This window comes from Sapajus apella, unplaced genomic scaffold (assembly GCF_009761245.1).
Source record: "Sapajus apella isolate SASKATOON/1434 unplaced genomic scaffold, GSC_monkey_1.0 scaffold22, whole genome shotgun sequence".
In the NCBI taxonomy this organism is placed as follows: domain Eukaryota; kingdom Metazoa; phylum Chordata; class Mammalia; order Primates; family Cebidae; genus Sapajus; species Sapajus apella.
In genome coordinates this window covers 25,464,718-25,753,075 of record NW_022436962.1, presented here as the reverse complement: position 1 = coordinate 25,753,075, position 288,358 = coordinate 25,464,718, and the positions used below count along the sequence as shown (strand labels likewise).

General features: G+C 44.2%; 2 protein-coding genes across 4 annotated transcripts; one reads left to right on the top strand and one right to left on the bottom strand.

Annotated features, from left to right (window-relative positions):
- Positions 1 to 78,567: 78,567 nt before the first annotated feature.
- On the bottom strand, positions 78,568 to 80,714 carry CCDC185 (coiled-coil domain containing 185). Its single transcript, XM_032289360.1, has one exon. The coding sequence runs from the start codon at positions 80,568 to 80,570 to the stop codon at positions 78,696 to 78,698; it is 1,875 nt and encodes a 624-aa protein (XP_032145251.1). The 5' UTR covers positions 80,571 to 80,714; the 3' UTR covers positions 78,568 to 78,695.
- An 18,078-nt stretch (positions 80,715 to 98,792) lies between these two features.
- SUSD4 (sushi domain containing 4) lies at positions 98,793 to 238,518 on the top strand. Of its 3 annotated transcripts, none has more exons than XM_032289359.1 (9): positions 98,793 to 98,985; positions 99,597 to 99,776; positions 169,791 to 170,003; positions 190,827 to 191,000; positions 194,644 to 194,832; positions 229,617 to 229,808; positions 231,271 to 231,415; positions 235,737 to 236,119; positions 237,134 to 238,518. In XM_032289359.1, the coding sequence occupies exons 2-9, from the start codon at positions 99,632 to 99,634 to the stop codon at positions 237,160 to 237,162; spliced, it is 1,470 nt and encodes a 489-aa protein (XP_032145250.1). In that variant the 5' UTR covers positions 98,793 to 98,985; positions 99,597 to 99,631; the 3' UTR covers positions 237,163 to 238,518. The 3 variants fall into 3 exon arrangements, with proteins under 3 accessions (XP_032145250.1, XP_032145248.1, XP_032145249.1); XM_032289357.1 differs by having other exon boundaries at positions 229,611 to 229,808; XM_032289358.1 differs by lacking the exon at positions 98,793 to 98,985 and adding an exon at positions 99,119 to 99,210 and having other exon boundaries at positions 229,611 to 229,808.
- Positions 238,519 to 288,358: the final 49,840 nt, after the last annotated feature.

Sequence of the window (288,358 nt, the reverse complement as noted above, 5' to 3'; positions counted from 1 at the left end):
CAGAACATATTCTCCACAAATAAGAGGGGATACTATACCTTATTGTTAACTGTAGGTGCTATGCTGTACAGCAGATACCTGGAACTTACTCATCTTTATAATTATGACTTCACACCCATTGAACAACGACTACCGACAACCCCTCCTTCAGTTGAGTTTTTCTCCTAGAATCCTTGCCCCACCTCTGTCTGGATGTAGAAGGCAGGAGTTTGACAGCCAGCAGTGCATACCCGTCCTGACTCTTTCTGGCTGTCAGCTCCAGTCACTTACTGTCTCAGACCCTAGCTTCCTTACCTGAAGTGGGTTCACATAGGACCTACTGTGTAGGTTGTTGTGAGGGTAGATGAGTGGATCATGGACCGGTTTGGCTGGGGCATAATACGTGCTCGGTAATAATACATGCTCAGCATAATACATAATACATGCTCAGTAAGTGCCAGCCTCTCTTAGGCCCCTTCTCTTCTCCCTACCCCAGGCCAGGAGCCCCAGGCCGAGAGCCAGCGGTGGCCTTATCCCTGAGGTACACTTTCTTGGAATATGGGGTTGCCAGGCTCGCCCCAAAGTGAGCCTCCCTGGCCTCCAAATTTGGTTTGGTATCCTTCCAAACTGCTTTCCTAGCACCCCATAAGATTCAGAAAGGTTAATGACTTCCAGGAAGCCTCTTTACCTCCCATGGGAAGCCACTGTCAGTTTGTAGAACAGCTTTAGAAAAGATGCGTTTCATTAAATTTCAGAGCTTGGAAGGGACCTTTAGAAACCATTTGCAGCACCACAGGCCTCTCCAGCAGGCACTGACTCCAGATGGGCCGATCAGCCTCGGAAAGAGAATAAGTGTGCTGTGGAATAGACGCCACATCCAGAAAAGAGAGAGACAAGGATGTCGTGCCTGGTGACACTTACTCTCCAGGAAGCTTTGATGAACTTTTGCTGGGCATAGACCTTGAATTAGCTAAAGATGTTGGAAATTTGGGGGCTTTTGGTTCTTGTTGAGGTCCTTGGGGAGTTGAGCTTGGGAAAGTTGGGCATGGAGGTGGAGGTTTCATGATGGAACTGTTTAGGGAACTTTTTAAAACCCCACATCCTCCCCATCCGCCATCAGTGTATCTCAGAACCTTCACTGTGGGGAGTGTGTGCTGTGGAAAACCTTCCAGGTGATTCTGATACATTTCCTTGCCTCTGGCCAAGAAGCACAGGCCTAGGCCAAGGACAGAGAGTAGGCAGCCTGCACTAATGACATCACAGCATAGCCCTGCCTGATAAACCAGGACATGGGAAAAGGAGACCCCATATTTGTGTCCTTTATAGTTGACCCATTCTTTGCACAGATGTCCCTTCCTTTGCTGTCCAAGTTTACACAAAGATAGTCAGGGCTGGCCTATCTCCATTTTGCAAATGGGAAAGTTGAGGCCCCGCTAGGACGAGTGCATGCTGAGAAAAGGGAAGAGCCAGAGGAGGAATCCAGCTCTTCTGAGCCAAATGGCGGTGGTCTCAGTCCTGGGTATACTGAGGGTGTGACCAGTGGCACTATGGCCATTGTCCAAGTGGAGGTGGGGAGACTTTAACATGTGCTTTAAAAAAGCGTTTCTTTAGCTCCTTTGTCAAACTCACATGAAAAGCCCCCAGTTTCTTTGATGTCATTGGAGCTGAGCTGTCATAGTTCTCTTACAATCGTTTCTAAGCAGGCAGCCTCCAACTGTCATGGAGCGAGGGGAGCTTCTCAACTCTCCTGGCAAGGGCTGAGCAGTGAGATGGATGTCCACACACATTATTCTTTGGTTTTTGTAGCCCAGAAGTCTAGTAGGGAATAATTAAAGCTAATTCCCAACTGGGGATCAGGCACAGAAGATGGACTGGGTTCCCCAAGCTGAATGACTTGGAAGAGGAGGTGGTAGTGAGTAGGGCAAAGATCGGATGAGTGGAGCAGTCTAGGCAGCAAGGCCTGGTGCTCGAGGGAACCGTGTTCCAGGTACAGTGGGAGGCTGGCCCGACCATCCTTACTCTGCCCTCCCATGGTGCCTGGAGCCAGGAAGGTGAGAGCTGTCCCTCATTACCCAATACTCCTTCTGAAGGAGCTGGTCATGAGAAGGGGACAGAACTTTTCTGCAGGCCAGAGGCAGGGCAAGAAGTGGTGAGGTTGGCAGACTGGAGGCAGACTGAAATTGCCTGGTCACTGGGCACACATGGGCCTGGTTAGACTCCCATGGGCATCTGAGTATGGGAGTTTTGGACAGGAGATAAAGGCAGCAGCTTTCTTATCTGTGAGTCCTTCTCCTCCCTGCCCACCTTGCCTGGGGCTTCTAGATGCAGTGACTCGATTGTATACCACCTGAAAAAACACTGGAATCTCTGCTAATCAAACAGTGATGTTGGTCAGTGCTATAGATATGACTTTGATAGACACCAGTGTGAAGCCTGCACGCATGTGCATTACATTCCTTTTGGGAAGGATTTGTTGCAGGTTTTCAGGCCATTTCTGTTGGTGGGACCTTATTCGTCTCCATAGGTTGATGAAGCCTGGGGAGAATGGGGGCTGTAGACAAGGAAGCTGGTGCCTGCTTGGGAAGTGATTTGCTGAAGCCCACGGTAGTGAATGTTAGGGTGCACCCTTCAGATGCCCCACCCAGGACTGAGGCTCTCATATCCCAGTCACTGGGAATGTTGCCTCCTGCTGGCTCACATCTGAGTCTTTTCTGGGAATTACCCTCAGTCAAAGAGAGCCCAGCCAAGACAATGTTCCCTTCCTGGAATAGCCAGACTGATTCACCCAACAAACATGTTGGTCCAAGAACACTCTCCAATAACCCTGCTACCTGCTAAGCTCTATCTAAGAGCATACTTCCCAGGACCCTGAGCTAGGCTGCTCCCAGCCTGTGGGCTTTGCATCACTGCATGCTTCCTGCATAGGAGGAGAGACAGTGAACACAGCCGAGCCCTACTGCCAACCTCAGGACCCTTAGATTTGAGCTGTGCCCTGAGCACTCCTTCAGAACCTTGAAGATATGTCTAAAAAAATGGAAGAAGTCCCTGGAGAGAGTATGCTGCAGTTACCAGGAGCCTGTTTGCTGTGTGTCCTCAGCCCCGTGCGGTGATGGTGAAAAAATGGAGACAGCAGAGTCTAGTCTAACCTGCAGGCACTTTGGCTCTTTATTTACCCAGATGTCCAGTGGTATCACAGAAACAAGCCATAGTAGGCCTGACTTCTAGCCAGAGAGCAGATTTTACAAAGATTTGTATATTGTTCAGCCCTTTGCAGTAGTCAGGGTTCTCTGGAGAAACAGAGTCAATGGGATGCTGTTAGGAGAGGGAGATTTACTTTAAGGAGTGGCTTCCATGATAGTAGAGGCAGCTGGCAAGTCCAGAATTTGCAGCGTGGGCCTGCAGGCTGGAGACCCAGGGGAGAGCTGATGTTGCAGCCGAACACAATCTTCCCTAGGAGAGGTCAGTCTTTGTTCTCTTAAGGCCTTCAACAGATTGGATGAAACTTACCCAGAGGGCAATCTGCTTTGCTCAAAGCCTACTAATTTAGATTTTGATCTCATTTAAAAATACCTTCATGGCAACATCAAGATGTGTTTAGTCAACTATCTGAGTGCCGTTAAGTTGATGCATAACATTAATCATTACATCCTCCACAATGTAAAATCTCCATTCATTTCAGTCCTGGGAGACTTCTGCTCTCATTGCCTTAACAGACCACATGCGCCGTTCTTAACTGAGCATGAATGTCGGCCCTCAGGGATTCTTCTGGGGCTTACCTTTTCTTGTGCACGGTGTACATTTTTTGATCTATCACATCTCTATTTACCCTGGGCTTGAGAGTTTATTCTGTGAAGGGCCAGTGAGTAATGATTTCAGGATATGCAGGTTACATATATCTCCGTTGTATATTCTTCTTTGTTTTGGAACTCTTTGAAAATATAAAAACCATCTTAGCTTGCTGCCCATATTAAAACAGGCCAAGGGCTAGATTGGCCTGCAAGCTGCAATTTGCCAGCTCTTGATTTAAACTCCTAATATTCCAGGTGCATCTGGATGCTTGACATTCCTGGGCCACTTCACATCGCTAAGTGCCCTCCTCCAGACTCTTCTGAAGCCCGTTGTTCCACAGAAACCTAAATAACACAGATGCTGTGAGGACAACTGGAAGAGAAGAGCCTCTCTTTCCAAAGCTCAAATCACCAAAGTTCCCCCAAAAGATGTTTTGGAAACTTGTTTTGAGAGAAGGAAAGCTGCAGAGCATGGGGAAGGCGTCTCCATCACAAAAGCTTTATGCTGGGAGAACAAAGGGTGAAGAACATAGACCATCAGACTCCTTCCCGCCATGATTTTCCAGCACAGTTTCTTCCAATTCTGTTTCATGCTTAGGGTCCCCAGCAGAGAGTGCTACCCTGAGTGGCCCCCCATGCTGGGAGGAGGGGAGCGGCCTGGCTATGACAGCTGCCTCTGGCTGACTAAACACTGTCCTGGAGCCTGGGGCCTGGAAAGGTGCCTGCTAGGTGGGCTGGAGCCACAGGCAGCCAGCGAGACCCCCTCAGCCCCACAGAGAGCCTTCAAGGACCAGAGACATGGATTATGAAACCTAGCTTTTTGGTGTGTATGTGGAGGGTGAGGGGTGGCAAGGATGAGGATTTTTACAAACTGCCAGTGAATCAACTTAACTGCGTGATCCTTTATGAAAACGTGAACTCTTACCCTGGCAGATGATATTTTAGTGTGTGTGGGCTCCTCCCTGAATGAGAGTTCAATGAGAATGGAAATAGCTCCATTCATTATTTCTCTAGGTTTGTATTTGATCTTTGGTTTTAAAGAACCCCCTTGTCATCACTTGAACTTTCATTCTTGGGATTCCTTTCCTTCCTCTCTCTCCCTCCCTCCCTCTCTCCTTTCTTCCCTCTTTCCTTTCCTTCCTTTAACCATCAATGATATGGTGAGGCTTTGTGTCCCCACCCAAATCTCCTCTTGAATTGTAATCCCAATAATCCCCACATGTCAAGGGAGAGACCAGGTGGTGGTAATTGAATCATGGGGGCAGTTGTTTCCCCCATGATGTTCTCATGATAGTGAGTGAGTTCTCATGACATCTGATGGTTTTATAAGGGGCTCTTTTCCCTCTGCTCAGCACTTTTCCTGCTACCTTGTGAAGAAAGTGCCTTGCTTCCCCTTTGCCTTCTGCCACGATTGTAAGTTTCCTGAGGCCTCCCCAGCCATGCGACATTGAGTCAATTAAACCTCTTCCCTTTATAAATTACCCAGTCTTCAGCGGTTCTTTATAGCAGTGTGAAAATGGACTAATACAATCCCTTTCATTGTCTGTCATGTACCTGTAATTGCAGGTATTGTGAGAGGTAAGGTATTACACCTATCCTCAGGTAGCTCAGGGGAGGGCTTCCGTAAAGCAAATATGGAGGAATCTCTGTTCATTGTGGTCTTCTGTTTCTCACCCAAAGTATTGTGCCTGTGATATTAGTGGGAGAATGCAAATGTACTGAGCACTGGATTAACTTGGGGACCCCTTCCGGATGACAGCTGTTGCTACAGGTGGCGTCTGTCCCCACACCTGCTCCCCTTTGTCCTGAGAGGATCCATCTTTGGAGCACCAGGCTGTGCAGGCTAATTGCTCTTCTCCTCACAGGGCTGGGCAGAGCTCAGCAGACGAAGGCTCACCTGTCAGAGTCCCCACCCCATGGCTGAACATTATGACCATGTGGCAAACTCCAACCCTAAAGGGACCTGCCAGAATGAGGTGCCCCAGAAAACAGCCACCAGGGGTGCCAAATACGAAGGGCAATATCTCTCGGAGGTTAGAACAAGAATAATTCTCCAAGACCTTTCCAGAAAGTGTAATCATATATTTCAGAAAAATGCATTGTGTGTTTTATTAGAAGAACACATATTTTGTCCTAAGATTGCCTTTAGATTTGATTAAAAATAGGTTGTTACAGCTGCTACTGTTTGGATCAATTAGAATCAAGCCTGTAAACAACTTTCCCCCACAGAGACTATTCCAAGTCTGTTTAGGGTCCCAGAACTGTCCTCTGGGAAACCTGGGGAGTGTATGAGGACTTCTTTTTTATTTTTATTTTTATTTTTTGTAGTTGCCAGCATTGGACTGATCATTCTAGAGTTTGTACTTCATTCCTAATTAATGTAAAAATAAGTTTTCCAGAATCATTCCATTTTATTACTTTTTCTTTGTGAAGTAGAATATTTAAACAGGATTCTCTTATGGTAAATCATTCAGATCCAGCTAAAGTGCAGGAATATAATAACAGGTGCTCTGAAAATCATAGAGTATGTCTTTAGAATTTGCTGCACACAGTGCTATTTTAATTTCTGAGTTAATACAGGTTTTAACTCATGATAACAATGACTTTATGAAGACAGTCTCTGGATAACAAAGCTATTTTCATCCTTTACTGAATGGTTCAGAAATCATACTGCTTTAATGTGTTTTTAATATACTTTTTTTTTTTGCTCTCTGACTTCTTGAAAAATGTTTTATAATTCAGGAAAGTAAGCCATGTTTGCATGATGGAAAGAAAGAAAGAAATGGCATTGCCATTTATTCACTTACTCGTCTCATTTATGTCTTCATTTTTTTTAAATCACTAAAATCAGAATAATAACAATACCTTCCTTATAAGGCTGTTGGAGGCTTAGGGTACCTGCCATGCTGAAGATGACATCTCAGTTTCCATCTTCCAACTTCATTTCTTCTCTTTCCTCCTCGGTAACTAATAAAGAAATGCTATATGCTAGAGATTGAGCTATATAAAGGATATACAATGTTAAGGAAAATTCCAAGTAAAATAGCAGAAATTATATATAGAATGAAAAATGTTACACTATAAACATGGTGGGAGATCCTCAATATCCCCGCCTTCTCTTTTTCTTCTTTCTCTGCTCTTAAAAAGAGATCTTGGAGTTTCCTTTGTTTTTTTTAGTTGAGTAAGTCCTTTTTGAGGCACTAAAGGAAGCCCCTTTCACACCTGAATGGGGTAAAGGTGTTGGGTACCCAGGAGAGTATCTGGGTCTCTGTGTTGAAGAGGGAGAGTGACTTCATCTTTGGAGAAAAAGGTGTTTGTAGACTCTTTGCATTTGGAGGCTGTTGGACCCCTGGCAATACTTAGGGTGACCACATTTCCAGGAAAGCTGTCGTCCTCTGTGTCTCAAGGCTGGAAGAGGAAAGTTGCCCCACCTCCTGTGTGATGGGTCTTCAGGGAAGGCAGAATGTGAAGATGCATGGATGGAGGCCTGAGAGGCTCCACAGGGGCTCCTAGGACAGCTTGCCTTAGGGGGATGTCTGGGTGTGGACCTCAAGGAGCTGAGCACTAGAGGCCGAGAACTGAGCTAGCCATGGAGCACCAGGTGGGTGCAGTCCTCCCTCAGATATCAAGGAAGCCTGAGCCTGGGCAGTAGCCAGCACTGTCTTAGACTCAAAGGACCGGTGTCAATGGCAGCTGACAGCAAAAAGCAGGGAGGGATACGGGGAGTCCCAGGAGAGAGATTCTGGACTTCTCATTCCTTTGGCATGTGGGTTGGAGCTGGCTTTATTTTTAATTTGTAAGAAATAGAATAGGTGTGACTTTACTTGCAGCCCTGAATTTGCAGAGCAGTTCACACTGTTACCTCAGCATACGCAGCAGGATTGTGGGGCTTGTTGTAGGGGACTCTCCCCTCCTGCCACTGTCTTCAAAATTAAGTGCCTTACATATGGCTGTCATGTCTTTCTTGGACACTTATTAGTTAATTCATTCATTTACTCAACAAACTATATGTCACAGTTGCTATCTCAGCTCACTCCTTGTTCTGGAAGCTTCATGGTTCCGCAGGACCCACTGCAGTAAGGACGGCCCTCCGTGGTCTGGCTCACACCTACCCTCATCTTTCCAGACTAACCTCCCCGTCCTCCACATGTGCACTTCCCAGTCAGAATATGGACAAACCCCTCCCAGATGGCCACATGTGCCCTGGGCTGTCCTGCCTGTGCCCCTGCTGGTGCCTTTCTTCTGCTTGGAATGGCCCTGGGCCGCAGCTCCATCACTCCTGTCTCCTCCAACCCCCTCCAAAGCCCAGTTGTTTAACAGAAATCTAAATGGCAGAGACCCCGTGAGGACACCAGAAGAGAAGGGCCCCCCCCCCCCAAACTCTAATGACCAAAGCTCCCACGAAAGACGTTTCAGAGCTCGTTTTGAGAGAAGAAAAACTGTAGATGCTGGGGAAGGCGTCTCCATCATGAAAGCTTTATGCCAGGAGAACACAGGGTGAGGAGAGACCGCTGAAGAGCACAGACCGTCAGCCTTCCTTCCTCAGTGATTTTCTCAGCACAGCCTCCTCCAATTCGGTTTCATGCTTAGGGTCCCCAACAGAGGGCCCTGCCCTGCGTGGCCTCCCAGGCTGGGAGGAGGGGATTGGCCTGGCTTACAACTGCCTCTGGCTGGTGCCATACTCTCCTGGAGCCCGGGGCCTGGGCAGTGCCTGCTAGGTGGGCAGAAGTCACAGGCGGCCAGCGAGACCCTCAGCCCTGCAGAGAGCCTTGCAGGTTCTGAGACATAGGTAATTAAACCTAGCTTTTAGGTGTGTATTCGGGGGGTGGGGCTAAATCACTCATGACCCTTGGGTGGTTTTGAATCTCTCTGAGTCTTGGGTATCTCTTTGGAAAAAGAAAAGGATGTCAGCAGAGTTGCAGGGAAGTCAGCTTTATACTTCATAGTCCACCAGGGTCAGCTCAAACCCATCCACCGTCAGGCTTCTCCTAATTCCCGGCTTCATGGTTGTTATGTCTCTGACTTTGAACTCCTGCAACACTGGGTTTGTAGCTCTCTCATGGCACTTGTAGCTGTAAAGTCAGATAGCTGTAAACTCCTGTAGGCCAGAACCGGCTCTGACAAACCTTTGTATTCCCCGGTCATAGCCGATGGAATGCAGTAGAAATTATTCACACTTGGTTGATTCGAAAGCTCACCATATTAACCAACATTTATGGAAGCTTTTTTTCTTTTTTTTTTTTTTGAGATGGAGTTTCACTCATGTTACCCAGGCTGGAGTGCAATGGCGCGATCTCGGCTCACCGCAACCTCCGCCTCCTGGGTTCAGGCAATTCTCCTGCCTCAGCCTCCTGAGTAGCTGGGATTACAGGCACACACCACCATACCCAGCTAATTTTTTGTATTTTTAGTAGAGACGGGGTTTCACCATGTTGACCAGGATGGTCTTGATCTCTTGACCTCGTGATCCACCCGCCTCGGCCTCCCAAAGTGCTGGGATTACAGGCGTGAGCCACCGCGCCCGGCTGGAAGCTTTTTTTCTATGTGGCAAGCAAGTATTTTGCACAGGCTTTTTTCATGTCGTTCTCACCAGGAGACCTCATGGGGTGGGTACTCTGATTATCCCCGGTGACATTTTGGAGAGGTGAAGCAGCTTGCTGGAAGTCATTCAAGCAAGCATGGGGTGCCCTTGGGACTCAGCCCAGGAAGACTGATGGTAGCTCACCCTCTCAACCTCCCGTGCTGTAGGTCTGCTAGCTCACACCCATGTGATGATGGTGTGAGCTGTCAGGTGGGGTTTCACACCATCTGAAACCCCACCCTGAAAGAGATTTCAGAAGGTAGTTTTGAGAGAAGGAAAACTGCAGAGAACGGGGAAGACTTCTCCATTACAAAAGCTTTAAGTTAGGAGAAAAAGGGAGAGGAAAGGCCATTGAAAGAATGCAGATCCCCTAACTGGCTGAGCTGATGCTATGAGCTGTCTTTGGCAACTTACAGAAAAACAAGGTTCTCCCCAAAGAAAAAATGAAGATAATTACCCAAAAGACCAGTGGCTTTACAGCTTGGCTGACATTGAAATCCCCTGGAGAACTGTTTTTTTTGACACCTGGTGAGGTCTGTGGTGAGAAGCCTGCAGGGGAGTGTGAATCTTCCCTTATTTTTTGTTTTTGCCCCTGGCAACCGCCTTTCATCTTTCTGTCTCTATGAATTTCATTGTTCTATGTACATCAAAGTGGAATCATACAGTTTTTGTCCTTTTGAAACTGACTTATTTAATTTAGCACAATGTCCTCAAGGTTCGTTCATGTTGTAGCATGTGTCAGAATTGTCTTCCTTTTCAAGGCTGAGTAATATTCCATTGTGTGGATAGACCACATTTTGCTTATCCATTCAGCTGTTGATGGATACTTGGGTTGTTTGCACCTCTTGGCTATTGTGAATAATGCTGCTATAAATTTGAGTCTCTGCTTACAATTCTTTTGGGTATGTACTCAGCAGTGGAAGTGCTGGATCATTTGATAATTCTATTTTTAATGTTTGAGAAATTGTTATACCATTTTCCACAGTGGCTGCACTGGGAGGATTGATTGAGCCCAGGAGTTTGAGGCTGCAGTGAGCCGTGATCGCACCACTGCACTCCAGCATGGGTGACAGAGTGAGATTCTGTTTAAAATAGAAAAGTAGAATGATATAGATAAAACACACTTGCCATTGAGGGTGGCATTTAGTAAACATTCAGCAGATGCTACTCTTCTCACTGTTCCCCTTTCTTGCCTTAATCTCAGAATCCTACCTTGATACAAAACAGTATCACATGTGTGCACCTAGGGGAGAAGAAGAAGAGAAACAGCTGGAAACATGAATCTCACTGGATTACAGAAGGCCTTGAATGCCACTCAAGTAGTTTGGACTTTCTTCTGCGGATAGCTGCAGTAATAGGTTGAACTGTGTCCCCTCAAAATTCATATGTCGGAATGTTATTCTCCTAGTATTCCAGAATGTGAACTTATTTGGAAATTGGGCCACTGTAGATGTATTAAGTTAGGATGAGGTCATGCTGGAGTTGGGTGAGCTCTAACCCAACACGACTGGTATCCTCATTAAAAGAGGACCTCTGGAGGCAGACATGTACATAGGGAGAACACCATGTGAAGTGAAGGCAGAGATCAGGCCATGCTTCCACGACCCAAGGAACACCAGATTGCCAGCAAACTATCAGAAGCTAGGGGAGAACTTGGAATGATCGTCCCTCAGAAGGAATCATCTCTGCTGCCACCTTGATCTTGGACTTCCAGCCTCAGGAACTATGAGACAATACTTTTCTGTTATTATTTGTCACCCAGTTTGTGGTGCTTTGTTATGGCAGCCCTAGCAAACTTACACAAAGACTCCGTCTTTGTAGAGATGGTGTCTCATTAGGTTGCCCAGGCTAGTCTTGAACTCCTGGACTCAAGCAATCCTTCTACCTCAGCCTCTCAAAGTGCTGGGATCACAGGTGTGAGCCACCATGCCAGGTAATATACGTCCTTGTGGCATGTATTGGTATTCATTTTTTGTGGTATATATTTTGTTGAGGCTGTCCTGTGGGTCAGGAATATTGAAGCCTGGGGTTTAAAGGTAAACATGAAAGAGAAAGCACCTGTCCTTACGGAGCCTATACTCTAGCACTAAGTAAACAGTGACAGGGAAACTCTGCAAGGCGGGGAAGCAGGGACAACAGGAGTGGGTGCCAGGTTCAGGGAAACGTACAGTGTGAGCTACATTGGGGAAGCAAGAGATGCAGGCGGATGCAGCAAAGTGGTGACAGGAGGAGATGGGGGAGATGAAAGAAGGCAGGGCCATTCCACAGGTGGTGCTGACAGATATGGCAATGAATGGAGCAAGAGAAGGGGCTGAAGTGACAGCCCCTGAGGTTTGGGCCTGGCAGGTGCACAGCTCTGTTTGCAGGGTTCAGCTGTCGGTGCAAAGGCGTGTGGGGAATCTCAAGCCACTGCTCAGGCAGCTGTGGTCTTGGCCTCCTCCTGATCAGAGGAGCCCCTCCAAGACCTCTCCTGGGCTTTGCCTTTGTTGTGCGCACGCTGAACCTTGACACTTCGTGGGGTCAAGAGATGTTTCTGTGCAGTTCACCGCCAAAGAAGACCCAGGGCTGGCCTGTGCAGAGGATATAAACCAGGGGTGACAGGGAGAAGGGTTGGGGAGGGGTGGGGGACAGCAGTCACAATGAATAACTCTGTGCTCCTCCAGCTTCTGGGGACTGACAGCCCTTTCCAAAAGACAGGGAAGGAGAACAACATCCCAACATCTGTGGAATGAATCCTCACCATCTTTATCATCTTTGAAATGCAGAGATGATGCCAGTCCTCCCAGGCATGAATGTGTCAGACCAGTGGGTACAACACCTGGGACAGAGGAAGGGGAGGGGTCTCCTCACAACCTGAGACTTGCTTAGGGCTTGGGATTGTGTGGGTGATACTCCCACTCTCATAGTTCCAATAGGGCCTAGGGGCCAATTTCTTCCTTTCAGAAAAGGAAAAGCCTACCCTTAGAATAGTTACTTTGTATGGTGCTGAAAGGTATGCTCTTTTTGTTTTGGGACAGGGGTCTCGCTGTGTTGCCCACTGGAGTACGGTGGCGTTATCATGGCTCAAACCCCCCGGCTCAGGTGATCACTCCGCCTTCATCTCCCAGTAGCCAGGACTACAGGCACATGTCACCATACCTGGTTAATTTTTGTATTTTTTGTAGAGATGAAGTCTCATTATGTTGCCCAGGCTGGCCTTGAACTCCTGGGCTCAAGCAATCCTCCTGCCTCGGCCTCCCAAAGTGCTGGGATTACAGGTGTGAACCACCGTGCCTGGTTTAATGTACATCCTCATGGCATGTTTGGGTTCATTTTTTATGGTATGTATTTTGTTGCGCTTGTCCTGCGGGTCAGGCATGTTGAAGCCGGGGGTTTAAAGGTAAACATGAAAGAGAAAGCACCTGTCCTTATAGAGCCTACACTCTAGTGCCAAGTAAACAGTGACTATACAGTGTCGTTTTTGGGGACGGGGAGTGGCATGAGGACCAACTGGCAAGGTCAAAAGCAGGGCGCACATGCTGCTGGGGGTGCTGCTTTAGGTACAGCAGCCAGGGAAGGCCTCTGAGGAAAGGCTGGGGGCGAGAGAAAACCAGTGTAGCCGGGAGCGCTGCAGGCAGCAGTGAGAGCTGCATGTTTGGGAGTCAGGAGGTGAGTGCGGCCCCTGGTAAGTGTGAGTGCCCGTTTGGTTCTCCGTGTGCTGGGCAGCAAGGGAACCATGGGATCCAATGCAAATCCTTTTTTTTTTTTTTTTGAGATGGAGTCTTACCCTGTTGTCCAGACTAGAGTACAGTGGCGTGGTCTCAGCTCACTGCAACAGCCACCTCCTGGGTTCAAGTGATTCTCATGCCTCAGCCTCTCAAGTAGCTGGGATTATAGGCACTGGCTACCATGCCCGACTGATTTTTGTATTTTTAATAGCGATGGGGTTTCACCATGTTGGCCAGGCTGGTCTCGAACTCCTGACCTCAGGTGACCTGCCCACCTCAGCCTCCTAAAGTGCTGGGATTGCAGGCATGAGCCACCGTGCCAGCCCCAGCACACATTTTGTAAGAGCAAACACATGGAGGAGTGTTCTGTTTGAGTGCACTTGTAGCTGTTGGGCTGTGTGCAAAGCGTAAGAGCCCCGAGATCCACAGGAGAGGGAGGAGTTCCTGGAAGTGGTGGAGGTGAGGGCAGCACCATGAGCTGCCTCCTTTCGGAATCCTCAAGCAGCGTCCTGACCCCTTCAATTCAAAGGCAGACATGTTCAGGAGGCACTGCTATGAGCTGCTAGCTGGGAGGTGTATGGGGTGGTCTCAAAAGGTGAAAAGACACAGGGAGGCCCTGCCCGTAGGGCCGTCTCCTGCAGGCAGCGGAGGCTGGATCTCAGCAGCTGAGGCAAAGAGCAGTAAGTCTGAAGAGCCAAGGGCGCTCCGTGCAGCGAGAGCTGGAGGGGAGCAGCGTCATTAACATCCCTGCCATTTGTCATCATCAGAAGATATTTATTAAGCACCTAATTGAGCCTGATACTGTGCTTGTGTTTTATTTTCGGAGCTCTTAAGGACTAAACAACGTGCAAACAAGCAAAACAAATATCCATATAAGGCAGGTTACTTGTTTCATTAATTTTCCTCTTCTCGCTTCTCTTCTTCCTCTTCTCCCAGTTTCGGACTCCCCAACCCGGCTAATTACAAATGACTTATATGCATAAAAGGTTATCATGGAGCTGCGGTTCACCCTCCAGTGGGCACCTCACAGCCCAACCCACACCCTCCACCAACACATGCTTGTATACACATAGTGCACACACAGCCCACCCCACAAAACTACCCTCAGACACACACACCACAAACACACAGCCCAGACCACACATTCCAATACACCACATGCATGCAATGCACACACCACACTACACACACCACACACATACACACAACACACTACCCACACCTCATACCCCACAACACAACACACACACACAGTCTGCAGACTGTCTAGAGACTGCTGCTTCTGTCCAAGGAGAGGTGGTGAAAAGACCGAGCTTTTAGGGACCATGGGGGCCCAGAAACGGACAAAAGGAAGGAGCTGCGACAAGCAGGTGAGCTGAGGGCCACCTGCCAGAACAGAGTCCCAGCAGGGCTGCCTCAGGTGCAGCGACCCTCCCTGGCCCCAGCCCCAGGCCCAGCGAGCAAGGCACCTCAGGGCTCCTGCCCTCTCTGCCATGTTACTTTACTCTCAAAGAGAAGGGCTGCTGAATTGCCCAGATTCTTATGTCAAAGCTGGGGGCAGTAGGATGCACAGCAAGGATAAAGGGTGAGCGTGCAGAGTGTGGCTGCCACCCTCTGGCCCCATTGGGAGGCTGGAGTGTGGAGGGCTCAGCCCCGGGCACTTTCTCTCCCTGTCATTACCCTCTCACCCCCAAAACAGGACAAGCATCGCTGCTCCCTTGTTCCCATGGCTGTGGGGTAAACCCTTCCTCACATAGTCTTGCTTTGGGAAAGCAGACAAATTACTCTTTGATCTGCTTGACTTGAGTTTCTCCAGCCCTCCCGTGTTCAGGAGAAAGGAGTCCTCCCTGCCTCCTGCCTGGCTCCAGGAGGTCTGTGTTGTGATTTGGGGCCAAGTGTGACTATTCATTCAAGTGTTCCATTGCCTTATTTTCTCCTCCTTATCTGGCGACTCTTCGAGAGAAGGTGCCCTGCGCAGGACCTAGGTAGTTGATTTTCCAAGCTTGTGTTCTCCCTGACTCCCTCACCTCCTCACCCCTTTATTCCCCCACCTCCTTACCCCCTACCTGGTCACTTCCTTACCTCCACTGGAGAGTATGGGGCTGAGCAAGGGCAGGTGAGGGGGTGCTCGGGAAACGCACAAGCACCTGGAGAGATGCAGGACTGGGGCCACTGCGGGGAATATGGTGATGTCGGGTCCCTCAGGGGCCTGGGCAGAGTTCCTCTTGTCGGTGGCAGGGAGGGGCAGAAGGGGAGGCTCACTGCCATGGCCTCCTGCCCAGGAAGGAGGAGGACTTCCTCTTCTCCTTCATTCTCCTCCTCCCCACACTTTCTCCTGCTCCTTGAAATTCATCTCTCTTTTCTCTTCCCTTTCCTTTCCCTTGCTCTCCACTCCTTCCTCCTCCTGTCAATCAAAAATGATACACCGGGACCCAGTTTTAGGGGAGCCCTCCAGGGGTTCCTACACGCTGTGAAGGGAGGCAGGCAACAGGCGAGTAAGTCCATAGGTACCATGGGCACTGGTGGACGCTGCAGGGAGAGAATACAGGTCAATGAGGCAGGGTTGGGGAGCTGCTTTAAGTCCGGGAGCGCCACTCGCATGAGGAGCCTTGAGGTGGAGGCCTGAGCGAGGAGGAGCAAGCCACCAAGTAAAAATCCAGGGGGAGGAACAGCAAGGAGCAGGCTGGAGGGTGGGAAGAAGCTGAGGGTCAGAGGGAGGGAGTGAGGGAGGGTTGGGGGAGCAGGAGGCAGGACCAGGACAGAGAGCAAGGAGGCCTGGCAGGGCATGTTCAATCCTAATGAAAACCGGGAGGGGGAGATGTGATTATGCTGCATGAAATATGGATTATCAGCAGGCAAGGTCGAGGCTGAGAGACCGGAAGAGGGGACGGTGCCCTGTATTGGGATGTGGCAGTGCTGATGATCTTGAGAAGTGGTCAGGCTTGGGATAGGCTTTAGAGGTCATTAGCACAGAGTTTCAAGCCACGACCCTGCCTGAGCTCACTTGGGAGGAGACTGTGGATAAAGAAGAGAAGCAGGCCAAGGACAGAGCTCCGGAGTTTCTCAAGATGTGGAGGCCTGGGGGTGGCAGGTAAGGGGTCAAAAAGATCACTCAGAATGGGCAGCAATGAGGTAGGAGTTGAGAGTGGTTCTGTGAAAGGAGCAATTGTCAACTCAGCATGTGACAAACAACCCCCAAACCTCTGTGGTGTGTGATGATGAGCGTTTACTTTACTAACCAGCCTAGCTCCGTTGGGCCTTGGCTCATTCATGCTGGCTCGTTCTGCCGTGCGCGTCTCTCATTCCTCTCCTGGGACCAGTGGATTCTTCTCCTGGGGATGGCAGAGGTGTGAGACTGCAGAGACTTTTCAAGTCTTTAGTCCCATCATCCTGGCCAGCCTTCCATTGACCAGAGCAAGTCGTACTGCAGAAACTAAAGTCAAGGGAAGTGGGAAATAGGTGCCCCTCCTTGGTGAGAGGAGCTGCAGGGTCACGTGGTGAAAGGTGCGCCTGCAGAGAGACTTTTGAGACGGCTGAAGAACAGCAGGTGTCACGGCATCTACCAAGGGAGGAGGGAGGAAATTGTTTCCAGAAGGAAGGAGTGACCAGTCATGTCACATGCCCCCGAGAGGTCAGGTCAGATGAGGACAGGAACGTGGGCCAGATGGCCACCGCTGGAGACCTTGACAGGGCAGTCAGTTCCAGTAGAGTGCTGGGGATGAAAGGCTCACTGAAGTCAGTTGAGAAGACACAAAATTGAGACAGTAGAAACAGTGTCTACAGACGGCACTTCCAAGGTTTGCTGTGAGGGCCTGAGGGGCACAAGATGTAGCTGGAGGGGGGATGCAGGTTCCAGGAAGGGTCCTCCCCCACTCCTCTTTCTCCCCTCCTCCTCGTCCTCTTCTTTCTCCTCCTTTCCCTTCTCCCTATCTTCCTTCTTCTCCACCTCTTCTGCCTCCTCCTCCTTCTTCTTCTCTTCTTTCTCTTCCTCCTCCCCCTCCTCCTCCTCTTCTTCCTTCACTGCCTTCTCTTCCTTTTTCTGCTTTTCTCTTGCTGTCTCCTTGATCCCAGGAGTCAGCACTAAATCAATACTAATAATACTAAGTCAATATTTAACTATAGTTCAGCATTATGGATTAAACGAATTTCTGAGGGCCTGGCTACTAATTATGGCATTGTTCTTAGGGGAAGTTGTATCCTGAGTAACCAACAGCCAACTTAAAAAAAACACTTAATTTGAGATTGTAGTGTGGGTGTTAACATCCATTAATAACACACACGCCCCAGAAGTCCTGGTTTATGTGACTCTGTGGCTCTGTGATGCAGATTCATTTGTGGGTAAGGGGCCTGAAGGAGTGGGATGAGGGTAATGAAGAGAAGAACCATGGGAGGGAGAGAGGTGTGGTAACTGCTGTGGATATTGTGATTTGGACCCAGGGCCCAAGAACTCCTGCCAGCTGTGGGGAAAGGGCTGTGGGGAGAGGGAGAGCCTCTGAGGCCCAGGGCATAAGGTAGGCTCCTGCGTCCCCCAGGGTGACAAAGTGCTGGGACAGAGTTGGAAGCCAGGATGCTGACAACAGGGCTAGTGTTGGAGAGGACATCCAGCCAGAGTGTAGCTGTGCTGGTGCACCACCATGGGGGCTCCTGGGCATAACAGGACAGAGAGGACCTGGTTGAGTAAGCAGGGATAGGCAGCAGTGAAAGCTGAGTTGGAAATGATGCTGCACCAGCATTTGTTGGTTGGCTTATATACACGGACAATGGTGCACACCCTGTAGCTTGTCCTCTGTGCTCATTACAGTCATCGTTGCTAGGCATTGTGTGCTAGGGTGTACAGGACAATGGGCCTAAAGAAGTTTGGGGCTGCTTGTTCTTCTTGTGCAAGTCACTTAAGCTTTCTTGGCCTTAATTTCCCCAACTGTGGCATGGATGTAATTAAATTTATTCTCTAGAGTTGTTTGGGAGCTCTTTGTAAAGCATAATACACACACATATGTAATACGTATCTATGTACCTATACGTGTCTATAAGCACAGCTGTACCTGTGTGAATTCATTTATATCTCAATTAAGATAGATTGTCTCAACTTCAAACATTCTGTCCCATCATATACAGGATGTCCCAGAGCACGTTCTGCCTCCAGGCTACCTTCCTTTCGTTTCTCTAACAAGTCTACTGAAATACCCTAGGCTCAAGGGGATGCCATTCCTGATCTAGAATGTCCTCCAGACTCACATCCACTGAATGAAATGCCATCCATTCTTTAAGGCCCCCACTCAATGCCACCTTCTCCATGTAGGTTTCATGGATCCCCTGTAAGATCTTTCCTTCATCCTCTGAACCTGCACAGCTCTTTGTACCTTCTTGTGGGATGGTCACATTCAGCTTTGGGTTATAGGTACTTTGTAAGTGACTCAAATTTGCATTTACCTGGTAAATGTATGAAATGCAAATTACTCGAATTACTTATTTATTTAATAAACGCAGAGGGAGCACAGATTGTGGTCCCATTGTGGGAGAAACGGTGTCTGCCCCCAAGGGGTTTACAGTCTACTGTGGAGTCTAATGAGCCATCATGGTGCCTTTCATGGCAGAGGCCAAATGCCAAATGCTCATCAGACCCTGCAGTTATATGATCCCAGGTTTCTGCTGTGAGGCAGGGGTCGTTTAGAATCCATGTGGTCCAGACTCACAGATGCCAGTCGGGGATGGATCGTTTAAGTCAGCAAAAGACCTGTGGAGAAGTTGTTTGGGTGCAGGGATTACCTCAAGAGTCAGTCTTCCCTGCCCAGTTTCTCCCACATTCAGGCCAATTTTCCTACTTTCCTTATATAGTTACAATTTTATCTCCATAAATTCTCCAAGCTAGAACCTTATAGTGCATTAGGGCTTTGCCTTCAATGCATTACACCCTAATTCATCATGCTGCTCTAAATGATGGCTGCTCAGAGCCCAATGAATCACCCTGCACTTCTGAGCTCACGGCATAATGAATATGGAGCTTCAGAAAGAGACGGAGCTGATTCTTTGTCTCCCTTCCCTGGCAGTCTCTTCATTAGGAAAACCCATTTTAACTACACTTGGGGTAAAGATGGGGCAATGGTGGGGTGAAGTATGGGGGCACAAGTCTAGGAAGAGGTAGAATTAGAGCCCAGTTTCCCTCCCTCCCTGCCTCCCTTCCTTCTTTCCCTCTTTTTTTCTTCCTTCCTTTTTAATTTTAACAAGTACTTATTGAGCGCATACTTCAGTGCCATAGAGTCATGCCTGAAATTCCAGAAACCAAATACTTGAGTTTGCTTATCCTTGCCTTAAATATATGTACCCTCCAAGAATCTTTAGTCAATGCTGTCTCTGCTGGAGGAGTAGCCCCCTTGAACTGTGAACACCTCAGCACGGTGTAAACTGGTGGATCAGATAAACCCTGGCACACACTGAACTAAAGGACTGCAGCACGCCGTGGGAGGGTCATGGGCTGATTCTGGAGACGGTGGGCTCAGGATGGTCAGCATGGCAGGGGGCTCTGATCAGTAAGAGATGAAGGTTTTGGCTCCTGATAGACCCCCAAAGGGGATCTGAAAATGCACATTGCATTTATGACATACATTGCATAATGATGAAATTCAGGCAAGTCACTTTACACCAATACACTTTTCCATGTTTGTAAAATGAGGATGTTCTCAACTATTTTTGCTTAGGAATTTATCCTAAGCGAATAGCTAAAGGCTATACACAATGACTCAGCTACAGGGATGCACAATGGCATTGCTTGTAAGAGTGAAACGCTGAAAATAATCGGTGTCCAATAACACTGTGAAACTAGCAGATTACATGATGGTACATCACATAATGGTACATCCATACAATAGGTTAAAATGCAGTCTTTTAGCTCAGGTAGCACTGTCTCTATCTGTTCAGGTCGTCTACCTATCTGAGAGGAAGAGGGAGACATGGAGATGTCATGTATGATAAAACAAGTTTAAAAAGTAGTTTTCAAAAACTGATACACACACACACACACACATATATATACATAGAAAGAGAGAGAGAGAGAGACAGAGAGAGCATACTTCTATCCAGTTTACAACAATAGCTGTATCTATGTGAATATCTGGAAGGAGAAAGAACCTGAAGGAGTACAAGAGAACCTTTGGAAGGACAAACACTGAATGTTCACAGTGTTAGCTCTCCATGATGAGGTTAAGGATGACTTTTCTTTTCTTTTTAATTTACCTGCATTTTCTAATTTTTCTACAATAAGCATAGGCTACCTGTGAAATAAAACATTGAAATTAATAAACCTGTAGACCAAGGTTCATAGCAACATTATTTACAACAGCAAAAGATGAGTCCAGGATCAGAGCAAAATAAATGTCCATCCACAGATGACTAGATGAACCAGTTGGGTACAGTCTTGAAAAGGAAGGATATTCTGACACATGATACCACATATATGAACTCGAAGACATTTTTCTAAGTGAAATAAACCACTCACAAGAGGACAAAGACTGTATGATTCCACTTATCTGAGATGCCTAGAATAGGCAAATTCTTAGAGTCAGAAAGTAGAATAGTGGTTGTTGGGGCTGGGGTATCAGGAGGAGTAACAGGAAATTTGTATTTAATTCTACATTTTTTAGATAGCAGTTAGTATTTAATGGATACAGAGTTTCTGTTTGGGATGAAAAAGAATTTCTGGAGGTTGATTTTGGTGATGGCTGTTCAACAGTGTGAATGTACTTAATACCACTGAATTGTATACTTGCAAATGGTTAAAAAGGATAACTTTGGGTGGGTATGGTGGCTCACGCCTATAATCCCAGCACTTTGACAGGTGGAGGCAGGAGGATCATTTGAGCCCAGGAGTTCAAGATCAGCCTGGGCAACATAGGGAGACCCTGTCTCTACAAAAAAAAAAAAAAAAATTAGCTGGGCATGGTAGTGGGTGCCTGTAATCCTAGCTACTATGGAGGCTGAGGTGGGAGGATCTCTTGAGCCTAGGAGGTCAAGGCTGCAGCAGGCCATGATCACACCACTGCATTCCAGCCTGGATGACAGAATGAGATCCTGTCCCCAAATAAGAAGGTAAATTTTATGTTGTACCACAAGAAAAATTGATAGATAATGGATAGATGGATCAATCTATGGATAAATAAAATCAAATGAAGAGATGCTTCCCAACGGCCCTTCTGGGTCTGATGCTGTGCCTCTCGCCACCTCTGCAGTCTCATCCAGGAGGAGAGGACGAGAGAATGAAAAGAAACGGCTCAATTCTCTGGAGCCCATGGTTGGACAGAGGGCTCCCAGGACCCCATTGCATTGTCAGAGAGACAGGGCCTTGGCTCTCCCCAGGACACCATGGCTCTGGCTGCCTCATGAAGAGACCTGGAAGCTGGGGCAGAAGTGGGGAGCACTGTTTTCACAAGGCTAATTAACCAAATGTGTTTTCCTCGAGTGTGTCTGTGTTTTCACATTAGGTTTTGCTGCAAAGAGGATATTAGAGCTAATTAGACTCACAGCTTTGGACGGATTTCTGAATAACCAATAAGTTATCTCTTATGGAAACATACTAACCAGGACAGCTATCCTCTGCCTTAATCGCATGTCTCTGTGGCCCACAAGGTACCAAGACTCCCACATTAGAAGATTTGCAGTCGGCTGGAGACAGAATTCTAAGAAACCTCTCTGTCTGCTGCAGGAAAGCTTTCCCTGGCTCAATGGAGGCGGGACTCTCACTGCTCTTCATCATGAGCTCTTGACTGAGGCAGACCAGATTCTCTACCACCCTCATCTGTGCCGGGGCCCCCTGCCTGATCTTATTGTAGGAGACCCTTCATGGGGAGACTTTCCCAGCCCACTTGGAAAGGTGTCTCCCTTCCTTCCTCAGCACTGCCTGCCCCCAATACCTCCCAAGGATAGGCTGCTATAGCCAAGTTTCAAAGGGGCTCTGCACCCCACCCTCACACAGCCACAGCAGATTGGCCTTGGGGTGGACAACATCCCATGAGAAACCATTCCAGAGGTGAGGTTGAACCAATCCCAGTCTCTCTTGGGGGAATCTGAATAGAGACATGGAGAAAATGGTTCTGTTAGTTGCATAGTGCTTTTGTTTCAGGTTGACAGATTCTAAATCTTAAGCAAAGGTTTAATAAAGTTTAAAAATTCCAGCTGACCCAGGAAAGAAAGGAACTGAGACAGCTTGAGACACAGAGCAGAAGGATCTCCTGGGCTGCCACTATGTTCTAAACTAGTCATTGTGTCTCCCCTTTGTGAGTTCAAGTTTGCAGGAGAAACTGGCTGGCTCAGCCTGGGTCAGGTCTCAACCCTTGGGATGATCAGTTCCAGCCAGGGGCAAGATCGCAAGGGTAGAAATAGTTCCTGGGGGCTCACCCTGAGTTTAAGGGGTCTTTTCAGACAAGGGGCATTTTGAGGGCCAGGTAGCCACCTTGAGAGGTATCTGGCGGGGGGCAGGTAGCCAAGATGAAGACAGAGCAGACGAAGGCAGAGTACAAAGGGAGAGGGGAGAGAACCAGAGGCAGGAGGTGGGGCAGAGGCTGGGAGTTTAAGGAAGGGGGCGCCCTCACATTCAAAGTTCAAGGGTAGGCTTCAACTCACATCTTGGAGTCCCATCCTCTACGGCCACCGTCTGAGAGGCTCTTCCCTTGATAAAATCATTCTGCACATGTTCTAATTATCACTCCCCTCATAAGAAGACGTAACTGCCTGTGAACCTGACAGTGAAGTTACGTGGAAGTTGGGGTGAAAGGAAGGGTTTGTTTTTATCTGATCACGGCCATTTTTGCCTGGCTATGCAGGCAAGTTACTATGCTAAAATTTAACTCTGAAGATGTCTGCATCTGTTTCCACCTCCCACCGCTGCTCAGCTTCGGCAGGCTCATACAAACTGAACAGAAAGAACTAAGAGACCAGTGGGCATTTGCATCCCTGTGGGAAGGGCCCACTCTTCCCATTCAAGTTGGGATATCAGGGTTCTAAGAGCTCAGAATATGACGAAGTGCACAGCTGCCGCCTCTGTGGGATGAAAGAACTGAGCTGTTCATGTACTTCATGGCACTTCTTACCATCTCACTAGTTTCTGGCTTGGAAGACGTTTTGCTCAAATTCTTTGCAAACAGCCTGCAGCTGTGGCCCCTTGGAAAGCATGCTGCCCTGAAAGAATCAGGATGAAAGGGGAGCACCACAGGGCAGTGGGTGCCAGGCGTGTGGAGGCTAAACGTGGGCTACCCCTTGGGAGGGACAGTCAAGCAGAGGAGGGAAGAAGGTGAGTTTTCAACTCAGGAGCTGATGAGTGACACATGTGCGTCAGAGAAGGTGTTATTGATATGGAGGGTGGATCTGGGAAAACTTCTAGGAAAGGATAGTTGCTTTTGGGTTGTATTTTTGAAGGCAAGGACAGCGGTGGGTTGGTGGACAGCATAAAAGTAACATGCAGGTAAAAGACATGCCAAACATTCAGGCGTGAAAGACAACTGGCTGAGGGGACCTGTGCAGAGTGGGTCGGGAGAGGTCAGGGTTGATCTTTAGGACTCTGCCAGAAGGAAATGGCTTAGATCAGAGATTCAGAGCTGAGGCTGGAGAGAGAAGGTAACATCTGCATGGTACAACTGACTGTTAGCAGAGAAGAAAGATAGGAAGTTGGCCGAGGCGGCCATTGGCCAGGTGCTGCTTGTGTCAGAGCCAACAGCCCTTCAGGCCCCTGTTGATTGTGAATTGACTTGAGGATGTCAGTGAGAAGCCCAGCCTGACTGGGTGGAGGAAACGAAGCTAGGACCCAAGCGATGTTTTGGAGGGGTCTATGAAAAGACCAATGGCAGGAGGAACTGGATTGTGAGGCTGCGTCATGTCCCTCCTTTAGGACTTGATTTTCTCTGTCCTCTTGGTAGCAGTGACGGATCGCTAGCACCCATTTTTTGCACAAAATGACTCTACCTACTGGCCCTATTGATTGTCTCAGGAGTGGACACCATCTTTGACCTGGGCTGGGGGAATTCCTTCCATGAGCATTTGGGATCAAGGCTAAAGGATTCCTGCCTCTGTTTGGGTTGGTTCCTTGAACAGAATGAATGCAAATACTGGGGAGAAACGAGCAAGTTTTCCTCCATGTGGCTGCATTGCAAAGAAAGTTACTTTGCAGAAGCAGAGAGAGGAATTGGGCAGCTAAACAGATAAGGTAGGATGGGAGGAGAGAAGCGAAGTGCATTTCCTTCTTGGTATGGCCTCTTCCTCGGGCCTAGGACCCCTGTGGCCTTGAGTCCCAGGAGACCGCTCTACAATATCTTACATTATTAACAGTGGGGATATTGTTCCTTAGGAGGCAAAATTAATTCTTGGGGGTCAAAAAAAGCCAATGTTTTGTGGCCCTCCAAAGGGTTATGGTCCCTATACAGATATGTAGCACATCTGTGGTATTGAAACTTTATGGGAGGCAGGGACCTTGACAGCAGACAAAAATGTCTGAAATAGTTCCTAGGGGAGTGATGATGGAAAAAAAGGTTGGGAAACACAGCTCCAAATCTTTGGAATGACTTCCCCTCCCCACTGCTTTTTCTCTATAACTTCCTGTCTACCCAAATGGAGACAGACATCCTTGGCTGGTGGCCATGTTGAAGGGCTGGGGCGGAAGAGGGGCTGCTGGGAATGGCTTGGCTGAGGGACTCTGAGACAGCAGAGACCCCTCAGGGTGACCAGCACTGGACAAATAAAGTGGGAGCCAATGGGAGGCCAGGGAGGGGCTCTGAGTGGACTCTCTCGAAGAGGCTGGGTATGGGGAGGGAGTGAAGCCACTGGGCTTAGCCAAGGCCTTCGTTGGAAGCAGTTGCAAGAGCATTTCCAACAGGAGAGGAACATCAACTCTGATAGTCCTCAGTGTTCCCAAGGTCATGGAGTCCATTCTCAGCTCTATATGCCTGTGTTTTATGATTGTATTTTCACTCCTGAGCCCTGAGGTTAGAGTTGGGCAGTGTCGAGTGCAACGTCCTCCAGGCATAAAGTAGGAGCTGCAATCCAGTCCAGGGCAGACGGGGCCACCAGGACCCCAGCCGTGGCTTATGCAGATATTAGCACCAGGGCCTGTTTATTTCTTTTTTAAAACAACTTTCTTGGGATATAATTCATGTACAACATAATTCACCCATTTGAAATGTATAAGTCAATGGCTTTTTGTATATTCACAGATGTGTGCAGCCATTACCAGTCTATTTTAGATCATTTTCATCACCAGAAGGAGAAATCTGGTATTCTTTGGGTACCAACAACTCTTCCGCCCCCTACTCCTTCATTGCCTCTCCAGCCCTGGGCAGTTACTAATCTACATTCTTTCTGTCTCTATAGATTTCCCGCTTCTGGACTTTCATATACATGAAATCATACAATGTGTGGTCTTCTGTGACTGGTTTGTGTCGCTTACTATAATGTTTTTGAGATTGATCTAAGATGTAGCATATGTTGTGTTTTATTCCTATGGATATAGCATATTCTTCTTCATCTATTTGTCCATTGATGGGCACTTGGTTTGTTTTTATCTTTTGGTTCTCAGCAATGCTGCTACAAACCTTTGTGTATAAGTCTTTGTGTAGACATATGTTTTCATTTCTCTTGGGTACATGCCTAGGAAGGGAATGGCCAGGTCATATGACCAACTCCATGTATAGTCATTGGAGAAACTGCCAGAAACTTTCTCAAAGCAGCTGCACCATTGTGCATTTCACCAGAAGAGCATGAAAGTTCTAATTTCTCCACATCCCCAACAATGTATGTTATTATCTTTTTGATTCTCACCATCCAAATGGTATTAAGTGGTACCTAGATATGACTTTGAGTCAGTGCCAAGTTTTGCAATGGGACGTGGTGGCAGTAGGGAAGGAACATGCCAGAATACTTGAGGGTGGGCACATAGTGACTGCAACATGATTCCAAGATCAGTCTCCCGAGGGTAGGGACCTAGCCAGGGGTGGGAGGGACAGGCACTTAGGTCACTTCCTCAGGAGAGATAGAAGAGACTGGGGCTCCAGTGAGGGGCTAGGGATCAGGCTGGACTTTAGAATCAGAAAAGAAGAAGAGATACTTAGGGAAACTGAGGTAGAAGCTATGTCAAAGGGATGGCAAACACTCAACATATGGACCCGGTCCACTGCTGCTGCCATGATAGACATCACTAACTGCTCATTTCATTCTTTCCTGCTCATCCCAGGAACAGTCTGAACAGTACAGTCCAGGCAGCCACTACCACGGATAAGGGTTGGCATAAGGTAAAGCACTTACTGTCATCCCTAGACGAGGCCCACACAGGGAGCAGGGGAGGGGCCTGACTCAGGAAGCACTCGCAGCTCAGAACTGGAGCCTGGAGAGCAGGAGGGATGCTGGAGCCCACTGAGTATGGGGACAAGGGTGCTAACACACTCCCTGACCCTCTCGGCGTGGGCTCCTGACGAGGCAGTCCAGCTGAGCTCAGGCCGGGGACAAAGCGAGGCTGACACAGACCGTTCTCTTATACACTTAGGGATGAGCTGGAGGAGGCTGGTGGTAGGATGATCAGAGGGACAAAATGATCCTTCCATGAGGCACTGCTGGACTTGGAAGACCATCCCACTAGGGAGAGAGCTCATTGTATAGGAGGCTGTTGGTGGACATGGGTGTCCCTGGGCAGTAAGGGGCACTAGGCAGGACACGAGCACAGTAGTCCCTGGGGCCAGGCGTCTCGAGTAATGAATAGCCAGAAAAGACAGTCAGGACTGGCTGAGGCATTAGGAGTTGGTGACCAGGTCAGCGGTGGGGGCAGGCAGGCCAGCCGGGCACAGAGCTCAGATGTCGGCTGGGCTGGTTTGTAAAGGGTGCTGTCAGAAGTCAGCCTGGAAGGGGCCAACAGACCAGAAGGAATCAGAGAAAGGCAACCTGGAGAGGTGGTGCCCCCACCACAGCCTGCCAACAACCAGAAGGACAGGTGCTCAGAGCAGTGCCAGGAGGGGAGGCTGGGGCTCTTTCTGGCCTTGGCTTTGAGGTATCAGGAGCCTGGTATGGGAGACAGTGGGCAATGAGGAGCACCAGGCTGGGTGAGGATTGTGTGGAAGGAATAATGCAGTATCTGAGAGAAACAGAGCTAGTTCCAGCAGAGAGAAAGTTTTATAAACATGAAATGTCAATAATGATCAAATCACAAGCACAGGCTGACCATTTCACTGGTCTCTTTATTCACAAAGCAGATTTTTGGCCAGAAAACGTCAGATCTGAAGCATATTGTACGCTCAGAGCTGGCATCCTTGGAGCAGCAGATGGGGAGCTGGCATCTCTAGGTCTCTGAGTTGAAATGGCAGTTGGGAAAGGGACTTAGGAACCAGCTACTGTATTTTTAATATTATTATTTTTCCCTTTGGGTGATCCTCAGTTGTGCACAGGAGCATGTTTGATAGATGTTCTACTAATCCTTCAATAGGACTCATTGGACCTAAACACAATAAAAGTTTTGCTGATTATATTGCAGTCCTTCTTATTTGAAAGATAATGTTTCAAGAAGCAAAACTGGAATCTAGAATGTATGCCTATATTTATTCGTTTATGCAGCAAACAGTAACTGAAATGCCAGCCAGGAATCTTAGAGAGACCCTGTCCCAGCATAAATAACGTTTTTTTTCCTGCCTTCCAGTTCTGAACTAATTGAAAAATAAGAAAAACAATGCCTAGGGTTAAGCAAATTGCAGGGAAGAAGACGATAGGAGTCTTAAATTTCCTTGTGAAAGAAACCTTTAGGCATTGGTAAAAATGGTTTCCCTCCAGGCATTTCAGGGGATAGAAATAATAAAATAAAAGATAGTTAAAATAATAAAGATAGTTGGTATTTATTGAGGAAAGTACCTAAAAAGGCATACTCTTATTGTCCCCATTTTATACATGAGAAACAGAAAGGGCGAGGAACGTGTCCAAGGTCACACAGCTTGAAGGAGGTGGAGTTGAGTCTTCATTGTAGGCAGTCTGACCCCAGAGGCCCCTCTTATCTTCCAATTAATAAAACAGGTCTTGCCTCAGCAAGGTGAGGAGATGATATTGATTCATAAATTACTGTGATATAAGTTCAAAGATGAGAGGTGCAAATAAAGATGAAAGGTTACTCAGAGAAGAGATGTCATCAGAGGTCCTTGTTATGCAAGGATAATTGATGATAAGGAAAACTCATGCAAATGGAGGCATTTATTAGCAAATGGTGGACAACACTTTGGTGGGACTTTGTCTTGATAAAGTAAAAATTATGAATAAGATTATTCTACTTTTGATTTAACACAAATTAGCTTATAATTACACATTTTCACCCATTTTTAGAATGAATGGAAACTGAATCCAGGGTTGATTAGAGAATTTTTTTGAATTGTCAGTCAAAACTGTCTAAGTTCTGCATAAGACAACCTTGTTCACCTCACTTTTGACTTTCATAGACTGATCAAAAGGGCTTTTTCCCAAAAATACTTGAAGGCTTTATTCATTTTTCAAGATCCTCTCCTAATTGTTTGGTATTCAATTCACTGTTTCCTGAAACTCCTTCAGAGTTAACATCCTCTTTGATAATCTCTTCTTCAACTGTTATGTGTCAATGACTTAGCATGAGATCAACATCACTTTTATTGACTTCATGAAATTCCTTACCTTTGCCAAGATCCATCATTTAACTTTGTGATCAATTTGCATTGTATTGTGCATTATACTGTGGCTTTCTATGGCAGCCTTCCATCAGGGGAGAACTGATCAGCAGAGGGTAGGGTGAGTGCTGGTGTTAACCAGGGTCAAGTGGGACTAATTTTATTAGGGGTCAGTTCCTGAGTCAGTATTTGCATGATAAGACAACTTTTATTTCCGTTGCACCCAGTACCTGTGAGGCACAGACATAAATATACAAATAACAATGGTAAGATCTCAAAGAGGAGATGGCATTTGTGCTGACCCTTAAGGAAGAGATGATTTGGACATGCAGAGACCAGGGAACAAGGCCTTCTAACAGAAGGAGCTCACCAAGAGCAGCAGAGGTGGTTAAGTACAGCGTGTGTATCAGAGGCAGCAAGCAGACCTAAGAGCGAATGCTAGAGAGCCATGAAGATAATGCCAAGACAGCTAGGTTTGGAGCCAGATCATGGAGGACTTAGAATAATGGACTTTATTTTGTAAGACAATGGGGAGCCATGGATAGCTATAAATCCTGAGCTTAGTGTGGAGTTTGGCCATATTTGAAATTCAAAAAAATTGTTGAGAAAAGCTGATATTAGCAATGATGGGTACTGAATTACAGCATACACCAGTATAACAAAACCTGGATGTCAAAAACGCCTGTTTTTGACTAATACCTGGATGTGCAAACTAGCTAATTGCTTTCTAACTTAAATGTTTGTTGCAAACAGAAGACTATCCCCTTTGGAGTTTCTTGTAATGAAATTTGAGTTTCATGTTGGAAATTATCCTTTTTCGGAAGGGACACTAGTGCATGCATTGCAGATAGAGGAGCTTTCCTTAAATGAAGACTTAAATTGAATTCAGCCATTGTACATCCCAGTGTGCTTTTTGAAGCTGTTACTATAAAGCGTGAACATTTGACCTGGCTATGGGGAAGATGAACACAGGGTATGAAGTTTGCTTTGAGATCTAATTGAAACCATTTGTATTCCAAATTTTAGTTCCTACTAATCTTTCAGTAACAGCAACCGAGGAGAAGCTCTGTGTTTGGTTGATCCTACGTGAGCACACGCACGTATGTGATCTTGTGCCCACAGGTATGTTAAAGAATCAAGCACAACCAGCATTCCTTAGGAGATAGGAAGGTTTTGCTGAGGGAAAACAAGAGTTCCTAGAACTCTTTGAGGCCTATAGTCATGTCTGCTGAGCTACACTGGAGAGCTTGTCCGGCCAACGGAGTAACAGACGATGTTCGATTTCTCACTCTGTAATTGCAATGATTAAAGACCTACAAACTCCCTCATTCTCTTTTGGCAGTAAACCCAAAGGTATGCCAGAAATAAGGTAAGATTTGAAATACGCAATAGGCAATGCTAATACCCTCTGTGGTGACTTTTCAGGTAAGGAAGAGGGAATAAAAAACAATGAATGCTAATTAGTTTACATTAATCAAAATTGTATTTTTTTTTTCCTTTCCAGAGCTCCTAAATGTGAGGAAGCAGGTTATTCAAATTTCGCCCGTTTTTCAAAAATTAATAAGGGCCATACATTAGTGTAACATTCTGCCTGCTTCATAGAATATATTAGTAAAGGTTTTAATTACTGAAATTATACAGTCATAAAAAGATGATTTAATGAAAACAATCATATCATTTGCATTCTGGGCCTGCTTGCATGCCCGTGCTGCACGGAGCAGTAAATTGCACAGAAGTGCAGTCGAATAATTACCACCATTGTAATTCTGCCAGAGGACCCTGAGCTCAAATGACTTGAAGTTCCAAGTAAATACCTGTTTGTTGTACAAGAAAACAAGCTTCATTTGAGAAGGAAGATTAGACATGACAATGGAGTCCTGAGATCCTTTTACTTTCCCAGTGCCCAGAGCCTGTCTTTCCTGGAGGAATCCATAATGACCTCACCTCAGATAAGGGAAAATTAATTGCTATGCTCTTTTGCTGAAGAGGGTTTTGTGGTGGTTAGAATAGTTAGAGCTGAGTCGGGAAGCGATGGCTGGGGTATTAAAAAAGACGTGGTTTTATTAACGTGCGACAGGACAGCAGGTGGGCATGTAGAATTGGGCCCAGGGAGGGGTTGTGCCTATCAGTTTTGCAAAGCCAGAGACCAAGTGCGGGTGGGTGGAGCTGGCCCTACCTCCCAGGGCCTCCTGGGCTCTTTCCACAAAGGAGGGGCAGACACGAGTAACATGGAGGAGGGCCTCTGAAAACCCTCTAAGGAACCATCTGGAATTCTGTACCGTGTAGTGGTGGTGGCCAGTTGGAAGGGTCAAGGGCCTGAATCATTCTATGCTACTTAGATCTGCTAAGATGTGATTCTGGTTTCCCAAATTAAATTCTGCCAAGTCTTCCACCTACTGTACTGTCCCAATAAAATGTACCCCTCTGTGGACTCCAGGGCATCTCCTAAAATCTGTGCATGTTGCCAGGACTGCAGAGATGAGGGATACGCTTAAGCCATTGTTTCTGTTCTGCCAAGCAAGTCATCTAATGTTCATTGTGAAGCTGCTATGCATAAGGCCCTGTGTTGGGTTGGCATGGGTTGCGGGGGGGAGGTCCCCACCCCATGATAATGATTTTAATGCAAGGTAGACTGGCATTAGAAAGACAGATATTTAGTGTTACAGTGGCTTAATGGGGGAATAACAATATCATATTTAGGCTGGGCGTGGTGGCTCATGTCTATAATCTCAGCACTTTGGGAGGCCAAGGCAGGTGAATCACGAGGTCAGGGGTTCAAGACCAGCCTGGCCAAGATGGTGAAGCCTCGTCTCTATTAAAAATACAAAAAATTAGCTGGGCGTGGTGGTGGGTACCTGTAATCCCAGCTCCTCAGGAGGCTGAGGCAGGGAATTGCTTGAACCCAGGAGGCAGAGATTGTAGTGAGCAGAGATCGAAGCAGCACCCTCCAGCCTGGGCAACAGAGTGAGACTCTGTCAAAGAAAGAAAGAGAGAAAGAAAGAAAAATAAAGAGAGAGAGAGAAAGAGAAAGAAGAAAGAAATTTGGCCAAGGAGCCTGCACTTTATTCAGGCAGTAACAGAGAAGGATTAGAGGATTTCATGGGGGATGCGTGTTGAGGCTGATATCTGAGGCTTTTGTGTACAGGAGAGGGAGGAAGCAGGGGTCTGCTAGGTCTTTGGTATTGCAGTCGCACTGATGAGCCATGAGAAAGCCAAAACAAGGGAGAGGAGACACTGGTAGAAAACCTCTAAGGGCCAGACAGCTGATGAGATGGGAGGGAATTGGGAGAAATCAAAGGTAACCAAGAGTCAATGTGTGCGCTGGGCAGAGTGGAGCCTTATGGAGAGGATGCTGATAAGTAAGAGGGATGGTTCCATGGGGGAACATAGTGAGTGTTAGCACTGGCTTCCACAAGTCACACAGAAAGTGCAATCGGACCACTTTACAGGTGTGTCCTGTTTAGCCCGGCCATGTGTGGGTCATCAACCAAGATGGAGGCTCACTCTCACTCTCCTTCCAACATTTGATTATTGGTGATAGAGTAAGTTGCGAAAAGGCCTCAGAGGCCAACATTTTCTTAGAGGGTCAAGTGCCAAACTGCACCATGACGTCACAAGTCAGACGCCTTCCACATGGCCAAACATTTGATTGAAACTAGCAACTAAAACTACCATTGTTGTTCTAGTCATGACAGAGTAGATTGTATCACATTAACTCCTACCTGCTCCAACACTATAAAAGCTGGACAAAATACGTAACTGATTAAAGGCATTTGAGAGAAACCAAGGCAGGCAAGACTTGAGTTGCCATGATCCTTGAGAAGAGGCAAGCTCCACAGTCTCCCTAGCTCTTTTCTTTTCTTGTTTACTTTCTTTGCTTTTCTCTTCTTTCATTTTGAGACAGATTCTCACTCTGTCACCTAGGCTAGAGTGCAGTGGCACAATCATATCTCACTGCACCCTCAAGCTTCTGGGAGTTTGCAGTGAACTATGATTGAGTCTCGAACTCCTGGGCTCAAGTGATCCTCCTGTCCCAGACTCCAGCGTAGCTAAGACTACAGGCATGAACCACTACACAGAGCTAATTTAAAAAAAGTTGTTGTTGTGTTTTTGTTTGGGTTTTGGTAGAGATGGATGTCTTGCTTTGTTTCTTGGGCTGGTCTCGAACTCCTGGCGTCTAGTAATCTTCCCGCCTCCTTCCCAAAATGTTGGAATTCAGACATGAATCACTGCCCCTGGCCTACCCTAGCTCTTTCTAATGGGATTAGAGCCCCAGCAGAGAGTGGTATCTTACTGAGCTGAGAAGATGGAGGTTAGAGTTCCCAAGGTGGCTAGGATTTGAGAGTGAAAAACCTGCAAGGAGGGAGCCCCCGAGATCTCCACACCAATTCTCCTCAAGTTGTTGCTGACTTCTAAACTGCATGCAGAGGTTCAGGGAACTCCAACAAAAATAACCACCAGGGAGAGAACAAGCTGAAGTAGAGAGTTTGGTTCTTGGGGGGTGCTAGGGATAGAAAGGTTAGAGTTCGAGTTCTGCCAAGGTGGAGGGCCTTTGTAAACACCCCAGGTTTTCAATAGAGCCTTTGGAAAGGTCACTCAGAAGTAAAGACCATACCCTAAGAATAAAGGCAAAAAATTTTTTAGCAGATTTATTTTGGGGAAATTTACATATCGATCCTAGAAGTTATATGGAAATTAAAAGGATCTTGACTAGCTAAGGAAAATCTTAGAGAAAAAGAGCAAAGCATGAGGATTTACACTAGTAGCTACCAAAATTTCTTATGTGGGATTGGCAAGGATAGGCTAATAGACCAATGGAACAGAATAGAGAATTAGGAGACAGGCCTACACATACATAGTCACCTGATTTGAGTCAAAGGTGCCACTGCAATTCTATGGGGGCAAGGGCTGTCTTTTTCATAAGTGGTGCTGGGTCAGTTGGTTATCCACATCCAAAAAAAAAGAACCTTGGCCCATGACCTCCAAAAGTAATTTGAGGCCGATTATAGATATAAATACAAATGGTAAAAACAATACAGTCTCTAGAAGAACAACATAGAATATTTTCATAATTTTGGGGTAGACAAACAGGACTAAAAAAAAAGGCAGCAGCCATAAAAAGAAGATTGGTAGTAGAAAGTTGTATTCTCCAAAACATACCATTAACAGAGTGAAAACACAAGGCGTAGACTGGGAGATGGTATTCACAGAATAGATACCTAAGAACTCACAGAATAGTTAAAGAAACTCTGTAAATCAAAATACAAAGTAGATACTTCAACTTAACTTCATCAAAGGGTAGGCAAAATACTTGAACAGGTACTTCACAAAACAGGATATCCAATGGTCAGTAGCATATGGAAATGGAGTCAACACAAGTACTCATGATGGAAAGGCAAATTAAAACCACAATAGATACCACTATACCCACCAGAATGGCTGAAATGAAGATGTCTGAAAGTACGATTAGTAAGGATGTGGAGCAACTAAAACTCTCATACAGGAGAATATAAATTATTACAACCCCTTTGGAAAACTATTGATATTCATCATTAAAACTAAACATAGATGTGATGTGCCATCCAGCAATTTCATTTCTATGTGTATACTCAATAAAAATGAGTGCTCATATTCATTAAGAATGCAAATCAAAACCACAATGAGATACCATCTCATACTAGTCAGAATGGATATTACTAAAAAGTCAAAAAATAATAGATGCCAGTAAGGTTGTGGAGAAAACGGAACACTTATACACTATTGGTGGAAGTGTAAATTCGTTCAACCATTGTGTAAAGCAGTATGGCAATTCCTCAAAGAGCTAAAGGCAAAACTGCTAGGTTGGTGCAAAAACCTCACTTACTTTTGCACCAACCTAATACCATTTGACCCAGCAATTCCAATAATGAATATATGCCCAAAGGAATATAAATCTTTCTACTCTAAAGACACATGCTTGTGAATGTTCATTGCAGCACTATCCACAATAGCAAAGACATGGAATCAATCTACACGCCCATCAATGACAGACTGGATAAAGAAAATGTGGTCCATATACACCATGGAATACTCTGCAGCCATAAAAAAGAATGAGATTATGTCTTTTGCCGAACACGGATGGAGCTAGAGGCCATTATCCTTAGTAAACTAATGTAGGAACAGAAATCTAAATACCACATATTGTCACTTATAAGTGGGAGCTAAGTAATGAGAACTCATGAACGCAAAGAAGGGAACAATAGACACTGGGGTCTACTTGACAGTGGAGAGTGGGAGGAGGGAGAGGAGCAGAGAAGATTAGGTACTAGGTTTAATACCACGGTGATGAAATAATCTGTACAACAAACCACCATTACACGAGTTTACCTGTATGACAAATCTGCACATGTACTCCTGAACCTAAAATGAAAGTTAAAATAAAGAATGCTCATAGCTACTTTTTTCATAATAGCTAAATGAATGGGAATGCTCATAACCATGTTATTCATAATAGACAAAGACCTGAAACAACGCAGATGTCCATCAACAGTAAAATGGGTAAGAAGCAACTTACTGCCTAACAATGTTGAGTGAAAGATGATTCCACTTATATGAGGTTCAAAACCAGGCAAAACAATAGCAATAACCTATAGTAATAAGAAGTCAAAATATTAGTTACCTTTTGCAAGATACTGACTATGAGGGATGTGAGGGAGCCTTCTGGGAAGCTAAAAACCTTCTATATCATGGTCAGAGTGGTAGTAACACAAGTGGCATATATAAAAATTCACCAAGTTGAACCCCTAAAATTTGCACACTTCATTCTATGCAAGTCATATGCGTGTATGCATGTATGTGTATATTTTGCACACTATTATGCTTAACAATAAGAATTACAGTTTAAGTTCAGGATTGTTTTTGGTGAATGCAAAGAGGGACAAATGGTGAGTTATGGTGTGCAAGATACTTGCATGAATGTTGATGCCTTTGTCAGACCTCAAGGGGCTACAGTGTATAGTGTGGTTCAGGGCACGGGCAGATGGTCCTAGACTGGATTCCTGACGCACTTTGACTTGACACACTTTCTAACTCTGCAACTTTGGACAAGTTGCTTAACTTTGATGGCTCCAACTACCTATTGGTACAGTGGGGTTGGTAATACCTATACCATAGGAGTGTTAGAGGATGAGTTGGATATGGATATTGCATGTAAAGCACTCAGCACATGTCTCAATCCAGACTGGCATTATTGTTGTTAGGCTGAGACCTTTGTTTGTTTTTCAAAGATGAGGAAACGAAGGCTTAAAGAGATTGCTAAAAACCACATGGAGAGGAAGTGGCAAAGTCAGGACTAGAACTCATGCTTCTGATGCCTAGACCTCCACTCGCTGCTCTCCTCCAGTGACGGACTCATGACTGTTAGAGCTGGAGGGAGACAATGAGATCATCTTACTTGCCTCCCATGTTTCCAGGATAAGTACCCCAGCCAGGTCCAGAGAAGTAAAGTGACTTGGCAAAAGTCAGCCAGGAACAGAATCCGGGCTGAAATTTGGCCAGAGGACAGGCAGTTGGGAACAGCCCACAGAGGCCTGTTTGTGGGTGACGGATTGCAGGTCTCAGTAGGTTCTCAAAGCAGGTTCTCCTAACCATGGGCTCCAGTGGAGAAGGTACCAGGGCAGGGGGGAAACAACCTCCCTGCTTTGTCTTCAGGGACATGCACTGCACGGCACAAGCAGTGATGAGGGAAAGGGAAGGGGATTGAGAAGAGAGATGTGGTGTCGCTGTCCTCTGGCCTTGGGAGAAAGAAACAGATACAAGTCATCTGGGGCTCTGGGTACCTTCTCATTTGTCTAGGAGGTCATGCAGCTCCCGTGGCAAGAGATCAGAGGTGCTACTGAGGTCTTCTGAGCTCTCCTCAGGGGTTAAACTGGGCAAGATTAAAGCTACAGAGACCTGTGTGGCGGGGGTGGATGTGTGGATGGAGACCCAGCTCTGGAGGGTCCCACCACCTAAACAGAGTTAATGAAGTCCATTCACAAGTGCCATGAGGTGCGGGGTCGGTCCCTGTTGGGACTGCACTGTGCTAATCTCTGGGGCCAGTACAGCAAGATAGTCAGGCTGGCCAGTTGGAAAGCTGCTGACAGAACTCAGGAGTTCCGGAGGAGCCAGTTAGACAAGGGTGGCCTGGGGCTCACAGGGGAGGGCAGTTCTGAAAGAAAATGCTATTATTGAGTGCTACTCTGTGACGCACACTGTTCTAAGCTCTTTACATATATTAACTTCAAAAATTCTCCCACCAACCCTCTGAGATAGAAAGTATCCATTTGACAGATAAGTTTCCATTTAACAGATAAGAAGGCTGAGACTCAGAAAGCAGCAGTAATTTGTCTAAGAACACCCAGTGAGTAGCAGTCCTGGGCTTCAAACCCAAAGACTACACTGCTCTGAAGCTCGGTATAGCAACTGTCACTTGGACCTGTCTTCCAGCCAAATCTTAAGGACCGAAATCTGAGTTCTGTAGTGGAGCTGGGAGAATAGGGAGCATGCAGGGAGAGCCCAAAGTAAAGACTGAAAGTTGTTTCATGAAATATCACATAGATTCTGAGGCACAGGTCAGCACAGCTTTAGTACTTAGGTGATGAAAGAGGGAGAAAGTGCAGCAAGCTTTGTGGAGTAGGATCCGGGGCTTATAGCCAGCTGCTTTGATACCTGGAGGGCTATAGTACTCTGGAGGTGGCTACAGCTGTGCCTGGTGAATGCAGCAGTTCCCAGAGGAAAGGACTGGAGCAGATTCCCAAGCCAAATGAGATAACCCTGGATCTCCTGGAATACATGGGGACACATTGCAAGGGACAGGGGAACTGGTCCAGTAAGTGGCAGCAGCCAGCTAAACATGGGTTATGCCATGCAAAGCATCCAGGTTTCCCAGGTCTCCTGAATTTTGACTACACTGAACCTCAGCTAGTTCCGAAGGCTGGCACTTTCCTTCACTTAGGGAGTAAGGTAGGCCTTAGGTTTCTCAAGTATTTGCTAGTAATCACTTGATTAGGAGATGGGTTGTTGGACTAAGGTCAAGAGAAATTCTCCAGTGATGGCGGATGCTGTGTGGCACTGCAAATCCACATGCCCCCAGCAAGAATGAAGGACTGATTCCCCCAGCAGCTGTCAGTTTATAGGTGAGGGCTAGGAATCACCCTCAACAGAAGAAAGCTGCCTCACCCAAGTTCATGCCCCTTCCTGGGACTAGCCAGCGCCATCCAGTGACTGGATGATGCAAAGGTACAATGGCTTAGGGCCCTGTACAAAGGGTGTCCCATCTTTGGAGCTCCCTATGGGATAAGTTGAAGCCTTGGTTGCATCTCCGTCTCAGCCCAGATCCTCCCCCATCCCAGCCCTGCTGCCTTCACCTTCCCTTGAGGGAGCACAGCTCAACAGGCTTCCTGTTGCCACTCCATCTCCCAGACACATGTGACAAGGGCCAAGAGATGGAATATGTGCTTCTCTTTAACATCTTATGGAAAGTATAAGAAGAAAAGAGTTAAAGATCCGGATTGAAGATTTGAAGCTTGAAAATTCTGATGCCTAGGGCTTGTGGAATCTTAGGGCTGAGGAACTCTGTAATGGCTGTTCAGATTTCCAGTTTCTGGATGAACTTGGGAGGAAATTCTATGAAAAATGCTATCTCTGGTGAGCCAAATTAGCCAAATGACTGAACAAACAAGGAAGTATACAATCTAAACCAGCCATGGGACTTAATAGTAAACTTAATAATAAAAAAGAAGAACAGGCTTCCAAAACAAACGACAGAAAACCACAGGATAAATGCAACTCTAGTTGCTACGGAGCTAAAGTTAAAATGATAAAAGTTCATTATTAAGAAAAAAACCAATAAGAACATGTTGATGCTTTTCTCCAAATCCTATTTAGATTGCCTTTTTGGGGAAGTCATGTAAGAGATTAATGGTTTGAAGGCAGAGAACTGTGTTGCCCCATGACCTTAGGCAATTCACCTTCCCTGTCTGGACAGCTGTGTAATTACAAGTTAGATTACATCAGTTTCCAAGGTGTACTCCATGAAACACCAGTGCCACACAAGCATTTACCACTGTTACTTGCAAGAAAAGTTCTATGACTGAGCAAGTTTGGGAAAAGCTACACACTGTAGTACCCTTTTGCATACACATGGTGCACATCATATATTAAGTTACCGTTTCCCAGCATTTTTTGCATCCCTGCACACATGGAAAATGATGATACTCTATTTCTACGGCTCACTGGAGTAAACAGGAGGGGATTTATATTTACCTATGTTGCTTTTGAAAAAGTATTATATACTTATGATTAGAAAATAAAACATAAAGTCTTGCTTTTCAAAAACAACTTTTAATAAACTTGAGCTTGCTTTCACAGACTTTACTTTTTAATATCAGTTTTTATGTTTGAAATGAATACGTATAAATCTTAACCAAGATCTTAATAGTCAGCACTGGAAATAAAGTTTATTTGCGCACATACATGATAGCAAATGGGGCAACAGTATCTCTTATTCTTCAACTGGAAGGAACTTCTCCCTCATCATTAGTAGGAATTTAGATAATTTGATCTCTTTAAATTATATTTTAAGGGCAAGATGATTCTTTAAAACCAGAAGCTCTGCCTTTGGTTTTATTGACAAATATAATATCTTATGATAATATTAATATTATTCTAAATGAATACAATCAAACTTGATCATATTGAGTATTTCCAAATAATGAAGCTTTTCCCTAAATCTGAACAGATGTTTCTCTATTGGCCTCTAATCATTTTTAGAGTTGATACGTTACTCCTGATTAATATTACTGGTAAATCATTTTACCTTCACTTTTCCGAAGTTAAATTTTTGTTCTGAATGCATAAACTTTGTCATACACATTTATATGTTTTCACGCAGTTTGGGTAATTTTTAATGAATTTCAATCAGATGCTCAAAATTGTTGGTTAGACCATTTAGAAACGTCATTACTATTTTTTAGTTTATCTGCATGGTGTGAATGATTTATAAAACAATTTTTAATTCTTCCTTCTATTCGTAGATTACTGAAACAATATTTCTCTGGCTAGCCAATGCACTTCAGTGTGAAATATTAGAAATGGATGTTATGATACTATTTATTTAGATAAAGCTGAAAACTGATGGGACTATGCAGCTTGAATTTCATTAGACTCACCATTTTTATAGTATCATTCACATGAAATTCAGATCTATGGGCAAACTTGTTCTTATGAGGGCTTCCCTGTGAATAAAACAATGCATTATTTGCATCTCATGGTTTTCAGAATGAACTCTTGATGTACAACCTTGACACCTCCCTGTCATTGTAGCTGTATCATCTGTGCACAAATTTATGCAGGGTTCTGATAATATTTGTTTCAGTGGTTCCATCTATCATTTTGAATACTTCATCGCCTGTGGTTTGCTTTCGTACTCCTTTGCAAAACAAATAAGGCTCTTCCAAGTCTTTTATTTCAGGGATTCTTAGCCAGTGCAATTATTGAGCACAATCACTAATATTTATAGATATATCAACGTGCAACAGAAATATTTTGATTCATTAATTTGCCATCAAAATTCCATGGTGCACTTATTTAAAAGTGGCTCCTTTTCCGTTTCCTTTGCTTCGCTGGTCCCAAATGCAGGGCTGACAGTGCGGGCAGGTGAGTAAAATGAGCCATTATGGAATAATATGAGATATTTTGGCTTTTAATTATTAATTGCATGATTTTTAGATAGCTCCTTAAGTTTGATTTGATAATGTAACTGTTCTTTTAAAGTTACTTGTTTCTTATTTTGCACTTGTAGATACTTAGAACATTAATTTTTTTCCTGGTTAAGATGGATGTTTTGAGATAACATGCTGACATACTTTGCTTGGCATCATGAATTTTTAAAATTGTTTTCTTCTTAATTGTGGTTAAATATATACAACATAAAATTTGTCATTTTAACCATTTTTAATTTTACAATTTTAAAATTGATGTTAAGTACTTTCACATTGTGATATAACTGATCTCATAGAGATCACTACGAGACCTTTACCATTGCTGACCCAGCATCCGTTTCCTTGTTTCTTCTCCCTAACAGAATCCTAATTTTCTTTTCATTTAGCTATCCCATTCACTCTCCCTTTCCACGTGTTAGAGGTTGAAGTGTTCCCCTCCACCCCCAACACATTCGTATGATGAAGACCTAACCTCAGTACCGCCATACCTTATTTGGAAATGAGGTCATCATACATGTAATTAAGTTACAATGGAGCTATACTGGAGTTGGGTGGGCCCTCAGTTCAATATGACTGATGTCCTTATAGAAGGAAAAATTTGGACACAGTGACAGTTATGCATAAAAAAAGACACTGTGAAGAGGCACAGGGAGAAGTTGGCTATCTACAAGCCAGAGAGAGAGAGAGAGAGGTCTGGAGCAGATCCTTCACTCACAGCCCTCAGAAGGAACCAATCCTGTGGAAACCTTGATTTTGAACTTCTAGCCTCCAGAAGGATGAGGTGATAAATTTCTGTTGTTTAAGTCACCCAGGTTGTGGTACTTCACCACAGAATACACCATGAATACACCATGAAAACGAATACACTAGAAAACGAATACACCATGCAATTCTTAGGGAAAAGCTGACCCATCCCTGTTTCCAAAGATGAATTTTGTCTGGCTTCCCATTCCCCTGGCCGCCTTTTCATTCAGCGGTGCATGCGTTCTAGACAGTGTGGTGTGTAAGTGAGACTCCCCTGGTCACCTTTTCATTCATCAGTGCATGTGTTCTAGACAGTGTGGTGTGTAAGTGAGACTCCCCTGGCCGCCTTTTCATTCAGCAGTGCATGCGTTCTAGACAGTGTGGTGTGTAAACGTGACTCCCCTGGCCGCCTTTTCATTCAGCGGTGCATGCGTTCTAGACAGTGTGGTGTGTAAATAAGAGGCTTGGAATTGCTTTCAGCCGTTTGGCAACCATGAGGAAGTTGGTCTTAGAGAAAGGAAAATAAGGAAGATAACTGGGTTTATGTTCACAATCTTGAGCTGCTAGGTCCAAACTTATCCCGGCTCAAAAGTTTCCAGTTGGTGAACTAATATATCACCTTTATTATTCAAGACAGTTCAATCTGGGTTTTCTGTTTCTTGCTCCTCAAATCACTTTACCTTAGTGTGATGTGTGTAGAGATTTTAGATAGGTTCGCAATGAAAAACATGTAAAGAGAGCAATGGTCTTTCTCCAGCCATCTCTACCCCACCTTCCCTGCCTCACTGAGTTCTCTACATTGCTACTACTTTGATCTGTGGTGGGGAATCGACTCAGTTCAACCAACACTCGTTGAATGTTTGTCATTTCAAGACATATACTAAGTATGGAAGGAGACACAGAACCAAGCTAGACCCCACCTAAAAGAACTTTTAGTTCAATAAGGTAGATGATATTTACAGAAATGACTGATACAATAAATAAAATAAATACTGTAAGATAAGCACAAGAGAAGTTGCATAGGGTCATAAAGCAGGACAGAAAGCTGATGCTACAAAGAGTGGCTCAGGTCTGTAAGCCCAACACCTTGGGAGGCTGAGGCAGGAGAATCACTTGAGCCCAGGAGTAGGAGGCTGCAGTGAGCTATGACTGTGGCATTGCACTCCAGCATGGATGATGACAGAGCGAGAAAGAGAAAGAGAGAGAGAGAGAGAGAGAGAGAGAGAGAGAGAGAAAGAAAGAAAGAGAAAGAAAGAAAGAAAGAAAGAGAAAGAAAGAAAGAAAGAAAGAAAGAGAGAAAGAAAGAGAGAGAGAGAGAGAAAGGAAGGGAAGGAAGGAAGGAAGGAAGGAAGGAAGGAAGGAAGAAAATAATATAAGCAAAACAGAATCCCTGTTGACCATTGGGGATCGGGTTTGAGTTGAACAGAGGCCAGTCTCTGTTGAGTGTCTTTAATGCACAGGAGTGTGTTGACTTCAGAGTAAGAGGCGATAAGGTGGTTGTTACCTAGACAATATTCATTTTCCCTTCCCCTTCCCTATCATTCCTGATTTTGTTTGGAGATCCATGTGGTTTCAGGTCAATTAATTTTGCCATAGCCCTAGAGGTAGCATGCTTGTCCTAGGCAAAGCTAATCAGCCCAATTTACCCCAACCCCACCCCAACACACCTAGTGTGGCCATTCAGGTGTGGCCATGGGACCTTTTCCTTGGAGTGCGAGGACAAAGATATTCTTTCTTCCTCTGAGCCACTTGGGGTGCCCCTTTCAAGGCCTGTAATGACCGCAATCATTTTTGCTCCAATGTGTAAAGATAATCTAGGATAAGGCCAAAAGACAGAGGAGGGCAGAGGCAAGAATATTGGAGACAGAGGACGTAGGGCTTTAATAACTTAGCGAACCTCTTGACCTAACCATGCCTGAAAGCCACACAACTTATAGACTTTTTAGTTGTCTGAGTCAATACATTGTTTTTATAATATAAGCCAATTTGAGTGGGACTATCAGTTACTTGCATCTGCGACTATATTGAGTGATGCAGAAGTCAGGACTACAACCTTTTATGCAAAACCTCTAGAGCCAGGCATATTTCTAAGTCAGAATTTTTCAGATTTAGAAAGGTGTCTTAGTTTGTTCCTGGTGCCATAACAAACACCATAGCCTGGGTAATTTATAAAGATTAGGGATTTATTTCTCACAGTTCTGGAGGCTGGGACATCCAGGAGAAAGACACAGGCAATTGGGTGCCTAGTGAGGGTGTCTGAGTCATGAACATTCTCACAAGGATCTTGATCGGGCTTTTTAGACATGACTTCTTGCAAATTGTCCTTGGGGCAGCCACAGGAATGTGCCACTTGGATCTTCCACTGCATGGAGCAAGGCTGACTGGTGTTGCAGCTGGGTCCATCGCTGTCCTGGCACCAACGCCTGGTGTCCCCCAGGCTGGTTCCAGCAATGACTGAGCAAGGTGGAGGTGCTAAAGCAGACCCATTGCTGCAGGACAGGGGCTTCCTTTGAGGAGCTACTTTGATTTGGTGACTCATACTGGGCATGGTCGAATCTCTGTTAGAACAGCACTAAAGTCTGCGACTCTTCCAGCCCAAACAATCATCCTTCCTTCTCTCTCTCCTCCACAGGGGCCAGGCCTGCATCACGGTCTGAAGGCTCTCCTCCCTTCTCCTGCTTCTTCCTCTTTGCCCTTCTGACATTTCCCCCTGTAAATCTCTTGCCATCTGCTTCCCAGAGGACCTGGACTAACACAGTCTCAAAGAACTCTTCGATGGTACGACCCATTCTTATGACAGAAGCAAGGCCTGTGTGACCTCCAGGGCATTTCCACCTTCCTCCTTGACCTCAAGGCTCTTCTCAATTTGGGCGAGGGGATGAACACATCTTTGTGCTATACAGGTTTGATAAGATTTTCCCTCTTGGCAAAAGTTCTCACTTGGCGTGTACTTATCTTTCTGACTGCTCCTGGCTGTTTTTGCTCTGAAACAGACACCAGCCTAGATCAAAGATGAAAATGTCTAGAGCTGGCAGTCTAAAGCAGCTACCATACAATCAGGATCTCAACCCCCTTCATTGTTTTAAATAGGAAAATGACTCCTCTGGTTCTGCAAATTATACCTGGTCATGTAGAGATAACGGTGAATTATATGCTTTCAGAGACGCAATCCTTTAAGGAGGTCATGCATGTTTCATGGTATTTAAGTCCAGATTTGAATGTCAAAAGGATTGTATGTGTGGCATTTACTATAAATAATATGACATATTCTTATTCATCACCCCTGAAATACCAAAGAGAGGAAAAGAAATAATATGGCACTTTGGCTAGGTTGCTTCACTGTGTCTTTTAAATCCCTATGTGATGAGAAAATTGTGAAGTGAATGAGTTGGAGATACCAACATAGGCAGAAAGCCCCAATCAATTCTGAAAGTACTTCCCTGTAGCATATTTACACAAAGAGGGCACCGAAACACCCACAAGAGCACCTGCCTCTCTGAGAGTAGCTGGCCAGCCCTCAAAATTATCCTGCTCATAGAATCAAAAAGGTTAGAGGTGTAGAGAGGGCTCGTTTGTGAGCTGGGGCCTCTGCTCAGCACATCTAACCTTCTCCTGGGCCTTGCCGCCCTTAGAGATTAGGCCGCCGTGGCGGGAACCCCAGGGTCCCACCTGGGTTGGTTTACCGCTCCCACAGACCTGAGCAGATGCCTAGCCTCATCTTTCTGTGGCTCCCTCCAGCCTAGCCCCTGTGTTTCGGTGGCCATTTAGAGTCCAGTCCTGCCCTTGCCTTCACTTTGTACCCATGCATGTCTTCCTTTATCCCCCGTGGTCTTGGCTGCTGCTATCTCTAATATGCCAGTGAAGCTCCTCTTAGAAGGTACTCATGACCTGCTCATTGAATCCAGAGATTCTTTTCTTCTGTCCCTATCATCTTTCATCTGGCTACAGCATTTGACGTAAAGGCCATTAACTCCTGGACCCTTCTTTCTCCCAAGGCCTCCACAGCTCTGTGCTTTCCCAGGCTCTTCTCCTGCCTCTCAGATGTTCTTTCTTCCTCCCTTCCACTTGGTCAACTCCCCAGAAGACACTCATCCCTCCTCTCTCCCAGACGTCCCCCTGTAGGTGAGCACCATCCGTCCGCTGCCTGCCAGCTGATGACTTGTGAATAATGAAAGCAAAGCAGCTAACATTTACAAAACACTTCTGCATGCTGGGTCCCATTCTGTGTGTCTACATCATTAACATGTGCTGTGTGTTGTTTAATAGGTTCTCTTAGGCCAGGTGTGGTGGCCCACACCTATAGTCCCAGCTTCTGGGGAGGCTGAGGTAGGAGGATCCCTTGAGCCCAGGAGTTTGAGGCTGCAGTGAGCCATGATAGCACCACTGAACTCCAGCCTGGGTGACAGAGCAAGACCTTGTCTCTAAAAAAATTTTTTTAATTAATTAATTTTTTAAAAGTTCTATTATGACCCCCACTTTACAGACGAGAAAACTGAGGCACACAGAGATGATGTTCATTCTTCAGCCTGACTTTATAACCTGATATTTTTTCCTGTTTTCAAGAGCCTAGAGTACATTTTTACCTTAATGCCCACCCTTACCTCTGATGTATCATGTCCAAACCTCACATAATCACTTCCTCCTAAAATACATTCTCTTCCCATCCCTGTCCCACCTCCCCACCATCTCTATCTATCTATCTATCTAATATATATATATATATAATAGAGGTGGGGTCTTACTCTGTTGATCAAGCTGGTCTTGAACTCCTAGCCTCAAGTGATCTTCCCATCTCAGCCTCTCCAAGTGCTGGGATTACAAGTGTGAGCCACCGCACCTGGCCCCTGTCATCTATTTTTATTTATACTCTTCTTTCCTTCCTAATTACCTTATTTCTAATACTGATGCTCCAATTTTTCCAGTTCCTAAAGACAGAAACCTAAATTTTCTGTCTTCATCGTCACCAAGTCCTGTCATTCAAATGTTCTTCCTTCAAATGATCATTCCTCTGTGGGTTGAAAGAAAAATCATTGCTTTACAGGGCTGGCATTAGAGCCCTTCTCAGAGAGAGAGCAGTGTTGTTTGGAAGTTCAATTTAAGGTATGCCTGGGCTACTCTGGGCACGCTGCCTATAGGGTAGCCCTGCTCCACAGGAGCAGTAAAAAAATAAATAAATAAAATAAAATAAAATAAATTAATTAAAATTATTATTAATTAATAAAATAAAATAATTTTATTTTTAAAAGGGTGTGTCTGGTTGGAAAACAAGGCCCTCTGGGTGTGGCTGGAGTAGCCTGGGGAGTGAAAGTCCTGAGAGGCGAGACAGCTCAAAGGAGGGTGCCTTGTCCCTAGTACCCATTTCTCCCATTTCTCTGTTAAAAAAAAATTCCCAAATTTGACTGGGCACAGGACTTCCCAGAAGAAAGATGGCAAATCCCAGTCCCCTTTGCAACTAAAGATGAACTTTTGCCCCAGTTCTAGCCAGTGGTAGACATGTGGAAGTGGCCAAGCCAACTTCTGGGATTGTTCTACTTGAGTCAGAGAGAAGGAACCAGCTCCAAGAAGTGAGGCAGAAGCCAGGCACAGTGGCTCATGTCTGTAATCCCAGCACTTTGGGAAGCAAAGGTGGGCAGATCACTCAATGTCAGGAGTTTGAGAACAGCCTGGCCAACATGGTGAAACCCTGTCTCTACCAAAAAGTACAAAAAATAAAAAAAATTAGCTGAATATGGTGGTGTACACCTGTGATCCCAGCTACTTGGGAGGCTGAGGTAGGAGAATTGCTTGAACCCAGAAGGTGGAGGTTGCACTGAACCAAGATTGCGCCACTGTGCTCCAGCCAGGGCGACATAGTGAGACTCCATCTCAAACAAACAAATAAACAAACAAGACGTGAGACAGAGTGAGAGCATGAGTTCAAACAAACAGCATGAGAAAAGGCCGTGTGTGCATAAGCCTTTGCAATCAGAGAGATGCCCGGGAGGCCATAGGACTTCCTGGGGGATATAGGAGGGTTGAATATATTTTTACTAAATCCCAAATGTGACTCCATTGCACGTTTGCATTATGGTTAGATTTTTCCAGTTTCCATTCCCATAGCTACCACTTGATGTCTAGATGAAGACAGAGTTTCCAAGCCTGTCTTTTTATTGTCTTTCTCTGTCTGCTGCAGTCCCTCTTATATAAAGGCCAGATTTGTCTTTCTACAACACTAATGTAATCATGAAAACAAATTCATCTGTTCAGGAGTCTAAATCCTTTCTGTTGCCTACAGGGCAAAATCCAGAGTTTTTATACTTGAAACACCACCTTCCTTGCCAAGTCCTCCCCACAACGCACCATCTAACCACCTCCCTTAATGCAACCTCCTTTCTTCCAGCTATTCAGGCCAGAAATGCTAGAGTCTTCCTTGAGTGCTTTCTTTTTCCTACATCCCAGGCTGTATCCTAGGCAACTGTCAACCTGTTGAGCCCACCTTAAAAACATGCTCGGCCTCCCCTACTTCTCTCCTTCTTAGCCACCCTGCTGGTCCTGCCGTCGTGTTCATTTACCTGGTTCTTACATTCTTTCCTGACCTGGTTTCCTGCTGCCTCACTAGTGCCAGCCCAGTAGCCAGAGAGAGCCTGCCAAAGCTCTCCTCATGTCACTCAGAGTAAAAGGCAAAAAAAAAAGTCATTTCTTTTTATTTTATTATTATTTTTTGAGATGGAGTCTTGCTCTGTCACCCAGGCTGGAGTGCAGTGGTGCAGTCTTGGCTTACTGCAACCTCTGCCTCCCGGGTTCAAGTGATTCTCCTGCCTCAGCCTCCTGAGTAGCTGGGATTGCAGGCATGAGCCACCACACCTGGCTAATTTTTGAATTTTTAGTAGAGACAGGGTTTCACCAGTGGGCCAGGCTGGTCTTGAACTCCTGACCTTATGTGATCTGCCCCCCTCAGTCTCCCAAAGTGCCGGAATTACAGGTATGAGCTACCATACCCAGCCAGAAAGTCCTTTCAATGGCATATCTGGCCACATACAATGTCTCCCCATTACTTCTTCAACTTAATCAACCAGTCTTCCCTTGCTTGTTTCACTTCAGTGCCTCTGAAGATACGCAGATTTCGCCACTTCCTCAGGGCCTTTGCCCTTGCTAGTTCATCCACCTGCATCATTCCTCCTTTGGGTCTTAAGATAGCACACTCCATCAACTCCTTCAAATCTTTGCTCAATGCCACTTTCTCAGTTGGCCTGAGAAATAGAACCATTATATTTCTCATGTAACCATAAATATTTATATAAACACAACCATTATATTTACATTTTGGTACTTCTTATCCTCTCCAGGTCACCTTTTCATCTTTCCTGCTTTTTCTTTCCTTCACAGCACTTATCAGGTTCTGAAAAATGTACAATTTACTTACTATTTTATTTGTTGCATGTCTTTGCCCACCAGGATGTATGCTGCATTACATTTTGGTATCATGAACAGAGAGATTTGTCCATTTTGTCTCCCACTGTGTTCTCAGGCCCCAGCTCAGTGCCTGCACATAGTAGGTGTTCACTCATATTAGCCAGGGCTCTCCAGAGAAACAGAACCAACAGGATATGTATAGCTATCTATGAGGGCAGACATATTACGGGAATTGGCTCACATGATTATGGAAGTCAAATGCCATTTGCAAACTGAAAGCCCAGGAAAACCAGTGGTGTAATTCAGTCTGAGGCCAAAGACCTGAGAACCAGGGAGGGGAAGGGGTGCAGATGGGGTTGCTGGCATAAATCCTGGAGTCCAAGGGTCCCAGAACCAGGAGCTCTGATATCTAGGTGCAGGAGAAGCTGTATATCCTAGCTCCAGGACAGGGAGTCACAATTTTCCCTTCCTCCACTATTTGCTCTATTCAGGCCCTCAATGGATAGGATGGTGCCCATTCACATTGGTAAGGGCAGTCTCCTTTACAGGGCCCACTGGTTCAAATGCTAAGCTCTCCCAGAAACACCTAGAAATGTCTATCATCTGTCTGGGCATCCCTTAGGCCAATCAAGTTGACACATGAAATTAACTATTCTATCACTCTTAGCTGCTGAAGGGACTTTAGTCACCTCCCTTGGTCACCCCATTCCCCTCTGGCCCAATGTGTCACCCTCAGCTGGCCCTACCTGGCCTGCTCAGATCTTCCCCAGTTCCTCACCCTGCTGGGGTCCTCTGTCCCTCCTTTAGCATTCATTCCTCCTCCATGCAGCCATCTCAGCCCATTTTATCGCACACTAACTGCTCCCTCCTCTGGGTTCCTTTATCCTTGTAATATTTTGGACAAACATGGTGACTTGGCTTGATCCCATCACATGGGGCAGGAACTAGCCAAGTGTAGAATTTCTCAGAGAGGAATTGCTTCTATTTTTTTCCCCTAAAACTTGTGATTCAAGCAAAAGGGGAAGAAGAGGAAAATGACATGTGGTCATTGCAAAGAGGTGTCAGCTCAGATGGACAAACCCAAAGGACATTCTCTGTTAACACAGAAACAAAGGTGTGAGGTTTGCAAGATCCAGCCCCAGGAAAACAAGTGGCAATCATGCCTGCTGAAGCCACAACACACAGTTGTTTGGAGAGACCCAGAGCCAGCACACCAGGAAGACTTGAAAGAAAGAGGAAAAGTGGCCCACGCTGGCAGCTGGTGGGGGCACTGGCATCTTGGCTTTCCACGCCCAAATTACAAGCTGTCATTGAGATGTTCTCCCAGGCCTCAGGGTTTATACACGGTGTCCCTTCTTGGTGTTTGTACTAAGGATTATGGAGTATCACTTGTGGATCAAAATTATTCATGTAAAAATATGCTAGAGTATTTGGAAGGAATGCCACATTTGGAAGAACAGTGCATAGTTAACCTGCAAAAATATTCCAGGGGAACCCTATCCCATAGAAAGGAAGCCCCTCTCAGGGGTGGCTGGCAGCCCATAAGTTATGCACAAAGAGTCAGGGCCACATACCATAGCATTGATTTTTTTTCCTCATTGTTTCATATATTAGTCATTTCAAGGAAGTTGATAAATCTGTGAAGGGCCAGGATCATGTCATGCTATACTTTCTTCCCCAAAATGCTTAGTTCTGAGCACGTGGTAGGTTCTGGATAATTTTTGGATTGATGAACTATAAATTAAAGGCAAGTATCTTCCTAATTTTATCTGAGGGCTTAATAAATACAGATCTCATACCTGGCTGTTTTCTGAGAATCCGGCATTGGCACTGTTTTATATTACCCTGTCCCCATTTAAAGGGTGCCCCATGTAAAGTAAGAAAATAGATTGTGAAAAAGATTGAGGGGCCTGGGAATTATTCCAAGAGAGACTGTTGATCAGCTTATGGCACAGAGTCAGAGAAGGATATTTTGGGCTGCAGAGGGCAGACTCATGCAAAGCACAGTGGCAGCCCTGGCAATTTCAGGCCCATTTGGATGAGTCAAGAGTGAGCTATGCCAGGTCATTTCCAGGATGTTCTGTCCACCCACCTACCACCAGCATGCACCAGAGGCCTCAGCACCAACAGCCACCCTCTCTCAACCCATTTCTGCTTACAGAGTGGCGTCCTCTGGGGAAAGATCAAGTCTGCCCCATTTTCTGGGATCCATCATCTCTGGGACAGTGACATTTACAGCTGTGTTCTCCTCTTTCCCTCCCAGTAAAGGCCCAGAGTAAATCATGTCTATCAGGGACTATTTGTAGCACCTGCTGGTATGAGTGGTGGGGCTCTACAAGGAGTCCTTTGTCCCATCAGCCTGCCATCCAATCCTGGAGTAATATAAAGGGGTTCAGCTATTGGGGGGCCTTGGGAGGATATAAAGGGGCATTGAAAACTCACATTAAGCACCTCCCAGGACTGCTGAGAACCTTCTCTGCTTCCAACCAATCATGTCCATTCCAGAGGCTTGCATAAAACATTTCACCCCAGGACCAAGCAAATGCATTGTATTAGATGATCTTCAATATCCCTTAATATCCCTTCCAGCTCCCGAAAGCTATGGTTCTAAATTCAGGGCTTAACTAGCAGGTGATGAAGGCCCTTTGCTTATTTTCCTTTGCTGCCCGCATTTGGTATTTCACCTTGTTCTTTATCTCTTCTGCCTTATGGGACTAAGGGTAAAGAAAAACTCCAATCCATCATTTTTGCAGTTTGTTTGGCAGCTCTAATTCACCAGTTTTGTAGTTTGTTTGCACCTGTTAGAAGAAGGTTTGTTAGGGAAGGGTAATGGAACTTGCTATGGTTTGATTGTATCTCCCAAAGCTCATATGTTGGGAACTCAATCCTTAATGCAACAGTGTTGATAGGTGAGACTTAATAAGAGGTGATTAGGTCATGAGTGCTATGCCCTCATGAATGGATGAACATTGTCATTGGCAGAGTGGGTCAGTTATCAAGAGACTGGGCTTGTTATAAGAGCACGTTCAGCCTCCTCTTGCTCCCTTGCTCTCACCCTGTCTTGCCCTTCTGCCTTCTGCCATGGGATGATGCAGCACAAAGGTCCTCACAGGAGGCTGTGCCATGCTCTTGGACTTCCCAGACTCCAGAATCATAATCCAAATCAACTTCTGTTGCTTATATTATTACTCAGTCTCTGGTATTCTGTTACAGCAACACAAAACAGCTAAGACACAACCACAGCCTGGTAGGGGAGACAACAGTGCGATGGGATAAATACAGGTAATGTTTCTTACCTGTAGCATAGGCAGAAAGTGACAAATTGCTCAGGAAAGTGAGAGAAGACTTTGAAACGTAATGTGCTGGCATTGGCCCTCGTTCTTAAGGAAAACTTAGGAGTTGGCCATGCCTTTATCTTTCCATCTGCCAAGAAACCACTGTTCCATCTGCCAAGAAACCCCTCTCTCAGCAGTTCCTGTGGTTGGGTCTTCTCATCTTTTACCCGCATTTCACATGTCACTTCCTCAAACCCAAATGTCCATTGACAGACACCTGGATTTTTAAAATGTAGTATAAACATACAATGGAATATTATTCTGCCTTAGAAAGGAAGGGAATTCTGACACATGCTACAACATGGATGAACACATTGAGGGCGTTATGTTAAATGAAAGAAGCAAGTCACAAAAAGACAAATACTGTATAATTCCACTTATATGAGATATCTAAAGAAGTCAAATTGATAGAGAAAAAAAGTAGAATTGTGGTTTCTGGATCTAGAAGGAGGGGAAAATGGGGAGTTATTGTTTGTCGTTTTTCAGTTTGGGATGATGAAATAGTTCTGGAAATGCATGGTGGTGATGGTTGCTCAGTAATGTGAATGTACTTAATGTCACTGAACTGTACACTTAACAATGGTTACAGTAATACATTTTATGTTATGTATACTTTGCGACAATAAAACATTTTAAATTATACCAGAAAAATACACATTACCTTCTCAGAGAGGCTTTCCCTGGGCACCTAATTTAAAGAATTCACCTCACCCCAGTTGCTTATTTATTCTTTCTTTGTTCTATTTATTTCCTTCCTGTCATTTGCCAGAACCTTGTACTTGTTTCCTTATAAGCTTCATTAAGACAGTGACCTTGTCTGTTTTGTTCGTTACTGCATCATTCTCACCTGTGCTTGGCCGACAGTAGATGCTTAAGAAGTGTTTATTGAAGGAAAGATTGAAAATTCTGTAAAATGCAAAGTGCAATATATGTGTCAAAATTGTTATTCATTGCTCCTGGCCTTTCTCTATCTGGAAGAATTCCATTTAGTGAGAGCAGTTGAAGACCAAGGAAATCCAAATACAGATCACCTTGTTGCTACAGGCAGCAACAATTTGACTTGGAGCACCTTTTGAGAGTGACTAATACAAGGCTGAAGCTAAGCCAAGAAGTGGATTGATGAAGCTTCAACAGGGCATGTCTTCTCAAGACTGCTTTTGGTTGCAAGAATAGAAACTCCAGCTTAGAATGGTTTGGACAAGAAACACAATATGTTCTCTCACATTAATAAAAAAAAAAGCCTTGAGGTAGGGGCTTCAGGGATTGGCCAACTCAGTGTCTTAATATGCCATCAAGGCCCCAGTTCCTTTTCTTTCTTCTGCTCTGCCCTCTTCAGCAGGTGAGCTTTGTTCTGAGGTCAAGATGACTGCTTTAGTTCCATGTGTCACACCCAGACACAGTGACACTCTATTTCTGTGGAAGAAGAGAAACTGTCCTTCCTTGTGTCTTTTTTGGGCAAGTGAAGGAATGTTTCACAGAAGCCCCTCAAATTTCCCATTATATGTATTGGCCAGAGATGCAAGCCATGGGTATGGCTAAGCCAGTCACAGGCAAGGGAAATGGGACCACTATGATTGGCTTAGACTAGTATGGACCTTTGGGATTGGGGATGTGCCTCCCCCGAAGGACATGGTACGCTGAGGAAAGGAGATAAATTTTATCCTTGGATAAAATTTGACATCTTAGGACGAAGGGAATACCTGTTTAGAAGGCCGACAGTGGAATCTACAGCAGAGTGAGATCAGGGGTTTGGATCCATGCCACAATATCCACCCTGCCATGGAAGCATGGATCATTCAAGGTGGGACTGACTGTGAAGCACTATAGCAGACCTCAGACCCCTGCTTTTTCGCCACCACCCACCTTAGCTTATCTTTCCTGGAATCAAACTGGCTGCAAAGGGTGGAATAAAGGAACTTGCTATTAAGCCATGAAAGGACAGGGAGGACCCTTAAATGCATATTGCTAAGTGAAAGAGGCCAGTCTGCAAAGGCTACATACTGCATGATTCCAACTGTATGACATTCCGGAAAAGGCAAATTGATCTGACTGAGCAGCTTCCAAAAAGAGCAGCGGTTGCCAGGTGTTGGAAGGCAGAGGAGGGAGCGATACAGATGAGGCAGGAAATTCAGCAGGCCCTGGAGGCCATGGTGATGGGAAGTTGTGGAGGGCTTTAAGCAGGAGAGCGACATGACCTAAACTCTGCTGTCAAAGGATCACCCACACTGCAGAGGGGAGGAGGTGCTATGGAGCAGGAAGGTGGGTGGCAGGAGTGGAGGCAGGCAGGGTTGGAAGGCCACTGGAGTCAAATAGCCCAGAGACAGTAGGGGTTTGGTCTAGGGTTTTGGCTGTGGAGATGGAGAGAGGTATTTGGACAAAAGTCCCACTTTGGAAATAGAGCCCCAAAGCCTTGCCAAACAGACTAAGTGTGCATGGAGGAGGAAAGAAGCAAACCAAAGACGACTTCTAGGTTTTTGGCCCAAGCAATGATGATATCACTAACTGGGTGGGAAATGGGGAGAAAAGGAAGGACCTATTTCAGTGAGGAAGGAAAAATCAAGGCTTATGTTTTGGACATGTAAAATCATCTGGGTGGATCAGCCCTCTAAGTGGAGATATGAGGAGGTGCTTATGTAGAGTCTGGAACACAGAGCTGTAGAACTAATCTGGGAAGTTTATGGATGGGTTTTAAATCTGGAGGAAATCACTTACGGACAGATTGCAAAAGGAGAAGTGAACTTACCAGATGTGGGATTTGAGCATGTTATTTAGCTTCTCAAAATGAGCTTGGTTTTGAACTTGTCTATAGCAAGTTTTTTTACTACCTGTCTTGCAAAGTTTTTATAAGAATTAAATAGATAATGTGTGTGAAAGCAAGTAGCACAAGACTCAGCTCATGGTAGCTTCTAAAGAAATGCTGTTTTTAAAAACTCTGAGTATCCTCCATCTCATTTCTTTTGGAAATAAAAGTATTCATGTGAGCCATTAAAATCAGGTCTACACAAAGTGAGTGTTCAGGATTTGACCTTTTTCTTCTCCGATTGATCAACTTTCAAAATATTATTCTGGGTCAGTTTTGTAGCATGTACCCTGAGGGATGGATAAGGAAGGATTTATATCATCTTCCTCTGCTAAGAGAACCCAAATTTCCTTAGATATGTGGGCAGGCGGAGTAGGGGTGGGGTGGTGGTAGAATGGGGCAGGCACAGGAAAGAAGAAAAAGGAGAAAAAAGTATATTAGGCAGCATATAATGGAACAGCGATGAGAAATCTCAAGATTTCAAACTTTAGTCCTTAGGAGAATAGTGTCACTGGGCCAGAAATAGAAACATCAAATGTGGGGTCTGTTTGGGAAGAAGAGAGAAATGACATGAGTTCAGTTTTGGCCAGGCTGAGTGTGAGCTCCAGACAGAGCTGCCTAGAGGAAAGGTCAGGCCCACAGCTAATAATAAGGAGTCTATGTAGCTCAAAAGAGAGGCTGGACCAAGAGCTAGAATTCTTAGGATCCTCTCATGGAGGAGATGTTTAGAGGCTTGAGATTGGATGAGGTCATTGATGAAAAGTTCATGAAGAAAGCCTTATCTAAGATGCCTCTTTCATTGCTATTTCATATTTTATGTGGTTATTTATACTTGCTTCCCTGTTTAATGGTAAACTTAGCTGTTCCTCTGCTCTCTCAAAGGAGACTTGGTAAATTGCTTTGCTTCTCTCAGCTTTAGTACCCTCCACTCTAAAATGGGACTAATAACACCTTCTACATAGGATTAAGTGAGATTGTCTATTAGAGTGGTTAGCACAGTGCCAGGCACAAAATAGGTACTCAATGAATATTAAATATTGTCTTGATTTTATTTATTTGATTCGCCAGTCACTGAGCAGGCTCAGAGAAATGCATGGACATGGAGCACTTGGCGCCTGACATGAAGTGGAATGAGGAGCCTGTCCTTCCTGGGACCCAGCCTCAGGGAGTCAGCATTGCAGGGTCTTCCCACTGCCCATGCTCTCTCACTGGGATTGGAGGCTGTTTTCTGCCACCCCCACCACCTCCCCCGACCTTCAGGAGACATCCAAGCTGAATCAGACCATTGTCACTTGCTCTCCACTAGTCTGTGCTCTCAGAAAGGGGGTTGAATAGAAGTTTAATTAGATTTCTCAAAGTTTCCTGATGCCAGCAAGAGAGCCCTCAGGGTGTCTGATGAGTCAGTAACTTCGGGCTACTTTTGAATTATTTTTAGGGTCATTACAAGTCAGCTCCTAAAGCTTGAGTCTCTGGCTCAGCCATCACTGAACAGGGTTAGAGACAGGAGCACATGGTCCTTGACTTTCTAATATCTCCCTCTCAGAAGCCAAAAACATCCTATGGGGGAACTGGGCAGGGGTGTATAGGGCATGTGTTCTTTTAGAAGTGGAGCCACTCCTCCCCACCATTCCTGATCATCACCAGTTTTTCCTAAGCTATTTTGAAACAACCACAAAAGGTTTAGAACTGGCTCAAATTCCGGTCACATGGTGATGCTTGGTTCACAAAGGTCTCAGAAGCCAGCTGTGCTCTCATATCCAAGAAGAAGACCAGACTTGGCCATTGCTTCAAAAGTAGTAAACATTCCCACCCCTCAACCCTGGTTTGGCAACAGATACACATGTCTTTAGATAACTCAAAGAATAGCCCAGATTATTTTATTTAAAAAATTCATTTTGACATAATTTTCAAATTACAGAGAAGTTACAAAAATAGTAAAAAACTTTTACTCAAATGCCTCAAATGTTAACATTTACTGCATTTGTCTTATCCCTTTTCCTCTCACCATATCTATTAATTATTGATGTAACAACTGATCAGATTACTGCAATACTATTTTCCAATCTATAGACCTTCTTCAAATTTCCTCATTTTTTTTTCTGAGAATTTCCTTTATAGGCAAAGAAAACCCAGGACTATGTATTCAACTGTTGCATCTCTTTAGTGTCCTTTAATATGGAATTTTTTTTGAATCTCTCTTCGTATTCCTGACGCTGACTTTTCTTCATAGTACCAGCCAGTTATTTCGTAGAATGTCCCTTAATTGGGGTTTGTTCAGCATTTCCTTGTGATTGCACTGGGTTGTGTGCTTTGGGTGGCAATGCTGCAGTGTTGAGTTCCTCTCAGTGCAGCTTATCAGGAGGCACCTGCTGAACCCTTGTGTCATCACTAGTGATGTTAATTTTGATCCTTTGGTTAAGATATGAGGACTAAGCTCTGATTTTTTATCTTGCCCAAATTCCTATCTAAAGAGTCTGGGGAGTCATGTCCTGCAAACCATAGATTCTCATCATATGGGTTTTATTTGACCCTGTATATTGTGACTTTTTTTTCAATGTGACTCTGTCATAACATTATGAGACAAGGAAGAAAATATTTAACCCCAAAATATGTTTCCTTGCCGTGCCTTGAAATTGCCTGGCAAAGTCTCCACATTCTATAGAGCATCCCCTTCCCTCTTTGTTTTCCTTCCTTTCTTTCCAGATCCAGGAGATAATCAATTAAGAACCAGGAACCCTTATAGGTCTGAAAAGAAGTATTTTACAACTGCTCTCTCTCTCTCTCTCTCTCTCTCTCTCTCTCTCTCTGAAGTCTGCTGAGAGATTCCTCTGCATAATAAAACTTGGTCCCCACAATCCTTTGTCTTAATCTGAACATTCCTTTCCATTAATCCCAGGTCTTCAGATAAACTCAACCAATTGTCAACCAGAAAATGTTTAAATTTACCTATAGCCTGGAAGCCCCCCTGCCCCTGCTTTGAGTTGTCCCGCCTTTCAAAACCAAACCAATGTATTTCTTAAATGTATTTGATTGATGTCTCATGCCTCCCTAAAATATATAAAACCAAGTTATGCCCTGACCACCTTGGGCACCTGTTCTCAGGACCTCCTGAGGGCTGTGTCATGGGCCATGGTCACAGAATAAATCTTGGCTCAGAATAAATCTCTTCAAATATTTTACAGAGTTTGACTCTTTTTTGTCAACAGGTAGTATCTGCCAAGTTTCTCCATAGTAATATTACTTTGTAAAATAATAATGATATTTTACTTTGTAAAGTTACTTTGTAATTAATAAGCATCTTGTGGGAAGATACTTTGAGGTTACAAATATGTTCCTCCAAACTGTACCCATTAGTTTTAGTGTCCATTGATGGTTCTGGCTCGAATCTATGATGATGATGATCGTTGTCAAATGCTGTGTTTTTTTTTTTTTTTTCAATATTATTTCTTTTACACGTATTTGTTGACTTTGTACTGGAAAAGCTGTCTTGTTTATTCATTTATTTATTTACTAATTTATTCCCTCATTAAAAAAACAAAACTGTCAGTATACAATTAATCCTGGTGTAAGCATTTTCCCTTGATCCCTCAGTGAGAGTAAACTTGCCCAGGCCTGTCTGGTGAGCTGGTGGGCTGGTGAGAGGAGTCAGTTTGCAAGATGTGAATTGCACTGGAGCCCTGAGTATGGCTGAGGGGAATTTGTGCTGGGTTTCTGGACCAGGGGAGGGTTGAGATGGCAGCAGGTGAAGGCTGAAGACACTGTCTGGCATGAAAGACTAGGAGTCTAAGCATACGAGCAGCAGGTGTGTGTGTCTCTATGACGAAGTAGGACTCACTGTTGGGGACAGGGATGTTCATTATATGTATTCTGGAAACACAGTACCTTGTAGTGTAGAACATCAGAGAATAGTAGCAGTGGCAGTGCAGGGGAACAGGGACATTGGGATCTCACTCCAGCCATGCCAGCCACTCTTACTTTCAGGAGGATGGGAGTAGGAAAGAGGCAGAACATGTCAGTCATGATGGCTGCACCCACTATCCAGTTCATGAGCATGGGGGCCTCACCTGCGTAATTCCAGGGGCAACTTTGCAGGAGCCTATGATCTATGTGAGCAGGCTGAGACCAAAGCCAATTAAAATTGAGGGGCATTTCATGCCAGAGCCTGGAGACACCATGGGGCATGAATTCTGATCCATACTGTGCTTTTGCCTGGCAAACAGTCCTTGAAATTTTTAGCTAATCAAAATAGAGGCAGGGTTTGGGTTTGATTCAGAGCCTGGTGCCAAATTGGTAAGTGGCTCCGTCTGCCAGCATCCCATGCTTGTCAACACAATTTGGTTGTGTCCTGCTCATTCATGGGTCCTGGATTTTGCATGGCACCATATCAGTCCTTCTCCTCCAGTACCGCATATACCTCCAAAGGAACGAACTCTGAGCTAAGCACTTGCGTAGAGTGACAAATGCATAAGAAGACTTGTGTCAAAGAAAATAGGAACAGAGAGCATGAGAAAGAGAGGAAGAGAGAGCATGAGGCTATGTGGCTGCACAAGGAAAGCAGCTTCACTGAATCTACCAATTAGCTCCCTAGGGAATTATTTAATCCCATCTTTCATTTAATTGAAGACCAGAACATTATTATCTCTGGCATGTGAAGAAGGTATCCTAAAGAAAATTTACAACAGTATTAATTTATCATTGATTCAAAGATAACTTGAGCTTCATAAATTACAGTTCCGTTGTATCACATCAAATCAAGCCTAGTGCACCTGTCTCTAAGAATGAAGAGCTATGACGTTAGGAAGCCTTAATCTGAAATGCTGGGTGCATTTTTCATTGTTTATGCTTTAGTCATTTTTACTTGGAAGTTGCTGGTGGTGCAGTGTTTTCTACAATACAGTTTTTACATCAAGCCTTCAAAAACATGCCAAGATTTACAAAGCAGGATGGCCATGCTCTCAAATGCTACTTCTGTAGTTATTCTGCTGACACTTTGAGATAAGCTAAAGCTGCGCTCCTGTAGCAGGACTGGATGGTGTCCCAGTGTCTCAGACACCTGTCTGGCCACCTCAAGTGTACCAGAGGTGGTTCCCTCTTTACAGGTCAGGTCAGCTTTCCTCTTTACAATTAGCTGATCTGCTGCCCTTAGAAGCTGCATGTGTGAGGGCCTCTGAGGCCCCTTTGTGCAGAAGTCGTCCCACCTGGATCGGGGAGTCACATGCTCACAAAACAGCTGTCAGAGAGCCCTGACCTGGCCAGCAGGGCCCTTCTCACAGAGCTGTAACATTTCAATTTCAGTAAATTTTATTGGCAGCCAGCACTGGAGCAGATGCTCTGGGATGAGAGTTCAGGAAGAACAAACAGTACCTGCCATCAAAAGATGGACAATCATCTCAGGATTCAACATATATTTATTGAGAAAAACATGGTAGCGCGTGAACAGAGCCGGGGACTGGAATCACTGGGTTTGTGCTGGACTCTGAAATCCTGTCACTTAGGGCAGTCTGCTTGACCTCTTGGCACGTCTGTGTCTTCACTGTAACTGAAAAACAGCAATTCTTATCTTGTCGTTTCTTGTGAAGATTAGTGAGAGAATGAACACACAATGCCGGTATATCGTGTTTAGAGCAAAGTAAACAGAGCTCAGTAAATAGTAGCTGCTTTAAGTGCTTCCTGAGTATTGGACACTTTCATCTACGTGACATTCCATCAACCCATGATTAGGGCCCATTTACAGAGGTGGAACCTCAAGGCCAGAGAAGCAGGGGGCTTGCTGGTGGTTGGTGGTTCATCAGTGGTAGAGCTGCGCTGGACTCTGGCCCTTCTGGCTCCAGGCTCAATGCTCTCCTCATCCTGACAGAATTGGCCCTTGTGGTGTCAAGATCATTGATTGAAAAGAAATATTTCAGCATCTTCGAGGCAAACACAACACTAATAACAATGATCTCTTACCTTTATATAAACCCTTTAACTTTCCCAAGCACCTTCACATCCATTATCTTCGATCTCGTCTGTTTCAAAGAGTATTCTTTTTCGTTCAATGTGCAAAAATTACTTCTACCAGGACTTTTTCTGTTGGAAAGCTCTGGATGCACTAAAGGGTGGCAGGATTAATGTTCTGGACGGTGCCTTCTTCAGCCTGGGCAAAGAGTAGGATTGCTCTCCTTCTGGGCTGACAAGGTGCTGTTTCTATTTTGGGGTTTGTGTGGCCTTTCTACCAAGTGCACCTCGCTGGATGCTCTTTTCTTGCTTTATTTCATGAACTACAGGAGCATTTCCTAGTTTCCACACTACTTAAACTCACGTTGGGGTGAAGCAGAAGTCATGTTGGTAGGATGCTTGGACCAATTGCTCATTCCTGTGTCCCTCGCACGTGTGTCCGTGCACCTGTGTGTAAATTGGTTGTGCTCTCCAGCAGCCCTGCCTAGTGAAGGGAGCTCAGTGAGCACTGCTTGCTAAGTCTGGCTGATCATGTTTCGTAGGGCTCCCTTCCAGGAGCCCAAATGTTGATCCTCCTCGTGTTCCCTCTTCATCTACTTTGCTTGGGGCTGCTCCCGTTAATGTATGTTATATCAAATAGGCACATTGTATTTCTACTTTTTGAGCAAGGTTATTTTTCAAACACTAAGCACAAATAATTATTCAAGAAACACTTTGGAGAAACACTGGAGGAAAACACTACAATCCAAAATCTGTTTTAGCTTTTAGGAAAAAAACAGGAAATCTGATAGGGTGGGTGGGGGGGGCGGAAACAGGTGCTACATTCTTTTCATGATAAATGCCTGTGCCCTGGTGGGCAGGGGTGAGGGTAGGTGCAGGAGGCTGCCTGACTACTCCCTAATGGACTGAGAAGGCATTCCACAGCCTCTTTCAGCTCCAAACCAAAATGCCCTAGACTCAAGCAGCTCTTAACCATAAAGATAAGAATGAAAGGTCTCTTGTGCTGTTCTGAGATTTGCAGGAAGCAGAGTAAAGTCAGCAGTTGACTGAATGTCTCTAGAGGCCTCTGCCCTTCCCCATGCTGAACTTATCACTTGGCGTTGGTGCGTGCAACCTTGGCAGGAGTTTCAACGACAAGCAAGACAGTATCAGTGCATGCTGAAAAAGCCATATCTGGGGTGTGGAGTGTTCAAAAGCGTCTTTGGAGGAAACACATTGAAATGTAAAGCCATCTGCTGAGTTGCTCTCTACTTGTTACCTTTGTTTTCTGCTCACAAGTCACTAGATTCATTTTTTTCTCTTTTTTTTTTTTTTAAGACAGGGTTTTCTTCTGTTGCCCAGGTTGGAAAGTAGTGCCACGATCATATCTCACTGCAGCCCTGACCTCCCTGGCTCAGGTGATCCTCCCAACTCAGCCTTCAGAGTAGCCAAGACTACAGGCACACACCACCACACTCAGCTAATTTTTGTATTTTTTTGTAGAGATGGGGTTTCACTGTGTTGCCCAAGCTGGTCTCAAATTCCTGAGCTCCAGCAATCCAAAGTGCTGGGATTATAGGTGTGAGCCACTATTCACGGCTACAAGTCACTAGATTCTTAATGGAGAGGACTGTGAGGAATAATCAAATTGATAACAACCGTAGCTGCCATTTTTTTTTTTAGGAATTTCTGAGCCAGATGTTCCACATACATTATCTTATTCGCCTCACACCAATCCAGTGAGCTGAGCAGCATTATTACGTTCATTTTCCATTTGAGAAAGCTGAGTCTTACAGTGGTGATGTCCCTTGTTAAAGGTCAGTCACTTGGTAAACCGCAGAGCTGATATTTAAACCAAACACTGCTTGACTCCAAATTCCATACTTACTCCACTACTGCACCTCACATTCCTGTACCACTTCTGTCCATTAGTCCCTCATTCAAGGGGAACCATTAACCAGATTTCCATGCAGAGATTAGTTATGCCTGTGTTTGTACTTTATATAAATGGATTCATACAGTGGGTGCTCTTCTGTGACTGGCATCTTTCACTCAACATGAAATTTGTGAGATTCACCCATGTGATTGAATATGGTTGTAGACCATGCTCTCTGCTCTATAGAATTTCATTGTGTGACTGTGTCTCAGTTTATTTATCCATTCTACCATTGATGGACATTGAGCAATGTCCAGTTCTTGGCTATCACAAAAAGTGCTTTTGTGAATATAACATATAAATTTTTAAGATTGTGGCTAAAATCACATCACCTATGTAGAAATCATATCATCTGTGAATGAGAGTTTTAAGGGTTTTTACCCCCTTTCCAAACTTTGCCATTTTTATTTCCTTTCTCTCTCTCTCTCTTTTCTTTTCCTCCTCCCTCCCTCCCTCCCTCTCTCTCTCTCTTTCTTTTCTTTCTTTCTTCTTTCTTTCTTTTTCTTCTTTCCTCTCTTTCTCTCTCCCTCTCTCTTTCTCTCTTTCTTGATCTTTCTTTCCTTCCTCTCTCTCTTTTCTTTTATTTCTTTTTTCTTGACAGAGTCTCACTCTCTTGCCCAGGCTGGAGTGCAGTGGCAGGATCTCGACTCACTGTAACCTCTGCATCCTGGGTTCAAGCAATTCTCCTCCCTTAGCCTCCCAAGTAGCTGGGACTATAGGTGCGTGCCAGCAATCACAGCTGACTTTTTTTTGTATTTTTAGTAAGGAAAGGGTATCACCTTTTTGGCCAGGCTGATCTCAAAGTCCTAGCCTCAAGTGATCCGCCCACCTTGGCCTCCCAAAGTGCTACCTCACCCAGCCTCCTTTCTTTTTTCTTCCTGATTTTAAAAGCCTTCTCTGTTTTATCATTAAAAATAATGCTGACTGTAGGTTTTTGGTAGACTCACTTTATCAGATTAAGGAAATGTCTTTTTAATCTGAGCCCATTAATTTTAAAAATCATAAATAGGTATTTTGAATTTCGTCATGTGTGTTTTCTCCATCTATTAAAAAACAATATTGTTTTGGTTCTTTTAATATGCTAATGTAGTGAATGACAATTATAGATTTTCTAAAGTTAAGCCTTGTATTCTTGGAATAAACCCAGCTTAGTCATGTTGTACAGTATTATCTTTTTTCATAAACTACAGGATTCATTTTGCTGATATTTGTGCAGGATTATTGCCCATATATTCATGAATGAGGTTTTCCTATCACTTTTCTTTGTTGGATTTTTTTGAGATTTGGTATCAAAGCACAGTGTACTCATATAAAAAGTTGGGGATTATTCTTTTTCTTTTTTTTTTTAACTTTTTTTGGGGGTGGTGGGGGTAGGTTCTGGCTCTGTGGCTCAGGCTGGAGTGCAGTACATGGAATCTTGGCTCACTGCAACCTCTGCCACCTGGGCTCAAGTGATTTTCCCACCTCGGCCTTCTGAATAGCTAAGATTACAGGTGCCCACCATCATGCCTGTCTAATTTTTGTATTTTTTGTAGATATGGAGTCTCACTCTGTTGCCCAGGCTGGTCTCAAATTCCTGAGCTCAAGTAATCCAGTTGTCTCGCCCTCCCAAAGTGCTGGTATTACAGGCATGAGCCACTGCACCTGGCCCTTCTTTTTTCTGATTCTCAATGAGTTTGCATAAGATTAGATGATACACTCCGTGAATAGTTGGTAAAACTTACCTTTAAAATCATCTGGGTCCAGTGATTCTCTTTGTGGGAAAATTAGACAATTGATTCACTTGTTTTAATGGTTATGAGCTATTTAGACTTTGTAATTTCTTTTTTGAGTTTGTTATTTTTTTAAATAATATGTATGTTTCTTCTAAACTTATGCTTCTTTATGCATTCTTTGGCATATAGTTTTTTAATAGTACACTATTATCTTTATGGTTGCTGCTGGATCTCTTATTATATCCCTCTTTATTTTTAATATTGTGAATGTCTTTTTTCATTTTCTTTTTTTTTTTTGAAACAAGGTCTCACTCTGTCACCCAAGCTGGAGTGCACTGGTGCAAACGTGGCTCAATGCAGTCCTGCCTCAGCCTTCTGAGTAGCTGAGATTACAGCCATAAGCCATCACACCCAGCTAATTTTTCAAAAAACTTTTTCAACTTTTGTTTTAAGTTCACAGGTACATGTGCAGGATGTGCAGGTTTGTTATATAGAGAAACATGTGCCCAGACTGGTTTTGAATTCCTGGGCTCAAGCAATCTGCCCAACTCAGCCTCCCAAAGTGCTGAGATTATAGGCATAAGCCACCACGCTCAGCTACAAGTCACTAGATTCTTAGCAGAGAGGACCATGAAGAATAATACTGTAACACTGATAAAAACCATAGCTGTCTAACAATCCTGTTAGAAGTTTAGTTGTTTTATTTGTGTTGCTTTTTGGTTTTGTTAATCAACTCTGTCACATCTTTACTATTTTATTAATGTCTATATTTATCTTTTACTTTCTTGTATGTATTCTGTTGTTCTTTTTCTAATTTCCTAAGTTGGGTGGTTAGCTCATTAATCTTCAGTTTCTGTTCTCTTATGTTGATAAGCATTTGAGTCTCTAAATTTCTCTCATATTACCTTTTTCACTGCATGCCATAAGCCATGGTATTTTTATTATCGTCCTAAATACTAAATTTTAAAGTTCTAAATTTTAAAGTTCTAAATACTTTAAAATTTCTATTAATGATGTTTTATTCCACAGAGTATTTAAAATGAGATTTTAAAATTCTAAGCTAATGTTTTTGAGTTCCAATTTAATTGCATTGTGATTAGAAAACTTAGTCCATAGGATATTAAATATTTGAAAATCTTGATACTTCTCTTATTATCCCATAATGAATTTTGTAAATATTTCAATGTTATATAGACTTTATACATGTCCAATAAACCAAACTTGCCAATTTTTTATATTTTGACTTTTTTGTTTGCCAATAAATAAAAGAAGTATCTTGAACATTTCCCACTCTGATGATGAGTTTAATTCCTCTGTGTGTTCTATTAATTTTGCTTTATATATATATATATCAGGTTTTTTAGAATTACTTCAGTTTCTAGATCAATCATTTTGTTTTTATACAGTGGTCCTCTCTGTCTATATAATGCTTTCTGTATTAAAGCCTGTTTTCCCTGACCGCAGAAAGCTTTCTTTTGGTTAATATTTGTTTCATGTATCTTTTACTATCAACATTTCCTTTTCCTTATGTTTATTAAGTGTGTCCCTTGTGAATGGCATAGCTGAATTTTAAGAATATCTCGTGTGACAATATTGGTCTATTATGTGGTAAATTTAGTCTTTTTCATTCACTGTGGTGACCGATGCATCTGTATTCCTTTGTACTATTTGTTACTTTTTGTGTCTTATTTATTCCGTTTTTACTATGCCAATTTTTCTCTTTTTGACTATTAAAACTTTGAATTTTGGTTGCTTTCATATTCCATTTTTTCTTCTACTTGTCTGGAAGTTATGCCATATTTATTTCTGTTATTTTGCAGTTTCCCTTGAAATTTTACCATGCAAATCTACTAAATTCTAACATAAGAATCTCAACCCTCCAATCAAACCAAGTAATCATTTCTTTTTCTTTTTTTATTTCAACAACTTTAGGAGTACAAGAGGTTTTTGGTTACATGGATGAATTATATAGTAGTGAAGTCTGGGCTTTTAGTATGCCTGTCACTCAAATTGTATACATTGTACTCAATGAGTAATTTTTTATCTCTCACGCCTCACCCACCTCCTCACTTTTGAGTCTCCAGTGTCCCATAATACCATTCTGTATGCCTCTGGATACCCATAGCTTAGCCCCCACTTACAAGTGAGTAGAGGCCACTCAACTTTATTTCTTCTCCCAACTTTCATTCTATTGTCTTTTGCTATTTTGATTTTGTCCTTTTAAACAGTTTTATTTTCATAAATTAGATGTGGAAATTAGAAGTCATTTTTATGGACGATGTTTGTTAATATTTACCTATTTATTTATTTATTTATTTTGCAGGATCATTTTTCTTCTTTCCAGAGTGCATTTTGTAAATGTTTCTTTGGCTCGGGTCTGCTAGTAGTAAATTTGGTTTCTGTTTCTCTGAAAATGTTTTTATTTTACTCTCATGAGTGAAGATAGTTTTGCTGGGTGGACAATTCTAGGATGACTGTTATTTTCTCTTGGCACTTAGAAGGTATTATTTCACTGTCTCTTTGCTTTGGTTTTTGCTGTTGGGAAAGTTGCGGCCAATCTGTCATTTCTATGTAGGTGATACACTTTCTTTTTAAAATACCTTTAAGAGATGGTTTGTTTTTGGTTTTCAGCATGTTACTTTCAATATGCCTGCAGTTGGATCTACTGTCTTTGTATTGTCTAAAGACTGTCAAGATGCTTACTGTGTCAATGTATTCATTTTTCATCAGTTCTAGAAAGAAATCTTATAATTTTTTCTCTCTCCCATTTTCTTTATTCCTGTCTCCTAAACCCTGATTTGCTATTGGAACTTCTTATTTTATCTTCTACATCTCTTTAATATTTTGTATGTTGTTTCTCTGTGCTGTATACTGGGAAATTTCTATAGACCTGTCTTCAAGTTCTCCAATTCTCTCTTCAGCTGTGTTTAGTATGCTATTTATTGCCACCCTTTGAAGTTTTTGAAATGGCAAAAACTATATTTTTTATTTAGAAAAGTTACATTTCTTTTTTAAATATGCCTAGTCATATATACTATTCTCTTCTGCTTTCCCAGTTTTTGATTATATTTTTTCTTTAAACATTATATATGTTCTTCTCTGTTCTGATTCTGATAGTTCTAATATTCAAAGCCTATATGTGTTTTAATTTTTTATTTCTATTATCACTCATTATGATTTGTTTATTTGTGTGAATGATCTTTGCAAACTTATATTTGACTGATCTTAATCTGTGGAAAACTTGAGAGCTTAAAATAAGGATGCTTGCCTCAAGAGTGGATTGGTGTTTGCTTCTGCCAGGAGCCAGGGACACAATTACCCTGGACCAATGTCATTTCCTTTCAGGGTCTCTGGTCTAAACTCAGAATCTCAGAGTCAGCTTATCCTTATTGCTATATTGTTATTTGGAACTGTCCTCAGAAGAATTCTGCCTTTTTATATACAGACTGTGTGTGCGTGTGTTTGTGTGTGTGTGTGTGTGTGTGTGTGTGTGTGTGTGTGTGAAGTCCCTGTGGAGGTTTCCCTTACTTCCACAATCCCAGCAATGCAAATAAATTGTACTTTAGGAAGCAGATGGCTGTTTGAAAGCAGGAGGACCCTCAAGACAGCTAATCCCCACGCTGTGAGAAGTAGAGGTTTGGGCCTGTTTTTGCATTAAATAGAGAGGGAGTATGAAAATCCAGGGAAATGTGGAAACATTTCATTGCCATTAAAGCCACCCCAAATAAATGTTAGTTATTATTTGTGGCACATACTTTCCTACATCTCATCTTATGATTGTTCTCAGGCTCACTGTATGTATGAAGCTGTCCAATACCCTTCTATTTAGCATTCTAAGAACACCCTTGCCAATTCTACCCAATTCTGGTAGGAGTCCCCATGGCCCAATTTGCAGACTAGACCAGATATGCTATGATACTATAATGGACACAAGTCCAAGGGAAGGGCTTGTGACCAAAGCTGGCCCCATCCAAGTTTTCTTCTGGAATTCTCCATATCAGAGGCAAAGAAGTCTCTCTTCTTGCATTGCAAATGGGATGCACATAAGCCTGAGGCTTTCGGTGGCCATCTTCCATGCCACATGGAGAGTGTCCATCTTTAGCCTTGATTAACACATGGGTCTATTTCTGAGCTTAGGCTGTAAGGAAGATATTTTAAAAATGATTATAAAGAAGGAGGGTTAGTCACTGACAGCACATACATTCAGACTGCTACAGGAGGACTCCCTCACTGTGCTACAATTGGGACCTAAACCTTCTGCCCCTTTGCCACCTTCAAGTCAATAAAAGAGACATGACTTTTAGCAAGTGCCATCACCCACACAATACAATTAGGCCAATGGAGAAAATAAGACTTAGAACCTTTTGAAGTGGCTCACCTTCTTTTTTTTCTTTTTTTTTTTTTTTTTTTTGAGAATTAGCTCCCTTCTACTTAAACCACAAAAGTATAAACTTGCCAGTGAATCTGACTTCCTCATTCCTTTGAGTTAGAATATCTGCAACGCCAAAGTGAAACAATAACTCCTTCTGAAGCACAGGGAAATTAGCTGGAAATAGAACTATTTTGGTTTCAAGTGCTATTAGAAGGGAAATGGGTCTGGTTAGAACTAGACATAGAATTGGAAGATACCCAGAACTTTCTGACTTATGAAAAAGACAAAATCAATTGGCAAGTGTTTGATGTCTCAAAAATAATTCTTGAAAGCCTATGATTTAAAGACTCTTGATTATGTAAGATATACAAAAACGAGAAGAATGCAGCTCCAGATAATTTTAATGATATTCCAAACCTAGGAAGGAAGGATTCATGCCTGAGTATACTCAATTGGGTCAGCATTCCCCCCAATGCAGAATTGCTGCTATAGGATTAGGATGGAGGGAAAACATCAACAAAGGCTGTTGCAGTGTAGAACTAATTCAGTTATACAGTCAGAAAAGAAACACACTTACATCCCCAAAATTTACAAGTAACTTCTTTAAAACTTCTGAGGTCTATCAATTTAAATGCAACCGAGATAGCTATCAGTCTTTAAATTTCTACCATAAAAGACATATATATTTTAATATTTGACAAGAGTTAGGTTAATTTGCCATTCATTCCTCCGACATTCTGAGTGCGCTTGCAATTCAGATTTTTAAAAATGAAAATTTGTGTCCAGCACTAGACCCATGAAAAAATTATATAATAAAAACCAACATGGAGTTCTTATCATGTGTTAGGCACTGTTCTAAATTCCTTACATGTATTAATTGGTTTAATCATCACAACCCTGTGAGTTATATGTAGGACTTTGTTTCCTTTAGTTGGATAAAGAAACTGATGCACGGACGGGTTAAGAACCTTGCTCCAAGTGACCGATTAGTTAAGGAATGAATCTTGAATTTTAACATGAGCAGTGTGGTTTCAGAGCTTGTGTCCTAAGCATTGTGTCCTACTTCCCTTTAATTGTTAAAAGGCCATGTAATGTATGAAGACTGCATTGGGAGTCAGAAAAACCTGGGTCTAAAATTCCAGCTCTATCATTTAGTAGCAGCAGCATATCAGAAATCTTGCTTAAACTCGCTGCTAAGCCTTAGTTCCTTATCTGTGAAATACTGTAATATGTATGCCACAGATAGGTTATGAAATTAAAGGAGATAAATGAATGTAAAAAAGCCTAGTATGTGTCAAGTGCTTGGCATATAGTAGGCCTTTGATAAGGTTTGGCTATTAGAGGGTAGGATGTTTTGATCTCATAGCTTTGACCTGATATGTACTTAAATAAAAATGTTTAAGTCACAAAACAAAGGCTAATACATTTTCATTGAGCATTGAGAGAGTATTTTTCAACACAAATCCCTTTAAGCCAATTCAATTCTGTGATCAGTTTTCTAAATGGTATAGTCTCTGCTTCCAATTTTTTAATTTTTGTTTTCAATTTACAAAAACTTCTTTGTGTTACTATGAATTGCATTTCTTTATTTGTGTTTTTGGCAATTTCAAATGTGACCAATTACAGCCTCTGCCATTGTGGGCTTTTCTTTGTGGCAATTATTTCTTACAAGTTCAACTTTTCCACGTTGAATTCTGCATATCAAAGTGTTATAAAAACTTTGGTTCCATCATTCATTTTAGGGTGTCACAAATGTTACTATTTGCAGCTTTAGCCATAATTGAGTTTACTTTGTGTTAATAAATTTCTACCAAACCAAGTTTTTCTGGTGTCAATTTTTGAAGATGTTATTGTTGACAACAAAATGTTATTTCTTTCTTCCCTTTTTCTCCAGGATTATACAATGTGCAGTTTTAGTAATGTCAGTTTTATTTTGTTTTCAAAAACTTTTTATTTTGAGATAATTATAATTTCACATGCAATTTTAAGAAACAATACAGAGAGATCCTGCATGCCTGTTACCTGGTTTCTCCCAATGACAGACTCTTGTAAAATACAATACAATATCACATCTAGGATATTGACATTGATAAAGTCAAGATACAGAACATTTCCATCACCAGAAGGATCCCTCATGTTTTGATTTTATAACCACACCTGCTATCCTCCACTTTCACCCGTTTACAATCCCTGAAAGCCACTAATCTGTTCTCCATTTCTGCAATTTTGTTTTTTCAGTAATGCTATATAAATAGAATCACACATTATGTAGCTTTTGGGGATTTTTTTTTTCTCAGCATAATTCTCTCAAGATTCATCTAAGCTATTGGATGAATCAATAGTTGAGGCCAGGCGTGGTGGCTCTCACCTGTAATCCCAGCACTTTGGGAGGCCGAGGTGGGCAGATCACCTGAGGTCAGGAGTTTCAGACCAGCCTGGCCAACGTGGTGAAACCCAATCTCTACTAAAAATACAAAAATTAGCAGGGCATGGTGATAAGCAGCTGTAATCCCAGCAACTTGGGAGGCTGAGGCAGGAGAATTACTTGAACCCAGTGGGGAAGAGGTTGCAGTGAGCCGAGATCGTGCCACTGCACTCCAGCCTGGGCAACAAGAGTTAAACTCTGTCTCAGAAAAAAAAAAAAAGTTGGTTTCTTTTTGTTGCTGACTTGTATTCCATGGTCTGGATGCACTAGAGTTTGTTCAACCTTCAGCAATTGAAGGACATCTAGGTTAACCCTGTTTTGGGCTATTACAAATAAAGCTGTTATATAAATTCACATACAGGTTTTCGTGTGAATATAAGTCTTAATCTCTCTGGAGTAAATGTTCACGAGTTTTATCATTGCGTTGTACGGCAGTTAGATATTTAGTTTTTGAAGAAACTGCCAGACTGATTCCCAGAGTGGCTGTACCACTTTACATTCCTACTAGCAATATATGAGTGATCCAGTTTCTCTGCATTCTTGTCAGCAATTGGTGTTGTCACTATTTCTTATTTTAGCCATTCTGACAGGTGAATAGTGATATCTCACTGTGGTTTTAATTTGCATTTTCCCACCCTGAAGCTTGTCATTTTATCCTCTTAACAGAGTCTTTCATGGAGTAACCATGCTTAATTCTGATAAGGTCCAATTTATCAGGTTTTTGAAAAATCAGTTGAACTGTCCGTGTCAGTTTTAAGAACTTTTTGCCTAACCCTGGATCCTGAAGATGTTCTCATATTTTTTTTCTAAGTTTTGTAGTACTACAATTTACATTTAAGTCCATCATCTGTTTTGAGTTAACTTTTGCATAAGATGTGAGACTTTCCCCCGTGCTTCCCTCAACCTTGGGAATATCTGCTTGTTCCAGCATCATTTGCTGAACAAGTTATCTTTCTCCATCAAATCGTGTTTGCACCTTTGTTGAAAATTAATCAGACATATTTATCTGGGTCTATTTCTGGTTTCTCTTTTATGTTCCTTTCATGTGTGTGTCCCTGTATCAATACCACACAGTCTTGATTACTGTAGCTATAGTAAAAGTCATAAAATTGAGTAGACTAATTCCTCCCACTTTCCTTTTTGAAAATTGTTTTAACTATTCTAGTTCCTTTGCTTTTCCAGATATATTTTAGAATAATTTTTCTATATTTACAAAACTCTGGCTGGGGTTTTGATAGAAATTGCAATATATCTGTTCGCTGGTTGGGGAGAACTGACATGTTTATTATGTTAAAGACTCAATCTAATCTCCGAACAGTATGCTTCTCCATTTACTGAGGTCTTCTTTTATTTTTCATCAGCATTTTATAGTTTTCAGCAGACAAGTCATACATATTTTGTTAGGTTTGCATCTAGGTATTTCTTTTTAGTGATTGTAAACAGTATTGTATTTTAAAATTTTGGAAATACATGTTCATTGATAACATATGGAAATACTATTGATTTTTAAATGTTGATCTTTTTATCTTTCTACCTTGCCGAACTCATTCATTCTAGAAGATTTATGTAGATGCCTTGAAATTTTCTACATAAGCCATCCTATCATTTGCAAATAGGGGTGGTTTTATTTATTTCTTTTCAATGTGTATGGCTTTACTTCCTTTTCTTGCCTTCAGCCCCATGTGGAATGAGAGTGGTCAGTATCAACATCCTTGCCTTGTTTATAATTTTTGGGGGAAAGCATTCAGGCTTTCACCGTTAGGTATGATGTTTGCTGTAGGGTTTTGTATTGTTTTGAAGATTTCTTTATCAAGCTGAGAAAATTTCCTTCTATTCTTACTTTTCTGAAAGTATTATCCATGAATGGGTACTGATTTTTGTCACATGCTTTTTCAGCATCAACTGATATGTTCATGTGATTTTTCGTTTTTAGCTTGTTAATATTGTGGCTTATTAATAAAATGGTTGATTTTAGAATATGAAATTTGGAATCTAAATTGAATTCTTGGAAAAAAACCCATTTGATTGTGGCATGTAATTCTTTTTATATACTGTTTACTGCAATTTGCTAATGTTTTGCTAGGAATTTTACATTTATATTCATGAAGGACAGTAATTTGTAGTTTTTGTTTATTTCATGCTTTCTTTGCCTGGCTTGGTATTAGGGTAATACTAGCTTCATTAAATAAATTAGGAATTGCTCTTGGGCTAGAGATTTTTGGGGGGAGTTTTTAAATTGTGAATTTAATTTTTTTAGTAGTTATGGAGATATTCAATGATCTATTTCATATTGGGTGAGTTGTGGTAATTTGTATTTGGTCCACTCACATAAGTTGTCAAATTTATGTGTATAAAATTGTTCATGGTATTTCCTTATTTTCCTTTTGATATCTGCAGGGCCCTTAGTGATGTGCCAGTTTCATTCATTGTATTGGTGATTCGTGTCATCCTTTTTTTCTTTGTCAGTTTTTCTAGAGGGTTGTCAATTTTACTGAACTTTTCAAAGAACTAGATCTTTGTTTCACTGATTTTCTCTATTGGTTTTTATTTTTGCCTTGTTTTCTGCTCTTTATTATTTTCTTTCTTCTGCTTGCCTTGGGTTTATTTTGCTCTTTTTCAAGGTTCTTGAGTGGAAGCCTAGATAATTGCTTTGAGACCTTTCCTCTTTTCTAATGTATGGACTTAATGCTATACATTTTCCTTTTAACACTGCTTTAGTTGTGTCTCACGAATTTTACATGTTTTATTTTTTACTCAGTTCAATGTGAATTTTTGATTTCCCTTGAGACTTCCACTTTGACTTATGGATTATTTAGAAGTATTTAATTTCCAAGTAGTAGATGATTTCTTGTTATCATTCTGTTATTGATTTATAATTTTGATTCTATTGTGATTGGAAAACCCATTTTGTATGATTTCATTTTTTTTTTAATTTGTTGGACTTGTTTCGTGGCCCAGGATATATTCTATCTTTGTATACGCTCCATAGCCTGGAAAAAAAAAAATGAGTATTCTACTGCTCTTGGGGTCTTCTATAAATGTTGATTAGATCTTGTTAGTTGATAGTGTTTTTGTATTCTTCTGCATCCTTGCTGATTTGCTGTTTATTGAAGTCTTCAACTATAATTGTGGATTTATTTATTTGTCTTTCCAGTTCTATTAGTTTTATTTATTTATTTATTGACACGAGGTCTCACTCTGCCACCAAGGCTGGATTGCAGTGGCATGATCTTGCCTCACTGCAACCTCTGCCTCTTGCCTCAAGTGATCCTCCCACCTCAGCCTCCTGAGTAGCTGGGACCACAGGCACATGCCACCATGCCCAGCTATAGTTCTACTAGTTTTTGCTTCACACATTTTGTATTTCTGTTGTTTGATACATATTTAGAATTGCTGTGTGTTCTTGGTGAATTGACCCTATTATAAGTTTATAGTGTTCCTCTCTGTTTCTGGTAGTTTTCTTTGCTCTGAGGTATACTATATTTGATTTTAATATAATCACTGTTTTGCAAATATTCTCTCGGTTTGTGGCTTATTTTTTCACATTCTTGATCAATAATTTCTTTGTCTTTAGTTTTAGAAGTTTATGTTGTATCTTATGGATTTCTATGGGTTTACCCTTTTAGAGTTTAATACTTTACCACATTTGAAAAATTTTCAGCCATTGTTTCCTTGAGTACTTTTCAAGTCCTCTCCTTCTGGATTCCCATTCCATGAATGTTAGATCCTTTGTTATAGTCTTATAGGCCTCTAAGACTCTATTCATTGTTTTTCCCAGTAAATTTTGTTTCTCTGATTGGGTATTTATTTTTCTGTCTTCCAGTTCATGGATTCTTGCCTTTTTCCCTTTATTCAGTTGTTGAGTCCCTCCATCCACTGAGCTTTTGATTTTTGTTATTATATTTTCCAGTTCTAAAATTTTCATTTGGTTCTTCTTTATACTTCTTATTTATTTGCTAAGTCTTTCTATTTATGTGAAGACATTTTCTTTTTTGTTTGTTTCAATGTGTTCATAATTGCTTATTGAGGCATTTTTATTATGGTGACTTTAAATTCTTTTTAAGGTAAGTCTAACATTTGTCATCATGTTGGCATCTATTTATTATCTTTTCATTCAGATTGAGATATTCTTGGTTCTTGGTATAAGGTGTGATACTCAGTTGAAACCTAGACATCTTGAGTATTATGAGACTGGAACTTATTTAAACGTCCTGTTTTGTATGACACCACTTCAGAAAAGAAAGGGGGCACTGCCTTATTACTACCAGCTGGGAACAGAAATCCAGATCCCCACTCCACCTCCATTGTCACCTGAGGTGTGTGTGTGTGCACCTTATCACTGCTGATCAGGGTGGGAGTCCTGGCTCCCCTTCAGGCCTCTACTGATACCTCCCTGGCTGGGAGGTATAGGAATGCCTCATTACTGCTCCCTGTGTGGCCTCTACAGGGTGGCAGGGGTGGGGACTACAAAGAGGGTATTCAGCCTTGTTCCTGCTGGATGCTGATAAAAGTCCTAACTCTCCACTCGTCTTCCTTTGACACCATCCAGTGAGGAGGTGGGGAGAGATGCCTGGGGAGGGAGTGGTTGAAAGTCTAGGCTCCCCTGTGGTCTCTGCTGGCATTGCTAGGCCAGTAGGAGGGAGTTCCTGGTTTCAGCTTGCGAGGGTAAAAGTCTAGGTTCCCCACTCAGTCTTTGCTGGCAAAGGTAAGGGTGGAGTTTTCCACGGTGTTTGTTGGAGTAGAGTGGTTATTGTCTAATGTTTCTTTCTTGGTAGGCTCCCCTTTCTTGGTCTTTTGGCTGGAAAGAGCAGACTTGTGCTGGGGCTTTTTTTTTTTTTCCTGCACTTGTTGGTGTCTTGGGGTTATTCTTTACTTTAGCTCTAGGTCAGGGATATATGAAGCCAAAAAGAAAAAAAAAGCCCAGGAAATTTACCACCGTATGGCTACTTGGGTCCTGAGGTCACCAGCTGCTCTGTCATCTCTCCACCTTTCAGAGTGTTCCAATGTTTGTTTTATATATGACGTTCAGGGCTTTTAGTTGTACTTAAGGGGAAAATAAGAAAAAGTAAGTCTACTCCATTTCTGTTAAATTCATTTTGTATAGATTATTTCTACCAGTAATATTCACAAAGAATTGGAAAAAATCCAAGTCTATATTTATTTATTGGAACAAAAAGTAAAGAACATTGGGGGGAAATGCATGGGATATGGATCTGAAGTCAAAATACCCTGTTTTATGGCCTTTATTTTCACTATGTACTGACCACCATGCTAAGTATAGTATAAAGAAGTCTAAGACAGTGACCTGGCTTCAAGTAGCTTGTAGGCTAGTTAGGAAGCCAAGATGTGGACAAGCAGTAACTACTAAGTACTCCATGAGCCATGCAGCTTGTCAGTGAAGAATGATGTCAAGATGAGGCAGCCAGGGAGAGGCAGAGTGTGAACCAAGCTCAGAAAACCCAGGCATGGATATGATGGAAGGGGGCAGCTTGGGAAAAGGCACCAAAGTAGGGAGAATGGAACTGACAAAAGTGCAAGGTCAGTGTTATTAACAATAAAACCCACAATGTTTAACTATAGCGTATGTATCAGGTTCTAGGCATGGTGCCAGATACCTTACATGGATTAGTTTTTATCATCCTTTGCAACGTGCCCTTGAAGTACGAATTATTTTCCATTTTACAAACAAGGAAACAGGTGAAAAAAGGTAACTTCTCCAGCTCACACAACTGTATTAAGAGGAAGAGCTAGGATTCATGCCAAAGTCTGTCTGAAAAGTCTTAAGCATTACTCTTGAATATTTGGATTGCACATGGCATTTGGCTTGAACAGAGGATTAACTTGGGCAAGGAGAAGAGAATAAGGTTGGAAATTCAGACAAGATATGCAAGCCCTTCCATTTTGAGCAAGGGGGGTGTCCCTGAACATTTTTGAGCAGAAGAGTAAGTACGGGTCCCATAGTAGGCCTCTTTGGGGATACCATGTAGAAGGGATCTGGGGTAGGGGAAGAAAACAGAATGGGGAAGAGGGCCTGGTTTCCATGATAAGAGCCGAGAAAGTGGACCTCAAACTGACCTCTGCACAAAATCACTTTTTCAGGTTACTTTTAATGTTGCTTTAGAATTACTAATAAGATATAAGGCTCCCAATGGGGCTTATTCTATTTCTCTCTCTCTAATACAAATGTGACACTAGGGGCTTTTTGAAGAAAATATTCAGAGATTTCAATAAAGACCCTGAGATATGATGGGTTAATTTCTATTTAACTTTTGGCTCCTTATTTTTAAAATGTCATATTACTGAGTCATGCTTAGTCATTGATTCAGGGCCTGGTTAGGTTAATTAAACACAATGTGGGTAGACAGAATGACATCACATACCTCCTTCAAAAGAGACAAAGGAGAAATAGAGGGGAAGAGAAAGATTCCGCTAGAATTTTATTCATAAGAATGGATAGGACTGACCAAAAAAAGAAGCAGACCAAGGAGATTTCAATGAGCTCTTAGATGGTGTATTAGTCTGTTTTCATGCTGCTGGTAAACACATACTCAAGATTGGATAATTTATATAGAAAAAGAGGTTTAATTGATTCATGCCATGTGTCAGGGGAGGCCTTACAATCATGGTGGAAGCTGAAAGGCAAGACAGAATGAGAATCAAGTGAAAGGGGTTTCCCCTTATAAAACAATCAGATCTTTTTAGACTTATCCACTACCAGTATGAGAACAGTATAGGGGACCCCCCCCCCCGCCATGATTTAGTTATCTCCCAGGGCCCCTCCCACAACACATGGGAATTATGAGACCTACAACTCAGGATGAGATTTGGGTGGGGACACAGCCAAACCATATCAGATGGTGTAGCTATGGTGGAATAGTCAAGACATAGAGCTGATGGAGCTATAAACACTTCCTATTAACACAGGGAGGGAAGGCCAAAGAAGTTGACAATCAGGTAAAAACTATAGAGGGCCGTTTCCAAAAATGTTTCACAGAACATCAATTCCATGAAATTATCTGAGAAAATAAAGGGGGGAGCTCTCCATAATTTGTGAAAAACACCACATTAAACAAATAAGTTTCTTTACTGCATGCTTTTTCAGAGCCCTTAACATTTTAAATTGCATTATGAACTCCCGAGAGAGGATATAGTATGCAGGGTTCCCAAATCTACTTGTTCACGGGAATTCTCCCACTTCACCCTTTTTAAAATTTCTTTTTGTCTTGGAGATTTCTTGGTACTTTATACTTTACCCTTCCATAAGTTCTGGGACAGGAAGAGACTTCAGACATATCACAGAACTGTATCCCGGACTATAGATTTTTCTCTGGTATCTCCAAAATGTGCCCGTTGTGTGTTTCTAAGATTACTCGAGAGCTAAATGAGTATTTTCTATTCAAATCAAAATTCACAAAGCCAAGTTATTTTCATAAAAATTCCCAAAATTTTCTCCCCAACCCTCTAAACTATCCAAGTGAATCAATAAACCAGTTCATGAGAGGAAATTGCAGCAATTTTATATGCTTTTTAAAAATCAATGTTCAATTATAATCAGATTATAAAAGGAATCACATTGCCATATCTCCTTCTGGCTGCGCCCTCTAAGCCTGGCGTCCTTGATTCTCAGTAGCCCCCATTCTGCTGACAGGCAGGGAGCCGTGCCTCTAGTTCTATCTGATCAAGGGAGCTGTTGCCAGGCCCTCTGTTCTCTCTCCTGGAGGCCTGCGGGAGCTTCCGGAACTCCTGTAAGTTTGGGTCTTTCCCTGGGGTAATGTACTGCACCCTCTGCTCCTTTTTCTTAATGGCCTCCTTGATGCCCTCAATGTGGCACTTTTCCTCCTTCTCGGCTTTCAGTTTCAGGATGTGGTGGTTCTTCTCACGCAGGTGGTTGAGCTCCCGGAGGTGCTGCACCTTGTCCCTGGTGGTCTTGTGCACGTGACTCCTGGCCTGCCGGATCTTCTCATCTGCCAGCTCCACCAGAATCCTTTTGTGCATCTTCCTCTGCTCCTCGGACTCCCCTGCGCGCCACTTGGCCTGCTGCAACTGCTCCTCCTCCTTCTGGGCCTTCTCCCTCAACTCACGGTGCCGCTCCTTCATCAGGCCCTGGTGTATCTCTTGGGACCGCTGGAAACCTTGCTCCAGGGACAGCTGCCTAAGGAGCTCCTCGGCCTTTGCCTGGCAGTCCATGAGGACCTTCCGGGCCTGGTAATTGATGAGGGAGCTCAGGTTGGTGTCCTGGACCTTCTTCTGGCCCTCTGCGGCATGCAGGTGCCTCTTGCGACAGGCCTCCGCCAGCCTCCTCTGCAGCTGCAGGCTGTGCTGCTCCCGCAGGTTCCGCAGCATCCTTTCCTGCTCCCGCAGGCGCCGTATCTGGCACTGCTTTCGGTGCTCTGCCTGGGCGCGCGCCTTCTCCAGCTTCCCCTGGCACGGGTTCTCCCGGTCCTCCGGTTGCTCCTTCCACGGGCTTTCCCCAGGGGGCACGTTCTTCCCCTGGCTGTCCCGCCGCCGGCTGCGCTGCTCACGGCTCGGGAGTGTCTTGCGCTGCTCCTTTTCCTGCTGCCACTGTTCCTGGTTCTGCTGCAGCAGCTGCCGGCGCTCCTGCTCCAGGGTCATCTGGACTTTCTGATCTGAACGCTTCAGCTCCTCCCAGGCCTCAGCTGCCTGCTGCTGCAGCTCCCGCATCCGTCGGGCCTTCTTGAGCCGGGTCAGCACCAGGGCCACAATCTGCTGGTCCCGGGAGGACATCACCGCCTCTTCCAGCTTGTTCTTCAACACCTGGGTGTGTGGGCTCCGCATCTCTTTGCTGGAGGCCAAGGGCTGGGAGTCCTGGCTGGCTAATGACTCAACCTGGTCGCTGCTGTCTCTCTTCTGGGCGCACACGCAGGCTGAGTGCGGCCTGAACTTTTGGGAGGGCACAGAAGACCGCTCTGAGATAACTGAGGAAGGGGACCAGCGACCTAGACGTCTGCTGAGCGGCGCTGCCCACTGGTCTCCACCCTGTGCCTTTTCTATCCTGAATGTGCTATTCAGGGGAGTACCAACTCCTCCGGGGTAAGGCGGGGGCGAGTCTCCCTGGGCCAGAGGGTAATGGGGGCAGGGCTGCTGCCGTTTGCCTGGCAGCTGGGTTTGCGGCTGCCAGGCCTGGCGGGGCTTGGTTCCTACCTCTCCCCAGGCATCTTCCAGGCGCCTGCTGCGAGGCCTGTGCTTCCTGGCATGGTCCAGTGGCCTGCAGGCCACGTCGCTCAGGCTTCGGCTGCCCCGTGGTGAGTCTGGGCACTCGCGTCTGCGAGGGCGTGGGGTGAACGAACAGTGCGGGTGCAGCCAGGGCGCCGCATCCTCGCTCTCTGCACCTGGAGTCCCGGCCCAGGAGCACGCGGCAGGATCGCCTCCAGACCTCTGTCCGCCCAGCCGCCCCTTGGACTCTTGCTCTTCGCCGGGCCGTGCGTGTTCCCAGAGGTCCAGGTAGGACCGCGGGGAGGAATGACCGAAGCCTGCCATCCTCCCTCTGGGCACGGCCAGCGTCTGCGCAAGGGGCTTGAGACCTCCAGAGGACGCTGCAGACACATGCCCCGCCCCCCAGTCCCGAGGTCTAGGTCGCCTGTGACGCTCCAGCCACTTCACAATGCACTTGGCAGCTGGGTCCCCCGCAGTCCTCAGCCCTTGCCTGGCGCCGCCCACCCCAGCCTTGCTAGCAACGTAGAATGGGAAGGACAGGAGGCTGAGGATGGGGGTGGGGGAGTGGGGGGGGAGAGAGGGGGTGCAGATTGGAGGAGGGGATCTGTAGGAAATCAGATGCCATTTAAAGCTGAAGGTGCATAGTGTCCCCCTACCAGTGTTTCAGGCAGAAGTTTGAACTCACATTTGCACAAAAATAGTAGGATTTTAAGAGAGCCCAGGTGAAGGCATCACCCTCAGAATGGAAGGGGTGGGTAGAAGGGCCGATGCACAGTTTCAGGGAGGAGGTACCCTTAGCTGCAGAATCACCGTCCGCCATGCATGTACCTCTGCAATGTGCTCAAATAGAAAGGCTTGGACGCACATTAATACGCGACACCAGGCCGGGCACGGTGGCTCACACCTGTAATTCCAGCACTTTGGGAGGCCAAGGCGGGTGGATCACAAGGTCAGGAGTTCGAGACAAGCTTGGCCAATATGGTGAAAATCTGTCTCCACTAAAAATGCAAAAATTAGCCGGGCATGGTGGGGGGTGCCTGTAGTCCCAGCTACTTCGAAGCCTGAGGTAGGGGAATCGCTTGAACCCGGGAGACGGAGGTTGCAGTGAGCCAAGGGCCACTGCACTCCAGCCTGGGCATCAGAGCAAGACTCCATCTAAAAAAAAAAAAAAAAAAAAAAAAGGCGACACCACCCTTTTGCCGTTTTAAGTTAGCAAGCCCAAAGTATGCTTTATGTTTATATTTTAAGATTTTTAGAATAGGAAGGAGATGACTCTATTCCCTAATATGGTAATTACTGCTATAGTCAAAATATGAATGCTGGATGCACATTTTTGCAATAGCATCAATGAACGCCATGCTGAAATCACATTGTTTTTTGCCCTTTCCCTCCAGTTTTGTGGGATTCTTGTTTCTTGTTGAGGCACCCTTGGCTAATGGGAAAAGCACTGGATTGGTAGAGAAAATGAATTTGAATCTCCTCCACCACTCTTCACTCATGGACTATTGGGCAAATTCCCTAACCTTCCCCACCTCCAGTTCCACCAAGGTGGAATGGGAAGGGGGGCCTGAAGATACCAGCATTGCAGGACTGTTGTGAAGGTCAGGTGAAATTATGCATCCAGAGGTTGGCACCAGAATACATTCAATAAATACTATTTTGGTGCCATGCTAAGCATCAGTTAAAAGTTTTAAGACTTGGGCTGGGTGGTGGCTCATGCCCATAATCCCAGCATGTTGGGAAGGCAAGGCAGGAGGATCCCTTGAGCCCAGGACTTAGACCAGCCTGGGCAACATAGAGAGATCCTGCCTCTATAAAAAATTTTTACAAATTAGCTGGGCATGGTGGGCGCATTTGTAGTCCCAGCTACTCAGGAGGCTGAGATAGGAGGATTGCTTGAGTGCAGGAATTTGAGGCTGCAGTGAGCCATGACTGTGTCACTGCATTCCAGCCTGGGTAACAGAGTGAGACTGTCTCAAAAACAAAGTATTAAGACTTAAAGTAATATATGAATTTCCAAATATTTCTGCAGATTCCTAGCTTAAGAAAAGAATGAAATTAATGTAATCCTAAATAGTTTAAGGATAGAGTGCTAGAAAGCTTGACCCCAAGCTCTGTTATGTCCACACCATACTGTGGATCCTGGCTAAGTCACTTCCCTTCCCTGGGGTTGCTATGGTCTGAAGGTTTGTGTTTCCCCCAAATTCATATGTTAAAATTCTAACCCTCAAGGTGATGGTATGAGGAGGATCTTTGGGAGGTGATTAGGCCATAATGGTGGAGCCCTCATCAATGGGATTAGTGCCCTTCTAAAAGGAGCCCCAAAGAACTTCCTCATCACTTCTGCCATGTGAGAACACAGTGAAAAGATGGCCATCTCTGAACAAGGAAGAAGATCCTCACCAGACACCAAAATTGGTGTCTTGATCTCAGACTTCTTAGGCTTCAAAATGGTGAGAAATAAATTTCTTTCATTTATGTGCCACCCAATCCGTGGTATTTTGTTAATAGCATCCAGAAAAGACTAAGGCAGGGTTGCAATGAGGAAACAGTTCTGGATAGCATTCTACAAGTGTGACCATTCCTTAAAGAAGAAAAATGAGTATTTACCCACACCAATCCTCTTCATTCACACCTCCTTGAAGTATCACAGCAACCCCAGCTAGGAAGGACCTATAGACTTGATAATATTTTCCACTGGACAAATCTGAGACTTGGCCATTTTAACTGATTTCCCCAGGGTCACTTGGTCAATGGCAGGAGTTTTGACTTCAGATTCACTTCTCTTTCTGTGATACTGTGCTGCCTGCCTCTCGAGAAATGCACTTTAAATTGAACCATGCTTTTAAGAAAATTATGATCTGATGTACAGCAGAGGGTCATGGACACCATGTCCTTGAAGCCACGTGGTAACAGCCTTAACTACAGTGAAAGGAGCCACTCTGCCTGGATAGGATCTCACCAGCATGTCTGTAGCTGGGGATAAGAAGTTCTTCTACCCCAGGTTTTATTGGCACCATTTGTATCCTTGTTAAATAAATTATTTTATGTGAATGTAGTCCTTACTATATGGTAATTTAAAAAGTAAACCAAATTTGAATGAAATCATTTAACTTTTGAAGTTAGGAAATATTTCTACATGTATTGAGTTGTGTCGATAGCTGAGTGTCACATCTCTCTGTTGAAGCTTTGTAAAACATTTTGCAGGGACAAGTGTGGCTCTGGTCAATACCCAGGCTACTCCCACAGAGCGGTGTTATGTGGATGAAAGCATATCCACCTGAAAGCCAGGATACCTGCCATCAACCAGTTCTACCCCCAGCTGAGTCACCTGAGCAGTCATTTCACATACATCTCGGTTTCCTCATCCCTGTAAAGTCTCTTTCAGTCCCAAATGCAGCTGGAGAAAGGGTTCAATCTAGTAAATGCTTTATTTGACCTTTGTTCTGTAAAGCAAAAATGAGTTAATCCATGAAAAACACTTACAGCAGTGTCTGCCTGCATGTGGTAGCTGCTTTACAAATACTAGCCATTAGAATCATCATTATCGTTATGCCAAGAGCACTAAAACCATGGCGGCGTAGAGCCGAATTTAAAGACTTAGTTTGGGACAGAGCCAGAATGAGAACCCAAGAGCTGATTTCCAGTTCGGGACTCTTTGGCCTCTTGCTTCCTCTGAAGGGTCTCAGGATTCCTCAAGGAATTGTGTATGGCTCACTCACCTCTGTTGACAAACGAATAAAGGACATAGTCTTCACTTTGTAATGTTACACACATTTATTGATAATCTGGGCCGGGATTAGAAAGATGATATTGCTAAGAGAAACAGGTCTAGGTAACAGTTGTCATGAGTGGTTAAATAGTTCACCCTAACAGAGTTCCCATGGGAGGGTGGGGTGTGCTCTGTCTGAGTTGTTTGTAAGAGAGGGCTCCATACAGGATGACATTGGAGTGAAACCTGGAAGGACAATTAGGATTGTCCAGACAGGGATAAGCAGGAAGACACCAGGCCAAGGAAGCTGCATGGGCTGCAGTATGGAGCCTGAAATGCCTGGCATATTGGGGTCATGTGTGATTTGTGTAGCAGGGGGATGGGGAGTGTGTGCAGTGAAGTGGTAGGTGATAAGGCCAGAAAGGTGGGCTGGGGCATATTCTGTAGGGCCTGCTATGCCAAGCCAAGAAGCATAGACATCCTCCCATTGGGCAGCAGCATCCCAACTGTGTCCAGAAGAGCTCCAGGATTCCTCGGAGCTGCCTTGAACCCATAGGGGCAGGGCTGGAGGACTTCAGAGCAGGCTCTGAGGCCTCTGTCCTTGCCTTACCCAGAGCAGCTTAGACTTTATCTGTTTTATATCTTGAGGCTTCCTATAACACCTCACTGAAAAAAATTGGGGTTCTTCTGTTTCAATCCTGGAGAAAGGGTTTATAAATACACTATATAGATCACAGGGGGGAGTCAATAAAAGTCCTGAAACCAGGAAAGTAACCCAATGGGATCTATATTTTAGAGATCTCACTCTGGCAGCAGTGTAGATGATCAGTTAGTAAGCTGGTTCAGCAGTCTGGGCGGGCAACAAGGAAATATAAACCAGGACAACGGCCAGGGAACAGGATGGGATGGATTCAAGGAACAGGCCAGAGTTTGAGGGTTCATGTCATGGGGATGCTTTGATATGGAAAAGGAGAGTTTCTAATCCAAGTGGCAGTGATAGCAGATCTCCAGTCTAGGTGATCTTGAAGACAGCAATCTTGGAAATCAGGTAAAAGAAGTTGTAATAACAAGTGAACCCCACACAGAACAGCAAATAGAATGTCTGGAGCAAACCTACAAAACTTGAAAGACAAACCTTTCCCTTTGAGGGGCCCACTGGGGAAGCACCGAGCCTTAGCACATTGTCACAGAGCCAAGAAAATCCTCCTCACCTGCATCTGTAGCATCTTATAGATCCCCCTCAGAGAATCGCAGGCTGGAAGGTATAGTCAGCTCTTTCCTGGGGCAGATGAAAGAGATGTTTTGCAAGTGCTACATTGCCAAGCCTTCCCTTGATACTAAGAACTATCATTTTTATTTGGCAGAAAAAAATCTTCAATGTATTTCGCTGGATGCCTTAGAATGTGGGCCTTCTGCCAAATAAAGACCTGGGCTTCCTAATCTGTTGGAGACTTGGAAAATATGGCAAAATGTTTGCTCTGACCCCACAATTCAAATTCATCTGTGGAACTGAAATGTGTTTCATGCCCTTCCTCAGAACACATTGTTAGCTGTTGTGTTGACTTCAAATTTGATCTCTTGGCAGAGCACCTAATTCTTGGATGGGTCAAATGGGAGGAAAAAGCTACAGCTACTGTCTAATACGGCATGGTATGTGCCCTTGAGCATGAATAATTTGAATTGATGTGTGCTGCAAATATAAAATACACACTGGATCTCAAGAGCAGTATAAAAAATGTAAAATAACTCTATTTTTTAATATTGGTTATATGTTGAGATGATAGTATTTTGAACCCATTAGACTAGATTAAATGTATTATTGAAATTAATTTTATGTTTCTTGTTACTTAAGTGGCTACCAATAAAAGCTGCACATGTGCATATACAATAGATAACATGGTATGTTTCCTTTGGAGCTGCTGTAGATTAATTGAAGTCCTCCAATATTCATGTTGTAAGTGAAAGCTTTTAACATTTAGGTAATTTTTATTCTATATAAATGTATTGCTTTGAAACCACCTTTTCTAAGAGAATAATATTTGTGTGGAACTTTTTTTTTCTCCTTAATGGCTGGATGATGAGTAAATTATTAATTTTCTTTCTTTATTTTTTCTTTCTGAGATGGAGTCTCACTCTGTCACCCAGATAGGAGTGCAGTGGCACAATCTCAGCTTACTGCAACTTCCGCCTCCCAGGTTCAAGTGATTCTCCTGCTTCAGCCTCCCAAGTAGTTGGGACTACAGGCATGCACCACCATGCCTGGGTAATTTTTTGTATTTTTAATAGAGATGGGGTTTCACCATGTTGGCCAGGCTGGTCTCAAACTCCTGACCTAATGTGATCTGCCTGCCTCAACCTCCCAAAGTGCTGAGAATTACAGGCATGAGCCACCACACTCGGCCAAGTTTTCTTCCTCTCTCTCTTTTTGAGATGCTCTGTCACCAGGCAGGAGTGCAGTGGTGCGATCTCAGCTCACTGCAGCTTTGACTTCGCAGTCTCAAGCTATCCTCCCACCTCAGCCTCTTGAGTGCTGGGACTACAGGCATGCAGCAGCATGCCTGGCTGACTGTTGCACTTTTTGTATAGATAGGGTTTCGCCATGCTGTCCAGATTGCTCTCAAACTCTCAGGCTCAAGTGATCCACCTGCCTCAGCCTCCCAAAGTGCTTGGATTACAAGCATGAGCCACAGCACCCAGCAATTACTAATTTTCAAAAATCAGTTTTGCAGTACAATTTCACAGGATTTCTGTTACTTTATGCCCCACCTCCACTTTTTCCTCACTACACAGGAAAACAGATGCCCCTAAGTAACAGTATCTGAGAATACAGTACAGGGCCGTTCTCTACATGAACCTAGGAGATATGGCTAAACACATCAGACCCACAGAACAGTTAAAAAACAAAAGTATGCAAATACCCAGGACAATAAATGAAAAACTTATGTTAATGTGGTGCTAAGAATGAAAATTGTAGCCTATCAACTTCTTTTTTAAAAAAAGAAAATAGTGGGATAAGGGCCTAGAAATAGGAAAGTTGTTACCATGGAAACAATCACTTACCCACAATGCAAATATTGCATGTGTATGAGAGGTTATATGTATAACTGATAGCAGATACATATTGAGCGGGTGTTAGAGCACTGCTCTAAGTGCTTTATGTGCAAACTCTACCACAACTATGCGAAGTAGGAACTGTTCTTTCCTGAGTCACAGAGAATTGCTCAAGATCATGAAACTAATCAGCAGTGGAGTCAGGATCAGACCCTGGGCCCTCACCCAACCTCACATCGGATGGCCTTCTATGGTAGGACTGCATAATTATAGCCAGAGAAAAATCATGTGTAGACTGGAGAGCAGAGAGGATTTTAAACACTTCTAGTTTTGCGGCATCTTAGGATTTTAATGTTTTTCACATTTGTAAACTTCATGCAATTAAAAGCAGGAGATGATAATTAACCAATTCTTATGAAGAAGAGAAGAACTCAAACTAAGTATGCTTAGCATTGACATTGAGTTTAGTTCCACAGGGAGATAACAGGACTGAGCTGCAGTTACTAGATCACTCAACAGTGACACAGAAACACAAAACAGTGCTGATTTTTGAAATGTTATTACAAATAGTTTGTAATGTTAAAACATAGGAAGACTTTGACCTACTGGAAACTTGTGGAAATAGTCTCACTTAATAACATATCCAATTTGGAGTTCCTTCATCCTTAGCACAACATAGGCATGATGCTGTTGTTTGTAATCACATGTGGTTTGTTGAAACTTTAAAAAAATGTGTGAGGCTTTCAAAGTTTCATTTTTAAAAATTTTTCTGTTTTTGCTAAAATTGAGCATGACGTTTTCAACCTTAAAGGAAATTTGTTTTTCAGAAAGATAGAAGTGAGGAAAGATAGCACTGCAATAGAAGTCTGGTGATGGACGGTTTGCATGACTGCTGACTATGCATATATTGTAATATGTTGTGCATTGTGAATCCTTTGCTGATGTTATCAGTGGGGGGGGGCACCCTCAGCCCACTTAAATTCTAGCCTCTGCATCCAGTAGGTTTATTATACTATGAAAGAATTTTCAGTGGGCAATTCATAGTGTTCTTTTCACTCAAAGCCACCCCCACATGGGGCTGGAGTAGAATTCAACAACCGTGGGTGGCCCTGTCTGTGCATCAGCAACCAATCCTGTCCATAAGAACCTTTTGAAAGCACCTTTGTCCACCTACCTGGGTCTCTGCAGGGCCACACCCCTGGGGAGAGTCATTAACTCTTCTCCTCTTTGCATGGAATGGGGTTCCTTCTTGAAGTCTTGGTTCAGGGAAAGCCATTTCTGATCAGATGAAATCCTCTACACTCTCATAGCTCCTTTAGAGTAGCACCTTCTCTACTTGGTGGGTGTTCACTGCAGGCCTACACTTGAGAGTTCTGTGAATATTTGATTAACCAAGTAATTCTCCAGTAAGTTCCATGAGAGAAAGGATCTCACCTGCTTTTTTCACCCCTACTCAGTAACTTGATAAATATTTGTTGAATGAATGAAATAAATGATGGACTGCACTAAAAATTCACAGTCTAAAGGCTGGGTGGGTTGGCTCATGCCTGTAATCCCAGCACTTTGGGAGGCCGAGGTGGGAGGGATGATCACTTGAGGTCAGGCGGTCGAGACCAGCCTGGCCAACATGGTGAAACCCTATCTCTACTAAAAACACAAAAATTACCCGCGCATTGTGGCGGGCACCTGTAATCCTAGTTATTCAGGAGGCTAAGGCAGGAGAGCTGCTTGAACCCGGGAGATGGAAGGTGAGCTGAGATTGCACCACTGCACTCTAGCCTAAGTGACAGAGTGAGACTCTGTCTTAAAAAAATCAATACATGAAAAATAAAAATTCACAGCGTCTAAGCACTGGTGAGCTGGCCAGTGGTAGGCGTCAGTGCCTCTATTTGTATATGTGCACCCAGTGCAGTGATGATTTCTAATCTTTTCTAACTGACTCAAGCCCCTGACCACACCTTTGCCCACTCACTCTTTGCTCCTGTTCCCAGCCCTTAAATTTTAAACAAGATCAAGGTCATCAAAGCAAACTTCCTCAACTTCCCCTTTCTCTGGGTCTTCATCTGTTTTCTCCTCCTTTATGACACAGGGTGGAAACTGACCCTGTCTCTTGCCAAAGCCCACTCCGTCTACTCTGATTTTGTCCCTCCATCCTCCCCAGGCTCTTGCTGTCTCCTGAATTTCCTACTTTGACTCCTTTTTGTTTTTTTTTCCTCTCCCCCTACAACTATGCTCAGATGACTTCTATCTCCCATGACCCTTACAGTGTGGCTCTAGGGCAGTGCTATCCCACAGAACTTTCTGAGATAAGGGAAATGCTCTATATCTTTGCTCTCCAATATGGAGCCCACAGGTAGTTACTGAGCACATGAAATATGGCTGGCATGACTGAGGACAAATCAGTTCTGGGTTGGAGATGTAGGGAGTGGAGATAAATTATTGCCTATCTCTCTCCACTTGTATATAAGCTCTAGGAGGACAGGAATCTTTGCTTAGTTGTATATTTCTAGCACGCAGAATAGTGCCTGGCACATAGTAGAACTCAATGCATATTTGTTGAATGAATAGGTGGCTGAATTTTAAAAATGTATATAAAAGAAACATAGACCTGGGTTTATGACTGTGAGCTTCTCTAAGGCCGAGATGATGTCTATTTGCATTTTTATGGATTTGCATTATGTTCAGCATATTTTAGGCACTCAATAAATTCTGGATGAAAGTTGAGTAAGTGATTTCAGAGCTCAGGTTCGTTTTCTTCTCACCCCTTTCCTCGGTGTCATTAAGTATTAACCTTCCTGAAGAAAATGTCCGTGCCAAGCTGATACTGTTTTTAAAGGTAAGAGTCTAAGAAGCAAAAAAAAAAAAAAAAAAAGAAAGGCAGTGTGATAGAAAATGAAAGATCAGGAAAATAACATTTTAAAATGTAATTAGCTACTGAAAGCATTTTTTTAAAGCACTGGTTTACCTTTACCTGGTAGTCAGCTGAAATGAAAAATGTGGCGATAGGTCATGATGATGTTGCACCATCTCATTAGCAATATTTGTCTGATTTAATCCAAGAACCAAATATTGCTACACAGTGGCCAAAGCTTAAAGTTATTGAAAATATTTTATCCAATTCAGAATTAAATAAAAAAGTGAAAGGCCCAAGAATACTTCTGTTGCTGTTTTTTACCCCAGTGATATAAATTTAACTAGCTGAAATCATATTCTAAGTATCAGATATTTACGCCGACTCTGAAATGGCAGCTACCTTTGCATATTGAAATTACTTGGGGCTTGTTTAATGAGAAGCTTATCCATTAAGAACCCCACTGGATACAGAATTAATTGCTGGCGGAAAGCATCAATAGTAAGAGAGCACCACAGTCCTTGCCCTAAAGGAGCTTTCCATGTAAACAGGTGAAACAAATATGAACAAAGCAAGAAAAAAAAGCAAATAAATATATGAGTGTAGATTAATTTACAGCCTTTTGGTAGAGTTGGCTAGCTGTCCAGTGAGATTTGAGCTTCCCTTCAATCTTAGGAACAGCTGTCTCCGGGACGACATTTCCCAGGACTTTTTGCACTTATGTGAGACCATGTGACGAGTTGGCCATGTGACCTCGTTATAGTCAATGGAATGAGGGCAGAATAGATGTGGGCCACTTTGGGGCCTGGCCTATATATGCCTTATCTTTTCTCCCCTGTGGGTTGATGTAAGAAAAAGAATTATATGTATATAATAATACATTATATGTCTAATTATATGTATATCTAATTATATAAATATTTATGTATAATATATATTTATATTATATAATATATAATATACATAATATATTATGTATAATATATAAAATTATACAAATATATAATTTTTTGTTTAAAATTATATATAATATACAAAATTATATAAAATATATTGTTATATATTAGTTATATATTTTATAATTATATAGAATTATAAAATTATATTTGTATAATTAATTATATGTAGTTATACAGTAACATAATTATGTTACATATTATATATAATTATACTGTGATATATAACATATTATACTTATATATACTATAATATATATAACATATATATACACATATATTTATACATATTGCATAAATATAATACTGTCTTGACCCAAGTTTTAAGGCCCTGGCTTAAGGCTGGTCAGTTCCGCTTCTTGATTAGCTGATTTCGTCCACAACCCCAGTCATTCATCCCGTTCCCTTTTTGGGCACTCTTATGGGGACACTGCCCTAGTTGCCCCAGGACCAGGTACCAGACAACTGGGGATAACCACTATGTTCCACAGCCCCCTGAAATTACTCAAATTACTCAAATCAGACAGTCCACAGGGAGTCCACAAAACCTAGCTAATGCCATTCCACTTGCCATACATAAGCTGGCTCAAACAGCCCTGGCACAATCCGTGTGTAGCCTGCGTGGCAGTCTTTTCTTGTTTGGAGCTGTAAGTAACACAGAATTCTGCATTTCATCTATTCAAATGCTCTTGTGGTGTGTCCAACCATCTTTAAATCTTATAAAACAGCTGAAATGGCAAAGACCAGAAACTCTCAGTAACCATGTGTTGCATACAATAAAATTGCTTTCTGCCTGGCTTCCTGAATGACCGCTGTACCCCAACTCCACTCATCCCCAACTCCCTCATTTGTGCCCCTCCATCATCACCCTGGACTCTCCTATGAGAGGGAAAGGCCCTTCTACTGTGTTGGAGTCACTGCATGTTTTGCCTTACCTGTTGTGGCAGTTTAACCCACCCTAATTATCACGGGAAACCAACCAACTCGCTGCTAAGGAAACAGTGTGGGATGAGGAAGCTCCCAGGGAGGGGCGGGGCTGGGACTCCTATCCCACCTCCTGTGAGAAGGGGAAGCTCTGGAGGGGAGCTCAAGGTTAATCTCTAACAAAATGGCAAACTAGTTTAGCAGTTAACATTGTTGCACATCCCTCCCTTCGTCTTCCAAGGGAACTCCTTCAGTCAGTCAATCCCCTCCTCATAGGAGGTGGGATGGGAGCCCCGTCCCTCCCTGGAAGCTTCCACATCCCACACTATATCCTTAGCAGTGAGTTGTTGGTTTCCTGTGATATCAGGGTGGGTTAAACTGCCATAACAGATAGGGCAAAACATGCAATGACTCCAACATAACAGAAGTGTCTTTCTCATAGCACAGTCCAGGGTGATGATGGAGGGGCACGAATTGGGGATTTATGGATGAGTGGAGTTGGGGTACGGTGGTCATTCAGGAACCCAGGCAGAAAGCAACTGTGTTTTCTGTCTCTTTATGAGACAGATCACATTATTTCTATTTTCATGGTATTCTCAAAGCTAACTCCATCTCATTAAGCACCAAGTTCATTCCTACTTTCTACCCTCCTTGTTTACCTTTTTTCTCGACTCTTGTGCATTTCAAATTAGTCCCTAATTACCTAGTATTCTATAATCTCCTCACCACCCTCCAAATAATAAAATAGAAGTCATAGCAATAAAGCTAAACTATTTTTGACTACCCCTCCCAAACAATTCAATCTGCTCACGCTAACCTGGATGTAACCCCACTGCTGTGAATCATTTCAGAACTTTTTCTTTTGTGTTCATATAAATCCATAGAAAATCTATGGTATAGCCTTCCCATAAATTGTATCTTGTTGTACATTTTGTTCTATAATTTGCTTCTTTTGCTCAGCAACAATGTTACACGGAGCTCTCCTGTTCTTAGGTGGAAATCTAATTTATTCCTAATGGCAACACAGTGTTCCTTAGTATGACTAGACCACAATTAATTTAGTCATTCCATCATTCAGGTTGTTTCTAATTTTCCACTGTTAGAAAAATATCTGCAGTGAATATCTTTGGACCTACTTTCCTGAGCACTTACTATGTGCTAGGTGGTCTTCAGGTGCTCTTAAGGAATGATGTCATGTAATCCCTCAATGGTTGTGTGAAGTAAGCACTGGCACCTCCTCTGTTTAGTAGATGAAGTATCCAGGTGAATGCATCAGGGTTTCTTTAGGGGTAGACGCTGAACAGTGCAATTGCAGGGTCACTTTCCCCTCCTTGCTAGTGGTGGCCTGTTCAAAAAGTGCCTGGGATTTGTTTTAATCAGGTATGTTAAGACACACAGACATAGAAATGAGTGTCATTAAGGAAAAAGTTTTTAGAGTCAGTGATACCTAGAGGGAGCGGCATGGCATGCCGTGCAGGGCCACATGAGGAAGCACCAGGTAGGTCTAGAGTCAGAGGGAGCGCAAGTGCGGTGGGAAACACGGACAAGAGCCTTTATTGTACTCTCCTGGGAAGGAACAGGTAAGGCAGTGTAAACAGATTTAAGATGGGCTAGTTTGAATGGTTTCAGGGACCTCTGGGGCATAGGGGCTGTGCCTAGTTGTCTGGTACCTGGACCAGGAGTGATGAGGGCAGGAGAATAGTGGCCCGAGTATGACAGCTAATAGAGGAGGGTGAAGGGTGTGTGATCTCTGGTTTACTATCTCTAGGAATTGTCTAGTTCCGGGAAAGGCAGCCCCTTAAGGATCACCAAGGCCCTAAATGTCAAAGCATCAAAATACAGAAAATAAAAGACACTGTCAATGTTCAGTGATTTACACTCCTATCAGTGGAATATTGCAACTTCCTTTTCCCTGCATTATCACCAAACACCTGATATTATCAAGCTTATAATATTTGTAATCCAACTGATGGTTAACAACAGTGTCTCTTGTTTTAATTGGCATTCGACAATTAATTAATGATGTTGAGCACCTTTCATGTATCTAGGGGCTAATGGTCAATAGTCCCTTTCTGGTTCTCCTCTCCAGTTTCTTCCCGCTCCTCCACGGTCTTCTCCATTTGTCTGCAGACAAAAGCTATACTTTTCTGCATGGCTTTCTAAGCCCTTCTTGATATGGTCTGAGTGCTTCTCAGAAGTTTTATCTCTTGGCATTTCCCAACTTGCATTCTAAATTCTAACCTTGGTCTCTGTCCCCACCCTTCCCTCCTGACCTTTGCACAAGCTGTTCCTTCTGCCTAGAAAACTCACTTTATGTCCTTTCCCCTTCATTTCTGCTATACACACACACAACTCCTCCACTCATATGACATATGAGGTCACCTTTCCTGTACCTCTTTCCTGCCATCTTCTCTATGTACTTTCCAGTCACAGCAATTACCCCATGACACTATGATTACAGGTTTGTCTTTGAACTCTCGCCATAGATTATAAACTTTTTAAAGATAAGGATTGTGTTTTTGTTTTTGTATCCTCCATATCTGGCACAATGACTGAAATATGCTGGGTACACAGTAAGTGCACTTCAAATGGAAGGAAGAATGGATGGGAGCGTGACTGAATGAGCTTATTTATCCTGTTCCTTCTCCAGCCCCTAAAGTTTGTCTCCTTGCTGAGTGTGCAGTCTCTCCAAGGCAGAAGCAATGGGTAAATCAGATACTTTGAAAATTCTAGATTTGCACTCAAATGCAGCATTTGGTACAATTCTAGGTTCATGTTCTGGGCTTATTAAAGGGTTTGTGACTGGTTGTGTGCATTTCTGGATGTGCAGGATTGAGGAAACCCAGAAGAGAAGAACAACTGGCTCCAGTTTGGTTTTCAGTGTCAGGAAGAGATTGGTGGGAATGATTTCTTTCCCTTTGAATATTAATTAAGAAAACTAAGTCGCCATCTCTACACACAGAAAGTGCCACAGACTGCCAATTTCCCATGTCCCCTCCAAGCCATTCTCTTATTTCTGGTCACCAGGCTGCCCCATAAAGACTGTATTTCTCAGCTTCCCTTGCAGCTAGGTATGACCATGTGACTAGGTTCTCAGTAATGCTATGTGAGAGAACTACTTTGTGTAACTTCTTCCTCATTTGCCTGAAAGAAAACCGTTGCCTTAGACTTTTCTTCTCTTTCCCCCTGCACCGCCCCCACCCCCGCCAACAGCTTTCCTCTGGGCTAGACCCCAGACATGCCAGTAATCCAGCTTCAATGATGCAAATGAAGATCTTACCTCAGGGGATAACAGAGTAATAAGAGAAGGAACCTAGGTCCCTGAATGACTCTGGAGCAGAGAAGCCCCAGACATCTTACCATGCTCCTTACCTCAAATGGCAAGAAATTTACATATATGAGAAATAAACTTCTATTTAAGTTCTACATATGTGGAACACTTTGTTACAACTTAGCCCGTACTGTAACCTACATTTTTCCTTTACCTCTTCCCAAATTTATTATTCTGCTTAGCACTTAACACCATCTAACATATAAAATGTTTTCCTTCTTTTCTTCTCATCTGTCTTCCTTAACTAGAATAGTTCCTGGAAGGCAGGATTTTTCAATTAGCAATAATCACCTCAGATAAACTACACTGGCTATGACACTGCTACTGCACAAAGCTGAAGGCAGGGGTTTTTGTCTTTGTTCACTGTTGCATTCCCAGCACCTAGAAGACTGTCCAGTTCATAGTAAGTACTCAACAAATATACAGCAAGTGAACCATTATTGGACACCAAAAATGAAATCATAATCCATGCCACGAGGAAAGAAGAGTGAAAACAGTGGGGAACTTCAGGCACAGAGGGTAGAGAGAAGGCATGTAATCAGAGGAGGAGTACAGTCTCTAAGAAAAAAGCCCCTGGTGCTCTCTTGTGTTTGGGAGGAGGACTCTGAGGTTTTGCTTTAGTTCCTGTCCCCATTGGTATTGGTTCTGGAGTTGAGAGAGGAAGAGAGATAAAGTCATGTTTCCGTACCTGCCCCCCACTTAAGAGGAAGTAAACCATATCCTCTTCTACCTTCCATCTACTCTCATTTCCTTCCCCTTCTTGAGAAAAACATGTAACAAAATAAATTCAGGATAATTTATTTTGTAAACTCCCTTAGGTAGAGGGTATTCATAGAAATAGCTGTGGAATGGCAGAAAAACTTAGGAAGAAGTTGAAATGCCTTAACTTCAAATCTGAGGCTTTCATTATTAGCTGTGTCATCTCCAAAAAATGGACCTCTTTTGTCTTCACCATCCTCACCCATGATGAGTATGTTGTTTTATATTTTACACTTTATAAAATATATTGTATTTTTTGTTGTGAGATGTTACAGGCTCAACTGTGTCCCCCCAAAATTCATAAAGTCCTAACCCCCATTACTTCAGAACATGAACATATTTGGAGACAGGGTCTTTAACGAGGCAATGAAGTTAGAATGGGGTTGTCAGGGTGTTCCCTGATCGAATATGACTGATGTCTTTATAGAAAGAGGAGATGAGGACACAGATACAGCAGAGGAAAGACCACGTGATCACACAGGAGAAGATGGTTGTCTACCAGCAATGTACAGGGACATCAGAAGGAACCAACCTGCTGGCACCTTGATCTTGAACCTCTAGCCTCCAGGATCGTGAGAAAATAAATATCTGTTGTTTATGCCTCCCAGTCTGTGGTATTTTGTTATGGCTGCTCTACAAAAATAATACACGGGATAATGTATAAAACGATTAATAATAACATATGTAATAATAATAGCAATATGTTATGTGTGGTTGCCCTCCAAATGCTTATCATCTTCAGTTTAATTAATAGAAGCAAGTTGTTTAAAACACAGAAAATGACAGTACTGGCCTGTACTGGTGAGAACCACAGAGTAGGGCCCCTTTCTCAAAATAAACTTTGATTGTTGAGGGTGGACGGCCACTGAGAAACTGGGTCAGTGAAAGGCCACAGGCTGGCGAAAAGTCTGGGAATTGTCGCACTGAAGGAAATGGCTATGTGTGACCCAGAGAAGGGAAGACTCAAGGGAACATGAAGCCATCTCTAAAGCCATGAAATGCTCTCTTAAGAAAGAGGAATTCGATTTAGCTGCATGGGCTCACAGGGGAGAGACAGAATCAGTGGGTAAAGGTTTCAGGGAAGTAGATTTCAATGTAAGAAAGGTTTTTCTAAGAGACCTGTTGGCAAAGTTAAACAGGCTACCCTGATAAGTATTCAATGGGGGCTGAAAGACCACTTATTAGAATTGTCAGAGAGGAGACTCAAGCATAGATCCCATGTTTGGATCAGATAAACGTGAACGTTCCTTTCAGTCCCAACATTCTCTGTAAAAATAGATTGTACTCCAGCCAAAGAACAGATTTCAACAGCACTTGGATATATCACTTGTGATTGTAAGAACATGTGCATGATCAACAAATATTTCTGATTATTGTTGATTTGGTGGATATTTAAAAAGATTTACAAAATTTACTAAGAAATAAAATGGAATAACTATTCAAACTGTAGAAGACAGTCCCAGGATCTTAGGAAGATAGAAGGTCCCCTACTAAGATTTTTGGGGTCCCAAAGTATAACCTGTAGTGGTCAAAATCTTGTTTATTTTATGCAAAGGTGCCATCTCAATTTCACACATACACACACACCCCAAAATAACGGAACTTATCTACTAAAAGCTAATCTATCCTGAAAGAATTTGTTAAAATTACTCCCAGTAAGAGTTGACACAGTAAAAGCTGTAATTTCCCAACTACCATCGGTATGTATGATATTGGGAAAGTCGATACAAGCAAGGGATGATTTGGTAGCTGTATCAGGAACATGGTTTTCATATCCACAAATTGCTACAGAATCATGGAGTGTCACTGGCTCTATAGTGCAGCCGGTGGACACCACCTCATTAGCTGACACCTCTTAATCACTGTGGCTGGAATGTGGGCTTCCCAATGTTGAAACCGACCGCGGGCGGTCAGAGCAGGCGGCGAGTGAGAGCTGCAACCGCTGCGGGCTGAGCTCGGATACCAGAATCGGCGCAGAGAGGGGGCATGATCAGGCGAACTCTCTCCACTTGGGGCTGGGAGGGCAATCACCCCGACCCCCTTGGCTTCCTATCTACGACCGCGGAAGCCTCCCCTCCTCCAGATACCCAGCCTTCTGCGTGTCACCGAGCACCCGCCACCCCCGCCTCCCGGCCCAGGGGAGCGTCTCCCAGGCCGAGGCTCCGAGAGGCCCGCGCGTCTCCAAGACCGGACAGGGGTCCTCACTCACAACGCCTGCGGCTGGCATAGGGAAAATGCCAAGGGTGCTGAGGAGCGGGAGAGTGCCTCTCAGCTGCTTCAGGTCGTCCTTCTGGCTCCCGAGGACACGCAGAGCCTCGGCGGAGGTGGGGGCGAGGAGGGGTTAACGCGGGAAATTAAGAGACTTTAGCAATTGGCGGTGCTCAAGTTAACCGGGTCTGCAGCGAGCGTTCTGGGGTGCGGAGCAGCCGGCCGCGCACTTGCCCCGGGTCTGGAGCCACCACCGCGGTAGCAGGTCTAGGGCGGAGCGCTCTCCCGCGCCGGGCCGCGCCGCGGGCTGGGGGCACCGGAGGCCGCGCGGAGGCCGGGGCGGGGACCGGGGCAGGCGCGCAGCCGGGGCAGGGGCCGCACTCCGGCGCCGGGGAAGGGGCGACCGAGCTGCGAGCGTGTGCGAGAGCGGCCGCCGGCGCCTCGCGCCCCGACAGGTGCAGGCGCGCGAGCTTCCCATTGGTCGCGGCGGTGGCGGCGGGCCCCGTCCCCGTCCCCGCCCCCGCCCTCGCCAGTCCCCAGCCCAGCCGCGGCGCTGGCTGGGTTGGTAGAGGCGCGTACTCGCGCGCCCGCGCGCCGGCGCACCCCTCGCCCCGTCCCCGCCCCCGCCCCCCCACCTCGCCCCGTCCCCGCCCCCTCCCTCTCTCCGCGTCGCCGCCGCCGCGCGCTCTCAAGTTCAGGTAGCGGGCGCGCGGGCGCCTCCGCGGGGGCGCGCGGCCGGGCTCCCGTCCTCCCCCCGCACCCGCCCGCTCGGGGGCGCCTGGGGAGGGAGCGCGCGGGCGGGGGAGCTGGAGCCGGGCGCCGCCACCGAAGCTTCCGTCTCGCTCGCTCGCGCAGCGGCGGCAGCAGAGGTCGCGCACAGATGCGGGTTAGACTGGCGGGGGGAGGAGGCGGAGGAGGGAAGGAAGCTGCCTGCATGAGACCCACAGGTAAGACCGACAGCCCCGGAAGGGGCTTCCTACCCGGGAAGGCGCGCGCAGCCCGGGGAGGAGGAGTTGGTGCCTGGTGCTGCTCCCAAAGGGAGAAATTTTTTTTTTTTTTTTTTTTTTTTTTTTTTGACAACGCAGAGAAATCTCACTGGGGACTGGGGCAGTAGGATCCATCCCAATCCCGAGGAAAACCAGAGAAGTAGCTTGGGGAGACGGTGCCACATTGTGAGATTCCCAGACAGAAATGTATAGGCCCAGGGAAAAGTGTCTTCTCGGCCCCGAGACGTGGGGAGGCTTTAGACTTTCCCGTGGTAGGCACAACCGCTGAATCCCGGGGACCGGCGCGGAGCCACTGTGCGCTACCCCCTGCCCTCCCTCCTGTCCTCCATTCCCCAGCACACGCAGCATCCCACGGCGGCTGTTACTCAGTGCACCCCGCTCGGGGGAAGGCGGGGGACCTCGCCGTGGGAAAGGGGGCGGGGGCCGCGCGGGGGAGGAACCGGGATGGAGCCTGGGAAGCCGAGGCGCCGGGTCCCAGAGCGGAGGAGGGGGAGTGTGGCCCTCAAGCCCGGGCAGTCCGGCTTATTGTAGTGTTCCGCTTCTGGTTGCAGACTCTTGCAAGCTGGATGCCCTCTGTGGATGAAAGATGTATCATGGAATGAACCCGAGCAATGGAGATGGATTTCTAGAGCAGCAGCAGCAGCAGCAACCTCAGTCCCCTCAGAGACTCTTGGCCGTGATCCTGTGGTTTCAGCTGGCGCTGTGCTTCGGCCCTGCACAGCTCACGGGTGGTGAGTGACCCCGTTGTGACGGGAGGGCCCGGGGATGGCCCAGACGGCAGAGAGAGCCTAGCTGCCAGGACAGCCCTGCACCCCTCCCCCATACACCCAGACTTCAGGAGGACCTGACAACGCTAGGGTGCCTGCGTCCCAGCCTATGGCTGCCCTTCTCCAAAACCCCTGGAGTTCCCTGAAAATTCCCCTGTGGAGCCCGCACAGATTCACACACCCACATTCTGTCTGGAGCTTCCCACCAGCCTCGGGGCCTGGCTTCTCCCAAGGAAAGACAATAAAGCCTGGCCCATTATTCCTACTTTGGCCAAGAAAAAGAGGGGCGGGGGAGAAGTGATGCATTTGTGGACCTCTGACCCTTGCCAATGTCTTCAGCAGACAGGTCAAATTTCAGCCTCTGGATTTAAGCAAGAGTTGTAAGAACCACCTTTGAGAACGTGAAGGGTCTGGAAACGTGGTCAGACTGGCTGAGGGGCAGGTTTATTTGAAAGTTAACTTTCCCTTTCCCTGTGTGTGCAGCCTGTCTGTGTATGCTGGGGCTGGGTAGGGGGTGCAGAGATATTCTTTCAGGTGTGTTTCTGAGAGATTGCTTTGCTCACTGAGGTCTGATATAGGGGAATAAAGTCAATTGCTCTTCTATGAAGTAGAGTTAGCTGAAATAAAATGGATAGCCTCAGCCTCCGTGGGCGGCTAATCTATAACATATTTGGTTCTGGGGGAGGGGGATCTTTTGGTTGTGGTAGAAGAAGACAGATGGAGTTCCTGTCTGAATTTCAGAGCCTAGTCTCCCAGCCTCCACTATTCGTTGCCGTCCATCATTCCTGTCCATTGCAAACGTTCTCGAGCTTGCTGATATAAAAGGAGCTGAAATACTGTTAATATATAAATAAATTATAATTGGTTGAAAAGCAAGTATTGATTGATATAAATAAACCATTTTAGCGTTTTAAAATATTGCTGTTTCAGAGAATTCGAAGGTGAAAATGGAAAAAAAAAAAGAGTGAAAATTAGCAATAGTGGAGGAGAGATGTACCAAGTTGTGCTTTAACACAGCAATCAATAACCCTGGCATTCCACTTAGACATCTGAAAGATGACCAGAGCATAAAGTGTTTATTGCAATGTGCATATCTATCAAAATTAGTGCGAAAACGCTTGCTTTGGGGGGACACTGGTTTTTATTTTTAAGAAAGAATAACTTTTTGGGTGCTTGTATTTTTTATAGAGATTTCTCTGAGGCACACTTCCTCTTCATGGAGGAAAAGGTCAAGTGTGAGGCCAGGCCAGCACCTGTGTGGCCTTGCCAGGGCTCAGGTCACAGCCTGTGATCTGCCATGGACATCAGCTCTGCTTCACAGATAAGTGGAATAGACGGGCAGGACAGTATTGGGTGCATCTGGATCATTTCCTGTCCTCCTCCCTTCTTTGGCCCCCCAGTTCTAGCGTTCATTCTCTCAAACCAGGTCGACGTGATTTTTCCTCTTGGTCCATTTCTCCCATGTAGATGACAGACTAGTTAATCAAGGTTCATTTACATTTGTCTTGACTGTTGTTATTGGATGGGTGAGGTCTGAGCACAGCCGAGATTTGTTTTGTGCTCTTGGTTCTGCTCGTTCGTGTTTACAGAGCATCCTCCTCAGTATTTCAGGGCTCAGTGTACATCATGGCCACCTCAGTCTTGTGGCAGTCACCTGTAAGGTTCCTATGGCATGTCTTTTTTCCCTGCCTTCCCAGGGAATATTTCTGCCAAGCAGAAATATTCAGAGCGTTGGTGAAGAGGATGGGAGTAAGGGTTGCCTGTCACCTGTCAGTCTCAGAGCTCTTTCTTTTTAGGTGCTTATATGCTGCAGAAAGCTAGCCATCAGCTTTTCACCTTCAACTCCTTCAGGCCGAGAGTGTGATTTCTGAAAGAATATTTATCACTTCACAGTTCCTCTATGAATAAACAGTTTGGGCAGGCAAGGGTGGTGGGGGGTGTCCTGTGGAGTTCACTGTACAGAGATTTTCTTTCTTAGGAAAGAAACTCACATGGAGGCTCCAGGAAGGCAATAAAAGCAAATTCACCTTAGCTCTAGACCTGTGCTTCTAAAACTTTAATGTGCATACAAATCACCTGGGATCTTGTTAAAAAGGCAGATTCTGATTCATTTGGCCTGGAATGGGGCCTGAGATTCTGCATTTCTAATGAGCTGCCAGGTGAAGCAGTTACCACTGATCCAAGAACCACACTTTGATTAGCAATGCTTGAGACCAAGGCACTCCTTAAAATAAGTTGCTTCTACTCCAGACTTTCTGCCATCACTCTCAATTACTAAATGCAAGTGGCCTGTGAGGGGCAGAAGTCTCACCTGATATCAGGTGATACACAGAGCTGAAAATCAGCCCCCAGAGAGTGCTGTTTCTTTTTTCATCCACAAAAAGATGTCTATTTAATAGATAGTTTTCTGAAATGTGGATTTTTATTTTTGATTACTTTCAATGGAAAAGGAACACCACAATGGCAAGATATCATCATCTCAGCTAGGAGAAAAAAAAGCATGTCCCCAGTATGAGTATTAAAGTAAAAGCCTGAACTAGAAAGGCAGAAATTGAGAAAATGATTAGACAAAGAAAAGTAGGAACAAGAACCCCATCAAAAATGAAATGCTTTGTCTTAGAAAGCCAGAGCTCCAATTCAGTCCTTTGAACCCTAGGGAAGCTTTTATGAGCCAGACTTGTCCTGAGGTGATGTTTGGGTGGCTCTCTCCAGGCTGTCTTTTGTCATGAAGGAAGAGGGCCCTCATTTGGGGCCACTGAGACCAAATGCTGTGCGACAACTAACATCAGGTTGGTGGGGAGATACAGGACCATGCGTGCGTGGAATCTGCATGGGGCGTGGCTTCAGCTGTTTCTCTCCATTCCGCTCCAGCATGCTTGACCAGAGACCTGCTGGGCTTTGAGGGATGCCCAGAGTGTCCCCCACCCCAAGGCTTCAAGGAAGAGAGCCAAGAGTTGGCTCAACAAGTGACTCCTTTAAGGTGAATTCTTTAGCACATTTCTATATTAGAAATAACTCATACCAGGCTCTGCCACTTGATCGCTTTGGGGTCTTGGGCCTTGGGAGCCTCAGCTTCCTCATCTATAAAATGAGGATGACGGTGTCTAATTTACGGGCTTGGCATGAAGAATGGAAATCATGTAGGCACTTAGTAAATGTAAGTAGTAGTAGGAAGGAGGGGGCTAAGACAGTGTCATAATTTTGGAGACCTTTCATTCAATAAACATTGAGTGCCTATCCCCTGCCCTGAGCTATACACTGTTGCATAAATGTGATTTTTACCTAGAACTCTCTCTTACTCTTCATTTTTTTCCCAAATGAGCACATTTTCTCTAATTTCTCTTTATCCCCAACTTTTAAATTCCCATAACCTCTTTCATATGTCCCTAGTCAGTAAGCTCTTCCCTTACCTGGGCTCCCATTGCGCTAGCTATAACCTTCTATCATAATATTGTCTCATTTACTAGACCACAAGCCCCCTGAGGCAAGAATCCTGACTTTATGCATTTTTGTGTCTCAGGTACCCAGCACAACATCTGACACACAGTAGATGTTCAGCTAATTTTGATTGAGAGCAAGAAAAAAAATTCCCATACTACTGCCACACCATTTAGAAAATAATTACTATGAGCGAGTTACTTTATATAAAACTGCAAAAGTTTCATAACAGCTGGGGCTACATCTAATTAATGGTAGTCTATGAGGTTGGGAAAAAATCAGGAAAGGCTCTAGAGAAGAAGTAGCACTTAGGATAGGGTGGTGGGGAGGGAGGGTGCATCTCAGGCAGAGGGATAGCTCGTGCAAAGGTTTGGAGGTGGTTACATGACTGGACTGTTCAGGGAGCAGAAAATGGTCTGTGTAATCTAGGATATAGTATACTTACAAGGAATCAGTAGGGTAGAAGGAAAAATAGGTTAGAACCTTATTAAAAGTCCTAGAAGCCCCAATGAGGGTTCTGAAAGTCATACAGCAGGCAGTGGGGAACCCACGGAAGGGTTGAGAGCAGGAGCAAAATATCATCTGAGCTTGGCTCTTCCTTTCTCTGTTTCTAGGTCTCTGACTCAGGTGAACCCCCAGTCCAGCTGTCCTCTCTGTACCCAAGTTATGGTCCTAGTGCAGCTGAATTAAGCTCCTGGAGGTCTCATTTGGTTCATGTTACTGTGGTGTGTGCTGTGTGCCAGCAGGTAGACATAGATGCTTTCTGACTGACTTACTGATTTGTAGATGTCAAGTCCCTTGGTTTTATTGAGAAACCTTTTCTTACGTGGTAGAGTGAAAGCTTTTCATTCAGTGCTACATCTAAAATTCACAATTTCAAACTGCACTTAATCTGTACCCAAAGTCCCATCTCCTCAAACTCTAACGTATGTTTCTTCAGCAAAAGGCTACCATAATTTAAGCATCATGGAAACTCTTTTGATTTATCCAGTGGGTGAAATGTGAAAGCTTTTGGAGGCAGAAGGATTTCATATAACAAGTAGCAAATCTCTCATCTCAGGCCTGAAGAGGCAAGTAAGAGAATCAGTGGTTCTTTAATTTTTGGAGGTAATGAAGAATGTAGGTGAAGATCTCTCTCCAATAAATACTGATTAGATACGTGAAGAAAAGTACCTAAATTATTCTGTTCCTGGTGTCAGAGACATATTTCCAAAGCTTGCAAAAGACGTAATGGCTTGCCTTTAGATGGGAAGCTCTGGTATAAACAAGAGCTCTGTATTCTTTATAGGATGGACAGAACTCAAAGTTCAACCTCTGTCCTTAAATTGTCACCTGGCTTTGGTCAAGTGGTGTGACTTCCCCTTGACTCAGTTCCTTTCATATCACTAATATTTGATTCTGTGATTACAGGAATTTGATAGATTCTAAAATCTGGGTAAAGATGGCTCTCTTTTCCCCACCCATCCATCCTTCTTCTTCCAGTGTCTATTGTACACCCTGAGGGTACACAGATAAGGGGGCACAGTCCTTGCTTCTGAGAAAACATACAAGTAAGTGTTGGTGTCTTCTCAAAAGTTTAAAAGCAAAAAGCATGAACAAAATTATTTTTTCCACACATATCTTAAATCTGATTTAAAATTTAATGTTAGTTATTTTAGTGTTATTGGTTCTGATGAGAAAGGTGATTTTGCAGACTGCTCCTCTTTATCCTTGCCCTGGTTTGAAAGCTCATTTGCTGTTTGGCAATTGAAATAACCACACATAGTAACAGTATGTCTAAATAGATCATTGGGATCGTTGCCTCTGACTTGAGTGAAAGAAAGGGGCACAAGGATAGGCTTTCAAATTTGTATACAAATATGGTCCCACTTCACAGAAACCAATCATAGTATCTAAGACTGATTCATAAATGTATATTCTTATGTATTTTATTGATTCATTGGTCCATTCTTATAAGAATGAGCTGTTCAGCTATTGTTAACCATGGAAGATTGGGAAAAAGGACAAAATTTTAAATTGGCCAACATCTGGGTGATTGATACAAGTTTCCAAATTGCTAATAATTCTTCAATAATAATTAAAAAGTGTTTATCATGTACCAACTCAGTTTTTCACACTTTGTATACAGTAACTCATTTAATCCCTCACTGCTGTATGAAATAGATACTATTATTTATCCTTATTTTATAGAAGAAGAAAAGAAGGCATGGAAAGATTAAGCAACTTGTCCAAGGTCACCTGGCTTGCAAGTGGGGCGTGGTGACCCAGATTATCCTTTTAATGGTAATCTTTCTTTTAGCATGCCAGGGCTTGAAATCCCAATCCCTAAATACATTTTTTCTTTGTATTGTATTTGACTCAAGATTTTTCTATAAGCTGCAGTTACCAAATATTTTGAAACACCCCCTGCCCTAGTAGAAGTGAACTCTCTTGTGGTGTGAGCAAAAAGCAGAAAGCATACAAACAAATCAACAACGATAACAAAATCCCACAACCCAAGACAAAGTGAAGTCCAGAGTACCTGAACCTTTGGCTCTGAATGGTGAACGGTAAGAGGACAGAAACCCCTGTGCCTGTCCTTTTGTGGCTGTTGGAGGAAGGTAGTCAGAATGGGTCGTGTCTGACTCTTACCTGCTCTGCCAAGGGTGAGTAAACAAATGGCTGGTTTCTGGGGCCTTCTGCTAGTGATTGTCACTGCCATCACCATTCCTTTCTGAGGGTTCTCTGAGCTCTGTTGCCCCTTTAGCAAGAGGCTTCCTGAGAATGGCTCTTTTTCATGTAATTTGGACAAACACTTAACAAGTATACAGTTTGCAAGATGTTTCTACCTGTATTACCACCTTTAATTTTCTTAACAACCTAGTAAGATGAGGAAGAGATTTTGAGTATTTCTCTCTCTCTCTCTTTTTTGCTTTCTGCCTTTGGTTGTTGTTTTTAAATTTCAAGAGACGTCCTCAGTGAGGCTGTTGTTCCAGGGGTCCAGAAATATCAGACAAAGCCAGATTAGGAGTAACAGCTTCTATTGGTCAAGACGTTCCTCTTTGTCATTTTGGCCCAGACTTTAAACTTATCTTCTCAGCTGTAAGATGTAGATGATAATCTAGTTAGTATATGTCAAAAGGTAAACGAAAAACAAAATCTGGCCAGGCGCAGTGGCTCATGCCTGTAATACCAGCGCTTTGGGAGGCTGAAGTTGGAGAATTACTTGAGCCCAGGAATTTGAGGCTACGGTAAGCTATGATCGTGCCTCTGTACTCCAGCCTGGGCAACAGAGCAAGATTCTGTCACTGCAACAAAAAAAGAAAAACGAAAAAGAAATCTAAGGATTGTGAGTGTGTGTAAAATTCCCCCCAAAAGGTTAAATTTGGGCTGGATGTGGTGGCTCACGCCTGTAAGTACAACACGTTGGGAGGCTGAGTTTGGTGGATCACAAGGTCAGGAGTTCAAGACCAGCCTGGCCAAGATGGTAAAGCTCCATCTTTACTAAAAATACAATAATTACCCAGGCGTGGTGGCTGGCTCCTGTAATCCCAGCTACTCGAGAGGCTGAGGCAGGGAATTGCTTGAATCCGGGAGGTAGAGGTTGCAGTGAGCCGAGATCATGCCACTGCCCTTCAGCTTGGGTGACAGAGCAAGACTCCATCTCAAAAAAAAAAAAAAAAAAAAAAAAGAAAGGTTAAATTTGAAGTAAAAATAACATGTTATAGTTTGTGAGATCTGAGGGTCATGTACTCAGAAAGCCATGTTTGATGGTATGAGCTTAAGATGCTGTGTTTTAGGAAAGAATTTGGCCCAACATTTCCTCTTCTCTCAGAAGAGGGATACTGTACCACCCTAAGAGAAAAGAAACTGTTCACTCAAGAAGAAAAACAAATAGAAATAATTAAGTGAGTTGCTCAAATAGCTTCTTAACTGCGAGTATTGTAATTGCTTTCTTAATATTAAACAAGGTAAACTGGGAACATCAGAGAAGTCAAACAAAATAATTCTTGACATAATTTGGAAAGGACAGTAAACTTGGGAGTGCTGTTACAGGTGAACCTCCCCTGTGGAACAGAACCATGTGCAGGCCCCAGCAGGTCAGGGCCTGCAGGCAGACAGAAGCATCACCCTTTCCATGTGTGCACCCAGTCTCCAGGAGTGGATTTTGGTTCTTAGGAGTGAGAGGAATTGCAGAACTGGATAAACCTGATCAGTGATCATTTCGTCATCATCCCAATCCGTTGAGCATTTTTCAAGAGAGGATGAGTAAGGGTGACGTTCTTTGAAAATGAAGATGTAACTTGGTTATCTCATGCTTTGTTTGAAATTTGTGACTTTTATCTTCCAGAATTACCAGCTTTGAAGTGGAGATGAGCAAGGAGGGTCACTCATGCATTATATTCCTTTTTTCTCAGAGTGGCAAAATATAAAAAGACCTTATTTTTTGGGTCCGATTGTATTTATGGAAGACATAGTGGTTGAGTTGGGTAAGTCAGTAAGAGAGAGATTCTTTTTAAGAAATAAAGAAAATGGGCCCAGTGTGGTGGCTCATGTCTGTAATCTCAGCACTTTGGGAGGCAGAGGTGGGTGGATCACTTGAGCCCAGGAGTTCAAGGCCAGCCTGGGAAGCATGCAAAAATCCCATCTCAATCAAAAATACAAAAATTAGCCAGGTGTAGCAAGGCGCAGTGGCTCATGCCTGTAATCCCAGCACTTTGGGAGGCCCAGGTGGGTGGGTTACTTGAGATCAGGAGTTTGAGACTAGCCTGGCCAACATGGCAAAACTCTCTCTTTACTAAAAATACAAAAATTAGCTGGGCATGGTGCCACACACCTGTAATCGCAGCTACACGGGAAGCTGAAACAGGAGAATCGCTTGAACCCAGGAGGTGGAGGTTACAGTGAGCCAAGATTGTGCCACTGCACTTCAGCCTGGGTGACAGAGTGATACGTCATCTGAAAAAAAAAAAAAATTAGCCAGTTGTAGTGGTGGGCTTCTGTAGACCCAGCTACTCAGGAGGCAGAAGTGCAGTGAGCTGAAATCGAGCTACTGCCCTCCAGCCTAGGAGACAAAGCAAGACCTTGTCTCAAAAAAAAAAAAAAAAAAAAAAAAAAAAGAAAGAAAGAAAATGTATTCTTATGCATTATCTGCATAAGAATATTGTGGATTCTTTGACACCTTCATGTACATAGCACTGTTCCTGTTCTAAATAGTTGCAAATTCAGATTCTCAGTACATAAAAGAATCTTTCAGACTTTCCTAAACACTTAAACCCAAAAGATCCTGATTTTCTCCAGGTGAGAAACAATAGGATCTGCTTTTTTTGTAAAAATTTGACAGGTTTAGAGTTAATCTCGTGAGAGGCTCTCAACCGTCCTTTTAAGCTACCACTGTTAACCACCTCTGAGTCTCAAGGTTAGAATCTAACCCAAAGATGCATTTTCAGTTAATGTTTTGTGTGTGTTGGGGGGTCTTATCTGTACATTTTGGTTATAGCATGACAGCATGTACTCAGTGTCTGATGAAGGCTACCTCAGTGTTTAAATTATACTTATACAAAATGGAGGGGGTATAGTGTCTTAGAAATATAAAGTTCATCTGATTTAGAACAATATGGTTCTGGATTGCTCTGTGACCTTTAAAAGACTTGCCCAGATTTTCCTCTTTGGATTGTAAATGGTGGACTGGGCTTTTTCTATCATCCTTCTGTTTACACCATTGCTTTGTAGATGGGAGGTGCTCATTCTGGTTTTTTTTTTTTTTTTTTTTTTTTTGGAGGCAGAGTCGCCAAAAAAATTTGGAGGAATTAGCAGAGCTCCAACAGTGGTCATTCGGAGGGAAAGCTAATGAGTTCATTCTGGATGAGGAAGCTTGGGTCACCTGCAGGACATCCATTTGGGCACCATCTGTCTATCAGGCAGTTGAAAACTCAGTTTGGCACTCAGGAGAGGGATTCGAGCTGGCCATGGAAATTTGTTTGTTATCTACATTGAGAGGGTCGCTAGAGCTGCAGGAGGAGCTGAATTTCCCAGGAAGCGAGGGTAGAATGAGCAAATAGGAGAGTTTCAGGATGAAGCCCAGGGGACACTCACATTTTAAGTGTCAAGAGAAGCAAGTAGGGAGGCTGAGGAGTTATGCTCACTGTCAGCATTGGTCATAATAAGAATTTTAGAGAAACAAACAACAGTTTATTCTGGCAACCAATTGCCCCTCTTATTTGGAGGCAGGAGACTTATTTGTATGTTATTCCTTTAATGTTTAAGTAATCTGAATTCTAGATGCCCGTATCAACTGGACAGAAAGTTGGCAGAGCCAGAAGGAAGGAAGCCTATGATTACAGGATGGAGAATCCACATCAGAGATATCTGAGGCTCAGCTGCAGAAGAGTCAGAACGTTTTCTTTTTTTTCTTTTTAAATATTTTATGGCGTTTTAGGTTTGGGGGTACATGTGAAGAACATGTAGGATTGTTGCATAGGTACATACATGGCAATGTGGTTTGCTGTCTTCCTCCCCATCACCTATATCTGGCATTTCTCCCCATGTTATCTCTCCCCAACTCCCCATCCCCCCCTGTCCCTCCCCTAATTCCCCCTGACAGACTCCAGTGTATGATGCTCCCCTCCCTGTGTCCATGTGTTCTCATTGTTCAACACCCATCTATGAGTGAGAACATGTGGTGTTTGATTTTCTGTTCTTGTGTCAGTTTGCTGAGAATGATGGTTTGCAGGTTCATCTATGTCCCTACAAAGGACATGAACTCATCATTTTTTATGGCTGCATAGTATTCCGTGGTGTATATGTGCCACATTTTCCCTGTCCAGTCTGTCATTGATGGGCATTTGGGTTGGTTCCAAGTCTTTGCTATTGTAAGCTGTTGTTGCCCAGGCTGGAGTGTAGTGGCATGATTTTGGCTCACTGCAGCCTCTGCCTCCCCGGATCAAGCAATTCTCCTGCTTCAGCCTCCCGAGTAGCTTTCTGGCCTTCACTGGGAGGACAAAGCTAAGAGGAGAAGAGGAGTACAACAGGGTCAGTGTGGCCATGAGTGGCTTTGGGTGTTTCCCTTCCTGGGGATGTTGAGCAGATGGATCTGTCACTTGAACACTGCAGTGATGGTGGCTAGGAACCTTCCTCCCTGCTGCTGCCCCTTCCTTTTTCCTGGGGCACTGGGATTTTTAAAAATATGTTCAGTGCTCCAGATACAAATTCTCCCTGCACAAATTTTTTGGCAGCCCTGTCCTTGAGTTTTTCAAAGATTCAGTCTTCTCTGGCTGTCAGTTAATCTTCAAAGTATTTGATTGTTAGAGAGTGATCTCTCCATCACTCCAACCCCTGTGACCAGCTTTGTCACCTCTGAAGCAAGTCCCTTAACCTCACCATGCTTTGCTTTCTTCATCTGTAAATCAGGGGCCATAAGGCTTGTTCCTCTGGACTTCACAGGGACACAGGATGTGCTGGTATACAGGCGGCAGTGGCAGAGGCATTTGATGAATACGAAACAGTTATTATTGCGTGTCTGGTGGGAGACATCTCTTCATTGTGCCTAGGGCTATTTTTGCTTTTTGCCTCCTTAAGTACGAAGGGAGGGTAAGGGATGCTCTGTGCAGCATGTAAATGCCTTCCCACGTGCGGGTCCTGACCCCGTGAAAGCTCATTGTGTGTGGACATGATGTCAGGCAGCTGGAGGAGCTGTTTTGCTGCAAAATGGGATGTGTCAGTCTGTTCTCAGTGCCTGCTGCTGGCATGTTCAGTGAATGGTGGCGTCTGAAGATGGAGAAGGTCCTTGTGGCGTTGAGAGGAACTTCTCAATAGCTGTTGGCCCAAGCCCAGTGGGCTCCTTTTGTGTGCTCACAGAAGCCTCAGGAAAAAGAAATTAAACATGTGAGGGGGCATGTGATTTGTTATAGGTGCTCCCAAGGTCCGTGAGAGAGGGAGGTGCTCCATGCGTCCCTCGCTCTGCCTCCCCCTTATCCAGCATGCTATTTCTGTTGCTGGAAGTGTGCAGGCACAGTGAGTTCACCCCCACGGGCTCAGGTAGGACGGTGGGTGACCTGGGAGTTGCATTTGAATCCAGCGACTCACTTAGTGCTTATCCTTTTTGTTGACTGCCTCCTCTCACCTCTAGCTGCCTGCTGTCTCCAACTCTTGGGAATCCTCTTTATAGCTTTGCAGGTAGGATACTGCTTTTTGGTATCTGTGGGCTGGAGATCTTGGGATTCCTAGTCCTTTGTGGGAATGCCTGGAAATCCTCTGCATTCCAGCCTCAGAGCCCTTCAGGAAAGCAGCCTGGTAGCCTGCTGAGAGTACCTTGCTGCAACCTCTTCTCAGCCCCAGGCCTTCCTAGATCTTTGCCACATATGGGCCCCTGGAATGCCAGGGCCTGATTTGAGGAAGATTCCTTAAAGTGCAGTCTGTTCAATGAGCTTTGAATTAATCAAGGAGGGTCTTGTGTGGTTTAAGGAGGTAGCAGGGCATTTATCTATCCCCTCGAGAGTGGCTTTGCTGAAAATCTGCTGCTGCAGTTTTCATTTACATGGAAATGAGCACACACAGCTCTTGCCCCTTGTCATCTCCAGATGAAGGAAGACCCAGTTCTTTGGGAGCTCTTCAAACACGCAGAGTCTCTAAAGCTGGGAGTGAACCTACCCTATCTCTGTGGCAGTTGCCTTTGCATCTTGGGTGAAATACTGCAGCCACACTCAAGGGTAGACTCCTGACTCTGTCGTTGCTGCTGTTAAAATTGCTCTTTCTCAGTTTCCTCCATGCAGTGTGGTTTACAGGGGCTTCAGTCAAAAGCAGCGCTGGCTGCTGGCCTCTGCCTTCACTTTGCTCCGTGGTTTGGGTGCATCTTGCTGCCTATGTGCCTGGGTCGTCTAATACTTGGCATTTTCTTTACTGCCTGCTGTGTTGACGTTGCTGCTAAACTGGGTCATGTTCTCGGTGATGTGGCCTAAGCTAACTTCCATGGAAATGCAAAAGACTGTACAAGCCCATTTCTTCCTGGACATTCAGTTGACATTGAAACTGTGCGTTCAGCACCATTACTGGATTAAGATACCCACACTTTGATAAGGTTGAAGAGTGCGATGGCTGCACATTCACGTCAGTGAGCGCACCCAGGATGACACGTGAACTTGGAAAAGCCAGGGTGGGGCAGAATCCCCGTTGGCCCTGCTGACCCCACTCACTGACTCTGCCCTACGCCCCTGTGCTGCCTCCTCCAGCTGGCCTTTCCACAGCTGTTCCTGCGTCTGGGCACCGCTGTCAGCTTCCATCTCACTGCCACAATCTGTGACTCTCAGATGGTCCTTGGCTTCCTCCCCAGCTCCAGGAAATCTCTCTGTTCTCAGAACTCACAGAGCACTAGAATCATGGCATGGTGAGCTGGAGAGAGCCAGGAAGAGGGTGTGGGCTAGGGTTTGCATGGACCCCCTTGCTCCCCTGCAGGCTTTTCCTGGACAGAGTGGGGACTGAGGGCACCTGGCCAAGCAAGCTGCCCCTGACACACCTGCTGTCACCTGACTGTGCCCCTGCTTTAGATATTGGGCCTCCTCATGTCCTTTCACCAGCATATGGAAATTCTGCACATGGTGCAGCCATATTGTTCTAGAGATGAGGAGAAAGAAGGGCTCTGTTACCATGTGACAATCCTGGGGGGGTGGGGGGTGGGAATCCCTGGTCTACTGCTTTGGTGGCTTTATATGTGGGGCAAACAGCTTAATTGCCCCTGCCTCAGTTTACTCTTCTGTAAGGTGGGGGCTAATAGTACCCATGTTATAGAATTGTTGTGAGAATTAAATAAGCTAAATCTATAGAAACACAGAAGAGTGCGAAACACATACATATTGGTGTCTTCATTGTTATTGTTAAAGCTAGGATCCACAACCAATTCATCTTTTTTCACCTGACTGTGACCTGTGTGTTCTAGATACTCAGTAAGCCTTTGTCTACTAACTTACAAACATGGGAAGGACTGAGAGCAAACCCTAATGTCAGACCTCCGCAGCCACCTTACAAATTCCTCGAGGGCAGGCACAATACCTTCCTCTTGTTTCCCTCTCAAACGGCAGCATACATATGGAGTCCCGGTTGAGCACTCATAGCTTGATTAGAGGGTTGAAGCACTCCACAGCCAAGTTTAACAGCTAGGGCCCACTCCTCTATGAATAAAGGACACTGTGGAGCCAAGGGTCGTATTATTTCTGAATGCTCCATCTTTTCCTCGTTGCTTCTGACATCTGGGTCAGGCAGCAAGAGCAGCTGCAGTGATGGGCAGGGAGGACAGTGAGAGGGTTGATGTCTGGCCTTGACTTGCGCCTTGCCCCTCTCTTGGGAGTGACAGCACCTGGAGTATTGAGTTTTTCACCGACAGTGATGAAGGTCCAAACATGGCTTTGCAGTCAGTCCTAAGGGTGGAAAAGGGAGGAAGTCTTTCTGGCTTCTTATCGTCATCTACTCTTACATTTGTCCAACAAGAATTTATTGAGCACTTAACTATGTTCAAGAGCTGCCCTAGGTGCTAAGACTAGAAATAAGAACACAGTACAGTCCCGGCCCTCAGGAGCTTGAGCCTGTGTGGGATACTGTCTCAGTCAGCTTGGGCTGCCTTAACAAAATGCCATGCCGGGTGACTTAAACAACGGGAATTTATTTTGTCACAGTTCTGGGAGCTGGAAGTTCATGATCAAGGTGTCAGCAGGGCTGTGTTCTGGTGAGGGCTCTCGGCTTGTAGACACAGCCTTCTTGCTATGTTCTCACATGACCTTTCCTTGGTGTGGGTGCAGGGGTGGGGATGGGAGAGTGCTCTCTGGCCGTGTTGGATTAGGGCCCCACCCTTATAACTTCATTTAACCTTAATCATGACCTCTTAAAGGCTCTATCTCCAAATATAGTTGTATTGGGGGTTAAGGCTTCAGTGTATGAATTTAGAGGGACACAATTCAGTTTTTAGCAGATACCAAAGGAAGACAAATGTTAATTCTGAGGAAAAGGTGCAGTAAGGAACCCAGAGCTCTTATCCCAGCTAGGGGAAGTCTAGGAAGGCTTCTAGGAGGAGATGATGCCAGAGCTCAGTTCTGAAGGAAGCGGAAATTAGGTGAAGAAGGGGGAAGGAAGCAATAGGAGCAAAGGCGAAACCACAGGAAACTGCCAGTGTTTGTATAAGGTGAGGGTGGCAGGGGCTATGAACCATAGCTTACCTATTCATGCATTTCATTAAGTCATTCATCAGTGTTTCCTAAGTGTCTGCTATTCATGCAGGCACTGATGGTAGAGTCCAGAGATGATCTGGAAGCTCAAATTTGCAGAATTTCCCAAATTACAGGGCCATAACATTTGCTCCAATCTAATCAAACTACTGCTAGACACTCACATTATTCGATTACAGCTGCTGGCCACTAAAAATCAATTGCAAGTAGCACCCCAGGCCATCCATTGAGCCCGCCCTGGTTTAGGTCAGGTAAATATTGAATTATGATGGGGAGTTAGCCTGCGGAGAAGTGATGGGTTAATATCCACAGTAATTGGAGGACATCATAGATTTTTTTTTTTAAAGTCATTTTGAATTTATGTTTTAAGGGACATTTTCTTCTCTCCTAGTCAGGACATTTTCTTTGTTCTTTGTTCTTTTTCTGATATTTAAAGTTAAAACATATGGAGCATCTGAATGATTCATGATTCCAGGTTTGGTTATTGGGCCATTCTAATAGGGCCATGTTATAAGACCTGAAACTCTTTTGGTTGGAGAAGGGGCCCCATGCCACCTGGCAGAGAGCGTGGTAGCTGAGTCCACTGGGGTCTCAGTCTCCTTGCTTGCCCCTCTCTGCTCAGTACCTCCCAGAGCTTCTTAGCTTCATGCCCATGGACCATCTCCTGGAGGTCTCTGAACCATCCCCCCCCACCCCCCCCCGAACATGATGGAAGACTTGTAGTTGCATTTTTCTGAAGTGGGTTTGTGGCTTTCAGCAGAATCTCAGACGGGTTAATTAACCGAAAAAGCTTTTTAAAAAAATCACAAGCTTAGAACAAACTGCTTAGAGTAAATCTGTACCTAAACTGTTGATACAGATCACAAAGAGAAGGAAACAGTTTTCAAGAGATTGAGGTCTGGGGCTTACGCACCTTTGGGCTAGGGTTGGTGCAGTACTGGGAAAGCCTAAAGAGGAAAGGTGGGCAGTGCTGGCCAGCAACTCTATTCAGACTGGGTAGGCATCAGAGCTGTCCCTTTAATTGAACCCTTCACCCACCAGGGCAATTGAAAACACCATGCAGTTTAGAAAAGTTTCCTGCCACAGCTGGCTTGGAAATGTGTCAGAAAGTGGCTTCTGTCTACATGGCATAAGAATAAATAGATACAGAACAGGTAGACTGATCAAATGTATGTGGAGTCTGTAACATGCAAGGTACTGTGCTAGGCAGGACGGGAGAGTCAGAGATGAATGATGGGTAAGATTTAAAAGCCTGAGTTATTATAGAAAATTGTGAGTGAAAAAAATCGTCTTTGTTTTTCTCCCCCTGAAAATATGAACATAATGAGAAATATTCCAATAAACAGGCAAAAACGATGCTTTTGTCTCAGTTATCTCTGTAATTCAGCATGTTGTTATGACATATTGAAGCATTATCGACTTTATAACTGTGATTGCGCTACTGCTTCTAGTGTTCTAAATGGATGGTTTAGTTGCATATGAATAAAGGTTTTTTTTAGTTTTTTTTTCCCCATTTGCATATTAGAAGGGTAACGAATGTTCCTGTTGTTTAGACCTGTGGTCCACTCAGTCTGGGCTTGGGGTTTGTCATGTTAGAGCTGAAGGGGCCAGAGAGGTTGCCTTAATTAGTGATAAGGAAATGAAGGCCCAGAAAGCAGAGTGAGCTGCTGGTGTCACAACTGGTTAGGGGCAGAGCTGGGACGGGGACCCCGGTATATTCTCTCTGGTGGGGCTTCTCTATAACATCATTTGCTTTCCTCCAGACAACTGGGAGTCATCACAACAGGATCCACCTCCTGAGGGTTATGTGGATTAAATGAGACAATACAAGGGAAGGTACTTACAGAAGGTCTGACTCAGAACACAAGCTCAGTGAATGCTAGCCAATATTCCTTGTATTGTTCTTACTGCCTGTGAATCTTGTGCTCCCTAAATTCATGCAAACTCTTATTTATTTATATAAATTTATGGGGTACAGGTACAATTTTGTTGCATGCAGAGTGGTCAAGTCAGGGCTTTTAGGGTTTCCATCACCCATATAATGTATGTTGAACCCATTAAGTAATTTCTCCTTAGCCACCCTCTTCCCACCCCTCACCTTTCTGAGTATCCATAGTCTATTATTTCACTCTCCAGGTCCATGTGTACAACTTTTTTGGCACCCACTTCTGAGTGAGAACATGCAATATTTGTCTTTCTGTGCCTGGCTTATTTCACTTAAGATAATGACCTTCAGTTTCATCCACGTTGCTGCAAAAGACATGATTTTCTTCTTTTTTATGGCTGAGTAGTATTCTGCTGTGCATATATACCACATTTTTAAAAATCTAGTTATTGGTTTATGGACACTTAGGTCAATTCCACATCTTTGCTGTCGTGAGTAGTGCTGCCATAAACATACAAGTGCAGGTGTCTTTTTGATGTGATGACATCTTTTCCTTTGGGTAGATACCCAATAATGAGATTGATGGATAAAATGATAGTTCTATTTTTAGTTCTTTGAGAAATCTCCATACTATTTTCCATAGAGGTTGTGCTGATTTACAATTCTACCAATGATGTATGAGTTGTTATGATTTTTTTAAAATCTTTTTCATAATGGCCATTCTGACTGGGGTAATATGAGATCTCATTGTGTAAACCCTTTTTGAATAGGCTCTTCCCTGCCCCTGTGTCACTGCTTGGTGAATGTATTTCATATATGTATGATCTGCTAACTACTTCTTTCAATTTCCCTCAAACGCATCTGCCCTTCATCTGGATTCAGACGGCATCCCCTGGTTATAGGGAACACCCAGGTGCGCCTTGCACTTTTTTATGGAGTTTCAATAAGCTCTTGTCCTTCAGACTTCACCTCCTTAGGAAGGTCACTCCCTGTCAGCCCCTCTGTCTCCTCACTTTTTCTGTCTGTCTCAGTCTCCCTTGGCTGGGGCTCTGCAGTTCCACTGAGGCTTGGCTGAGGAGCACTGGCAGATAGCTGCCCCGGCATGTGGGCAGGCCCAACGCCAGAGTGACAGGCTCCTTTCTGATGTTATTCAGAGCATTGTTGACAACTGTTTCTGCTATCTCCAGAGGACAGAGGCCCAAACTCTCAGGCCCTTTTTTGGGGTTCCCTGATGGCCAGGAGCCCATTGTTTCATGAACACTGTGTAGTGTAAACTGTTTTTCCTCAGCCAGACTCTGTTGCAGGAACAGATGTAATGAGGGACCTTCATGTTTAAAACCTCACATTCGTGAGCACAAACTGTGAGGTTTTACGATGCCTTACTATGGTGAAGTCATCAAAGCCAACCCAGAAGCAAAAGCAGGATGAAGCAGTTAATGGTTTATGTGAGAATATTAATGCAACACTTAACATACTTTTTAAAAGTGGAGAAATGGTATTTGTCATGTTTCAGACCTTTAAGAAGTGTGAAAGTTTGAGAACTTTTCTGTTACATATATATGTTACCAAGAATATGCAGCTTAGTCCAGCAGAAGTTGAGTATTCATAGGCCTTAAAATGCTTGTCTCAGGCAAGAAATCACAGTATTGTAAAATAGCAGCTTAATTATTTCATGCCTGCATTTCAGTGAGAATTACTAAGTATTTCCGAAGTACTATATGCCAGGTTCTGTAGGGGATTGACTGATCCCCAGATAGGGCTTCTACCATAGGCCTGGTATGTATTTACTTGGGAAATGATTTTGTCACCTACAATCGTGATGTAAGATGTTGGGCACATAATCAGAGGGTTGTGGGGTTCAGGAACGGAAAAGATTGTTCTCACTTGTTTGAAGACGAGAGGGGGAATTTGTGACAGAGATGACATTTAAGTTAGGCCTCGAAAGACGTGTGCACTGGGAAGGGGAGTGGGGTGGGAGGGCAGTGAGGATAGTTGAGGGGTACACGCAAGATGTATTGTTGGAAACAGTGAAGGAGACCTTGTATTTTATAGCAAAGCAGGGTGACTGTAGTCAAAAATAATTTAATTGTGTATTTTAAAATAACTACAGCAGTATAATTGGATTGTTTCTAACACAAAGGATAAATGCTTGAAGGGATGGATACCCAATTTTTCATGATGTGATTATTGCTTATTGCATGCATGTATCAAAACATCTCATGTACTCCACATATATATACATATACATGTATATATATATACATATACATATATATATATATATATATACACCTGTTATGTACCCACAAAGATCAAAAGGCATTTTTTTAAAGAGAAAATTAACATTCACACAGAAAACAAACAAAAAAAGGTAGGCAGTTAATAAGCATTTGTTGAATGAAAAAAAGTATGTGTGCAATTTCAACAGGAGGAAGTGAACCACAGAGGGTTTTAGAAGAAAGAACGTGAACGTAAGCCTTGCTGGGGCCAGCATCAGGTAGGTTCATGGCCAGGGAAGGACTGACTTTGGCCTGGACCAAGAGTATGTTTTGGAGACAGACCGGCAATATAGCAGGAAATGTTGTAACAATATTAATAATATTAATGGGTAGCGTTTATCCATTACTTGCTTCGTGCCAGGCACTTTTCAAGTGCTTTACGTAAATTAAGTCACTGAGCCTCACAACAACTCTATGAATTAGGTACTGTTTTCATTCCTATTTTCATATGAGAAATGGGCAGAAAGAGGCTAAAGGGTAGATCTAGGGCCCTAGAATTAGAAGTGGTGGAGCTGGGTCCCAAATTCAGCCATCAGGCCCTGGAGCCTGCCCAGGTATCGACCTCTCCTTGCCTTGCTGCCTCCAGGCTGGGGGCACTCAGCCATGGGAGCGTGGGGTGTCAGACCATGGATGGATTTGCCAGCTAGCACCATCTGCATTTCCTCTTAGACCTTCTTTCTCTAGTACACCTTGAACCCTAGCCCAAATGTGGTTAAGCCCAGAACCTCAAGAGAAAGGGAATCATAAATAGGAAAATGAATTTCCTAATCTTTGAAAACTATTCTTATCGACTCCTTAGGAGGCCATTGATGAGCCATTGAGAGTTTCTGAAAGGAGGAGCATGTTTAAGTCATGCTTTAGGTTTTTGATTTTCAAATGGGGTGATTTTGTTCCCTGGGGGACAATTGGCAATGTCTGGAGACAATTTTGGTTGTCATAACTGAGGTAAAGGGATGGAGTAGAGGGTGTGTGCTACTGGTATCTAGAAGGTAGAGACCAGGGGTGCTGTGAAATATAATGCACAGGACAGCCCCTATAACAAAGAATGATCAGCCCCCAGTGTCCATAGGGCTGAGGCAACCCTGCCCTAGGGTGATTGGCCTGGCCACTGTGATAGGCAGCGGAGGCTGAGGAGAGACATGGAAGCAGGTATCCAGGAGACGAAGCTCCAGGTGAGAGGTGCTGAAGGCCTGGAGGAGGTGCTGGCAGCAGAGAAAGCCAGGGTGCATGTTTCAAAGGCTGAATTCTGGAGGCCAGAGGGCAGACCAAGGAAGATGTTGCAGCCAGGGGTTTCTAGTGTAGGCATGAGAGAGAAGCGTGGAGTCATTAACCGCAATGGAGATGTCAGGAAGAAAAGCTCATTTTAGAAAGATGATGAGTTTGGTCTTAAGATATTTACATTTTGACATGCAGGTGGAATTGCCCAGCAGGCATTTGAGAATAAGGGATAGAAAGCCAGATGTCAGCGTTATAAATGCAATGTAGGAGCCATCTCATGGGCAGCGGTAATTATGATCAGTGTTCCCTAGTGGTCCTGGGAGAGGACTGAGGGACACAGGGCCTGCGAGGGGTCCCCCTGAGGGGTGCGGGAGAGGGAGCGTCAGGGCCTGGATCTGAACCCTGGCTCCATCTCTTAATAAGCACATGATCTTGGACACGTCCTTGAACCTCTCTTTGCCTCAGTTTCCTCACAAGATGCCAAGAGAGTATTCACAAAGGTTGGTGGAGAGCCAGGATACAGCATTACCACAGCCAGGGATATGAGGGTTTCAGAGAGGGGGTGAGCGGTGCAGATCTCTGACTCGGTTGGGGGATGCTTGAGAATGAAAGACCGCCTTGTGTTTTCAGCCCCCGAGTGACTTTGGGCACGGCATTTTCATTGTAGTTTGTGAGCACCACTTCAATGTAAGTTACCCTCACTGGTGTTACCACAGTGCCCAATAATCTATATTCTTTACAGTGTGTGGCAGGAATATGTAGACTTAATAACAAATTATCATATTAACTTTAGTTTTCCCTTAGGTAAGAGCAATGAGCTATGGAGAAGGAGCGGGAAAGAGAAGAGTAGCTAAGTTATAAATGAATGTGGGGAGAGGCCAGAGAGGAAGTTTTGATTATTTCTGCCGAATTTGCTTTTCTTTCAACTTCCAAACTCCTAGCCTTGAACATAAGGAGTGCTAAATGTTCTGAACTCAGGACTATTGTCCAGATGGGCCCAAGGAAGCAATCTGCCTGCCCTCCACGCATGCACGTCGTTTTAGGGAGGCCTGCTTGGATTTAGGAAGAGCACACTCAGTCCTCAGTGGGAAATGTCCATCTCGATTAAATGAGGGCCGCAGAGTGTGGAAAACACAGGAAGTGTTGAACAGTTTTTCTGGGGTTGAAGTTTGAGTCTCACTCTGAGCAGACTGAACCTACTGAGCCCACACTAATAAGGAAAAAGAACATTGTCCTTGGCAGCCCTTCAAGGCTAAGCCTTTGTCGGGGATGAGCAATCTCTGAGCAATTCATTCGGTGCATTAAGTGCAAACTGACTCTTCCCTTAGCTACAAATAAGCAGGCCAGTGTTATTCTCAAGAAAGGAGGCCCCAGGAAAGTGCAACGTCAGCACAGCCTCACTGTGTTCACCATGCCAGGCAGGTGGGGGTAATTGAGCACTCATGAAATGTATTTTTGTGTGACGTTCACCTGAGAGGGCGGGTCCCATTTCCGCTCTACCCCTAGCAGCCGAAGACGTTGCCTCCCTAGATCTTGCTTATCTTGTACACCCTGTATGCCAAACACATCATATCCCCCATCTCTATGAAATACTGTTGGAATGATCCTTGCTTTGCAGTATTAAAAACTGCAAATGCCCTTGCTCCATTTTTTTAGGTGGTCAGGCTGTCTACATGTATTTATTGAGAAGACAGATCTGAAGGCTAAGCATAGACAGGTTTCTAAAGAATTGTGACTCACATTCCATTTTAACTGTTTTTGGGAGTCTAGCTATTTAGTGGAAATCTCAGGTTTTCCCAAAGTGCAGTGTGCTCCTACATTAGTTTTTATGTTCTGAAAATGGCTAACTTGGGACTTGGAGGTGGCTCAACGGAGGCTGACACGTTGGTTTGGATCCGGGCCATGTTCTCTTACTCTGTTGGTGGTGGAAGTAAACCATGGAGAAGAAGGGAAGGGTCAGGGAGAAGACAAGTGAAGGGAGCCCACTGTGGTTCCTATAGCATTTGCACAGGGACTGCATGGGTTTACAGAGGGAAACCATAGCTAGTTTTAATCTTTCCCCTTATTAAAAATAGCTATATAGATGCATGTGTATGTGTATTCATTGTTGAATTTTTTAGAAAATATGGATGAGCAACATTAACAAAATAGATGTCACACTAACCTTCTGTTAGAAAAGTGATGTATGTCTCTTTTCTATATACCTTTATTCTCCCCCAAATAGCATATATACATACGCACATTGTTTTGTAACCTACTTTTATTACTTAACAGTATATCATAATATTTTTATTAATTTTTTAAAAATAAATCTTTTATATCATCATTGTAACTCACCGTATTGTATTCTATTTTGTACATGCCCTATAATTTATTTCACCTTCACGCCACACATTCACTGGTCAGCAAAAACAGAAGCCGTTTGTCCAGCGGGGGAGGTAAACAATCTGATAATCACAAAAATAAGTCCAAGCTGTAAAAAGTGCCATGAAGGAAAGCAACTTGGTGTTGAAAGAGCTTATAAGGGAGAAGAGGGAGAATCTCACTTGGTCCAGGTGGGTGGGTGATCAAGGAAGGCGCCCTGTGAAAGTTAGCTTTGTGTGGAGAGGTGATAGATTTGAACTAGATGGAGATCAAGGGTGAGTGTGTTCTCAGTGGAGGGAACAGCCAGCGCAGAGGTCCTCTGTCGGGAGGCAGCAGAGAATGTTCAAGAATCTGAAAGAAGGCCGGCGTGCCTAGAGTGCAGAGTCTTCTCTTTATTAGCTATTTGTGTTTATTGTTTTAAATTGTGGGCTCCTGTTCTTTGTCAGTTTTTCCGCTAATGTTTTTATCTTTTTCTTATTCGTTTGTAAAAACTCTTTTCAGATATTTGACCTTTCACATATATTACAGTGATTGTTCTTGCAGTTTTTGCCAGCCTTTAATTGCATTTATGATAATGTGGTCAACTTTTTTCTCTATGGTTTCTGCCATTTGGTATTATGCTTAGAAAGTTTTTGCCAACCCAAAGTTATTTAAATAGCCACCTATATTTTTCATATTTTATTTGTTATACTTAAACATTTAGTGAATTTGTGTCCTGAAAGATGTAAGGATATTGTTAATTTTCATCCAAATGGTTAGCCACTTCTACCAACGGTATTTATTGAATAGCCCATCCTTTTCCCAATGTTTTGAAATAACACCCTCGTAATATACTAACATTGTATAGATATTTTGGCTGTTTCTTGGCTTTCTATTATATTCCATTGATTTGATGTCTCTTCCTGTGCCAGAACCACACTGTTTTACTACTTGTACCTTTTAAAATCAGATAGAGCAAATCCCCACTCATTACTCTTCATTTTCAAAATGTTCTCAGCTAGTCCTATGAAATCATTCTTCCAGATAAATGGTGGAATCATTTTGTTAATTTTGTAGATGAATTTGGGGAGAAGGGACATCTATTCAATACTAGTATTCTCAGAAGAATGGCAGCCATCTCCATTATTTTAAATCTCCTTTCAGGTTCCTGGGTAGAAAGAACATTTTTAAAGACAACATCTGCCCTGAGGACATTGCAGCTTCATCTAGAAAATATCACTGACTCAGAGAACATGACTGCAGTGAACACTAGACAAGCAGCAGGACACTGAGGGCCCTGTGCAGTTCTCTGTCCTGGGTACCCAGGCCCCCGCCTGTCCTCCCGGCCCTGGCCTCACTGTGGCTGTGGTCCACCAAGGCAGACCTCAGCCGTGACTAGGAAGGAAATATGAAAGGCAAGGGATGTTTATTTTTGGAGGCTCGTCTAGGCTTGGCACCCTCCTCAGTGCTTTGCGTGTTGCCTCATTTACACTCGACATGACCAGCAAATGAGCAATTATTAACTCTGTTTCATACCAGACTCTGAGGCCTCGAGAAGTTACTTAACTTGGTGAAGACAGGGGTGGTGATAAGCGAGCAGGAGGCATGGTGGTTTCTGTTGGCGGATGGGTGAAATGGGTTTGTATCTGTGCCTTTCTGAGCACAAAGGCCACCTCTTTCCATTCCCTTCTTCAGTCTGAGAGCCACTCCCACCCTCACTATCGGTCACGAACTGGGAAGGGGGAGTTCGGAGCACCCCCCATGGGTGTAGCTGCAGGTGCAGTTGTTATGGTGCCTGTGGCACGGGGGAGCCATGCTGATTGTCCTTCCATTTGTGTATTTAAAACAAGACCTGAACCTGAGAACACGCGGATGGCCTGTTGGTGGATCTGGAGACTGCTGGCATTTCTGCATCGGGTTCTGTGTGGGGGAACTTGATGGGAGCAGGCTTCTTCTGCCTCCCACTCAGCCTTCACAGCTGGAAGGCGGATCTGGGGAGGACAGAGAGGGTGTAGGTGGGAGGTGGGACCCTTTCCAGGCTCTGCTGGCAGCAGCTGCCCTGCCTCGAGTGGAGCCTGGGCTAGAGAGATGCAGCCGTGGCTTTGCTATTTTTAAGCTGTCCGCTATGCTCTGGTGGAGGCTGCCCGCGTCGGATGCTGAATCATGATCCAGCTTGCTAATTGCAGCACTGCCTGTGGCCTGCCAAGTACCCAGACAGGCATCTGGTTCTGCATTTTGGGTTCCCGTGTTATAGTGGGGGACAGATGGGCTCCCCACGACAGGAATACCAGGCAGGCCCAGCACCGTCACGGTTCTTGCTACCTTTGGGCTTTATAAAAAATTCACCATAGCAGCAACAAAAAGAAAAATAAAAACACCTCCCCAAAGAACACCAGATTATTACAGTATCTGTTTCGAGAGCAGGAAGAAAGCTTTAGGACTTTCCATATCAAACATGTATATTTTAGCAATCAAAGTGGCTTTTATTCTCTCTTAGAACAATCGGCACCTAACATGCAAACCACATTAAATGAGTATGCGTAACACACAGGGGATTAGGTGGATGAGGTCAAGTGTGTCTTTTTCTAGAGGTCAGTTTCGGCTAAGCGCTTACTATGTTTCTGAAGCAATAGAGATTTAAGAGATGTTCCTCCGGGGAGTTCAGCAGCCTTTGACATACTCTCCATCAGTGAGGGGCTGTTCGCATGTGTTCTCTCTCTCTCTGACTACCTGTCTAACTAGGTCACAGGGCTGAGAAGGGACACATTTCCCCTCCTGTGGAGAAGAGCTCACCTGACCTCCACCTGGATCTTTTGCCCAGAGTCTCGAAACCCAGCTCCCTAGCTGTCAAAGCAGGCTGAATATCATGACTGCGGACAGAAGCTGCCTTTGGATTGGCGGGGGATGGGAAGGACTGTGTGTTGACAGCCCCTTCCTTACCTTTGATCGAGGCACCCTGCTCTCAAAGCCGTCCCTTCTCCCGGACACTTTTCTTGTCTCTTCTCTAACACAAAGGTGACTCATTTTTCATCGCAGCTGCAGCATGGAGTGCTGCCCAGCTCCGCACCCCAAACAGAGGCCTCACTGGGTCAGGGCATCCCTATGTATCTGCCAGACACCCACCTGTGCCCTCTGCCCGTCAGAAGGGCAGACAAGCCAGCACCTGAATTCTTGTCTGTTCCAGGAAATAGGACCAGTTTCACAAGAGCTGAGCTGTCTGAGCAAAGAAGTGCTGGGCACACATGAGCCTCCCTAGTTCTCAGACAATGAGGTGTTTAACTCGTGGGTGTTCCACTTTTCTCAGGATGCTGGACCTAGACTAAAGTCCATGGCACCAGCCACAGTGCTCCTGCAGGATCTGGCTGTGTGTGCTCATCGTCAGGCAGTGTGACTGGAGCAGCTGCTTCCAGGGCTGTATTCCCCGCAATTCTTTCTGGCTTGCAGGGTGAAGGAAGATGGCTTTAAGGATGTAAGGAGTTGAGTGTCATGGCTCTGCCAGAGGAGAGCTGGTGGAAAGAGAGCCCCCTTTTCTTCAACTTGGCAAATTAGTGTCTATCTTTCAGACTGTTAGAAATAGCTCTGTGTGTGTAAGGGGAAAAGTGGCGGGCAGGCCTCAGGCCTGGCCAGTCCTGGGGGGAGCGGGGGCCCAGCCTTCTGCTTCCTGTGGGGCCTCAGGTATATACACAGGAAGCTTGTTAAGTTAGTGGTCTCTGAATGTCTCAGAAATCACTGGGGCACTCCTGCAAAGATGATTCCTTGGCCTTGCCCCGGTAGACTCTGAGAAGGTAGGTCTGGGTGGATCGCAGAAATCATGCCGTTAAAAGGTGTCATGAGATTCTGATGGGTGGCTCACTGGGTTTGCTAACCCTGCGGCCGTGACTCCCCCAGTCTCACGCCAGATCTGACGGGGACCTGGCGGCGGAGGGATTAGACCTTCGGGAGCATGGCAGGTGAGAAGGGAGATGGTGGGTTGGAAGGATGGGCCCCTCTGTCCTGCCCCACCCCTACCCCCGCTGGCTTCTTCTCTACAGGCAAATGTACAACCTCTCCCCTCTCAAAGGGACCTTCCTTTGATCTTGGCCCTGCCCTAACATTTTCCTCCCTCCACAGCTGAGCTCCTAGAGATAATAGTCCACATTTAGTCTCTTTCCTCATCTCCGACTCACTCTTCAGCCCACAGCAATATGGTTCCACCCCCATCGTTCCTCTGAAATTATCCTGGTAAATGTCACCTTCAGAGACACGCAAACGCCAAACCCATGTGCACAGTGGGTCTTGTAGTTCTCATCTTTCTCAGCCTCTTTGTAGCACTTGGCTACTTCGTTTTCTTGCAACGGTCACCTCCCGTGACTGCTAGGATATTACTCCCTTCTGCTTTTTCTTCCTCTAACCAGTCCTTTCTAGTCTCCTTTGCTTTTCTTCCTATGCTGTCCCCAGAGCTCTGTCTTGGCGTCTTCTCATCTCTACCACACGGTCTGCCCACGTGACCCAATCTCCCCTCGTGGCTTGAATTACCACCTGGAACTGGATGTATTTCTCCCGCTCAGATTTTTTCCTGGCTCTGATGAGAACGTAGATGCAAGTGCTTACTGGACATCTCTGCGTTGTTCTCCACGTACTTCAGCTTGTTGAAAACTGAGTTATATTCTTCCCTCGAATTGCTCCTCGCTCCAAGTTCCCCATCTCAGTGAATGGCATTAAGATCTGCCTCATCCTGTAAATCAGAGGCCAGGAGCCACCCCACAGCTGCATGTGCAGCCTGTCCTGGCAGCTCCCTCCCATAACTGTGTCTCTCCTTGTCCCCATGCTCTTGTTCAGCCTCTCTTACTGGAAAAGCTTCTTGGCGGGTTGTCTGGCTCTGGCATTGCCGCCTTCAGCTCATCCTCCGTGTGGTGGACAGAGTTGTTCCAAAACACATATTTGATTGCATCCTTTTACTGCTAAGTGCCCCTTGCCGCAAGGTGGGGGAGAAACTCCAAAGCGTGGCACACAAAGCCCTCTGTGACACGCACCCTGCCTCTCTCCTGCCTCAGTCTTGGCCACTTCCCCCATGGTGTCTCTCTCGTTTTTTCAGCCGTACTAAATGACTGAAGGTTCCCTGGGTACTTGTGCAGGCCTGGTGGATCTGATGACAAAGCAGAGGACCCAGAAATTCGCCTGAGAACAGCGGCTCCCGGCCTCACTCCTCGGGGTCCCTTGTATTATTTTCGGTCCCCTGACGTTCTGTTTTAAAAGAGCCTGACTGCCTTTATGAAGTAATGGATAATTTGTGTCTCTATTTTTGGTGAAACATGTACGTTTACATAAATATCACTGTGTTCAACATGAGGGAAGTTTTTTACTGCACTGTGTTTCCAATCCAGTCAGAGAAACCTGAATTTTCACATTAGCCTGTGCAGATCTGTCCTGGATAAATGTACTATTTCCATTCACCTTTTTAAAGAAATAAAAAATAGCTCAGTTATTCCCTAGGAGTCCCGAGACCTTGAGTGGAACAGATTGAGCCTTGCCTGAGAAAGAGGCTCTGCCCAGAGGGCTGGGTGGCTTCCAGTTGTCAGACTCCCGGGGGCTCCTCATGTCTTCCTTAAGGGATCTGGTACAATTTGGCCTCATTTTCTGCCTCGAATCCTCCCTTGTTTTAGCCTCTGTTTATACTAAAAACAACAGCCCTTCCTCTTGGGAACAAAAGCCAACCTGAGGGATGGCTCTGTAAACTGACCATGTGGCAGGTGACTATGCAGTGGACACAGGTGATGGCGGGGATGATGTATCCTGACGATTTGGTATACAGCTCATAGAAGCAGGCGCTGGAGTCTGGGCATCCAGGCTGCAGTGTCCTAATTGCCACTTTTTGAACAGATGGCTTACTCCCGTGGTGTTAGTTTGCAGTAGAGCTTCTGCTGTTAATACCCAGTTGCAGCAAGAACTTCCATTACCTCCCCACCCCTATTTACAGGAGTTCATTACTTGGATATATTTCTCCCTCACACCTCAAGCTAAATTTAGACATCTGAGGTTTCATCCACTCAACACAGTCTGTGGGTAGGCACTATAAAGTGTCGTTCGTTCGTTCATTCATTCATTCATTCATGCATTCAACTAACACTTGAGCTCTGTAAGGTGGCATTCATTTCTTCATGCATTCAACTGAGATTTGAGCAATGTAAGATGTCATTCATTCCTTCACATATTCTACTGACATTTGAGCTCTGAAAGGTGGCATTCATTTCTTCTTGCATTCTACTAACATTTGAGCTCTGCAAGGTGGCATTCATTAATTTATTCAACAAATACTTGAGCTCTATAAAATGTCATTCATTCATGCATTCTACTAATATTTAAGAACTGAACAAATTATGGTGACTATGAGAGATACAGCCCCTACCGTTATCCAATGTGCAGTTGGAGAAAACAAGTTAATGACAATGCATGAAGAGTACTTAAGTCCTTCCTGTGGGAAGGCTGGTGATCGTGTCCTTTCCCACCATCTTAGTGGCTCTCTCTTCCAGGTCCAGTGCTCTTCAAGGGAGAGTTTCTGGGCTGTGCAAGGTGGCCTGGAATCACGAGTGTGGCATAATTATCACATTTCACCAGATATTCTTTGAATACCTCTAATGTGCCAGATACTGTGATAGGACTCGGTGAGATAGAATTCGCATTTGATTTGGAGCCAGAAGAGCCAGGTTCCAAGCACACTTGGAACATCAGCTTTGTGAATTTTGTCAAATCCCTTAAAAATAAAAAGGACTAAAGCTCTCTGTTACAGTCACCCAGATACTACTGCATAAATGAAGCCAGTTCACACAAGTCCATAGAGGAATTTACCAAAATTCTTACCTGTTAAATAAGACACAGAAACCGTGACCTCTGGGCAAAGATTTCAGAAGAGAAAGAGCAGTGTCTGGTGCTGTCCTTCCAGTCCTGAGTCCCACTCACGCCTCAGAGGCAGCCACTTCCAATACTTCTGACCGGTCATGCGGCTACCTTCACATTTCTGAATAATTGCTTATACTGATATTTCTTGATTTATAAAATTTAGATACTAAAAATTTAGGTATCACCCATTGATTTCTTAATTTGGTGAATGATGACAGTTTCCTTCCCCATTTCCCATTCTTCTTTGTCTCAAGGCAGTTGTCTCCCAATTGTTGTTTAAAATGATAGTCATTATTGATATCTTGACTTTGTACGTCCTTTTTCACTGCTGGGGCAAAGAGTATACTATAATGACATTCTTTCTCTCTCTCTCTCTCTCTTTTTTTAAAATAACTTTTTGTTCTTCCAGGAGTTAACAATTACTTTGTTGTTGCTTTGCAGTATTTTCTTTCTACAATATAATGAATTCTTCCCTAAATCAACCAAAGAATTATAAATTTTTCTTAACACCATTTTCTTGTGGTCAAATGCAACCAGTAATCTAGTGATTCTACTTTTTCCCGGTAGACATTTTTTTTGGAGTCCTCCAATTGCCGTCTCAGTTGGGACTGGCTCTTCTCTAGGTTTGCTGCCTGGTTATCTTGATGCTTGACTGCTGTGTGTTGGATTCCCTGTTTTCGGAACCTGTGTCTTATTTCTTGAATTATGCCCTGAATCCATGGAACACATTCGTGTGTATCTGAGGATATTAATTACTGTGTTTTCTTTCTGTATTGTTTTATATTTCCTCAGTGGTTCACCTTTCACGTTGGGGGGCTTCCTTGACCATTATTGTTAAGACTGAAACAAGAAGAGAAGCTCTGCATTCATGAATGAGTCTTGTCTATTCCTGGGCATTGCTGAAAATTGACTGAAAAGGGGATATGGGGTAAATAATTTGAGATTTTGCTGTTTGAAATGCCTTTTGTTCATACTGTACTTATAACTTGGCAAAGCATAGAATGTTAGGTTAAAAACCATCTCCCTCAGAACGCTTCTACACTGCTGGTGGGAATTTAGCACAACCACTATGGAAAACAGTGTGGAGATTCCTTAAAGAACTAAAAGTAGAACTACCATTTGATCCAGCAATCCCACCACTGGGTATCTGCCCAGCAGAAAAGAAGTCATTATAAAAAAATACTTGCACACACATGTTTATAGCAGCACATTCCCAATTGTAAGATTGTGGAACCAATCCAAATGCCCATCAGTCAACAAGTAGATAAACTGTGGTGTATTTATATGTATATAACTAGTATTCAATCATATATATATATATATATATATATATATGATTGAATACCAGTCAGCCATAAAAAGGAATGAATTAATGGCATTTTCCACAACCTGGATGGGCTTGGAGACTGTAATTCTAAGTGAAGTCACTCAGGAATGGAAAACCAAATATTTTGGAAAACCAAAAACTCATAATTGGGAGCTAAGCTATTAGGATGCAAATTCATAAGAATGACATGAGAGACTTTGGGGACTCAGGGGAAAGTGCAGGAAGGGGTGAGGGATAAAATATTACAAGTTGGGTTCAGTGTATACTGCTTGGGTGATGAGTGCACCAAAATCTCACAAATCACCAGTAAAGAACTTACTCGTGTAACCAAATACCACCTGTTCCCCAAAACCCTGTGGAAATAAAAAATTTTAAAAAATCATTTCCCTCAGCCGGGCGCGGTGGCTCAAGCCTGTAATCCCAGCACTTTGGGAGGCCGAGGCGGGTGGATCACGAGGTCAAGAGATCGAGACCATCCTGGTCAACATGGTGAAACCCCGTCTCTACTAAAAATACAAAAAATTAGCTGGGCATGATGGTGCGTGCCTGTAATCCCAGCTACTCAGGAGGCTGAGGCAGGAGAATTGCCTGAACCCAGGAGGCGGAGGTTGCGGTGAGCCGAGATCGTGCCATTGCACTCCAGCCTGGGTAACATGAGTGAAACTCCGTCTCAAAAAAAAAAAAAAAAAAAAAATCATTTCCCTCATAATTTTGAAGGCATTACTCTATAGTCTTCCAGCTTCTAGGTTTGCTAATAAGAAATATGGTGTCACCCTGATTCCAGTCTTTTATAAGTGACCTGGCATCTCCCCAGCTTTTCTATTTATCTTTGGTTCTCTGAAACTCCCCACTAAGGTAGATGGTATTACATCTATTACATCTATCATCTATTACCACCTTGTCAGTTTGGAGATTCATGCCTTTGATTTCTGGGAAATTAAAAAACATTCTTCGATAATTTCCTTTTCATTTTCCTTTTTTCTTTCTGGATTTTCTGTAAGTAGGATGCTGGAATTCCTTTCCTGATCCTTAAATTGTTCTTATCTTTTCTCTCCAATTTTCTTTGTGCCTTTTTGTTGTCTTTTCTGAAGAATTTTTATAACTTTTCTTCCGGGTTTTTTTTATTGAATCTTTTCAGCTACCACATTTTAATTATAAGGAAATTTTCTTGTTTCCTTTTAAAACAGCATTCTGTTCTTGTTTCATAGATGCATTATATTCTCTTGTATCTCTGAGGAGATTATAGTATTTTATTTCTATATTGGTTGATATTTCCTCATGGTTTGCCTTTAAATTGGGGGCTTCCTTGATCATTACAGTTAAGACTGAGCCAAGCAGAGAAGCTCTATGTTCATGGATGGGCAATCCTGAAAATTGACTGGGCTGGAATTCAGCCATTTTACTGGAGATAGGAGGTAGGTGAATGTGGGAGGTGGTTCCCTAATGTCCACATTTATAGGGCTTTTCTCTAAGGCGGTTCATTTTCTCCGAGTTGGGGGCTTCCACAGAGTGAACCTCTCCTCTCCTGCTGTGGTGGGGGAGAGGTGGTCATTTGGAGGCCCCAGCCAGGAGAGAGGACCTGGGGTGGAATTACCTCTACACGTTTCAGCCAGTCCCTCTGCTTTCAGCTCTGTGCTCCTCCCCACCTCTGCAGAACCTGGGACTTCCAATCCCCGGCCTTTCTGGGACTCCATGGCTTGGAAAGGGTGCCTCCTACTTAACCTTTCTCTGTTCTACTCACTCCTTTATCCATTTCTCATTTTCTAAAGAAGCAGAGACATCTTTTGCATTGTTGCTTCTCCTACTTTTTATGTTGTTGGGGGTTTGTGCCATTTAATTATTTCTTCTTATGTCACTGGAGCTTTGAAGAGAAAAATGATCACATGTTCAATCTACCATGTTAAATGGGAAGCCCTAATTTTAATTTGTTTCAGAAGTTTTTAAAAATTGAGTAATAGGACTAGGCACTATTCTTGGTGGTTTGTGTATAATATCATAGAATCCTCACCATTGCTCTCAGAAGGTGCTGAGAGCCCCAGTTTACAGGTGTGGAAACCTAGGAAGAGAGAGGTAGAGTAACTTCCCACTCAGAGTGGTGAGTGGTGGAGTGTGGGTTGGAATGCACGTGGGTCTAAGCTGCACCCTGTGCTCCCGGCACAACCTCTCAGGAAGGAGGGTATGTGCATCAGTATGCTGTCACTGTAACAGCAGGGCTTACAGTCAATACCTGGGAAGGATGGGTTTCTTTTAAGAAGAAAGACCATGCTGGGCTGTGGCTGGAGAAGCCTAAGGGAAGAGTTTGGCCAAGAGGGTCTGAGGGTCCTGCACGTGGTGCTGAGGTCATTTCCCTAGGACAACTGCATGGGAGACAGGGGTGTGGTCTGCAGTTGGAACAGTGTCCATGCAGAGTGTCAGAAGCAGGTGACCATTTCTGCTGCCGGAAACAACATGGCAGAAAATGGGAAGATGGCCATTTCGAGGCACTCCTAGGATGTCCCCACCCTCCTTAGTACCTGCTTAGCTGGAGGGAGGCATAAAGGCGGGGCAGGACAGAGAAGGAGCAAGCCTTAGACCTCTGAGCCTCAGCAGGAAGTTTTACCCCGGTTCCATTTCCCTGTGACACACGCCCTGAAGGAGAGGCTTGTTTCAAGGAGGCACTGGTCTCTCCACAGCTCCCCCAAGTCACTGAGAATTGCAGAATTACTCACTACAGTGTGGTCAGGCCATGTTTCGGTGCCTGAAATGTGTTTTTTAAGTCTTGAATCCAAATTACAGCATTAAAAATAACTAATGACTTCTAGTTTAGATGGACAGATCCTAAGAAACTTTATATATCTCTGTGCAATGAGCTAGGAAAGCGGTGTTAGGTAATGCTAGTACCTGAAAATTGTTACAGATACCAGCAGCAGTAAATATCCAATTTTTGCAAGAGACCTCACCAATGCAATTTAATCCTTTTGAAGCTTGTTGGAAATTCAGGTACTGTGTCTGAATATAGATATGTCATTTATACATATACTATGATATTTTCTAGATATGTGTGTATATGAGCATGTATAAAACAAGTTGCTTTGAGGTAGCCTAGCCATGCTTCCTAATAGCACCCTCCAAATATTTTATGAACCACATCTTAGGTATTTTATGGCTACACAGAGTGTTCCTGACACACCACCCTGAGTGCTGTTTCACTTAGCAATTGGCATTTGCCCAAGAGGACTAGAATTCAGCAACTGGAGAATAGGGGGCTTTATAACCAGGCCCACACTGTGCCCCATCACTCAGCTTTCTCTGCATGGGTTCAAGGAAGCCCTTCAGAAATGCCGCATTGGATTTCATGAAGCAGAACACAGGTGAGAGGGATGGGAAACTGGGATTTGAAACCATCCCTTTAGGATTAAAATTTTCTCTTCCTGTTGTTTCCAGTACAACCCGGACATTTCATAATTGGACTTCAGTGGGTTTGCAGGGTGATTTCTCCGGGGAGGCAGAGGAGAACACACGTCTTCCTTAGCGTCTTTGAGTTGATCACACCAGGCTGGGGTGCAGCATTGAGCCCTGCGTTCTGGAGCAGATGGCTTGGTCAGATGGAGTCTGTTTCTCCTGGTTAGGAAGGGGACAAAAGGTCCTGTGCATTGAGGCCTTGAAAAGTGTGTGTTTGTCGGGCAAGTTGCTATTTAAAAGTCTCAGGCCCTGAGCCTCTCCTTTTCCGACTTATGCAGATAGCATCAAAGGCCTTGGAGATCAACCGAGGGCTTTTAAGTAGACAGAGCGGCAAGACTGTGGTTGCCAGGCTGTGCTTGCGTTTGCTTTTTGGAGGCCCTTTTAGTTGTGCCCAACCCCAACCACATGGGGACACAGGTTCAGCTGTGTTTTTGCTGGAAATGACAGAGCTTTGTTGGCACACAAGGTTTCACAGCTGGCTAGGAATGGGAAGAATAAAGAAAAAAGGCAAGGCTTGCAGATGCAACCTCAGTGGCCCAGGGCAATGGTTCTGTGCTAAGGAGCAGGTCTCTCTGGGATGCTGGAATGTGAAAACACCTTGTGAACTCCAAAGCGCCCCAAAATTGAATCTAAGTCATGAAAATTACTCTTCTGATTCTTGGCAGTCATTACCGCTCTGAGCAGTTATATTGCTAATTCCATCAGAGAAAATAGTAGGAATCTGCTATTAAAGTATAAACAAACAAGTTTAGTAGGTGACCTTTGAGTGGATGCACTGCAGGGCTTGGGTAGGCCTGCCGGGGAGAAATGCCTTCACCCATGAGACAGCTGGTGCACCTCTGCCAGAGATTATGACAATCGGAGGTGGGTGGGGAGGGTGCAGCAAAAGGAGTATGTAAGTACAAGGCGTTTTTATTAGGACAGAAGTCCCAAATCACCATTGGACAGCACTCTTCATTCTGTTCCCTTCTCTCTGCCATCCTTCCATCTTCTACTTCTGATGGGCAAATACTTCTGTGATGTGGAGGCCCTAGCTGGCTACATGGGGCTTGTCCCACCATGGGACTCCCTTGTTTTTATGTGAAACCCACCAGCCATGGTGAATAGTGCCATGAAACTAAATGCTGCCATCAATTGTGTCTACAATCTGTTTACTTGAATTCGTCTCCAGTGTACTTGAACTCTGTGGCTCCTGTTGCCTGGGGTGCTAACTGTACATTAGCTGCATGAGGCCGGAGACATGCAGTTTTATTTCTATTAATGCCAGGAGAGAGAGCAAGTTAAAAGCAGTAACCAAGACAAATGGTGTTGTTATTGGCAGATATTCCTTGCGCCGTCGACTAACCTATTTTATTTTTCTTTGTGTGGACTTTATTTTCTCATTTGTTGTTTTCTGAATCTCCTTGCTTATGACTTAAAAGTTGATGAAAATAGGCAATGAGAGTTTTAGGAAAGAATAAAGATATTCCAGCAGAACTTGGAAGGCATATTAAGCAGGTGAGAGAAGGAAGGCCTGGGGAATTTTCCAAACAGAAAACTTTTATTTCTTAAATATGAGTGAGAACAGTGATATGTGGATTGTGGTTTACCTGGAAATCTAGCCCTTCAAGTTTTGGACCTTTTATAGCTTTCCCTTGCTACAGTATGCCAGTGTGCTTTTAATTTAGTGGTGGCAGTAGAGAAATTGCAAAACCTCCCCAGCTGAGAACGTGCTTAGAAATCAAATGAGGCTGATAATGAGGCTGAATGTGAGTTGCTTTTCCAAAGAAGCACAAAAGGAGAGGAGGTTGTAGTAGCATGCATGAAGGGAGTGTCCCTTCTTCCTTCCTTCCAGTTATCTACCTATCATCCATCCATCTATACTGCCATTCATTCACCTGTCCATGCACAGGTCCATCTGTCCATTCATCCATCCATCTTCCATTTGTTCATCAATTCATCCATCTATACATCCATCCATCCATCTGTCCATCTGTTCATCCATCCATCCATCTATACTGCCATTCAGCCACGCTTCCATCTGTCCATATGTTCTTCCATTCATCCAGTCATCCGTCCGTCTATACATCTGTTCATCCATCCATCTATCTGTTCATCATCCATGCTTCTGTTCATCTGTCCATTCACTGTTTTTCACTGAACTCCTGTGCGTCATTCATCCATCTGTCCATTTGTTCATCGGTTCATCCATCTATCCTTCTGTCCGTCTGCCCCTGAATCATCTTTCACCGAGCACCACGCCTGTGAAAGGCCCAGAAGTAAGAATTTAGGGATACAGAGCCAAAATCAGGAGTGTGTGCCTTTCAGGAGCTTAGAGGAAGAGATGAACAAAGGACACAAATGACTGTAAAACAGAGAAAACAAAAAGGAATATGTAGGTGAAATGCTGGGAAAAGCTAGAGGAGGGAAAGTTAGACCTTCAGGGAAAGGGACATTGGGCATTCACTTAGAGGGTGCACATATGGGGAAAGGCAGGGCAATTTCAGGCAAAAGTGTTTTTGAAATGAGATGATAAATTATTAAGTCAGAACAGACAACCCACAGCTATGTCCTTGTTCATTATGGATCAAGAATAGGACAACTTGGATAGAAATGAAGGCCATTGGTAATCCCAAATTTTACCTGCGTGTGAGTTTCAGCCCTCTCCATGATGATAGTAAATACAACACAGTACTTCAATCCCCACTCCATTCTCCCTCTTCTTTATGCCCATTGATAAGGCTGTGAATTAAAGTGAGAATTACCCCCAGAGAGTTCAGGGAGCTGGAAAGGAAGAGAAGATGCTGGTGGAGGGAGGCCCTAGGACATCCGAATCTTAGGACGGGGTCATCAACTTCGCACATCTAAAAGTCGGTGGGCAGGACTGAACACAGTGACTCCATTTTGCTTTCTTGGCCCTAAGCTGTCCAGTGACAGAGAGATTTGGAAGTCTTGTGGATGGAGGTTGGTGCTAATGGTCATCAGACTCCAGGCCAAAATTAAAGTTTGTGGAGTCATGGTTGGGGGAGATACAGCCAGGACTTGCTTCCACCAGGGAGCCAAATTTGACCACGAGTGGCAGAAAGCTTGGTGGATTCTGAGGAGCCAGCTGGTCTACCAGCCAAGGAAGCAGAGCCTGCCCCTGAGGTGTAGCTGCTGACACATGGGTCTGGTAGCATTGGCTGAATCAAGCTGACACAAGCCAGTGGGCTTTGCAGACACTCCTGAAGTCAGAACTTGGGGATGCAGACACTGCTGAAGTCAGAACTTGGGGAAATAACGAGAGGCTTGATGAGCAGCAGAGGCAGCAGCGAGCATTGTCTCCCTTCACCTGGATGGTTATAATGTGTCCTTGAATGGTATGGGCAGTCAGGTGGAAAAATAAACACAGAGGTATGTTTTGACAGGGAAAAGTCCCTGATAAATGTCACCAGAAGATTTGGAACTTTTCAGTAACAGAATAGGTGTATCGTCTCTTCAGAGCAGCTTGGGCAACCCTGCCCTCACTATTGGTTGGCCAGAGACGAGAAAGGGGACTGGTGGGGCTTAGTCCTGGCTCTGCCACCTACTGTGAGATATTAAGCAAACCACCTAACATCTCAGAGCCCTGGCTTCCTTACCTTTAAAATAGAGACTGTAAAGACACATGCACACATATGTTCATTGCGGCACTGTTTACAATAGCAAAGACTTGGAACCAACCCAAATGCCCATCAATGATAGACTGGATAAAGAAAATGTGGCACATATACACCATGGAATACTATGCAGCCATAAAAAAGGATGAGTTTATGTCCTTTGTAGGAACATGATGAAGCTGGAAACCATCATTTTCAGCAAACTAACACAAGAACAGAAAACCAAACACTGCATAGTCTCACTCATAAGTGGGTATTGAACGATAAGAACACATGAACACAGGGAGGGGAGCATCACACACTGGGGCCTATTGTGGGGGTAGGGGTCTAGGGGAGGGGTAGCAGCGGGTGAGGGGATTGGGGAGGGATAGCATTAGGAGAAATACCTAATGTAGATGATGGGGGGATGGATGCAGCAAACCGCCATGGCATGTGTATACCTATATAACAATCCTGCATGACTTGCACATGTACCCCAGAACTTAAAGTATAATGATAAAAAAATAGAAGCTGTAAGAACTGAATAGGAAGAATTAGGTGAGACACGGTACTGGAGACCCCTTTATAAAACATGAGTCCAGCAAATGTAAGATGTTGTTACCAATAGTCACACGTGGACATCTTGACATTGTGATTATTATGTCTAGTAACAGAGTTGAAAAATTCCAATATTCTTTTAAAGATTTTTTTTTTTTTAGAGAACACTAATTAGGAATGACAGATGACATTAGCCCTGTAGTACTCTTTCTTCACTCTTGAGTATGGAAGAAAAGGTTGCCTTTGTGGATAAAGAGATTGTGCAGGTGTTGAGAACTCTCTTTTCCTTGTCCTGTGGATTAGAGCCAAACAAGACATTACCCCTCAGGAAGATACACTTTCAGCACACTACTGCTTTCCAAATGATTAGAGGGTTTGACCAAAGAGATTTTGTACATAAATGCAACCTCTTAGTGAATTTCTGAGGCCGGTGACAGCTGCCTGTGATAGGGTTATGCAGATGGCACCTGGCCTAAGGTGCTAGTGAGGAGAGGCTTGGCTCATTATGCCTGGGCCATGCCTGGGCCCTGACCTGGAACTGTATCTGCCTTTTTCTAAATGCTCGAAGGCTCCCTATGGGCCAGAAGTGGCCTCGTGCCCCTCCCTGGGTTATCAGAACCATGAAATCTGCAGAATCTAGGGCCTTTCTCCAGGAGCTCCTTCAGCCTTGTGGCCTCAAGCATGACAGGGTCACACAGTCAGGTTTGAATCATATAATAGGAAAGTCATTTTCTCTGTTTTTTAAACATTTTTATTTCAATAGCTTTGGGTTACAAGTGGGTTTTTTGTTACATGAATGAGTTTTATAATAGTGAATTTTGATATTATAGTGCACCCGTCAGCTGAGTCATATACCTTATACCTAATATGTAGGGTTTTTTTTTTATCCCTATCCTCCCCCCCCCCAACCTCCCCCTTCCTGAGTCTCCAGAGTCCATTATATCACTGTATGCCTTTGGATACTCACAGCTTAGTTCCTACTTATAAGTGAGAACATACTGTTTTTGGTCTTTCACTGCTGTGTTACTTCGGTTAGAATAATGGCCTCCAGCTCCATCCAAGTTGCTGCAAAATACATTATTTTGTTCCTTTTTACGACTGAGTAGTATTCTATGGTGTATATGCAACATTTTCTTTATCCATCTAATCAATGGACACTTAGATTGGTTCTATATTTTTGCAATTGTGAATTGTGCTGCTATAAACATACATGTACATGTGTCTTTTTCATATAATGACTCCTTTTCCTCTAGGTAGATACCCAGTAGTGGGATTGCTGGATTTAATGGTAGATCTACTTTTAGCTCTTTAAGGAATCTCCATATTGGTTTCCATAGAGGCTATACTAATTTACATTCTCACCAGTAGTGTATCATTCCCTTTTCCCCACATCCACACCAACATCAATTGTTTTTTGATTTTTTTAGTAATGGCCATTCTTGCTGGAGTCAGGTGGTATCTCATTGTGATTTTAATTTGCATTTCTGTGATGGCAGGTAATTTTAGCAGTGTTTCATGTTTCTTGGCCATTTGTATATCTTCTTCTGAGAAATATCTATTCATGTCCCTTGCCCATTTTTAATAAATTTTTTTTTTTCTTATGGACTTGAGTTTCTTGTAGATTCTGGATACTAGTCCTTTGTCAGATGTGTAATTTGCAAACATTTTCTTTCTTTCTGTGGGTTGTCTGTTTACTCTGGTTATTATTTCTTTTGCTGTATGAAGCTTTTTAGTATACTGTGATTAAGTCCCATTTATTTTTGTTGCTGTTGTTGTTTTTGTTGCACTTGCTTTTGGGGTCTTAGTCATGAATTCTTGGCCTAGGCTGATGTCTAGAAGAGTTTTTCCAGCGTTGTTTTCTAGAATTTTTATGGTTTTAGGTCTTTAAGTCTTTGATCCATCTTGCACTGGTTTTTGTATAAGGTGAGAGATACATATCCAGTTTCATTCTTCCACATGTGGCTTGCCAGTTTTCCCAGCACCATTTACTAAATCTGTTGTCAATTTCCCAATTTATGTTTTTGTGTGTCTTGTTGAAGATCAGTTGTCTGTATATAATTGGCTTTATTTCTGGGCTCTTTATTCTTTTCCATTGGTCTGTGTGCCTATTTTTATACCAATGCCATGCTGTTTTGGTAACTACAGTCTTGTAGTGTAATTTGAAGTCCGGTAATGTTATGCCTCCAGATTTGTTCTTCATGCTAGGATTGCTTTGGCTATACGGGCTCTTTTTTTGGTACCCTGTGAATTTTAGGATTGTTTTTTCTAACTCTGTGAAAAATGATTTTGGTATTTTGATGGGAATTGCATAGAATCTGTAGATTATTTTGGGCAGTATGGTCATTTTCACAGTATTGATTCCCCCCATCCATGAACATGAGATATGTTTCTATTTGTTTATGTTATCTATGATTTCTTTCAGCAGTGTTTTGTAGTTCTTCTTGGAGAGATCGTTTACCTCCTTGGTTAAGTATATTTCTAGGTTTTGTTGTTTGCAACTGTTATAAAAAGGATTGAGTTCTTGATTTGGTTCTCAGCTTGATCATTGTTGGTATATAGCAGTACTACTGATTTGTGTACATTGATTTTGTAACCTGAGACTTTACTGAATTTCTTTATCAAATATAGGAGTCTTTTGGAACAGTCATTAGGGTTTTCTAGATATATGATCATATCATCTGCAAATGGGGATAGTTTGACTTCCTCTTTTCAAAATTTGGATGCCCTTTATTTCCCTTGCCTAATTGCTCTGGCTAGGGAAAGTCATTTTCTCCTGTTCTTTGTGGTGAATGGGTGAAACCACAGGATGAATTAAACCCGGTTTACAGAATATTGTATGTGTTGATGAAGCTTGGTATGAATTATGAATTTTATTTCCTTGGAATTTGATAGAATTACCATAACTTCCAAAGTTACTCTCCCCATCACTTTCAATAGTTCTGTTAGAATCATGTCTTTTCTGAATTTTTTCTCATGGATCATGGGAAAAAATGAGGGTATTATTTGGAAATTTTTATTTTTTAACTTGCTTGGGATTATTTTTTTTTGTTTGCTTTTTGCTTAAATACTTTAGCACATTGGAAAGTTTTTCTTTTCTTCTGGAGAAGACAGGAGAGAAGGGATACTAATGCCAAGCTACATAATGAGAACTGGCTTTCATTCCAGTCCTGGCTGGGTATGACCTAACCAAATCATAAGAATTTCCAAATGCCTTGGTTTCTTTCCCACTTGGCAAAATGAAGGCAGAAGAGTCATAGGCCCATCTCAGCCGCATTGTGGAGTGGGTATCATAGAGAAACACAAGTAAAGTACCCCTTCCTGGAGTATGGTACATTGATCTTAGGGTGGAGGTGGGGGGAATGTGAGTACGTGTTTACAAATAATGACCCTGCTAGTGAGAACAGCAGATGCAGTTACAGTTAGGCTATGCCCAGTTGAGTGTCCATTGCTTCCCCTTTCCTCATTCATGCAGAGACCTGGTTCAGCCTTTAACTCCCAAGTTCTGTTGTGGGTGGTATCTTGTCCATCTAAAGAAAGTCTGCAGGCCCCTCTAAAGAAAGTTTGCTGCCCTACTAGATAGAGCTGGGTATCCATGAAGGGTCATGTGAAATAGATCCTGGAAAGGGAGATAACTGCATTTCTGGACTGGTATTGAGAGAGGAGAAGCCAAGTGCGTTAGTGTGGAGGAGTGGTAGGTTCCATGGAAATTAATTTTATTATGAGCTATGTTTCAAGCCTTTAAGATACCTTTTTAAAATAACCATTTTGGGTGGAAATCTTTGTAAAATATGTGTTTTCCTACCTTCTTAAATATGGAAATCTTGATGTCTTGGGCCTTCATTGTGAACATCTCTACGAGGTGGTTCTATCAGCCAATGGAGGACAGTCACAACAGCCAACTGCCCATATACCCAGTGGCCCCCAAGAAATTCTGCCTTTGTCACAAAACCCTTAGGTCTTTGATTCTGCATTTTGTTTTCCTTTCTCTTCGTGACCATCTGTTAGCTGTCACTTGTCATTGCTTCCTGTGTACCTAAGCTAAGCTCATCTTCATAAGCATTTACTGCATGCCCACTGTGTGCCTGATGCCATGCTAGACACTGGAGTTACAATGCAATGAGGAGGGATGGAGGAAAGTTGAAACTTACACACTGTACTCAGTTGGATGTGCAAAAAGTAAAGGTAAGAAATAGATGTGCTCTTTACTTCCTGTGGCTTTTCATGTGGCAGTGAAGCCTCACATCTACAAATGGTGAAAGATCCCTTAAATGTACCTCCCAGAGGCTAAATTAGCTGCTTCAGTTAAGGTTTCTTTTTGGTAAATATTTGGGCAGATTAATTCCCGGTTCAGACTTTCTATCTGGGTTTCTGCTTCTCAGAGGTTCTCCCTTTGCCTTCCACCTTAAGTAGCCCCTGGAGTAGAGGAAGCCTCAATGCCCTCATAGCAGTGGGCTGGGGCATGTGGCCTTGAGTGCTTTTCCCCAGTCCCTGCCCTTTTGTCTTCATGCATCCTGCTGGCATTCAGGGCTGAAGTTCACAGCTGCTGTGACTCTCAGTCTTGAGGTCTCTTGGACAGTCGCTGGCAGACTGGTCTCTACCCTCTGAGTCTTGGCCCCACCCTGCATCCTGTCCCTGGCCTGGGTGGTCTGCCTTGACATTTAGCTATGAAGCCCCCATCCACTCTCCATGGCAGCCTCACGGCAGGACTCCCCACCCTCAGTCTTCAGCTCCATTACATGTCTCCCATTGGATCCCTTCATGCCATGTGGAAGCCAAGGGACTCCTGTGAGTGCTCTCTGGGACCCTGTTGATCAGAACTCTACACACCACCATTTTCTATCTATTGGAGATATTTCATGTTGATGTGGAGGCATTTTCATGGTGGTTTCATGCACCCAAAGTCTCAAAGGGATGCAGAAAACAGCTTTTAGCTTCTTCACTTAACTGCTCTTCTTCCTTTTTTCCTTCCTCTTTTCCTCCTTCTCTTCTTCTTTCCTTTGTTTTCTTCCTTCCTTCCATCCTCCCTTCCTTCCTCATTCCCTTTTTGTCACTCTCCCTCCCTCCTTTCACCCTCCCTCGTGGTGAGATCAGCCCCTAGGAGAGGAGGAGCAGGAGCAGGCTCCTCAGCAGTACTCTACAGCACCCCCTTTCTCTTTTCCTGAAGGCGAAACTGGAAGGGCTCTCTAATTCCTCCGCTTGTTGGGGGCAAGTGCCACCCTTTCTCCGTCAAATCCTGTGCAGCTTCCTCAGTTTCCTCTGTGGCCCTCCCTGGTGCTCTGCTCTTCTTCCTGGGGGAAAGCCTTAGCTGTAATTGTGTAAAGACTGCAGGGAACATGATTATAAGGGAATGAAAAACATATCAGTTTAATATTTTCAAAATACTATGCCTGTTGCCTAAGCATAAATAAAACATGGTGTCTGTCCATGAAAAGCTTACCCTAGTCAAGGAGATAGATTCATGATGAATAATTTCAAGATAATTTGATGAATGCACCATTCCCATTGCAGTCTTCTGCTCCCCACCTCACATGCGTATGCACACGTACACATGCACCTACATGTACACAGACACACATGCACACAGACACACATGCACATACCACACACTCACCATACACACACACACACCCACCCCAGGGCTGCCTACCCTTCTACTCTCCTGTATTATAGCATTTGCCTCCTCTTATCTTGTATCACTGTTATTTGTGTACATATTTTAGCTTCCAGAGGGCAGGAACCTTGTCTGTTTTGTAGCACCTGGCACAATGTCCTAATTTCATTAATTAAAAAACCAATGTGTTAAGTGTTTCTTGTGTACCATGCTGTGTGCTTGACACTGAAGTTAGATAAATAGGACATGAACTTTTAGAAACTCACAGTCTATATCAAGGTTCTCAACAGAATACGAGAGGTCTGTGAACTTAGATGAGAAAAAAAATTACATTTGAATTGTACTAATCTCTAACTGAACTTTAACCTTTCCATTTCTTCTGGAGGTAGGAAATTGACCAGAGTAACCTGAACAGTACCTGTGACTTTGTCATCTGTAGGAGTCACGGGTATTTTCATGTCACCTATAGTTGTTATAAATATCTCACGATCTCATTTATATCATCAGTTAGTGTTATTACTGGCTAAGCATCTTCAATCCGGAAACCCTAAATCCAAAATGCTGTGAAATCCAAAACTTTCTGAGTGCTGACCTGATGCTGAAAGGAAATGCTCACTGGAGCGGTTTGGATTTTGGAGTTTTTGATTGGGGATACTCAATTGGTAACTATACTGTCAATATATCAAAACCAGAAACCATTCGAAGTCTGAAACACTTCTGGTCCCAGAAGTTTTAGATAAGGGATACTCTCTCTACCTGTATTAGACCCAAAGTAAACATTGTTATTTGATGTGTTAATAAAGAAGCCATATCACAGATCTGTTTAAAAAATATTTTGATAACTATATTTCAGTATAATCAGTTTCCTTCATAATACTATGCATTTTATTTTATGCATATGAAAACATTATTTTGAAAGGGTCCATGTGCTTCACCAGATTGCCAGAGGCACACAAGATTCAAAAGGTTTAGAATACATGGTTTCATTGGATCAGCAAACACATGATTCCAGCAATAAGGTGAGTTCAAGGATAGATATAGAAACATGGCATTAGAAAGGCACAAAGGAAGAAACACATGCTGCCCAGAGAAGTCAGCAAATCCTCTGCAGAAGAGATGAAGGGCACTGGGTGATGGTGAAGATAACAGCAGATACTGATTACTCACCATGTACCAGGCAGAGTTCTCAGTGCTCTACATAGAATATCTCCTTTAAACCTCATAACAGCCCTGGGCAGTAAGTACTTTATTATTTCCATTTTATAGATGAGAAAACTGAGACCTAAAGAGATTCATTGACTTGTTCCAAGTCACACAGCTAGAAAGAGACTGAGTCAGGATCGCACGCAGGTCTCTGCGTCTGTCTTTGCCATGTACTGCCTCCGAAAATGCTGAAGAAAAGCAGGAAGGAGCCCTCGGGGATGGTACCTGAGCCTGGAGCAGGCCTGTCTCTGCTTTGCACTGGCTGTGCGGTGTCAGCATTTCTTTCAGAGAGTGGGCACGTATTGTGGAGCAGGGCAATGGCCTGATCAGACGAGAAGGGGGCTGTCACTGAAAAGACATCTGTGAACACTAGGACTCTTTGGTCTGGACAGATGAGGCGTGAGAGAGGTCAGGATCGAAATTGAGAAGATCACACCACATGTGGAATGAGAGGCTATTAGAATGAGGATAGTACCTTTGAAACTTGGAAGAAGTAAATCTAGAAAAAACTTAAAGGAAATACCACTTCACACAGAAGCCCAGGTACAATTTAACTGGTTTCAAAAAGGATTGGGGCAAATTTGTGAATGACAGAGTTGTTAGTGGAGCCAGGTCCTCAGCTTGGGGCCTGTGGAGATGAGGCACTGTCCTGGGACGGCTCTTCCTGAGCTCAGGGCATTGAGCAAGCAAAGATACCTTTGTAACCGTAGTGCTCTGAGACCATCAGATGAGCTGCAGGGAACTGGATCCCACGGCATCCTTTGTTTTCTTTGGTAGGAACTCTTTCTGTGTGTCTGTTGCAGCCTTGCTCTCTTCCACTCAAGGAAGATGTTTGTAGCAGACAAACCCATTGCACCCACTCCTACCACCCATGTTTAGCCAGATGTCCTTGGGGACCTCTATGCAACACCCCAAGAAGCAGAGGGACACAGCCACCCAGGATATGCCTGTGTGGAAGGAGAGCAGCCAGCTCAGGCCCAGAGGGAGCGCCCAGTGTCCTGGTTCCATGTGCTGGGTACATTTCAGCTCGCAGGCACAGTGCTTCTTAAGGACCACCCCATGCCCACCTTCCCTCCCCTGATGATGTCGCCACATTACTAACAGAAGAGGGCAGATACCGCAAGAGGCACTGCTGTCTCTTAAATGTGCGATATTTATTGAGATGTTGTGGACAGAGAGGGAACGTCAGTTTTTCTACATTCACCTACTTTTTTTTTAAAGGACAAAAGCATAACTCCTAGAAGAAATCATTTAACAAAAAAATCTCTCCTGGATGAGCAAGAACAAAGGGAAACGTCAGGAGGGCTTAGGAGGCATCCCTGCCTCAGGCATTATGCTGGCTCTTAGGAGCACTTCTTTTAATCCTCATCACAACACAGTGGATGTTCACCTGCCTTTGCTGATGAAAAAATGGAGTCGTAGGAGGAAAGTAACTTGTCCAGCCAAGACCACACTCCTAATATGTGGCACGACTGGATTTGAATCTAGATCTAATTGGCTTCGAGCCCTTGCCTTTCCCACCATCCACCCTTCCCACAAATATTTCTGCAATGAAAAAAGTAAGGGAGGGGGAGCGTGCTCCTAAGCTTTACTTTCTTTGCTAGTTGGAAGTGTCAGTGTGAAACTTTTGATTTCATTGACAAACATAAAGAAACCGTGGATTAAGATTCGGCAAGAAGAAACATGCCCCTAGAAAAGTTGATCCTGTTGAAAGAGCAACTTTACTCCCTCCTACCTGTGAAAACCAGTCTGTCTTGTGTTCCCTGTTGTCTCATGTTGGTATGTTGGTGAATTTTCAGTGTGTGCTTTGGGTGGATGCAGATGACCCAGGAGTGGAGTAAGGGGGTGTATTGTGAGCAGGTTATTAACGCAGCCCGCTGAGAGGGGCAGAGCCTGCTGAGCTCGTTCATCTCACATTGAGAAGGACAGGCACTGACAAGCTCCCAGTGGAGTCAAAGCAGCTCAGGGCAGCAAATCTGGAGCAAATGGGCTTCCTGGCCTCATGAGAGACATTTATTTGAGTTTAATAATGATCATAAATATAATAATAAATTTCCTTTTGAGAGGCAAGGAGAAATATTAGCTGTTGGCGAAGACCGCTTTCCCAAGTTTCTTGAGGACTTTCTGAAAGACTAAATGCAATTTCAAAACAATGTACTTCCAGGACCAGGTTGAGATATAAGAACATCCAAAGACTCTGCTGCTTGACCTGAAGGCCTTTGTCTGTTACAGGAAAAGGGTCCCAATCCAGACCCCAAGAGAGGGTTCTTGAGTCTCATGCAGGAAAGAATTCAGAAAGAGTCCACAGGGTAAAGTGAAAGCAAGAGGAAGAAAAGAATGGCTACTCCGTAGACAGAGCAGCCCCGAGGGCTGCTTATTGCCCGTTTTTATGGTTATTTCTTGATTTTATGCTAAACAAGGGGTGGATTATTCATGCTTCCCCTTTTAGACTATATAGGGTAACTTCCTAATGTTGCCATGGCATTCATAAACTGTCATGGCACTGGTCGGAGTGGAGCAGTGAGTACAACCAGCGGTCACTCTCATCATAAACTTGGTTTGGGTGGGTTTTGGCTGGCTTCGTGACCCCAGCCTGTTTTATCAGCAAGGTCTTTTTGACCTGTGTCTTGTGCTGACCTCCTCTCTTATTCTGTGGCTTACGATGCCTCAACAGTCTGGGAATGCAGCGCAGTGGGTTTCAGCCTCATTTTTCCCAGCTTCTATTCAAGATGGAGTTGCTCTGGTTCACATGCCTCTGAGACTTCCATCAGCCTAACCTCTTGTTGATGATGCCCCTACAAGGTCCACACTGCCCATCTCATCATCATTTCCAAGGCCTCCCCTTCTCTCCTAGGTGCATCTCCCAGCCTCAGACACCTCTCTTGCCTTCTTTGGCCAACCAGATTCTACAGTTAAGGCCTCTAGGGACAGTTGTGTATGGGTCCGAATGCAGACAGACCTGCATTCAGATCCTGTCCTGTGGCCTACTAACTTGGGGACCTTGGGCAAGTTATTCAACTTCGCTGAGCCTCTGTTTCCTTGCTTATAAAATGGGTATGAGAATGTGAGCCCCAGCCCAGCCTCTTTTTTGTCCTCCACTGGTCATGGTTCTGACCTAGTAGTTCCATCCTGGACCTGGCAGAAGTCCATTTGAATGGGGGATTGAGGAGCCTTCTTGGACAGACTCATCTTCAGAGAAGGAGGCGGCAAGTTGATGGGGCTTCTCTAGGGGCAGTTGTCAGGGGTGAGGAGAGACGTCCAGTCCTGCTTGCTGTCTGTCCTGATTTTGCCCCAGCCCCTTTCCTTCAGGTTTCCATGTGGCCAGGAGTGTGGAGAGAGTGAGGAGGAGCTTGAAGACTGAAGGAGCCATTCCTAGCGATAACCCTGTAGGCTCTGGGATACAGCAAGGCAGTATTATTCTGACACACCCATCAGAATGATATAAAAAGGAGAAATGTCCTCCTTCACTTCGCCCCAGAAGTGCCTCCAGGCAACTGATTTCTGGATAAATGCACCAATGAGGACCCACTCCATCCGCAACCCCCTACCTTTTTTTTGATGCTTAAGATTTTTCCAAGTCATTTGGGTTGTAGCCTCTCCTCTGCCCCATTACTCTCCCTGCAAGCCCCTCTGCACCTCTCCGCATCCTTGGTCACCTTGGTGCCCTCCCTTGCCGGCTTCGTACGCGGGTCTTACATCTGAGCCACTTTCCCTGGGTGGCAGAGCTTCTCAACACTTGTGCGTGCCCTTTTCTTCTAGAATCACACTATAGAATCAGCCCTATTTTTCTTTGACCTTTTGAAAACCTGCCATTGTAAGTGTAGGCTTTTAAGACAGACTATATACGTCTAGCATCCCCTTCCCTTGCAATCAAGACTTCTAATCAGCAGTCTCTTCCTCCCAAGGGCTTGTCACCTTAACTTTGATGCCTAATTCTTGAAACTCAGGCTCAGGTACTGAGGAGCAGCTGCCATAGTAATCAGATCTGTTCTCTGAGACCAACTTAAAAAGAAATAGCAGAAAGTTTTTTTTTTAGATGAATTTTACCTGGAATTGTTCTTCCTGCCCCCTGCATAGACAAAACCAGACCAGGGCAATGCAATAAAGAAAGTGTTTAATAGACAGAAGGCCAGCTGTGCTACATGGAAAATGGTCTTATTACTTAAATCAATCTCTCTGAAAATGCAGAGGCTAGGGTTTTTCAAGGATAGTTTGACGGGCAAGGGAGTCCGCTTGTGGGTGGGGCCACAGGACCAGTTGGCAGGGTCCGTGGGTCCAGGTGGAGCCATTGGTAGTCAGAAATGCAAAAACTTGAAAAGACACCTCAAAAGGCCAATCTTAAGTTCTGCAATAGTGGTGCTATCTGCAGGAGTAATTAGAGAAGTTGCCTATCTTCTGAACTTCAGAATAATGGCTGGTAATGGTTTATGTCTATACCTTAGCAGAATTCAACTTTCTAAAATCCTCTTAACCTGATGACCCTTCATTAATTCTGCAAAGGCAGTTGAGTTTTGGGGGAAGACCTTCTATCATTTAAACTATAAACTAAATATCTCCCAAACATGGTTTGACTTATACCCAGGAATGAGCAAAGACAGCCAGCCTATAAGGCTAAAAGCAAGATGGGGTCAGCCATGTCAGCTTTCCCCTACTGCCATAATTTTGCAAAGTTGGTTTCAGGACTCTAGTATAAAAAACATAAATTAAGTGGTGGTCTCAGAGCTCCACTCCCTCAGCCTCTGCTTTTCCATCTGAGGCAGAGCTTGAAAGTAATAACCTTTGTTCTAGGGAAGAAAGTTCTCAGCAGGTAGAGAACTCATCAGATGCTCTCAGATAAGATTTCTGGAGTATATTTGTTTATTTTCATGCTGCTGATAAAGACATACCTGAGACTGGGCAATTTACAAAAGAAAGAGGTTTAATGGACTAACAGTGCCACGTGGCCAGGGAGGCCTCTCAATCATGGCGGAAGGTGAAAGGGCTGTCTCACATGACGGCAGATAAGAGAAGAGAATGTGTGCAGGGAAATCCCCCCTTATAAACTATCAGATCTCATGAGATCTCTTATTCATTATCATGAGAAAAGCATGGGAAAGACCCGCCCCCATGATTCAATGACCTCCCACCAGATCCCTCCCACAACATGTGGGAATAGTGGGAGCTACAATTCAAGATGAGATTTTGGTGGGGACACAGCCAAACTGTATCATGGAGCATTTTCAGATCATCTTCCTATTTTTGAAATCTTTTTGCCCCATTCATGTCTCCCCTGGTCTGTGGGTCATGGCATCATCACTGCTCACCACTGAGCACCCAACCCTGAGTCTTACACATGAGGCAAGTTGTAGATCTACATAACTTTCAGCTCTGCTCCACCCACCCCACTTAGGTCAGATTTCTGCTCACTGAAGGTTCATCTAGGACTTGGTGTGGTATTTCACTCAGTCCTCATTACTCCATGTGCCAGGTATTGTTTTCCTCCTTTGGGGAGTGAGTTTGGGGAGATGAAAAGTTTTAGTAACAGGCATAAAGTCACAAAGCTAAGTGACAGTGAGGCTGTTATTGATCCAGACCCCAAGGGAGGGTTCTTAGCTCTTGCACAAGAAAGAATTCCAGGTGAATTTGTAAAGTGAGAGCAAGTTTATTAAGAAGGTAAAGGAATAAAGAATGGCTACTCCATAGGCAGAGCAGTTCTGAGGGCTGCTGGTTGGCTATTTTTATGGTTATTTCTTGATTGTATGCCAAACAAGGTGTGGATTATTAATGAGTTTTCCCAGAAAGGGGTGGGCAGTTTCTGGAACTGAGGCTTCCTCCCCTTTTTAGACCACATAGGGCAACTTGCTGATGTTGCCGTGACATTTGTAAACTGCCATGGTGCTGGCTGGAGTGTCTTTTAGCATGCTAATGCCTGTGATTAGTGTGTAATGAGCAGTGAGGATGACCAGAGGTCACCTTCATGGCCATCTTGGTTTTGGTGGGTTTTGGCCGGCTTCTCTACAGCATCCTTATATCAGCAAGGTTTTTGTGACCTTACCTTGTGCCGACCTCCTATATTATCCTGTGACTTAGAATGCATAATCTTTTGGGAATACAGCCCGGTAGGTCTCAGCCTTATTTACCCAGCCCCTGTTCAAGATGGAGTCACCCTAGTTCAAATGCCTCTGACACTACTACTCCCTCAGGTTTGATAATTTTCTAGAACAACTCACAGAACTCAGGAAGATAAAAGATATATAGGATATAAAGTATACAAATCAGAACCAGCCCAAAGAAGAGACACATAGGGTAAGGTCTGGGAGGGTCCCAAATGCAACTCTTTCATGTCCTCAGGATGCATCACCCTGCTGGTACATCCATGCATATCACTAGGCTCACCCAAGCTTCAGTGTCCAGAGTTTCTCCCAAGGCTCCCTTATATAGGCATACTTGATTAACTCATCAGCCACGTGGTTGGACCCTATCCACATGGCCCCTCTCCTTGTTGAGGTCAGGGTGATATCACATGACTCAAAGCCCCAACCCTCTCATCACATGGTTGATTTTTCCAGCTCCCATCCTGAGTCACCTCTTTAGCATAAACTATCTGAGGATTGCCATCAGTCACCTTGTAAGCATAAACTATCAGGGCTCACCACGAATAATAAGACACTTCTATAAGGAAATTCCAAGGAGTTAGACAAAACTCGGGAAGCAGGGACAAAGCCAGCCAGTCTTTATTACACAGTGGGGCTCTATTGGCTCTTTGCCCCTTGCCTACTTCCTCAGACTTGCTCTGCTTGATGTCTCGACTTCTATCAGCAACTTGTCACAAGGTACCATCACTGTGTTCCTAAGCTGGAAATGACCTAGGAAACATACTGGCTTTCAGCCTCCCTTTCCTCACCTGCCTCTCCTTCCTGGACAAAACCCACTGGCTGACGGGTGACACTGTGAGTAGAGGGAGAGGAAAATGTAGGGATTTTCCTTGAATCCTGAAGGAGGGAGCCCAGTCTCATGGCTGTACCTCCGTGATTGCAGTCAAATCTGCTGTCCTTGGGCCTCAGTTTACCAATCCAGCCATCCAGGTCATTCTTAAATTGCATTTGAACAGCCTTTCAGGGTTTTTAAAGCACCAGGGATTCTTACCTCCCAGGCGCTCCACAGCTCTGAGAGATGGACAGGGTAATTCCAAATTCCTCTGTTTCTAGATGTGATCACGAGGCTCTGGAAGCTTCTGTAATTTGCTGAAGGTCACGTATCAGTGAGGTGATGGAGCCCGCCTAGCAGCCGGGCTTTAGAGCCAGGTGCTCTTTCCCCAGCACCAGCCAGTCTAACCCCATCCCCAGAGAGCCCGAGTGAGTGATTTGATACAGATCACTTTTTCTCTCCTGCAGAGTTGAGGCCTAGACAGCTTTTAGTTCCCAGCCTATCCCATTTGCCCACTAATGAGACAAATTGTAGGCTCCATAAAAAATTAAATAGCAGCTGCTTCATTTTGTTCCTATTGAACTTTGAAATGGTGACGTTCTCATTTGCATGGCTGCTCAAGGTATGACTATCTGGGCCTGCAGCATCCAAGAGTCCTTAAATTTAACCAGAATCATATGTTTTTTCAGATTGGCTGGTGTAAAATATTTTGAGAACCATTCATGAACCGAATCATTAGCTGTGCAAATGGAGCACGTGATTTCTGCTCACCCTGTTGGCTGCTAATTAATATCTTCCTGGTGAAGGTACTACCTGAGGCTTCTCACTGGAATAACATCAAAGAGATGAAATTAGAAAATGAACTGAGTTTAGAGCAAACCAGCAAACAGCTGAATCCTAGAGCATAATGTTCTACGCTGCTCTCAGCAATGAGAGGACGCAGAGATACAACGCAAGCCCCGGTTTTGCCTAAGTTCTCAGTGCAGACTTTTCTGTTTTGTTTTGTTTTCTGCCCTATAATGATAGTACAGCCTGCATTTCAACACTAGAGAAAGGAAGACTTATTTGCTTCTATGTTTGAGGATTTATAATGTTTTGCCAGGAAAACAAACAACAAAAAATCTGAGCCTATTTCTGAATAAACAAGAATCTGTTTGCAGTTTTTTTCTTGCATCATCTTACATGAATTTATTACCATATTTGGCTATTCACAAACACCATCTACCTCCATCACAACTTAAACCATAAATTAGGATAGAAATCTGCAGATAAAAAGGGCCAGTGCCTCCATGCCCTTCAGTGACTGTGATTTTCATTATTGGTATTATTATCACTATTTTGGAAGCAAAGCTATTCAGCAGCAGCATAGGCTGCCTGGAGAGCATCTTACATCATATGTGTTTCCTTTTATCCTCCAGGTAGTGTTTAGGCTGAGACCAGAGAGAAAGATATTTGTTTTAGGAACTGGTGGTATTTCGTCCACCCATTTCTGATTCACTTCTTTTTTCACAAACCCACTAACTCCATTGACATCATATTTATAATACAGTGTTTCAGAAATTAAGTAGCTTCAGATGGGATGTAACGGTTCATTATCAATCCCGAACAGACGGCTGCTTTTTCCTCAGCATCCATCTGTGTTGCTTCTCTTTGTCTCATGGTACCTGCCTAGTGTGAGCACCATTTATTTGCAGCACGCAGGCTACCCTCTTGGGGAGGAAAGCTGTAGAGCACACCCACACAGTCTACATGTCAGCACTGCAGACCTTCAGAGTCTTGGGTGACTCAGAGTGAATGCCACTCCTCAGGCAGGAAGATGATTTAACGGGGCCACTAAAGGGACATTATGTTATTTGCAGGCTCCTCTGTGGAATTTAAGACCCAGCAAAATACAGCTAGTCCTCTGTGCCACAGGCCTCTAGAGGCATCTCACTGCTTCGTTTTGAATCTTTGAGACTGCGTCTACAGAGGGTCACATGGACCATTTCTGACTCACTGTCAAGTGGTCAGAACAGTCTGTGCCATTAGAGTTCATTTTTAAAAATAGCATTGTTTTCTTGATTATGAATGTTCATTGTGGAAAATTGGAAGAAACAGAAATGTGTAAGGAAAAAAATCGCCCATCAACATTCAATCTTAAATAGCAGGTTAATATTTAGGTATATTTCTTTTCCTTTTTTTCCATGTGCATGCATCTTTTTTGTGTATTTCCTCAAAAAAGAATCATGTGATATATACTTTTGTATTGTGTTTCTTTTGTTGTTGTTGTTTAGTTAAATATGTATGGGGAATGGTCTCATAATCATTAACACTAATGATCAGCAAATCTTCAAAAACATAGTTTCAGTGGTTTCCGAGCATTTTACCATCTGAATAGATTCTTAGCAACTGTTTTGGCTCAGGTGCCTCACGTACAGGTCCTCCTGAGAAAGTCTGACTATGCTTGAGAATCAGGGTGCAATGAGATTTTATATAAGGCTTTCCAGTGGAGGCATAGCAGGGAGTTCACACCCTTGCTGCAGCTCAGGGTCATAGCATCACAGCTGTGCTTATGTAAGAATCACAGCACTGGGTTCAGAGGCCGGTTCTTCCACGTAGAGCAACATCCAGGCCACTGAACTCTCTGTCTGGTTAAAGGCACTGTCCCAGGGTTGTCCAGCTTAGGGAGAGAGATGGCCCTACAGAACCGTGGGATTCAGCAAGATATAAAATGAGCAGCCTTTTTAGGCCTGCACCTGAAAGTGTCCGGGTCCAACTCATCACCAATGGGCTATCAGTGAAGGCCACCTGTCAGTCCCAGGCACAACCTGGTCCTGTTCAGCCTTGGTGCTGGAGTTCTTGTGTAGACCAGATGTTAGAACTCAGAGACAAAACTCCAGTGGATTTGATGTGAAACCCTGTAAGCAGATAGGTCACATAGGAGAAACCAAATTTTCCATGATTTATGAGTGATAAAATAAGGTCAGAAAAGTCTCTGCTAGTCAAAGATATATCAGGGCGTTATCCAAAAAGACTAGTCTTTTGGTAGAATGCATCTTGTCCCCAGGAATGCCTTTCATCCAGGCCTCGGGCATTCTAGAATAGCTGCCCCCAGAATTCATACCTGTTCACACCAAACTTACACACCAGGATTAATGCTTAGTGTGGAGAATGAGAGAATATATGCCACATTCCTGTATTTTTCTAAATTAAATGTAATCCAGTCGGCTTCTGAGGCACTGCTGTGCTGAGAGGGCTCAGGTTGCCCCTTAGGGCACTCACTCCTACTCACAGCAGTCCCTCCCTAGTATGGAGCACCATTTCAAGCCCAGTGCTCTGACCTGTGAGTAGAACCTAGAGAGGTCCTATTGCTCCCCTCTTATCCCTGGAGGAGCTCTCCAAGGTCTCTGTCCTCTATTCTGCTTCCCCCAAAAGAAGCTTTCTTATACCAACAAAGATAACTAATAATGAATAGGTAGACAGCAAAGTGCTGGTGTAAGTGCAATACTTTTCAGCCACTCAAAGGAGGCTGATCCACGTGTAGTGGTGTGCAGATATCTCCAAGATAGCTGGGGTGTGTACTGTGCTACCTCTTTATATTTAATTATGCTGCCTCTTTAATTTTACTTTGAATCCCTGTTGGTTTGTTACAGCAAGATGTTTTTGTTTTTGTCTTATCCTGCTAAACTTGGAGATGGTTGATTGGAAGAGAGAGAAAACAAGTCTCTTTCTACATCAGAAGAATAGTGTTCCCCGAATTTTTTATAGTCAGAGAATGACATGTTCTATACAAGTCTTTTTGGATGAGTTTATATGGTCATCCTTATAAGTAAATCCTTTATATTTCATCCTTGTTTAGAGGGAATTATTTGTATTTCAGGTCTTTGTGATTTTCTGGGAGACAGCTTTTGGTAATGGTCTGAAGTACAAGTGCCATCAGGTTAAATGCCATTCCAGCAGGGGGAAAAGTATCGTAGCCCACCTCAGAGGATTGTTTTCCTGCCCTCAGAATAGAAGGAAACCTGGATTACGGATGTGGCTCCCAGGATCTAGTCCCTCTTCTCTCTCAGAGCTGTGGGAGCTGGCACAGTGGTTTAAATTTTTTGATCTCAAATTTCTCAACTACAAAATAAGGGAAATTATTTAGGTGAATTCTCAGATTTTTATCCAGCAATAACATTCTGTAATTTCTTTATTCCTGAACAGTTTCAACTTATATATGTTTACATGTTATTTCTTAAATGTGTTAGGCCATTCTCGCATTGTTATAAAGAAACCCTGAGACTGGGTAATTTATAAGGAAAGGGGTTTTATTGGCTTACAGTTCTGCGGTCTGTTTAGGAAGTGTGATGCTGGCATCTGCTGGGCTTTTGGGGAGGCCTTAGGGACTTATAATCATGGTGGAAGGTGAAGGGGGAGCAGGTGTCTTATATGGTAGGAGCAAGAACAAGAGGGCAGGGGAGGTGCCACACACTTTAAAACAACCAACTCTCAAGAGAACTCACTCACTATCACAAGAACAGCATGAAGGGGATGTGCTGAACCATTCATGAGAAACGCAACCCCATGATCCCATCACCTCCCACCAGGCCCCACCTCCAACACTGAGGGTTACAGTTCAACATGAGCCTTGGGTTGGGACACAGATCCAAACCATATTACATAGTTTTCAGAATATTCTTGTAAAGAGCCCATTCAACTTACATAACCCTGTAAAAAAATGTTGAAAACACTTTGTATTTAAAATATATTACTGTTTAAATAAATTATCTACCATGTTCAGATAAAGGATCTGCTGGCACAAATCCCAGTAACTGATCAATAAGTAGCTGCTGTTGACCAAGGAAAGCTTAGGGGGAAAGAACAGAAATGGTGGCTACCAGAACATCTGGGAAAGTTTTCTCTGGTAAATTTATAAAGGTGATAGAAGCAAGGTTTTCCTCAAGCTAAACTTTAAAACAAACAAAGTAACAACAGCAGCAACAAAACCCAGAGCCCTAATCTCGTTAGCTGACTAAGCATGTACTGAGGTTCACCTGTCACCAGCACTACAGATAACCCAAGTGGTGAAATAACACAGTCTTCTTGCACACAGCGTCTGAAGTCAGCCAGCGCTATTTCCCATAGTATCATCTATTTCACATAGTGTCTTGTTCTTTCCTCCCCATCTCCAGTCCCCCTGCAAAAGTCCCAGTTTGCTCTTGAGAGTCTGCACAGAGATTGAAAACCTCACATGCGATCTCGACACTAACAAATGAGCTATGTAGGGGAGGGAATATTCAGTATCACTTTAAAAAGAGTGTTTGAGAGTTGTTACTATTAACAGTTGGATTTTCATAAAGCAACTGTGAGAACTAATCCTATCAAACTGTCATTGATCTCATGGGGTTGTTGTATGGATGAAATGAGATTGTGTATGTAAAACGCATTGTAAACTGTTAAGTTGTATCCATGTGGAAAACGTATTTTAGTATTGCACCAAAGCTGTTGCTCACAGAAAAGAAAGGAAATTTGATTTTATTAAAAAAAAAACAAATAGCCATAGGCATGTTGAGATTGCCCCATGCATTGTCTTCTGGGCTACTTCAGTCCAACGACTTGTGCTTTGGGAGGTTTTTACCAATTTTTATCAAGAAGAGGCTGGCTGGATGAGGTGGCTCATGCCTGAAATCCCAGCACTTTGGGAGGCTGAGGTGGGAGCCACCTAAGAGTTAGAGACCAGCCTAGGCAACGTGGTGAGATCCTGTCTCTATAAAAAGAAAAAGAAAAGAAAAGACTATAAATTATAGAATTTAGAAGTGGAAGGGACCCCTGCAAAAAAAATCCGTATGCCTCATTTAGTGATAAGATACTAGCACCCAGAAAGATCAAGCTATTTGTCCAGCATCACAGAGCTAGATAGACAGGCAGCCTTCATTATGCTCAATAAGGATGTGCTTTAGAAAAGAACCACATCTTTAACCATATTAATCAGTTAAAAAAAATTTCTGGTGGCTTATGCCTGTAATCCCAGCACTTTGGGAGGCCAAGATGGGCAGATTGCTTGAGCTCAGGGGTTCAAGACCAGCCTGGGCAACACGACAAAATTCTGTCTCCACCAAAAATATAAAAAAGTATCCAGGTGTGGTGGCACACACCTGTAATTCCAGCCACCTGAGGGGATGTGGTGTGAGGATTGCTTGAGCCTAGGAGGTGGAGGCTGCAATCAGCCAAGATTGTGCCACTGCTCTCTAGCGTGGTTAACAGAGTGAGACCCCATGTCAAAAAAATACGGTCCGTGCCTTGTTCAAATGTTTTGACAATTGATAATCTTAAAACTTACAAATGCAAGACTTCCCTGCCGCCATCTTCCTGTTGACAAAGTGAATCCTCACATTTTTCTGATGAGTGGTTTTCTGTGCTTGCTTGATTTTGAATAGATGAAGGTTTATTCTGTTTTCCCATGTTATAATATCACAATCTGGAAGAATTTTGTGATGTTGCTGGGCATGCTTTTATAGAGCAGTTTCATGAGACTGGAGTGAAAATCACATTATGAGTTAGCATTGTTATCAGTTTTATTGGAGCTGAAACTGAGTGAAAGGATTTAGGAATAATTGGGTAATCAAAGCAAATTAAATCAAGAGAGGGGAAAATATCAGTCTGGCATCAAATGGGGACTGCAATGACTTCCACATCTGTGGTCTTCATCCATTTTAATCAAGTCTAAATTATGCTATTAAGACTTATTTTTGTGACGTTTACTTGTTCAGACATAGCCGACTTTATACTCATCTTTGAATATTTCTTGAAACATTAAAACATTCTCACTGTTTCTAGGCAAGAGTTACCTAATTTGATTAGCATCCAAATATTCAGAATTGATACTATGTTTACAATCATGGGTGCAGTGTTCAATGTGGTTTCTGGGTGATAGAATCCGGATACTAAGCCTTCAGCCCACATAGATGAATTCTGCATCCCTCAACCCATTCCCGTGTCTTCCAGAAAATAGGTTTAAGTGTGCCTTGTTGGTATAAATTTGCTATAATAAATAGTATATTGTGCTATTGGTATGGCAGAAATATGACTATAGTGACTATAGTAACTAGCCCAGTCTTGCTTTCTGGTTTTCTTTTGTTGTATTTCCCAAGGGGTACTGACTGCTTTTGCCGTGAAAAATCTATTTCGCCTAATAAATGGTAACAGTAATCATCTTCCCCAACCACCTCTTAAATATATAACTGACAGTATCACTGAAGGAATGACATAGCACCAAATTCACAAACAAGAAAATTAATTTGGGAACCCTTGATTTTCTTTGTTGAATTTTTTGTATCATCTCTTATTGGAAAATTTGTCTTCAACCTCTTTTTTTTTTTTTTTTTTGCTCTGAGCTTTTCCCCATAAATCTTAGAATACTTGGTGTTCCCATTTGGTGGTTGGATTTTGCTTTTGCTTAGATTCATGGGTACCCAGGAATACACACATCCCTGTGCCCAAATCAGGGGATTCTTTGGAACTTGATTGCACACCCCCAAAGAGACTGTTGGAGAGCTTCCCTCAGGAGCTGCTGCTGTCTCTTAGAACAAAGCCCAGAGTTGTCTATGAACGAAAGGCTACTGGCCCTTAGATTTCCCCTGCAAGCCTGGCTCATGAAGAAATCACTTTAATTCTCTGGAGGTTTGTAGGTTACCATCGACTGTTTCATGGCTTAACCTTGTGGCCAAGAGAAGGACTCTATTTAGAAATATTTGTTATTGCTCCTAAGTTCAATTGTCATCATCAAAGACACTTTATTCCAGGGAAAGTAAGGAGAAAGGATAGGCTTGAATGTTTTCTGATATTCATGTGGCTCTAGGAATTTAGGGAATTGCCTCTGTATGAAGTGATATGTTTTCATTCTTCAGGCAACTGGTTGAGTATTAATCACATAGCAGCTTGCATATATTTATTGTGCACTTGCTATGTGCCAGGGACTGCTTTACCTGTATTACATCTCAAATTTCATGGCAGCCCTAGACGTAGGTACTAGTCTTATATACCCATTATATATATAAGGAAATCTAAACACAGAGAGGTTAAGGAACTTACCCAATGTTACACAGCTAGAGGATGGCAGAGTTGGGATTCAAAGTATGCACTCTCACTCCAAAACCTGTGCCTATACGCACCAGCTACATTATTGAAAGTACATATGGTTTCAAATATCATGACAAGGGTGGAGTGTATTGAAAGCAGTGTTTTTCAAACCTTTTTGACTGACCCACTGAAATATAGTTTACGTTGCAAACTAGCTTCCATGCAAATAAAACTAGTAAAACCACGCAAAACAATACTCACCGTTACTGCGCAGAGTGCACTTGGACTTTTCCTTTCTGTTCCACTTCATTTCTAAAGAGTGCTGGTCGTGGCCCTTAAAATTGATTTCAGGACCTACTATAAGGTCACAATTTGCAGATCAAAAACTACTGAATGTCCTAGATGTAAGCTCACTCTTTGGAAGCCTCAAGTTCCCATTGTTTGTTGAATGAATGTCTGCCCACTCTTTTTCCCCAGTGCCCAGCACTCTTTGTTTATGGAGTGAATATATAAATATAATTTTTCTTTCTTCATCTCTACCTTTTAAAATTCTTTTCTCTCCTTCCCTTCTCTTTTTAAAAACCAAGAGCTGAAGTTTTCCCACACAGAGATTGTTCAGGCTGGAACAGAGGTCAAGAAATACTTAATAATATCTTGTTATGGACATATGTATTATTAATGATTTTGGGGGTGTTTTTGAGATAGGGTCTTGCTCTGTTGCCCAGGCTGGAGTGCAGTGGCACAATCAGACCATAGCTCACTGTAGCCTCGAACTCCTGGGCTCAAGTGATCTTCCAACTTCAGCCTCCTAGGTAGCTGAGACTACAGGAGCACAACACCATGCCCTGATAATTTTAATTTAATTTAATTTAATTTTAGTTTTAGAGGTGGTCTTGTTATGTTGCTGAGGCTGGTCTGAAACTTGCTCAAGCAAATTGATGAATTTTTATAAAACAATCACATTTCCTCATTGATGTTAGTTGTAATTTTTACAATGTGTCTGTGTCTCCTGCTGTTTCTACTGCCTGCTGGTTCTAGGACCTTCTGTAATTCTCCTGGCCCAAAGGGCATCTTCTCCAGAGGTAGGTTAGTTTGTATGTGCTTTCCTTCTGCTCCATCTCTTTGACAGTTGAGGTATTCCCAGGCAACTCTGAGGTCTGGGTTAGCCAGTCTTCCTAACATTTTCTGAAAGATGTTAGGCAGCACCTGAGCTTCCTATAATTGGGACAGGGGGCCCTCGGGATGTTTGAGCCTGACCTTGGCTCAGGGTGGATCTCCAGAACATGTAGAACTTCTCTAGACACAGGCTCAGGAGGAATCCTCCATCTGATGTTGGTGCAGACATAAACCTGGAAGCAATGTCAGGATGGACATGGTGGCAAGCGCATCGACCAGCCTGAAGCACAGTTGACTGCAGAGTGGCTGGAAGCTTCTGGCATGCCGGACAGTTCTGTGTTTTCAGACCACAAATAGCCAGGAGCACTGTGTTTTGAAATACTGGTATTAGAGACTTGATTTATTTGTTTAATAGGTTTTGCCTGATGTGATTCCTTTATTGCTGCCTCTCTCCTCCTCTTCTTTTCATTGCTGATGCCTTGGGATAGGTACATTATTAGCTCAAATAGTTGCTGGGCATTTGTCTTACTCTGGTTAAGTCATGCTATCATTGGACATTGATTGGTTCATAAGGTCTGTATTATTCCATTCTCAAACTGTTATAAAGGGATACCTGAGACTGGGTAATTTATAAAGAAAAGAGGTTTAATTATGCCCATGGTTTTTCAGGCTGTCCAGGCTTCTGCTTCTGGGGAGGCCTCAGGAAGCTTACAATCATGGCAGAAGGCGAAGGGGAAGCAGGCGCATCTGACATGGCTGGAGCAGGAGGAAGAGAAAGCAAATAAGAAGGTGCCCCACACTTTTAAACAACTTGTGAGAACTCTATCACGAGACAGCACTAGGGGGTTGGTGCTAAACTATTAGAAACCACCCCCGTGTTCCTCCACTAGGCCCCACCTCCAACACTAGGGATTGCAGTTAAACGTGAGATTTGGGTGGGGACACAGAGCCAAACTGTATCAGGTCATTCTAAGAGCAAGGGATTTTGAGATAGTGGGAAATTCAAGGTGGTATAAGGTGAGGTGTGTGTTGGCAGTAAGGAGATGGTTAAAAGGCCCCTGATCAACAGATCCTCAGGAACTGACACGATTCATTTTAGTTTGTATCCTTTACTCAACATGTTCAGGTAACTAAACTTTGTCTTTAAAAACAGACAAGGGTTTTTGAAGTTTTTCTCTCATGGGACAGAAAGATTCCCTCCTCAGTATAAAGGGTTACTGATGCACAGAAATATTTTATCAGTTGGGTGGTTTACCAGTGTTGCTGGTGATGAGAAAAAGGCAGATCTCAACCTGTGGGAAGCTGGATTAGAATATTTAGCAGTAACGAGGGGAAAGCCCTTAAGTTGGTCAAGAAGGGACGTTTTTGAGCTCACCGCATCCTTCCCTCTTTATTTTACTGCTGAGGGCCATGCGTGCTCCAGTCTCTAGGACTAACTCTTATTTCATGAAACCAACATCTGGCTTAGGTTGTATTCTCCCCAAGAATACCTTTCATCCCCAGGAATATGGTACAGACCATGCTGCGGTCATTAGATGTTTGAGAACTGACTTCCTGGATTCTGGGATGTTTTAAGTGACAAGTCAGTATCCCTGGCCCCATCACACGGAGACTGTGTGCTGGGAGGTTTGCGCTTTTGGGAAAACATGAGGCTTGTATTGAATCATTAAATATTCTAGCATTCCTATATGCTCAGCCCTGTTTTAACATATATAAGGACTCAAAAACATTTTAAACTGTTCTTTCCCCAAAGAGTTTATATAATATGAGGATCTGACTCATTCACAAACTGAAATATGACAGGAAATATGACAGTGATACCAGTAACAGAGAGGGTGTGTCAGCTTCAGGGGGGACTGCAGGCCAGGACCTTGCTGCTGAGCTGCTCTGACCCCAGGACCCAGGTGCTTTCCCCACTGGATGACTGCTCACCAGAACTCAGGGATCCAGAGAGAAAGAGCAACCTCTGGGTCAGGGGACATTCAGCGTATGTGTCATTCGCATTTTTAAGTGGAGACAACATTGTTGGCAGCAAGAACATTTTGGACTGCAAGTCAGAAGCCTCAGACTTTAGGCCCAGCCCCACAATTAGCCGTTAGAGTGACTTTTCAGTTAGAATAACCCACAAGATTGCTTTTCACACCTTTCGTGTTTATGATTCTTTTAAAAGTCTTCTTATGTTGTTCACAGCCTTAGTGTCCTCCCCTGGGAGACAAAGAGGTCAAACTAGATGACCTCCAAGATGGCTTTAATGCCAACCATGTGAGTGATAGTGCTGTTGCGGGATGGGTGATGGGCACATCTTTGGGGTTGGTCTTGATTCCAGTGAGCATTTGCAAACCTGTCTGTTTAAACTTCCATAGGGATGCTCTTTCTCACTAGCCCCAGGACCCTATCAGTAAGTCAGTGCATATAAAATTAATTTTTGTGTGTATATCCTGTTTCTTCCTCCAAAGCCTCATATAGCAGTTTACAGAGAAGTGGAAACCCAGCCTTAGTTCTAAATTGATTTGGCTACATTTGATACACTCTTCCTCCCTAGAATATAACTTTTCAGTTATAATAACCCAAAAGATTGCTTTTCACACCTCTTTCATTTTTGTGATTCTTTTTAAAGACTTCTTATGTTGCTCACAGTAAAACTGCCTGGTAGGTTTCAGCAGGCTCAAGAGTAACCAAACCAGAAGTGTCAAGACCTCATAAAGAAACCACAGATTTCTTTGCATGAGAAGAGAGGGGCACTCTCGATCCTTGTGACTCATGCAGTTTTTGGTTAGGAGAAAAGAAAGACTGGATTTCAGCCTTCATTGAGAACCAGAGTCCAAATCACAACACTACCTTTGATTTGTTCCTAAGGTCACAAATGCTGGGCAGGAAAATGGGTACCAATGACAGTGATGCCAGTAATGGAGAGGAGAGGGTGTGTCAGCTCCAGGGGAGACTGCAGGCCAGGACTCTACTCCTGGGCTGCTCTGACCCCAGGACCGAGATGCTTTCCCCTCTGGATGACTGCTCACCAGAACTCAGGGATCCAGAGAGAAAGAGCATCCTCTGGGTGGGGGGACAACAGTATATGTGTCATTTGCATTTTTAAAGTACCCCAGTATTTTTAGGAAGACTGTATGAGTCTGGGTTCTGCAAAGAAACAGAACCAGTGGGAGGACTGATAGATATCTCCTTGGAGACTCAGGAGAGCCAGTGGTATAGTTCCAGCTTAAGTCCAAAGGCCTGAGACCCAGGAAAGCCAATGATGTAAGTTCTTTTCTGAGCTCAAGTCCAAAGGCAGGAGAAGATCCATGTCCCAGCTTGAAGACAGTCAGGCAGAGAGAAGAGAATTCTCTTTCACTCAATTGTTTGTTTTATTCAGGCATTGGACAGATTGGATGAGGCCCACCCACCTTAGGGAGGGTAATCTGCTTGTCTCAGTCTACCAATTCAAATGTTCTTCTCATCCAGAAACACCCTCAAACACACCCCCAGATCATGTATGACTGATGTCTGGGCACGCTGTGGCCCAGTCAAGCTGACATACGAAATGAACCATCAAAAAGGCTATCTCTTATATATAAGTGCTCCACTCTGAATTAAATTTAGGAAGAACTGCTAAAGAATGCCACTTCTGAGGGCTGATTATAATGGAATGTTTTCTTCTCCTCCCACTCCCCCCAAAAACAAACATATTGGATTCATTCTGTGAACTCTTTTCCCTTCTCCAAGCTATGACTACTTAGTTCTCATGCGTGAGCAGAATATGAAGAATAGGAAGGAAATAGATTGGGACTTCGAGAATGCAGGTTTCTAGGGTAAGATTATTTGAATGGGCCTACATGCAAATGATTTTCCACTCTGCTTCCCTAACACCTACACCAGCCCACTCTTTAATGGATATGTTATCTGAGGGGGCTGATCATCATCATTATGATCATCATCACTAACAGAACAGCTCTTCAGAAAAATGACCCAGGCTGGAATTGATCTGCTAGGGGATAATTTGAAAAATAGAATCTGAAGCTCTGGCAGGCCCTAGAAAATTACTATCTTGCTCGATGGGATTAGTTGTCCAAAATGAAGAATATTTTCTTCTTGTACCATCCCATCTTCTGATAGCTCTCTTTTCACCACTTATTCTTAGTTCCCTGTTCTGTGCCAATGGCCGGAGCCCACAGCTGCCAGCATTCCTGATCCTCAGCCTTGTCACAGGAATGGAAACATAGTCAGAGGTTAACTGTGCTTACGTGAAAACAGAGGAAGTGCATGGGAATGTTCCTTTAAAAGGAAAGGAATAAGTACAGAATTAATTTCATGAGAAAATTGTGCAGCTCTCATGTTGTAATTTCCCTCAAACTCTCATCATTTATTTACCAGTGCAGGAGTCATTTTTCTGATGGATTCAGGGCTGGATCTTCAGTCCTCCCTTGTCTGTCCTCTGAGAGAAAACAGCTTTATGGCAAAGAGCAGGGGGTATGACCAGCTGAGGGGTCTGTACCTAGCACTCAGCTTTCAGCGTGCCTTGTTTGTTAGCAGAGGGTGACTGGCCAAAAAGTGTGTTTTGGGGGAACCTAGATGTCTCAGTCAAATCCCTCTCATAGACCTACCTCTGGCCCCCATACTGGAGAAGGAGGAAGAGGGATGAAGTATTTGGAGCTGTAGATTGAGAAAAGCTTGTAAAAAATAATTAAGGAAATAGTCTACTTAGGTTGGGAGAAGAGAGAATGATGAAAGGGTGTTAGGAGAGAATGTGTCTATGCTATAGGAGGGCATTTCACATCTCCCTTGTCTGTGGAACTCATAAGTTCCTGGAACTATTGGTGCCATTGGTGTTGCTGTTTGGTGGGTGGAGATGGTTCCAGATGTATCCAGCAGGGTAGTTGGCATGAGGATCCATCCATCCATCCATCCATCCATCCATCCATCCATCCATCCATCCATTTATCATCCACCCAATTCAATCCATCCACCCACCCATCCATCCATCCATCCATCCATCCATCCATCCATCCATCCATCCACTTGTTTATCTATTCACCCATCCAGCCAGCCATTCATCTATTCATCCATCCATCTACCCATTCATGCATCTCTCTACCCATTCATCCATTTATCCATCCATTCATCTACCCATTTATCCATTTAACTAGCCAACCAGCTGGGCATTTATCTATTCATCTATCTGTTTACCCATCTACCCACCCATCCTTCCATCTGTCCATCCATCCATCCGTCCATCTATCCATCCATCCATCCATCCCTTGCTTTATCCTTCATTAGCAACACTTGTAGAATGTCTACCATATACCACACACCATGCCAGATACCAAGAAGGTGAAGAATAAGACCTACTCTTTCCCTACAGGAGTTCATAGCCCAGTGGGGGAGATCACTGAGTAGAGCAGTGATGATGGTCAGAGCGAGGAACCCTTTGAGAGAGGTGAGCCCAGGGTGCCTTGATGAGAAGAGAGGCCTTCTATTCAGACTCTGCAGGGGAAGGAAGGCTCTCTGGAAGAGGCATGATTTCAGCTGTGTCCTGAATGATGAACACATTATTGGGAGAACTGTCCCTTGGTAGAGGTTCTGGTGTGACTTCCCTCTCTAGTTCAGTGGGAGACAAATCCTTTAGTCAGGGCCTGGGCCCCCTTCCTGCCCACATTCAGGTGGGAACAACTTACCCCACCTGCCTCCCCCTCATTTGTCTTCATCCACAGCCTTTTATTTTCCAGTGTTTTTCTTCCTGCTGTGTAGAGATACATTCAGTTCTCTTTCATCTTAAAACTTTAATACAACAATAATAAAATCCCTCCCTTGACCCTAGTCCATGGGCAGCCACCTCCCTATGTTCTTCTGTTCACACTAAGCATCCTGAAAGAGCAGTCCACACATACCGTGTCACCCTTCCCTCTCCAGATGTTAGCAGACAGGCTTCCTCCCCAGGGACAGTCCTTTACTGTCCCTGCAGCTGCCTGGGCAGTGGTCCCAGTGTACTCTGTCTTCAGTTAGTGGATGATTTCAGATCTTTACTTAGTTGACCAATGGGTCACATTGATGTGGCTGTCCATTTTTTCCTTCCTAAAACTGTTTTCCTTCCTCCGGGGACACTGGTTAGGTCTTTTTTCTTGATGGTCCTAGATTTTCTATGCCCTTTGTATTAGACCATTGTCACACTGCTATAGGGACATACCTGAGACTTGGTAATTTATGAAGGAAAGCGGTTTCATTGATTCATAGTTCCACAGCATGGGGGAGGACTCAGGAAACTTACAATCATGCAGAAAGGAAAGTAAACGTGTCCTTCTTCACATGGTGGCAGCAAGGAGAAGTGCAGAGCAAGGAGTCCCTTATAAAACCATCAGATCTCATGAGAACTCACTCAGTATCACAAGAACAGCATGGAGGTAACCACCCCATGATTCAGGTACCTCCCACCTGGTTCCTCCCATGACATGTGGGGATTATGAGAACTACAGTTCAAGATGAGATTTGGGTGGGGACACAGCCAAATCATATCACCCTTTCTGGGTGTCCATTATTTATGTGTTCTCAGCTGCTCCTCCCTTCACTCTGTGCTAGTTCCAGGAGGGCATGCCCAGCTTTGCCTTGTTCAGGGATGCACAGCACAGGGCATGCAGAGCTTCTGGCTCATGCTCCAGCTGATGGCTAGACATCTATACCTGTCATCCCCAAGAATTCAGACTCGCCACACTCCACACTGAACTCTTCCCCTTCTCCCTAGGCCGGCTCTTCATCTCATCTTGTTCTGTCAATCTGAACACATGGCACCACCATCTATCCTGACATCGATGCCATAACTGGGAACAAGGAAGGCATCCTGGATGCCTCTCTCCTCTACCACTCCTACACCTGGCCCCTATCCAGGCAGTACCAGGTTTTGTGATTCTGTCCTTAATGTCTCTGTGGCCCTCTCCATTCCACTGTCTCTGCCTTACCTGGAGTACTGCAGGAGCCATAAAATTCCACAGTTCTCAAATGCCTGTCCTCAGACAAGTGCTAGGCTGGCTGTTCAAAAGCAGCCCCACCACACCCCACACAGAGAGAGCCAGGCTCAATTGAGCTGTCCGTTGATAAAGATGCCCAATGATCCTAAGGTGCAGCTGGTGGCCTAGGAGCCATTTCAGATTATCTTCCCACCCTTTTCCTGGTCTATAGCCATCAGTCCTTCACATGGGCACCAGAGAGATCATTCTAAAATGCAAATCTGATCCTAATCACTTCCCCGCTCAAAACTCTCAGTCTTGATTCCCATGCCCCTCTCTCCCACATCGAATCCAAACCCTGAGCTAACACACAGAGCTGTGACAGTCTGCCTCCATCTCTTTCCCTTCCTTTGTCCCCACAGCCCACCCCTAGCAGGCACCCTTTCCCCAGCTGGCAGAGCCACTTCTTTCCTGACAGGTGCTCAGCAACTTCTCACTTTCGTGCCTTCCAGCCTGCACCCACAGCACCCTTCCTCCCTTCTGGCTGACCGATGTCTGGTCTTTGCAAGGATCCCACTCAAGGCCTTGCAGCGGTTTCGATCCTCTGTACAGCACGCTCATATCGCCTTCTGTGGCCTCCCATTGACTGATACATGTACCCGTCCCCAACATTATGAGAGCTGACACTGGGTCTATTTGACTTACATATAAGAGAGAATGACTTTCACCTGTAGGCAGCTAGAAATGTCCAGATTAGCCAGGTTTCAGGGCTCTGGACATCTGTGCTTCTAGGCTTTCTAAACTTTATAAAACCATGAATTTCATTGCTGTTAATTTTTCCACCTCAATAGTATCATGAATATATGTTTCAATACATGTACACAGCGAATGCTCCCTTATTCTTGGCCCTAGCTATGGCTCACAACACCCATGTTTGTTTATCCGCCTTCATCCGAGCTGTCTAGGCACAGTCTCAGACCTTTCCCTCACCCCACCATCCAGTCAGCTGACAAGGGGAGCCTGGACCCCATGGCTCAGTACCATCATGAACATATGTTTCAATATTCATAATCATACTGAGGTGGAAAAACCAGCAGCAATGGAATGGGCATGAGATTGCCCTTTCTTCCAGATGGAAGGAAATGGACATTCATCGTTTAGGAACCACTTGATATTCTAGAATAGTTTCCCCCGAATTGAAAACATGCAGCCATCATTTAATGACTTTCACATACCCCTTTGCGGGCTATAACACAGCTTGTGCTGTTGGGGTATTCAGTCTCAACAGGGTGGTGGCAGGAGGGCTGAGAAGGCTGGATGATGTCTCCTTTGTAGAAGCATCATCAGTTTGGTAAAATATCAGACCAGCTTCTACTTAATAAGCACAAGTGTCAAATGTGGATGCTGTGCCCTCCTCCTGCCTGCCTTCGAATGGCTTTTCCCTCACCCCAATTCTTTATCACCTCTGCACAAAGCACTGTAACAATGACTTCTGGATATCCTGCCAGTGCCATGCCTCCTGTGCTGTGTGGCTTTCAGCACAGCAACACTAGTAGAGAGTCTAGCATCACGAGCCAAGGTGGGGAGGGAAGCCAGTGAATCCTACACAAGCACATAAAAGCTGGGGTGGGGGAATTCACCTACAGCTGAGGAACTTTTGCAAGCACAGTATGTTAGAGAAAATCAGATACCTCATGAGTTCAATATCTGAGCATCACCTGGAAACCAGGTAAATTTTCCAAGAGCCCCAGTGATACTTACTATCTCCTAGGTCTGGGTTGAGACTTCCCCATCACATCTTGATGGTGTCCAGCATAACCATCAAGGAGTGGATGGGAGTGGGGGCAGATGGGCACACCAATCCCCATCTATATAGAGTTATGCATACTTGTTCTTGGTACTCATTCAGTAAGGATGTGTCCAAGGTGTATAACGTCATGCTGGGTCTGCCATTTATGTAGGAAGGTCCTTGGCATTGGGTGAACATATTCAGAAGCACTTTTTCCTCTCTTTGTTGATGTAGGGTTTGATGACCTTCATGTGTGTGCTGACCCTGGCGTCCCGGAGAATGGCTTCAGGACCCCCAGCGGAGGGGTTTTCTTTGAAGGCTCTGTAACCCGATTTCACTGCCAAGATGGATTCAAGCTGAAGGGCTCTACAAAGAGACTGTGTGTGAAGTATTTTAATGGAACCCTAGGCTGGATCCCAAGCAATAAGCCCATCTGCTTGCAAGAAGGTAAAGTGTTTACCTCTGGATGGAAGCTACTCACATGGCTCAGCTTACATGGCTCAGCTTGCATGGCCACAGGGGTGCAGGGCTGAGTGACAGCTCAGTACCCTGGGCTCTTCTCTCTGATGCAGGGCTGCATCTGCATGCTGACCAGAAAGCAGGGGCATGTAATGAGGTCTGGGATAGAGGGTTAATTAATCTCTGCATTAGGAGTGATAGTCTTTTTTCTCTATCTCAATTACAATCTAATTTATCACCATTTTTGTCAATGCAAGAGAGCAACTCAGATAACATTAGGGCTATTTATTATTAGGCTGCCAACTCAGCACTCATTTCCATGTTACTCAATAAAAAGCGCAGTAAATATACTGTGCAAAACTGTATTTAGTCATACAGAAGGTGTGCGTTACTCAGAGGATTAAATCAATTACGATGTATCAGTTCTGTGTTAGATGTAATTCATTTAGGAAAAGAAAGAACTGTGACAAGCAGTGACAGATTGACAAGGTAGACATTTATTTCTAGCAATTATCCCTAAATGTATTGGTAGTGACGAGATATTCATTTACTTCTAGCAATTACCCCACATCTGTTGGCTGAAACAACTTTTGTTTTGTTTTTACTTTTTTGTAGATACGTTCAGACTTTTTAGAAATTTAACTAATTAGAATGTCAAATTGTTGATGATATATCTCAGAAGACCAGCAGGGCTGAAGTTGGAATAGGCATGAATCAAGAATTAATTCTGATCCCAAATTTCCATGAAGCAAAGAACTTATATTTCATTGAGTTAATTAGAAATTAGCTTCAGTCTCTTAACACTGTAACTGATTTTATTTTGGAATGAAGCTTTTATAATAATCTGGAAACTATTGTCATGATTTAGTGTATACCTCCTTTATGAAACGTTTTACTTTTTAAATAATCCAATAAGCATTTTTTTTTTTTTTTGAGGCAGGGTCACCCTCTGTCACCCAGGCTGGAGTGCAGTGGCACAATCTTGGCTCACTGCAACCTCCGCTGGGCTCAACTGATCCTCCCACCTCAGTCTCCCAAGTAGTTTGGACTATAGGCATGCGCCACCATGTCCAGCTACTTTTTGTATTTTTTGTGGAGATGAGGTTTCACCATGTTGCCCAGGTTAGTCTCAAATTCCTGAGCTCATGCAATCCACCTGCCTCAGCTTCCCAAAGTGCTGGGATTACAGGCATGAGCCATGGAGCCTGGCCATGATAAGCATTTTTTAAGCGCCTATTTTGCTTCTCCTTCTCGAAATTGTAAAGGATAGATAAGATGGTGTCTTGCCCTTAAAGTACTTGCTATCTTTGCTTTTATTTTCAAGGTATAAGAAAAAGTCATAATAAATATGACAAAGACTTATGGTTTCTAAAAATAAATTCATTTTTTTCCTCTTGCATGCAGCCTATGCAAGCTGTGGTTTCCCTGAGATTCTATTTAAAGTTTGCTTGCTTCATATATATACATATATATATATATAGACTTCCCTGCCAAAACCTATGGCCTACGTTACCCAGTGCTTTAAAAACAGTGAAGCTCAGGAACAACAGTGAACAGAGAAAACCAAAATAGGCTTCCTAAATATTGCCCTGAGATGAGGTCCTTCTGTTAAGCTTCTTTCCATCCCTGTACATAACTACGTGCTATGTAGTCATTCCAAGAAAGGGAGTAAGAAATCACCTTCGAGTATTGTACAGGTCTGCACGTATCCTTCTTTTTCTCTACTTATTTAATGGAATTCATGTACAATTCTTAACACTCAGCCGCAGATGTGCAGGGAGGGGCTTGTACATAGGCATGGCGGCAGGGAGTCAGCTTTTTTATTATGCAACCTAAAATAAGACCACGTGTTTCCAAAGGACAGTTCAGGTCCTTGCATTGCAGTCATGATGTGTTCCAGTCATTTTTGGAAGTTTGGAAGAGCAGACATTGTCTTTTGAAGTGCAATGGTGTATTTATTTTTAATTTGAATGGTAATTTTGTTGGTCTTTGAAAGATCTGTATAAAGAGATTATTTGTGTTGCCCTGATGCTAGAGAAAGTCGTGATTGTTAACACCCTAGGCTTTCTTTGTTCTATGTGGTTTATGGGGGGCTGGAGGGAGACCTAGAAGTCTATACCACTGATGTCACGTAGCAGTGAAAAAGCCAAACTTTGAGAATTTCTTTTTTCTGCTTTATAAATAACCTGTGCTCCCTGCTCAGGATTTATGCTGGGCAAATAGTAAGGGCTGCTGAATTCATTTCTTTTCCTTGCCAGGTAATTCTTAGAAGGCTAATGAATTTTTGGAATGATGGTAATAATAGTAACAATAATAATTTATCACATTGTTATAGGTCATTGAAGTTTAAAAGTGCTTTCAGATTCAGTATTTCATTTAACACGCACAATGATTCTATAAGATGAGTCTTATTGTTCTCATTTCCTGATTAGGAAACTGAGGCTCAGAGAGGTACTCACTTTGTTAAGGTCACACAGCTGATGAGTAAGCAGCCCAGCTGGAATTAATCCCAAGCCAGCATTTTTTTTTTCTCTACAAGGTTGATTCTAAATGCATGGAGTTTAACTAATTAGAATGTCACAAAAGCCCCACTCTAATCCGTTACACAGAGTACCTTATTATAATAAATAACATCATCCAGGTTTAGAGTTGAAGGGATTCAGAGAAATCATATAATTCAAGCCCTCATTCTGATTTAGTTTTTGTTTGACCTGTAGAGAAACTGAGTCTTGAATGAGGTAAGAGCCTTCCCAGAGTTAAAATGACAATTTAGGGACAGACCTGTTGCAGCTGCAGAACTTGTCACTGTTACTTGGATTCTTTTCACGCCATGGGTCAGTCCTGTCTGAGATGCAGATTTTTTAAAAACTAAGTTCCTATCCATTAAAATGCTTTATGACAGTAAAGTGCGCTACAGAAGCAAGTTGATATTAGGCAACTGTTCTCTTGGGCACGCACAGATCCCTCTGTTTAATTCCCACCTCATTCTGCCATGTGTACGGCCATTCCCCCTTCTCACATGGCCCCCTTATTCCAATTCAAATTGCTTATTCCAAGTGAACTCAATTTATAGAGATCTGGATGTACAGAACTGAATAAAATCACTTTACGGCCCCCAAAGTCTCCAACCTGAGAGATGTCTGTGCTTCTTCAAGCTGCTTCTGCAAGACTGGAGCCTGCATGCCCCAAGCATGGGTGAAAATGTCTATGGCCCAGGGAACAGAGGAGGTGACCCATATGGTGGAGAGGAGACCCTAGAATTGGCAAAGGACTGAAAATACACCCTGTGGGCACAGGCTGCTGACGTAGTAAGTACAGTGACTAAAGGCCAGGGTGCTGGCCATCGTCTGGGCTGCTTCCTTTCCAAAACCAACTCAGTATGTCCACTTGGTAATACTTTTCTAGACTAAATATACATACCCCTTTCCTACATTTCATAAGAAAAGACAGAGGTGAAACAAGATTGACTTTACTTGAAATCACTTTACAAACACTTACTCAACACATACGTCATCAGGACATAAAAGATGCTGAATCCTCGCTGAAGCCCTTGCTGCAAGGAGTAGCAGTCAGACTTTGTGTTGTGATGAACTCTGGTTTGCACACCATAAAGAATGAGCAACTTAAAAACTAAACATCTTAAAGAGACTAAAATGAAATCAGTTTAGGATTCATTTATATTATACACAACTATTCTATGAGAGAAAGGAGAGAAGAATCAACCTATTTCTTGCCAACATCTGTTAATTGTCGTCATTGATGAAAATATTTCCTTACTTAACCATCTTTTGGGCTACAGAATTCATTTCAGCCCTTATGGCATTGGCTATACTAGCTAGATAGGAGTTTTTCTTTTTGTTTCTTAAATAGAGAACCAAGTAACTAATTGCACATAGCTCCTGGTTTGGGTGAGAGTCTTACATAGGCTATGAGATAACGTTCTGCAGGACCCAGATTCCTCCTCCTTTAGATTCTGTTTCTGGGAAGGGTGACGTTATTAGTCCATTTTCACACTGCTATAAAGATACTACCTGAGACTGGATAATTTATGAAGAAAAGAGGTTTAATTGACTCACAGTTCTCCATGGCTGGCAGGCCTCAGTAAACTTACAATCATGGCAGAAGGCGAAGGAGAAGCAAAGTACGTCTTACATGGTGGCAGGAGAGAGAGCACACAGGGGAAACTGGTGCTTTCAAAACCATCAGATCTTGTGAGAACTCCTCACTATCATGAGAAAAGCATGGGGGAAAATGCTCCCTTAATCCAATCACCTCCCACCAGATCCCTCCCTCAACATATGGGGATTACAATTCTAGATGAGATTTGGGTGGGGACACAGAGCCAAACCATATCAGGCAGTTATGATGGTTTAAAAAGCCAAATCCCTCTAGCAGGAGCTTCAGTACCTGGGTAGATTCAGGGTGTTCCTCGAGCACCTTTGAGTATAGACAACATGTTCCTTTTGCAGAAAGACAGCTCTTTCTTTTCTTCTTTAAGTTTCCTCTTGAGGGGGGGCGGTGTGCTTTTGGAAACTCATCTGGAGCCTGCTGCAGACTTAAATTTCTATGAAATGAGTTATTAATATTGGAGGGCTTTTTAACAGAGCTCTTCTCTGTAAGGTGGAAGAAGACCCTTTCTCTTTTTTCCTAACCATCTTCCTTGAGCAGCTCTGAGAATAGTCATTGGTTTCACTGGTCACTTGGTTTACAGTGAACTTTAGATAAATCCATATTAAGTGAATAAAGTACTTTCATGAAGCTGGAATCCCATAGGTCTGTCAGACAGCTTGTTTAAGTGAAAATCTTAGGCGGGCTCCCAGAACACCTTAAAGCCACTGCAGGGCTCTTCTTCCAGCATAATGTCCTTAGGAGAACATATGGGCCCTCCACAGAGTGGCGCTTGCTGTAAAATGAACTGCCTGAGCAGAAGACTTTTTCAGGAAATTCTTCCTCTGTAGTTGGCCACTCAATTCCCTCTAGCGGGAGAGGAACAGGGGGTCAAACAGATGGATTGCTGAAACCACACATTTAATGTACCTTCAAAACCTACCAGGCACAGTGGCTCACACCTGTAATCCGGCTCTTCGAGAGGCTGAGGTGAGCAGATCACAGGAGGCCAGGAGTTTGAGACCAGCCTGCCCAACGTGGCAAAACCTCCTCTTTACTAAAAATACAAAAATTAGCAAGGTGTGGTGATTCCAGCTACTCCGTGAGGCTGAGGCATGAGAACTGCTTGAACCCAGCAGACAGAGGTTGCAGTGAGCTGAGATAGAAGCATTGTACTCTAGCCTAGGCTACAGAACAAGACTCCACTTCAAAAAAAAAAAAAAAAAAAATACCTACCAAACCTACCTCTGTAAGTCAAGCCCATCCCTGGGATGGTTTTCCTTGCTCGGAGAAGCAGACACCCACCAATGTAGCCACAGGTTCTTGCTCAAAATCCTGGGTCCAACCTATAGCACTGCAGAAGAGCAAGGCTTCAAGATGTGGCCATGGAGTGGAGGGAAACCATGGCTTGTCTTTGTGAGATTCACCTAGCAATGCAAAGAACAAGCTCATACGACCTTGCAGTGTTTCTCTAGGGAGAGGTTCCTTGGTCTGAAAGGGAGACATAGGCACATCTGACACACTTGAGCCATTCTACATGTGATGGCCAGCCCCAGGTGCTTGCTCGATGTTATTATTTATTACCTGCATAGCCGAGCAGCCAATTCCCATCCATGAAAGGGAAGTCCGATCTTTGCCTGTCTTCTTTAGTCACTTGGCCATGAGTGTGGTGGAGCCCATTGCCTCTGTCTTTGCCGGATGCTCCCCACAACCTTTAGACAGGTAGTCCGGTTAAGATTTGCATTTCTCAGGCCAGGCATGGTGGCTTATGCCTGTAATCCCAGCACTTTGGGTGGCTGAGGTAGGTGCATCTTGAAGCCAGGGGTTCTAGACCAGCCTGGCCATCATGGCTAAACCCTGTCTCTACTGAAAATACAAAAAATTAGTGGGTGTGGTGATGTGCACCTGTAATCCCAGCTTTTCCCAGGTGGGCCTTTGCCCTAGTCACACAGTTCCTTCAGCTGATTTTCTTCCCCAGACTTTTTGTTTTTAACTTTTATTTTAGATTCAAGGATACCTGTGCAGATTTGTTATAGAGATAAACTGCATGTCTTGGTGGTTTGGTGTAGAGATTATTTTGTTACCCACATAACAAGCGTCTTACCCCATAGGTAGCTTTTCATCCTGTCCCCTTTCCTACTCTCCACCCTCAAGTAATCCCTGGTATGTGATTGTTCCCCACCTTGTGTCCACACATTCTCATTGTTTAGCTCTCACTTGTAAGTGAGAACATGCGGTATTTGTTTTTCTGTTCCTGTGTTAGTTTGCTTAGGATAATGGCCTCCAGCTCCATCCATATTGCTGCAGGGGACATGATCTTATTCTTTGTTATGGCTGCATAGTATTCCGTGATGTATGTGAACCATGTTTTCTGGCCTTTTACTGCTTTTGCTGACATTTGGGTTTCCAGTGCCTTTGGTTCCAGCCACTGTTGATCATTTACATACAAGGAAGCAACATGGGCACTCTTTCCTTCTGCATTTCTAATGGGCTTAGTACATACTTTATGTTTGCTTTGGCCACAATATTGTCAGTACAGTTGAATCTGAGCTGTCTTTGGGGCATTGTAAATTGAGTTGCTTGACCCAAGTCATGTATTTTGGGGATACTGACACAGATGGACAGGGATTCAGAGAGGCAGCAGTTGAAGGAGGAGGAACATCCCTAGACATCTGTCCAGAACCTGGCCCCATCCCTAGTCCCCAGAGGCAAAGCCTCCCTTGCCGTTCCTGCCCACCCCAATGTGCGTACCTGTTCCTGGTCTGTGTGCTGCCTTTGTTTTCCTTTCCCCAACAAGACTGTAGTGTCTTAAGGAGCTGTCTGTCATATGGATTGGGTACCTATGTTTTATTTTTAATTTTAGTTTTTAAATTGACAAATAATTATACATATTCATGAGTTACAAAGTGTGTTTTAGTACATATATGTGTAATGTCAGATCAGGGCAATTCACATGTCTATCATCACAATTATTTATTATTTCTCTGTGTTGGGAATATTCAATATCCTCCTTCTAGTGATTTAAAACTATGTAATATATTATTGTTAACCATAGTTATTGTACAGAGGTATAGAACACTACAACTTCTTCCTCTTATCTGGTTGTGACTTTATATCCTTTAACAAACCTCTCTCACCCTTTCCCCCACCCTTCCCTGCCTCTAATACCCTCTTTTCTACTTTTTACTTCTATGAGATTAACCTATTTTAGCTTCCACATATGAGTGAGAACATGCAGTGGTTAACTTTCTGTTCCTGGGTTACTAAAATAAGCCTTAACATAATGTCCCCCAGTTCCATCCATGTTGCCATGAATGACAAGATTTTATTCTTTTTTTATGGATGGATAGTATTCCGTGGCGTTTAGGTACCACATTTTCTTTATCCATTCATCTATTGTTGAATACCTAGGTTGATTCCATATCTTGGCTATTGTGAATAGTGCTTTGATAAACATGGGTGCTTATGCTTTAGATCCATCATCTTTAATTACTACAGCAACCCTACAAAGTAGATTCTATCACCTTATTTTATAGGTGAGAAAGTGGAGGCTCTGAGAGACTGAATTTCCCATGATCTCCTACGTAGTGACAGAGTTGTGATTCAAATCTGAGTTTTCTTTTCAGTATGGTCATCTCACCTGACCAAACATGATTTTTCCCAGGCGAGGAGAAGGGAGGGAAGGCAGGTGACACATTATAATCGCCCCAGGCCCATACGCTATTAGGCAGGGATCTTGTTACCAACACACTTGGTAAGAACCTGTTCATGTAGGGGACTGGTTGTGCCAAGGACTGCCCACATCAGAACTTAGGAAAAGTACATATTCAGACATCCTGCACTAGAATACTAAGGGTGGGGCCAAGGAATCTGCATTTAAAAAAAAAAATCTCCCAGCTGCCTCTTACACATAAAAAAATTTGAGACTCACCGATTCAGGGATATGATCTGATATTGCTTTGTAAGAAGGGATAACAACAGTTTTCTCTGGTGTTCAACAAGGATCCTTGGAGATGATTAACTCTTAGAATCAGAAATGTCAGTGGTGTCATTTTCCAAATGAAGACACTGAAGCCCATAAGAGCTTTAGTTACTTATAGAAGTCACACAGCAGGAGAGCTGGGAATTGGACCAATATCTTGACTCCTTGTCCAGTGCTCTTTCTTTTTTTTCTTTTTCTTTTTTTGAGACAGAGTCTCGTTCTGTCACTTAGGCTGGAGTACAATGGTGTGGTCTCTGCTCACTGCAACATCTGCCTCCCAGGTTTAAGTGATTCTCCTGCCTCAGCCTCCTGAGTAGCTGGAATTACAGGCGCCTATCACTGCACCCAGCTAATTTTTGTATTTTTAGTAGAGATGGGGTTTCACCATGTTGGCCAGGCTGATCTCAAACAGCTGACCTAATAATCTGCCCATCCCGGCCTCTCAAAGTGCTGGGATTACAGGTGTGAGCGTCCCGCCGTCCAGTGGTCTTTCAATATCCTGGTGGTGTGCAGCCAAGGCTGCCTGTCAGGATCACTTGCAGAACTTTAAAAAATAAAAGTGCCTGAGATCCACTTCAAGAGACTCTATTTTAGTTGTTTTGTGTATTGGGAGCCCAGGCTTAGGTATTTCAATCTATGCCTGGGCTCAACCAGAGATCTGTTTTCAGGGGATCCAAGGTAATTTCAGTGTGCAGCCAGGGATCCCTCCCACCTGTGCTTTTTGTCCCAGGCTCCCCTGTTACCTGATTGTGGCTAAAGGTGACATAGAGCGCAGGAGGAGGAGCTGTTCCTGCCACAGCTCCAGCTTGCTCTGTCTCCAGGCTTAAGCTTTCTTTGTCTTTGTTCCTTGCAGAGTGCAAAAAGGAAAAAAAAAAAATCATTCATTAAACATTATTTTTAAGTACTTGCTAAAATATTTTGGCTCCCATAGACCTGACCAGGATTGCTATAAAAGATGAATAATTTGATGTTAAGAAGGTTCTTTGAGCTTTCCGGGGAAAAGGTGCAATATGAGTTTACGTATTATTATTACATTATAAATTTTTAATTAAAAGATTCAGCTCAACTCATAAGCTAAAGCTGGCAGTAAAGTTGGCAGATAACTCCTTTATTCATTGAAACTGTGGGGTGCAGGCATCTTTCAAAAGCGGGGTGGTCATGCTCATGTTTTCCAGTTACTCATATATTAACTGAGCTGTCTCCCAGCTCCAGAGGCTTCATCCAAACAGATGAATGCTTTAAAAATATTTTATTTGGGATTATTTTTTTCTCGTGTGCATTCTCTATCATCTAAAATTTCTTTCTTCTTGCCTTAGATGTGGATTATTGGAAACAGCAGCCTATGCCCACAAGGGCAAGTATTTGCATATCTTCTCCCAAGATACTCTGTCCTCATTTTCTGCCTTCTAAGAAGGGAAGGAGCAGAGGGATGCTTCTATCTGTCCCTAGGACCACTGTCATTTCTTATTTATTCTGCTGTTAACAGAAGCCACTGCTCTCCTGTACTTGCTCCCGTGTGGCTTCCATGTGAGTTTAGTTTTTGTTTCCTAAAGGATTTCTTTAACTTAAACATGGCCATGACTTGAAAGGGGAAAAAAAATCCAGAGGAAATAATGTCAGGTCAGGTCGAGGCAGATCCCACAAAGATAAGTGACAGAAATGATTAGTTATGGTTGCAAGATGACAGGTGGACCACCACAGACAACTGTTCTCAAACCTGTGCAACAAGCTGCCAATAAGCACAGAAGGAATGTCCAAATCTTGGCAGCTGTTACTCCTCAACCAGCTGCCTCACACAGTCTTGCATACGTGAGTGCTGAGACCTCACCCTTTCTGTACAGGGGCTGTGGAGGTAGGGAGTTGTTCAAAGTCCCAGAATTGTCAGGCAAATGGAGAACAACATCATTAGCACATACACAGATCCTTGTCAGATCCTGTATAAAGGTCACACAGTGATTGTTAACAACCTTGAACAACAAACTGACTTGGGGGGATTTCCCCAGAAAGCAGTTTTTCACAAGCTTGCAACTGAAACTATCCAGAATTATGTTGGCTGCTTATGAAAAATGCAGACCTACCCCCACCGGGGTCCTTCCAAACCCACTGCAGATGAAATTCATCTTCTCTCATGCCAGCCTTTGAGCAGTTTGGGGCTGACTGAGGCTCCCAGTCAGCATCTTGTGAGTCCTATTACTGATTCAGATCTCCTTGGAACCCCATGCTGGGTGTGCAAGAGCGTGAGGTCTCGGTGTGCCTCGGTGCCCCAGCTTCCTCGGATTAGATTCTGTTCTTTATTACATTTGCCTGACACAGCTGCTAAGAGATGGGCCCAGGCTTGTTAAATTCCAAGCCAGCCTTTGAGTTTTGATTGCTATTCTTCAGTTTATTCAGTCACCCAGACTGGCCTTGCATATCCCATCACATGGTGGTTCTCAATGTTTGACTTCATGGTGATTGCCTGGAGGTGGGGAGTGGGGACATGAAAAAGGTACATTTCCAGGCCCCAAGCTCAGATGCTTGTATGCACAAAGAATCACAATTTAGCAGGCATTTCCAGGTGATTCTCACGTCGTCAGGCCTCAGAGGATTCCTTGAGATGCTTACCATGTGCCCTCTATGAGCAGAGCATGAAGATGCAGGGTAGAACCTCTGGAAGTCATCACCCCATGAGAAGGGCATTTGATGTGCCTTCTTTTATTTTTCTTGTGAGTTCTGGCCTCCAAGTGCTTTCTGTCATTTCCTTGTTGTTGAACTTTCCAGAAGGTGAAAAGTGACCTTAACCTTTCTTTAAAGATAAAATAATTAAAATTGGGTTTATTAAGAGAAAAGCAAGAAATCAGATTAGATTTACCTTCTAGGACAAAACTCTGAATCAAACCCAGTTTCTCCAACAACCTACATAACCTACATTAGAAGTCAAATTGTCTTCTGAAAATTTTCTGGCAAATAATTGAGGTTTTATGCTTTTGAAAATTTCAGTGCCACCCCCAATATGTTTAGTCATTCATTCCCCAAAATTCTGTTAAGCACTGTCTACTTGCCAGGTGCAGAGGCTCCAGATGAGTTGGGAAAGACAGCTACATAGGCAGTGATTTCCTTGTGCTTCTTTCTGGATTAATTTTATAGTTGTTGTTTTAACCTTTAAAAAAATTTATGAAATGAAACACATATAGAAGTGTACACAGCACTGAACAGTCCAATGAACTGTCACAAAGCAACACCAATGTCACTATTATTCAGGTGAAGACCTGGGACATTGCTGGTGCCCCAGAAGCCCCCACTGGATCACTGCCTCTTCAGTCTCTCAGAGGGAGAGAGTCACAGGGATCACTTCCTATGATACTTAGTCCAGAAGCATGTGTCTCTAAAACATCATACTATTTCAAGTTGAAAATGCTTTTGCCTTATTTTTGAGTTTGTATACATGAAATTATAGAGTAAGGATTACTTTAGGTTTATGAAATCCATGCATTTTAATGCATGTTGCTGTAATTTGGTCATTTTCCTGGCTGCATTGTGTTCTATTATATGAATATACTATAATTGGAACATTCTGATATTAATGGAAATTTGGGTTTTTTCCAAATGGCGTTTGTTACAAATAGTGCTGTTATGATCATGTTTGAACACACCTCTTGGTGAATACACACTCACATTTCTATTGGCTATTCATCTAAGAGTGGAGTTGCGGAGGCATAGGAGATGTATTTGTTTCTTGTTAATAGCTACTACCAGCTTTCCAAAGTGGTTGTACCAATTTACCCTCCTACTGGCAGAATATGCTGCTTGCCAACACTTGGTATTGTCAATATTTTAGCCATCTGGTAAGTATGTAATCGTATCTCCTGGTTTTAATGTACATTTCCCTGGTGATTATTGAGGTTGAGCATCTTTTTGTTTTTTGGCCAGCTTGTTATTCTCTCTTCTGAAGTGTCTGTTTAATTCACTTGCTCATTTATCTATTACCTGTCTTTTCCTTATTGATTTTTAATTTTTACCCACACTGGATACAAATCCTTTGTTGGTGACAGGTGCTGCAAGGTCTTCTGTTTTTATGTTTTTACTTGCCTCGTCAGTGTTTTTAGATGAGCAGAAGATACTAATTTTAATGTAGTCAAATTTATCAATCTTTTTCTCTATGTTGGCACTTTTTTTGTTTTCTTTAAACAATGTTTTACTATGCTGATGTCATGAAGGCAATCTCCTACACAATCTTCTCAGAATGTCACAATTTTGACTTTCATGTTTATATCTGCAGTCCACTTAGACTTGATTTGTGTGTATAATATAATCTAGCACCATTTATTAAAAAGTCTGCTTTCTCCCACTGCCCCTCATTCATAAGACAGATTTCCTCTTTCAGGACTCTAGTCTATTGGTCTTTGTCTGTCTTTGCATCAATTCCATACTGTTTTAAATACTATGACTTTATATTAAGTCTTGAATTCTGGTGGAGCAAGTCTTCTTCCATACTGTCTTTGTTCTTCTTGGCCTTTTGTATTTCCATATAAATTTTAGAATTAGCATGTCAATTGTCAAAACAAATCTGATTTTTAATATAAATTATTTAGTTTATAGCCAAATTAGGGGAAATAATGCCTTTACCATATGGAGTTTTTCAATCAAGGAACATGGAATATTCCCCCATTTATTTAGGGCTTTTACAGTTTTTCTCAATAATGTTTCCAGTTTTCTGTACAAAGGTCTTACATACCTTTTGTTAGATTTATGCCTTAGGAATTTAAATTCATTTATGTCATTGATAAATATTTTAAATTTGTTTTTTAAATTAACATGTAGAAATTTATATATGCTAAACTCGTTATTTTGCTGTTTATCTGTATAAATTCTTTTGGGTTTTACTCCATACCCATTCATGTGATGTGTGAATAATACAAGTTTAATTTCTTTCTGACACCAATACCTTGTGTTTCCTTTCATTGTATTTCTGCTTTGATTAAGAACGCCAGTGTAATGCTGGGTCCAAGTGGGAAAAGTGAGTTTTGTGGTCTTCTTTTCAATCTCAAATGGAATGCTTTCAATATTTTTGTTAAAGGTCTTTAAAAATATATCCTTTATTATGTTAAGGGTGTTTTCTTCAGTTTCTAGCTCATTACAAGTTATTTTCTTTTTAATATCATTAATGGATGTTAAATTTTATCAAATACTTTTCCACATCTATTAAGATACTTTTTTTTATTCTGTTAATGTAGCAAGTCATATTGGTTGGTTGTCAAATGTTAACCCAATTTAGCATTCTTGAAATACATCTAAGGTGATATATTTTCTTTTTTGTTTATTGCAGGATTATGTTTGCAAATATTTTATTTTTAAGTTTTGCTTCTATTTTAAGATGGATTGGCCTAAATTTTTCTTTCTTTGTAATGTTCTTGCCAGGTTTTACAATCAAGGTTAGACTGCACTCATAAAATAAGTTGGTGTCGTCCTTCAAAATAGGACGCTGGAAGAGTTTGTATTAGAATGGTGCTATTTCTTCCTTAAACATTTAGTAAAATTCATTCAGAAGCTGCCTAGACTTGGAGTTTCTTTGTGGGAAGGCTTTTCATTTTGAATTCAATTTATTTAACATTTTATAAGAGTGTAACTATTTTCTGTTTCTTCTTGTGTCCATGTTGGTAAATTATACAGTTTTTGTTTATTTATTTGCTTTAGGAATTTAACTCCATTTAAATTTTCTTAGTTCTTGGTACAAAGCTTTTTGTAACGTTCTCTCATTTTTTGAAGTATAGGATTTGTAATGGTGTCCTTTTTTATTCTTACATGGTTATGTGTGCTGTGTCTCTTTGTTTCTTGATCAGTTTCACCAGTGATTTATCAATTTTTTTTATTTCAAAGAACTAACTTTTGGTTTTGTTGATCCTCTCTTATCTATGTTTTCTCTGTTTCATTAATGCTCACTCTTGTCTTTGTTATTTATTTTCATGTGTTATTTTCTTTGAGTTTAATTGTCCTTTCTCTAACTTTCTTGCAGGATTCTTTGATACTTAATAATAATTCTAAATTTGTACACATCTAGTAATGTACTTCAAAATATATAAGGCAAAAATTAATAAACTTTAAGAATAAATCCATAATCACAGTGAGAACATTAACCCCTGTTCTCTTAGGAGCAGGAAAAATTTAAAAAAAAAAGAAATAAGGATCTAGAAAACTTGAATAGTGTGATTACCAAACTTGACCTAACCAACTACAATATACATTCTTGATTTTTAGATATTTATCTGTTTCTAATATGTGCATTTATGCTTACAGGGAAATACAGCTATAGTTTTATCTGCATAGTATATATTTCAATATGTAGTATTTTTGTTGTTACTCAGTTCAATATATTTTTTGTTATTATTTATTTTTGGACTCACAGGTTGTTTAGAAAGGTATTACTCAGTTTCCCAACATCTGGAGATTTTCCTTTCTTTTTGAGACAGAGTCTCACTCTGTCACCAGGCACCAGGCACCAGGCTGGAGTGCAATGGCGCGACCTCGGCTCACTGCAACCCCCGCCTCCCGGGTTCAAGCAATTCTCCTGCCTCAGCCTCCCCAGTAGCTGGGACTACAGGCGTGCACCATCACGCGCAGCTAATTTTTTTGTATTTTTAGTAGAGACAGGGTTTCACCATGTTGGCCAGGATGGTCTGGATCTCTTGACCTCATGATCCGCCCGCGTTGGCCTCCCAAAGTGCTGAGATTACAGGCGTGAGCCACTGCGCCCGGCCACATATGGAGATTTTCTAACTATTCATTTCTATCTAAATTTCACTGTGGTCAGAAAAAAAAAGCTCTATAATTTTGTTCTTTTGAAATGTTTTGAGACTTTATTGTCCAGGTATGGTCATTTTTTGTAAACGTTCCACATCTACTTAGAAGAATGTGCAAGCAGTCTCAGTCCCTCCAAGTGAACAGCTAAGAACACATAATTGCTGTCCATGTGTTAAATATAGAAATGAATGCTTTAAATAATAAAGCACAAATCTACTAATTGCCTTTGTTAACCACAAATAAACAAAATATTCCAATCTATATGCCAGACAAAGACACTAAGTACAAGAAGCATGCTTATTATAATAACTTTTCTTTGACCAACTGTCTTTCTCAGGGCTTTTTCTCAGTAGTTTTAAGCCAGGGCCTAACTACCTTCATCTGTAAGCCACAAGGTCTTGGGTGTCCAGTTCCAGTGCTTTTTCTGATTTCAAAGAGTCAGTATCCTTTAAATAAGAAAGAAACAACCTGGACCAGCCCTGCTCCTGAAACAAAATGATCCCACATGGTGGTGCCTCCTATTCTACGACACATCCTTTCTCTCCAGTCATCTCTGAGGAGCATCCATTCTTGCCCCGCATTTAATCTGCCTTTCGTTAATTGCTGATGGTGAAATCATTTGTCTCAGTTGGTTCCATTTGGCTGCTTCAACCTGATCTGAGTAAATTGTGATGGTTAGAACAGTGTTCCCTGAGCTGTGCTAGAATGGCAGTTCCTTAGAACAGCAGAAGGGTGGAACGGCACTGATATGGAACAGTGCTCCTGAGGGATGTTAGTCAGTAGTAAGTGAAAAAAAGCATTCTATGGTACTAAGTTCAGAGTCCCTGAGACAACCCTCACTTCTGATACCAGCTACAAGTCTGGGCTCCCCACAGACCAATATCAGGTCCAGTAATTCCCTAGAAGGACTCAGGAACTCAGACTCACAGTACTCAGGAAAACTATTCTACTCACGGATAAGGCTTTTTACAACGAAAAGACAGATCAAATCAGCCAAGGGAAAAGGTGTATAGGGCAGGGTCCAGGAGTCCCCAGACATGTGCTTTTAGTTGTTCTCTCCCTGTGGGGCTATGTGGACAGCACCTCTTTTTTACGGCAACAGTGTAGGATGTTTTTATGCTTACAGAAAAATAGCTGTATTTCCCTGTAAGCATAACCAGGGAAACTCACCAAGTTTCAGTGTCCAGAGTTTTAATCAGGGCTTGGTCATGTGGGCATGGTAGGCCACAGTGTGGCTGACTTTAGTTTTCTGTTCCTCCAGAAGTTGAGCTGATGATACTGCATGGCCCAAGGCACAAAGCTTAAATCACATGTTAGCATGGACCAGATGGCATGGCCAAGGCCGCTGCCATACCTCATGCTGTTGGCATAATCTGTCTAGTGTGGCCCAGAGCCTCCAGGCAAACAAAGACGCTTATCTCAGGCCAGACATTCCAGGGGCTAAAGGTTACCTCCCAGGAGCTGAGGGCAAATGCCTAAACCTCTCCTTGGGTAAGTTAATCCTTTACTGTACATATGGCAACCCCTTTGAGGATATAAATCAGATCATGCCGTGACCCATGCTTCACAAACCCCAGTAACTCCCTATCACACTAAAATAATTCTCTGCCTTAATCTACAAGGCCCTGCATGATCTGGCTTGTCCCTCCCCTTTTTGGTCACTATATTCCAAATACACAGGTCTTCTTTCACGTTTTTAAGGACAGCAGGCTCTTTCCTGGCCTTTGTACTACCTGTTCCCACTGCCTAACATGTTCTCCAAGATCCACGTAATTGAATTATTCTTGTCATTCAGATCTCAGCTTAATAAATGTCATTTCCTCAGGGGCCCCTTCCCTATTTACCCAAATTAAAAGAGTCCCTGAGTCAGTCCCTATGATGTCACCTTGCTATGTGTTCATCATGGCAGTGAGTGTTGCCTGTAACTTTCTAGCACCTTTATCTGTTAACTTATCCATTGGCAGCCTTCTTCCATTAAAGTGCTGTAAGAATAAGGCACTTGACTTAGTATCCTCAGCACCCAGGACACACTGAGCCTAGAGTAAGTGCTTTGTAATTCACAAAATAGATGACTGAACAGCTGGATGAATAAACAAGCTTTACAAATGCTGGTTTAAACAAAATTGAGTAGAATTCTTTACAGTAAGACCTTCCCAGCCTTTAATCTACTCTGTGGATTGTGAATCTCTGTGGGTGTATTATGTATTCATGTTCCTGGGAACAGTTTTGAGGGAGTATTAATGTCAAAACTTCATGTGTTGAAGGAATTGGATTCATTTTCATGTATAACTAACTTTTAAAGAACAGTAAATCCTATGTATGGCACATTTCCTGTAAGATTTCTTTACTGTTACTATTTCTGCTCCATCCCTTAGGCACTGCTCTCCGCTAACTAATCTGATAAATTAATTTGTACTTGGGTATAAATATGCAATGCTGCCTTAGGATCTTTTACTCCTTCTTTTATTTATTCACTATATTAAATCCCCATTGTGACTGGAAGCAGGGTATAGAAATAATGTCAGTGTTGGGCTGGTGAAAATAATGTCAGTGTTGGGCTGGTGAAAATAATGTCAGTGTTGGGCTGGCTGATTTCCAGAATGGAAGGCTTTGATATCCCTCATGTTACATCCTGAAAGTCCTATTTATGCCTCATATACATAAGCTCTAATTGTTGACCAGATTCAACAGGACAGAGCCAGATATTGATCAATATTTTTATAGAGTGCAATGGTATGATCTTGGCTCACTGTAATCTCCCCCTTCCAGGTTCAAGTGATTCTCCTGCCTCAGCCTCCCGAGTAGTGGGATTACAGGCATGTGCCACCACGCCTGGCTAATGTTTGTATTTTTAGTAGAGGCGGGCTTTCACCATGTTTGCCAGGCTGGTCTCAAACTCCTGACCTCAGGTGATCCACATGCCTCGGCTTCCCAAAGTGCTGGGATTGCAGGCATGAGCCACCACGCCCTGCCATCAAAATTTTTTCTATTGATTAGGTGAATTTATGCTATAGAAAATTGTGTTATTTCTGTTTGAAATTTCAGAATTGATGAAGATTAGACATTTACTGTCAGATACTAAAGATCCTTTTACTCTAGGATACTAAAGATACTAAAGATTCTTTTTTACTATCGAAAGAGGATCCATGGTTTTTCACTACCACAGAATTCACCAGGCACATACATTTTTCCAGATTCCCTCTTCTTCCTTCTTCACCCTCCTTCAGGGGGAGGATCAGATGCCAGACTTGGTGGGTAAAGAAATCAGAAAGGCTCTGAGTGATGTTTTCTCTGTCAAGGTGAAGTTTTTGATAGAGCTGATTTATGTTTGTTTTGTACTCATTCCTGAGGCACTGCCCCTCCTGGCCTCTTCGCCTTGTTGGGATTTGAACCCTACTTCTTACTTCCCATTTGGTATGTGGCTTCTCCCACATAGTAAAGTGGCCTGGCATCACTCCTTATGGTGAGTTTTCTTTGAGCAGGGCACGTCATCACTGGGATTCCAGAGGCTGTGAATTCCCGCTAACTGTGTCGTATGCTCTGCAATTGTCCCGGTGCCCTGTTTGGGGAATCTTGAGCTCTAACTAGAAGTTGAAAGCATTCTACATTAGACAACGCTATGCTGAGAAATTACCCTTAGAAACAAGGCTTGGGTGCTTCTGGTCCCAGCCAGCCAATGTCCACGTGTCCATAATGCCCAAAGGGACACTTCTGTCCATTGACTTTATAGCTGGCCATCTCTTGAGTCTACTAGCTAATTGTTGAACAAGTTTTAAGTCAGTCATGAAAATAGTTGTTTAGATGTGTAAATTATTGCCACGGTACCTATTTACAGCCAAGATTTTACAGACAGATGCCTTGATAAATGTGTTTTTTATTTGCTGTGATTTCTGTACAGTGCCATTGAAAAAACATAATTCACATTTTCTGTTAAGAAGGCACCAGCAGTGTGCAAAAAATTGTCAGTGATCCTGTGACCCCAGTCAGGATTATTCTGGGATTGGGGTTGATTTGGGGGGAATTCAACTATGCTAGCAGGAAAACTGTTGGTTCAACATGAACAGTTAGGAAACCCCTTTTCACGACCTGAAACACAAACATGAAAGGTAAAACTGAAACCAGAACTCAGTCATTCAGCCAAGGCTCTCTTTGTTGAAATCATGGGCAAAGGGAAGGCCTGATGACAGGTGCCCTGAGGGAAGGCTGAGCTGCAGGGCTGTGCCTCAGGCCTGTTAGCCAGATGGGCTGTGCGCTCGCAGCGTGCTGGGGCAGAGGTTCACACAGTTCCTCTCAGCGCTCTTTCGCCAGGTGTGTGCGCAGGTCAGAAGCATGGCAGGAGGGTCAGAGGAAGTGGGCAGCACGGTCCCTGCTCTCAAGCTAATGGTGGTGACAAAGGCTGAGATAAGGGCAGACCTGGGCTTATAAGGATTTGACTTCAGGTGACCCATGCAGGCGATGAACGAGCACCACCCCTGCATCCCAGCCGCCAGGCTCTCCTCTAACTTGGAAGCCCCCATCTGCCTGAGCCTTTCCCACTGTTGACATCCTCTTTTCTGAAGTCTGTTGTGTCATATTTCCCATTTCTCCCAGTAAACTCAGCCCCAGCCCCACTTTGTAGCTCCTGGGATGTACCCTTTTTCAAGCCATCAGAGCCATCCACCCACTAGCCACAGCTTTTCCCTTCTCTTCCACTCACATCAGGGTTCCCAGGGCCCAGGGCCCAGTGCCTCAGAGCTGACAGTTCAAAGCTTAGAGCAACTGAAGGTCAGGGTCCCTGTTAATACTATTCTGGCTATATTGTGGATTCAGTAGGATTTGGGGAATGGATAAGAGACCTACAATGTTTTAAAGGATTGAGAAATTTCTGGAGGAAGTTTCTGTGATTAACAAAATGCTGTTCTTCGTTTTCACCTTATTTTAAAAAGTTAAGAATCAACAGCTTTGGAACATAACCCATCTGTAGGTCATGCTTACAAACACGTATGCATATAAAACCAGAAACATTAAACAGAGGTGTGCTTATAAGAGATGGAGAGAGAAACATCGTGATCCATGTGCCTTAGACCAGATGGGATGAGTTGGGCAGTGTTTAGTGTGGAAGCGGGATCCCAACTGGGCAGCAAGGAGTGCAGTGGACAGTGGACAGGAAGTGGATGCAGTAGGAAGTGGATAATTATAACTTGTTTGTTTTATTTGATCTTTCTATCATTTGCTGCATGCCATGGGCTGCTCCTTCCTCCACTGGCATTCTCCTCCCCCCATGCCCACGCTTGCCGCTTCTCCTCCTGTACACATGCCTGTTGCTCTTACTTCATTTTTTGAAGGCAGTACAGCGGCCTGCTCTGAGCCTTTGTGAGATTGGCAATAGTATGTGCTGCTCTATTTGTTATCTCTTTTAAAACAGATAAGAAGGATGGGAAATGCTAATGGCAAACACAGGCACAGCTCAATCCCTGTGCTGTTTTGCAAAGCACATTTTCTTATCAGACTTAGGGCCAGGCCCCACAGGCAGAGGTGGCATGGTTGGGCATCTGTGAGACCAGCCCATCAGGCCACACTGTGTTCTGTTCTGTCCACAAACACAGTGAAGTATGTAACCAGATCGTTCAGGCGAATCCTCAACGCTTGTCTTTCTTCACTTATTTCCAAATTGTTCATAAGATCAACTATATGGTTTGAAGTGTCACAGGTGGGAAATAAAGTTCTTTTTGTGATTGGATCCCCATGCCCTGGGTCCCTCTTTTTGAGCCAACTTCTCGTTACTCCCATGAAGCCAGCTCTTCTGCTTGTCATTGGCACCTGAGCCTAGTGACATATGAGGTATCATTGATCAGATTGCTGTATAGGTTGAGACCAAGTCTGAAAACAAAAGCTGTCTCATGAAGCTGCGAACCACAACCATTTTAAAATTCCAAAAATAATGTGTACCTTTTGCAAAATTGCAGATTGCCGCATCCCTCAAATTGAAGATGCTGAGATTCATAACAAGACGTATAGATATGGAGATAAGCTAATCATCACTTGTCATGAAGGATTCAAGATCCGGTACCCCGACCTGTACAATATGGTTTCATTATGTCACGATGATGGAACGTGGGATAATCTGCCGATCTGTCAAGGTACAGGACTGATGCTCCAGTTCTCAGCTGGGCTGTTGTTCTCTCAGACTTTGCTGTAGACTGTGCACATGTTTATCTAATAACCTGATAGAGATGATGGGGAAAATGAGCAAGCCATCTACCCCACACGGATCCAGTTGCATCTTTACTACAGTTACCAAAGCTCTGTTCTTCGAATCTCCATCACCACCCCTTGTAGCTTGCTCAGCTCCATGTACCCAGTTTTAAACAATAAGCAGGAAACACCTCATTTTTAGAATGTTGGATGTCTCCTTTAGTCCAACATATCAAAGGTAGTTTAAAAATCAGGAGACTGGTAACTGGGCTGCCAACACAAGGATGAACTGTTATATATTTAATGGAAATAACAGGGCATTTATATTTATGGCAGTAGTGGTGAAAATATAGTTAAAGCCAATCTTAAACAGAGGCTGTTTTCTCTTAATAGTGTTATCCTTTTTTTTTTTTTTTTTAATAATGCATGAAGAAGAGAAAAGTCATCAAATTCAAATTTCATCCGAATGACCTGGTGAATATTTATTCCTTTGCACTTTTTAGATTTGCCCGGGCCAATCATAGAGGACCCTGTTTGTGAAAATAAGCCCTCAAGTTCAGAGTAATTCTGATTTTATTTTTTGACGTGTGACCTCGACCAAAGAACCAAAAAGCCAATGCATAATTCATAGTGTGAGGGAGAAGGAGAGCAATCTCATTTGCTCCACAAGTACCAGCGTGCTCAAGCAGAGACGAATGTTAAGTTTGTGCTTGGAAATCACAACTGGCAGACTCTGATATTGCTTTGGGTGCCCTGTTCTTGGAAATAAATAGTTTCCTTACATGAGAGCTTAAGAGTCGTGACCCCTTGAAGGAACAGAGGCTTGAGCATGAGAAGGACGGAAGCAGCCCAGACCATCACACTCCCCTGGTCTCTCCCAGGGACTGCAGGTGTTGCTAAGCATGTTCTGTGTTGCATTTTTAAAGGAGACATGATTTATTTACATTTTCAGAGACTGTCTACAAAACAAGCAGCTGGCTGTTAACTTGGGCTACTTATTCAAATAAACTTTATTACCCGCTGATCCATCTCAGTCCTCCAGCAGCATCAGAGTGATAGCCAGGACAACACCCCAGGCTCCAGCCACTTCTTCCCTTCCTGTTTCCCACGTAACCTTTTGTTCCCCCATCCTTTCTGTTTCCGTTTCTGTCACTTAAATACAGGATGTTCCTTTAGGAGTTCCTTTTTTTCCCAGTGATTAAAAAAAGAAATACCCTGTGTTGGTATGCCTCTGAAGTGTCATTTTGAGGCTGTAGACCCAGGCTTTCCCATTGCTCTTTCTGGCCACTGTTGCCCCCATTCCACTTCCCCTTCCTCAAATCCCAGTCAAGACATTGCTTTTCCAGGTCCGCAGCAATAGAGCCAGCCCATTACCCTGGAGAGGTATGCTTCTTCAAACAACGATGCAAGCCTCTGCCCCACAAAGCGGGTGGGTGGGTGTCCTGGCCTGGGCCCTACCCTCTACTGCACCCCACGCCTGCTGCACAGAACGATAGGTCCTGCCTGCTGGAGCTGCCACTGCTCCAGTGTTGCTCACTGGCTGCCTGCCTGGCTCACCATAGGGAATGAGGAACTGAAGTTGCCTTGGACAGCCTGACACCTCTCTGAGCCCCCAGGGGGAATATAATTGGCCCCTAAGAGTGACATTTCATTCTCTAACTTTTATTTGCACCTATAGATCCAGGGGCTAAAGCCTGAGGAGGCCTCTCTTTATCATCTAGAAGTGCAAATGGAAATCACGTTGAACTATTGAGTTGAAGCCAGTTTTCAACTGTTATATTTAGGACAGGCTGTCTCTAACCAAGAGTGAGCATATCTTTCCTTCTCCTCTGATTAACTGCACGAATTATAACCCCACTCTGAGTCAGAGTTAGTTTTTATTTGAGAGGAACCAGCTTATTTGTGTGGGTAGTTTAGAACTACAGTTCCTTCCTAGGAAGAAGAGCGGGCACAATCATTTGTGCTCACTGATTTGAACTATGCTTAAGGGTTCTAAGGCACTCACTTGTTCATGTTAATGTACTTATCTTTTTTTCTCAATTATTGAGTCTGTTTATTATTCCTGATCCCCAGCCTCCTCCTTGCCACATAAACACACATACACTTCACTTTATTATGAGCATTGTCCGTTTATAGCTCAAAAAATAAAAAAACACCAATAATAATCTAAGGTTATGGGCCTGTCTACAAAGATGGCTGAGTTCCATACCTTTTAGGGTATGGTGCATCCCAAATGTTGGCCAGTTCAAGACTATGGTCTCCTTGGTCTGCAGAGCTCCATGGCCCCAGGACACAGCAGTGCAGAATTGGTGCTGCCCGACCCCCACAGTGAGTGCCTCAGATTCTGCACCATCTCACCCCCACCTGCTCTGATGCACAGACACCATATACTGGGGTGTCAACCAAAGCAGTTTGCTGAGAGATCCCTTCAAGATACTTATAGTGTCCAACAAAGTCAGCTTAGGAGAAGGGTTCGGTCATCCACTGCCGTGCATGGGACTCATACAATCTGTATCTGCTGACTTGGAAGGGAAAGTGGGTATTTTCATTATACATTATTTACTTCACACACAATTAGTTCTCTCCTGGAAGAGCACCAGCTCTGCAATGTCATTATTCCCTCCAGTGATATTGCTGAGGCAATAAGAAATGCCGTGATCACAGTGGATGCCACACGCAACAGAATTCTTTGCCACCAGGAGTGTTCTGCTGGGCTGCACAGGCTCCAGGGCGAACAGGCAGCTTAGTGTCTCACAGAAGGAGTGTGGGATCCAGGTCCCACTTCCACGCTGATTGCACACAGCATGCTGTGCTTGATGCACAGACTCAGGACAGCAGTGGCTCTGAGTGTGGTCCCGAGACCGGCAGTGGCAGCAGCAGCAGCAGTGCCTGGATGTTGACAGTACAGACAGCAGGCTCCCTCTGCCTCTTCTCAAGCCTGAGAACCACTACACTGCAGGATTCCTCATCTATTTTCCATAAAACACAACTGGATTTTCAGGAATGTAAGGGCACCATCTCAGGCAGATTTCTGTCCCATAATCCACTGTAGTGGAATTGAGTTTGGAACTTAAGCTTCCCAAGCTGCTCTCACCACCACTGAAACCACTGGTGGTGTCTCTTGTATCTCTTTCCTCTTATAGCACCTCAATGGTTCTCAACCTGGCCAGCACATCAGGTTACTTAGGGAGCTTTAAAAAAAGATAATGATCCCAGGCTTTCTGCAGATCCTGGGCATGGGGCCTGGGCACTGCTGTTTTGTAAACGCTTCTCAGGTGTTGCTGAAATGCAGTCAGAGCCAGAACACTCGGCCTGGGGGTGTGCAGTCCACAGTCAGACACTCACCACCCTCCCTCCATCCTAACAACTCATCTGACCCTCTTGGTGCCATTTGCAAATAGCAGAGCAAATACCTGTATGATAACTAGAATAAGAACCTGAGTATTTGGGACCAAGGTGCTTCATTCTTCAGAGGTGGTGCCATTTTCACAGTGGGGGAATCCTAAAACGTTCCAGCCTTCTGTGTGACTTTTCGATGTACAGAGATGACACAGTGGAATCTTTCCCTTTTTCTTTCACCTTCCATAGGCTGCCTGAGACCTCTAGCCTCTTCTAATGGCTATGTGAACATGTCCGAGTTCCAGGCCTCCTTCCCAGTGGGCACTGTGGTTGCCTACCGCTGCTTTCCCGGATTTAAACTCGAGGGATCTGAGTATCTTGAGTGCTTACACAACCTTATCTGGTCATCCAGCCCACCCCGGTGCCTTGCTCTGGAAGGTAACACATATTATTATTTCGGAAGTTATATTTTGTATTATTAAAGAAGGAAGAAGATCAATAGGAGGAAGAGCTGCAAATTATGGTCAGCAGTAACTTTTCTTCTCTGAGTACATTTTTCTCACCTTTGTCCAGAGCAGAGATCAGCTGCCATGAAGCCATACATAAAACTAGATGTAAAATTTGCTTCCCTCACCTTTAGTCTGAAAGAGGAGAGCAGATAAAAGAAAACGTTGCGAGCATCAAAGGTTAAATTACAAAATATTGCAAAGTTAAATGAAATGTCTTCAAAAATTAATTTTCTCTCCACCAAATGAAAACAGATTGTATCATGGTATCATTAATCTCACCCCTCGTTTTACTGTTGTGTTGATGTTTCTTCCATATTTCCATGCACTTTATGGCTTAGCTGTAAATGTTTTGCTGCAAGCACACCCTTGGACGCCTGAAAGCAAGAGCTCTTTCGTCTCTGTTTTTATTAAATCTATATGACTATGGATTGCGATTCACTAAAGACCTCTAATCAGTAGTATGAAGTAGTGAGGGGGACAGGGATTCCATTGGCAGAGTCAAGGCAGTGTCTGTAGGAGAAAAGTCCATAAACACTTCTGCCAGGCAAGTTGGATATGCTGGTTCAGCTCGTGCCTTAACTCAGGTCTTGAAATGATGCCCGAAGAGAACAAACTCCAATGTGTTTTTTGGCATCTGAGTATAGTGGGTAGGAGGGGCCTATATGGGGAAAGAAAAAGAAAACTCAGATCAGGAGCCCCTTCAAAGCCTATTTGCAGCCTTGTTTGGGGAGCAAAGCAAAACAATGGAATATGGAAGAAAAGGAGTTCTTGCGAGTTTACAGCACCTCTGCAAGTGTGCACCTCTGTGTGGGAGGAAGTCAGGGCAGGGCGTGTGTGGTGGAGGATGACTATTGCTCAGAAGGATCAGAGACAGCATCTCTACAGACATGGAGTGTGGTTGGCTGGAGCCATGGAATCTCTTTGGAGAAGGGTGGGGAAAGGAGGGAAGGGAGTGAGAAGGCCAGCCCTTCCCACTGGTTTAGTCATACTCCTAGGCTGGTCATTAGAACTCCCCTCACCCCACTTCCCACCCATCCAAAAACCCCCAGGGAATTGGACCCTAGCCTAGAGATGCCAGATAAAATACAGAATACACAGGGAAATTTGAATTTCAGATAAATAAATAATGTTCTAATATGAGCCTGTCATAAATATCATATGGGACATAGTATAAAAAATATTCTTCACTTCTCTGAAATTCAAATATATTAATAACTGAGTGTCTTGAATTTCTGTTTTCTAAATCTGGTCACCCTAGCCTCAAGGGACAAGGCCATCCCCTTTGCTTCCAGTGGGAATAGCCTTCCTGTTATCTGGGTGCTGCTGGTAGGCCATGGATGTCTGATGGAAGGGGCTCTTCCCTAGTTCTGGAAGTTTCTCCATGCTCAAATAACCAGACAGAGAGGGCCCTTTAAAGATATCATTATTATGATTTTATCAATTTGAAGTGCATGTTTTCAAATCTTTTCAAATTTGGTTTAAATGTGTTTCAAGCAGCCAGGTTCTGATAAGTTTATTTTGGGACTTAAAAAGCAGTCTTTATGAAGCCTAGAGAATGTGATATGGATAGGCATAAAACAAATTCTAAGGTTATAAACAGGGAGCTGAGAGTGGCTTTGGGTTGAAAATGAGCCTTCTGGCCTAACATGTTCCCTTTCCTCTGCCATCCTCCACTGCGGATAGATGGGAAAACTCCAGCTGACAGCTGCCTGTTCCAGGAAGGCCACTTAATGCCTTTTTCCCTAGGGTTTTTGTTTTTTTAATAAGGTTTACATCTCCATTTTCAATAGACATCCCTTTAAATATCTGCTGGCTCCTTTCAATGCCACACTGGCTAAAGGTACAAAGCAGTGATACTGAACTTGGAGACACAGAGGGGACTAATGGGTTATTTCTTTCAAGACTTGATAGAAACTGGGTTAAATTAAGCAGTGGGTTAAAATGAGACGTAAGGATTCTTGAACAGGTTATCTGGATATGCCTGGGGTTAGTATGTCTTTTATTCTCACTTTAATTGTGTATCATCTTTTTAAAAGACAGTGCCTTATTTATGCAATGTTGTCGTAGGGTATTCAACATAGATGAGCTGTCACAAGGGAATCGACCCTTTTAATAGATCACCCCCACTTTTAACCCCTCATCTTTCTGTCTTCCTAAGCATACAATTTGCACAATCTGATTTTTCTTGATGACATAGTGAAAATTATTGCACTGGGCTGTGGAATTATGAAGCTCTAAGGAGCTTTTAAATATATTAGGACTCTCTGACCCCTGCAGTAATGGTGTGGACAGTTCTGCTGTGGAGGTCTTTCCCTTTGAGTTTTCTGTCCCTTTCCCGTTCCTCTTTCACTATCAGTCCATCAGCTGTCAATGTGCCGGTCACACTCAAGGTACCTATCGCTGCAGCTGTCCCTCACCCCCAATTAATTTTCTAAACTGCTATGAGCCAGGAGATAGGTTCACCAGGCTGATCATGGAGGGAGCATAGCATATTGATTACCAGTGCAGGCTGACCTCAGACAGACTGGCTTCACATTCTAGCTGTCCTACTTAATCACTTTCACCTGGGGCAAGCCAGGTAGCCTCTATCAGCCTCCATTTCTTCCTCTGTAAAATGGGAGTGATGAGGCCCACTTGCTTTATGGAACTGGGAGGAGTCAGTGAGGTAACAAATCTACCCATTTATTGAAGTGCCCAGCCCATAGTATGTGGTCAATCACTTGTCCGTTGTTATTAATGCACTTAGAGTTTTACGTAAAGTCACAATAAACAGGAGGGAATCTAGTATGATTCTCTGTGAATGCAGTGTCCAGGCTTTTTAGACATGTACATTGTGACACTATTTTGGTTGTTCAGGTGCTATTTTGCATATTCTTAGCTGTGTCTGTATAAGATGACTCTCAGATAACAGGAGGAAATACTGAACAATAAGAACAGCCACCATTAATTTTGAGAGCTTACTACATAGGTGACAGCTACTGCCGAAAGTGTTTGACACAGTGTCTTCTTTAATCCTTGTCTTGCCCTTTGGAAGCATATACTACTAACCCCCTTTAGCTGCTGAGCAAACCCAGCCTTCTGAAGGTTCAGTAACTTGCTCAAAGTCACACAGCGAGGAAGAGAGGGAGCTGGGACTGTAGCATGGGTCTTTGTCACTTCAAAGCTCATGTTCTTAATCACGTTGTCTATTTAATATGTTCTGATTACAACCTAACGGGGAAAGTAATTTGATATGTTTATAGGCATTTTCTTAAAGCAAATAATAATGATAATAATTACTGCATAGGAAAGAGCTTCTCTTTCTAGTTTGGTTATCCTCCCTGAGAAATCCCAGCAGCAGGGGACCATGAGGGCAGGGGGAGGCTCTGCTGCCACCCCACAGCACCCATTCGTCTCCCACGTGGCGGTGGAACCCCCCTTCAGCCAGTGAGCCAGGCAAAGGTTGTTGGACTCCTTTTACAGATGAGGACACAACCCTTGGAGAATGCCATGACTTGTCCCGCCCCTCCAATTCTTGGTGCGTGCTCTCTGCCACATGGCACCTCCTCTCCCTAGGGAAATGGAAAGCACTTTGTGAGGGTCAATGTTTGAGTGACAATTATCACACTCACATGTCAACAGTCTCGTAATTGATACCTGGCTTCATGAAAGAGTTGATAATTTAGAAGGAAATGCTTTGGCAGCATCACCAAAGGTGGCAAGAGTTGCAAAGCCCAGTACCAAGGTGTGGGTCACGTGTTTTGAGGCCTCTGCGGTTGCACCTATGGATAGTGGGAAGATTCTGGAGTATTTGTGGATCCCCATAGCTGTGTTGTGGGATAAAGCACCCAAAATTTCAAAGTATTGAACCAGAAGGATGGCTATAATGTTTTAAAATCAACGACTGTATAAAATTGGAGCTGGAAGGAGTTTCATGTGTCCCTATGGGTCCCCGTCTTGCTATGGGCCTGTGTGCTTCATGGGTCCCTGTGTGTCCCTGTGGCCCCTGTCTTGCTGTGAGCCTGTGTGCTTTGTGGGTCCCTGTGTGTCTCTGTGGCTCCCGTCTTGCTGTGGACCTGGGTGCCTCGCCTCATCTGTGTGTATCTTAATGCTTCCACTCTTGGGTTCCCTTCATCCCTGTGGCCCTCACTTCCATCTGTCTCTTTTGTGTGTGCACACACGTGCACACACTGAATGCAAGAAATCTTTTTTATAAAAAGCTCTGACAATAAATGTGGGGAATTTCTCATTGTTAAGTGCTAAGAACTCAGTTTATGTTGTCACCAGTGATTATTGAACACCTGCTAGGCTCAGAGTAACACCGAATTGGGCACTGGGGAATTACATAGGAAGGAAAGGACATAATTCCTTACTTTGAAGAGTTTACAGTCTAGCGGGGAGAACAAGATGACAAAGTCCATTACCTAGAGAATAGTGTCATTACAGATGGCAGCCACGTACACGCACAGCTACTTTTACCAAGGGGCACACAGGGGCTTCTGTATTTGGAGATGGTAGAAGGACAGTTTCAGGAGGTGATGACACAATTGCAAAATGAAATTTTCTACCCAAGGATTGATGGCGTTTTTGTTTGTTTTCCCCAGAGACCAAACAGTAGCATGTTTCTGTCTTTTCTTTCTCCGCTTGAGCCTTGGGAAAAGAGAAGTTCTGAACATCTCATTCCTATGAAAGGACTCTGCATTTTGAAACGTGGCAGAGCTCATCAATATAGTGGCAGCCTACCTTAGCGTGTGTGAGAGGCTCCAGCCCAGTGGTTTGAAGGGTGGGAATATGGAAGGATATTGAGGAGCATAACAATAAGTAAATGAACCAACGACATAGCACATAGTTGCAGGGCTGATGCAGACACACATGGGGCTGTCTAGGAAGAATAGGTACCAACTGCCCAGAATCCCCTAGATGCTGTATGGGTGGGGCTGTGAGGGCCGCCGGTTATGAGCGGTTGCAGTAGAGGGCTCTTCTCTACGGGGCACAGGACCACCCAAAACCCTTTAGTATCTAGAACATTCTCTTCACATTCAGGTTTTCAAACAGCCTGGAAGCGGCACAGAGGTGCTGGGTATCCAGTTATAGAAATTTCTGGGGGCAGCTGTTTCAACAGCAGAGATCACAGCACTGTGCCTCTTTGAGGCATGTTGCAAGGGTCAGAAGAACAGATGATGGAAGCAAAATCTTGGAATTTGGGGTCCTTAATTGTAGCTGCCACCCACTTAAAGATTCCTGTTTCTCTAAGTGCTAAATTAGAGGACTTAGGATCCTGGATCCTTTATCCAGAAGTCCTTCCTTCAACAACTCTCTAGATAAAAAGATGGAATCAAATCTAGAAAGGACATAGGGAGATTAGAGTTTTAAAAGAGAGAAACCAAAACCACTGGTATATGCTGTTTCACGTAAGTGCCTCTGAGGTGTGTGTATTCACTCGGCAAACATTTTTATGCCTGTATGCTGAGTATTTTGCAAGATCCAGTGCAAACACTGGCAAACGAGTTGTGCAAAGTCTCTGCCTCCCTGGGGCTCACATAGCCTGTGTTGCTGTTCCTGAAATTGCACTCTACACGTAGGCAGAGCTAGGTTCTAAATATTCCATTTGTAAGTTATCTAGGGCCTCCCGCAGTAGAGAAGATTGTTACCTACACTGAAGGCCACCTAGAAGGAGTTCTAAAGCAAGGTCTCCATGGTTTCAAAAGAACTGGGAGGGTTGGATTGGCAAGTCACTCTTTGGTTTGTGGGGCTGGCTCTGAGACGTGATGCCTGGTCTGCTTTTAGAAGGCAGCCGGGTTTTCAGGGAAGGCAGTGAGCATGGTCCCAGAGGCCCCAGGGAGTCTGGTCTGCTTGTTTGTTTGCTTTTCCCAAATAGGGGAATAAATCACTCTAGGATCTGCAGGTACCTAAGGTTTCATTTGTAATGACTTGGGCAGTGGCTTCCCTGATGCTGACATTTTCAAAAGACTTTTTCAGCCTTGTGGCTGGCATTTCTCCCAGGATCAAGTAAACCTGACCCCATTAGAAGCCAAACATCTGAAAGTTTTGGTTTTGAAATCTGACCAGTCCCCAAACCCAGAATACCCCAAGTGATTCCCCCCAGCCCCATTCATCTCAGAGCCCACATGGACAGAGATGGAGTTTTAATCAGACAGCATCCAATTCAAGCACAGGGAATGTAGCAGTGTGATTTCCTAAGAACCTACAGGTGCCCAGGGGTCCTTTTAGCTCTGTATCCTTTTATAAGAAAAGGAGGAAAAATAAGAAACTGAAGAACCTTGTTTGGCCAAATGTGAAATGACTTGAAAGGTTCCAATTTGGGATCAAAACTCGGAGCCGGCTTGGATGTGGAGGGCTCCCCAGCTCTCCAGCTGCGCTGGTAGTGTACTTTGTTCCCGAGTCAAAACACGTTCAGGTACAAGAGGTGCCTGAAGTGATTTCTCCCTCCAGGAACCCTGCCTTCATTCAGAAGTGCCTCAGAACTTCAAAGTGAATCCTGTGTGGGGAACAGGAAAGACACAGCAGAGAATCTAGGCCTCCTTGGATGACAGAGCCTACTCTGCTCCTAGAGGCAGGCTGCAGGGGACACTCAAAAGGGGTGTGATGACGGCCCACCCTGGGACAGGCTGCTCCCATTTTACAAATGGAAATTCCAGACATAAAGAGGAATCCATACTGTTCCCAAGAAGGTGGTAAATTCCTGTTCATGATGAGGCCCGGTGTCACTTCGGTCACTTCCCCAGACCTGTGTCAGGGACACTCTATTCTTCCTGTGGAGTTCCCATCTTCCTCCTGCCACCTGTCGGCAAGCATGTCGGGGAGATGCAGAGGCTCTCAGCTCCCTGCCTGGTGATCCACAGTAAGAAAGTGCTGGCTCAGATCTATCCTTTGATAAAACTATTCTGCATTGGATTTGAAGTAGCACATGGGAAATGACAGAATGAAAGTCATATTGAGGATTTCATGCCACTGATTTTGAATTACTGGTCACAGAATACAGAGCTTAGATATCACCAATTTCCCTTTCCCCTAAGCCAACCTGCCATACACTGGCGTATCCTTGTAGAGATGAATGGGCAGCGCCAGAGAGGAGCGGGCTTGGCCACAGTGGTGGCCTGGGAGCACCAGTCAAGGTCCCGCACCCGCCCTGGGCTCTGGCACCATCAGGCTGCCTTGAGTAGGGAAGGCCTATGCCACTTGATCTTCACTCCTTGCCTACATTTTTTTTAATTGTAAAAAATTTTTTGTAGAGACTTGGTCTTGCTACGTTGCCCAGGTTGGTCTCAAACTCCTGGCCTCAGACAGTCCTCTCCCAGCGTGCTGGGACTACAGGCAAGAACCACCGCAACCCGCCCCTCTTCTACATTCTTGTACAGGGAGAAATAATATTTCAAATTTCTTCCTCCTGTGAACAGCTGACTCCGTGGCAGAAAGCACCTCGTTCCTCCCTCCGTTCCAGCCCCGGCACATGCTTTATATCCTACGCATTGCAGCTGTTGTAACTAAAACTTCCTTTGATTCATTTGACATTTTTGGATGCCTACCTTATGCCGGGCACCATGCAGGTGGTTTATTACATGACCTCTCCTCCTAACAACAGTCACAAGAAGCAAGTGTGGTGCCAAACTGCAGATGAGGAAACTGAGGTTCAGACAGTCCCGCTGCTCCTTCCCCAAGGTCGTTCTGCCCAGCACAACCCAGCCTCTGTGCCTCCTGAGCCCACACCTTCTACTGACACTGTTCTTCTCGCCCTTCTAAAACAGACTGCCTGCTGGAAATTTTGGTCTGGGCTCTAAACCTAGCTCTGTCCATTTCCTCAGATGGAATGGAAAGGAGTTGGAAGAGTTGATCTCAGAGGATCCTTCCTGGTGGTCACATTCTTTGATTCTGTTGTTAACCAGAATCCACACTATTCCCAGAGAGGCTGCCCTGTTCCTGACTGGCTCTGGGAGGCAGGTGGCAAAATGAAGGGGAGAGGTGCTATGAGAGCTTCTCCCCACGACGCTGGCTAACAGAGTTTCCCCGAAACTCATTTATACAGTCAACCTGTGAGCCTGGAGCCATCCGCAGGAGGGGAGCAGCAGGAAAGGAAGAGATGTGTGTTGAGGGTCATCTTGGTAGCAGGCACTTCACCTGCTATCTTTAGTCCGCCTCTAGGCAACTCCAGGTATTACTATCCTCTCTTTTCAGATAGGAAGCAGGCCTGGTCACACCCCTTGGCATTAGGGAGTAGGCCACAGAGCTAAGATTCTAAACCAGCCCTGACCCGACCCCCAGGCTGCGCTTCTTTCTGTACTGACTGTCTTCTGTTGGAGAGACCAGCCCGGCCACCCATTGATGACTTATTTTCCATTAATGTTCTCAGGAACCTGAATTTTTATCATGTAAAAGGTTTTGGAGGAGGGAGAGGGAAATACCATCTGATCTGCCCTAAGCTCCACTGTATACAATGGTGAGCAATGGGGGAGCTTTCATTTCTTCCTTCCCTCCCTCCCTCCTTCCCAGGTAAGGCTCTGGTGCCAACCAGGGATATACAATATGCCAAGTGGCCAGTGCTATTAGAGATTTGAGTCTTACGCACCTCTGTGTAATGATGATAGCAGTGACCACCTGGACACTGAATGCTCACTCAGCCTCACACGGTTCTGAATAAACCCACTGACCAGAGGCTTGGTCTTGATTAGCCTCTTCTGGGCCCTCAAGCTCCCTGCAGACTTATCGGTGATCCTGCCAGCAGCTGGACCCAGCATAAAATCGAATCTGCAGAAAAGGGAAAAAAAGGCAACAAATGCCTTTTTTACTTGATATAACGGGGGTTTCTTTCCATGGGAGGGAAAGTAGAGGGAGGGCTTCTGATTCATCTGCTTGCCCTAAGCTCTGCCCTTCCCTCTCCTCCTCTACCTAATACAAGGTTAGGTAATGCTTCAGCAGAGGTTCTGGATTATAAGACTCTAAGTACCTGAGAGTTCCCTGGGAAGCAAGGAAGACCTCAGGCAGCTTTTGTTCCAGACTCCGCCAGCCCCAGTGGCTCTGTTTTATATATTTACATATTATGTTCTTACTCAAGGTTTATTTGAAGGAAGAGCTTGCCAGCATGAAATATGAGAATCATTCATCAGGTTCTGCCTCCTTAGGAACCTGAGACCAGAGCAATGAAATGATTTGCTTGGGTCACACAAACCTCCCACCCACCGTCTCTTTAGACTCCCAGCCTTCAAGGATGTAAGTAGATGGTTAATTTATAATCCTAATTAGGAACCCAGCTTACATCAGTCATAGTCTTATGAGATTTTTAGATCTTATTCTCAAAAACAAAAGAATCTTTAGTTCCCTTCAAAGATAAATGTGTGTTCCCTGGGCCTAGGAAAGAGAAAACCTCAGGCCCTTTCCCTCATGTGTTTCTCCATGTCTGAAACAAACAGAGGTCCCTTTGTGAACTCAAAATGAATTCTATGACCTGGGCACGTATGTTAGTACATACCATCCGCTTTTGCCATTTTGTTCCCTGGCAGTGAAAATTCTGCCTGTGACCCTGGTAGGTGTTTTATTAGAGCCAAATGCAAAATAGCAAGCAATCCTGTTAATTTATTGTTCACCAGCAATAGTAAATTATTCTAATATCGTTTCCATGTACTGTTCATATATTACAGCAGAGTGATTACCAGAAAATAGCTGCTTGCATGCCATGCAGCATTCTCAAGCATTCTCAAGGATCGCTGTGCTTAATTTTCTCTTTTTCTTTTACGATAAGTAATTGCCACTGTAGCTGCTGCTGCTGCTTCTTGGTCACACATCTCTCTTGTACTCAAGATACATTGTGTCATGGCATCAAGAAGCATCATTATTCTTTTTTTTCTATATCAAATCCAGAAACACTGATCTTTTTGTCTTAAGAAAACCAAGAGACCTTATTCCTCTTCTTCAAGTAGATCTTAAGTTCTCAGGCGTTCCTGCTATTACTTTTTAGACTCTTTTTCTCTTGAGTTTTCTGATTCCCAACATGATAGATGGCCCTCATCCTCTCTCTCCAAATCCACTGTTTACTAGCTTAAGCTCGTTAGCAGGCTCCTGACTCAGCACCTTGCCTTCCTTTTAGCCCTGGTGGAAACACACAACCATTCACCCTCTGTCTCTCCTGGACTCCTAAATATATCCTTTTTAAAAAAAATCTCAGGTAAGTGCAGAGATCGAGACTGAGGTCAAAGGAGGAAGAGAGCTGATTCTTCCCCCACCAAAGGGGAAACAAAGCTGAACGCTTCATTGGTTTGAACTACTTCTCCCACCAAATCAAGAAATGAAGAGAACACCTAAGGGAGGATTCAAATAACCCCCTCGCCCCACCATTCAGAGATGGGATCTCACAAGGCCCAAGCCCAACTCCACCCAAGCCCGCATCCCCTGGTTCTCACCTGGGCAGGTAGCCTGTCCCCGGCCTGCATGAGCCTGGAAGGCTTCCCTGTTTGCAGCAGAGTGTGGGGAACAAGTCCCTTTCTTTCGCTGGGTTCACAGTTCTCACCAAAATACAATCCTCCTTTGCCCTGTAGCCCCCTCCTGTTTTTGCCAATCTGCAGACATGCAAGCTGAGGTCTTTATTTTGTGATGCTTAAATGTCAGGTTACTGAAGGAAGTGCAGAGCTAAGCAACAGCAAAGCTGTGACCAGGGGTATGAGCCTCTAGCTTGTGCCAAGAGCGTGACTTCATTATGCTCAGAAAATAGATGATCGGTACAAATGGGAAATTCTCAGTGTTTGTCCTTAAACTCTAGAGTGCCTTCTTCATCCCTGCTCCAGGCAGGATTTATTTCTTTCTTTCCTCTCTGGGAAGTAAGATGACTTGTATTTCATAGTAATAAAACCTCTTGCAATCAGGTGGAACACAGAAGGTAATAAATCCCTTCAGTCACTTCAGGGGCCTTTTTCAGGCTGGGAGTCACTCGGCAATATTCGGCAGGGTGTTTAGGGTCATTTCTTGCTGTTGTTCCGTCCTTCCGTCTCCACCCCAGCTCCCACCCCCATCTCCACTTTTCTTCATAAACCATTGCCGTAATTCCCTGCCTTTTCTCGCAGAGCAATTAGACATTTGGAGTGATGGGTGGGCAAAATAGTCATACCTTTCTATCACTATCTTTATGTCTCATGTCATTCATTTTCTTCATAGAAACGGTAGCCATAATGCCTATTTCATGATTCTTTTCTTTTTTTTTTTTTTTTTTTTTGTACTGGAGGAATTCTTTAGTTGTTTTTGGTTTAGATTCTGTAAAAACATAATGCCTGACTCTAAACCATGCCCACATTCCTCTACAGTTAGAGTGTGCAGAGAGGACAGTGCCTTCATCCCATGGCTCATCTCTTTTTTCTTGTGGCTTCAGAAGAAAAGTCTAGGACTTTGTTTACATTCTGGCCGGTTTGTTCTTTGACAGATGAGAACCTAATGCATTTTTTTTTCTCTTTCTTTTTTTGAGACGGAGTCTTGCTGTGTTGCCCAGGCTGGAGTGCAGTGGTGCAATCTCGGCTCACTGCAACCTCTGCCTCCTGATTCAAGTGATTCAGCTGATTTTGTATTTTTAAGTAGAAATGGAAGTTCACCATGTTGGCCAGGCTGGTCTCAAGCTCCTGACCTCAGGTGATCCACCTGCCTTGGCCTCCCAAAGTGCTGGGATTACAAGCATGAGCCACTGTGCCCTCCCCTTCTCCTCCATTCATGGGAAGGGATTTCACAGGTCCAGGCCTTAAGAAGGGGAAGCATGACTGGAGTTTAAAAAAAAAAAAACAAACGAATTGTAGTGCAATTCAGATTTTAAAACTAGTCCTTAGCTTAAGCTATCACAAGTAAACACCTGCGCCTACGTCAGTCTGTATTTTTATGCCGTAAGTATATTATTCTGATGGAAATTTTTTGAATTGGGAAGAAAAGTTAATTTGTAGGAAGCTGGGAAGCCAAGAATTCTATAGCCAACCATGGCTAAAGCAGCATGCAAGTGGGACCTTTGCCTGCCATCCTGCTTGACATTTTTCAAGACTCTGTGGCCCTTGGAGTTCCCGTGGGGGACTCTGCTGTCCCCAACCTGGTTTCTGCTGCTGCCGCATTCCCTGGTGTTCACTCCAGTCTCTGCCTCCATCATCATGTGGAGTTCTCCTTTGCTGTCTGTCTTCACATGGCTGTCTTCCCTCTGTGTTTCTCACCTCTTCCTGTTCTAAGGACACAAGTTGATATGTTTTGGATGTTGTTTCCTTTAAATCTCATGTTGAAATATGATTCCTAGTGTTGGAGGTGTGGCCTGGTGAGAGGTGATTGGATCATGGGAGTGGATCCCTTGTGAATGGCTTAGTGCCATCCCCTTGGTGATAAGTGAATTCTTGCTCCAAGTTCACATGAATCTGGTTGTTTAAAATCATGTGGCATTTCCCCCACGTCTGGAACCCACTCTTACCATGTGACACGCCTGCTCCCCTTTGCCTTCTGCCATGATTATAAGCTTCCTGAAGCCTTTGCCAGAAGCAGATGATGGAGCCATGCTGGTACAGCCTACAGAACCGTAAGCCAGTTACTTTTCTTTATAAGTTACCCAGTCTCAGGAATTCTGTTGTAGCAACACAATGATTGGATTAAGGGCCCATCCTACTATGATATGACCTTGTTGTAATTACATCTGCAGTTACCCTATTTCCAAATAAGCCCACATTCACAGGCGCCAGGACTTCAACATAAGAATCTGGGGGGTACCCAATTCAGTCCACCACATGTGCTCTTCCTGCCTTAGCTTTGAAAGAAGCAAACTCTCTTCTGTCTTCCCTCTACCTCTTGCTCCCAGGTTTAAAGGACTGTCTTCAAATCTTCCCCAAACCCCAGTTGGCCAGCATCCTTTGGCCTGCCCACAGCCCTTTCCTGAGCTAGCCTCTCCTCCGGCCCAGTAGACCGCACCCTGCTTATACCAGCTGAGCCAGACAGAGGCTTCCCTGTATCTGTCAGGGTTCCTCTAGCTCTCTTTTCTTCTAGCTCTGGAGGCCTCAAGGCTTTTCTGAGCTCTAACCCCGTTGTGTATAATACATGTCTTAGCAGATAATGAAATCATTGCTCTCCCACCTGGCTCTTGGGAGGCAGTATGCTCCCTTTCTCATGTGCTCACTTAAAACCCATGGTATGACTCAGTGAGAGACGGCAGCTTTGGAGTCAGCAGCACGTAAGGTCCAGTCCCAGCTCACTATTTGTTTGCCAGATGACCTTGGGCAAATAACTTCACATTTCTCAGCCTCAATTCCCTCATCTGTGCAAATGAGGCAGTAGCAACACCTGCTCTGCAACATTGTCGTTAGGATCAAGTGAAATAGTGTGCATATGTTGCCTCACAGCAGGTTCTTGTGAAATGAAGAACTTTACTTCATTTACTTTACTACCTCTTTACTGCTCACGTCATCTCACTGGCCCATAATGTAGCTAGTAATAGTCACTGTCTCTTTTTATTTTGCATTTACTTTTGTGCCAGGCACTTTGTGCTTGCTGATTTATGGATATTATTTCTGATTATTTTAAATTTCCTGCAATAGGTATTACTGATTTCATTTTACAGATCATGGAAACCAAAGCTCAGAAAGAGCGTGAAAATAAAATGAACGAAAATGAAAATAAGATGAGAAAGTAAAATGCCCAAGGTCATGGCCACTTAGTGTTTGAGCCAGGATTTGAACCCAGGAAAGTGCACCATTGCATTAGAGGCGGTGTGAAGCTGCCTCTCTAAGGTCTCTCATTAATCCACTGATTTTTTATGTCTTCTTAGCCTGTCCTTTCTCACATTTTCGCACTCACACTTTCTCCTATTCTGTTCTCCCAGCTGACTTTTCCTTTTCTCCCTCTCTTTTCACCGTCCATGTCTTCCAAGCGAGTCTTTCTTAAATTCGTTCAGATGTCAGAAAAGCATGATGCATTTTGCAGAATAGCATGCATTTTTTTCTTGCAGAACACTAAGAAATACTGATAAAATTAATTCTATCATGTAAACCTTAGAATTACCTTTGCTAGTGGAAAATGTGGCTGTTTATTTTCTATGTATAATATAGAACTTATTATAGAAGTAGATATAATATAGAACCCATAAGTGCATACACACATGCACTCAAGCACAACTAGGAACAAAGCATGACCAATTGCTTCCTACTATTGTTAACTCACTACTCAACTATGTATTTCTTCATCTATCAGGACTTGCTAATAGAAGAAAAAATAAGAAGGCACTAAGCATTTTCCTAAAAATTTATGGGAGGAAAACTTGAGGCTTAGAAAATTGGGTACATGAATGTATGTGTGTCTGTGTGGCACTTTGGTACAGTTGGTGAGTACACTAGCAACATTTAATTTCAGTGTCATCTCTGATGGTGGAAGGGCTTGCTGATTGCAGAGAGGGTCAGAAATGATCTGCTGTAAATGCTCCCTTACCTGTGTGCTTCCTGGGTTACATGGTGGGACACACACTCCGTTTGAATCTTGTGCCCCTGATTTCCTTTCCTTACAAAAAATTCAGATGCCCTGATTACCTTTAGGAGTCCTGACTGGAGGGGGATCATGTATTAGAAAAGGTTCACAGACATCAGAACAGTGATGCCACGGATGTCTTGTGATTTATTTTCACCTCGTGGTGGGGAAGATTGTCCTCAGTGTAGCCACTGGGGCCCCCATCAATGCAAAGAAGGCAAGCAGCCTCATCAGAACACAGAAACGCGTGTCAGCTTTTGATTTCAGCACCAGCAGTTCCCCGCTGCTGTCAGAGGAAATCACGAGTTTACACCTGCTCCCTCACCTGTGTGCTCCTCCGTGGCTTCCTTGTAGCTTCAAAACCAGACACACTTCTGATTTCTAATGTGAAGCCATATTTTTTTTCTCTGAAGTTTCACAGTTGTCATCACATGCATTTTGTATTCCTTCAGGGACATCCTAATGTGGTGACTCAGAGATGGAAAGCAAATGAGGGCCCCTCCCTCAGCGCTGCTGGGTAATAGTGATCTTAAATTTGATCTGTCAGCACATCTCTGAGCAGGTAAACACCATGCTCCATCCGGCTTTGAAACAGGCAAAGCCCTAGCCTCATCATCATTGGCTTCCTTCAGTGGACACATGTATTGGCCTTCTGTGTTGTTACAACAGAACAAAAGTGGAAAATGTAATGTGCTGTATAATGTTTATTGATTTTCCCTGAGCTAAAAGCAAAGTTTCAGACATAGCCTTGGAGACAGCCCAGATTTCAGCATGGAGGATTCCATGCAACTTCCTGGAATCATTACCCAAACTTAGATCGGACTGGGGACAGCTCGTACAATGGCAATTTTGATGATTAGAATTCAGCAGGATCCTGAAGGCAGAGGTTGGGTGGTGCTGTACATATGGGAACAGAGTCCCTGTCCTCCTGTTCCCTCTCAGAGCCACAAAGACAACACACTGGGCTGTCCTGAGATGAGCCTTTGCACTGAGCATTCGGGATCGCTGGCTTTCCCGCCACTTTCCCATGCTCTTCAAGGCCAACTTGAGACTTGAGACTGTGGCATTAAGAATCAACTTTACTACTGAGCTCAGCTACAGAGTTTCCTTATGATCCAGGACAGCACTTCCCAAACTGCACTGTGCATGTGAACCACCTGGGAATCTTGCTGAAATCAAGTTTCTGATTCAGTAGGTATTGTTGGAGAGCACTAATTTCTAATAAGCACTTAGCTGATCCCAAAATGGACAATCCATGGACTGTAATTCATATAGCAAGAGCTCGGTGAAAGGTGGAGACCCAGACTAGATACCATGACAATTTAATTTGCATCCTGATTCCACTCAATGTTGTAAAGCATCCATCCTCAGCAGGTAGGGGACGGAGGACATACCCCTGACCATTGCAACTGTGGAGGCAGTGCTTCTCAAATTTGTCTACTCGTTAGAATCACCCTGGGGCTTTAAGATCTATTCAAGCCCAGGACCCACTCCAGACCAATTAGGCAAAGCTCCCCAGGTGATTCTGTGCAGCCAGGGTTGAGGAACCAGTGGCTTAAGTCATTATTACACTCTTCAAATGCAGCACTAACATGGCAGAAAGAGATGAGTGTGGCCGTAATAATAGCAACAAACATCTGAAGCGTGCATGTTTTGCTGTTTCACAAAGCGGATTCACATCTGTTATTTCTTCCTTATACCAACTGTGTATGCTAGACTGCTGCTGTAAGAAGGTTACCCAAAAGGGATGATGGCTCAAACAGAATAGGAGTTTATTTTCACGTAGTGATATTGAGTGAATGTTGATCTGCCAGTGCCTCCTCCACCCGGTCATTGAGGAGCCAGTGGAAGCTCTGCTGGCTTCTGAGGTCTCCTAGGAGGGATCATCTCCATTCTAGGTAGACAGAAGTGTGGAAGGGCTTCATGGATCAGGCTTGAAAGTAGTAGTTATCACCTGTACTCATATTCCATTGGCAAGAACCTAGAGAAACAAGGGACAGCAGGCAACGTGGACCAGGTAGGTGCCTGAGAGGAAGAGGGGAACATGGATTATGGTGAGCAGCCAGCAGCCTCTCCTGCCAGCTGTGTGGCGTAGATTTGGGTGCACAGACTAAAGGGGCAGGTCTTTCCTACATGAAGAACACCCAGGGGGCTGTGTGGACCTTTGGAAGAGGTAAGAATGAAAATACCCAGTCAAAGCACCTGGGCTTAGTGGCTCAGAAGGATTTAGTAGGTAAAAATATTCTACATTCTTCTACCTCTCCCATCCCCCCATCCCCTGCCTTGAAATTATTTGTGTGGATAGTTACAAGGACACAGACTGGTTTTAAACCTTGCTTTATTCTTTTGCATGTAGTGAAACATATAAATGGGTTAAGGACTGTGAGAAGTGATGCATAGTTCTCAAGTCAGCTTCCCCACTGCCTCTGAGCAGTGGCCTTGCCTCACGCTTCATCTGGAAAAGGGGGGCCTTCAGAGGACAGCTTACTCATGCTGCCCCCACCCCGGCCACCGGTCTGTGGGTGCCTGTGTCCAGCGCTCATGCTTCCCTCCAGCCCCTCCTACTCCCATCAAAGGAAGACCGCATCTTTCTCCTCCTGAATGACTGCCCTCCTGCCTGGATTACCAACCTTGTACCCTGTGTTGAACCACTCCCGCCAACCTCTTAACAAGATCAAGAACTCTGGGGTGGGGGTGGGGCTCTCCCTGGGCCCTCCAGCCATCCACTTTACTGCTTCCCTGCAGCAAACTTCTCTAAAGAGTCCTCTAAGGTTTCCAATCCCTTTTCCTTCCCAACTCACTGCAGAATGGCTTCCCCTCTGCCACTCTATGGAAGCTGCTTTTCTTAGGGTCACCACTGACTCCATATGGCCAAATCCAGTGGCCCTTCTTCTGTTTCCATCCTTCTCCACTTGCGAGGAACTGCTCTCTTTTCCTTGGGACAGTCTCCTGTGTGGGCTTCTGTGAAGCACCCCAGGCTACTCTGCCAGTCTCTCTCATCCCTGTAAGATGCCTCAGCGTTTGGACTAGGTCCCGTTCCCTTTTCTCTCTGCCCTCTCCCCTTATGTGAGTGCATGCAGTCCCATGCCTGTCAAGATTATCTCTATGCTCGTGATTCCTGAGTTCTGCATTTATCCCGGGCTCTTTCTCCAGTTGCCTAACTGACCTGGATGACTTTCCCACTGGAAGCTCACACCTGATGAGTGCAAAACCAAGCTCTGTACCACTCTCTTCCATGAAACAAACAAACAAACACAAAAAAAACCTAACGTAGAAATTGGTACCACAATGAAGCCAGGTCAGAAATCCGGGAGTTACCCTTGACTTATCTGCCTCTAGCCCCCAAATCACCAAGTCCTATTGTAGAAACAGAGGAAGAACATTCAAGTCACTCTCCTTCCCACCACATTGACTGCTACCATCCTGGTCCGGGCCGCCATCATCTCTTCAAGCATGGCAGCCACTTCCTGGCAGTCCTGCCATGTCTATCCCTGCTGTACAACAGCCTGTACTCCACCCAGCTGATTTTTAAAAATATGTCAGTCCCTGCTCTTCGAAGTGTCCCTTCACACTGTGATAAAATCCCGACTGCTTGCGGTGGCACCATGGAGCTGCATGTACACTGTCCCACCTGCCTCCCCTCCCTCATGCTGTGCAGCCCTCTGTCTCCTGCACACTCAGCTGCCATCCAGGCCTCTGGGTGCCTGCAGCCCACCTTCACACGTGCCACCCACCCCTGCCAGGCACGTCCTCCTCCAGCACTTCCTAGACCGAGTCCTTACTAGTCTTTCTGCATCATACATTCCTATATGCATTTATGATCGGATTAGGGCCTCTCATCTCTCTGTAGTGAAGGGACTGGTGGTTTGGTTGTTGTTTTCCAATATGTTGCAGACCAATAATATCCAATAAAAAACAGATTCTAGATAAAATAAAAAGACAAAGACATAATACAGGTCCTATTTTTAACTATCAGATTAACTAAGTCTAACTCTCCTTAACTGTTAGATTCAACTGTAGTCAAATTGTATTATTTAAATACAATTTAGATATTGAAAATATCTATCAAAATAGAAATTGAAAACACATGGATGTTGTGATAAGGTCAAGTCAGTTTCTCTATTTATTTGTCATGGATTTGTAGCAAACAGTTGGTACACCAGTAGGGTGCACCAGTGGTCTGTGGACTCTGCTGTGAATAGGACTGCTCTAGATTTCAGTTTAAAAGTCATCTATTTAGGGGCCTTTCCTGGACAGCTCATCTAAAGCAGATTCTTGCACACACACCCAATGCTGTTAGTCTATCTTCTGTACCTCCTGTTGGTCTCCAGCATGGCACAGAGAATTTGTGATTAGGTGTAACGTGAGCAGTTTCTTATCTTGAAATCAGTCTGTTGCTTAGCTGTAATTTCTTCCATTTCTCTGACCACCCATATTCCCTTTTGAAAGTACTTTGGGCACCTGCCTGTGACTGTGGAGACAGAGCAGCTCTATACCACCCTCTATCAGGAAACAACACCTGAGCCTACACCGAGACTCAAGCAGATTTTAGCCACCAGTTCTCAGTGGTAGAATCCAATCTGTAGCATCAGGTGGGGTTGGAGACTCAGCAGAGTCCCTGCATTATATACATTGAGGGACCAAGACCATGAGATGTCCCCACGTGACCTGCCTTCTCTTGACAGAGACTGTTCCACCCACAGACTCTCCTTCTTCCTGTTTATTTTCTCTTTTCCCGTGCTCCCCAGCTACACTGGCGCCTTGAAGTTTCACCTCTCACCGTCCCTAGGCCCAGGCCCTTTTCCTGGCCTCCTCTTGTGTCTGGAGGATTCTCAGTTTCTCCCGCATGGAGTTCATATGGCAGCTGTTCACTCTGGCCCATCTCCATTGCAGAGGAAGCAAGGTGGGCTGGCCTTTGGTTTTTTAAACCTTCTGACTCCTAGTTATCTAATTCCCTGCTAGTATCAGCATACTTTTTAGCTCTTCCTGTGCATTAAAAAAAATCTGCCTCCTTTTGGTCCAGGTGCCTTCCAAGCCCTGGTGGGATATCTGGTACCTGAGAGCTCCATCCCAACTCCTATATGTGTGAGATTGTGCTATTAATGTTTTTCTCAGCAAATAGAGGAGAAGGCCTATCCAGCCACATAAATGTCCACATGTTTACTTATTTATCATCTGAGGATGGGACCAAGGTGGTATCAGTGGTTGTCCAAAAAATATTTGTTAAATAAGTAAATTTAAAAACAAGTGAAAGAACGTAATTACTATACTTAGATAAGAGAATAAAGAGTCTTTTATTTCAGAAAATCCAAAATGCAGATATGCAGATTGTCCAAGTATAATAGTCTCCCTTATCTATGCTGGAAGAGGTGCCATAGTGCTGAGAACGCAAAGCTGGAAGAGACCATGGAGGATTCCTTCCTTCCTTCCTTCTTTCCTTCCTTCCTTCCTTCCTTTTTCTTTCTTTTTCTCTCTTTCTTTCCTTCTTTCCTTCCTTCCTTCCTTCTTTCCTTCCTTCCTTCCTTCCTTCTTTCTTTCTACTTAGTACATCAATCAGGCTTTCTTTCTGGCTTCGTTTTGCTTTGGGCAATAGGATTAGTTGCCCTTCCTTGAGCTCAGACAGTGCTGATGGGGGCCTGGATGTATCTAAAGACAGGAGGAAGTGGATTGAGATTTAGTTGGCTGTAAGCAAATGAAAATGCTCCAGCCACATGCTGGTAGTGGAGACAGCATGGGCTTCTGCTGCTGACACCCACAAAACATAAGGTGACCTTTGCTGCCTAGCCCTGGGGGCCCTCTGAGCCACCCAACCTCAGTGTCATGAACAGCACTCACCAAAAGGAGCTTGGAGTCACCTGCAGAAAAAAGTCAGAGCTGGAGAGATAGATAGAAAGATGATGTCATCAAAAGAAGGTGACTCTGAGTGCCCTGCCAGTGCACAGGGAGGCTGGGTGACTGTGTGCCCAGGAAGCCCCATCTCTCCAAAGGATGGTGTGGTTCACCTCCCAGAAGAAACCAGCCAGGGTCATCCAGGGCAAGGCAGGCAGCCCAGCCCTGCTTTCTTAAACCTGTGGGGCTTATGTGCATCGCAGGCCTCCCTGGACCAAGGCAGCTTCTGTCTCCCTGGAAGGTGCTGTGGCATCTCCATGTGGGAATGGCCACAGAGCTGGCCAGTGTGCTCCAGGGAGAAGTCTGTTGCAGGGCCCCCTGTGGCCACCGTCACCATGCTGCCCGTCGTGGGAAGCATCTGGCCAGGGGGACACCCTTCCAGCTCACCCACTTAATCGGACCATGCCATGGGACAAGGAGAGGATCTGCCTTTGGTTGCATCCCTAATAAGACAGAGAAGCAGTAGGGTCAGACACTTTTGCCTAGGCTAAAAGTGGGACGTGAGGAATTTGGGGACTGAGACAACTGACAGATGCTTTCTTCTCCCCACACTCCCCAGCAGCTTCACCCCATGGCAGTGCCAGGGTCATGGATCCCTATCCCTGAAAACAAACCAATATTGGTACCTGATGTGAGCCTCCCTTAGTAAGCCACCGGCTCAGGCCCTTAGCTCATGCAGGCCTCACAACAGCTCTAGTGAGTGGGTATTATTTTCTCCATCAGACAGATGAGGAAACTGAATGAGAGGAGGTAACTAACATGATCGTGGTTATTCAGCCAGTGAGTGGCAGAGCTGGCCTTCAAACCCTGACTTGTCTGTTCTCTAGTCACTGCCAGGCATCCTGCCAGGTGGACAGGGATGGGCGTGGGCCAGAGATGAAAGTGAGGTGCAGGTAGAAATTCCAAGGGGTGATTCCAGGGATATTGGGAGCATGGCAAGGGTGGGGCAGAGGAGGATTTGGGGTTGTTCCAATGGCTTGGAGATGCTGCTCGTATTTCCTGGGCAGGCAGAAGTGTTAAACCCCCACAGCATTCCAGACACTGACAGTCCCACTCAAGAAATGACTACCTGGCCTGAATGCCACCACACCACCAGAGAGGCTCTGCAGCCTAAAACCCTTATGCTTACTTTTTCTGGATTTATTGAGATGCTGCATAATATTAAGAAAGAAGCCTAATTTTGGCTGGTTGCAGTGGCTCATGACTATAATCCCAGCAATTTGGGAGGCCAAGGTGGGTGGATCTCTTGAGCCCAGGGGTTCAAGACCAGCCTGAGCATCATGGTGAGACCCTGTCTCTACAAAAAATACAAAAAATTAGCTGGGCATGGTGGTATGTGCTTGTAATCCCAGCTACCCGGGAGGCTGAGGTGAGAGGATCACCTGAGCCCAGGAGGTTGAGGCTGCAGTGAGCCATGATCATGCCACTGCACTCCAGCCTGGGTGACAGAGCAAGACCCTGTCTCATACACAGATAGACAGACAGACAGATAGAGATAGATAGATAGATGATTGATTGATTGATAGATAGAGAGATAGATAGAGAGATAGATAGATAGATAGAGATACTCTAATTATTAGTAGCTTGCCAGCCCACTATAAAAGGGAGGTGGTAGGATTGTCTTCCCCAAGAAGACCAAGGAGCATTTCCAGGACTTGGAAAGGCACTCCTTTTTTTTTATACTGGATGGCAGTCACTTCTCAATTGCTGGTCAGACTCAGAGCACCCAGGCAAGCACTCAGCTCCTAAGTCAGAGATTGGCTGAGGCCCCATTCAGAGAGGACTGTTTGTCCACAGCCACCACTGGTCTAAAATCTTCAGTAATCCTTTGAAAAGCCTTTGGGGAAGAACTTTCAGTTTCTAGTCCTGCACGTAAGGACTTCGGAAGTCACCAGTCTGTGCTAACAATGAGTAAAAAGCTGAACAGACTGAAAAATCAAGAACTCTTCTGGGATCCATAAGAGAAGTAAGGTCACAGGGCAAACTGCTGCTCTCAGTATGGAGAGACAGACAAGTACAGAGAGTCACGGCTTACCTGAGCAGAGATTCGCACATGGAAACCACCAAGGGAAACAAGACAGAGGTTGGGGAAGATGTAAGAGAACCTGACTGCAATTGATGAATTGCTGCAGCCTCAGTGCGGACAACTCTAGAGGTAAAAGCTCTAGGGGTACTCAGTCAAGGGGGACCCCCACACTTTTGTGAGTTTTACCTCTAGGAGCTCTACCAGATTCTCACAGTAAGCATTTTTCTCACATAAAAATCCCCTTGTGCTTTTGGCAGGGGATGAGAATAAGCCATTTTGAATTATGCCAGAGTAGCCTGTTAACGTCGTCTGTCCTCAGGAGAAACTTGCTAGCCACAGCCAAAACTGCTGGGGTATTGCCAGAGCCTAACTAACCTGGAGGAAGGGAAGTACCCAACTCCAGCCACCTCTAGGCCTCCTGTGCTAATGCACTGAGGGGAAACAAAACGAAACAGAGAAGCACTTGTGGAGTTCACAGTGCAGAGGCTCACGCTCACTAAAAGACTGAGACCCAATCTTAGGACTACAGAATGCTTCTCCTTCCTCTGCATGGCACCACTGCATTACCAAAAGCCTCCTTACAGAAGTTCCTTTTACCTGGTACACCTTGTTCGGTTATCAAGAAGAAACTACAAGAAATATTAAAAGGCAAAAAAACCCCACAGTTTGAAGAGACAGAGAAAGCATCAGAAGCGGACATGACAGGAATGTTGGGATTCTCAAAATGTGGGTTTAAAACAACTATGATCCATATGCTAAGGTCCCTAATGGAGGAAATATTCAGCATGTAAGAAAAAATGGGCAATGTAAACAGAGAGATGGAAATCCTAAGAAAGAGCCAAAAAGAAATGCTAGATATCAAAAACACTATAATGGAAACAAAGAATGCCTTTGACGGACTTATTAGTATACTGGACGTGGCAGAGTAAAGAATCTCTGAGCTTGAGGATATATTAACAGAATGCTCCCAAACTGAAAAGCAAAGAGAACTGAAGGAAAAAAGAACAGAATGTCCAAGGACTGTGGGACAACTACAAAGGGTAAAACATATGTATAATGAGGATACCAGAAGGAGAGAAAGAAAAGGAAGAAATAGGTGAAACAATGACTGAGAATTTCCTCAAGTTGATGTCAGACACCAAACCACAGAAAGCTCAGGAAACCAGGATACATGCAAAACAAACTAACAAAACAACAACAACTAAAAACAACTGCAACCAGAAATATAATTTTCAAACTACAGAAAAATCAAAAATAAAAAATTCTGAAAGAAGCCAGAAGAAAAACACCTTACTCATAGAGGAACAAAGATAAGAATTATTTATATCTGACTTCTGAGAAACCATGCAAGCAGGAAGAGAGAGGAATAAAACATTTAAAGTGTTGAGAGAAAAAAATCCACCAACCTAGAATTCTATACCCCACAAAAATTAACCTTAAGAAGTGAAGGAGAAAGGAAGACTTTCTCAGGCAAACAAAAATGTAGAAAATTTGTTGCCAGTAGGCCTTTCAAGAAATGTTAAAAAGAAGTTCTTTAGAGATAGATAAAGTAATATAGGTCGGAAAGTTGGGTCTACATAAAGAAAGAAAAGGCAATGAAGAAGGAATGAGTGAAGGTAAAATTAAAACTTTTATGTTTCTTATTCTTGATTGATCTAGTGGATAACAGTTTATTCAAAATAATAATATCAAAACAATAGTAACAAGGTACTTGATTATGTGTGCTTAGGTATATTACACACACACATACACATATATGTATATATACACATATGCTAAGTGAGATGAATGACAGCAATGATACAAGGAATGGGAAAAAGGGAAAAATAGGATTATTTTGTAATTATAAGGTACTCATACTGCCTGTGAAGTGGCATTGTGTTATTTGAAAGTGGACTTGGATTCATTGTAAATGTTCATTGCAAACGCTAAGGCAACCACTAAAAAAAGTTTAAAAAGAAGTATAACAGATATGCTAAGACAGGAGAGAAATTGTAATCAGATAAAATGCTCAATTAAAACCAAAAAGAAATGCTGGAAGTGGAAGAAAAAGTGTAAGATAACAATAGCAACAAAGAACAAAGGCACCAAACAAAAAGCAATAACAAATATGGTAGATACTCAACTATATCAATAATTATTTTCAATGTCAGTGGTCTAAATGCACAAATTAAAAGACAGAGATAGAGTGGATTTTTAAAAAGGATACAACTGTCTGTTTTTTGTAAGAAACCCATTTTAAATATGAAGACAGATTAATATGCATTAAAAGGAAGTATATGGAGGAAAATGCACCATGCTAACAGTAATTAAAAGAAGGAGCAGTAACTACTGCATATTTATTTCAGATAGAACAGACTTTATAGTAAGGAAAGTTATCAATGATAAGAGCATTTCATAAAAACAAAGGGGTCAATTCCCCAAGAATACCTAACAATCATTAACGTGTATGCATTTAACAGAGCATCAAACTGCATGAGGCAAACACTGATAGAGCTGCAGGGAGAAATAGATAAATCCACTATTATAGATAGAGATTAAAACACCTCTATCGGAAATGGACAGATCCAGCAGGCAGAAAATCAGTAAGGACATAGTTGATTTCAGCACTATCAGTCATTAAACAATAATTGACATACATAGACTACTTCATTTAACAACAGCAGAAAACACATTCTTCTAAGTCCATATGGAACACTCAGAAAGCTAGTTCACATTCTGCTCGTAGACCACAGTAGAATTAAACTAGAAATCAGTAGCAGAAAATCTCAAAATGCACACAGTGTACTTCTAAATAACATGAGTCAAAGAAGAACTCTCAGGAGAAATTTAAAAAATATTTTTAACTAAATAAAATGAAAACACAACTTAACATTTGTGGGATGCAATGAAAGCAGTACCTAGATGAAAACTTTCAGCACTGAATACATATGTTAGAAAAGAAGAAAGATCTAAAATCAGTAATCTAACCTTCCACCTTAGGAAACTAGAAAAAGAAGAGCAAATTAGATACAAAGTAAACAGAAGAAAAGAAATAAGAATTAGAGCACGAATCAATGAAGTTGAAAACAGGAACTCAGTAGAGAAAATCAACAAAACCAAAAGCTGGTTATTAGAAAAAATTTATAAAATTAATAAACCTCTAACCAGGCTAAGCAAAAAGGGAAAGAACATAAATTACTAATATCAGAAATGAAAGAGTGGACATCACTACAGATCCCATGGACATTAAAAGGATAATAAAGGAATGCTGTGAACAACTGTATGCTCACAAATTTGATAACCTAGATGAAATGGGCCAATTCCTTGAAAGATACAATCTGCCAAAATTCACACAAGAAGAAACAGACAATCTGAATAGGGCTATATCTATTTTAAAAGTTGAATAAATAAGTAATAACCTTCCCAAACAGAAAGCACTAGGCCCAGATGTATTTGCTGGTGAATTCTACCAAACATATAAGGAAGACATTATACCAATTCTCTATATAATCTCTTTCAGAGGATAGAAGCAGAAGAAATACTTCCTGACTCATTCTGTGAGGCCAGCATTACTCTAATACCAAAACCAGATGAAGACATTACAAGAAAAGAAAACTGCAGACCAATATTTTTCATGAACATAAATGCAAAATTCCTCAACAAAATATTAGCAAATCTAATCCAATAAAGTATTAAAAACTTATATACCATGATCAAGTGGAATTTATTCCAGATATACAAGGCGGGTTCAGCATTTAAAAATCAATTAATGCAATTCATCACAACTAACTAAAAAAAAGCACATCATTGTTTCAGTAGATGTAGAAAAAGCATCTGACAAAATCTCACACCAATTTATGAGAAAATCTCTCAGTAAACTAGAAATAAAGGGCAATATCCTCAACTGTATAAAGAATATCTACAAAAAACCTACAGCTAACATCATGCTTAATGAAGAGAAACGAAGTTTTCCCATAAGATCAGAGACAAGGCAAAGATGTTCTCTCTCACCACTCCTTTTACATGATCATCTCTGTAAGAAACCCAAAAGAATTGACCAAAAAAACAAAAAGCCCTACTAGAACTAATAAGCAATTATAGCAAGGTTGCAGGATACAAGGTTAATGTACAAAGATTAATCACATTCCTATATACTAGCAATGAACAAGTAGAATTTGAAATTTAAAAACACAATGTCATGTACATTAGCTCCCCCTAAAATAAAATGCTTAGATACAAATCTTACAAAATCTGTATGAGGAAATCTACAAAACTCTTATGAAAGAAATCAAAGAACTAAATAAATGGAGAGATAGTCCATGTTCATGGATAGGAAGACTCAATATTGTCCAGATGTTCATTCTTCCCAACTTGCTCTATAGATTCAATGTACTCCTAATCAAAATCCCAGCAAGCTATTTTTTTTTGGCATTATTAAACTAATTCTAAAGTTTATATGGGGAAGCAAAAGACTGAGAATAGCCAGCATAATATTGAAGGAGAACAAAGTGGGAAAACTGACGTTGCCTGACCTCAAGACTTACCATAATGCTACAGTAATTAAGACAGTGTAGTATTAGTGAAATAACAGACAAATAGATCAATGGAACAGAATACAGAGCCCAGAAATAGACTCACATAAATATAGTCAACCGATATTTGGCACAGAATAAAAGGCAATACAATGGAACAAAGACAGACTTTTCAACAAATAATGCTGGAACAATTGGGCATCCACATACCAAAAAAAAAAAAAAAAAGCTAGACACAGACCTTACACTCTTTCATACAATTAACTCAAAATAAATCCTAAATGTAAAATGCAAAACTGTAAAACTCTTAGAGGATAACATGTAAGAAAATCCAGATGACCTTGTGTATGCTGATGTCTTTTTAGATCCAACACCAATGGCATGATGTGTGAAAGAAATAATTGATAAGTTGGACTTCATTAAAATTAACTTCTGTTCTGCAAAAGACAATGTTAGCAGAATGAGAAAACAAGCCACAGACTGGTAGAAAATATTTATAAAAGGTACATCTGATAAAGGACTGTTATCCAAATATACAAGGAACTATTGAAAGTCTACAATAAGAACACAAGGCCGGGCACGGTGGCTCATGTGTGTAATCCCAACACTTTGGGAGGCCAAGGCAGGTAGATCATGAGGTCAGGAGTTCAAGACCAGCCTGACTAACATGGTGAAACCCCTTGTGCATGCTTGTAATCCCAGGAGGCTGAGGCAGGAGAATCCCTTGAACCTGGGAGGCGGAAATTGCAGTGAGCTGAGATCAAGCCATTGCACTCCAGCCTGGGTGACAGAGTGAAACTCCATCTCAAAAGAATTACGGGCTGAAAGGACAATTGGATTAAAATAAGCATCAGTTTCATTAAAAAGTGCTAACTTGGAGATAAATCTTTTCACTCCAACCCTTTAGAGGATCTAAAGTGACCTTGAGAGACAGTGAAAGAAATCACAACATGGAATTCCTTGAATAAAAATTTATTGACTCTAAATAATTTTGACCAATGTTACATATACACAATTAAAAAAAAAAAACTTTTTACACTGAAAAAAAAAAATGAACAACCTGATTTTAGAATGTTCCAAAGACCTTAACACCACAGAAAATACACAGGTGGCAAACAAACATATGAAAAGATGCTTCATGTCAGATGTCATCAGGAAATGCAAATTAAAACAGAGATCACTGCTTACCTATTAAAATGACCAAAATCTGGAACACTTACAACACCAAATGCTGATGAGGATGTGGAGCCACAGGAACTCTCATTTGTTGCTGGCAGGAATGCAAAAGGATATAACCACTTTGGAAGGCAGTTGGTGGCTTCTTACAAAACTAAATATACTCAATACAATCCAGCAATCTTTCTCCTTGGTATTTACCCAAAGGAACTGAAAACTTATATCCACACCAAAGCCTGCACATAAATGTTGTAGCAGCTTTATAGATAATTGCCAAAACTTAGAAGCAACCAAGATGTCCTTCAGTAGGTGAATGGATAAACTGTGGTACATCCAAACAATGGAATATTATTCAGCACTAAAAAGAAATTAACCATCAAACCATGAAAAGATATGAAGGACCTTTAAATGCATATTACTAAGTGAAAGATACCTATCTGAAAAGGCTATGTACTGTACTATTCCAACTATATAACATTTTGGAAAAGGCAAAACCATGATGACAGCAAAACAATTAGTGATTGCCAGGCTTTTGGGGGTGGGTGGGTGCAATGAGCAGGCAGAACACAGAGGATTTGCGGGGAGTGGGCAGTGAAACTATTCTGCATGATACTTTAATGGTGGATACATGTCAATATGCATTTATCCAAACCCGTGTACAACACCAAGAGTGAACCGTAATGTAAACTCTGGACTCTGGGTGATCATGATAGGCTCAGCAATGGTAACAAATGCACCACTCTGGTGGGGATGTGGATAATGGGTGAGGTTGTGCTTGCATGGGAGCAGGGAGTATGCGGGGCCTTCCTGTACCTTCTGCTGAGATTGCTGTGAACCTAAACTGCTCTAAAAAGTAAAGTCTTTATTTTTGGGGAAAAAAAGGGGGCTTTAGGGTTTTTTTTTTTTTTCAGTCAAGAGAAATAGTCTTATGTTTTCATATTTACACTTCGTTTTTTCAGGAGGAAGACCTGAACATCTTTTCCCTGTCCTTTATTTCCCACACGTCAGGTTGGCAGCTGCTGTGCTTTATTTTTGCCCTGTTAAAGTCATCTCCCACCCCAGCACCTACCTGTTCCTTAACTAGCACCACCACATCTCTGTTCTAAACGTGGTTCTCCTGCAATAAAGGACATTTGAATTAAACATTCCATTTTCATCATATACTGTATTACACCATGATCTGCACACCTGTTAGTGCATAAAGGAAAGAACCAACTGGCATTGTTTTGCAGATGTTAGGAACACTGACCTCTTTATTTTAGTGTGTATCTCAAAGGTGGGACTGGCGAAGCTCTATTTCACGTCACTAAGCCATCCCTAAAATGTACGCAAATCCTTGTGTGTAGTGTCCGTCGGGTGAAGCTGTGAGGCTATGATAAAACTATTATCATGTCTCCCCTTTTCTTCTCATTAAAAAATAGGACCAGACACAGCGTGAAAATTGCAGATCATTGCCAAGAGGAGAGAAGTGGGCAGGGAACTGCTTCTGGTTTATTGTGAAAACTTTGACATTTCCATTCACTCAATAGCAAATGTTTATCCGGAATCATGCTGGATGCTACAGGAGTTAGAAAAACTCTAGAGACACCATCCCTACTCTCAGAGAGTTAACTGGTCTGTACAAGTATTAGGCATGTAAAATACACAAAGTGCCCAGGAACTCCAAGATCACTGCCTGTGCGCTTGGGGAAGGCTTCCCTAAGGGGCCGGTGTTTGTGTTGCAGTTAAATCTGCACAGGAGGAAATAGCCAGAGGGAGGGTGAGGAAAGGACACTAAACTGAGATGAGGCTGGATCAGGAGGGAAGGCTTATTTGGGGAAATTGCAGTCTTACAGCAGGTGCATCCAGCCAGGTGTGGGCCATTCTTGGACACCACAGGGAAGACTTCAGGTCCCATGCCTTGGCACTCCATCCTTTGGTTCCGCCTCCCCCCATGTGGCCCACCTCTGGGAAGTTCCATAAGAGACTAAATATGGTAAAAACTGGACCCTGCAGCCATTTGGATAGGTAGGAATTTTCCCGCTAGTCTGAAAGAGCCGTAACCCTCTGTCATGAAACAAGGAGCAGAGACTTCACACTTGGGGGACAGGAATCATCTTTTGTTTCTGGCTGAGTCTCAGCAGAGCCTTGCTTGGATTCTGCCTGTAACCACCAAATGTCCAGACTCCAAGCCTCACAAAAGCCATAACTGTTGCTAATAATGCCTAAAGTAAGATTAAGAAAAATGGAGTTGCGGAAGGATCTTTGTTCATCACCCACAGGTTTTCCCTGGGTGTGTTTTCCTTAGAACTAGCAACTGACAGGATGTGAGTCACAGGCTGAGCCTAAAGGAGCTCTAAGATAAGAGCAGAAAAAAGTGCTATAGCCGGTCCACTTTTACTCACCGGAATTTCTAGGAACACACAGGTTATTTCAAATGCCAGCCACGTGGCCGTTGTTCACGGGGCTGTTTGCCATGTGTCTAAGGCCTGTGGGTGTGGGAGTGTGTCTGTCTGTCTGCCTGCCTGTCTGTCTGTCTGTCTGCGTAGAACTGTCCGTTAGGGAAGGTGTGGAGAGGAGACAGTAGCGGAACTCAGTGAGCTCCATAGTGATAGGCTGTGTTGGGTGAGAGGTGGAAGTCCCTAAGGCATAGGTATTTTTATATCGGGATTTTTAAATAAGACTCTAAGTTTGTAATTAATAATACTTTTGTTGTTGTTTGCCTCCAAGTTAAAAGAAACACTCCCACCCTCTACCCTCACCACCCCACGTGGGGCTTTCCTTTACAGCAAAGCTAATGGCCTGCCAGGTGCAATCATCAGAAACACTACAAGGTGTGAAGATAAATGTTTCTACTTAGGGGGAAAATGCATCTCCATTACCAGCAGATTATGACAGTCCCAGAGTTAAAGCCTCTACAATGGATGGTTTTTATCTGACCTCTGAGAAAATGTGGTGATGAGATGTGGTCACATTCTCTGAATGTTTGGGGCTTCCCTGGTGCAATCCCACGTATCCTAATTGCCTAAGGAGCCTGGCAGTGCCCCAGTATGGGAAGGGTAGCATAGGAACCCCAGCAAGTTTGGACACCAGTGATACTAATAGCTGTTATTTATTAAGTGCCTACTGTGTCCCTGACATTTGTGTTACATGGTTTCCGTACATCTTCAAATCCTCACATCAACTGGAGGAGTTGGGAATTGTTTCACTTATTAGACAGATGAAAAAGCTAAGACCCCAAGAAGTCAAACAAGCTGCCTAACACGCTGAAGCTCATCAGTGGTAGAGCTGGGGTTTGAACACAAATTTGGGTAACTCCCCAGCCCATGCCCCTATACGCCACTCCGTGCTGCCTGCCTTTGCTCATTAAATGGTTGATTAAATGGTTGATCTGTACAGTACAGAAATTCTTGAGCACACCATGGGACTATTTGCCTCAGGGCGAATGCAATGATTTGAAGTCGTTTATCCTTCAGGCCCAGTGAGAAGAAAATGCTGCTGATTACAAACGCATCCATTTATGTGGCCTCTTTCATGACGTTTTCTGTGCTTTGAAAACAGTTTTGGTAATTCTCTAATCCTACAGTGCCCCTCAGGGACTTGTTTGGAGAGCCTTTTAGGAGGAGTGCCTTCCTGCCCTGTGTACCCCTTTTTCTCTTTCGTAAAAATGTTATATATTTAAGGTGTCCAACATGATGTTTTGAGATACATCTACATCTACATAGTGAAATGATTGTTACAGTCAAGTGAGTTAAGTTCATCCATCTCCTGAAATCTACTCTTTTAGTGAATTTCTACTGTATAATACAGTATTATTAACTGGAGTCTGCATACGATACAGCAGAGCTCTGGACTTCATCTTACAGAACTGCACCCTTTTGCTCTTGGACCTACGTCTTCTGATTTTCTCCACCTCCTTGACCCTGGTAATCACCATTCTGCTCCCTGTTTTTATGTGTTCAACTTTTTTAGATTTCACATATAAGTGAATTGTGGAGTATCTGTATTTCTGTGCTGGTTTATTTCACTTAGCAGACTGTCCCCCAGGTTCATCCGTGGTGTCCTCAGTGGCAGGACTTCTTTCTTTTTTAAGGCTGAATAGTATTCCATGGTGTATATTGCCCATATTTTCTTTATCCATTCATCTATTGATGGACATTTGCCATAACCTTGACCACAGAAAGGGGCTCCTGTCCCACAGAAGGTGCTGGCCTCCTGAGAATACAATAGCACTGGGGAATGTTCCAGCAGTGCAGGGGAGGGGGCCCCCCCAGTCAGTCCTGGGGCCACTGGAAACCCCTTTCTAGTGTTCTTCCAAGACTTGAGTGGAGGAGAAACGGCATGGGGGAGGGCCTCCAAGGACAGAAGAGCCCTCACTGCCACATCCCTGGATCTCCCAGGACTAGTTCAACAACATGGCCAGTGCCTTCTTCTCTCTCCCTCTTCCTCATCAGCTGCCCTTCCCTTTGCTTCTTTCTGCTTTATTTCCTGGGGATGCTCCCAGATCACCCTGGTGATAGCGAATTTGAAAAGAGCAAAAGAGTTTGTAGAAATGCAAGTGGTTATGTGACTGCATTTGCCAGCCCAGGAGATATCCTGGGGCAGGGCAGCAGAAAGCTCCTGAGCCTCAGAGTCGGAGCTCAAAGCCTGTCCCTGCCAGTGTCCACCTGTGGGATCCACACAGCAGCCACCTGACAGCCGCCATTTACTGAGCACACCTGGGCCTGCCAGCCTCAGACCCACCCCTGGACCTTCCCTGCACTGCACCGGATCTAGACAGACTGTCCACTGCAGACCCCATTTCCCAGACCCCCTTGTCACCAGGCTCCCCACTGGCTTTGTCCAGAGGGAGCCTAGAGGGTGGGCAGGTGGAGAAACCAGGCTACTTCTTTCTCACTCTTCCTGCCCTGGGGGCATCTCCAGCAGGGTCTGAGTTGCCTGGGCTCCAGCTCCTGCAGGATAGCCCTCCATGGTTCCACCTTCCACTGGGGACCCCAGCAATGAGACTGTTTCATCCCACCAGCCCAGGAGTGGTAGCGGCTTCCTGCTCTCGCTAATCTCGGGGTGTTTCTGCTGGCTTCTCCACTTTGCATCACCTCATTATATTCCATTTTTTTAGATACTTGAATCATGGTTTTCTCTGAATAGTCACTTACAATTTGTCAGCTCTGAACTAAGCCCTCACCAGCATTTCTCAAAATAGCCCTCAGAGACTCTTGTACAGCTGAGGACCCTGAAGCTCAAGGATGAGCAGGGACTGGTTTGTGGTCAGTCGGCTGGTGAGTAGTTCAGCCAGAATTCAGACCTAGGCCTGTCTGGAGCAGGGGTTTCTACTTACTCCTCCTGTTGCTTCTGTGCGTTTGCATTTCCCCTTCCCTGAAAGAACCAAGATCTACCCCACAGTGTTGTTTGCAGGACAACAGAGTGCCTGTAGCGTGCCTTCCCCACTGCCTCACACACCTGCAGCAGGGTGGCCTGCTCTGCAGGGAGGGCCATCTTGTTATCCAGCCTCAGTGGGCACCTATTGCTGCCAGTGAGTCGTTTCAGTGGCCAGTGTGGAGAAGACACCTCTTCCAGCCTGTATGGTGGGCAGTACCTGTTCTGCACTGGCCAGGGTGTTGGGTTACCCCAAGAAAGGGAATCAAAAGTTAACTTTTTGGTTTGAGGGTTTTCTTTGTCAAAGTTCTTACTGGTTTCCATGAGTGTGGGTTTGAAGCTGGCACCGGTAGAATCTGTGGTTTGAATGTTTCTTGAAGAATGTTTAAGCAGCAGCGCTGTTTATTTCTGAGTCCTCATCCAAGAAAGAGCTCCCTGTGGCATAAGATGGAAAAGCACCAAACTCCCACTGAAGCTGTCTTTCTGGTGACAGAGATGGAACCATTCTTACCTTGCAACCTAGGATGCAGTACCAAGATAGGACACTAAAAACAACTTTTTATTCCCCTAACGTGATGGAATATTAGAGTCAGAAAAACCCTAAGGCATCATCCTAGGGTAGCATAAGCTTCCATTGTACAGAGGAGAAAAGTCAGGGCTCAAAGAGGTTAAGGGATCTGCTTAAGGTCACACAGCGTAGTGTTGGTGGCAGAACCAAGCCTCATGCCCAGGGCTCCTAACTCTGGTTGCCCTGGAGGCTGTGTCCTGGCTCTGCAAGTGGAGTTGGAAGAGCTGCTCCATGTTCATCATTGGCCAAGCCCCAGCAGGGCAGTAGGGGACCAGGTCAGGGACACTGCCCTGTGATTTTAATAGTCCCAAATTACTACTGTGGTCACAGAAACTGGCTTGGGATAGCTATGCCTTTCAGTAAAGACTTTGTCCAGAAATATCTTAATTTTATTTACTAGGTTGTCTGGCACATAATAGCATGCATTATTAATAGAGTAGCTTAATACTCTCTATTAAATAGGCATACTCTTTGCATTATAAAACGAGCCTCTCTTTTACGATGTACTTCACAATGGCATGCCACAACAGCACATGCTCAGAATATTAGAGCAGGCTTCCATTTGACCTTACATGAAAAATACTAAAGAAGAGGCCATCTCTAGTGCAACTCAGTAGCCTGGTGATTAATCTGTAAGCACACCTTTAACTGTTCTCCTAAGCCGTTCTTTGTCTTAAGGGCTTCAGACAAGGGCGAGCATGTGGTACTCAAACTCTTATTCTCCCCTACTGCCCAAGTCTGTCCACTGCCTCCAATGGTGAGTCACGGAGATTTCGTCTGCCACCCGCGGCCTTGCGAGCGCTACAACCACGGAACTGTGGTGGAGTTTTACTGTGATCCTGGCTACAGCCTCACCAGCGACTACAAGTATATCACCTGCCAGTATGGGGAGTGGTTTCCTTCCTATCAAGTCTACTGCATCAAATCAGGTAAGACTGAAGGCCTCGCCCTTGGAGGAGACGGACCCTCCACGGGTCATCAGCACATAGTGCACGGTGGTTGTGCACCAAGCTGTATCCCTCCTCCCACACGCAGTGTCAGGAACAGGATATCAAAACCTAGCATTGCGGGTAGATGGGGCTGCTGCTGGGTTCTGTGCCAGATGCTTGTAGGTCCTGTTCAGAGGGTCAAGAGTATTAACCCGTCTGCTGGAGGTCCTTCCATGGATGCAAGGGGTCTAGCGACCCTGTTCAGAGGGTCAGAGTATTATCCTGTCCATGCCCAAGTTAAAATGTGGACCCACTAAACAGAGTCCCTAGACCCCTAGCATCCATGGAAGGACCTCCAGCCTCTGCATTCTTTTTTCTCCCAGCCTTGTCCCTTTCCACTGGTAAGGACACAGGTCCATGGGTGTGACCAGAATTACATGCATTGCCCTGGACCCAAATGATGCATAACTTTACCTTTCTCTTCCACTCAAGGACACATATCAGAATACAAATGATATTGTATGTAGCACCTGCTCTCACTTGTAAAACTATAGGCCATTTGCAAGCTTCAAGGCTTCATAGTTAAAAGCAAATGACTTGCTTTCAAACCATCTTCCCCACTGGCCTCAGTGCACCTGAGTAGTGACCATAGGATGCAGACTGGGGTGCCAGCATACACCCACTGTCTCCTTCCCACCCTCCCCAGCACTTTCCAGGCTGGGGATGCTGCCCTGAGCAATGGTGATGACTGCATGCTTCTTGCCTGGACTCAAGGAAACACTTGTTAATGCTGGGTCTCTAGCAGTGCACAGATGGTCCTGGGAGCCAGAGAGGGGTGAAGTACAGACAGAATGTCTAAGAGGGTGGGCATGACAAGGCAGGGAGACATCTAACAGATGCCTAAGGTGGCCTGTGCCCAAGAATAAGAATCTCTTCTGGAAGGGCCTGCTCTTGCTGCCCCTGACCTGGCGGGCCGTTGATGGCAGAGGTGGTAGGGCATGAGAGCTATGGAACAGGTGTCCCCTTTACCCTCTGTTACTTGCTTTACTCAACCCCACAGCATATCCCAGAACACTCACAAAGGGCCCAGCTTCCCACTCCCCCAGCCCTTGGTCCATTTCAGAACAACTTCTCCAGGCAAGAGGGATGCCTCCCTTTGTTCTCAAGAAGCAGATGCATTATTTAAGCCTGTGCCAGGCCTGTGCCTGGGACTGGAATGTGAGCATGCAGGTCTACAACCTGGCGGAGCCCATGCTAGAGACAGGTTTTCAGTGTTGTGTGGATCCTAATGCAATTTACATGAGCTGCAGGGGCCCGTGGTATCTCAGCCAAGCCCAAGCGTTCAGAGGCACCCTACGCGCATCTCTTGTGCCAGATGAATCCAGCAAGTGAGTCTACGGGGAACCTTGGCACCCCTCACAGTCTGGGAGCCTCATGTGCAGCTTTGTTCTCTCTCATGCAGAGCAAACATGGCCCAGCACCCACGAGACCCTCCTGACCACATGGAAGATCGTGGCGTTCACGGCAACCAGTGTGCTGCTGGTGCTGCTGCTCGTCATCCTGGCCAGGATGTTCCAGACCAAGTTCAAGGCCCACTTTCCCCCCAGGTCAGTTTCATGTCTTGGTAGCTGTGGCTCAAGGTCTGGCTTAGTGCAGCCATCTTTAGCAGCAGAGAGAACATGCGATGAGTGAAAAGCTGGAGCTCTAAAGGGAAATAGGGGAGAGCAAAAAACACATTCTGGGGTGTTTTGTGGTGTCAGGTCAGAGCGCCAAGCTGTAGACAGACCTCATCTCCCTCTTTCTTTCTTCCCTCTCTCCCTCCTTCCTGCAGTGGACCATTTGCAGGCAGGCATCATGGGGGGCTGACGATGGGATCACAGAGTAAGGGCTGTGAGCTGTTCACCGCTCCACCCAGCGATGCCATTCCCACTGTGGTCACCCTGCAGGTGGCCCTGGAGTGAGGCACCACGCAGCTCAGTCCATAGGGAGGATTAGACGTGCACACAGCTGACAGGGACACAGGTCAGAGGTGTGTAAGCAAAAGTGTTATGCATTGAGAAGCCTCAGGAAGGAAGAAAGACTTGGGCTGGGAGAGTCAGAAAAGGGCTAGTGAGTCTACCATGAAGTCCAATCTGAACCCCTGGAGTGGGACATGTGGAAGGCGCTTCTCCATCCTTCTCAGCTGCACCATCCAGCTCACATTGGTGTCTTCAGCCTCAACTCATCACTGAAGGGGACTGCACCAGCATCCTTACCAAAGAAGAGCCACCCAGCACTACTGCTGGCAAATCATTGTTCCTGGAGGGAGAGGTAGTTTAGAAAGGATAAGTTTATGAGTGTTAAGAAGAGAAGATGAGGGCCAGGCGTGGTGGCTCATGCCTGTAATCCCAGCACTTTGGGAGGGCAGATTACCTGAGGTCAGGAGTTCGAGACCAGAATGGCCAACATGGAGAAACCCTGTCTCTACTAAAAATACAAAATTAGCCAGGTGTGGTGGTGGGCGCCTGTAGTCCCAGCTTCTTTGGAGACTGAGGCAGGAGAATCGCTTGAACCCGAGAGGCAGAGGTTGCAGTGAATCAAGATGGCGCCACTGCACTCTAGCCTGGGCGACAGAGTGATACATTGTCTAAAAAAAAAAAAAAAAAAAAAAGAAGAGATGAGGACAGCAAAACATCTCAGAACACTAACCAGGGGCCACCGATACAAGCTGTCTTTTCCTTGCCTTCTGTCACCATGTCAGAGTCTTCTCATTTTAGAATCTAATGCTTCAGAGAAGGGCATCTGTCTTTTGCCCACAGGGACAGCCTAGTACCCTGAGTCATACGTACCTGAAAAAGGGACTCTTGCTCATGGAGGAGGAGACTCCTGGAATTAACCTCTTCTTTCTTCCCTCCAGGAAAATGCAGTGCGTCTCTCATACCTCCCCACTGTGAGAGGAGTGAAGGCAGTGAGCAGAGCTGCTGGAGACAGCACCTGCCTGTCTTTGCCCTTAACCTCACACCCCACAGGGCGGCCTCCCTCACATAGCAATTCTGCCCTGTCTGGCATCAGGGACCCTGCATGGTCACAACCTGACAGGTGCATGCCTCTCTCCCTGGCCACAAATGTGTGCTAGATGTGGGTGTCACCTGCATCCTTCCACAGGCCCAGAGGTGTATCAGTGCCATCCTGGTGCCACGCAAGCTCTTGCTGAGATAGTGAAACCATCCTTCCTCTCCAACCTGCCATTCACTCTCCATCTTCCACATTATTATATATTCATCAAGGGACCGTGTTCTATCACTGAGCAATTACAATATCTCAAGAAGGCCTAAGGATTACAAAGAGAAAGCCTACCCACAGGGCTGTGATTGATAGCGCACTTGAGTACTTTAAAAGGGTCCACAGAGCTATTTTTCTACATATTCTTGGAAGAAAATTTCCCAGGATATCTACTAAACATTAAGATTTTTTAAAAATGTTCTCAAAACTCTTTCACCTGATGTTCTTATCCCATGAGTCTTTCATTTTATATTGAGTTGTTTTGGGAAGGTTGGACTCATCTATCCCAATACATGACAAGAATCTCAAGGGCGAACCAAGAACGGACATTTTTCCTCAGGGTCCCACAAGAGTAGACCCTACCGGGATGTTGACGAGGGGTACATGGGAGCTGACTGACATGGCTGGGACGCGTGGAGGGGGAGCCACCAGATGTGGGAGCTGAGGCCTCGGTGTGGACTGTTAGGGAGAAATGGAGAAAAGAGAGGCATGTGCTCACCCTGGCCTACATGGAGGTGAGAGGCATCTGCTCACAACATGGAGGTGCGAGGGACGATGAGGCAGGGAGTCCTGAGTGACAAGGGGAGGCCAGCACAAGACAGCAAAGTGGCCAGAGAGGAAGGGAGCGTCATTGTCAAGGACACAGTGACTAGTGGTGGCTGTGGAGGGACAGCACTCTGACTCAGAGCAAGCTCCTCCTTTCCTCCCACCCCCTGCCTTCTGGAGAGTGTGGTCTTGGTGGTCTCCCGCACTCTCTGGCAGCCTTTAAAAGCTGCAGGGCAGGACAGGCACAGTGACACATGCCTGTAATCCCAGCACTTTGGGAGGCCAAGGTGGGCGGATCATGATGTCAAGGGATTGAGACCATCCTGGCCAACATAGTGAAACCCCATCTCTACTAAAAATACAAAAAAATTAGCTGGGCGTGGTGGCACGTGCCTGTAGTCCCAGCTACTCAGGAGGCTGAGAGAGGAGGATCACTTGAACCTGGGAGGCAGAGGTTGGAGCGAGCCGAGATCGTGCCACTGCACTCCAGCCTGGTGGCAGAGCGAGACTCCGTCTCAAAAAGAAGAGCTGCGAGACAAGGAGTCACCACCATAATCTCCAAGCCTTTGCGAGATGTTTCAAAAAGTCAGTAGACTTGAGCATTAGCGAGACACACAGCCTGTGCTTCCCCTACATGCCCAGACATTTCATTTTCTTGGGTTTGGAGCCCCTGCTGCCAGGACTGAGATTCAGGGTCTGCCCACCCAGCTGGGTCTTCTCTCCCTGATATTTTACCATTTGGCCTTCTCCCTCAGCACCAGTTCCCAGCAGAGACAATAAGAAACCAAGTTCCATTGGCTACTTATTAGCCACCCTGGGTTCCTGCTGAGGCCAGGAGCAGAGTATGGTGGTCACAGGGCCCCCAGGCTGCAGTGCCAGACGCCCCAGGCTCCAGTCGGGCAGTGTTGAATGTGCAGAGTGCTGAGAAGCAAAGGGAGCAGGCCAGGAGCTGTGTGCCAGGGGAGCCCTCCCTGCAGACACGCGGACTGACTTCGCCGCAGCTCCCACAGCCTTCCCGCGGCAGCCCAGGCCTTGCTTAGATGAGTGGCGGCGTCAGGAGGTGGAGGTGAGCCTGAGCAGCCCCACTGGGGTCATGACATGGTGCTCGCAGCTTGCCTTTTTTTTCTTCTTTCCTGAGTTTTTTTTTTTTTTTTTAATCTAGGCTAAAATGCAGTAATTTTTACACTACAGCAGAAAACAACAAAGAAACATGATAAGCACAGGGCCAACTAGTCCCTCTGGGTACTTGGGGTCCATAGTTATCTTTTTTTTTTAAGAGACAAGGTCTCACTCTGTCACCCAGGCTGGAGTGCAGTGGTGCGATCATGGCTCACTGCAGCCTCAAACCTCTGGGCTCCAGGGATCTTCCTGCCTCAGCCTCCTGAATAGCTGAGGCTAAAGGCATGTGCCACCACACCTGGCTAACATTTTTATTTTTTATATAGACAGAGCTTCACTATGTTGCCCAGGCTGGTCTCCTGGGTTCAGGCAATCTTCCTGCCTTGACCTCCCAAAGTGCTGGGATTGCAGGTGTGAGCCACCAGCTGGCCTACTGTCTATACTTTTTCTTTTTTTCCTTTTTATTATTTTTTTTAAGGCTAGTCAAGTGAAGCAATGGGCGTGGAGAAGGAACAAAGAAATCTGTAACTGGCTGTGAACAATTCGTTGTAAACACCACTGCACTCCGACCAGCCTATTTTCTGTCCTTTTAATAGTGCCATCCCACTTTCCGCCCCATCCTACAGGATGCTGCCGAGGTGCGCGGGGATGCTGCGTTAGGAGGGTCATGTTGTCCCCTGCCCCAGGAGCTTACATCCATAAGGCCAAAGCCCACAGGTCAAAGGAGCATGGGAAAAGCATGAGGAGAGAGTAGGACCCAGAGGCAGGAGGACATGAGAGAGTGACAAGAAGAAAACCTCCTCTCTCCAGAGCATGGGCAGCTGGGACGGCAGCACCCTCTTCCAGAGCAGTCCCTGAAAGGAAGCTGGTTCTTCCACATTATCCTCCACTCTGGGCTCTACGCCCATCGTGGGCCCTGAGGACCCCGCGTGCAGGAGGGAGCGTGGGTGGCCTCATCCTTAGGGTGGCAAGGCTCTGACACATTGGTACTTCTTTACACAGGGGGCCTCCCCGGAGCTCCAGTAGCGAGCCTGACTTTGTGGTGGTGGACGGCGTGCCCGTCATGCTCCCGTCCTATGACGAGGCTGTGAGTGGCGGCTTGAGTGCCTTAGGCCCCGGGTACCTGGCCTCTGTGGGCCAGGGCTGCCCCTTACCCGTGGACGACCAGAGCCCCCCAGCATACCCCGGCTCACGGGACACGGACACAGGCCCAGGGGAGTCAGAAACCTGTGACAGCATCTCAGGCTCTTCCGACCTGCTCCAGACTCTGTATTCACCTCCCAGGTGCCAAGAGAGCACCCACCCTGCTTCCGACAACCCTGACACAATTGCCAGCACTGCGGGGGAGGTGGCATCCACCAGCCCAGGCATTGACATTGCAGATGGTAAGTGCTTACCCCAAGTCCCAAGCCACACCTGCAAACACCTCCACAGCGACTTCTTCAAGCCAGCTCCTTGCTATGCACCCTTTACCCCCAGCACAGAGTCAAATCAATCTGTTTACCTCTCACTCAGCTTAAATTGCTTCTTGCTCTGTCTCCATGTAGAGGCCTTGGGCAAGGCCAATTATGGTAAGGAATGATCACCATCTTGCAAGTAATGAGCCCATTAATGGGAATTTCAGAAGGCACTGAGCCATCCAGAGGAGAAAGGCGACAGTGGCCGTGGCTTTGTTTTTGTAGTGTCCTTATGATCTGGAATGTTTTTCTTCTTTATCCCTTAATTAGGTAGGACTTCTGGAAGCGGGGCTTAGGGACAGGATGGCACATGCATGCCAGGAGAAGGATGCAGAAGCACGCACTAGGGCCCAGCGGTATGTTCTAGCCCCAGGGTTCTGTGTACGTGGAAGTTACTTTTTACCAGATGTGAAGTAAAAGATGCATGTGTCCTGTCACAAGGAAGGGCAGATTGTAGTTTGTGGGAAAATAGGACAAATGTGTCAGATCGATTAGGTCTCTGTTTCCTACAGGAGGGGAGCCCCAGTGCAACTTTGCAAATGAGAGCGCTAATTTGGCTTATACTGAGAGTAAATGGCAGTAATGACATGGAAACAGAGGTGTCCTGGGCCACCACGGAGTTCCTTTTCTGCAAACCACACTGCCTTTCTGTACTTGAATTTGCAACTTTCTGGCTTGTGTGACCATTAGGGCTGGTGGTTAAAATCTAACGTTTTATTTTGTATAAACTGGAAATAAGATCATAATTGTTTTCCAGCAAAAGACAATTGTTACAGAAAGATGTGTAGGGGGTTGATTTATTTGGTGATTAACTGGTATGTGGAACTTAACATTTGCCTCTCCTCACTGATTTGAGCAATTGTACATATTTTAATGAGGCATGTAATTCCAGATCGCCATGGTGTTTTCTGGTTAAGCTAATAACCGTCTCTTCTTTTACAGAGATTCCTCTAATGGAAGGAGATCCCTAATGGGTCAAGATCCAGATGACTCTCCTCCTTTGGGGAAAGGACCTTGTATCCTGGAGCGAGGTCACAGAAGGACAGAGCCTGGGGGCTAAATGTCTAACTTATCTACATGGGGAGATTCACATTGTGCATCTCAGGCTCCACAGTGAGGCTGATGAACTGCAATGGCAGTGCTTTCAAATGAGATTTGCGGTTTCGCCAAGACCCATGGGGAACCAAGGGCAGCGGGGAAGCCCTCGCACAGTCCTGGATGGAGGTGTTAAATGTGTCTCGTGCTGTGGAACATGGGACAATTCCACGCACATCCCACCAAATCACACACATCCCATTGACTTACAAGTACTCCCTGCCCCCTCTGAAAGCATGTCACATTATGTAAATTTGCTTCTAAAATCTGCTCAAACTGTCTCTGGACTCCAAATTTGGATGGGTCAGCCTCTCTGCAGAAAGTTTGTGTTGAGATGCTGGAAGAACAACAGAGCCTCCTGCACCCTCGGAGAGGGGCCGGCTCCCAAAGGAAAGGTCCTTGTGTGACCTTTGGAGAATCTTCCTTCATCCAGATAACTCTACTCAAAGCAAGATGAAAGCAGGATGTGACAGTTCCAGTGAGAAAGGAAAGGAAAGACGGGCAGGCTCTGCTTTCTGGAAATTTCTTCAAAAAGTAGAGTTCATGAACTCTGTGCTGTCTTCTGGTAACATGCCATCAGTGTTTGTATTCATGGTGTGGCACATGGATCCATGGCATTGGGTAAATCTGGTGGTTTTTACACATGGTCAGAATGTGTTCAAATACATCTCATGATGGAGATAGTAAGCAAGGTAATGTTTTGCTTCAGCATTTTAAAGACTCCACTTAACATTTATCTCAGAATCATCAGCCTCTCTCCAGCTGACCAACTGTCATTGTTGCCTCAACCCCCAAATTCAACCATACTTTTATTTTCCAAAACAGAAATTGTTTCTGTAAACATGTTCCACCTTCAAAAGAAGTGTGAGGTTGGATTTTTCCCCCTTTTATTTGTCCTAAAATGTCAGGAGGCTGGCCTCCCAGCCCAGATAGCTCAGCCACCTCACCTGTCTACCATTCCTGCATTCCTACTGTGAGGGTCTCATGGTGCCCACTGGGTGTTGTTCCTAAGAAACTGATTGATTAAAAAATTTCCCAAAGTGTCCTAAAGTGTCTCTTCAAATACATGCTGATCTGTGGAGTTGATTCCTTTCCTTCTTTTGATTTTAGACAAATGTAAACAAAACTCTGATCCATAAAATTGCTATGCTGATAGAGCAGTGAGGGTTGGAAGCTTGATCAAGTCCTGTTTCTTCTTGACACAGACTGATTAAAAATTAAAAAGAGAATGACAGTTTGAAGCGTGACTTTAATAGTGCAGTAGAATCGAGCGGGCAGGGGTGGGGTGGTGACAGTGATCGTGGGTGATGAGATTCAATGTAAGATTAAGAACAAGAGGCAGAAGGAGATAACACACAGTGCTCACCTTCTAAATGGAGGTTTTCTCAGAGACTCCTGGGCAAGTGCCTCATTTTCTACCAGGCAGTTCAGTAGAGGCATGAGGGGCCATCTCTGATATTCTCCCCCACAAAGTAGACAGCAACAACATCAAGTCACCCCACCTGCAGACCAAGTACAGGGATGCCTCTCCAGCCCACAGCACTTGGGGAGACAGGTACCACAGTGTCTTGGTCCATTTGTATTCCTATAAAGAATATATGAGGCTGGGTAATGTATAATGGAAAAAGGTTTATTTGGCTCACAGCTCGGCAGGCTGTACAGGAAGCATGGTGCCAGCATCTGCTTCCGATGAGGGCTTCAAGGCACTTCCGCTGATGGTAGAAAGGGAAGAGAGAGCCAGCATGTGCAGAGATCACATGGCAGGAGGAGGCAAGAGAAAGGGGAGAGGGCCAGGCTCTTTTTAACAACCAGCTCTGGCTGGAGCTAATAGAGCAAGAACTCATTACCACAAGTCTGGCACCAAGCCATTCATGAGGGATCTGCCCCCATGACCCAGACACCTCCCATTAGACCTCACCTCCAACACCGGGGATCAAATTTCATGAGATTTAGAGAAATCAAACAAACCAAACAATAGTGTTCTCCCCCAGGCTCCCAAATCTCATGTGATTTTCCCATTGCAAACCACAATCATTCATCCCCCAAGTCTTAACTTGCTCCAGCCATCACCTCAGAAGTCCATAATCTTATCTGAGGCTCAAGGGAAGCTCCGTATAGCTGTGAGCCTGTAAAATCAAATTCAAGTTATTTACTTCCAAGATATAATAGTGGAACAGATATTTAGTAAACATCCCCATTCCAAAATGGAGAAATCAGCCAAAACAAAGGGGTAACAGGACTCATACAAGTTCAAAACCCAGCAAAGCAGACACTAAATCTTAAAGGTCCAAAGTAATCTCCCTTGATGCCATGTCCAGCATCCTAGGTGAGGGGTGAGCTCTCAAGGCTTCAGGTAGCATCTGCCGCAATGGCTTTGCTGGGCACAGTTCATGTGGCCATTCTTGGAGACTGGATTCTAGTGCCTTCAGCTTTTCCAGGCTAAGGTTGCGTGCTGCTGGTGGCTCTATAATTCTGAGGGACCCATGGCAACCTCATTGCACAGCTCCACTAGGCACTGCTCTAGTAGAGTCTCCCTGAAGGGGTTCTGCCCCTGAGGGAGGTTTCTGCCTGGGCACCCAGGCTTTCTAACACATCCTCTGAAAGCTAGGAGGAAGGTGCCAAGCCTCCACCCCTCTTGCATTCTGTGCAACTACAGATTTAGCACCACATGGAGGCTGCCAAGGCTTACTGCTTCTGTCTCTGTAGTAGAGCCAAGCAGTACCAGAGACCCTTTGAGCCCTGGCTACAACTAGAGTCCAGAGATGCAGAGAGCAGCATGCCAAAGTGGTAAAGAGCAGCAACATCAGGGCCCTGTCACCTGAAACCATTCTGTCGTCCTAGGCCCCTGGGCCCCTGATGGGAGGGGCAGCCTTAAAGATTTCTGAATGCATTTGGGGCCTTTTTCCCATTGTTTTGACTATTAGTACCCTGCTCCCTTTCTCCTTGCTAATCTCTCTAGCCTTGGGTTCTTTTCCTGAAAATACTCCTTCTTTCTCTACCACGTAGCCAGGCTGCAAACCTTCCAAGTTTTAATTTTCTGCTTCCCTTTTAACTACAAATTTCAAGTTTAGGTCATTCCTTTGTTCTCATATCTGACCATAAGCTGTTAAAAGCAGCTGTGTCACTTCTTGAATGCTTTGCTGCTTAGAAATTTCTTCTGCCAGATACCCCAGCTTCTCATTCTCTTTTTTTTTTTTTTCTGAGACAGAGTCTTGCTCTGTTGCCCAAATACTGCTTACAGTGATTATTTTTTTCTCATTATAGTACACTTACATGGCAGAAAAAAAATCCACACAATATTCCAAGCATGTCATAATCCCAATTTCCTTTTGTTTTAAAAATCCCTAGAGGCCTCCTGGATATGACTGCATGTAACCAGCCTTTCTCACAGTGCTCTGGAATTAGGAGGTTTGGAACAGGTGGGGCTGTGTTGTGTATTGTGCCTATTCACTGTGTGATGTCGGCTCATTGTGTGATCTCAGCTCACTGTAACCTCTGCCTCCTGGGTTCAAGTGATTCTCAGCAATTCTCAGCCTCCCGAATAGCCAGGATTACAGGTGCATATCACCACACCTGGCTATTTTTGTGTTTTTAGTAGAGACAGGGTTTCACCATGTTGGCCAGGCTGGTCTTGAACTCCTGATCTCATGATCTGCCTGCCTCAGCCTCCCAAAGTGCTGGGATTACAGGCATGGGCCACCGCACTCAGCCAGGTCATCACTCTTAAATTCAGTCTTCCACAAAGCCCTAGGGCATGGACACAAAGCAGTGAAATTATTTGCCAGTTTACAACAATGCTAGCCTTTGCTCCAGTTCCCAAAAATTCCTCATTTCCACCTGAAACCTCGTCAGTATGGCCTTTACTGTCTATATTTCTAACAGCACTTGGTCACAACAACTTAACCAATCCTTAAGAAATTTCAAACTTTCCCTTATCTTTTTCTCTTCTTTTGAGCTCTCTAAACTCTTCCAGCCTTCATCCATTACCAGATGAAGTTCCAAGGCTGCTTCTACATTTTCAGATATCTTTTTAGCAATGCCCTACTCCTCGGCACCAATTTTCTATCTTTGTTCATTTGTATTGCTATAAAGAAATTTCTAGGCCGGGCGCGGTGGCTCAAGCCTGTAATCCCAGCACTTTGGGAGGCCGAGGCGGGTGGATCACAAGGTCAAGAGATTGAGACCAACCTGGTCAACATGGTGAAACCCCGTCTCTACTAGAAAATACAAAAAACTAGCTGGGCGTGGTGGTGCGTGCCTGTAGTCCCAGCTACTCAGGAGGTTGAGGCAGGAGAATTGCCTGAACCCAGGAGGCGGAGGTTGCGGTGAGCCGAGATCGCACCATTGCACTCCAGCCTGGGTAGCAAGAGTGAAACTCTGTCTTAAAAAAAAAAAAAAAAGAAATTTCTGAGGCTGGATAACTTGTAAAGAAAAGAGGTTTATTTGGCTCAAGGTTCTGTAGGCCGTACGGCACTGGCATTTGCATCTGGCGAGGGCCTCAGGCTGCTTCCACTCATAGTGGAAGGTGAAGGGGAGCAAGCATGTGCAGAGATTATTACATGGTGAGAGGAGGCAAGAGAGAGGGAGGGAGGTACGAGGTTCTTTTTAACAACCAGCTCTCATGGGATCTAACAGAACAAGAACTCACTCACTCATTGCAAGAATGGCAGCAGGCCATTAATGAGAGATCCATCCTGTGACCCAAACACCCTCTATTAGGCCCCATTTCCAACACTAGGGATCATATTTCAACATGAGACTCAAAGGGGACAAACAACCAATCTACAGCACACAGATACCACATGCATCAAGGTGTGAGTGTCAGCGTTGTCCTGACAACGGAGGCTGGTAGGAAGGCAGGGCCTGCTTACTTGCAGCATCAGACAGTGTCTAATCAAGCCACTGGGCCCCTCCCCTAGATCCATCTACTTTGGGGCCACATCAGAGTCTCACCCACAAATATTGCTTACAGTGATTATTTTTTCTCATTATAGTGCACTTACGTGGCAGAAAAAAATCCTCATGATATTCCAAGCATGTCATGATCTCAATTTCCTTTTGTTTCAAAAATCCCCAGAGGCCTCCTGGAGTTGACTGTAAGTAACCAGGCTCTCTCACAGTGCTCCGAAATGAGGAGGTTTGGAACAGGTGGGGCTGTGTTGCGTATTGTGCCTTTTCAGTGTGCTGTGAGAGAACCACGCCCAGCATAGTGCCCTCTACTTTGGGAGAGGGCAAGAAGGCTGCCCCTCAACAGTGCGTTCAAGAGGGTGCAGTGGTGAAGCCAAGGTTGTGCCATCAAGTCAGCCTGAGAGGTTCAGCTAAGCGTTGGATCCAAGGAAACGCAGAGCAGCAGTTTTCTGGCTGACTTGCTCCCCATGATAAGCACAGCAGAAGTCACAGGCGCCTTCACACTCCACTTCCATGTAGCTGTTTTTAATTGCAAGGTTGTGATTTGCCCGAGTGGAACATTTAGAGCCTTTCCCACCTAATTACACCCTGCCCAGCAGCTGGTGCACAGACAAAGCTGCCTCTCCTATTCCTGCAGAAGTGTTTGCCCCTAGCCACACAGCAGGCCTAGGACTGTCAAATGCAGAGGCCAGATGCTTCTCCCACTTCTTTGTTCTCTCCCTCCATGCCCAGCAGTCAGACCATCCCCCTTCCCTAATACTGTCTAATCTCTAGGAATTCCCTGCAGAGGCAGTGCAAAATCATGAGAGATCGTGGGCTTTAGAACGGGCGCATCACCTGGCTTCAAAACTTACCTCTGCCACCAGCTGGCTGTGTATCTCAATGTCTTCGTGTAGAAATTAGAGAAGGTTTGCCTCTGCCTTCCTCACTAGGCTGTGGCAAGATGACAACTAATATAAGTCAAGCACCCAGGGCCAAGAGGGCATTTAATAAATGACAGCCGCTGCCCCTGAGTGTGCAGGAGGATTCATGTGGCTGATTAACTCCATGTGCATACCAGTCACCTGTGACCTGCCTTGGTTCCTTCCCCCTCGAATGTGTTTGCAGGTGAAGCTGATTTGGGTCTGCCCAAAGCCGATGGACTAACATGTGCTACCCCCATTCCTCTGGGATCCTCTTCCCAGAGCCCATCCCTGGCTTCTAGGTGCTGAGTTTGCCATGCAAAGGGAAGTTTTCACTCTTTGGCCCACGGGGCATTTGCCCTCCTTCCAAGCACAGCCCTTCTCGGCATGCTACAGAAAGTTTTGCTCAGGAAGGGCAGGGCAACCTCAGAAATTCCCTCAAGGACTCTGAAGGACTCACTCAGATTATTTCCACAGGCAACCCTGTAGATTAACACTATCCTGCTTCCCTAATTTTATTGTCTATGTTGGATTTAAAGCATAAAAGTTAATGCCCATACACATCTGAGGTGATAAAGGGGCAAGACCATAGTAAAGAGGACTGGTCTAGCAGGAAGCACAGAGTCTCGGAGAGCAGCGGTCACTTGTCGGGGAGGGCGAACACTGAGCACGGTGGCGTTGAAATCATAAAACTTAGGGCAAGATGTGCGCGCCTCAACCAGCCATGTTCAACTGCCGTGGCAGGCATGTGCATCTCCACACCAGGATAAAAACCAGTCCCTGGCTGCCTGCAGTGCATTTTTAAATGGCCAAAGGAGGAAGTGGTCCAGCTACCCAAACAAGAGCCGTGAACCTACTGTACTTAGAGCCTCATCCCATCCGTGTGTTCAGAGCCACTGTGGCTGCCCATGGGGTCCTGGCCCACTGGTTCTCCAGGGCCATGGGGAAAGAAACCCAAACACCAGCAGATGAACGGAGAGGTGGGGAGAGGGGGGTGAGAGGGAGCCTGAGGGAACTGAGACTAATACTTTCTGCTTGTAGCCTATAAGAAATATTTATAGACCCTGTTTCAGTCAATAAATATTTATGAAGCACCTCCTCTGCGCCAGGATCTGTCGCTACTCTGGCCCAGTGGGAAGTAAGGGCTGGCAGGCAGACAGCTACAATCGAGGTACTACAGGACATTTGACCTAGGCCTGGGCTCTTGGGGAAGGCTGCCCTGGAAATGGTAGCCCCGCTGGTGGCAGGCAGAGTGGGGGATGAGCTGGGGATGGAAGAGCACACACCCTGTCCCGAGACTAAGGACATCTGCGTGGGCTGGGGAAATGGAGGGGTGTTCAGTGCCTCCAGGGTCTTGGGGTGGGGGTGGAGAGAAGGCTGGGTGGGGTGGGGAGCTGGGTAGAAGGGGAGAGACATGGAACTGGAGAGATAGGAAGGACAGCCCCTCAAGGCCTGAGATCCCATGGCAGGGAGGTAAGCGGTTCCTGTCAGAATGAGAAGCCATTGAAAGGCTCCAGGCAGAGGAGTTACTCGGGTGAGACGGGAGAAGTGCGTAGCCTCAGAGCTGTTTTGCAGGCGGGAGCCTAGGAGTCAGGGACAGCCCAGCCTAACGTGGGACTGCCACTGGGTCTCTGGGGGATCCCTCCAGGCCCTGTTTTCTCTGCTGTAAAGTGAGAGGGAACAGATGGTCTCAAGGATCTCCCAGCTCTGGCAGGGTGGAAATTCTCTTTGCTTGCTTAAAATTTTTTTTTTAATCTAGAGTTAAAAACATCACCCAGCTTCACTCCTGCAAGCTCTCTGCATCTGCTCACTCCTCCTTCTCCACCCCTCAGCAACTGCCTGATGCTCATTCCAGCTCCTTCTCCCAGCTCAGGAGCAGCCCCATCCCAATGCCCCCTTAGGATGGGGTCCACATTCTAGAAACTCTGAAGCCACCCTCATCCTCTGATCAGGACAGGAGACACCAGCTGCAGCCATTCCGGCCTCCTGTGGCTGTGCCTGGGACCCCAATCCATTTGGCCCTTGGCCAGAAGGAGCAAACGCTAAGGCTACCCCTCCTGGAGTCCCTTGAGTATAATGACTTGCAGCAACTACAAGCCCAAACAAATCTCTTAGAATGATTTAGCCCACAAGTTTTCATAATTGTGTAGCGTTTCCTATTCTATGAAGCATGTTCTCCCACTGCATACTTACTGGAGGGAAGTGGAAAGAAGGTGAACAAGTTCCAGTTGATGGCTGGTAGATAGATCTATCTACTCTAAGGAGTGGGGAGAGTGCCCTTGTCTGTACAGATCTCCAATTCCCGTGACTGCATGTGAGTGCATCAGCGGTGTTTCCCGGGTGTGCTCTAGGTGCGATCATGGAGATCTCTGTTGTTTTAATAGATTTTATTTTTTAGAACAATTTTAGGTTTATGGAAAAATTGCTCAAAAAATCGAGTTCCCGTATACCTCATTTCTCTCTCTCTCTGTCTCTCATACACACACACACACACACACACACACACACACACACCCTTTTCTTATTTTAACATCTTGTGTTAGTGTGGTACAACTGTTACAGCTGATTAACCAATATGTGATATAATATTAACTAAAGTCAATAGTTTACATTAGGCTTGGCTGTTTAAGTTCTACATCCTACAGGTTTTGGCAAGTAAACGTTGACATGCGTCTACCCTTATAGCATCCTACAGAGTAATGTCACTACCCTAAAAACCCTCTGTGTTCCACCTATTCATCCCTCCCCCAAAGCTCCTGACAACCACTGATCTTTTTACTGTCTTTTTACTTTTGCCTTTTCCAGAATGTCATGTAGTTGAAATCAGATGGTAGGTAGCTTTTCTAGAGGGGCCACTTTCATTTGCCAACATACGTTTACATTTCCTCCATGTCCTCTTAATCCCTTTACTCTAAAAGGAAAAGCGGAGCAGGCCGTTGTGCAGAGCCTCAAATTCCACGGACTTCATAGACTTCTCCGCTCGTGGGGCTGGGGAAGCTCATGAGAGGCCAGTGAGTCTATACCGCGGTCTCTGCCCTCAGGCCATCCGAGGCCTCGGGAAAGACCATCCCACAGGTTCCCTCAATACCATGTTCCAGGTGTGACAACTTCTTTCTATCCTTCCCTCTCGTGTGGCCTTTGGTTGAGATTCTGTCACACATCCATGTCCCATCGCCCCAGGGCCTTCCATCTTTTCTTCATACTTTATAATCTTTACATTCATTTCAATCCCCTTACCAACACTTATGGAAACCCCAGCATTGCCACTGTGCTTGAAGCTGAGGGTCCTAAATGGGTGAAATGAATCTAGAGGGGCGGCAGACATGCACATAGGAAATTATAACCTCGGGGAGGGGCGGGGACTGCCATGTACCGGGTGCCTTGTGAGTACACAGGAGAGGCCGCTAACCCCACCTGAGAGGCAGAGAAAATCTCTCAGAGAAAGGGACAGCTGAGTCCGTGGCACACCGTGCTCATCTTTTTGTGTACATACAAGCCACTCTTTCCCCACCTTCCAGTACAATCTCAGAGCTAAATGGGACTCTAAATCTCAGGCATCTGGTAGCTATGAAATCATTCTCTGCTTCAGTTTCCTCAACTGTAAAATGTAGCAAATAATATAACCTACTTTGTAGGGTTGTTGGGAGGGGCTAAAGGAACTAATTTATGTAAAGTGCTTAGAACCACACCTGGCACAGAGTACACACTTAAAGATGTTAGCTATTATCATTGTCATTAAACCCAGACAGCTCTGTAATACAGGCTCCTCTCTCCGACATCTCAGATATAGTGAAAATCTACTTGCTTGGTGCTGTCTGCTTTTCTCCACAACTATGTCACGGTGACATTTTTCATTCTGATTGTTGAACCATCTCCAGTTTGCCACTGAGACTTCCTCTAAGCCCACATTGGCTAATCAGGTTCCCTGGGGCACAGGTCTTAAACCCACCAGAAAGCAGCCTGCCCTGGTATTGTCTAGCTCATGTTTCCAAACCTGTCCTCGCGGATTTCACGAGAACTGGGAGCAAACACTCTGTGGAAAGCCATCTGCAGATTCCTCTCCTCCTCCCCACCAAGCTGTGAGGAGAGCAGAACCATAAAGAAGAATGAAGTTGGTCGGGCATGACTTGTTCTTTGCTAACTTATGATCCTACAGTGATTCTTTTGCTGTTATCAAAAAGAATATTTATTTAGAATAAAAAAATCACAACTGTCTCACACCAGTCAGAATGGCTATTACTAAAAAGTCAAAAAATTACAGTGACTCTTATCAACCACCTATTCAGCATCTAAAGGCTGACGAGCCATTGGTTTGGTAATTGATCCAGATGCTTGTCTAGCATTGGCACAGAATTCACAAGGTAAGGAATTCACAAGTCCGTAAGTCACAGGAGGTCCACAGAAAGTCCACCTTCTCCTCCATTTTTGTCAAACACTGTCCCAGATGAGCCCCTTCAGTCTCTTAGGAGCACTCTGACCTCTGTAATTCCCCATGGGCCTCTAACCTTTGTTTAGCAATATCAGCTTTGGGTTTCCTGGGTATCTGGAATGGCACTTGGGCAGTGCTACCTACTGATTTAACTCATGGGCATTGAAATTAGACACACCTGGCCTTAAATTTCAGTTCTCTCATTTATAGAAGCAGTTAGTCAAGACAGTGGACATTTAAGCTTCAGATCCTTGCCAAATAAAGGCATCAACAGCATATACCTCCTAGTTAGGTATAAGAATGAAGTACCATTATGACATAGACTGTTTAGAACGGTCCTTGGTATGGTGTAAATGCTCAAAACCAGTAGCTGCTCTCACCATTCTGTTATTTCCCCTTCAGTATTCCAAAGGAATTTTAAAATGCCCCCTTTCTCTTAATCTCCTGCAGCACTGCATCATCCTTTAGGGCAGCAGTGTGGCCCTGCCATCTTCATTCTTCTGGATTTAAAAAAAAAAAAGCTACGAATCCCGTGAGGTTGGAGAAGGCATTTGCTACATTCCTGCCCATCTGGGGTCAGCCCCTGCTCTCGATCTTTCAGATCCGGGGCACCCGTAGGCACACCTGAGTCACTGTTCTTCTCCATCCCATCATCAGCTTGCCAGGACTGGGCTCCCTTGAACTCCCAGTCTGAATCACCATGGTACGGGCTGCCAACACTCAGAGGGACTTTCTTGTGGAATTTCAGGCTGGGAGATCAGTCCCTCTTGACCCTGAACTTACTGAAATCTGGTGTCCTAACAAAAGCAGGATACAGCGCCTCATTGAGCACGCAGGCATTGAGGCACAATCGAAGCGAACCCGCAAGAACCCTCTAATATCACATTGCACATCGAGCACAGCAGTTCTCAACTGGGGCATGTTTGCCCATGGGGGCATGTGACAATGTCTGCAGGAGACATTTTAGATGTCACAACTGGGGGGTGGGGTGCTATTGCATCTTGTGGGTCAAGGCCAGGAATGTCACACATCCCACAGTGAACAGCCACCCCCATACCATCCCCAGCAAAGAATTATGCAGCCCTAATGTCAACAGGGCCAAGGCTGAGAAACCCTGAATTAGGGGAGACATCCCACGAGGCTACAGAACTTAATGTCCTCCAGCTGGTAAATGATACAGTCAGGATTTGGCTCAGGCACTCTTGCTGAGTCAGGGCATCTAGACTGTTCTGTATCTGGAGTCTTCTGACAGTCTGGTGGGGCATATGGAGGCTTTCCCAGAAGAATATTTTTAAGTGCATAAAATAAGACCAATGAATTATATTAAACCACAGTTATCAAAACACTTTTGAAAACTAATACATAACACAATTTTGTATATATATACATTTTATGTGTAACATATTAAATAACAAGGTCGGCTGCAGGTCTAATAACTATCATAAATATTAAGTCATGACAAATTACATAAACAATATTTGGAGATATTGCTAAACACTGTAATGTGAAATGAAAATATCTGTAGTTTCTTTTAATGACAGAGTTACAGGTCTGGCCAACACTGATTTATTGCCTGTGTGATAGGTGAGGGAGGTGCTAAATTCAGTGAAAGTTTCGTGAAAATGACGTAGAAGTGTTTCTCGTCCAAGTTCATAGACCCCATGAATTCTATCTGCTGACTTGGGTTAAACCCGTTTGCTCTAAAGACTATATTCCTAAGGCTTAAGTTGGCTTCCAAACAGGCTCAATTTCTCTGCCCTGACAGGCGTACATGGGTTCTGGGTCTTATGAGCTGTCATTGGTCCCAGAGTAGCCCTTGGCATTTAGCCTGTGGTCAAGTGATACAAGAAAACCTGAATTCACAGCCCACTCCACTGTCCACTACCTATTTGGCTTGTATTAGTTACTTAACCTCTGTGAACCTCAGTTTCTTCATCCATAAAATGGAAAGAATGCCACCGCTTTGTAGGTTTGTTGTGAGAATTAAATAATACAGCAAACATAAGATACCCAATATAACATTTAGTACAAAAATAAGCGTTCAAACTGTGAAAAACAAACTTACCTGTTCAAACCCGAAGAATGGACTTAGAGACCCAGAGAACAGCGAAAGTGAGAATTTTAATGACAGTTTTGCAAGATTGGTGTTTGGCATGCAGGCACACCCAGCACAGTTTTAACAAGCAATTTGTCCCCTAGTGCACAGGTCCTTCCCCCAGTTCCTCATAGGCTGAGTACTATAGCGTTACAATTTTCTCTGGCGGACACCACCTATTGATTGTTAGGCGCTTTAGGTGTTTCCTTTAGGGTTGTCTTGCTGCATTTTGTTGCAGCCCACAATGCATTGCAATCTTAGCTCAGGGGCTCTTCAAGTATTTGACTTATGAACTAAGTAACTGGGCAGGCTGATAAGAACAGACAAAGCGAGCTATTTTGCAGACTAGTAAACTTTTATTTTAGACTAAACATTTTTGTTCGGGTGAGGGCAACTAAGTGCAGGGGGTGGGAGGAAGGGGAAGCAGGCATTGGCTATTCAAGCAGGGGCCTAGTATGTTCAGTTTCTTTTGTAGTCTGCTGACCTAAGCCAATTTAGGGCACTTGGTGTTGGAAACGGACTGCTGTATACATTACGTCCTTCAATTCCCTCCTCTTTTTCTTTTTACCCTTACTGGTCCCATTTCCACATTTATTCTTGTGTCCTTTGGTTCTTCAATTTATTAGGTACTCCTTTAGGGGCTCCTATTGAGTTAACAGAAATTTTGGGATTAAAAGAATTTGTTAGATCTCTCCAACTTTGGTGGCCATGTGGATTTTCGGGGATTTTATGGAATGCCAAGGAGAATGGAATGGCCAATTAAACTAAGGCACAAGTCCCAGTTTAATTGGACGGTAACAGGTCCACAATACTGCCAGACATTACCCCAGGGTGTAAGAAGAGCCAAGTAGTTGCTCTTGTTTGACTTACCGGTAACATTTCTGGTGTGGGTACAAGTAGAGAGTTGAACTCTGCCCCCTGCCTAGAGAGACAAGAGAGTGGTTTACATTCCCTACGGAGAATGAGGGCATTGCTTTAGGATATGACCTCTGCAATGCAGGACAGAGCAAGAATAGACTTTTGTAAGTCTTATTTCCCCATGCATCCCTGCCCTGGTATAGAGCAACGTGCAACACATTTCTTTGGGACTGGTGTTCCATCCTGGGGAAACTGAACTACCTGCGCCTGAGGCTGCCCAGCAGAGGATGCCTAACAGTCACTCTTACTAAGTACTAGAATCAAAAATTTGACCCATACAACCCAGGCATTTACTCCCCATATGCCGTCTTAATTTCTGAAGTTTGCCTTAAGTTAGTTACCTTAATTACTTTTACTTTATAGGGTTATTGTTCGGTGGGCTAAAGAAAGCAGTGGGACTGGGAGGTAGAGTAATCCTGGGTGGGCTCGGGGTGGAGCTGGTGGCTAGCCTAAAAGCTAACCTCCCCATGGGATCCCTTCCTAAGATAGTTATTACTCATCCAGACCTCCGAGGTTCCTGGTCTAGAGTAGCTGGGTTGTTACGGTAATTAATCTAGGATTGCATTTTACATTTCCACAGTTGGGTGACATAGGGCCCTTATACAAATGCATTTGATTCGTTAAGGGTTTGTTTTTGGAAGAATGAGTCTCCCAGTCTTGAAACTGGGTGGTCCATTAGACCTCATTCCAGCTAGCACAGGGCTTTCCCTGAAAGCGACCTGTTTCAGGACCTAGATATTTGTTTGCTTGTGACAGCTACCTTTGGTTTCCCAAATTCCCACAATGTAAGACTTGGCAGGCATTAAACTGCGGTCTGGGGGTGCAGGTTCTAGTTATGCTGACTATTAGTTTGATTGGATATTCCCTATTTTCCGCCCCTAGTACTGGGCCCTATTTAATATTTAGGTCTCCTTTTACCCCTTGTGTTAGGATTAATCCTAACCATATTTGTCCCCAATGATGGTGCCTGCTTATAGCTTCCTTCTAGGTTTTCCTTGGAGTTAGCTTTAAAGGTGCCTTAGATGATTTATACACTTCCCATTTACCCTTTTCCCTTCCTTCCAGGGGTTCTTGTATCATTTTTTGACCCGAGTATCATGTATTTACCCCAGTTCAGCTGTTTGTATGGCTGTCTTGGGGATTAGGAGCGCTTGACAGGGACAGTCCTTAGTTTGAGTAGCCCCTATTTTGCCCAGTTTTTCTCCTTCTTCTTAGAAAATCGGGGTTTTAATGCCACCTTGGGGATACCTAGGGTTAGGCCAAACAGCTTAACTTCTTTCTTCCTAGAGGCTTGCTTAGCAGCTTTATCCACAAGCCCGGTCCCCACAGCTTTTATAGTGTGTCCTTTCTGATGGCCATTTGCATGAGCAACGGCTATCTCTGCTGGAAGCAGGAAGCTTTTTAGAGCATGTTTGACCAGTTCCCTATGTACCAGTTTTATCACCCTGCCATTTATTAGGCCCATTTTGTTCTGATCTTTCCAAAGGTGCATATGTACCATGGGTAATCGTTATTCTTAAGGGAAGTCAGGAGCTGAATAATACCTTCTGCAAGATTCTAGAGAGCTAAAGTAACAACCTGTGGTGTCTGCTTGATGTCCATCACATCATCCATTTCTCACGCCTGTCAAGCGGCTTTGCACGAAATCTGCATAATACTTCCTCGCCCCTCTCCTGTTATCCGCATATAAAGGCCTGGAGGCCGTTCTACCCCCACGGCCGCAGCTTGGCCCGTTTGTGTCTCCTCTACCTGCACATCTTTCCTCTGGGAAGGTCTAGTCCTTATGATGGGAACTCAGCCACTCACAGTACAGCTTGTTTGGATTCTCAGCGGTAAGTCTGAGGCTGTAGGGACCACCCTGTGTTTGCAGCAATTTGGTTTTTAGGTAGTGATTTTTTTTTTTTTTTTTTTTTTTTTTTAAAAACAGAGTCTCCCTCCATCACCCAGGCTAGAGTGCAGCTGCATGAGCTTGGCCCATTGTAACCTTTGCCTTCTGGGTTCAAGCAATTCTCCCACCTGAGCTTCCCAAGTAGCTGGAATTACACGTATGTACCATCACGCCTAGCTAATTTTGTATTTTTTGGTAGATATGGTGTTTTGCCATGTTGGCCAGACTGGTCTTGAACTCCTGGCCTCAAGCGATCTGCCCACCTCAGTCTCCCAAAGTGCCGGGATTACAAGCATGAACCACCACACCTGGCCGAAGTTCTGATTTTCTGTCTTCGATTTTTCTAAACTCTGAACACTGTCCCTGTCCTCCATGCTTGGATGCCCCTCTTGCCCCAATTTATCCAAGCTCCCTCCACTCCTAGGGTGGGTCTATCTAGGTTTTCTTTAACTAACTTGAAAAGTTATGTCAAATTATCTTTGTTCTCTTTTTCTTTTAAATATTTTTTTAATTGAGATTGGGTTTTACTGTATTACCCAGGCTGGTCTCGAACTCCTGAGCTCAAGCAATCCTCCCACCTTGGCCTCCTAAAGTGCTGGGATTACAGGCGTGAGCCACTGTGTCCAGCCTGGTTATGTTAAATCCAATCTGAGCCCGTGTCCAGTGAGTGTCAGGACTTATTTGACACCAGCCTGAGTTGAATGTAACATCTCCGAGGAAGATGTGCCACAAGCGTCTTGTATCCCGATGAGAAAACCAGTTGTGAGGTCTCCTTCTGTGGGGTCTGGGACCTTCATTGCCCTTACGTCTCTCTCAGGAAGTCTCTATGTGACAGTGTTTTCTTAAGTGCAAGTTGTTAATACATGTTGGGTAAAAGAAGGGTCCTGAGGGAAACTCTGGGGGAAAGTTTCTTTCACCCAATCAGGTTTCTTTACTGAAGGCCTTCTCAGAGTATTTAAATAGTAATGGTAACATCGGGTCTCCCATTTGTATGGACTGATTGTTTCCGCCCCCCACTCCCCCAATTTATATGTTGAGATTTAATCCCCAGAATGAGGGCATTAGGAGGTGAGGCCTCTGGGAGGTGATTAGGTCCTGAGGGTGGAGCCCTTGTGAATGGGATTAACAACCTTTTAAGAAGAGACCAGAGAACTCCATTGCCCTCAGTCCACCATGCAAGGACAGAAGTCGGCTGTCTGCAGCCCGGAAGAGGGCCTTCCCCAGAACTCAGCGGTGCCGGCACTGTAGCTCGGACTCGGACCCCGGAACTGTGAGAAATCAATGTCTGTGGTTCATAGCCACCCGGTCTACAGTACTTTGTAGCCTGAACTGACTAAGACAACCAGGGAGCCACTTCTCACAGAGCATCTCAGGACGCTCTGGGAAATGCTAACCCAGGACCAGAGGGGGACTGACCGTGAGGCCACCAGAGCCCACGCCTCATGGCGTCACTCACTAAACTGGCCTTTCTGTGCCCCGACACGTTATACTTGAGGGCTGGCTGGGAGGCCACAGTGTCCCCAGCAGGGCACATTGCCCCAGCAAAGGTCACACACCACTCCTTAGCAAGGTTCTAGGACTACAGGTGCACCCCACCTTCAATGACAGGGCTCCCACCTGTTTCTGGGGGACCTCACTCACCAAGGCTCCATACGCTTCAACTCCAGGAGGAAAGAGCCAATAAGACTCTGCTCAGCATCCCACTCAGAGGTCCCCACGGTCACTCTGTTTCCCACCCCAGGACTGGAGCAGCAGAGGCAGGCAAGGGGCAGGGACCCACGTGGGCAAGGCCATGACAGAGCTGACGCAGCTGAGGGAGAATTGAGGGACAAATGCCTGAGAGGCTGATCAGGGCTCACACACCTAAAGAGAGAATGCTTCAGGTGTGACATTACCAACACCAAGCAAAGAAGCTGAAAGATGCGTGATCACCTTTTTATTCTCCCTATAGAAAATGATAATATAAAATTATTGTCCTATGAAGAGATCAGAGAAACACGCGAAAACATGCAAGATAAAAATCAGAGAAACAGCCAAAACATGCAAGATAAAAATATTACAGATGAGTGGCAGCAGAGGGTCAGTAATAGTTTATGAAATATATTTTTATTCTTTTCTGGGTTTTGTGATGTCTATGTTGTCAACTTTCAGCTTTTTGAAATGTATAATTTGTTCCGATTTCTCATTCCGAATAAATCTTCATTTTTGTATTAATGTTGCTTGTAGTTTTACGTTCTTTTTCTTAAAGAGGACCCTCTCCAAGACACTGTTCTCACCCCACCCAAGCCTGGCTGGGAGGCAGCGGATGATCTGGGGGTGACCTGCGGGATCCCTTCCAGCGCTGTCATTTTATCAGCCTCTATAAAACCCAGGTGATGGGAATGCAAGCCTGATAAGAAGGTATTAATAAGGACTAACGTTTTTGAGCCTATCAGGTTTTCACAGAACTTTCATTCCGTTATCTCGATAGGTCGGTAAATATGCCATGGGCCTGAAAAAAACAGTCATTTAAAAAAAGGAAGGGAGAGAGTAATAAATTCGACACACCTTTAAACTTCAGCATTTTCTCCATGGCATGACCTGTCCCTCTGGCCTTTGCTAGTGCTGTCCCCACTCTCCCCTTTCAGCCTGGGTTCCCCTGGGCCCCTGTGACGGCCTCAAGGACACCTTATGCTCAGTTAGGTGTTGATGCCATTTCTCTAGTTTGTTTATTTGCTAGACAAAGGGCATTCTCTGGGAGGCCAGGAGACCCGGTTTCTGGGCCTTGGTCTGTCATGCAATGCATGACCCTGAGCAGGTCTCTCCCTAAGTCTTCTCTCACTCCTCTCCCCGACCCCCACCCTCACTGCCTCACTCCCCCAGGCCCACCAGATGAGCAAATTAGATGACTGGATAACTTCCAGCTGAAACAGCCACGTGGGTGAGGGTTCTTAACTCCCTCTCTGCGAATGTTTCAGGGCCTGAGCTCACTCTGCCCTCAGAAGGCACCACACACCAGCTCACCGGGAGCAGCACCTGCCTGCCAGTTCTGCTGTGTGCTCAGTGGGTGAGACACACCCCAGAGAGAAAGCGTCCAGGGCCAGACTGAACCGGGCACGGGGCCGCAGTTAGCCCTGAGGGTGCAGCGAGTGGCCCTCAACTCTCCCTCGGCAGAGACAGCGGGGTCTGTGAACTGACTCCAGGGGACACAGATGCCTGCATGGCTTGCTCCGGAAATGCCAACGGCAGCATGAACAGACTGACCAAGCTCTCTCCTCCCTCTCCCGGGCAGGGGGCCGATGAGGGGCTATAGGATGGTTTCAAAGATGATGGGCCAGGCAGATCTGCACCATGGAGCCAGCCCTGGGGAGCCCAGAGCTGGTGGGAATGGACAGAGCCCTAAGCCAGGAGCTGGGCTTCTGACTGCCTGTGCCCTTCTGCCTCCCACCCTCCCCACACACACAACCACAGAGTGCCTGCTCTGTCCAGGGGCTGCATAGCCCGGCGCCTTCATTCTCCACACACCTACCCGCTGGCCAGGGCCTGACCGTGGTCCCAGCCGGCCCACTTCCCTCCCGGATCACCGCCTTGCCCTGCTCCCCCTCCATTAGCTTCAACTCCTGAAGGCTCCCGGTCACCCTCCCCTCCCCACCCCTGCCTCTGCCCAGGATGCAGACAGCCCCCAACCACGCTGGGGAATGGGATACAGCCTGCAGCACCTGAAGCTCCTCATTCAGACTATGGAGGAGGCAGAGGCCAGTGCACAGCCTGCACCCAGGAGAAAGGAGCAGACGCTCGCTCCAGAGCAGCATCAGGGGAATCCCCGAAGGACAGCGGCTTGTAAAGGTGATTCCATATGGCCTGGACAGCCCAGGCTGGAGGCAGTAGGAAAGGAGAATGAGGGATCAGAGGGGGAGGAAGGGGAAGGAAGAGAGAGGGAAAAGCTAGAGAAAGAGGGAAAAAGGGAGGGGAGGTAGACAGGGAGAAGAGGTGGAACCTGGCCGGAGAAAGAGCCCCAGCCACCCCAGGGCCAGCCTCCAACCTGGCACTCTCACAGCGGACAGACAGGTGCCCTGGCTCCCACCTTGCCCTCGGCATGCTGGTCAATCCCACCTCCCAAGCATGATCACCAAGGCAGCACCGTGCTCCTTGACTCAGGCGGTGTGGCTGGGAGGCTGATCCCTGCCAAGTCCCCTCCGATGCTGATTTGCTGGAAGGAGAGACACAGCCCTCTCCTACTGGACTCCTCAGAGGTCAGATAAAGCCTGGCCCCATATTGACTCTTGATTTCCCTTCTCCCCAACCCCATAGGCCAGGGCAGTCTGGTGCCTCATAAAAGAGCTGGGAAGGCAGGCTGGGTGCAAGAATAGCATGGGAGGGGGAGTCAGGTAAATGACTCCCATGCTGGTTCAGCTGTCTGGGCCTCAGTTTCCCCATCAGGAGAGGAGTGGACATTGATGGCTCCTAGGGTCCCTCTGGCTCTGATGTTCTCTGCTTCTACTTCATTCAGTGTGTGCTCCATATGAGCGCAAAGATCATAACATGGCCCAAGTGACTCAGTGTAATTTCTGAGCCTCTGAACGCCTGTGTTCCACTAGGAGCAAGCTGTTAGCTCTGGGTGAGTCATAATTTGAGTCCTATGGCTAGATTCAGGAGCTATATGATAGCTCTGAAACTGTATGCTAAGTATTGTACAATTATATATTTTCCTTGGAAGAAAGTGTGTAATTGTATTGGATTTTCAAAAGGTTTAGAGCCACTGCTCAGGCCACTTAGCCCTTAGAGCATGTCATCGGCAAGCAATTCTGAGCCCAGTGACGGGCGGGAGGACCCAGCCAGCATGTGGGGATTGAGAGGAGCAGACAGAAGCGCTGAGCCCTGAGGAGCAGCATCCAGTCCAGGGACCGGTGGGAGTGCTCAGAAGGTGGAGAAGAACCTGGGGGGCCGCCCAGCAGAGGCAGCAGTAGGTGGAGGAGCAGCCCGTAGTGTAGACAGCCACAGAGGAAGAACCACGGCTTGTAATCATATCTGGTACAGGAGAGGTCATTTCTGTGAAGTTTCTGAAACTACAGTATAACTTGTTCCTGTACGTACTGCCCGAATAAAGGGTTCCCCTCCACCATGCCCTGTCTGCTCTCATGACTGGCCTCTCACAGCCCTGCTGCTTGGGTGGGGGCCGGGAGATCTAGCATCCCTCCCTCTTGTACCCACTTACAGCGGGTCCTGTGACCCCCACCTTCACCCTCTCCGCCCTCAGCGGGATCTGACCAGAGTGATCATCTCCCTTGATTCCCATCCCTTCATCAGAATCATCAGAATAATCCTTCCAAGAGGCAAACACACCAAACCCAAACCCATCCTGGGTTTCCCATCCCCTGGGACTAAGGTCAGACCCTGGGGCTCCCAGGTCCCTTGTTCCTTGGGGCCCTTCCGCTAGCTTCTCCAGAAAAGAAAACATTTTTCATTATAGATAATAACACAATCTGTTTTTTAAATGAGTACATTTAATTTAATATATTTAAAATTGACACATAATTGTACACATTTATGGGGTACATGATGATGTTTTGATACATATAATATATAATGATCAGATCAGGGTTATTAATATATCCATTATCTCAAACAAGTTTAAGTGAATCAAGTAAAGAAAAAATCAGCAAAACAGCCTATTCAAAGATGCGGGCATGGTGAATGAGTGACATCTGGGAAGCACTGGAGTAGACAGATGAGCTCTGCTGCCCCTCCTGGACCCAGCACTCTCCTCTCTAAGCCATTTCTGCATGTCCCATCAAAGGACCATTTGCTGTTTACAGAAGCAGAACCTCTTAGCCCTTAGAGCATGGCAGCCAAACCCACCTTCTGAGACGGACCGGATCTTGGGTGTGTGTGTTGGGAGGATGGTGGGCTGCGGAGTGGCTCCAGCATAATCACACTGACCTTGTATCTTCATCAGTCCTCAGTCTCAATCAAAAGCGTAAAGGAACACTGTCCTGAGGAACACTTTGCCACGCCAGGTAATAGAGATGCTGCCCCAGGTGGACTTGCTCAAAGCAATCAGACGTCATCGAAGTCAGAATCCTTTGGAATTCCACGTGCTTCCATACTGCAGGTGCTGAGGTCACAGTCTGGCTCTAGGCTCAGAGGCCCCAGGATGATGAAGCAATTCAAACATCCTCTGCCTCCCCGAACTGGCTGGACAGGGGAGTAAGGCAGCACAGGGAGGCAGCAAGGCTGGACAGGTGCCCACTAGGTGATGCTGAGAGCCCAGGCTGCAGCCTGCAAGTGGCAGCCAGCTGTGGCTGCGTCCCCTCACTGAATGAAACCTCCAAGCCGGCTGCAGAGCAGCCTTACAGTTCCCTCCCTCAGACCCTGCAGGGCCTTCCCATCGCCCAAAGAGTACACCAAACTTCACACAACAGGCCCTCCCTAGCCAGGTACAGCTAGATCCCTCACACTCCACATTCTGCCAAAATTCCACATCTCTCTCTGGGATCCTCAAATGCCGCGTTCCCTGGAGACCCCTGGGCATTGCACGTGCTGTCCCTCTGCCTGGAATCCTCTTGCCCCACTTACCCGTTCACCCAGTGAACTTTGCTCAATCTTCAGGTCTCAATTTTTTACACATCACTGAATGTCTCTCCTGCCCTCTGTCCCTGGAGTACTCCCTGCTGTGTGTCACTGTTCGTCCATGTTGGTTTCCCCCTCTGGACTGGAAGCTGCTGGAAGGCAAGGCCAGGTCAGTTTCCACCAGATCTATACTTGTGGGATGCCCGGTTTATGCCCTTTGAATGAATGAATGAGCAACTGTGTGCTTCCAGGAATCTATTGCAAATAGCAAGATGCCTGTGGAAATTGTCATAGATGGTGTCTGAGGACTGAGTCAGATTTCACATAACCACGTCAAACAATTCCCAGATCTGTCTGTCCTCTCCAGAAAGGGGTTAGCTTCCCATTCTCCCCCAAGTAAGGAGCCTGCAGCAGCCATCTGGGAACTCCAGAGCCCGCGTGACTTAGGCCATGGTGCAGAGCCTTTCTGCTTCTCCCCTGACAGGCATGAAAAGGGTGGGCTGTTGAATGTTGAGCCAAGGAGTACACAGCAAACAGGTGACAGAGGGAATGAGGAAAGGTGGCCTGGACCTCCTGCCCATCCTGGAAATGTGGGTCTACATTTTCCTGCCAGGTGGGTCCTCTCCCCACCAACTACTGGGAAGGGCCTGGGAAGCTGCCCACATTTCTCCCCCTGCAGGGCCATCCAGACCCACAGGCAAGGTGGGCTATATATGTTACCTCTCGCCCAGAAATACCTCCTGGCTGCTGCCTACCTTTTGCAGAGTAAGAGCATCGTTTAGGTCAACAAGCAGGTGTCAGCAGTGTGAAAGCAGCTCACAGGAAGTAGGTCGTTCTTGTCATACCAAACCAAAACAGTCAAGAAACTCGGGGTGGAGGGGAGGCCGGGCACTGTGGCTCACACCTATAATCCCAGCACTTTGGGAGGCCAAGGTAGGCAGATCACTTGAAGCCAGGAGTTCAAGACCAGCCTGTCCAACATGGTGAAACCTATCTCTACAAAAAATACAAAAATTAGCTAGATGTGCTGGTGCACACCTGCAGTCCCAGCTACTCGGGAGGCTGAGGCAGGAGAATTGTTTAAACCTGGAAGTGGAGATTGCAGTGAACCAAGATTGTACCACTGCACTCCAGCCTGGGTGACAGGGCAAGATTCTGTCTCAAAAACAAAAAAACAAAATAAAACAGAAGAAACTAGTGGGGGAAAGCACTCAGGACACATAACACTGCTCCAAGAACATACATCTCTGCAAGTCTGGCGGCTGAAGCTGCCTGTTGGAACCTGAGGCCAGTTTTACACACAGCTGCCGAGCTAACTTACCACAACTCTGGGACTACCTTCATGGCTTTTGCTCACCTTCATGGCTCACCAGTCAGAGCTTGCCAGTTCCCAGGACTTTGTTAATACCAGTGAACTTTCTCCCAAGAACACATGTAACGTTCCTCTTTTTTATAAAACCCCCAACCTTCTCTTTGTTCTTCAGATGTACTGTCTTCAGAAGACCACTCCATCTGTGTGTACACCCTGAATTGCAATTCTTTCTTCCCAAATTAAATACTACACTTAGAGATTCATCTCTCTGTTTTTATTTTGGTTCATCTCTACATTTTTATTTTGACTTCAATAGTAGTTAAGGAAACAATTTGCACAATTTTTTTCCAATTTAAAAATTTTCTGAAGGTATTAAATTTTTAAAAATTTTGATAAAATTTGTATTTTGTAACAAAACCCTCTTAACTATTTTTAAATGTATATTTCATCGTCATTTAGATACATTCACATTGTTGTACAACTATCGGCACCATCCGTTTCTAGAACTCTCCATCTGGCAAAAGTGAAACCCTATACCCATGAAACCATACTTTCCCATTCCCTGCTACCCCTAGTCCTGGTAGCCACCATATTCTACTTTCTGTCCCTATGACTTTGACTATTCCACATACCTCAAATCAATGGAAGCATGTGGTGCTTGTCCTTTTGTGTCTAGCTGATTTCACTTAGCTTAGTGTCCTCAAGTTTCATCTAGGAAGTTGTAGTGTGATGCAAGTTGTAATTTGTGTCAGAATTTCCTTGCCTTTTAAGGTCGAATTATATTCCTTTGTATGGATAGACCACATTTTTCTGATTTTGTCATCCATCAACGGTCACTTGGATTGCTACCAGCTTTTGGCTTTTGTGAATAAAGCTGCTATAAACATGGTGTACAAGTATATCAAGACCCTGCTTTCAATTCTTTTGGATATATGCCCAAGAAGAGGTATTACTAGATCATATGGAAACTTTAATTTTTTGAGAAATAGCCATACTGTTTTCCATAGCTAAAACTTTAATATTAAGAGTGAAAAAGCAAGGAAGAAGAAGAAGAGGAGGAAGGGGAGGAGGAGAAGGACGAGGAGGGAGGGAGGGAGGGAGGAAAGGTGGAAGGAAAGGAAGAAGGGAGGGAAAAAGAGAAAGAAAGAAGAAAAAAGAAAGAAGGAAGGAAAGAAAGAGAAAGAAAGAAAATAAAGAGAGAGAAAGAAGGAAGGAAAGAAAGAGAAAGAAAGAAAATAAAGAGAGAGAAAGAAAGACGAAGGGAGGGAGGTGAAGTGAAGGATGTGGAGATACTGGAGCCCCTGTGCACTGCTGCTGGGATGTGAAGTAGCGCAGCCGCAGTGGAGAAGGGCTTGGCAGTTCCTCATAGAGAGGACAGCACAAGGCAAGATGCCGACAGGTACACCTGCTTGAAGCTAATGGTCTCACCAACGGCCACAGGAAAAGAAAGGTCCAGCCAGAGGATGGGAGGTGCAGACGAGGGGGGCCCAATACAATTAACAAGGATGTTAATCATCCTTGTATACTAAGCATATGCATGTGGCCTGGAGACAATGCTCAAGAGATCTTTGTCAAATATCTCACATTCATGTGGCACTTACCATATGCCTGACACAGTCACTGGGCTTTCATATTTTAATTCATTATTTAATCCTCACAACAACCCTATGTATCCTGTTATCTTCCCATTTTACAGATTAGAAGCAGAGACAGAAGCAAGTTTAGTCACGTGCCCAGGGTCACACGGCTGGTAAATGGTGAAGCAGGGACTCGAAGCCACTCTGCAGACTGCCTGACTATAATGCAAATCAGTCAAATGAAGGTAGAATACACATTCCATGATATACTTTACTTCCTAAGCCACCCCACATGAAGGAAAGCAAAAATATCACAGAGGAATTAAAAAGAAAATTCTTTAGGCTTTGGCGTCTGACAGATCTGGCTGAGTTCCAATCTTGGTTCTGCCCCTCATGACCTATGACCTTCGACCTTCAACAAGCCACTTAAACTCCCTGAGCGTCACTTCCTTATCCCTAAAATGCAGGTGCAAATACATTATTACTCCTAGTAGCTGAGAGCTGGAAACAGCCCAGGGGCTCTTCAGGAGAAGTGTGGCACATCCATACAATGAGATACTACTCAGCAATAAGAAGGAATGAATTACTGATACACGCTACAATATTCATTTAACACAGATGAAGCTTGACAACCTTACGCTCAGTGGAAGAAGCCTGAAATGAAAGAGTGTATTGCATCTGATTCCACTTTTTATGAAGTTCTAGAAGAGGCAAAACTAAGCTACAGTGGAAAAATCAGAACGGTAGTTGCCTCCGTGGGGTGGAAGCAGAGATTAAGAAAGGGCACGAGGGAAATTTCTGTGGTGATGGTAATGTTCTCTATCTCGTTAAGGATTTGGATCACACAGCTGTTTGCTTTTCTTAAAACTCAATAAATGTGTACTTAAGATTTGAGCATTTCATTGTACCTCAAAAGAAAAATCTGTAAAGAAAATATTGAACTCTAGTTAATGATGGACTGCTGAATTTAGGGGAAAACGTATTGATGTTGGCAATTTACTCTGAAATGCACCAGAAAATAAGGTGGATTAATGGGTGGATTGAGGATCAATAGATGGATAGATTATGTGACAAAGCAAATATGGTAAAATGTCAATAGTAGAATGTAGCTAGTGGGCATATGGGAAAGGTGCTCACTGTAAAATTCTTTCAGCTTTGCTGTATGTTTTTAAAATTTTATAATAAAGAATTAGAAAAAAATATATAGCATTTTTATCACAGAGTTGTCAAGCATACTACCTGGGATAAAGAAGTCAAGTCTAGAACTAGGTGCCTGGTTGACATTATCATCTCCCATTATGGGGTGAATTGTGTGCCTCCAAAAGCCATATGTTGGAGTCCTAACCAGTACCTCAGAATGTGACTTCACTTGTAAATAAGACCTTTACAGAAGTAATCACGTTAAGAAGCAGTAATACTGGAGAAGGGTGCACTCTAATCCAATATGACTGATGCCGTTATGAAAAGGGGAAATTTAGACACAAACATGCAGACAGGGAGAACATTTGAAGACCAAGGCAGAAATCAGGTGATGCCTTTACAAACCAAGAAATGGCAAAGATTGCTGGCAACCACCAGAAACCAGGGGAGAGGCATAGAACAAATTCCTCCTCCTAACCCTCAGGAGGAACAACCCTGCTGACCCCTTGATCGTGGACTTCTGGTCTGCAGAACTATGAGGCACAGCCAGTCAGACAACCAGGAGGACTGGCACTCACTCAGTACAATCTCCAGGGAGGCCAGAGGCTGCAGGGCATCCTCACAGACACCTTCAAGCCCTACAGCCCACCAGGCCTCTACCCAGAGAGGTGCTTCCTGGAAACATTGCCTTGGACCATGCAGGAGTGTGTCCTCTGAGTGTCACCATGCTTTGGGCCTGGGCTTTACCCAGCCCAGGTGGCAGGATGGCCATCACCAGGATCCCTCTAACCCATGCACACCTGTGGGCAGAGTCAAGGGCAGCCCTTTGTCCAACCAGGCTCAGCGCCACACCAGGACACACGGCTCGACAAACAGAGCATGAGCTGGGTTTCAGCCCCCACATGACCCTAAACCACCTTTGTACACAAACTTTCCAGTCATGTCAGTAACTTTCCTTTCTGCCTAGAATTGCTGCTGCCTTGCCCCGAAGCTTCTAATCCCTTAATGGTAAGAAAATGCAAAGCTGCTCTTTGAAGGCCACTTAGTCTCTTTCTGGGGTTTAAGTCTTCGAGTCGGGGTTTAACTCAATCTCATTGAGTACATTCTTGGTCCATTCAAAGTTCAAATTCCTGTTTCTGGCTTTTCTTTCTTTTCTCAATATCAAGCATCTCAGTTTGCCTGGGACTAAGGAGTTTCAAAACTAGGAGAGTCCTGGGCAAACAAGGACAAGTTGGTCACCCTGAAACCTTAGGTGGCCCTATTCCCCCATGCATTTAATTTGTATTCTCTGAGTCTCCTTTCATGTGTTTTCTGGGTGCTTGGATTACCTCTTCTGCAAATTGGCAGTTCATAGTCCTTTATCATTTTCTTACTACATTTTAAATTTATCTTTTCATAGTCTTTCAATGGTTTAAGAGATCTATTGTTGGGTGGAAATACATTTCCTAGTCTATCGTTTGCTCTTTGATTTTGCTCATGGATTTTTCTTCTCTTATAAAATGTTTGATTTTCATGTAGCCAACATATATCTCCCCCTTTGTTGATGGCTTCTGAGATTTCTAGCTTGTTTAGAAAGTGCTCCCTCCCTTTACGATTATATAAACAGGCCCCTAAATTCTATCCTCATATATTAATGTCTTATTTTGACACATAAATCTTTAATTCACCTAGAATTTGTTTCTACGTACGGTTAAAGTAGAATCTCGTTTTGGTTTTCTTAAAGTTGGATAGCCAGTTGTACCTGAACAGTTGATGGATCCACCCTTTGTCTCTGACTGAAAATGCTGCCACTATATTTTAGGTTTTCCTACTCATCTATTTCTGGGCTCTCAGATCTGTTTTCGTAATACATTGGCTGGATCCAGTGTCAGTATCATGCTGTTTTGGTACTGGTTGCTCGAGTCCGAGTTTTACTGTCGACTCGAACTGATCCCCATGCATTTGCATTTTCTTCCCCTTTATTCTCTGAACATTTGAAGTGTACCGTCATTTTACATTTCCTTTATAATTATTTTATCTACATAGAATCTAAAATTAATTTATCCAGTTCTTAGAAGTAAAATTTTAACTACAATTGCCTTAAATTTACATAGTAATGTGTTGATTTTGTATATTAGTTTTTTAAGAATTGGCATTTTTTTTTTATGTTAAGTCTTTTCACACAGAAACATGGGTTGGGCATATCCATTTGCTGAGGGTTTTTTTTTTTTAATGTCCTTCAATACAATTTTATCATTTGACTTCTGTAAATAGTTGACCTTTTCTTGTTAAATGCATCCTTAGGAATTGTATAGTGCTTGTTGCTATTATGAATGGGCTATTTTTTTTCACTTCCCTTCTCAAATGTTTATTGCTACCATATATCAAATCTTTATATTTGTGTATTTGTCCACGCATCTACCTTACCAAATTATCTTACCAATTTTAATATTATTTTATTAAGATCTGTAGGTTGTCTGGGTATATGCTCAATCATCTGCAAATAAAGACATTTCTGTCTTCATTTCCAGTGCTTATTCCAATCAATTCATTTTTGTCTTATTGTTATTAGTTAAACCCCCCAACGCTGTGGAGATCAATAGTGATGGTGACAGGCACTCTGTCTTGTTCTTGAATTAATAGAAATGACTTCAGCATTTTTCCCTTTCATAAGCTGTTTGCTCTTGGTCTGTAATAAATAGCCTTTATTAAGCAGTTTCTATCTATTCACATGGAACAATCTCTTAGAGGAAAAAAATATATATGTACCTGTCAGATACATAATAGAACTACCAAATATCTATGATATTGGCTACATAAATTGTGAAGCATGAATCATATTTCTATTTGATCTGCCACAGTGAGAAACTCATAAAATTTTTTGTGGTTACGAAACTTAGAATAGAGAACTAGAGTTATTTTAGAAATACCCAATGCCACTTTCTCACGGAAAGAGCCCAACCAGGGTGTGTCATCTGCACTCCCACACTGCGAATTTGCTGACCACAGGAGCCCTGCTGAGAGCTCAGAGGACAAGAGGCAACCTCCGCACGGTGGGCTTCCAATCCAGGGGGGTGGTGGGCGGAAGGGAAAGGGAAGAGGCCTAAGACAAGGGTGGAGTATAGCAGAGGGACCTACGAACCAGGCCTACATCCCAGCCAGATGGGGTTGGGGGATTAGAAAAGAGAGGCCAGAGAAGGCCAGAGCACAATGAGACAGAAATGGGACCACACCAGGCACCTCTGCAGCTGTCACTCTTGCCATCCCATGATGTTATGTTGCTAAATAGATTCTCTTACTCACAGGTAGAGCTGTGGAAATGATTCCGAATCCCACATAAGCAGGAACCTTGCATAATCCTTTAGTGTTTTCACAGCTGCTAGGAGGTACACGCCTGAGTCTTCCTGGGCAGAGAGGTGGGTGTCCCCTTATCCTGTTCCTTATTCTCTTCCTGAGGCCCCAGCACAGTATTTCAGTGTCCATTGTCGGATTTGACACATGGAGAGAGGATCATGGCCTCTCTCTGGGGAACACAAGTCCAGCACAGAAAGGTGACACGAAGGTGATGCACACAATCAAATGTTTGGTCTTGGGGCTTCTGATTTACCTGCAAATTGGCACCCTCAGTCCCTGCCAGGACAGCTCCTGTCTTTCCTTCTCACTTGGCTGTGGCTGACCCCTAGTCCCAGTTGGCAGGTCCACCTGCACCAGCCCCCACCTGCCCCAGTGGTTACCTGCATCAGCCCCACCTACCCCAGTGCTTACCTGTACCAGCCTCCACCTGCACCAGTGTCCACCTACACCAACCCCCAGGTGCATCTGTCTCCACCTGCACCAGTGCCCACTTGCACGAGCATCCACTTGCACCAACCCCCACATACACCAGCCCCCACCTGCACCAGCCCCCACATGCACAAGCTCCCACCTGCACCAGCCCCCACCTGCACCAACCCCCACCTGCACCAGCCCCCACCTGCACCAGACCCCACCTGCACCAGCCCCTATCTGCACCAGTACCCACCTGCACCAGCCCCTTTCCAGGAACCCCTTCCCAAGGAGAAGTGGATGACAAAAGAGGCCTGCAGAGCACCCCATATCAGACAGATTCTTGGAAAGCAATTCCTTTTCCCCCTGCCTCTCTCATGTGCAGTTTTTCCGTGACAAACAAGGTCTCACTGGGTTAAACCAACAGGAAGATTCCATCAATACATTCTGAGTGTCCGTGACCATGGCCTGGTGCTGGAGCCATGCAGGTACAAGGTGAGCAGGAAAGGGCCCAGAGCGCTGGAATATCACACGCCTACGGGAGCCACCCACCAGGGGACAGAGGAAGTGCCCAGCACAGAGGGAGGAAGCAGTTCCACCCAACTAGGGGGCAGGCAAGCCAGGGTGTCTGCAGGCGCCATGCACCCTGGGATGTCCTTTCTCCACACCAGGGCGGCTCAGGAACACCCACAGCCTTGGCCACCATCAACATGCCACAAAGCGCTGTGCTTCGAGTCTGACTTCTTTCTCTTCTTCCTACTCTTCCTTCCTCCCATTCTTCCTCTTCCTCTCCTCTTCTCTCTTCTTCTTTCTCTTCTTCTGCTCTTTTTCCTCCTTCCTCCTCCTTCTTTTTCTCTTTGTCTTTTCTGTTTCCTTCGTCCTCTGCCCCTACACTGCCTGCTGACAGGATTTGCAGCGATTTTCTCCACCCCCCATCTTTCCAACAAATATTTATTAAGCACATATAATGTGCTGGGCATATAACATCACATTTTCTAGTTACAATGGGAAATTAAATAATTCTACTTTATGAGTCAAATTTAAAAATTGTCGTTTAACAATTTCTAGACTTTTCAAACACCTCTGCCTCTCTCCTCTCCACATTCATGTTTTTAAACTTCCTATTTTGAGATAATCATGGATTCACACGCAGTTGTGAGAAATAATGCAGAGAGGTTCCATGCACCTTTACCTAATTTCTCCCGAGACAAACATCTTGCAAAACTGCAGTATAGCATCACAGCTAAGACACTGATATTGACACAGCCAAGAAACAGATCTTTCCGTCATCACCAGGGGTCCTCAAGTTGCCTTTTTATAGACATACCCATTTCCTTCCCCTTGCCAACAATCTCTCCTCCTCCCTAACTCCTGCTAACCACCAACCTGCTCTCCCTCTCTATAATTTTGTCATTTTAAGAATGTTAAACTAATGGAAACAAAGATTATGTAGCAGCCTTTGGGGACTGGCTTTTTGCACTCAGGATAATTCTCTGGAGATTTATCCAGGTTGATTTGTGTATCAAGGCTGCTTCTTCTCGTTGCTAGTATTTCATGGTATGGATGAACAGTCTGCTTAACCATTTATCGACTTGTTGAAGGACATGGAAGTTGTTTCCAGCTCTTGGGCTATACGAGGAAAGTTGCTATAAAACATTCACGTGCAGGCTTTTGTAGGAAGGCAAGTCTTCATTTCTCTAGGACAAATGTCCCGGAGTGCAATTTCTGCATCATATGATGGTTGCATGTTTAGCTTTTTAAAGAAACTGCCAAAGTTTTCTAGAATGGCTGCACCGTTACATTCCCACCAGCAATGTGTGAGTGATCTGGTTTCTCTGCATTCTAACTGGCATTTGATGCTGTCACTACTTTTTATTTGAGCCATGCTGACAGGTGTGTGGTGAGATTCCATTGTGGTTTTAATTTCGTTTCTCTAATGGCTAATGAAAATGTATATATTTTCATGTGCGTCTTGCTGTCTGTATACCTTCTTCAGCAAAACATCTCTGTGTCTCTTCCCCGAAGTATTAGTTTCCCATTGCTGCAGTAGCAAACTTCTGTGAACTTGGTAGCTTAAAAGCAACACACATTTGGCCTGGCGTGATGGTTCACGCCTATCATCTCAACATTTTGGGAGGCAAAGGACAGAGGCTCACTTGTGCCAGGACTTTGAGACCAGCCTGGGCAACATAATGGGACCCTATCTCTATGAAAATAATAATAATAATGAATAAATAAATAAATAAGAAAATTAACCAGGCGTGGTGGTGCACACCTGTAATCCTAGCTACTCAGGAAGCTAAGGTGGGAGAATTGCTTGAGCCCGGGAGGTCCAGGTTGCAGTGAGCCATGACTGTACCACTGTACTCCAGCCTGGATGACAGAGCAAGACCCTGTTTCAAAAAACAAAAGAAATGAATACACATGTGTTCATTCTCTTATAGTTCTTGAGGCCAAAGTCCGAAGACCGTTTCACTGGGCTTCCACCAAGGTGCCAGCAGGGCACTCCCTCTGGAAGCTCCAGGGGAGAATCCGCTTCGTTTTTCCAGCCTCTAGGGCTGCATTCCTTGGCCTATAGCCCCTTCCTCCATCTTTCATCCTGCGGTCACAGCATCCTCAAATTTCCTCTGTGCTTTCATCATCACATCACTTTCTGCCTTCCGAGTCAAATCTCCCTCTTCCTTTGTTTTATTAGAACACTTGGGATTACATTTAGGGGGCCACCTGGTAATGCAAGATAATCTCTCCATCTCAAGATCTTTAACTGAGTCGCGTATGCAAAGTTCATTTTGCTGTATAAGGTAACACTCGCAGGTCCCACGGGTTAGTACCTGAATACCTTTCAGGCCGAGATGCAGCCTACTCTACTCACGTTCTATTTGAATTGTTTGCTTTTTTTTTTGAGACGGAGTTTCACTCTTGTTACCAAGGCTGGAGTGCAATGGCTCGATCTTGGCTCACTGCAACCTCTGCCTCCCGGGTTCAAGCAATTCTCCTGCCTCAGTCTGCCAAATAGCTGAGACCACAGGTGAACGCCACCACGCCAAGCTGATTTTTGTATTTTTAGTAGAGATGGGGTTTCACCATGTTGACCAGGATCGTCTTGATCTCTTGACCTTGTGATCCACCCACCTCGGCCTCCCTAGCTTGTCTTTTTATGATCTTAATGGGTCTTTCATAGAGCAAAGTTTCTAATCTCGATGAAGTCCAATTTATCAGTTTTTCCTTTTATGGATCATGCTTTTCATTTAAGGCTAACTGCTTGACTAGTCCTAGAGCCCAAAGATTTTTTCTCCGTTGTTTTTTCTGTTTTATAATTTTACATTTAAGTTTGTGATCCATTTTATGTTAATTTTTGTATAAGGTGTGACGATTAGGTTGGGGTGCACATATTTTACCTATGGATATCCAATCGCTCCAGCGTCTTTGTTGAAAGGCTGTCTTTCCTACACTGAATTACTTTTGCACCTTTGTTGCAAATCAGCTGCCACATTTGTGTGGGTCTATATTTGGCTTATCTGTTCTGTTCTATGTGAATGTTCCTCCACCAAGACCACAGCAATCTTGATTGTTTTATGTTTTCAATTTTATTAATTTCTGCTCTTATCTTTTTTTTTTTTAAGACACAAGGTCTCTCTCTGTCGCCTAGGCTAGAGTGTGGTGCTGTGATCATAGCTCGCTGTAACCCGGAACTTCTGGATTCAAGTAAGCTTCCTGTCTCAGCCTCCTAAGTAACTGGGACTACAGGTAAATGCCACCACACCTGGCTAATTTTTCTTTTTTAAAAATTTTTAGTAGAGACAGGGCCTTCCTATGTTACCCAGGCTGGTCTCGACCACCTGGCTTCAAGTGCTCCTGCAGCTTCACCCTACCAAATTGCTGGGATGACAGGTTTGAGCCATCGTGCCCAGCCTACTCTTATCTTTATTAATGCCCTTACTTTTGCTTCTTTTGGGATTATTTTCCTTTTCTTTCTCTAGGTTCTTGAGGTGGGCTTTAAATTATTGATAGGAGACTTTTCCTCTTTTCTAATGTGTGTGCTTAGTGCTATAAATTTTCCTTTCAGCACTGTTTAGATGTGTCCCACAATTGATTTGTTGTATTTTCATTTTCATTCAGTTTAATGTATTTTTTATTTCCCTTGAGATTTCCTCTTTGATGCATGGATTATTTAGAAATATGTTGTTTCATTTTCAAGTATTTGGGCATCTTCCTCTTTTTTTTCTGTTCTTGATTTCTACTTTGATTTCATTGTGGTCAGAGATTACACTGTGTATGATATCGGTTTCTTTTTAATTTGATGAGGGTCAGGCACAGTAGCACATGCCTGTAGTCCCAGCTACTCAGGATCCTTGAGCCTGGGAGTTTGAGGTTATAGTGTGCTGTGATCACGCCTGTCAATGGTCCCTGCACCTCAGCCTGGGAAACATAGCAAGACCCTATCTCTGAAAAAAAAAAATTCTAATAAAAAAATTAATTTGTTGAGGTTTGTTTTACAGCCTATCTTGAAAAGAATGTGTACTGTGTTGTCGGAGGGTGGAATGTTCTACTGTGCCCATTAAATCTTGTTGACTTGGCAATATTATTAGCTCTTCTGTAGTCCTGTTGATTTCTGTCTAATCATTCTACCAATTGTTGAGAGAGGTATGTTACATCTCCAACTATTACTATTGATCTATCTATTTTTCCTTTCAATTCTTTCCATTTTTATATTATATATTTGCAGGTCAGATGTTTGACGCATACACACCTAGGATCACCATGTCTCCTTGGATGTTAACCCTCTTGACATTAAATAGTCACTCTGTCTCCGGTAATTTTCTTTGCTCTGAAGCATACTTTATCTGAAATCTATATAACCACTCCTGCTTCCTTTTGATCAATGTTTGCATCATACATTTTTCCATCCTTTTACTTTCAACTTGCCTATGTTATTATATTTGACATGATTTTCTCATAGAAGTATAGAGTTGGGTAGTAGGTAATATTTATTAATGCTATGTCAATCTCTGTCTTTAATTGGTATGTTTAGACCTTAAATATGTAATGTATTTATTGATGTCTTAGGGCTTGAATCTGCCATTTTATTCTTTGTTTTCTGTTTGTTCTCTGTTTCTCATTTGTTTTTTTCCTTTTCCTGTTTCTCTGTGGGTTACACAAACTTTTTTTTTTTTTTTTTTTGGAGACAGAGTCTCACTGTGTCTCCCAAGCTGGAGCGCAGTGGCATGATCTCAGCTCACTGCAACCTCCACCTCCTAAGCTATTCTCGTGCCTCAGCTTCCTGAGTAGCTGGGATTACAGGCACATAAACATTGTTTAATTCCATTTTAGTTTATTTATAGTGTTTTTATATTTACAGTGTATTTGTCTTTGTCTTTGCATTTGTATTTGTCTTTATATTTATAGTGTCTTTGTATAGCATTTTTAGTGATTGCCCTGGGCATTGTATTATATATTCACAACTTACCAGTCTACTGGTATCTTCATTTTACCAATTCAAATGACATATAGAAATCTCACATCCTTGTGTATCCCTTCTCTCTCCCTTCCTATTTAATATAATTGTCTTAAATATTTCTCTACATGCATTTAGAACCACATCGATGTTATAATTTTGTTTCAACTATCAAACAAAATTTTTAAAACTCAGTAAGAGAAGAAAATGTTAGGTATTTACCCATATTTTTGCTTTTTCTGAAGATTTTAAGGTTTCTTTTATCACTTTTTTTATATTTAAAAAATTTCCTTTGAGTACAACTTCCATATTATCCAGCAATTTCACTACTGGGTATATATCCAAAAGAAAGGGAATGTGTGGGGTGCAGAGGCTCATGCCTGCAATCCCAGCGCTTTGGGAAACCAAGGAAGGAGGATTGCTTAAGCCTCCCTCCTGGGAGGTTGAGACCAGCCTGGGCAACATAGCAAGACCCCATCTCTACAAAAAAATGGAAAAATTAGCTGGGCATTGTAGTGTGTGCCTGCCTGTAGTCCTAGGTACTTGGGAGACTGAGGTAGGAAAATCACTTGACACCAGGAATTTGAGGTTGTACTGAGCTAAGAGCATGCCATTGCCTTCCAGCCTGGGCAAAATAGTGAGACCCTGTCTCAAAAAGAAGAAAAACGAAAGAAAGAAAAAGAAATCAATATGTCAAAAAGATTTCTTCACCTTCATGTTCATTGAAGCACTATTCACATTTGTGAACATATGGAATCAACCTAAGTATCCTTCAATGATGAATGAATAAATGAAACGTAGCACATATACACAATGAAATATTTGGCCATAAAAAGAATGAAATCCTGTCATTTGTGGCAATTGGAAGCCATTATGTTAAGTGAAATAAACCAAGCACCAAAAGACAAATATTGCATATTCTTACTTACATGCAGGAGATTAAAAAGTGGATTTCATGAAGACAGAAAGTAGAATGGTAGTTACCAGAGGCAGGGAGTTGGGAGATGAAGGCAAAAAAGTATATAATATGTATTCATTACCACTAAAGTATATACTGGTAAAGATGGTAAATTGTATATGTATATTTTATCTCAGTAAAAATGTTTTAATGGAACACAACTAGTTGAAAGAAGGAAAGTTATTTATAAAAATTTGGCTAATATCAGTAAGCTGTGATTGTGCCACTGCATTCTAGCCTGGGTGACAGAGTAAAACTCTTGTCTCAAAGAAAAAAAAAAAGAATTTAGCTTATAAGTACATAGATGAAAGACTGATGATAGAATTCTAAAATCACATTTTACAACTCTGAATAAAACAATAGATCTAGGCAACGATCACCAATGCTTCCTAAAATCATCAGGAGAAAGTGTGATTGGACATTTTTTAATGAGGATCAGGCTAACAGATGCACCAAAAACTGAACTCACCGATAAATCTTATACTTAAATGTGAGGCAAGCGGATATCATGATGTGTCATGGGAAGCAATAGGAAGTGAGAAACATCACATAGGAAGTATATTTGTCAAAATACTTGAGCCTGACTTTAGTAAGTCTTCCGAACCTACCAGTTTGTAGGACATACAGGGGATAGAGGAAAGTTTGTATGTACACTACGAGAGCGTAATCAATCAAGCACAGATTGTGGGACATTTGATTATACATGTCAGTGGAATAAATAAGATGAGGAGCAACTGTTATGAAACAAAGGCGGCTTAGAAGACACAGCTTAATGCAGTATATAGGCTGTGAGGAAGGCAGATTCAAATTAATTAAGTAAACAAAATGTATCATATTAAGACATTATTGACTTTTAAAGTGTAATGACAATTTTAAAAGTCTTCTCAGAGGAACACATTCAAGTATTTGCAGTGGAAATACCCCGACGTATGAGATTTGCTTTGAAATGCTCTGGCTAAACCGTGGGTCAGCAAGTATTAGGTGAGTACAAAAGTAAATGCGGTTTTTGCACTGTTGGAATTCGCTGTCTGATATTGGAATACATTCTTAAATAAATGTGGTTATGTGGGCATTTCTCACATTAGGATTTTTGCTAATGATTTATTATTTGCTGTTAATTGTATGTTCATTTTAGACTATGGAAATAATGTTAGACAAAAAGCAAATTCAAGCAATTTTCTTATTCAAGTTCAAAATGAGTCGTAAAGCAGTAGACACAACTTGCAACATCAACAACGCATTTGGCCCAGGAGCTGCTAATGAACGTACAGTGCAGTGATGATTCAAGAGATTTTGCAAAGGGGATGAGAGCCTTGAAGATGAGGAGCATAGCAGCTGGTCATAGGAAGTGGACGGTGACCAGCTGAGAGCAGTCATCGAAGCTGATCCCCTTACAACTACACGAGAAGCTGCCTAAGAACTCAGCATCGACCGTTCTGCAGTGGTTCCACGTTTTAAGCAAATTGGAAAGGTGAAAAAGCTCAGTAAGTGGGTGCCTCATGAGTTGACCAAAAGTTAAAAAAAAAAAAAAAGTCATTTTGAGGTGTCATCTTCTTTTATTCTGTGCAACAACAATGAACCATTTCTCGATCAGATTGTTACATGAGATGAAAAGTGGACAGCCAGCACTGACCAGTTCGGTGGTTGGACAGAAAAGAAGCTCCAAAGCACTTCCCAAAGCCAAAATTGTATCGAAAAAAAGGCCGTAGTCACTGTTTGGTGCTCTGCTGCCGGTCTGATCCACTACCGCTTTCTGAATCCTGGTGAAACCATTACATCTGAGAAGTACACTCAGCAAATCGGTGAGATGCACCAAAAACTGTAATGCCTACAGCTGGCATTGGTCAACAGAAAGAGCCCAATTCTTCTCCACAACAATCCCAACTGCATGTCGCACAACCAGTGCTTCAAAAGTTGAATGAATTGGGCTATGAAGTTTTGCCTCATCCGCAGAATTCACCTGACCTCTTGCCAACTGACTACTATTCTTCAAGCATCTCAATAACTTTTTGCAGAGAAAACACTTCCACAACCAGCAGGATGCAGAAAATGCTTTCCAAGAGTTTGTTGAATCCTGAAGAACAGATTTTTATGCTACAGGAAGAAACAAATTTATTTCTTGTTGGCAAAAATGTGTTGATTGTAATGGTTTCTATTTTGATTAGTAAGATGTGTTTGAGCCTAGTTATAATGATTTTGAATTCACGGTCCAAAACCGCAATTATGTTTGTACCAACCTAATAAATTGAGACAGGTCATATGTTGCTGCGTATAAAAGCTGGGTGATGGGTACATGAGAGCTGATTAGAGTGTTCTCTGTACTTCTGGCTATGTTTAAAATTTTGCATAATAGAAAGGGAATAGTCATTACCTGATAAAGGATGAGATTATAAATGAAGGAAATACATTTCTTTTTCTTTCTTTCTTTCTTCTTTCTTTCTTTCTTTCTTTCTTTCTTTCTTTCTTTCTTTCTTTCTTTCTTTCTTTCTTTCTTTCTTTCTTTTTTTTGAGACGGACTCTTGCTCTGTTGCCAGGCTGGAGTGTGGTGTCACAGTCTCGGCTCACTGCAACCTCCGCCTCCTGGGTTCAAACGATTCTTCCACCTCAGCCTTCCAAGTAGCTGGGACCGCAGGCGTATGCCAAACGCCCAACTAATTTTTTTGTATTTTTAGTAGAGACGGAGTTTCACCGTGCTGGCCAGGATGGTCTCCATCTGTTGACCTCGTGATCCACCCGCCTCAGCCTCCCAAAGTGCTGGGATTACAGGCGTGAGCCACCACACCCGGCCAGCAAAGCAAATACATTTCTTATTGACTAAGGACTTGGCCACACAGTGCCACAACTGGATCATATCTAGGCATGATTTAGAGCCGATTTAAAAATTAATAGACATTGTTCTGATGTCACAAAAAATGAATGTTTCAGTGTCATATTAATTACCATTTTTATATACTGATTTCAAGTCAAAATCAAAATTTCCTATCTGCCAGTGACAAATTCTCCTAGTTTTTCTCCATTTGAGAATGTCTTGATTTTCCCTTCAATCCTAAAGAATATTTTTGCTGAGAATAGAATTCTGAACTGACAATTGTTTTCTTTCAGTACTTAAAAAATATTGTCCTGCTTCTTTATGGCCTCCACATTTTTTTTTAGGAGGAATCGGCTGTCACTGAATTTTTCCTCCCCTCTAGGTAAAGCAGCTGTCTTCACAGGCTGCTTTCAAGGTTTTTTTCTTTGGTGTTAGTTTTCTGAAAGTGAATTATAATGTTTCTCAGTGTAACTTTTTGTTATCTTGTTTGGGGTTTCCTCAGCTTATTGAATCTGTAGGTTTATATTGCTTTCCAAATGTAGAAAGCTTTAAGTTATTATTTTTTTGACAACATTTTCAGTCCCATCCTCTTTCCGGTACTCCTGTGAGATAAATTTAGGTTAATGAGGTTCTGTTCTTTTTTTTCCCCGAGTCTGTTTTCTCTTTGCTATTCAGATTGCATAATTTCTCATGTCTTATCTTCCAGCTCACTTTCCTCTGTCCCCTCCATTCTTCTCGACCGTCTACTGAGTTCTGTGGTCTTTTTGTTGTTGTTTTAGCTGCGATATTTTTCGGTTCTAAAATTCTTACTTGTTTGTTCTCTATATCTTCTACTTCTTTTCTGAGGTGATTTTTTCATTTGTTTAAAATGTGCTCCTAACTGTTGACTAAAGTATTTTTATTATGCCTGCATTAAAGACTTCATCAGATAATCCAAACGTCTCTGTCATCTCAGTGTTGGCCTCTGTTGATTGTCTTTTTTCATTCAGTTTGAGATCTTCCTGGTTCTTGGCATGAAGGTTGATTTTTTTATTGAAACCTGGATGTTTTTATATTATGTTGTGCGACTGAATCTTCCTTAAGCCTTCTGTTTTAGCTGGCTTTCTGTGTCACCAACCTGGAAGAAGAGAAGGAAGGCACTGCCTTGATACTGCCACGTGGGGTAGAAGTCAAGGTTCTTCAATCATCATCTATTGACAATCTGGGTGAGGCTCCTTGTTACTAGTGAGTGAAGGCTAGGGTTTCAGATTTCTATATGGTCTCTACTTACACCGCAGTAGGAGAATTTTTGTTACTAGCTACTGGAGATGAAAGCCCTGGCTTGTTATTTGGTCTTTTCTGACACCAGCCTGGGAGGGGTTGTTGAAGTGCCTTATCATATTCTCATGAGGGTGGAAGTCTCTGATCCCCACCAGGTCTTTGCTAGCATGGATCGGGATGAGACCACAGTTTTTACTGTAGTGTTTGGAGCGTAATGATTATTGTCTAAAAGTCTTCTGCCTTACCAGGCTGCCTCTTTTCTTGTCCTTTAGCTAGAGAGAACAGTGTTTTGTTGACGTTTTTTCTCATTCACTGCAACTGTTCCTAGCTTCTTCAGCTTCAGGCCCAGGGCATATGAGCCAAAAAAAGAAAAAAGAAAGAAAGAAAGAAACAGGAATCTCATCACTGTGTCACTTCTCAGGTCCCACAGCTCCCGGCTGGTTCACCTCCTTCTCTCTGCCTTTCAGAATCTTCTCATTTTTATTTATATAAACCAAGCCAGAGTTTCTAGTTGTCTTTAGCATGAGGAAAAGGGAAAAGTACATCTATCCCATCAATCTGGAAACATGTATATACACACACCCCCATACAAACACTGCATTTACATTAATATCAGCTTTCAGGACTTAATGTTCATTCTTCCTTCACTTTTTCCTTTGCACTCCCCATTAAGTGCCATTTTTCTCTCCCTCCCTCTGCCCCGCACTCATATTTCCTGTGCTCCCTTTGCTAGCCTCCCTCCTTGTTTTCTTCTAAGACTGAGGAAGAGTCTATTGGATATAGCAGAATCATTTGGCAACTACTTAAAACACATGAATCCTTTCATTCCACCTCATTCAGTCTCACCTCCCACATGGTTTCACCCCACACCTGTGCACGCGAGGCCCAGCTGGGCTTGCTGAGCCCTGCAGGAATCCACCTGCCCTTACAGCCCACAGACGCCCAGTGATCCCTTTAGGCATCCTCAGCTCGTATGATCCTGCAATTGCACTTTCCACATGATTAATTTCCGTGCCTAATGCTTCTCCTTGTATCCTAGTGTGTGGTGATTTATGCCTTCCACGTTTCATTCTCTGAAGTTTTCATTGATTTCTTGCACTTCCTCCTCATGCGTGTGGACTCTTGTTACAAAATCACGATTGCAAAAGCCTTGATTATAAAAGTCTCTGGCACAAGCTTAGCACCTGCTAAACCATCTGACTGCCCACACCCTTTCTCTGGACTTGTTTTAACCTTTTTTGGTCCCGCTACAAGTGCTCTGTGGTGTGGTTGTCCCGTGGACCTGGTGCTTAAAGACTAATGTCTCTCCCTGTTGTGCCTGCTGGGTTTATAAAGAGGAAACCAAGTAGCTAATAGTCTATTTATTTTTCCAACAGTCTCGGGAAACAAATTCATGCAGGGCATCTATCTGCGTAGAAGAAGTAGTAGCTACATTGCCCTAGCTAAAGGGTAAAGCCACATTGGTATGCACTGCACAAAAGTAGAAGCTGACTTTAAGTCATAATTTGCATTTTCTCCTTGCAGAGCCATTTGTCTGGGGATGTTAGAGTTCCCTGCATGTGGGAAACTCTCATTTAGCATTACATAAATGGACTCTGGCTAAATCTGTGTAGTTCAGGCAGATTTCTAGAAGTGGGCAACATGTTCTCTGGAATAACTTTCCTTAATTCTATAACAACAGACACCTGGTGCTAGTACGAAGGAACAGTTGAACTTAATTCTCTCCCCGAGAGAGAATTCCAGAAGAGATGGCTTAAACCCCAATCTCAGGGGTTCAAAGGAAACTCGCATCTCTAGAAGGGACTGTGGAGGACAATGTTGTTCAGCTGTTTTAAGTTCGCAAAATGCCTCCGCTAGTCAGAGTAGGGAAAATGTACGGTAAATAAACAAGCGAAAGGAGACAGTAAGCAAGAAGACAAAACCAACTCTACCTTCAAAATCACACAAAGAAAGAGGCTGGATTCAACTGGAATGAAACTGATAGAAAGGTCCGGGACCTGGCCGTGTCCTCCCCATGTGGCTGCAGTGGACACTGGGCAAGAGTCACTGGTTTATTTTGTGACCTTCACTCATGTCATGCCATTTGTCAAGGTCATGTGGCAAGCTCTTGGGAAAAGCCACCTAGACTGCAGGGTTTTACTTCAGACCACTGTGGTCACACAGCTTAGCGACAAGGGATTGGAGTAAGGGAAGTGTGGGGTGAGAGGCTGGGGTTGCTGCTGCATGTATTGGTAATAGAGGTCCTTGGGCAGATGTGCTCAGAATACAGTGATCTGCTCACAGACTTGCTCCTATTCAGGAAGCTTATTACATATATTTCTCTCTTTCCCTCATGGTCATTCTTGTATCATTAACTAAACTGCAAGTCTCTTGAAGACAGGCATGGCGTCTCAGACTTAGACATTCCCTGGAACCTAATGCAGTGCAGCTCAAAAAATGCTACATCGACTTGAGAGGGCCTGACAGGGGCTAGGCACAGTGGCTCACACCTGCAACCCCAGTGCTGTGGGAGGCTGAGGCAGGAGGATCACTTGAGCCTAGGCGTGGGAGACCAACCTGGGCCACATGGCAAAATCCCATCTTTAAAAAAAGCAAAAGAAAGAAATTGAGACACAGAAGCCAAAAACAACAAAAACGGTGTTTGATAGAAAACCCATCTGGGGTAATTTATAAGTAAATGAGAAAAAATTTTAAAACAGAAAGGGCCTGACAAACATGCATAGTAGTTCCTATGGTCAGCCTGAGCCGGGGAGGGGCTGAGGGCAGAGGGAGCAGGAAGGTCTGAGATGTTTCAGCAGAGAAGGGGACCTCTGAGGAGGCTGGATCCAAGAACTGGCTACAGAGTTACACTAGTGAAGGAAATGCTTAAGCTCACTGAAAGGAAAAGAACCCCTCCCTCAAAGAGGGCTCCCTACCCTAGACAGTGCCTGGAGTTGTCTTCTCGCTCACAGCCACACTGGGAGGGAGTGGACTTGCATCATAGCTTCCTGACTTACTGAAGCAGATGAGAGAGGGACTTCTGAGCTCTGCAGAGTTCAGAGATGCTCCTCTCCCCAGAAGAGCTGGTCTAGTCATGGGTGGTGCCCGTTCTTTAGGATCAGGCTGCCTAATCATCCTTCCACACCTGGCCAGTGGGGTGCAGGGGGTTAAAGGTAAAGAACTCTTTTCTCTAAAGTAGTTTATATAAATTTTGAGGGTGAGGGGATTGACGAATTGGCAAGGAGAGAGCAGGGCCCATGCAAACCTCTATGTAGGAGAGGAGAATCAATTTCATTAGGTTTTTTTTTTTTTTAAAGAAAGCAAAAGAAAAGGGGCCAAAATACAAATAGATATCATGGGTCTGTCTCTCTCTCTCTCTCTCTCTCTCTCTCTCTCTCTCACACACACACAGACACACACACACACACACACACACTCACACATGCACCTGCCCCAGGGCTTCTGCCCTCCTCCTGGGACCACCTGTGTACCGGCATCATCATTAACCTGCACCTCCCGCTTATCGCCTGCTGCACCCACGGTTCCCACTGATGCTTTAGCTTCTCCAGGAGCAGCCCTGCCTGCTCTTCATTTAATCTCACAGCCTCTCGCAGTGCTGTGACTCCAAGGCAGAGGGAGGACAGCATTATACATAAATCTCTCCAGCCGCTCTCCCTCCTCCCCAGTCTCCCCTTGGCTTGCAGGCTGCCTGTGGCTCTGGAGACTCTGAGATGAGATGGATGGAGATTCCTTCCTGGTCCCCTGGGCTGTCAGAGTCTCCAAGACGGGCTGTGCAATTTAACACTCTTCCCTGGATTAAAAACAAAGTCTTTATGAAAAACCTGCCTGTCCTGAGTGAAAGCCTACATAGAGCAAAGGCTGCTTTCCCACGGTTCTGCAGGGCTAGGGCTGGGGAATTGGCATTATTGGGGGAGCAGTAAAGGATAGCCTTTTTGTCTTCTTGTTTGCAAAATCCATCTTTACATGTTGCTATTTTGAAAATAATAAAGCACTTTCTTTGAGAACTCAGGGTCTTGGTTGTGTTTTGAGTGTTGGCTTGCCAGCCTCTGCTTTATTTCATTTCTCTGCATTTCTTTTTTCTTCTTGGGCTTGAAAAAGTTCAGAATGTCCCCAGACTTGAGCATCTGTCTTCTCTCTGCCACTTCCACATTCCTTATTCCTCAAATTCCCAAACTACAGTGGTTGACCAGCACTGGTGGGGTTAGGGACAAGCCAAGCTCAAGTTCCAGCTATGCTGTGTGTTCACTGTGTGACCTCGGGTGAGTTCTCTCACCTCTGGCCCTGCAGGCATGAAGACAGTGCCTGCCTCAAAGGGTCGAGGCAATGCATGCATGAAGCCTCACTGGGGGCCAGAGCTGCTCCCTAAATATTAGTGATTGTCGTTATTATAATTTTGGAAAGCAAGCTTGCAGTACCAGAGCAAGACTCTCTCATGCAAAAGATATGGTGTTATGGGGCCTCTAGGACCCAGAGTGAGAGCACCACAGAAACACCTGTGCTAAAATCCACCCCTAAATACCATGAGCCTGGCCTTTGGTGCCTGAGAGGCTACATGGTGGAGGCAGGTGTGGGCAGGGGAGCTGAGATCAAAAGCAGACAGACAGGGCCCTGAAATCTGTCTCACTCTTGTGACCACAGGCAGGCAGCCCCCCTCTCCAAGCTTCTGTTTCCTCACCCATACAATAAAGATAATAATTTCCAGTTTAAGAATATTTTAGTGAGGTTTAAAGAACATGCATCTAAACATGTAGCGTCATATGGCTCAGAATGCATGCTCAGAACTTTTAAAATTATTTAGGTGGTGACATCAACTTGCCCACTTTGTGATAAGCATCACTTGCCGTAGGTGCCAGACCTCTGTGAAAACTGGCAGCAGGGAGAGGAGCAAAAACAGGGACATAGTCTCTTTCCCTTAAATAGCACATAGCCATTCCCAAGATCTTTTCATGCACATGTCTTACCCTTAAAGGCACCAAGCCCCTCTGAGTCTTAGCAAGGTTGTCAGCCCCTTGGAGGAGTGGGCAAAGGAGTCGTCTTAGTTCTTTGGGGATGCTACCACTAACTGCCATAGGCTGGATGCCTTATAAACAGCAAACAACGCTCATAGTTCTGGAAGCTGGGAAGTCCAAGATCAAGGTGCCAGCAGGTTCAGTATCTAGTAAGGGTCCACTTCCTGGTTCACAGATGGCGTTTTCTCACTCTGTCCTCCCATGGAGGAGGCAGGGAGGCTGTTTTCTGGGGCCTTTTTTTTTAATAAAAACACGAATCCCATTCATGAGGGCTCCGCCCTTATAACCGAATCACTTTCCAAATACCTCCTAACACCATCACACTGGGGATTAGGTGTCAACACATTAATTTGGAGAAGGACACAGGCATTGGGCCTATAGCAGGGGTCAGAGGTCAGAGGTGACAAGCTACGCCTGAGGCCACGTAACCTGGAAGACAGAGCCAGTCCCCACACCTGCTCTCCCGCCCCCATCCCAGGCTCTCTGCCACACCCATGCCTCTGCAGAAATGAGAGTGCCCCCAGTCTCCTGGAGGGGTGACCATATTACGACAGGGAATGCGTTTAGTCACCCATGACTAGCATTGTTTAAAAAAGAAATAGAATAGAACACAGCAGAACAAAATAGAACATTTTAGTGCATTGTACCTAAGAAGAAATATCGTTCCATGAAATTTGTTTCACCTGTATGTGTTGATATGCATGTGTACTGAGTATTTATATAAAATGTACTTTTTGATTGGGTCACTGTCAGGAAAAGTTCAAAATACCCTTTATTGTTTTATTGTTTATTGCTATAACCAGAGCTAATGTACTTTTTTCCTGACCACCCTAATTAATCCTCATTAGAGAATCTGCAGATTTTTTCTGAAATTTTTTTCAGTCTGATACAATATTATAAAACAGATTCATCCAAACCTATTTTTGTGGTAGGGAAACCCCCCTCCAGCTCTGAGGACACAGGCTTCCACATGCCCTACAGGGGAAATCAAAATTTCCATTAGCTCCCAATGTTCCACCTTTCCAGCCATATCTTCCACAACTCCTCAGCACCTGTGTTATCCCAAGGTAGCTTCTGTCTGCCTAAGAGAAAAGTGCCCCCTTGCCCTCCGCATCTCTATCCCTCAGGCCCTAAGCAAGTTTCACTTCCCTCTGATGCTCATCTGCTTGCCAGGCCATGGTGACTCCGATTTCCTGTGAAAACAGCGGTTTTCGTGCAATATGTCCATGGGGTCCCTTGTCACATGTTGCCGAGTTGCTGAGTTAAAAATCACACTCCCTCAGCACAATGCTTTTGAGATTCATCTCTGTGTCATACGCATCAGTAGGCTCTTCCTCTTTTTTCAGTCTCTAAGTAATCCTTCATTGTATTCCATGGATAAAATTTGCTTAGCCATTTGCTATGAGTTTGCCAAACTGCAAAGCCTAGGTGAACTGTCTCTACAAGGCTATCTTCTCCTCAGATGCCAAGTGTGGGGGTCCCCAGGGTTACCCTCACTTCAGATCAGCTGGTTCAGATTTTGTTAGAACAACTAACAAAATTTGTTAGAACAACTAACAGAACTTGGGAGAGCACTATACTTACAATTACAGTTTCATTACAGTGGAAGACTACAAATTGGAAATAGCCAAAGCTTCCGCTGCATAGGGCAGAACCTGGGAGAGTTTCCAATATTAAGCTTCCACGCCCCCAGGAACATGTCATCTTCCCGTCATCAATATGTGGCAATGAGCACGGAGTACTGTCGGTCTTGGAAGCTCAGCCAACCTCTGGTGTCCAGAGCTTTTACTACTGCCCAATCGCCTGACCTTTATTCTCCAACTCTTCCAGAGGCCAGAGTGAATACCGTGTGTTCCAAAGGCCCATTATAAATCACATTATTAGGCTTTTTGCTGGCCAAATCCCCCAGGCAAACAATGACACTCCTGTTGCAGAACACTTCAGGGGCCTAGAGATCACCTGCCATGGTCAGAGACAAAGCCTAGACCTCTATTTAGTTAATTCTGCACTACACACCATTCACCTGCTGATGGACATTTGGAGTGTTACCAGGTTTTGGCTATTAAGAATAAAGCTGATGGCCGGGCGCAGTGGCTCACGCCTGTAATCCCAGCACTGTGGGAGGCCGAGGCGGGTGGATCACGAGGTCAAGAGATCGAGACCATCCTGGTCAACATGGTGAAACCCCGTCTCTACTAAAAATACAAAAAATTAGCTGGGCATGGTGGTGTGTGCCTGTAATCCCAGCTACTCAGGAGGCTGAGGCAGGAGAATTGCCTGAACCCGGGATGCGGAGGTTGCGGTGAGCCGAGATCGTGCCATTGCACTCCAGCCTGGGTAACAAGAGCGAAACTCTGTCTCAAAAAAAAAAAAAAAAAAAAAAAAAGAATAAAGCTGATGGTAAAGGCAACAGCCTAGGTGAATCTCAAAGCTATTAGGCCAAGTGAAAGAAGTAACAATAGTACTTATCATCCCATTTATCGAAACTATAGAAAAGGCAAATCTAAACTACGGCGATGGTAGAACCAGCTACAGCTACGTAATTTGCGGGGCCCAGTACATTTTATAGTGTGCACCCCTGAATACCTCAACGCAGTAGATTTTTTATTTAAAAAATACATTTACTGAGCTCTTGCTGTAAGACCCCTGTTTTTGGATACTCCCGAATTTATAGCCAGCTGACCTGAAACACTTTACTAAGCACTTTACAATATTAATACATTTGTGCTCAGATGACACTTACAGATGAAGAAATGCAGGCTTAGAGAAGTAACCTGCCCAAGGTTTCATCTGGCACGTGACAGTATCTGGATTTGAACCCAGGACTGCTAGGATTGAAAGCAGTATGCCTAGCCACCGAAGGCCAATACTCCTGTCCTCCGTTTAACTCCTCCCTAGGTCATGATCTGGCTTTTCATATGTGTTTTTCTTGTCTTCCTATCAACCGTGAGTCCCCAATAACAGAGATGTCATCAACAGTGACAAGAGGGGTATGCTGTGGAATACACACAGGAATTTCTTTTCAGACATTTTTTTCTATGCATATATCTTCATACACAGGAATATAGGTTTTGTTTTTTAAATAAAATTGAGATCTCACTATGCAAACTGTAACGTGATTTTTTAAATATAATGTTTCCTGAGTTCATTTTTTCTCAAATCTTGGTGTTCACTGCATTACTGGTTGGTTGATTTTTCAAAGCAAGAATGAAAATAAAGTTTTTAGGTTTTTAAAAGTGTCAGTGACATGCTGTTTTGCTGTAGATGATAATCGAGCAGTCAGACCTGCACAAGATCCACTTACTACAACTGAGGGTGGTTGCTTCCTGTATACATTGACACTAAAGATCAATAACTTACAAAATTCCTTCTGTCGAGTACACTTGACTCTGTTTTTAGAATAGTTACATTTCTCTAAGGACAGCTCTAAAGCATAAAATATAAAATGTTTGCAAATATGTATATTATATTTACCTTAAATGTGCCTCAAGAACATGATATTTAATGGCTGCATGTATTCCAAGAAGTAAATGTATCAGAATTTATTTAGCCAATTCCCCATTATTAAATAACTTACCTTCCCCCACTTCTTTGAAACTATAAGCAGTGCTGCAACACTGAGACATCTTCAGGAAGTATAAATTCTACTTAAAAGTTTCTGGGATAAAGAGTTAAATACTTTAAATGAAACATAATTTGAAACATTGGTTTTATTTTAAAGCAAGCACATATGGAATTGAATTAAAATTTGAATTCATTTTTAAAATTAAAAAATCTAATTGTGGGCCAGGCGCAGTGTCTCACTGCACTAATCCCAGCACTTTGGGAAGTCAAGGCAGGAGGATCGCTTAAGCCTAGGAGTTCAAGACCAGCCTGTGCAGCAAAACAAGACCCACTTCTACAAGTAATTAAAAAATTAGCCAGGCACAGTGGCATGTGCCTGTGGTCCCAGCTATATGGGAGGCTGTGGTGAGAGGATCACTTGAGGCTGGGAGGTCAAAGTTGCAGCGAGTTGTGACCATGCCACTGCACTCCAGGCTGGACAATGGAGTGAGATCCTGTCTCAAAAAAAAATATAATCGTATCAAGCACTTGAGATTGTACTCACTTTCTTCTTTACTAACAGAATCCAGTTTTGTTGGACATCCCAGTTGAAAAATAAAATTACCTTTCCCAGCTCTCCTTGAACAGGGAGTGGGCAAGTGGCTGTTCTAGCCAGTGAGCTCTGAGTGGAAATCACCAGGCACGTCACAGAGCACTCCTGAGAGGTGGGTGGGTTTAGTGAAGCCTCCTCTTTGCCTTGACCTTCCTTCCTGCTTGGAAGTGACCACAGGAAAACCATGAAGAAAATGCCAAGAACTAACCAGGGCTTGGCCCTGGTGTCTGTGAGTCTTCACATCATGCCTTCCTGTGGCTATCTCTGAAATTCTTATACCAAAAGAAAAATAAAAGTCCTAATTCATCTAAACGATAGTTTTTCAAGTTTCTGTTACGTCTGATTGTGGTTCTTTTATTTTCAGTATTCCTCAGTTTTCTATGAACTTTTACCTCTTTCCATTTTGTACCTTCTACAAAAGTGTCATTGCCAAATTCTGAGTCTTCTCGTCTCGTCATGCTTCCCAAGAGAGTCCCTGGCTCAGGGTGCTGAAGGGAGGTCATGCTGGGGGCTGGGAAGGAGACGGAACCCATCGGCTGGAGCTAAGAACAAAGACCTGAGGCCTCTTGCCCATGAGAAAGCTCAAATGCATGTGACTACTTTTAATATTATTATGATTTATTTATTGAGAGAGGGTCTCACTCAGGCTGGCAGGTACCTAGGCTGGTGTGCAGTGGCGCAATCTCAGCTCACCTCAACCTCCACCTCCCAGGCTCCAGTGATCCTCCCTCTCAGCCTCTGAGTAGCTAGGACTACAGGCACCACCACCACGCCCAGCTAACTTTTCTATTTTTTGTAAAGAAAGGGGACAGTGGAAGATGTCTCGCCTTGTTGCCCAGGCTGGTCTTGGACTCCCCAGCTTTAGCAATCCACGCACTTCAGCCTCCCAAAGTGCTGGGATTACAGGCCTGAGCCATCACACGTGGCCAACGTGTGACTCCTCTTGATCCATCTTCTCAGCTCCTCCAGCTGCCCTTGTGAAGTCTGCTAGGAAGCTGTGAGCTTTTGGGTGCTGTAGATCCAAGTCCTGCTCTTCTTTCTACCCTTTACAAGCAATGTGCCCCCTAGTTGCTCATCCATAATGACACTTTCTCCACAATAGTATGGGCTAATGACACAGAAGAATGTACACACAGCGCCTGGCTCAGAGCCTTGCACATCAGGTAGTCTTGACATATTGAATGATCCTTCTGCCTTTGAGGTCCTGAATGTTCATGTTATCCTCCTGCCACCTGGGGGAAAATGTGGGAGTGTGGTAAAGGAGGTTTCCCACAGCATGCCTTTTCCTCCCAGCTCCGTGACCCTAAGAACAGCTCTGGTGGATAAAAGAAAGAAGTTCAAGGCAACTCCCAAAGACTGGAAAGGTCGACTCAGAGACTCGCTGTCCCAGGAGACGAGAGCAAAGACTGTGCTTAACGGAAGCTCAGAGGAATGAAGCGAGGTGACCCTAGAGAGAAGCAACTGGGAATGGAGCATTGTAAATTCCCTTCCACTGGGAATTTGGGGAGGGTGTCCACATGTCCCTGATGCCTCTTCGCTCTGCCATCTTCCCAATCTTTGCTGGTTTCTCTTTATGTTATTTACCCTTTAGATTTTTCAGAGAAAGTAACTTGTCTTTAATTCATTGATTCATAAAGTCATTTATTTAAGAGATGTATTAATCCTTTTACTGGAAAGAGTCAAGTAAAGAAATAGAATTCAAATTCCAGCTGTACCTCAACTACCTGAGTAACTGGAAAATCCACTTCATCTCTCTGAGCCTGATGAGAGGGGAGGATGTGAATATTCAATACTTCTTATTAATACACATTTTTTAAAATACAGCTTTGTAGAGGATAATAAGGCCAGGCATGGTGGCTCACACCAGTAATCCCAACACTTTGGGAGACCAAAGCAGGTGGATCACTTGATGTCAGGAGTTCGAGACCATCCTGGCCAACATGGCAAAACCTCATCTCTACTA

Coding starts and splice junctions, on each gene's coding strand:
- CCDC185 (XM_032289360.1), bottom strand. CDS start 80,570: ATGGCAGGCTTCGGTCATTCCTCCCCGCGGTCCTACCTGGACCTCTGG.
- SUSD4 (XM_032289357.1), top strand. CDS start 99,632: ATGTATCATGGAATGAACCCGAGCAATGGAGATGGATTTCTAGAGCAG. Junction 191,001..194,643: donor TAATCTGCCGATCTGTCAAG/GTACAGGACTGA, acceptor CACCTTCCATAG/GCTGCCTGAGACCTCTAGCC. Junction 229,809..231,270: donor AGTCTACTGCATCAAATCAG/GTAAGACTGAAG, acceptor TCTCTCATGCAG/AGCAAACATGGCCCAGCACC.